The 288,358-nt window shown below is 40.8% G+C and overlaps 2 protein-coding genes and 1 long non-coding RNA gene across 11 annotated transcripts; all 3 read right to left on the reverse strand.

The window, feature by feature from the left end:
* Positions 1-22,899: 22,899 nt before the first annotated feature.
* On the reverse strand, positions 22,900-29,414 carry LOC123333575. 2 transcript variants are annotated; one of them, XR_006550952.1, is made up of 3 exons: positions 29,101-29,414; positions 27,293-27,492; positions 22,900-23,406 (listed from the first exon to the last, which is right to left on the reverse strand). It is a non-coding gene; the product is annotated as an uncharacterized LOC123333575 (long non-coding RNA). The 2 variants fall into 2 exon arrangements; XR_006550951.2 differs by lacking the exon at positions 22,900-23,406 and adding an exon at positions 24,174-24,514.
* An 8,233-nt stretch (positions 29,415-37,647) lies between these two features.
* On the reverse strand, positions 37,648-50,288 carry C5H1orf115 (chromosome 5 C1orf115 homolog). 2 transcript variants are annotated; one of them, XM_006080634.4, is made up of 2 exons: positions 49,861-50,277; positions 37,648-40,104 (listed from the first exon to the last, which is right to left on the reverse strand). In XM_006080634.4, exons 1-2 carry the CDS (start codon positions 50,155-50,157, stop codon positions 39,985-39,987), a joined length of 417 nt encoding a protein of 138 aa, XP_006080696.1. In that variant the 5' UTR covers positions 50,158-50,277; the 3' UTR covers positions 37,648-39,984. The 2 variants fall into 2 exon arrangements, with proteins under 2 accessions (XP_006080696.1, XP_044799106.1); XM_044943171.1 differs by lacking the exon at positions 37,648-40,104 and adding an exon at positions 49,231-49,374 and having other exon boundaries at positions 49,861-50,288.
* Positions 50,289-70,308: 20,020 nt separating this feature from the next.
* Positions 70,309-211,253, reverse strand: MARK1 (microtubule affinity regulating kinase 1). 7 transcript variants are annotated; one of them, XM_025286081.3, is made up of 18 exons: positions 211,057-211,242; positions 129,676-129,879; positions 128,368-128,421; positions 116,594-116,642; positions 115,427-115,492; positions 111,359-111,429; positions 106,765-106,821; positions 100,655-100,891; positions 100,448-100,567; positions 95,125-95,224; positions 93,975-94,087; positions 90,820-90,973; positions 90,318-90,511; positions 86,729-86,829; positions 85,121-85,285; positions 82,527-82,778; positions 76,314-76,358; positions 70,309-72,434 (listed from the first exon to the last, which is right to left on the reverse strand). In XM_025286081.3, exons 1-18 carry the CDS (start codon positions 211,105-211,107, stop codon positions 72,080-72,082), a joined length of 2,388 nt encoding a protein of 795 aa, XP_025141866.2. In that variant the 5' UTR covers positions 211,108-211,242; the 3' UTR covers positions 70,309-72,079. The 7 variants fall into 7 exon arrangements, 5 of the variants coding, with proteins under 5 accessions (XP_025141866.2, XP_025141865.2, XP_025141867.2 ...); XM_025286080.3 differs by having other exon boundaries at positions 82,527-82,781; XM_025286082.3 differs by lacking the exon at positions 76,314-76,358 and having other exon boundaries at positions 82,527-82,781; positions 211,057-211,244.
* Positions 211,254-288,358: the final 77,105 nt, after the last annotated feature.

Raw genomic sequence — 288,358 nt, forward strand, 5'->3', positions numbered from 1 at the left:
GATCGGGAAACCGAAGCCGTAGGCCTGGCTGCCCACTCTCTCTCTGAACGGTCACTTTCGCTTTATTGCTCTCTTCCTGGTGGCCTGAGACGCAACCCCTCACCCGCCCACACTCCACCCGCTCTCCACTGCCTCTTGGCTTCCTGCACGGCCCACTTAACTGCGTGTTTGGAGCCCAGCGAAAGGGCTCGAACAGAGAAAGCCGACGTCGAAGGGACCATTTTAAGCGTTTAGCAGCTCCTACTGGCTAATGGCTCTGATAACTGCAGAACTTTGGGCCCATAACCCGCTCCGTGGAAACGTCTATGCTGTGGATAAACTCCACCATGGCTTCTTGCTGCATAAGGCTAAGCCCCGAGGATGACCCCAGCCTCTCATTCAAATGCCTACCTGAGAAAACTCACTGTTGCCAGGAGGTTTCAGTGTTTTGTTCCTGCCAACATCCGAGGACTGGCCCCTCGATCCTCACCTCCCTTCCTTGTTACAGACCTTTGCTCTTGGCCTCCTTAATCAATAGAAACCAGTAAGAAGCAGAGGGAAGGCAAGAAATTCAGGCAGGCTATGTTGAAACTTGAGCTCCAGCACCAGGAAGCAAAAACAAGTAACAGATTCCCTTGCTTGCTCCCTGAGAGGGTGAGGGTGCGGGGTAGGGGGTTGCTGATTCCTTATGTGGGGTGAGGGCAGGGGTGGATCTAGGGGTAGGGCTGGAGGGGTAGCTTAAGTGGGTTGCCCACCCCCTTGGTGGTCCTAGGTACAGGGTGCATGAGCAGTGCAAAAGCGGGGTGCAAAAGCAGACCCCTTCTTTTGCTGGGTTTGGGATCTTTTTGTATCTTCTTGTTCATAATTTTCCCCCACTGCACATGCACACAGCTATTTTTAGTCCCTTGTAGTTTCTTTGTATTTTGTTACTGCAGGAGACCTTTGTCCAGGTGCAAGCATTGCAGCAAAAGGTCCCAGGTGCCAACCTGTCTCACTTTTAGAGCCCTTACTCAAAAGGCTTCACCATTGCGAATCCTCCTTCTGTCCCTTCCAGATGTGTATGAACCTCCTACAACTCAGAAGTGTCTTTCGCAAGGGCCTGAGAACCATTCCTTTGAACTGTAATCAGTACTGCTGGCCCAACTCCACCTCATTGCCCCCATCCTTGTCAGTTTCACCTGAGGACCCCCCCCCTTCCTCTCATTCACCCTTTAAAACCCAGTCAACTCTGCATTCATGGGGATGGAGTTCAGTTCTTTCCCCTCAGTTCACTTCAGTTCAGTCGCTCAGTTGTGTCTGACTCTTTGCAACCCCATGGACTGCAGCACCCCAGGCCTTCACTGTTTCCATTGTTTCCCCATCTATTTGCCATGAAGTGATGGGACCAGATGCCATGATCTTAGTTTTCTGAATGTTGAGTTTTAAGCCAACTTTTTCACTCTCCTCTTTCACTTTCATCAAGAGGCTCTAGTTCAAAGAGCTTTCTGCCATAAGGGTGGTGTCATCTGCATATCAGGTTCTTCATTCCAGCTTGTGCTTCATCCAGCCCAGTGTTTCTCATGATGTATTCTGCATATAATTTAAATAAGCAGGGTAACACTATACAGCCTTGACATACTCCTTTCCCGATTTGGAACCAGTCTGTTGTTCCATGTCCAGTTCTAACTGTTGCTTCCTGACCTGCATACAGATTTCTCAAGAGGCAGGTCAGGTGGTCTGATATTCCCATCTCTTGAAGAATTTTCCACAAGTTTGTTGTGATCCACACAGTCAAAGGCTTTGGCATAGTCAGTAAAGCAGAAGTAGATGTTTCCCTACTGGTCCCATAAAATTCCTTTTTACTGCTTTAACTGAAGTCCAGGTCTTGTTACTCCTTACCAGCTCTATTCACAAAAGCTCATGGGTAAACGGTGGATTTTCTTAGAGAAGTTAAGGTTTGAGGTCATTTGTTTATTTTTCAAAGATTGTCCTTTAACCTGCTGCCAGGTTCTGAAGAGTTACCAACAAGCCACCTCCCACCATCAGGATTGGTCATTCACAGGAGAAGAGGGCTGCCCTCCAGGCTGGGAGGAGAGCAGAAGAGGGCAGGGTGCAGAGGAGCCAAGCTCCCTTCCAGGCTTCCTCCTGCAAAGTGAAAGCCAAAATCTCCCTGTAAACAGACCCTGTTGGCAACTCCAGGCCAGTGCACTCTCTCTCTTCAAAGAGCACATATTCTCATCATGCTCAGAGATCAAGACTTGGATTTCTTTGTCTAATGTGGTGTTGTGAATGAGGTGTGTGTTTAAACTTGCACCTGGTCCCCTTCACTTCTCCAGATACCAGACCCCACGAGTCTACCATCAACACGAGGTCCTTATGAACCCATCCCCCACACTGTCCTTGAGCTCCCGGACATGAGAAACTGTCTTGTTGATTAAGCATCTGTTCCTTTCCACACACAGTTATTGCTCATTCCCCCTAGATTGGCCCTGGGGATTTAATATTTAGAAGAAGCTGCCCCCAGTCTGGGAGCTTACAGAGCCCCAGGAAGACAGACTGGGAGGATATTGTCAGAGGGCAGGCAAGGTCAGGGTGCAATGCAAGTGAGCAGAAGAAGCAAGGAAATCTCAGGGCAAGTCGTGTCTTCAGAGGAAGGCGCTTTTCAGCTGAGACTTGAACAAAAAGTTCAAGCTTTTGTTCAAGCTTTGGAGAGTGACCCGAGAGGGGAGTCTGGGCCAAAGGAGCAGCCCCTGCAACGTGGAGACACTGAAGAAACAAGAGCATATGGCATGTTTGAACAGCCACTAGAAATCCTACCTGTGTCTGCAGCCAGGGAGTTTAGATAGGACAGGTGGGCGGGGCCACACCACAACACACCAGTCTCATCTTAACGTGGAGACGCCTCAGGATTCAGAACAGCAGTGAGGCTCGATCAGGCTCCGGTGTTTGAAGGTCACTCTGGCTTCTCTGGGAAGGAAAAGTGCCGAAGGTGGTTAAATGAGAGGCGCCCTAGTTCAGGCTGAAATAATCCCAAATCAGGGAAAAACAATAATGGAAATGGAGATGGGGGGTGGGGGACTCCTTGGCGGTCCTGTGGCTTAGGGTTCTGTGCTTCTACTGACGGGAGCCTGGATTCCACCCCCTCGTCAGGGAACTAAGATCCCACAAGCCTCGCTGTGTGGCAAAAACAAAAAAAGTTGGCAACGGGGCTGTGGATAGGAGAGATAGACAGGCGGCAATTAGCAAGAGGTGGAGACAGATGGATCACTGAGATTGAGGGAGAGGGGTCCATGGTGACTCCCAGCTCTCTGGCGTAGCTGTCTAGGTGTGGGTGGGAGGTGACATTCTTCAAGATAAAGAATTCCAGAAAAGCTCGTATGGGGAGAAAGATGATGAGCTCTGTTGGGATTAGTGAGTGTGAGTAGTATGTGGAACATCAAAGGAGAAATAGTTACCTGAACAGGTAACTTGACCTTTCTGTGCTTCCATCTCCTCATGTGTAAAATGATGGCTCGAGATCTGAGATATCAGCTCGAAATTCTGTATTTTCTAGATCCATACTGGCTGGCATCAGTTCCAAGAGCCAAATAAGTGAGGAACTTTGCCATGATGAGCACCAAGTCTCTGCTACCCTCACCCACCATCACCTGGCACCTAGGCTACCCCAACTACCATTTCACCAGAGCTCAGGGTTGGGGTGATTTCAGGGACCAAGGATATTCCTTAGTAGTAATGTGTACACTACCAGCCCTAGTATCTTCATTGCTATAATTTACGAGAAGCAATGGAAGGTTGAGGATCTATTCATCTTATTGCTTATTTGCTTTTCTTTTCCCTTTTGATTTGGAAGATTGCCTTGTCTATCTTTTTATTGTTGATTTATAAGAGACTTTTGTAAGTTTAGAAAAATACCCTTTTATCATATGTGACTCAGTTGTTGACTTTTCCCCTAATTTGTCAGTTTGGGGGCAACTTCTGCTTACTGAGACATCACTGTCTGCCTTGAGGCGTTGATACATTTAAATAAAACTTAGTTGATTAGAGTACCAAGCCAGGAAACAGAGAAAAAGTCTAAAAGACAAATATTGCTCTTGCTTCAGTTCAGTTCAGTTCAGTCGCTCAGTCGTGTCCGACTCTTTGCGACCCCATGAATCGCAGCACGCCAGGCCTCCCTGTCTATCACCAACTCCCGGAGTTCGCCCAAACTCATGTGCATCGAGTCGGTGATGCCATCCAGCCATCTCATCCTCTGTTGTCCCCTTCTCCTCCTGCCCCCAATCCCTCCCAGCAGCAGGGTCTTTTCCAATGAGTCAGCTCTTCCTATGAGATGGCCAAAGTATTGGAGTTTCAGCCTCAGCATCAGTCCTTCCAATGAACACCCAGGACTGGTCTCCTTTAGGATGGACTGGTTGGATCTCCTTGCAGTCTAAGGGACTCGCAAGAATCTTCTCCAACACCACAGTTCAAAACCATCAATTCTTTAGCACTCAGCTTTCTTCACAGTCCAACTCTCACATCCATACATGACCGCGGGAAAAACCATAGCCTTGACTAGATGGACCTTTGTTGGCAAAGTAATGTCTCTGCTTTTTTAATGTGCTATCTAGGTCGGTCATAACTTTCCTTCCAAGGAGTAAGCGTCTTTTAATTTCATGGCTGCAGTCACCATCTGCAGTGATTTTGGAGCCCAGAAAAATAAAGTCTGACACTGTTTCCCCATCTGTTTCCCATGAAGTGATGGAACCGGATGCCATGATCTTAGTTTTCTGAATGTTGAGCTTTAAGCCAACTTTTTCACTTTCCACTTTCACTTTCATCAAGAGGCTTTTTAGTTCCTCTTCACTTTCTGCCATAAGGGTGGTGTCATCTGCATATATGAGGTTATTGATATTTCTCCCAGCAATCTTGATTCCAGCTTGTGTTTCTTCCAGCCCAGCATTTCTCATGATGTACTCTGCATAGAAGTTAAATAAGCAGGTGACAATATACAGCCTTGACGTACTCCTTTTCCTATTTGGAAACAGTCTGTTGTTTCATGTCCAGTTCTAACTGTTGCTTCCTGACCTGCATACAGGTTTCTCAAGAGGCAGATCAGGTGGTCTGGTATTCCCATCTCTTTCAGAATTTTCCATAGTTTATTGTGATCCACACAGTCAAAGGCTTTGGCATAGTCAATAAAGCAGAAATAGATGTTTTTCTGGAACTCTCTTGCTTTTTCCGTGATCCAGCAGATGTTGGCAATTTGATTTCTGGTTCCTCTGCCTTTTCTAAAACCAGCTGGAACATCAGGAATTTCACAGTTCACATATTGCTGAAGCCTGGCTTGGGGAATTTTGAGCATTACTTTACTAGCATGTGAGATGAGTACAATTGTGCAGTAGTTTGAGTATTCTTTGGCATTGCCTTTCTTTGGGATTGGAATGAAAACTGACCTTTTCCAGTCCTGTGGCCACTGCTGTGTTTTCCAAATTTGCTGGCATATTGAGTGCAGCACTTTCACAGCATCATCTTTCAGGATTTGAAATAGCTCAACTGGAATTCCATCACCTCCACTAGTTTTGTTTTTTAGCGCTCAGCTTTCTTCACAGTCCAACTCTCACATCCATACATGACCACTGGAAAAACCATAGCCTTGACTAGATGGACCTTTGTTGTTTGGCCAGTTATGTTGTTTCTTTTTTCACACCTGACTGGTCCTAGGACCCTTCCCAATATGCGTGGGCAACTTTTTTTTTTACTAAGATGAATTCCACTTCAGAGGTCTGTGGATACATGTCCAAACTTATTATGGGATGGCATCCCTTCTTTTTTGACTCCCCAAGGAGCCTTCCTGTGCAAGGGCAAAAAGGAAAGTTTTCCTTGACCTCAGGAGTAGTCATCTTACTTCATTTTACTCTTTACTTCAGCAGAGCTCAGCTTCTGCCACTAGCTTTGACCTTGGGGTGTCTGGGTGAGAACAAAGCTTCAGTTTTACTCCACTTGACAAATACCAGCTGTCCAACCCAGAGGCCCATCTATACCTCACTTCTACTCACATGCAGAAGCCAGAACCCAGTCCCACAGCCACATGGGCAGAGAGGTAGAGAGACTAGAGAGTGTGTAGGCTGTTGGAGACAGGAGGAAATGTAATCTTTCTGTTCCCAACAAACAGAGGGACTTTGGAATTGAAGGTGGTATGAGCTCTACCACTGCTGAAGCCGCCTCCACAGTCCCTTTCTGAGAAAAGCCCCCTTGGGGTTATTTCCATACAAATGTGTCCTGTGGGTTGAAGGAGTCACCTTTACCACCCTAATCACGAAACCAGAAGTAACAATAAGGGAATCAACCATCTATGACGTGACTTGACCCAAAACCTTATTTAATAAGAAAAATCCATATTGTATAGCAACAAAGCGACCCAACCAGATCTTCTGAGAAGTTGGAATTGGGAGACGCACACAGGAAAGGAGGCTCACCGAACGGTTACCAGCGATGCCGTGTTTTCCCCTGGTGATTTCTCTGGCTCATGACTTTGCTTACATCCTCCTCCCTCAGCCTCCCTGTCTCACTCTGAGTAGATGGCCTGGCCTCTGAATTCACAGCAGTGGAAGGCATCAGACACGGCTCCCTCAGTCCAGCCCCTAAGGGTACGAACTCTCACGCCACCCACTTGTCCACCTTCTCCTTCCCCTCCTGTTCGGTGGGTTGCAGGTCTCCCCTGCTACCAGTGGGCTTCCCTTATGGCTCAGCTGGTAAAGAATCTTCCTGCACTGCAGGAGACCTGGGTTTGACCTCTGGGTTGGGAAGATTCCCCAGAGAAAGGAAAGGCATTCTGGCCTGGAGAATTCCATGGACTAAACAGTCGGACACAACTGAGCGACTTTCGCTTTCTTCCTTCCCGCTGCCAAAGGCACATTCAGCCTCTGTGCATGGGATCCTGCTTCTACCCTGGGATCTACAGACTCTCCAACCAGCACATTATCATCTTTCTCTATGGAACTTTCAGCCTCTTCTCACTGACTTAGTTCCTTCCATTATTTAAACACACTAAGAATACTGAAGTATTTTTCATCTTTTAAAGACCTTTCCTGATATACCTTCTCTCCTTGTCTTTACAATCACACCTTTAAATGAGCTCTTTAGTCACCATCTATAAACACTTTCTCATCCCTCACTTATTACCACCCTTCCCCACCCCAGCACAAAGTTTCCATCCTCATGTCCTGGATTGCTGCTCACCAAGAACTTGTGCACCCCAAGAACATTCCTGTCTTTTCCCTTAGTTGAACTTAACCCTGGTGACCACTTGCCCTTTTTTATTTCAATTAATGTGCATGCATGCTAAGTAATTCAGTCGTGTCCAACTCTTTGTGATCCCATGGACTAGCCCACCAGGCTCCTCTGTCCATGGGAGTCTCCAGGCAAGAATACTGGAATGGGTTGCCATGCCCTCCTCCAGAGGATCTTTCTGACCCAGGGATCAAACCCACATCTCTTATGTCTCCTGCATCGGCAGGCAGCTTCCTTACCACTGAGTCACCAGGGAAGCCATCTGATAATGTACAAATATTTCAAACCTGTATTGGGACTTCCCTGGTGATCCAGTGGCTAACTCCAAGCTCCCATGGCAGGGGCCTCAGGTTCAGTCCCTGGTCAGGAAACTAGATTCTACATGCTACAACCAAATAAATAAAATAAATGAATAGATATTTTAAATTATTTAGTGAAATAACAGGGAGATTTAGAATTAACTACAGAGATAATATAGAAGTAAACATTCATTACATTCATTACTATATTAATGTTAAATATAGGCATGAGTTTGTATATTTGATATCATAAGAATTTGTAGCACTTAAGAGAGATTACTATATTAGAGAATAGTTGGGAATTTTGAAGAGTCCAATTTAAATTAAATTATGTAATTGGTTCAGATTTTTTAATGATAAATGTCATAACTAAAAAAATTCTAGGCTTGTAAACAGTGTTGGGAAATTTAAGGGAACCTAAGAATTTTCTTATTTATAAGAAATATAATTTCTGAATTTATTACATTACAAGAGCTCTTGAAATGCATTGGAATGCCTGTTAGTCAAACAGTGAAGTACTTAAACAGAAAAACAGTAAGTTAAAGAATGCAATTCAAAAGTCTGTAAGGCCAAACATTAATCAAAGATCTCCTTAAAAAAGTGATTGTAACAAAAAAGAAAGAAAGAAGCAGCAGCAGCTATGTAAAGTGAGCTTAAAACTATAAGGAGATTTTATTTTGAAAATTGATTAAATAAAATCCTAATTAAATACATAAGATAGCCTCTTTAGGGCCTCTGGTTCCTTGTACAAAATATATATATGTATGGTAGGTGTTTGTGACACTCCAGAGTCACTATCTTATATGTAAATTTTGGTGTCATTAAGAATCTGAGTTAAAATATCCATAGTAGTAATGGTAACAATCACCTTGCATTTTACAGTACTTTACAATTTATGGAGTAAGTTGGCATTCAGTGAGGTGGGGGCTGAAGTTTGAGAGAAGGCAGTTAAGTTGCCCTGGGGAGGCAGGAGGAAGGGGTGGATGATCGGGAGACAGCTGAGTGTCCATCTATAAAGTCCCCACAGAGAGGAGGGAGCAAGGATCACCATGGCCCAGAATCTTCCTTTCAGCCCTTTAAAGCAGAAACTCTGGTTTTTCAGTGTCCAAGGGCTGACTGGACTCAGGGAAGAGGCTGATGATGAAAGCACTCCGCTATTTTATCTACTCCCGAAAAGAACTAGCTCTGCAGGCCCACAAGTTTGTGCCTCTGCGTGACTAACTCTCTTCGTCCTCCCAATGGGGACTGAACTGGGAGAACAGCCCTCACAGGTTTACTCGTGTGTCAGTCCGGCGCCTCCTTCAGGCTGCGCGGAGGAAACACATCCAGATTGCGTTCCAGTTGGGGGCAAGGTAGCGGGGGGCGTTGTGGTAGAGACAGCCTTGGAAGTTATGCCTCCGTTGGCAAACGTGTATCCCAGAACTTCCAGAGGCTGAGAGCTCAGAAATCCCCGAGAATGAGTCCAGTGAGAGGCGAGCAGCTTTCATTCCTGCCCTGAGGTGGGCTAGACGCTGGTCGCTAGTCTTTAGTAATGAGTCGAGTCTCAGATCTCAAGGGGTCCAGAGCCTTCCAAGGATAAACATCGGTAAACAGGGAATTAGGTTCAAGGGGAGAATTAAATGAGGAGAGGAGAGTCTTGGAACCCACTGGACACCAGCACAGACCTGCTGAAGCCAGCCTGATCAGAAACATTTTGCTAAACGAAGACAGGGTGAAGGAAGAAGGTGACAGAGAGCAGGGCATTTTGAGGAGCTAAATTCATCATAGCCTGGAAAGTAGAAGGCCAAGGCTGGAGGTAGAGAGAGGACTGGGAAGACAGACCAGCCCAAGTAGAAAACAATTTACACTGTGTGTAAGGGAATGTGGACTTTATCCAGAAGATATAAACAATGAGTAATATCATTTACTCAAAGAGACACTGGGTGGCTGGATACATGGGAGAGAGGAAAAGTTTTCAGCTTGTACACACATTTATACCCTTTGCATTTTGAACAATGAAAATGATGACTTACTCAAAAAATTTAAAAATAAAACCATTTTTAAATGTATTTTAAATTATCCTACTTACAACAAATCTAGCTTTGTCCAGGCCTTGGGTGAGCAAAACCTAACCCTATCAGCTTCTAATCTATGAGGTGTTTTCAACATTTTACATTCCGTCAGAGACACAGCCCACCTGTGGGTAGATTCCAATGCCCAAGATGCATAGATAAATAATTATAATATAAGCAAAATGATTGTTATCTTAGAGATATGGGCTTAGAACTTTGAAAGCAGAGATTGGGGGTGGGCTTTTACTATGCCTGTAGGCTTCAGGACGTATCCTGTAAATGGGGTTTTGGTAGCAGGTAGCATGGAAACCGGAGGGTTTTTTTTTTTTTTTTAAGGATTATTATTATTACTTATTTGGCTGTGTCAGGTCTTTGTTGCAGTATTGGAGATCTTTAGTTGCGGAATGTGAGAACTAGTTCCCTGACCAGGGATTGAACCTATGTCTCTGCATTTGGCAAGTGCTGATTCCTATCCACTGTACCACCAGAGAAGTAAGAAATATGCTTTTCTGAAAAGGCCCGAAATGCTCTTGGAGGAAGAGGGTTTGGTATGATGATCAGGACACTGTGGGAAATAGTAGGAAGTCAGGCCAGTAGGCTGGATGAGGCTAAATTGTGCAGGCTTCGTATGTTGTACTGGGGAGTATGGATTTCTTTCCTAAAATATTCAAATACACCCTCATGGACATTGGTAGTCCGGAAGCTGGTGACTAGGTACCTTTAAGATAATTTTTTTTTTTTTCCAAATAACAGAAAAAAGATGAAAATAATTTTTTCTACTTTGTGTTTTCCTCTCAGATTTTTTAATGAATCTCCTAGTTTCCCCTGGTTAATATAAGAAATTTAAAAAAATCAGTGTAAAAAATAAATATAATGGGAAACCTCGGAAGCAAGTGAATAAACTTGTTCTTTTTCTTCCTTGTCAAATATTTTCATAGTTGTGATTTTTAGATTTTATATAAGATTTTCTGTTACCAAGACTGTTCCTTGTTTATATGTCAGGATTAACTAATATCAGTGCTTTTCATCTTTTCCACGGAAATCAAAGCTTCCTGACGGTTTGCAGGCCCAAACTCTTGCCCACCGCTTGATTTCTTTGGCTTCTACAATTGGTTTTGGTTTTGGCTTTTTCAATGAGAAGTTTCTGGCTTGTCTTGGAAATCCAAAATAACTGGTAATGTGTGGTCTATATTCTGCATGACAATAATCAGTAGGACCTGACTGGAGCCTGTTCTTTGTAGGCATCGCCCCGCCTCCCACCATGTAGCACCCCAGTTCCAGCCTGCCCTGAGTTCCACTCTACTCTGAGCCTTTGGGCTTGCCCTGGGCCTATGGTATTCTTGCCTGGAGAATCCCATGGACGGAGGAGCCTGGTGGGCTACAGTCCACGGGGTCGCAAAGAGTCGGACGCGACTGAGCGACTTCACTTCACTTCACTTTGGGTCTATAGGGCAATTGCTCTAAATTTCCACCAGAGGGCGCTGTGATCAGCGTTTGGGCGAGGAGGGCGGGGAGGAAGTGCTGGGAGCTGGTTCCACAGGCGGGAAAGGAAGTCCTCCTTTCCTTCCTGGAGAGAAGTCCTAAGGCACAACTTCCCTTGACCCAGCTCAGTGAAAAGTCAGGACCAAGAGCTACTTGCAAACCACGTGTTTTGAAATAAAAGGTGGAGAAACAAAGCACACTTTCTATTACTCCTGACACTTGAATACTACTTTGCAATCAATACAACTCTGTTAAGGACACCTTGTTACTCCGTCCTCTGAGCGGTCCTCTGACAGAAACAGGGTACGTTGCCCACTCCTGTACCAGTGACACAGGGTCCCGTGTCTCGCCTAAGAGCACCTAGCCAGCAAGAAAGAGGCAGGTGCCCCACCACAGCTGCTTCCTCACACTTTCCCTTTGATGGAGAGACAAAGACCCCGGAAGAAGCCAGGACACCAAGAATATGTAGCTGAAGGAAGGAAACAAGGACTGGGCAGACCTGAGAAAGAAGCTGAGATGTGTCTGTCATGGCCGACTTCCTCACTGTGAGATTGGCCTTCCATCGCTGGGCTTGGGTGCCTACCTGTGTATCTTGGGCACAGTAGAATCTCAGTTTATATTTGGTGAATAAATAGATGATCAAAGGAACTCACTGGGTCTCTTCCTATACCTGAAGGGCACTGATATCCCTTTGATGTCGAAGGCAAAGCTGGAGGGGGTTGGGCCAATGACCCTGAGGGCCAGGGACCATCTCTCCATCTCTCCTCTGGACAACCTGGTCCTGGGTGTCCCCTAGGCTCCTGTAATGGCCATGACCATGCATCTTGGAGGGTTTGATTCTAAGGATGTTATCAGCTAGGTTGCAGAATCCTGCTTCCTCTCTCAGTTTTCAATTGCTTTTTTTGTGTTTGCTTTCTTTGGCTGCTGCAGGGAGATTTGCTTTTCATCTGAGCACCATGTGCTCTGCTTGGAGTGAAGGATGAAGCTATAGCAGTTCGGTTGTCTGGGAAGGGAAGAGAATCTCCTTGCTTGGGGTTGTCCTTGCCCAAACACAGCTGCTCTGCTCTACAGTAAGTGCTTGTCGCCCTGTCTCTCCAAAGTTCCTTTCTCCCATTAATCCCCCAAGAAAATAAATATGCAAGATGTCTCCTCACTCACAACTGGTCACACAATAACCTATTTGCCAGGCTCCCTTTCACTCTACTTTTTTTTTAAATTTAACCTGCCAAAGTCTTGAACACTTTAGTGTGAGTCATATGCTCAGTCATGTCCGACTCTTTGCAACCCCATGGACTCCCTGCAACCTCGCCAGGCTTCTTTGTCCATGGGATCCTCCAGGCAAGAATACTGGAGTGGGGTTGCCATTTCCTCTTCCAGAAGATCTTTCTGACCCAGAGATTGAACCCAAGTCTTCTGTGTCTCCTGCATTGCAGGCAGATTCTTTACCGCTGAGCCACAGGAGGAGCCCAAACACCTTTAGTGAGTATGAAAATACCAGAAAATAATGACATAGGTATGATCTACTATACAACACTTGAGCTGCAAGTATTGTCAGTTTCTCTTTCGAAACTAAGGTGCAACTCACATACCATGAAGTTCAGTAGGCTTTAGTAATGCAATCATCACCTCTAACTCACTCCAGAACATTTCCATCACCACAGCAAGAAACCCCATACCTGTCAGGAGTCAGTCCCAACTTCCTCCCCCACTCCCTCTCCCTTGACAACCACTAATCTGCTGTCTACATGGATTTGCTTGTTCTGCATATTTCATGTAAATGAAATCATATAGCATGTGACTTTTTGTGTTTGCTGTCTTTCACTTAGTGTAATGTTCTCACGGTTCATCCACACTGCAGCCTGTGTCAGCCCTTCATTCCTTTTTTTCTTTTTTTTAAAATAATTTTATTTATTTCTTTTTGGCTGTGCCAGGTCTTCACTGATGCTCAGTCTCTTCTCTAGTTATGGTGAGCAGGGCTTGCTCACAAGTTGCAGCGTGCTGACTTCCCACTACGGTGGCTTCTCTCGTTGTGGAGCACAGGCGCGAGGGCATGTGGACTTCCGTAGCTGCGGTTCCTGGGCTCTAGAGCACAGGCTCAACAGTCGTGGCACATTGACTCAGTTGCTCCACGGCATATGGCATATGGGATCTTCCCAGATCAGGGATTGAACTCCTGTCTCCTGCATTGGAAGGGAGATTTTTTTTGCCACTGAGTCACCAGGGAAGCCCTCTTTTTTCTTTTTTTTGGCCATGACACTCAACAAGTGGGATCTTAGTTCCTTGACCTGGAATCAAACCCATGCCCCCTGGATTGGAAGTGAGGAATCTTAACCACTGGATCACCAGGAATTCTCCATTCCTTCTTGTATAAATGTATGTACTACATTTTGTTTATCTATGTGTAACTTTTTACTTTGGGCTGTTATTAATAATGCTTCTTTGAATATTCCTGCACAAATTTTGTGAGACAGTTTTCAATTCACTTGTGTATATATTGAGATGGAATTGGGAGAGTCATATGGTAATTATAGTTTGACTTTTTGAAGGACTACTAGACCATTTTCCACAGTGGCTGTATCATTTTACATTTCCCACCAATGATATATAAATTTCCCTTCCACTTTTCCCCAGTTTTCTTGAGATATAACTGACTGTAACATTTTATTAAAGTGTACAACATAATGATTTGATGTGTGTATACTGTTAAATACATTTAGTTACCATCCATCACCTCACATAGTTACATTTTTTTTTTCTTTCTTGTGGTGAGAACTTTTAAGATCTACTTTCTTAGCAACTTCCAAAATACAATACAGTATTGGTTTTTTAACCTTTTTTTAATTGGAGGATAATTGCTTTACAGTGTTGTGGTGGTCTCTGCCATACCTCAGCTCAAATAGTCATAATTATATATATATCTCCCTTCCCTCTGGAGCCTCCCTCTCCCTACTATTTCACCCCTCCGGATCATCGCAGAACGCCAGGCTGGGCTCCCTGTACCATACAGTAGCTTCCTGCCAGCTAGCTGTTTTACACATGGTAGCATATGCATGTCAAAGCTACTTTCTCAGTTTGTCCTACCTTCTCCCTCCCCTGCTGTGTCTACCAGACCATCCTCTACTTCTGCATCTCCATTTCTTCTTTGTTATGCGGTTCATCAGTATTATTTTTCTAGATTCCATATATATGCATTAATATACAATATTTTTCTTTTTTTGACATACAGTATTGTTAACTATAGCTACCATCCAGTACATTATATCCCCAGACTTATTTATCTTATGACTGGAAGTCTGTATTTTTTTAACATTTATTTTCATTTATTTATTTGGTTGTGCTGAGCCTTAGTTGCAGCTCATAGGATCCAGTTCTCTGTTCAGGGATTGAACCTGGGCCCCTTGCACTGGGAACTCAGAGTCTTATCCATTGGACCACCAGGGAAGTCCCAGAAGTTTGTACTTTTTAACCATTTTCATTCTTACCTCTTATTGTCCAATACCCCTTTCATTCTTAAACAAAACCATTAAGGGACTGTCTAGACAATCTTAGGTAAACTTTTGTTGTCAAAGAGATTAAACAAAGCCAGACACCAGTTAAAATGGTAAGGACAGATTTTAATCCATAATAGATGTTGCAATAAGGCAGAGTCCAACCTGAACTGAATCCAGCTTTGATCTGTACAGAGGTGACTGGGAATTGTAAGAGGAGACTGAGAAAGGAGGGAAGAGAGTGAGCTTGGTCTTGGAAGAGTCATAGAAGTGAAAAACTGCAAAAAGTGAGCCTAGTCTGTGTGACAGTCATTTGGGTTGCCCACTGTCTCCCTCTCACAGGGACTGGGACACAGAGGTTGTATCTTTAGATGTTGGCTGGAACAAACAGTGAATTCTTTCTTTCAGTAGCCTTGAGTTTCTCAGGCAGGCTGGTGAATGGGGAGATAGGTTCACGCTTGCTATTTAGCCTTGAGCTGTTAGAAACTATGTTTTAGTTTTTGCTTCAGTCTTTACAGGCCAAGGTTAAGGTCTCATCAAGTTAGAGGAGCCTGGCTAGAGTGTGATCAAAAAGAGAATGAAGAAATGAGAGAGGATCTTTCTCTATTCATGTTCCCCTTAAAATGTGCAATGAAACTTAACGCTGATATCATCACTGAAAGTGAAGTCACTCAGTCGTGCCCGACTCTTTGTAACCCCATGGACCATAGCCTAACCAGGCTCCTCCGTCCATGGGATTTTCCAGGCAAGAGTACTGAAGTAGGTTGCCATTTCCTTCTCCAGGGGATCATCCCCACCCAGGGACCGAACCCAGGTCTTCAGCATTGCAGGCAGATGCTTTACCATCTGAGCCACAAGGGAAGCCGATGTCATTGCTAACTTTTGTTAAAATGGGCTCAATGCATCCTGCTATAGAAATTCCATCAACTTAATAGACAGCTCATATACAGCACAGCTCATCCATTGAGAAGTAGCCAGAGTTGTGTGTTTTCATGGATGTAGAATGAGAGGACAGAACTGAAATATTAACACCGTGGGTAAGGTGTCCATCGGAGATCATCCTGGATGTGTGAAACACAACAGGAAGTACATCTGCCTGAATGGTGTGCCAAAACATTGACAGGAGGAGTCCTTGCTGATTTTAGGTTGAAACTTCTGACAAAGGAGCTTTGAAGAATGACTGTTCTTGGGCAGAGAATGCTACTTTAAAACTAACTCCACAATTGCTACCTTTGAAAGAATCTTTCATGAGGAGCAGAAAGACAAATAAACTCTCACTTTGGACAGCAGCCTCTGACAGCTTGAAACTGTGTATCTCACTCTCTCTCTCAGAATGAGAGTAGAGAACCAGTAGGTTTAGTAAAGTGCCCCCTCCACCCCAACCCATCCCTGCGTGAATCTCTTTCAGTCTTGCCTGTGCATCACAATCTTTAATATTGATATGCATGAATTATGATTGAACATTTATTATATTGGACTTCCCAGGTGGCTCCGTGGGTAAAGAATCTGCCTGCAGTGCAGGAGATGAAGGAGACACCGGTTTGATTCCCAGGTTGGGAAGATCCCCTGGTGGAGGGCATGGAAACCCACTCTAGTATTCTTGCCTGGAGAATCCCATGGCCAGAGGAGCCTGGTGGGCTACAGTCCATAGGGTTGCAAAGATTCAGACACGACTGAAGCTACTGAGCATGCACGCATGCGTTTATTATATGCAAGATTCAGTAGGGTTACAAAATTAATTTAGAGGTATTCTTCTCCCTAGAAACTTAGAATCAAGTGTGTAAAATAAATGCATAAATAAAGTAATAAATAAATAAAAATACAAGGTGAAAATCAGTAAAGTTATGTGGGAGTTTGGAATCTAGTGATTCAACTGTTAGTTGCTAAGACATGTCCAAATCTTTGCAAACCCGTGGACTGTAGCCCACGGGGCTCCTCTGTTCATGGAATTCTCCAGGCAAGAATACTGGAGCAGGTAGCCATTCCTTTCTCCAGGGGATCTTCCCAACCCAGGGATCAAACCCAGGTCTCTTGCATTGCAGGCAGATTCTTTATCATCTGGGCTACCAGAGAAGCCCCTAGTAATTCAAAGGGAGGAGAAATAACTTCTGGCTAGAGTTGAAAGAGAGTCCTTCCTTGTTGAAAAAGGCAAAAAAGTACCTGTGTGTGTGTGTGTGTGTGTGTGTGTGTGTGTGTGGCTGCGCCACATAACTTACAGGATCTTAGTTTCCCAACCAGGGATTGAACCTTGGCCATTAGCAGTGAAAGCAGAGTCCTCGCCACTGGGCCACCAGAGAGTTCCCCTCTAAAGCATCCTTTTGAATGGAGGACTCACCATAATACTAGCTATTTAGAGAAGTTTAAAAAGGAAATGCAAAATCCCATAATCAAATTTGAGGTGACTGCTGCTAGAGGAAGAGAGGATTTGTACACATGTCACACCTAGGAGTATTTCCTCTCTTTTGTGGCTTGAATAATTCTTTTTTAAGGCCTAAGGCCTACCTTTTGTCCAGTTGTTCCCCTAGTTAAAAGTTTCATAATGACAAATGCTTGCTCTCATATCCTACATTTTTCCTAACCTATTTACACTGCTTCTGATAATTTCTTTCAGTTCAAAGTATTTACGACTTGTTTTTTCTTTTTTTTTAATTTTTAATTGGAGGATAATAGCTTTACAATTTTACGTTGGTTTCTGCCATACAACAGTGTGAATCAGCCGTAAGTATTCATACGGCTTGTGAACCTCCTTTGTGAACCTCCCTTGTGAACCTCCTTCCCACCTTACAGCTTGTTTTAATATTGAAGAACAATGAAGAAAGGACCAGCTTTCCCCAATTATATGTATAGGAATGTGTATGCTTTTGGATATTTATATTCTGTGGGGAAGGTCTTGTGGATTTCAAGTGTTATAGAGGGAACTCACAAAGCTAGAGACTAGAACTTTTCTAGCTAGTTATTAGGATACTATTTTTAAAGATTTCAGGACTCCAAGGACTCAAAATATAAGCATCAAAATCTCCCCACACTGGCTGTTTTTGTCAAGACTGATTGAACGGTTTGTGGGGTCATGCCACAGAGTGGGTTAATTAGCAGAAGATACTCCCAAATCACTGCAGATGGTGACTGCAGCCATAAAATTAAAAGATGCTTACTCCTTAGAAGAAAAGTTATGACCAACCTAGATAGCATATTGAAAAGCAGAGACATTACTTTGCCAACAAAGGTCCATCTAGGCAGTCTATGGTTTTTCCAGTGGTCATGTATGGATGTGAGAGTTGGACTGTGAAGAAAGCTGAGCACTGAAGAATTGATGCTTTTGAACTGTGGTGTTGGAGAAGACTCTTGAGAGTCCCTTGGACTGCAAGGAGATCCAACCAGTCCATTCTGAAGGAGATCAGCCCTGGGATTTCTTTGGAAGGACTGATGCTAAAACTGAAACTCCAGTACTTTGGCCACCTCATGCGAAGAGTTGACTCATTGGAAAAGACCCTGATGCTGGGAGGGATTGAGGGCAGGAGGAGAAGGGGACGACAGAGGATGAGATGGCTGGATGGCATCACTGACTCGATGGACGTGAGTCTGAGTGAACTCTGGGAGTTGGTGATAGACAGGGAGGCCTGGCGTGCTTCGATTCATGGGGTCACAAAGAGTCGAATACAACTGAGCGACTGAACTGAACTGAATTGAATTACAATAAGGAAACATAAGCTTCATCTTTAAAACCTTCAGGAAATGTTCATTACTTTTTCTTGACTTGACATGGTATGGAACCCAGTTCCATACCAATTATATCTGGTAGATGCTAAGCATCTAATGATAAACAGAAACAATCCTGCCTTCACTGTGACCATGATGAGATCAATAACATTTCTCAGGTTCCTGTAGACCAAACTGATCACTCCCTTTTTTCGCAGTATCTTGAATATCTGAGAAAGCAATGACTCACAGTAGAGTCTCTGACAGTCGTAACATCAGTCATTACAAAAACAGCAGTTTCGTTTACTAGTAGTCTACTATAGTACTAGTGGACTAGAAAACTCAGACGTGTACAAGCATATTTTTGCAAACATTATTGGTAATAGCTTAAAACAACCCACCAAATGTCCATCAGTGGTGAAACAGATACGTAAATCGTGTGAATGTGTGTCAGTATCCAGAGCTGCTACAATTTTTTTTCATTTTAATTCATTTTAGTGTTTATACCATAGTCACATGTGAATTCACAGAACTGTTCCACGACAGACAAGACAGAGGCCTGTTAAACAAGGAAAAGTAAGTGAAGGTTTTCATGAAGCTTGAGGAGAGAAGTCCCACAGTAACGAACACAAGAGTGGCTGTAGCAATCTCAGGCAGTGGTGCCAAAGTGTGCGAGTAGGTAGGAACAAAGAGCCCTCCAGCAATCGCTGGCCTGTGTGTGTTGGCCTGAGACCACTGCTGTCTCCTAAGGGGAATTTCTTAATATGTTTGGTAAGCAAATCAGTTTTAACAGATTGGGAAGTGAAGTAGGGTGGCACTTCTGCAGAATAAATTCTACAAGTTTCTGGGCAAGTTCTACAAATCTCACTGGTGATAAATGGTTGTTGAATTATGATCCTGCAAAGGTAGTTCCATAAAAGGACATCCAGGGAAATTGTAAAGCCTTAGGCCAAAAAATCGGAGAAGGCAATGGCGCCCCACTCCAGTACTCTTGCCTGGAAAATCCCATGGACAGAGGAGCCTGGAAGGCTGCAGTCCATGCGGTCGCTGAGGGTCGGACACGACTGAGCGACTTCACTTTCATTTTTCACTTTCATGCATTAGAGAAGGAAATGGCAACCCACTCCAGTGTTCTTGCCTGGAGAATCCCAAGGACAGGGGAAGCCTGGTGGGCTGCCGTCTATGGGGTCGCACAGAGTCGGACACGACTGAAGCGACTTAGCAGCAGCAGCGGCAGCAGGCCAAAAATAAGTAGCCATACACACCTAACCTACACACTATGATTAAGATGGTGTCATGTTCAGTTCAGTTTAGTTCAGTCGCTTAGTCATGTCTGACCTTTTGCTACCCCGTGAATTGCAGCACGCCAGGCCTCCCTGTCCATCACCAACTCCCGGAGTTCACTCAAACTCATGTCCATCGAGCCAGTGATGCCATCCAGCCATCTCATCCTCTGTCGTCCCCTTCTCCTCCTGCCCCCAATCCCTCCCAGCATCAGAGTCTTTTCCAATGAGTCAACTCTTCACATGAGGTGGCCAAAGTATTGGAGTTTCAGCTTCAGCATCAGTCCTTCCAAAGAAATCCCAGGGCTGATCTCCTTCAGAATGGACTGGTTGGATCTCCAAGGGACTCTCAAGAGCCTTCTCCAACATCACACTTCAAAAGCATCAATTCTTCGGCGTTCAGCTTTCTTCACAGTCCAACTCTCATATCCATACATGACCCCGAAAAACCATAGCCTTGACTAGATGGACCTTTGTTGGCAAAGTAATGCCTCTGCTTTTGAATATGTTATCTAGGTTGGTCATAACTTTCCTTCCAAGGAGTAAGCGTCTTTTAATTTCATGGCTGCAATCACCATCTGCAGTGATTTGGAGCCCCAAAAAATAAAATCTGACACTGTTTCCACTGTTTGCCCATCTATTTCCCATGAAGTGATGGGCAGATTCCATGATCTTCGTTTTCTGAATGTTGAGCTTTAGGCCAACTTTTCACTCTCCTCTTTCACTTTCATCAAGAGGCTTTTTAGTTCCTCTTCACTTTCTGCGATAAGGGTGGTGTCATCTGCATATCTGAGGTTATTGATATTTCTCCCGGCAATCTTGATTCCAGCTTGTGCTTCTTCCAGCCCAGTGTTTCTCATGATGTACTCTGCATATAAGTTAAATAAGTAGGGTGACAATATATAGCCTTGAGGTACTCCTTTTCCTATTTGGAACCAGTCTATTGTTCCATGTCCAGTTCTAACTGTTGCTTCCTGACCTGTATACAGGTTTCTCAAGAGTCAGGTCAGGTGGTCTGGTATTCCCCTCTCTTGAAGAATTTTCCACAGTTGATTGTGATCCACACAGTCAAAGGCTTTGGCATAGTCAATAAAGCAGAAATAGATGTTTTTCTGGAACTCTCTTGCTTTTTCGATGATCCAGTGGATGTTGGCAATTTGATCTCTGGTTACTCTGCCTTTTCTAAAACCAGCTTGAACATCTGGAAGTTCACGTATTGCTGAAACCTGGCTTGGAGAATTTTGAGCAAGACTTTACTAGCGTGTGAGATGAGTGCAATTGTGCGGTAGTTTGAGCATTCTTTGGCATTGCCTTTCTGAAAGAGTCAGAGCAGGAAAGCTTATTCAAACAGAAGGTCCTTATCTTTTTCTTTCAGCCAAGAGATTAGCTGCAGCCATGAAATTAAAAGATGCTTACTCCTTGGAAGGAAAGTTATGACCAACGTAGATAGCATATTCAAAAGCAGAGACATTACTTTGCCAACAAAGGTTCGTTTAGTCAAGGCTATGGTTTTTCCTGTGGTCATGTATGGATGTGAAAATTGCACTGTGAAGAAGGCTGAGTGCCGAAGAATTGATGCTTTTGAACTGTGGTGTTGGAGAAGACTCTTGAGAGTCCCTTGGACTGCAAGGAGATCCAACCAGTCCATTCTGAAGGAGATCAGCCCTGGGATTCCTTTGGAAGGACTGATGCTGAAGCTGAAACTCCAGTACTTTGGCCACCTCATGCGAAGAGTTGACTCATTGGAAAAGACTCTGATGCTGGGAGGGATTGGGGGCAGGAGGAGAAGGGGACGACAGAGGATGAGATGGCTGGATGGCATCACTGACTCGATGGACATGAGTCTGAGTGAACTCAGGTGATGGACAGGGAGGCCTGGCGTGCTGCGATTCATGGAGTCACAAAGAGTTGGACACGACTGAGTGACTGATCTCTCTCTCTCTCTCTCTCACCTCTCAGCTGCACTTCAATGCTCCAAGTCCTTCTCAGATTTTTCCCTAGGAATATTTTTCTTCTGTATTTTTGCACTAGTGGTAAATAACCCACCTGCCAATGCAGGAGACGTGAGAGACAGTGGTTCAATCCCTGGGTCAGGAAGATCCCCTGGAGGAGGGCATGGCAACCCACTCCAGTATTCTTGCCTGGAGAATCCTCATGGACAAAGGAGCCTGGCAGGCTATAGTCCATAGTGTTGCACAGAGTTGGACACAACTGAAGCGACTTACCACGTGTGTGCATTTTCTTTAATCTGCAGAACTCTTCTGTCTCTCTCTCATCCAGTTCTCTGATGATATAAGCAATGGTATATTCAATCTGGGGGATGATGACATGTTCAATGGCATTTACACACCTATTGATTATCTTAATAGCCTCATCCAAAGGAACAAAGGAAGTCTGCAATGAAGCCAGTTCCAGCAGTAGTTCTTTGGCATGATTCCTCTTCAGTTTAGCCAACTGTTCCCCACCTCTGGCTAAACCAGTCAGTTTATAACTGTCAGTTCTTTCAGGGTGAAAGAACTGTATTCTTTCAAATACTGGCAAAAGAACACCCTGCTACATTATCTTTCTTTGCTTTAATCTTCACTTGGGTTTTATTTACATTTTGGATAACTGTGAGGCTGAAGTCTACATGTTTTGTGTGGACATATGTTTTCACTTTTTTTAGGGTATATACTTGTGAGTGAAATTGCTGGGTCATGTGGCAACTCCACGTATAACATTCCAAGGAGTCACCAAACTGTTTTGTATAGTGTCTGTACCATTTTGCCTTCCCACCAAAAATGTATGAGGGTTTCTATTTCTCCACGTTTTCAACAATATTTGTTATTATCTACCTTTTTGGTTATAGCCACTGGTGGATCTGGCATGATATCTCATTGTGGGGACTCTATTCAATGTTTTGTAATGACTCTTGCCTAGAAAATCCCATGGACGGAGGAGCCTGGTAGGCTGCAGTCCATGGGGTCGCGAAGAGTCGGACACGACTAAGCGACTTCACTTTCACTTTTTGCTTTCATACATTGGAGAAGGAAATGGCAACCCACTCCAGTGTTCTTGCCTGGAGAATCCCAGGGACAGGGAAGCCTGGTGGGCTGCTGTCTGTGGGGTCGCACAGAGTCGGACACGACTGAAGCGACTTAGCAGTAGCAGCAGCACATTGGAAAAGAATCTAAAAGTGGAGTGGCTCAGGTGGTAAAGAATCTCCCTATAATGCAGGAGACCCAGCTTCAATCCCTGGGTCAGGAAGATCCCCTGGAGAAGGAAATGGCAACCCACTCCAATATTCCTGCCTGGAGAATTCCATGGACAAAGCCTAGTGAGCTACAGTCTAAGGGGTCACAAAGAGTAGGACACGACTGAGCACACATGTATATAAATAGCAAATTGCCCCAGCATCATTTATCAAGCAATGTATCCTTTTTACAGGGGTTGAAAAATGCCTCCATCATCACATAAACAGTAGCTCCAAGGAAATGTGTCCCTTTGCTGCTGCTGCTAAGTCGCTTCAGTCATGACCGACTCTGTGCGACCCCATAGACGGCAGCCCGCCAGGCTCCTCTGTCCCTGGGATTCTCCAGGCGAGAACACTGGAGTGGGTTATGTGTCCCCTTAGTCTTCGGTTTTTCATGCTGGGTGGCACACCACAGTGTCACACCATTTGGAAAACACCTTGCAAAGATTTTTCTTAAAGAGATAGTTGGAAACCTCCTAAATAAGTGATAATAATAGATTATGGTGCAGGCCACACAATCAACTTCGCACAGTGCTGCTGAAGACTTGACCTAGAGTGATCGGGCAAAAGCCCACTCTAGTTTCTTTGGCTCATGCAATTACCAGTGTTTTTCATTTTCCTCTTTTCTTCCATTCAAATCTTCAGTGGCTAAAATATTCAGAAGACAAACAATAAATGTTAATAAAACAAAAGCCCTTTCAAGAATTTAAATCCTAGACGGTTTAAAAGAACTCATGCACAGTACGTCTGGGTCCAGCACACAGAGTTATGCTGGGTTCGGCAGCTGCTGGAGTTGTTGGTGCCAAAGTCCACATGGCAGGGTCCCCAAGGGACATCCTTTCTTAGACCCCTGAGGCCCTCCCATCCTGACCCATCAAACCCTACTTCCCACAGCTGGCTCTCCCCTCCCTCCTCCTCTTGAGACAACACCAGGGGAAGCATCCCTTAATTGCATAACACAGGCAATGGGGTGGGAAGAAAGCAGGACACACCTTTCTCCAGGGAACAGGGAGTCCACACACTCTCCTCTCGGTGAAAGCCAATTGTTTTGGAAGCCACACAAAGGAGCTTCTACCTGAGCTTGGGGAGAACCAACATGGCGACCCAGATATGAGAAGGTGCTGGTGGGGTGGGGGCTGTAGACTGTAAAGACCACTTGGATATCCAGCATAAGCTATGTGGGAGGGTGGGGAAGAAAGGGTACAGGGCAGCAAGTGTGGTTCAGTCTCCACCTGAAAGGAAAACATGACCAAGAAGGTGGGGTTTGGATTTATGGGAATTAAGCAGTCTCGTGTAGGACTTTGCACACTCATGAGGCCTCTCCGCCTCCATTTCCTTTTTGAAATGATGGAGACAGTAATATCTATATCATTAGCACAAGTTCATGTCCCTGACATACAGTGAGGTCAAACACACCAAAACGTCCAAGTTTGGAGCAGCGAAAGGTTTATTGTGGGGCCATGCAAGGAGAAGGGTAGCTCATGCTCTAAAAAGCCCCAAGCTTCTCACAGTGTTTCTGCAAAGCATTTTTTTAAAAACTCAAGTGAGGGCAGGGGTCACAGGGTATGTGATCAGATCCTGCGCAATTGGCTGGTGATGAGGGAACAGGGTGGAGTCACAGGAGTTAACGTTATCAGTCCTGGGGCTGTGTACTCATGGTCATCATGTAGTTAGCATCTTCCATTTGGTGGGGGTTTTCACATCTGAGAAACAACTCGGGAAATGTGCATCAAATACAGTTCTCTTCAGAGAGGAGCTAAAGCAGAGGATAAGGGGGAAGACGTGTCCTGGGGAAGCCCCATAAGGTTGTGCTTGGTTATAAGATCATTAAGTAACACAATGATGTTAAGCACCCAGCAGGGCCTGGACTTTACTGAGTCGCATGTGTTCCTTCCCTCCACATGGCCCTCCTCACGTGCACGCACACAAACAACCCTCCCAGCCCTCCCTCCCACCCCCAGGCCTGGAATGTGCCTTTAAGCAAACCCGGTGCCAGCAGAGACCAGCAGGAAGAGTGTACACTGAGTCCCTGTCTCCCTTTGGGAGGCCAAGGGCAGGGACTGGGCCAGTCATGTGACTGCCCAGGCTCCAAGGTAAAAAAAGACCACAGCAGTGCAGGAAATACTGTGGCTGCAGCAGAAAAACCTAGGGCTGGTTTGTGTATATTGTATTTCTGGCCCAGCACATAGGCATTGTACAAATTAAACAAACAAATGGCCCTTTCGGCCTTGAGCTCAAAAGACTTTTGCCATTCTTCTGTTTCTTTCCCCCCACATGGTACTTCCCCTGTTGTTGGAGCCAGAAGCCAGAGAATTTTTCAATTCCTCTCCTCTCCATCCACCCTGCCAAGTCCTGCCACTTCTGTTTTCTAAAAATGCACTTATCAAATCTAGAAAAAGGGTACTGATGAACCTATTTGCAGGGCAGGAATAAAAACAAAGACGTAAAGAATGGACATGTTACACAGAGCCGGAAGGGGAGTGTGGGATGAATTGGGAGAGTGGCATTGACCTAAAGACACTGCCTTGCACAGCAATATGGATACAATGGGGAAAGGAGAGGGAGGGACAAATGACTTGAAAGAGCAACATTGAAACATACATTACCATATGTAAAGTAGATAGCCAGTGGGAATTTGCATTGTGAGGAAGGGAGCTCAAACCTGGTGCTCTGGGACGACCTAGAGGGGTGGGATGGGGTGGGAGGTGGGAGGGAGGTTCAAGAGGGAGAGGACAGAGGTCCACCGATGGCTGACTCAGGCTGAGGTGTGGTAGAAACTAACACAATATTGTAGAGCAATTATCCTCCAATTACAAATAAAATAAATAAAAGAATAAGAAACAATTCATTTTAAAAAATAATAGACGGCTAGTGGGAAGCTGCTGCACAGCACAGGGAGCTTAGCTCGGTGCTCTGTGAGGACCTGGGGGGAGGGGGACAGGGGAAGACCGAGAGAGAGGATACATGGACACATACAGCTGATTCACTTTGCTGTGCAGCAGAAAGTAACACAACATTGTAAAGCAATTAAACACATACACACAAAAGAAAAAAATTAAAAAAAAAATGGGACTCCGGTGAGCACTGTCCTTCCGGGACCCTGATCACAGGCTCTGTCTGCAGAACAACCCAGAAGCCCCCTCAGGGCAGGGTCCACCCAGGCCCAGTCAGTCCCCATGGTAGCTAAGTGGGGGCATGAGGGGGGGTGTCTTTCCAAACCATGGATCCCACCACCGCCCCCCACCCCCTCTGAGGACCAGCCCCTCCACTCACCCTCTCTGCTGAGGCCCAGGGGGCCCTTGGATGCCTGCCTGTCACCTCTCCCCGGAATTCCCCTCCCACCCTCTCCCTTTCTGGGTGCTCCAGCCACACTGGCTTCCCTTTCTCCGAGTCCCCTACCTCCTGCAGGCTGCCCTGCTTCTGACAGCTTTGCAAAGCTTTCTCCCTGGCGGGGACCCCTGCCCCAAGGCTGCCCTGCCCTCCTACAGGCCTGGCTGCCCACCCTCTCAAGGTCCCTCACTTCCTTCTCTCGTAGCAGTTGTACACTCATTTGTTTTTCCCTTTGGTCTGTCCCCCCAAGGATCCAAGGGACAGACACTCGAACTTGGTTACTTGCAGGCTCTCCTACTCAGTGTCCGGCCCAGAGTAGGTGTGAAGGTAATGCTTAGTGGACAGCTGAGTGACTGAATACGTGAAAGACGGAAGAAACTGATCAATGAATGACAGCAGACAGCCAAGCGCCCTTCTCTGACTCTTTAAGGGGCAATGCCTTGGCGGCGTGGGGAGAAGTCCCAGGCAGATGCCCACACACCTGACCTCAGGCTGACTTAGAGCCCCAGGAATTCCCATGGGAACCTTGACTACTGAGCCTTGGCGAGAACTCAGGATCAGATGCTCCAGCACCCCCTCTCCAGGCTGTCTGCACTCTCTCTCTTCTTGTCCCCTCATCAGCAAAGCCTCATTGAACTCCTCCTGTGCACCAGGCATCTTCAAGGCACTGAGGATGCAGCCGGGAAGCAAACAGCCCCAGTTCTCATGGAGCTTGACTCAAGTGCGGGAAGGGAGACCCCCTAAAGAGGGAGCAGCTGAGAGTGAAGCAAATGCCTTTTGGGATGGCCCGGAGTAGGGCTCTGGGATGGAGGTGACACCCTCTGATGGCGGTGGGGGAGGGAGAGAGGTCAGGCAAGTCTCTCACCATCTCTGCTTTGGTTTTTTCATCCATGAAATGGGCTGATGACAGTCTCTCCTCATAGGGACTTTATTACAGAAGTCAGGTCCCCCCTCACCTGTTCAAAGCCAGCAGCCGTGCCTTCTGTCACTAAGAACCCTGCAGGATGTCTCCATCGCCAGCTCCATGGCCCCCAGCCCTCACCTCCCTGAACTCATCCGCTCCTACCGCACCCCCAGCTCCCTCTGGGCATCCTGCTGCTCGTGAGTCAGGCCGGGCAGCGCATGGAGCAAACTCCACTCCCTTCCAGGTCATAGCTAGGGCAGGGCCATGACCAGAGCCCTGAACTGAAACTCAGGGTCTCACCTTCCCCGCCACTCATGCACACAGTCCACATGCTCAGGGTGACGGGAAGCTGAGGGCAGCAGCAGGTTTGTTTCGATGATTCTTCTAGAGCTATGAGGAGTTACAGAAGGAGAACTTCATGGTTGCCTACCACCTTGTTCCTGAGCAGGGCTATCCCACGGAGGTGTCTGGAGACCGTGCACTCAGCACAGATTCTTGCTCTGTATTGGCCAGAAAACAGTAAAGAGGGACCAGTTTTGTCCCAGATGCACTACCAGGCTTCCTACAGAGCTCTGTGCTGTTTCTGTCCCTGCCTTTCCCACCAGTAACATTCATCCAGCACGTTTGTATGTGTGTACTAAGTCACTTCAGCCATGTCCAACTCTGTGCTACTCCATGGACTGTAGCCCACCAAGCTCCTCTGTCCATGGGATTCTCCAGGCAAGAATACTGGAGTGGGTTGCCATTCCCTTCTCTAGGGGATCTTCCCGACCCAGGGATCGAACCTGCATCTTTTATGTCTCCTGCGTTAGCAGGCTCCACTTAGGAGCCCCTCTCTCTCTCTCTTAAGTGGCTAAGTCGTGTCCGACTCTTGCAACCCCATGGATTGTAGCCCGCCAGGCTCCTCTGTCCATGGGATTCTCCAGGCAAGAATGCTGGAGCGGGTTGCCATTTGTATGCAAGCATAAGGCTGTGGGATCAACTGTGTTAACAGCTAACTCAAACAGAGAGCAGAAAAAAACAGGGTGAAGATTTGCTGCTGTGTTCAGAAGAACCAATTCATTCAGCAGAGCTCAGGAAAGGCTGCATGGAGGAGGAGGCCTTGAGCTGAGCCTTGGGAAAGATAAGATAACTCCCAGTGCAGGGCTGGGAGGTGGCTGATGGAAAGGGGCGAAGGCCAGAAGGTGGCCTCTCTTGGCCAATCCTCACCAATCCTGGCAGTCCTGGCCATAGTGAACCTCAGCCTAGAGGGAGAGGGGGCAGAGGGTGTGGTGGGGTTGGGGAGAACAGCCTAGTTCCAGATAAACAATTTTGACATCTCTCATTAGCAGGGGACCTGGGCTGCTGGAGAAGCAATTCCCATTGTTTCTGTTTCCTCCGTGGGGGGCTGTTTGAAAGCAGGCGGCAGGCCTCTGATTGTCAGTGGCCTTGAGAGCTTCTTAAGAGCTCAAGAGGAAGGCAGAATAGGAAACGACCCCCTTGAAGAAGTAAAAGCTAAACAAGGATCAAACGACAGTGCCCGTGGTTTTGTAAGAAGTAGGCTCTGAGAAAATTCCTCTGACTCAGATACCAGTGCAAAGAGGGACCATCCATTTCAAACTTATAATTGTACAGAAAAGGATGCCCAGTTTCCAGAAAGTGATGTGACTGGTTCAAGGCCACGCAGGCGATTGCTTTCCTGACTCCCTGTGCCATGCTCAGATTGCTTCCTGAGGTTGAGAGCAGGTGAAAGGGAAAAGCCAGGTCCCTTCTCCTTCCCTCCTGTGTTAGCAGAGGATGGGCAATTGCCAGCCAAGCAGGACAACCCCTTCCAGGTGCCCATGAAGACTCAGGTCACAGGAAGAGACTCAGAGCAGCTCTCAGGTGGGGGCGGCTCCCTCACCCCCTTCCTGCCCACTGGCCTCCCCGGCTCTAAGGCCTAGGGTGTCTGTGAGACCAGGTTCCAGCCCCGCCAATCAGGAGAGTGAAGGGCAATGGTTACACTCATAGCAGAAGGCACATCCTTGGCAAAGGCCTTCAATTGCCAGAGTCAGTGACTCAGATGGGGGCCTTTACCCATTCCCCGTGCCCTGCCAGTGGCCCCTCTCCAGCCACCCTGGGGTACTCACCTCTGGGCCTTTGCACGGGGCCTCCCATCATCTGAAGCCCCTCCTTCCTCCTCTGCCTGGGCAGCTCTGCTTAACCTGCAGGCCCCAGCTCTCTCACCCCTGCCTTTTGGAAAGCCTTCTCAAGATGGGTGGAGGGGCCCTCCTTTTGAGTCCCTGGGTCCCCACATGCACACGCTTATCACATGGGATTTTCTGAAACCCTTTGATTGACTGCAAGTTCCCTCAGGGCCAAACTTTCCTTTGTTTATTCTAGAAATAGGAACACCACAATGACATAATATTGAGCGCTTTCTATGCGTTTCACTGTGGTGAGAATTAACTCACTCTCTCCTCCTGATGGCCTTCTCTGGTGGCTCAGTGGTAAAGAATCTGCCTGCCAAGGCGAGGGTGGGATGATTTCAGAGAACAGCACTGAAACAGGTATATTGCCATATGTAAAATAGATGACCAATGTGAGTTTGATGTGTGAAACAGGGAACCCAAAGCCGCTGCTCTGGGACAACCCAGAGGGATAGGGTGGGGTGGGAGGTGGAAGGGAGGTAGGGGGTAGGGGTTGAGGATGGGGAGGACACATGTGTAACCATGGCTGATTCATGTCGATGTATGGCAAAAATCATCACACTATTGTAAAGTAATTATCCTCCAATTAAAATTAATTATTAAAAAAAAAAAAAGAATCTGCCTGCCAAGCAGGAGACGCACATTCGGTCCCTGGGTTGGGAAGATCCCCTGGAGAAGGAAATGGCAACCCACTCCAGGATTCTCCCCTGGAGAATCCCATGGACAGAGGAGCCTGGTAGGCTACAAAGAGTGCCTGAACAACAGCAAGGACAACTCCTTCAAATAACTCTACAAAGTGGTTAGTGGGGCGAGGTCAGAGGGTGTAGACACAGCAATGTACCACCCACATGTGTCTGCTGGGAGCGCTGTGTGCAGACAGCGTTTCAGTGAAGAGCCCTTTCAGGATTGCCTCAGCCCCTGAGAGCAGCTTCGACTAAAGGTGCATGCCCCCTTCTCCTTGGGGATTGATCCCAAGGCGGCCCCAATAACCACCCTGCCCATGAATCTGCAACGGCCCGTCTGCCACTGGGGTACAGAGCAGAACCTCTCGTCCCGATGCCTCCAGTGGAGCAGTCCCACCACCTAGCATGGTGCCAGCTGCTGACTAGAAACTGGCACTCGCCATCTGCTTCTGCAAGGATGAAGTCACCAGCCCCTGTAGTCTCTGACCTTTAACACTCCCCCTGAAAGGAGTTCAGGGCGGAGATCAGGAATAAAGCATGCTGTGCTCTTGGGAAAATGGGCAGAACAGACTCTCAGATAATTAGAAATACTCAGGAGAAGATTTTATGAACCCAAATTCTTGCATCTTGTCCCATCTAGAAAAGCACAAAAGACATCTGCTCCAGGTGACTAGCAGCAACCTGCCAAAACGTGAGCTTGCCTGCATCTTCCTTCCTCAAAATCACATATACTCTGACCTCCCCCATCTCTTTGGAGCAGTTCCCGGAGCTATCTGAGAGGCCATCTCCTGGGTTAGAGTCCTCATTCTGCCCCAAATAAAACTTAACTCACAGGTCTCATGTATTTTCTTTTTTCAGTCAACACAGAACACAGTAAGCACTCGAAATGTATTGTAGTAAAGAAGACGTGATATCCACATACAATGGACTATTCATTCAGCCATGAGAAAGAAGGAAATCCTGCTATTTGTGACAACACGATGGACCTTGAGAATATCATGCTGAGTGAACTAAGTCAGACAGAGAAAAACAGATACTGTGTGATCTCACTTATATGTGGAATCTAAAAAAAAAAGCTAACCTTGTAAAAACAGAAAACAAAATGGTGATTTCCAGGGCCTGGGAGCAAAAGAATGGGAGCGATGTTGTTTAAGGGCATATGTGCTTAATGGCACAGTCATGTCCAACTCTTTGTGACCACATGGACTGTAGCCCTGTGGGAGAGAAAGAAAAAAAATCAATGAGATTTTTCCAGGTAAGAATGTGAGTGTGTATTTGCCTCCCTGGTCCTCACAGTTTATAATACCTAGCCAGTAGTTCCCCTGCAGCTATATGGAGGGAGGAAAGAGTCTCCAACCGTCCGCACCCTCCTGAGCTTTCCCACTGACATTCAGGCTGCCTGTTTGTCTTTTGAACAGTCTGTGCCCCGGAGGATTGTCAGGACTTCTGGATCCCCATGTTACAGATGAGGCCAGTCTGGGTGTTTGGAAACAAGGCCACTGGCAAACCAAACTGAAAAAAAAAAAAAAAAAAACCATTCAGGGTGAAAGTTCAGAGTCCTTCCTCGTGGCTGGAAGAGACTAGAAGCTGTAAACAGCCCCTTTCCTGTCCTTGTCCATCCTCTGCAGCCGGTGATCTTGTTCCTCCTACCGCTCTTGCACTCACACCCCCAGCACAGCCCAGCTCTCCTGCAGCCTGGGTTGTTTTCCAGCAAAGGGACAGGTGGGGCTCTTATGTGATCTGGAGGACCCTGGAAGCCACTCAAAGCAGATAAAGGATATGTTTCGGGGCAATAGAGAAAAACACTAAGGACGAATGTGGCGGCAGGCTGTCTCCGCTTCTCCACCCCTCCACACTGCCGGGTTTCCTCCGTTGTAGTCTCCACCCCATACCTCCTCCATCTCTCAGGCCTTCTTTTCCTTCCCTCCCACAGGTCAGGACACAGGGAGAGCTGAGCTGAGGAGCTTGCCCAGGGCCACAGGGCTGGAGGATGCCAGCGCTGTTCCTGTTCTACAGGGTGGCTTCCTGCTACCCTTGGGGCTCTGGCACGTGGCCCAGGGACCCAGGGACAAACAAGGGAGGACTGGCTCCATGGACGCACAGTTACCAGTCAATGAGAACAGTAGCTGTGGCTGCAGAAATCATGCCAAGCGAGTATGGCAAAATAAATTCAACCGCACTGACTTGGGGTCACAGATCCTTTCTGCTGTCCAGGCCCTTGTCCCCACTCTCTGCCTTGGCCATGGCAAAGTGGCAACTCAGCAAGCACAGCATCTCAAGAATCCAGAGTATGATGGGAGGGTAAGCACCCTGAGGTGTTTTTTTAATATATTTTTAATTTTAATAATTTAAATTTTAATAAAATTAAATTTTATTATTAAATTTAATAATAAAATTTAGTTAAATTAAATTAATTTTAAATTTAAAATATTAAAATATTTTAATGTTTAAAATTTTTAATTAAAAATTTAATATAATTTTTAAATATATTTGTTTATTAATTTGGCTGTGCTGGGTCTTAGTCATGGCATGCAGGATCTTTAGCTGCAGCATGGGAACTCTTTCATTACACCATGTGGGATCTAGTTCCCTGACCAGGAATCGAACCTGGGCCTCCTGCATTGGAACCTCAGAGTCTTAGCCACTGGACCACCAGGGAAAGTCTCCCTCATGTTTTGTTTGGAGGGTTTTTTAACTACCTGGATTCATAATGTCAGAACCAGGAATGCACATTGGATGTAATTCCATTTAAAGCATCGCTCTTCCTCATGGTTGCTGGTGGTAACAGGAGCCTGAGAGGAAAGGAAACAAGAGGCTGCTGAAACTGGCCAAAAAGGGAAGCTGTGGGTCCTGGTTTCAGGCTTCCTGGCCACAGCATTAGAGCAGAATCCCCTACCTTCTCTGAGCTTCAGTTTCATTATCCATAAAACTCAGATAATAATAACAGCTATCATGTTGATTTTGTTAGTGAGAAGGAGATGAAATGGAGAATTAAACAGATGTCATGAAACCATGGGCTTCCTGGGTGGCTCAGTGGTAAAGAATCCACCTGCCAATGCAGGAGGCGCACTTTCAATCCCGGGGTTGGGAAGATCCCCTTGAGGAGGAAATGGCAACCCACTCCAGTATTCTTGCCTGGAGAATCCCCATGGACAGAGGAGCCTGGCAGGCTACAGTCCTTGGAGTCACAGAGTTGGACATGACTTGGTGGCTAAACAACAATAACATGAAGCCACCCAGCACAATGCCTTATCGACTGAAAGAAAAATGCAAAAAGCAGAAGTTGTGAGTTAAGTTTCATTCATGGATCTTACTGAGGACTATAGCCCAGGAGACAGCTTCTCAGCTAGCTCTGAGGAATTGCTCTGAAAAGGTGTATGGTCAGGCCACTCAAGAGGGCTGTTCTTATGCTCTCTGTACATCCCCCCCTCCCCACCTTCTGCTGGACCAGTGCCTGCTTCACCTATACCCTACTCATATGACTGAGCTTCCTACATACTTGTCTCAGGCCCCAGCTAATGATTGTTCCCAACAGCTTATGAAAGGGGCAGTGAAGGGCATAACCCCTTGCAGATTTCCCTGGTAACCATTGTGCCAACCTGACCTAACACCCCCTGTAACTGCTAACCTCCTTCTGCCCATGGGAGCAAAGCGTGTCACCGCAGGACCCTGCTTCAGACATTCCCCCAGTCTTCAAACCACTGATGTCTCTGTCACTGACTCCAGGCTCAGTCTTTGATCTCAGGGCAGCCCACCAAGAGGTAAGGGAGGAGGCAGGAGAATTATACTGGGTCTCTTTGCTATCTGGAGTGATCCCATACCATAAGTGAGCTAACCACCTGGAGATAAAGTATAAACCTTAGAACTCCTCATTCTCCTGTTGCTATTTATGTACATAATTGAAATTCCAAGTTAAAAGATGAAAATGTATGCTCTTTTCTTTTTGCTGGGGAAAACATGCAATCAGGCATAAAAATATGATTGATAATCACAAAGATCAGACGTTTCAAGTTAATGGTTTTAGTGCTTTTCTATGCATGAGAAGGTCTGTCTAGTCAAGGCTATGGTTTTTTCCAGTGGTCATGTATGGATATGAGAGTTGGACTGTGAAGAAAGCTGAGCACCGAAGAATTGATGCTTTTGAACTGTGGTGTTGGAGAAGACTCTTGAGAGTCCCTTGGACTGCAAGGAGATCCAACCAGTCCATTCTGTAGGAGATCAGCCCTGGGATTTCTTTGGAAGGACTGATGCTGAAGCTGAAACTCCAGTACTTTGGCCACCTCATGCAAAGAGTTGACTCATTGGAAAAGACCCTGATGCTGGGAGGGATTGAGGGCAGGAGGAGAAGGGGACGACAGAGGATGAGATGGCTGAATGGCATCACTGACTCGATGGACATGAGTCTGAGTGAACTCCGGGAGTTGGTGATGGACAGGGAGGCCTGGCGTGCTGCGATTCATGGGGTCACAAAGAGTCAGACACGACTGAGCGACTGAACTGAACTGATGCATGAGAAGATGGGAGAATCTTAGGTCATTGAAATTTTTTCCTTAGATATGCATGCTAACTTTTGAGCCAGTATATCCAAAGCACAGGTTGCTTCCTGCTTTTCCCCATCCTGAACTCCCCTTGAGGGCAGTGCCCTATAGTTGGGCATCTGCAGTGGTCAACGGCTTGATCCTTGCAGAACTGGAATGACAGGTGACATTTTTTTCTTTACAGCCTAGTATCTAGTAGGTGTTTGATGCATCTTGGTTCCCCTCTCTGATCCTACTGACAACAAAGCCACGACCGGGGGAGCAGGTAGCACGGAGTCCAGCCACAGGAGCAGCTCACTGATTTACTGAAATGAAATGAAGAAAGACAAATTCAAGTCTGATTTTGTTTGGAAAAATAATAGTGATGACAAAAAGTGCATAAATCATCTATGCCCTTTTCAACTCCAAAGACCTCAAAATACACAAACCATTGCCCACAATATAAAATGTCTCTGCTTCCTAGCTCCTTTCCTGTGGGCGTGATAATCCCTAACTTGTGCATGCTTGCTCAGTCGCTAGGTCATGTCTGACTCTTTTGTGACTCCATGGACTGAAGCCCGCCTGGTTCCTCTGTTCATGGAATTTTTGAGGCAAGAATACTGCAGCAGGTTGCCATTTCCTACTCCAGGGGATCTTCTCAACTCGGAATCAAACCCACATCTCCTGTGTCTCCTGCATTGACAGGCAAATTCTTTACCACTGAGCCACCTGGGAAGCCAAATACCTAACTCAAGACTCTTTAAAAAATGGTTAACGAAGTTGAACAAGTAAAGGGTTTTTCTGATGGATAGGTCTCCCTGGGGAAAGGCGGGAAGGAAAAGAAAGATTATATCACCACATTCTACTTCTGCAGCAATTCTAAACATCTTCTATAGGAACCCAAACAAAACAATACAAGTCATCTCCCTTCACTTTCAATGAGGAAAGCTAGTCTGCATGGAAGTGGTTCACTCTGGAATTACAGGGCAAGCAAGGGAAGAAAGCATGCCCTCTCAGCTCTGTGTCTGTCAGCGCATTTGCCGGGATTCTTCTGTCTGCTTTGAACCAGATACATTTATTTAGAGCCTTGTCAACAGATGCTGCAAGAGGAATCACCTGAGAAACACTTTTAAAAAAAGCAGAGCCAGTGCTCGAAGGTGGTGGGTCCTGGTCCTAAAGTGTCTCTAGATGGAACTGCAGGGTGCAGGGCACCAGGCAGCCCTGGGGCGTTGGGCAGGCAACCCTCTGCCTTTGCCTCCATTCCTCTTCCCTCTCCCTCTGCTCCTGTGTGGCTTGTGCACCCACTGGGTTCCAGCACTGCACATTCTAGAAAATCTGAAGAGACTTTCTTTCTCTTTGGCTATGATGGAGTGGCTTGGCTCGAAACAACTTTGTCTCTTAAAAACAATATCCCATGTATTATTTTTTTGTAGTTTGTTTTTATTTTTAAATTTATTTTTAATTGGAGGATAATTGATTTACAACATTGTCTTGCTTACCACAGTGTGAATCAGCCATAATATACACACGTCCCTTACCTCTTGAACCTCCCCCCCGCCACCTCCCACCCCATCCCACCCCTCTAGGTTGTCACAGAGCACTGGACTGAGCTCCCTATGTTATACAGCGACTTCCCATTAGCTATCTATTTTATATGTGATAATGTATATGTTTCAATGCTACACTCTCAATTCAAACCACCCTCTCCTTCCTCTGCTATGTCCAAAGTCCGTTCTCTATGTTTAAGTCTCTATTCCTGCCCGGTAAATAGGTTCATCGACACCATTTTTCCAGATTCCATATATAAGCGTTAATATACAAAATGTGTTTTTTCTCTTTCTGACTTACTTTACTCTGTATAACAGTCTCTAGGTTCATCCACCTCATTAGAACTAACTCAAACATGTTCCTTTTTATGTCCGAATAATATTCCATTGTATATATGTACCACAACTTTATCTGTTCATCTGTTGATGGACATCTAGGTTGCTTTCATGTTCTAGATATTGTAAATAGCACTGCTAAAAACATTGGGCTACATGTGTCTTTTCCAATTATGATTTTCTCAGGCTATATGCCCAGTAGTGGGATTGTTGGGCCACGCATTATTAATTTTTCCCCATTTCCACCATGAGTGGTCAGGGAGTTTGAGCTTCTCTTATTCAGGAACCATCTAGGCTTTTGGCAAAATCATGGAGCCTCTCAGATGCAGCCTATACAAGGATGCTGAGGGCATTTGTTTTAATTCTGTGTATAATTTGTATTGGGCTTTCCCGGTGTCTCAGCAATAAAGAATCCACCTGCAATGTGGGAGCTGCAGGAGACACTGGTTTGAATCCCTGGGTCGGGAAGATCCCCTGGAGGAGGGCATGGCATGATGAAATAAACTTACAGGAACATCTATAACCGTTTCACAACATTTTGGGGGATGATGGCATCACAAAGTTAAATTCAGTTCATCTCTGCTCTTGTAGAAGGATGGGGGAGGCATGATAGGTGCAAAACCTGTCACAGCAGCTGCCTGAATCTAAAATTGCACTGAGGGCTTCCCAGCCCCACAACCACTTTCTGCTGAGGGCACTGCATGACCAGGAATATTGGTGAATGCACAGGGAGGTGTGAGTTCAAATCCTGCTTCCGGGCGCTTCTTGGTCAGACACCAGTTGGAGCTTCTCCGACAAAACACAAGTGGTGGGCAAGGGGCCAGTGTGGGTGATTCCAAGGCAACAGAGGACCTCAGGGATCTGGCTTCTGCTTTGTCCTAAGCCTCAGGGTGGGTTGACATGCGTGGCCCCTACCCTGTCTGGATGGGTAATGACAGCTTGTTCGGATGCTCCGGTAGGGCTGAATGAGTATGCATGCTTCATGGGCTCATCAAGCACTGACACCTGGCTGACCCCAGGTTCCATTTTGGAGCCCACTGGCCCATGCAACCTGCAGCTGTCCCTGGCACCAGCATCTCCCAGTTCAGGCAGGTCAGTGACTACTTCAGAATCTTCTAGACTGTGGTAGAAAATGCAGATTCCTGGCCCCACTCTAGACTCTCTAAATCCAAATCGGAGGTTCTGGAAATCATTTTTAACCAACACATGAGCTGAGGCTCCTACATAGACACCTCTTCTACTGAGCTTCTGGAGAACTCACTCCCCCCGACCTTGTGTCCAGGGAGTCAGGGTCCCTATCCCTTCCCTTGGTCTTGGGGAGAAGCCTTGGGCTCCTGCTGGGGGCCCCAGGGAGGTATCCCTCACTCTCTGGGGTGGAGGAGAAAAATTTCACACATAGAAACATTAGACAAATCAGGTCTTTTATTTACAGACTATGATGAAGAAAACATACAAAAGAAGCCTCTTGGTCAATCATGTAAAGGGAAAGCTCTAAAATTCAATTTTTAGTAGAGTGTGGATGCTGATATTAAAAAAAAAAAAAACTGAAGAGAAAGAAAAGGCAGAAAGGTAAACTGCAGCATGGGTACCCTGTCTTGGAGGAAATGACAACTCAGCTGAGTGTTTAGAACGGTTCATTTTCTGTGCACAGACCTTCACAGGGATGGTCCTGGGAAGTTTCGACTTTTGTAATTTCTGGGTTAATTCTTAACCAGAATTCCAAAACGTAGGGGCCAAATGTGTTTGGCCTTACAGTGTCTCTGTCTTGGGGCTGGGGTGGGAAGCTCGCCCTTGGATGGGCCTTGGCCGCTCTTGTCCCTCCCAGGTCACACTCGAGGTCCCCCGAGAAACTCAACAGGGTTCTCTGGGTCAAGTCTGCAGTGCTGGGCCACCAGGAAGGCGTGCTCCCAACCCACGCAGGCTCCTTCCCCCCTCTGCCTTTCCTATGATCAGCAGTCCTGACTCTCTTTCCCACTAAACGAAGCTCTGCTTTTCTTTCCACTGATGTCTCCTTTTCCCTGACCCCCAGTGTGGCCGGGCATGCTATAATTATCTTACATGTGTGAAAATGTGCTGTTGGTGCTAACACAGGGCCATTTCTATTCTCTTTTCCTCACAAATATGAATGATGCAGGAATTAGGTCCCAGCTCACCTTCAATGATGAGCCTCCAGGACGTGAAGCAGAATCTAGCTTCATAGCTACAACACTCTCCCCTCCACTCATTCCTCTTTCTGTCCATCTGTCTGTCTTCCAACCTTCTCCACTTCCTGGCTAGGTTTGACGGGTGAAGCGTGAGCAACTGAGCCTTCATTCCCCAGGAAAACTTCACAGGGCAACAAGTAGGTGTCATCACCGAACCTGCAGTCTGGTTCATAATACCTATTTCGAACTGGAAATTATTATTCTGGAAACCAGGTCAGAACAGGGGCGTGTTGTGGGGGTTGGCAGTGGGCACCTCCCTATCCAATGACTCAGTGGCAGTCCACAGATCATCCTCCAGGCCGAGGACTCTCACCTACCCCAACTTTTTGAATCCAGCTGAGATGATGTCAAATTGGGCAGCACAGGAGAGGAAAGTCTACTCCAAGGGCAGCCAGTGTGAGCTCACGGGCCTCAGAGGGTCTGGAAGCATCAGCGTGGCACTGGCTGACCACCTAGCCTCCCCTCGCCCACATCCAGAGCCTAAGACTTTTCAACACTGATAACCCAGAGCTGGTCCCCGTGCTTCCACTTCTCTCATCCAGCATCCTCCTGCTTCCTTCATACCTTCTCCTACTTTCTGGTTCCTTTTCTAAATCATACACTTCCTTTCTAGGTGTTTTTCTCTCAAGACAGAGCACCCGCTGTCGGTTTGATGCCAAGGATGATGGGGCTGATGGTACCTGGCAGCTGGGTCAGGAAGCCCATGACCTCAGCTGGCTATCTGCCTGCAGGTGGCTCTGGCCAGCCCCACATGCGGCCAGGCTGGAATGGGCTGGACTGGGCCTGGCCGCCGTTAGGAGCCCTCCCTCCCTCAAACCACCCACACTTGAACTTGCTGATCCTCCTTCCCCCATCACCACACTCATGTCAGAGAAGGCGGAAGTGACAAGCTTTCATCTACTTGAAACAGTCATGACACAGTGTCAACATGGTTTTCAAAGCATTGGTGCCTTCAAAGAGATTTTTCTTTCCTCCTTCTTCTCAAGCCTGTAATTAAACTTCTGGTGGCAAAGGAGTGCAGAAAGGAGATGGGGGGATGACTTTAGGAACAAACAGTTCCTTGGGTACCCTCAGAACCGAGGCAGGCACAGGCTGGGAGCTCTGTCAGCCTGAGAACTTTCCAGAATCGAGCAAATTGGCTCACTCCAAATCAAAATCCCCCACCTCCCACCTCATCCCTATTCACCACTCTGCTGCCCACCCAGAGCACTGGCTCCGGTCAAGTGTTTGCCTCTCAGCCACCCCCTGCCATCTTTCATGGGAGCTCCGGTTTTAGCAAACTCTTGCTAATCCCAAACCTGACCTCAGCCTAATTCTCTGCAGGATTGTCCACTAGAGCCACCTGTGTCCGAGAGATATGGACGCTCAGCAGATGGATGGGGATGACTCATCCATGACATTCATCCAATTCAACCAAGACAGTTTTTTTCTCTTCCGAGTATTCTGTGGGTTCAAGTCTGAAATGCTCCTGGGTTCGGACTGTTCCCAGAACAGAGGCTTCCGATTATTTTTGCAGGGTCCACCCAGGCAGCTCCCACTAGCGGACGAACGACACCACGCTGGTGGCCACGCCGAATGGGGCAGAGTAGGCGGCGGCGAATCCCTGCAGGCCGAGCACGATGTAGCGGCATCCTTTGGTGATAACCTTCCCAACGTTCTATTTTTTAGGAACAGAGGAGAAAAGCAAAGGGTTAGATGAGGCAACTTTGTGATCTTTCATGCATAATGGTGCCATACATACAGAATCATCTCGCCTCACTTTCCCAGGGCAAACGAGCAAGTCAGCAATTTCCCACCTCTCTGGCACCCCACATGGAACCCCATCGGAAGAACATGCGGGGGATCAGAACAGACCTCAGCACCTTGACAAGGGCTTTCCAGCCCCACAAGTTTCCAGGTAATTCAAAGATCTTCTTGGAGACAACCGTGAAGCTGCTAGTTCTAAAACCAAACGAGGGGACTTCCCTAGTGGTCCAGTGGCAGGACTCCATGCTCCCAGTGCTGGAGGCCTGGGTTTAATCCCTGGTCAGGGAACTAGATCTCACATGTCACGACTAAGACCTGGCACAACCAAATAAATATTTGTAAAATTTTAAACCAAACCAATAGTGTTGTATTATTTGAAACAAAGCCTACTCTCCTCTGTTACTGGATCGGAGGAGGGCTGGGTCAAGTCTTCCTTCATTCACCTGAGCTGAAAGCCCACCCAGTCCTCCGTCTCAGCCCAGGACACGCCCCGTCTGATCCACATTTTGTGTCTCTAAAGTCTCCTGCAGCTCTGTCATTGTTGTGCCCATGGTTTGGGGTTCCTGATACAATTCTACACTCCTTAATGGTAAGGGCTGGGCCTTACTTTCTTGGTATCCATTCTTCCTCTTCCTTGTCTTGAAGGCTTGGTGCCGGTCAGAGGGTACCAAGGGATTCAAATGCAGTCGCAACAAAGGAATGAAGACCACCACCACCAGCTAATACTGACAGTGCTGCTGCCCCCCCTTTCTCTCCCCACCCCCAACTTCTGTCTCCATGACGACGGCATTTGTGGAGGTGACCTGGATGCCATCATACATCTCGTCTGTCCGTCCTCAATGCTTCCAGCTCCAATGAGCACTTAAAATCCCTGATCACAATTGCAAGCCTCACTCTGACACCAACACTGCCTGACCAGCCTGGTCCGTTGGTCCAGTAGGCTGACTGTCCCTCTCTCCCAGATAGGATTTCTTACGTCTTCCTTTCTCCACAAGCCCCCAGCACACACGAACACACACTGTGTCCATACCCTCATTAGATGATCCCACTTTATCTCTCACTGAAAGTCTCAGAAGTCATTGGGGAACCCAGTCATGCTCTACCACTGTCTACACCTGCCCTGACTTCTCCTCCCACCTAGCCATGTCCCAGGGGGAAAAGTACCCCTACGGCCATTCCCTTGCCACTTGCTTTTGGTACCCTCTTCCCCTTCCCCCCAGCTTTCTCCTCTCCAACATCATCACCCTCTTCCTCCCCATTGGATCACCCCCCCCCCCTTAGCTCACACATATGCTTAGCTGTCCCCTTAACTCCACGGCCTTCTCTAGGTCCTGCCCACGTCACGCCAAACCAATGGAAAGAGTCATCTGCACACACTGCCTCTACATCCCCACTCCTTATTCTTTCGTCCTCTACTCTGACCCATCCAGGACGGATTGGCCATGGCCATCTGACACCACCACGTTGTCTGAGCCAATGAGCACCTTTCTGTCTTCCTCCTGACTCTTGGCCGCTTTGGATACTTCATGAAACAGTCATTTAGATTTTTCCCTTACCTCACACGAAGCCCTTCTTTAGCTTTCTTTTCTATTTTTTAACATTTTTTAAATTGAAGTATAGTTGATTTACAGTGTTTCAGATATACAGCTGCTGCTGCTGCTAAGTCACTTCAGTCATGTCTGACTCTGTGCGACCCCATAGACAGCAGCCCACCAGGCTTCCCCGTCCCTGGGATTCTCCAGGCAAAAACACTGGAGTGGGTTGCCATTTCCTTCTCCAATGCATGAAAGTGAAAAGTGAAAGTGAAGTCGCTCAGTCGTGTCTGACTCTTCATGACCCCATGGACTGCAGTCCACCAGGCTCCTCCACCCATGGGATTTTCCAGGCAAGAGTACTGGAGTAGGGTAAATATATCTGTATATGTGTGTGCTGTGCTTAGTCACTCAGTTGTGTCCAATTCTTTGCGACCCCATGGACTGTAGTCTGCCAGGCTCTTCTGTCCATGGGGATTCTCCAGGTAATATATATATACACACATATATGTATATGTATATATATATATGACAGGATCATTTGCTGTATGTCTGAAACATTGTAAAAAGGATATATTATATATCCATCTATATAGATAGATAGAGACTTTTTCAGATTTTTTCCATTATAGGTCATTATAAGATACTGAATATGGTTCCCTGTGTTATAGGGTAGGTTCTTGTTATTTATCTGTTTTATGTACAGTAGTGTATAGGCTAATTCAAAATTTCTAACTTATCCCTCCTCCCCCTCTGGTAACCATAAGCTTGTTTTCTATGTCTGTGAGTTTATTTCTGTTTTGTAAGTAAGTTCATTTGTTATCTCTCTTTTTTTTTTTGGTTTCCACATATGAAAGTGAAAGTTGCTCAGTCGTGTCTGACTCTTTGCAACCCCATGGATTACACAGTCCATGGAATTCTCCAGACCAGAATACTGGAGTGGGTAGCCTTTCCCTTCTACAGGGGATGTTCCCAACCCAGGGATTGAACCCAGGTCTCCTGAATTGCAGGCGGATTCTTTACCAGCTGAGCCACAAGGGAAGGCCCACATATAAGTGGCATCATATGATGTTTGACTCTGACTTATTTCTCTTAGTATGATGATCTCTACGTCCACACATGTTGCTGCAAATGGCATTATTTTGTTCTATTTTTAATGGCCCTCCTCAGGTTTCTTCACTGGATTATTCCTTCAATCAAACTTTAAAATGTTATTCTTCAGTACTGTTCCTTATTTTTTATTTTAAAACATGTTTTGGCCTAGAATTTCTCCACAGGTGATGTCATCCATTTCCAATGACTTTGAGTATTTCCTGTATGCTGATAAATTCCAAATTTATATCTTTGGCTCCTACTCAGATATTTACCTCTCTATTTGAGGTCTCTGCTTTTTGAGGACTCATGATTCCTCTGGCAAACACTCTTCCTTGCTGCAACAAATAGACAAATCTAACTTCGACTGGCTACTCGTGTGTTCCTAGAGGCCTTTGGTTATTAGGCTTCAACAAGAAGGGAGCACCAAGGAGTTAAGTTTATTTGTGATTATACAGCTGGTAAGAGGCAGAGCTGAACTTCAGTCCCAAAGAAATCTCATCTCAGGGTCTGTGTCCTTCACTCCCACATACACTTCCCTTCTTTCATGAAGGCAGATGTAACCTTGCAGTTGCTTGTAGCCTGGGCATAAAGTCCACCCCCGTCACTTACTTAACTTTCCTTGGCCTCACTGTCTTCACCTATATAATATTTGGTAACCACCTCACTGGGTAAAGAGGATTAAATGGGTTTATGCAAGGAAAGTACTTAGAACAGTTTTTTCAGTTGCTAAGTTGTGTCTGACTCTTTTGAGACCCCCATGGACTACAGCCCACCAAGCTTCTCTGTTCATGTGATTTCCCAGACAAGAATACTGGAGTGGGTAGCCATTTCCTTCTTCAGGAGATTTTTCCTACCCAGAGATTGAACCCTTATCTCTTGCATTGGCAGGCGGGTTCTTTACGAGCAAAGCCCACTAGAACAGTGCCTGGCACCAAATCCGGCAGTACTGGAAAATAACCTCTGCTTCTTTTTACTTTATAGTAGTTTAGGTTTGTGGTAGTAATTTTAAAATCTAAGATATTTTGTTGTCTGTTGAGGGAAGTTTCTTAAGACTGTACTTTCTTATGATTTCTGGCTTATTTCGGCTTTCATCGACCTTGGGATAACAGAATGAGGTCCTGCTCAATACTGTATGCCCCACATCCAGAAAGGGCCTGAGTGTTTCCTTTGGTTGATCTCAGGCCAAAGGAGGAGTTCTGGGAGATGAAGGTAATTTTGATGGCATTTTTAGACACTGATTCCTGGGACACTGTGTCATTAACTTCTCAATGGGACATTAGGGTGTGTGTCCGGGGTAGAGAGGTGATGCTACTAAAAGATACATCTCTATAAATGTGTGATAAGATTCAGTGGGAGAATTTTACTTACCTGTTTGAAATAACCACAAAAATTGTCCTCTAACAGTCCAGAGCACCCTTTATAAGCAAAGCACCTAGAATCATGGACCGCCTTCATTAAACTTGACATTATGGTATTTGTACATCCACTTCCTTCTGCCTGCTATTTTAAAAAAACTGCTTGTCACTTCATCTTTGCAGTGAGAAAAAGATGTTACTAAAATAGCTCATTTAGCTAGAACATAGTCAAAACACAGAACTTGAGAAATGTGATGCAAAGAAATGCAAAATGTTACCATCGACCAATTCAGTGTCACTGGAGGGAGCAGATTTTGCAATCTTTGATCTGAATAGAGCTTTTTCAAACCAAATGATCTCTCAGACGGGCAGAGGGGCCTGGGGGATCACAGGACAGTGTGGAGGGTTGGATAATGCCTTCTTCCGAGAGTCCGAATCCCCAGAATCTGTGTATAGGCCACCTCATTTGGCAAAAGGGACTTTGCAGACGTCAGTTAATGAAGGATCTTGAATTGGAGGGACTACCATGGATTGTGGATTATCTAGGGGAGCCCAATCATTATAAGGATTCTTATATCTTTACTAATGTAAGGATCCAAATAAGAACAGCCAGTCTTATAAAAGTGATTCTGGAGTACTCAGAGAGAAGGCAATGCAGTGACAGAAGCAAAGGGACAGAGAGAAAGAGATCTGCAGATGCTATGCCAGTGGCCTTGGACGTGGAGCAGGGTGGCGGGGAGGGAGGCACCTCTAGAACCTGAAAAGAACAAAGAAACGGTTTTCCCCTGGAGCATCCTGAAGGAATCAGCTTGCCGACTGAAGCTCAGAAAGGCCGATTTTGGACTTCTGGTCTCCAGAACTGTAGGAAAGCAAGTTTGTATCGTCTTAAATCACTGTATTTGTGGTAATCTGTTACAGGGAATCTAATACAGGGAATGTGGCTTTTCTAGGGGTTCCCGGGAATTCAACTAATCCCCAAGGATGTCGGGGTCCAGTTTCCAAAAGGAAACCAGTTCTCAACAAAGGTCCTTTTCCCCTGAATATAAAATCCAGTCTTCACACCCCAGGCACAAAGCTGAGGTGGCTGGTCAGCTAAGTGTTAGTCGCTCAGTCATATCCAACTCTTTGTGATCCCATGGACTGACTGTATGTAGCCTGTCAGGCTCCACCATCCATGGGATTCTCCAGGCAAGAATACTGGAGTGGGATGCCATTTCCTTCTCCAGGGAGCTGATTTTTTTCCCCCTGAGATACAGCTCATTAAACAAAATCAGAAAAGAACCAGTCCTATGAGGCCTCTCCTCCATCTCTTAGAAAACAGTCAACAGCAGTCATAGAACCGTCATCACATTCCAGGTGCATTCTAAGACCTCTGCGTGGATGAACTCATTCACTCCTTACCACAGCCCATGTGACAGAGAAACCAAGGCAGAAAGGAGAGCAGAGCCCAAAGTCACACAACCAGCAGGAGGTTGAGCACAGCTTGTACCTGGCAGTCTGGCTCCAGGCCCATGTCCTAACCCCACATAGACGTGGGGCCAATACCTTCTTGAACTCAAGGTCATTCCACACCCTCTGTTTCCCCTCTCCTAACTCCCTTCAAGCAGCCTGATTAGCAAAATTTAGTAACTTTTTTAACCTACACCTCTTCCTGTGGCTCCCAGAGGTGCCTGGGAAAGATGACCTCCTATTTGAAGCTATGTTTGGGGTTTGGCGCCCTTAACCTGCTCCTGCCTCCATCCTAACTGCTTCCGCATAGGCAGAGGCCAGGAGAGGGTCCTGATGCCCAGCTCGGCTTCTCTCAAGCTGTGCAGCCTTGAACAAACAGCTTAACTTCCTGAAACTCCAGTTTCCTTCACTGCATAATGGGAGTCTGTGGGCTTTCCAAGGTCGTTAAGAGGAGTCAGAGCTATGGCACATTGTGTGTGCAATGGAGCACCCAGCAGACTGTAAGAGCAAAGAAGTACTTCCACCTCCTTCACTCAAAAAACGGGCACTTTCCCAGCAACCCAGGCTCCATCTGAATATTCTATTACTTCAAAATCAACTGGGGCCCCTGACCACCAAGAGTCTTGGGCACCCAGCCTTCAGAGCCCAGAGCTTCCTGCCAGACACTGGACCCAGAACAGCCCTGGGGTGACCTTACTCAGGACCATGGGTTAGCAGAGGGTAGGGGGCCTATCCTAGGACAGTTCACAAAAGCCAAACACCTTTCTGTACATAGAAGCAGGAGGGCTTCCTTGGTGGTCCAGTGCTTAAGAATCCACCTTGCAATGCAAGGGAAACCGGTTCGATCCCTGGTCTAGGAAGATAACACATGCTGCAGAGTAAATAAACCAGTACACCACAACTCCTGAAGCCCAACTGCCTTAGAGCCCATGCTCTGCAACAAGAGAAGTCACTGCAGTGAGAAGGCTTCAGATCATGACTAGAGAGCAGCTCCTTCTGGCCAAATCTAGAGAGAAGCCCAAGCATAGCAACAAAGACCCAACACAGCCAAAAATAAATTTTTTTTTTCCCAAAAAAGAGAAGCAGGAAAGCACCTGCATGAAGGATTTGAGTGGCTAAAAGATAGAAAGGAACTTTCTTCGCCCTTCCATGGAGCTATCTGTAGATCTCTTCTTACTCCCCTGACCCACATGAGATAAAATTTTGCCTGGTGACAAAAGCTGGCAAAATGTCACCTCCCAACATTTCTAGCTGAGCCTTGGCTAACGTCATGGATTTTCAACAAAGAGGGGTGGCTCATTTGCACCCTGGGAACTGAAGGGCAGAAAGGGCACATCCACCTCTAACGTGACAGCGTCCTCACCTGGCTTCCTGGTCTACTGAACCAGCGTGTGACCCTGCAAAGCTGTCACTGCCTCGATTCTGCTAGCGCTCTGCCCTGTACCCCAACCTTTTTCTATCTGGTGGAATTCTTTCTTGTTTGTTTGTTTTAGGTGAGGTGAAATTCACATAATGTAAAAATTAACCATTGTCAAGTGAACAACTCAGTGGCATTGAGCCCATTCACAACAGTATGCAACCACCACTTCTATCTACTTCTAAATATTTTCATCAACCCCAAAGGCAAAGCCATACACATTAAGCAAGCAGTTGCTCTGCATTTCTCCTTCCCTCCAGTCCCTGGCAAGCAACCATCTGCCTTCTGTCTCTCTTGATTTACCCATTCTGGATATTTTATATAAATGGAATCATACGCATGATACGTGACCCTGTATGTCTGGCTGCTTTCAACTAGCACCGTGTTTTATCCATGTTGTAGCATGTACTTGATTCCTTTTCATGGCTGAATAATATTCCACCATATGTGTGTACTACATGTTGTTTACCCACTTATCAATTGATGGACATTTGAGTTGTTGCCACTCTGGCTATTGCGATGCTGCTCTGAACACATATACATATATACCTGTTTTGAGTACCTATTTTCAGTTCTTTTTTGGGTATACAGCTAGGAGTGGAATTACTGGAACTACCATTACATATGGTGCATGCGTGCTGAGTTGTGTTCAACTCTTTGTAACTCCACGGACTTGTAGCCTGCCAGCCTCCTCTGTCCATAGAATTTTCCAGGCAAGAATACTGGAGCAGGTTGCCATTTCCTCCTCCAGGGGAACTTCCCAACCCAGGGATCGAACCCAAGTCTCCTTCATCTCTCGCATTGGCAGGCAGATTCTTTAGCACTGTGCCACCAATATATATATTCCTTTTCGGATTGTTTTTCATTAAAGGTCATTATAAGATATTGACTCTAGTTCCCTGTGCTTTATACAGTAGGTCCTTGTTGTGTATTTATACACTAGCCATATGTTAGTTCTGTGTTTAATTTTTTGAGGAAATGCTAAATTGTTTTCCACAGCAGCTGCCCCATTTTACATTTCTACCAGCAACACACAAGAATTCTAATTTTCCACCTCCTTGCCAACACTTGCTATTTTCTCTTTGTTTTTCTAATAATCACGCTAGTGAATGTGAACTAGTACCTCATCATTAACCTGTGAAGCCCTGACTCATCCTTCTGTGCCCAGTTTCCATGTCACCATTGATCTGAAAAACTTGACTTTACAACCTTGTTCCTGAAGATAAAATGCCCAGGCTCTTTCCATGTAGCTCCAGGGCAGTGACCCATATGCCAGCGTCTCCCCAGGATGACTCCGCTAGGGCACGACTACATCATACCCATTTTAGATCTCTAGTGCTCAGCACAACGTCTGGCACATTGTTAGAACTCCCAAAGCATCTTCAGCTCAGCCAGCCTCTGAGCTGGGATTCACACATTTATCAGTTCACCAACTGAGGCAAACAATGATTTTTTTGGTGCTCAACTGGGAAAAAAGGAAAAAGAATGATTCATCCTTGCATGACTCTAAGCCTGAAAGTCCCAATTTTATACTTTTTACTAATATAGATTTATTAATATACTTTACCACTGCCTACTTGTTTACTGGTCCCAGAGCTGCTGACGCACCTTTAAAGAAGATGACAAAGCTCAGTTGCTAGGTGTGGAGACGAGTCAGTTTCAGGTATGATAAGAGATTGCTGGAGGACACAGATAACTGGAGGGACAAAAATGAGGTGGAGCCCCTGCCCTTTGGCCAAGACAGAGTGAGCTCCTGTTGCCTTGTCCGGCTCCAGGGGCCTGAGGCAGCAGGAGCTTTAAGGGTTTACAGGCAGAAGAACTTGGGAACTGCTTTGGGGCTTTGATCTCTGAGAAAGAAACTGCCATTGTATCCCATATTCATATTCTCTCTCTGTCTCTCCCCCTCCCCATCCCCACCCCCAGGCAAGTAACAGTATGTTTGCAGAGAAACACTCTGGAAGAAAAGTAGATTCAACGAGTGAATACTTAGGGACTGTTGCGCTCCCAGGCCCTGGAAATCACCTTGAGAATATTTAGGGGGAATGCTGCTGCTAAGTCGCTTCAGTCGTGTTAGACTCCGTGTGACCCCATAGACGGCAGCCCACCAGGCTCCCCCGTCCCTGGGATTCCCCAGGCAAGAACACTGGAGTGGGTTGCCATTTCCTTCTCCAATGCATGAAAGTGAAAAGTGAAAGTGAAGCCGCTCAGTTGTGTCCAACTTCTAGCGACCCCATGGACTGCAGCCTACCAGGCTCCTCCGTCCATGGGATTTTCCAGGCAAGAGTACTACGCCAACAATTCTCAGCTAGTGGGATGTCCTTGAGAGGATGTTGCTGGAAAACAGATAAACTGGGTTGTAACTCCTTGCTTTCCAACTGGGCTGTCTTCTACAAGTCACCAAAACACGCTAATTCCTCAGTGTTCCCATCTGTAAAATAGGGGCACTGATTCCTGTCCTCCCGACTACACAGGGGAGTGAGAAGACACCCCTAGGACAAGAACCACCTGGTAATCGACCCTTGGGAATGTTATTCACCCGCCAGCATGGGGGAAGCCGGGGAACTGTGCGCAGGGAAACCTCTCGTTTAATTCGATCCCTCTCCGCAGTCACTTTCGCCCCACTGCCCAGTTCACGGAGCCGTTTCGGGGCTCCAGGAAAGAATGGCGGGGGGCGGGAGGGCGGTGGCGGGCGCGGGAGCAGAAGGGGCGCAGGGCAGGGCAGAGAGGCTGAGAGTGTCAGGCTGTAGGGATCGGACTCCAGCTCTCTGGCAGACGTCTGGATGCCCGACCCAGGGCACTGGGGGCGGTGGAATGCCTACCTTGCCATACTTCTTCAGCTTCTTCCGGTACCTCTTCTTGGGCTTCTCGCTTGGCACCTGCTCCTCCAGCGGCTCGTAGCGCTCTGGGAGGACGGCGAGGTGCACCCTCCGTGCGCCCCGGGACTCCGGGCGCCTGGCGCTCGCCTCGCTCTCCGCCGCCTCCGCCCCGTTCTCTAGATGCTCCAGGATAGCGGCTGCCTCCTCGTCCCCCTCCGTCCGCCCTCGCCCCCGGGCCAGGGGCCCACAGCGCGGGAGGCTGCTCGCCGCCTTGCTTCGGAGCCTGGCTCCCACCGTCATGATGCCGCGGGCCCTCCGGCTGAGGTCGGGGACACCAACCTTTACTCCCAGCCCGCACCTCCAGGCGCGCCGCCCACCCCTGCCCAGCGCGACCGGGCCCAGCCCAGCCGGGCCAACCGGACGGGGCGGGAGGACTTGGCATCGCAGCGCCCCCTGGCCGTGGGGCCTGGGATGGCGGTGGCTCCACCGGGCCTGGCCTTCGGCTGGTCGGCCCCAATGGCCAGGATCCCAGCCACTGGGTGAGGGATATCTCGAAAGGTCAATGGACAATTAATATGCAAAGCACGTTCAACCGCACTTACAACGAAAGAAGTGAACCCCAACTAGTGAGACTTCCTTTTCCCACGTGCAGACTAGCAGAGATGATGATGACGGTGATGATGATGGAAAAGATGATAGTAATAAAGATCATGCGTGGGCTTCCCTGGTGGCTCAGACGGTAGAGTCTGCCTGCAATGCAGGAGACCTGGGTTCGATCCCTGGGTCGGGAAGATCCCCTGGAGAAGGAAATGGAAACCCACTCCAGTATTCCTGCCTGGGAAATCCCATGGACAGAGGAGCCTGGCGAGCTACAGTCCATGGGGTCGCAAAGACTCCAACACGACTGAGTGATATTCAGTGGTGGTGAGGATATGGTGAAAATGATGGTTATAGTACAGTATTCAATGGAATGCAAACTAGAGATAGGCTGTTGGAAAGGCAATCAGAAAATATTTATTGAGTTCTGAAAAACAGTTGTAACTTTCCAGGTGCCTATGCTAAGGAAACATTCAGAAACATACAGCAGTGCGTGGATGATGTTCATCACAGTCTGACTCCAGTGAAAAAGGGAGGCAAACCAACAGGGCTGGAAAAGTTAATTCTGGCACAACAAGCATATGACATCATATGAAGTAATCTTTAAAATCACAGTTTTCAAGAATATCACTCTGGTAGACATGCATTCTCAGATTACTGTGCATCTCAATCTGTTTGGGATATCTTACTTTCTTATGTAGGTGAATACCTGTTAATTCTTGGAAATTTAGCATTAAGTATAAAAACAATGTATTATTATTTCATTAATATTTTAATACTATCAAAATGTGTGATATGTTTAAGAACTGGATATACTGCTGTAAGTATATAAAATAGTCATAATTTAACATAGTAGAATATAAAAAATTAGTTTTGTGATTTCAACTTAAATTGTAAAATCAAATAATTTATTTAGACTGATAAGTTTAACTTGAAAGGAATATAAAAATAAGTTAATTTACTATATTTATGAGTTACATAGTCCTGTACAAAGTTGAAGGACTTGAAAAGAAAATCACGTATATTAAGTTTATAAAAGTCACTTAAAATGTTTAAGATAATTAAATGAAGTGAATGATAAAAACCCATTACAGTGACTGTTAAATTTTACTAGGTTTGTAAATGAAATAAAACAGTACTGAAGGTTAAAAGATTATGGGAAGCTTGATCTATGAATTTGTAACTTTACTAAGATAACTATCAATTTATAAACAAAAACAGACTCTAATCGTCCCTTTTCTATGTGAAAAATGGGCTTCAGAGACCCTCCGACTCCCAACTACATAACAAATGGAGACATAGGAGAAATGTCCGTGGAATGTGTTTTGTTTGTTTCCTGTGTTTTTTCTTTTTTTGCTGTTCTGGGTCTCTGCTGCAGTACAGGAGCTTCTCTTGTTGCCTCACAGCATGTGGGATCTTCGTTCCCAGGCCAGGGATCAAACCCACAACCCCTGCATTGGAAAGTGGATTCTTAGCCACTGGACCACCAGGGAAGTCCCCATACGGTGTGTTTTTGTCCAAACAAAATAATTTTCAAATATCACAACAACATTAACTTGCCTGTTAAAAGTAAAACACTAGAGCAATTGAAAATTGATCCCCAGATGAAGTCTCTATAATCAATGAGCAAACAGGACTCAAGGAGATGTAATCAGAACCCATGTTATGTTGCTCACTATCATCTCTTTAGAAGTTATTCATAGTGGGGTGTGGCTCCCTTGTTTCTACATGACAGTCTTACATATGTATACATATTTTTTTTCTAATCTCATAATCAAAACCCAAAGTTGCAAATATGTTCTCAATTTATATAATTTTAAATCTTACAATATCCAATTCCATGTAATACCCAGAGACTTGAACTTTATTTAAAATTAATCCTCTCTTCTCCCCTCAGAGAAATTCAACACCTGCAGGGCTGTGCTTACTAGCAGAAGCAGCAAAAACAGCAGAAACAGGGCTTTCACCCTAATCTGCCTTTCAAAACTCTCAGGAGTGCCCCTGATTATAAGTTAACTTGTTAAATTCCCTCCAGTACTCAAAGGACTCTGGAGGATGCCCATCTCCTAGTCTCTGCTCCCAGGAAAGTGAGTGGAAAGGGCTGAGAGCCCACCCTTAGGAATCTTTCCTTCCTGGTAATAATTCAGAACCTGCTAATAATTAGCCCAAGGGATAGCATGTTCCTAGGCAAGAATACTGGAGTGGGTAGCCATTCCCTTCTCCAGGGGACCTTCCTGACCCAGGGATTGAACCTGGGTCTCTTGAGTTGCAGGCAGATTCGTGAAAATGTATCATCGGTTATTGAGTTAAAATAAAAAATGCTTAAGCTGTCTCAGAGTCTTAAAAACAATTGTTTATTTGAATTAACTTGCCTAAGATAGTTACAGATATTTAATTGAAAATAAAGTTTCCATATGTAGACCTATAAAGGTTTTATATCTTTTGTTTTGCAATAAATATATGAATTTGGAAAGAAAGAGGGGCTTCCCTGGTGGCTCAGATAGTAAAGAATCTACCTGCAACAAGGGAGACCTGGGTTTGATCCCTGGGTGGGGAAGATCCCCTGGAGGAGGAAATGGCTACCCACTCCAGTATTCTTACCTGGGAAATCCCACAGACAGAGGAGCCTGGTGGGCTACAGTTCATGGGGTCGCAAAGAGTCAGACATGACTGAGCGACTGAACAGCAACAATAACACTTCTGATTAGCCCAAACCTCAAACTTCTGGGTCACCAGCGTCAAGAGGCCAAGGTGTTTGATCTTATAGGCACTGGGACTGGAAGGGAACTGGCGCACAGCGTCAGCATTTGTTCACCCCTGGCTTCAACTCCAGCAAGGCTCTGGCATCCACCACGGTTGGAAAGTTCGAGAAAGTCCACGTGCTTCCCAGTGCAGCCCCTTTGCTGCTTTCTCAGCACAATTCTGGGGATAAGGGAACCATCGCAGGGCCAAGTGACTTGTTTATTTTCTAATTGGGGCATTTCCCAATTCCAGGCTAGCTTGCCAGCCCCAGGTAACTAAAAGCTTGGCTCTTTCCTCCTCACCCGCAGGCATCACCTCTCAGTGCCAAGCAGGCCCCCCTCTCTGGTCCCCCACACAGCTCAGCGACTTGCCCAGAAAATGCAGGCTGCACGCCTGCCTGCCCATCCATGAGAGCTTGTCACTCTCTGGAGTTCCATTCACCAAGATTCCCCTATATCCACCACCAGTGCATCATTCTACATCAGAATTCACCTGTGGACAAAGCCTTAAAGTAGAACATGTAATAGTCAAAATCATCCTTCAACACTATAATAAAATTGTATCTTATTTGGTTGGATTTATTCAAAAGCCACTGATGACTTGCAAAACTCCCAAGCTATTTGCACTGAATATTGATAATAGAAAAATGTATGTGTAGAGAAAAAAGTCAAAATTATGACCTTATGACTTAAAAGAATATTTCTGACCAAACCTGAAAAACCTGCACTGATATGCATTCTCCTTTGCCAACAGTGCATCATTCAAATATTTATATATATAAATATAATATGCATAATAATATATGTATATACATTCTAATATAATAAATAACACCATTTTTCCTGGATGTGTATTAAAATATCTTAATAACTGGTACTGTATTTAGAAAACAGCAACACAGAAAACCATTTTGGCTTGTATATAGTAAAACCAAATAATTATTTAGTTTGATATAATAATAGTTAGCATGAATGATGCATTGATTAGAAAGGAAGAAGAGGGAAGAAACACGAATATGGTAGGGGTAGGGAGCAGAGAAGATTATTAAAAAACTCTCTTAGGATAGAATTTAGTGCAATGAAAATTTAATTAGAGACATGAAACTGTAGATTCTAAACATATTAAGAGAAATTGAATAGGATGAATTTGTCATCATGGGCTTGTCTGGGTTTGTCCAGAATGTACATATATAAATCTTACACCTATAGCTATGCCTAGAGTCATTGTAGGTGAGCCATAAAACGCCTAATGAAATTCTTGGTCAATACTCAGAAGACTGAAATATTATGATTATTTCTATTTGTTTTAATGATATGAAGTTTTAAAACTGACTTATTCTTTGCCAGTGGCTGAATATAGCCCAAAGTAAAAAGCAGGAACTAAAATATTAAAAACTCAGAAATGTCAAATGTTGACCCTTTCAAACCAAAAATGAATGGAAACATTTGGACAGAACTTTGCTAAACCCCAGAATGAGGAATTATTTCAGAGTTCTCTAAACCAAAGTAATTTTACTCTATAACCTCTGGTGTACTCTAAGTACAAAAGCAAGTACAAATACAAATTTTACTTTCATTTAGCAGTCTAATAATTACTATTCATACTGTATCACTATTTTGGATCTTTTTCCTTTTATTGGCAAGTAAAATAAATTAGTAATTCTGTTAGCTTTGTTATAAATCAAGAGCTTCACAGTGACAATTATATGTGTCATTTATGATAAAAGAAAAGAAGGCATAATTATAGTTTAAATATAGAATTAAGAATTTAAATACTATGGTTGTAAAGTAATATAAGGACTAAACTAAAAATGCCTATGAATGTATTACACACGTATGTGTCTGGAGAGATAGATTGGGAGGTGGACATTTTTTTCCATCTCTGTCTACTGAAATGGCCTATAGGTCATATCATCCTAGTAGCATAAAATCAGATAAGCACCTCTCATGCCAATAGTTTGGTCTCATATCAATTTCCATGGAAAGGTAATAGGGTTTAGGAAAAACTGGCTGATTGCATGCCTGGGATGAGGAAGGTGTAAGATGGCCTTGGGATATCTGCTAACTAGAAAGCAAAGACACATTTAAAAATTGTGCATTTTGGCTGGTGGCTCTGTGGATAAGAATCTGCCTGCCCGCTAGTGCAGGAGACACGGGTTCATTCCCTGATCCAGGAAGACCCCATATGCCACAGGCCTGTGCTCCACAATAAGAGAAGCCACAGCAATGAGAGGCCCGCACAGTACAACTAGAGTAGGCCCCACTTGCTGCAAGTAAAGACCGTGAAACAACAAAGACCCAGTACAGCCAATATTAAATAAATATTATTTTAAAAATTGTGCATTTTAGGTTACATGGGCTAGTAGGCTACAAAGCCAGACTGCTTTTTAATCTCAACATGCACACACACACAAAACTAAAGACCACAAATAAATGAAACCAATTGAGTCAATGAAAAACCATTGGCTCATCACAGTAGTCTGAGGAAAAATATGTGCAGTATAAAAAAATGTAGTTATAAAAGATATGGGGAGGGAGGTGGGAAGGGGATTCAGGATGGGGAACACGTGTACACCCGTGGCGGATTCATGTTGATGTATGGTATAACCAATACAATATTGTAAAGTAATTAGCCTCCAATTAAAATAAATAAATTTAAAAAAGATATGGGTTTTAAAAAGATGGTATTTTAATATTCCTAGGGGTTTGACCCTGTTAGACTCACAAAATGTGAAAAGAATGCAGAATTCTACAAGTTCCAGAAAATTTATGAAAGCATTACCTTTTGATATGAGAGATCCAATGGAATGCAACTGAGGTGTCTTTGCAGCCAGATTTAACAACCTGAGTGAATCAAAGGGCAAAATTCAACTGAAGCAGCAAAGGACTTTAGCCTCAAATCCATGAGAAGGCAGAAGAAATAAATATGCTCTTCGTTAAATCTAGAGAATGTGGGCCATGAGAACAAGCACTTTTCAGGGGCAATGGGATATCTGTTGTGCAGACAGGTCCCTAGGATTCCAACCATTGTGGGTTGTAGGGCACAAGCACTGCATCCCAGACAGGGGGTTTCTCTGCCCTCTAGTGGTTCTCTCTAGTAATAACTGGAAAGTGAAAGTGAAAGTCGTGTCCGACTCTTTGCGACCCCATGGAGTGTATGCTGCTGCTAAGTCGCTCCAGTCGTGTCCGACTCTGTGCGATCCCACAGACGGCAGCCCACCAGGCTCCCCCGTCCCTGGGATTCTCCAGGCAAGAACACTGGAGTGGGTAACTTAGCCCTTCTCCAGTGGATCTTCCCAACCCAGGAATCGAACCGGGGTCTCCTGCACTGCAGGCAGATTCTTCACCAGCTGACCTGTGAGAGAAGCCCAAATAACTGGAGCTAACAACAATTTCCAGAGAAGGCAATGGCACCCCACTGCAGTACTTTTGCCTGGAAAATCCCATGGACGGAGGAGCCTGGTGGGCTACAGTCCATGGGTTCGCGAAGAGTCAGGCAGGACTGAGCAACTTCACTTTCAACTTTTCACTTTCATGCATTGGAGAAGGAAATGGCAACCCACTCCAGTGTTCTTGCCTGGAGAATCCCAGGGACAGCGGAACCTGGTGGGCTGCCGTCTATGGGGTCACACAGAGTAGGACACGACTGACGTGACTTAGCAACAACAATTTCAATATGTCAACATTTTTAAAGAAATGGTCTGGCATTTCTGTGCTTTGGTCTGGGAATATCCATTCAATATGGGGGCAGGGGTTATAACACCCTGACCTGAATCTTTGACAGACAAATGCATTATTACTCCAATGCAGCTCAATAGAACAAACTTCTAAAGTTGGTTCCACAAAGAGGAATATAAAGAGGGACTACAGTCCGTGGGGTCACAAAGAATTGGACACAACGGAGTGACTAACTTTATTTGGGTTTCCTTGCTGGCTCAGATGGTAAAGAATTGGTCTGCAATGCAGGAGACCTGGGTTTGATCCCTGGGTGGGGAATATCACCTGAAGAAGAGAATGGCTACCCACTGCAGTATTTTTGCCTGGAGAATTCCATGGACAGGGGAGCTTGGTGGGCTACAGTCCAAAAGAGTAGGACACAACTGAAGCGACTAACACTTTCACTTTTTCAACTTTGTTGGTGAAGAATTTAGAAAGCACTGGCAAAACAGCAAGCTGGGATTCCAGAGCCCAGAGTGCTAAACCTTCCTGACCAGATTGGATGAAACCACTTACAACAACATCTTTGATCTCTGTTTCCTCATCAGAGAAACGAGGGTGTGAATGAAATGATTTCTCAGGCCACATCTGTCCGTGATATTCTGGGAATACAATGTTTCAGTTCAGTTCAGTCCAGTCGCTCAGTCGTGTCCGACTCTTTGTGACCCCATGAATCGCAGCACACAAGGCCTCCCTGTCCATCACCAACTCCCGGAGTTCACTCAAACTCACGTCCATCGAGTCGGTGATGCCATCCAGTCATCTCATCCTCTGTTGTCCCCTTCTCCTCTTGCCCCCAATCCTTCCCAGCATCAGAGACTTTTCCAATGAGTCAACTCTTCGCATGAGGTGGCCAAAGTACTGGAGTTTCAGCTTTAGCATCAGTCCTTCCAATGAACACCCAGGACTGGTCTCCTTTAGAATGGACTGGTTGGATCTCCTTGCAGTCCAAGGGACTCTCAAGAATCTTCTCCAACACCACATTTCAAAGCACCAGTTCTTCAGCGCTCAGCTTTCTTCACAGTCCAACTCTCACATCCATACATGACCACTGGAAAAACCATAGCCTTGACTAGATGGACCTTTGTTGGCAATGTAATGTCTCTGCTTTTGAATATGCTATCTAGGTTGGTCATAACTTTTCTTCCAAGGAGTAAGTGTCTCTTAATTTCATGGCTGCAGTCACCATCTGCAGTGATTGTGCTGCTGCTAAGTCACTTCAGTTGTGTCAGCCCAAAAAAATAAAGTCTGACACTGTTTCCACTGTTTCCCCATCTATTTCCCATGAAGTGATGGGACCAGATGCCATGATCTTCGTTTTCTGAATGTTGAGCTTTAAGCCAACATTTTCACTCTCCTCTTTCACTTTCATCAAGAGGCTTTTGAGTTCCTCTTCACTTTCTGCCATAAGGGTGGTGTCATCTGCATATCTGAGGTTATTGATATTTCTCCCGGCAATCTTGATACCAACTTGAGCTTCTTCCAGCCCAGCGTTTCTCATGATGTACTCTGCATAGAAGTTAAATAAGCAGGGTGACAATATACAGCCTTGATGAACTCCTTTTCCTATTTGGACCCAGTCTGTTGTTCCATGTCCAGTTCTGACTGTTGCTTCCTGACCTGCATATAGGTTTCTCAAGAGGCAGGTCAGGTGGTCTGGTATTCCCATCTCTTGAAGAATTTTCCACAGTTTATTGTGATCCACACAGTCAAAGGCCTTGGCATAGTCAATAAAGCAGAAATGGCACCCCACTCCAGTACTCTTGCCTGGAAAATCCCATGGACAGAGGAGCCTGGTAGGTTGTAGTCCATGGGGTCGCTGAGGGTCAGACACGACTGAGCGACTTCACTTTCACTTTTCACTTTCATGCATTGGAGAAGGAAATGGCAACCCACTCCAGTGTTTTTGCCTGGAGAATCCCAGGGACGGGGGAGCCTGGTGGACTTCCGACTATGGGGTCGCACAGAGTCAGACATGACTGAAGCGACTTAGCAGCAGCAGCAGCAGCAGCAGTTTTTCTGGAACTCTCTTGCTTTTTTGATGATCCAGCAGATGTTGGCCATTTGATCTCTGGTTCCTCTGCCTTTTCCAAAACCAGCTTGAACATCAGGAAGTTCATGGTTCACATATTGCTGAAGCCAAGCTTGGAGAATTTTGAGCATTACTTTACTAGCGTGTGAGATGAGTGCAATTGTGTGGTAGTTTGAGCATTCTTTGGCATTGCCTTTCTTTAGGATTGGAATGAAAATGGACCTTTTCCAGTCCTGTGGCCACTGCTGAGTTTTCCAAATTTGCTGGCATATTGAGTGCAGCACTTTTACAGCATCATCTTTCAGGATTTGAAATAGCTCAACTGGAACTCCATCACCTCCACTAGCTTTGTTCGTAGTGATGCTTTCTAAGGCCCACTTGACTTCACATTCTAGGATGTCTGGCTCTAGGTGAGTGATCACACCATTGTGATTATCTTGGTCGTGAAGATCTCTTTTGTACAGTTCTTCTGTGTATTCTTGCCACCTCTTCTTAATATCTTCTGCTTCTGTTAGGTCCATACCATTTCTGTCCTTTATTGAGCCCATCTTTGCATTAAATGTTCCCTTGGTATCTCTAATTTTCTTGAAGAGATCTCTAGTCTTTCCCATTCTGTTGTTTTCCTCTATTTCTTTGCATTGATCGCTGAGGAAAATGGCTGTCTGAGGAGGCCTTACAAATACAATGTTTACAAGAGTTTAAAAATCTGAACCAATTTCTCAGTCTGGATTTTTTAATAATTGAAAGAAAATAAACATTTATTAAATCTCTGGATTGGAGATTTTTTTATGGTTGAATGATGAAAGCAATTGTAAAGGATAGGTAGTAATTCAGAAGATAGCAGAAGGAAAGTAAAAGGCAAACAGCAAGCTGAGAAATACTGGCAACAAATTAGAAAAATAATGACAGCAAACTTTCATTGTGTCTAACATTTATTAGCGTCTTACAAAGAGCCAGGCATATTCTAAGAGCTCTATTTGGAAGGTGAATTTTCAATCACTGGATCACCAGGGAAGTACTGGGGGAATGCCTTTTTAAAAAAATTTTTTTAATTGAAAGATAATTGCTTTACAGAACTTTGTGGTTTTCTGTCATACATCAACAAGAATTGGTGCTATCTTTTTAAAGAGAGAACAGAAACCATTTAGATGCTAGTAAATTTGAAATGCCATTAGGCAAGAATCTCCAGCATCATGTTTTCTAGTACTTTCCAGGTATTCTTGCCACAAATCAGTACACTTAAAGAGGCAAAAGGTGATTTTAAGATGCAAAGTTACCTGAAAGTATACAATATGGAATTACCTGTCTTGGAAGGGAAACACTGGAAGAGGCCTGCTAAATGAAGCCAATGGCATTAAATTATATATGCTGACTTTAGAAAACAATAGTAATTAAGAACATGTAAGCCTACATGTTTTCTAAGGCAAACCATTCAATATCACAGTAATCCAAGTCTATGCCCCAACCAGTAATGCTGAAGAAGCTGAAGTTGAACGGTTCTATGAAGACCTACAAGACTTTTAGAACTAACACCCAAAAAAGATGTCCTTTTCATTATAAGGGACTGGAATGCAAAAGTAGGAAGTCAAGAAACACCTGGAGTAACAGACAAATTTGGCCTTGGAATACAGAATGAAGCAGGCCAAAGGCTAACAGAGCTTTGCTAAGAGAACGCACTGGTCATAGCAAACACCCTCTTCCAACAACACAAGAGAAGACTCTACACATGGACATCACCAGATGGTCAACACCAAAATCAGATTGATTATATTCTTTGCAGCCAAAGATGGAGAAGCTCTATACAGTCAGCAAAAACAAGACCGGGAGCTGACTGTGGCTCAGATCATGAACTCCTTATTGCCAAATTCAGACTTAAATTGAAGAAAGTAGGGAAAACCACTAGACCATTCAGGTATGACCTAAATCAAATCCCTATGATTGTACAGTGGAAGTGAGAAATAGATTTAAGGGCCTAGATCTGATAGATAGAGTGCCTGATGAACTATGGACGGAGGTTCGTGACATTGTACAGGAGACAGGGATCAAGACCATCCTCATGGAAAAGAAATGCAAAAAAGCAAAATGGCTGTCTGGAGAGGCCTTATAAATAGCTGTGAAAAGAAGAGAAGAGAAAAGCAAAGGAGAAAAAGAAAGATATAAGCATCTGAATGCAGAGTTCCAAAGAATAGCAAGAAGAGAGAAGAAAGCCATCCTCAGTGATCAATGCAAAGAAATAGAGGAAAACAACAGAATGGGAAAGACTAGAGATCTCTTCAAGAAAATCAGAGATACCAAAGGAACATTTCATGCAAAGATGGGCTTGATAAAGGACAGAAATGGTATGGAACTAACAGAAGCAGAAGATATTAAGAAGAGGTGGCAGGAATACACAGAAGAACTGTACAAAAAAGATCTTTACAACCAAGATAATCACAATGGTGTGATCACTCACCTAGAGCCAGACATCCTAGAATGTGAAGTCAAGTGGGCCTTAGAAAGCATCACTACGAACAAAGCTAGTGGAGGTGATGGAGTTCCAGTTGAGCTATTTCAAATCCTGAAAGATGATGCTGTGAAAGTGCTGCACTCAATGTGCCAGCAAATTTGGAAAACTCAGCAGTGGCCACAGGACTGGAAAAGGTCCATTTTCATTCCAATCCTAAAGAAAGGCAATGCCAAAGAATGCTCAAACTACCACACAATTGCACTCATCTCACACGCTAGTAAAGTAATGCTCAAAATTCTCCAAGCTTGGCTTCAGCAATATGTGAACCTTGAACTTCCTGATGTTCAAGCTGGTTTTGGAAAAGGCAGAGGAACCAGAGATCAAATGGCCAACATCCGCTGGATCATGGAAAAAGCAAGAGAGTTCCAGAAAAACATCTATTTCTGCTTTATTGACTATGCCAAAGCCTTTGTATGGATCACAATAAACTGTGGAAAATTCTTCAAGAAATGGGAATACCAGACCACCTGACCTGCCTCTTGAGAAACCTATATGCAGGTCAGGAAGCAACAGTTAGAACTGGACATGGAACAACAGACCGGGTCCAAATAGGAAAAGGAGTACGTCAAGGCTGTATATTGTCACCCTGCTTATTTAACTTCTATGCAGAGCACATCATGAGAAACACTGGGCTGGAAGAAGCACAAGCTGGAATCAAGATTGCCAGGAGAAATATCAATAACCTCAGATATGCAGATGACACCACCCTTATGGCAGAAAGTGAAGAGGAACTAAAAAGCCTCTTGATGCAAGTGAAAGAGGAGAGTGAAAAAGTTGGCTTAAAGCTCAACATTCAGAAAATGAAGATCATGGCATCTGGTCCCATCACTTCATGGGAAATAGATGGGGGAAACAGTGGAAACAATGTCAGACTTTATTTTTTGGGGCTCCAAAATCACTGCAGATGGTGACTGCAGCCATGAAATTAAAAGACACTTACTCCTTGCAAGGAAAGTTATGACCGACCTAGATAGCATATTCAAAAGCAGAGACATTACTTTGCCAACAAAGGTCCATCTAGTCAAGGCTATGGTTTTTCCAGTGGTCATGTATGGATGTGAGAGTTGGACTGTGAAGAAAGCTGAGTGCCGAAGAACTGATGTTTTTGAAGTGTGGTGTTGCAGAAGACTCTTGAGAGTCCCTTGGACTGCAAGGAGATCCAACCAGTCCATTCTAAAGGAGATCAACCCTGGGTGTTCACTGGAAGGACTGATGCTGAAGCTGAAACTCCAGTACTTTGGCCACCTCATGCGAAGAGTTGACTCATTGGAAAAGACTCTGATGCTGGGAGGGATTGGGGGCAAGAGGAGAAGGGGGACAACAGAGGATGAGATGGCTGGATGGCATCACCGACTTGATGCACATGAGCTTGAGTGAACTCCCAGAGTTGGTGATGGACAGGGAGGCTTGGCGTGCTGCAATTCATGGGGTTGCAAAGAGTCGGACATGACTGAGTGACTGAACTGAACTGAAGCCTACAGTGAAGACATGACTCCTATGAGCTAGGTTTATTTCTGCCCTTTTTGTTGTTGCTGCTCTTCTTTTTGCTTAATTGTTGTAAGATATGCATAAACACGGAGAAAGTAATGGCAGTCCACTCCAATACTCTTGCCTGGGAAATCCCATGGATAGAGGAAGCCTGGTAGGCTACAGTCAATGGGGTCATGAAGAGTGGGACACAACACGACTGAGCGACTTCACGTTCACTTTTCACTTTCAAGCACTGGAGGAGGAAATGGCAACCCACTCCAGTGTTCTTGCCTGGAGAATCCCAGGGATGGGAGCCTGGTGGGCTGCCATCTATGGGGTCGCAGAGTTGGACACGACTGACGTGATTTAGCAGCAGCAGCAGCATGCATATACAACTGACCCTCTCAATCATTTATAAGTCTAGAGTTCAATGTTGTTGAGTATATTCACGTTGTTGTGCAACCCAATCTCCAGAATTACTTTCATCTTACAGAAGTGAAACTTTATACCCATTAAGCAAGTCTCCACTTCCCCTTCCCCCAGCCCCAGGCAATCACAGTTTCCTTTTCTGTCCCTATGAAGTTGACAGTGAACTACACCACTAAGTGGAATCAAGCAGCATTTGTCTTTTTGTGACTGGCTTATTTCACTTTAGAGCATACTGCCTGTGTTTTCTTCTGGGAGTTTTATGGTTTCAGGTCTTAACATTTAAATCTTTAATCAATTTTGAATTTATTTTTGTATATAGTATTAAGAATAGTAGTCCAGTTTGATTCTTTTGCACATAGCTGTACAATTTTCCCAAAACCATTAATGGAAGAGGCTGTTTTTTACCCATTGGTATGCCTCCTTAGTCATAAATTGACCACAAATATGTGACTTTATTTCTGGGCTTTCTATTCTGTTCCATTGAGCTGAGTGCTTGTTCTTTTGGCAATACCATACTGTTTTGATTACTGTAGATCTATAATATAGTTTGAAATCAGGGCACTTGATGCATCTAGCTTTGTTCTTCTTTCTCAAGATCGTTTTGGCTATTTGGGGTCTTTTGTGTCCCCATACAGATTTTGGAATTATTTGTTCTAGTTATGTGAAAAATGCCATTGGTATTTTGATAGGGACTGTGCTGAATCTGTAGATTGCCTTGGATAGTATGGTCATTTTAGCAACATTAATTCTGCCAATTCATGAGCACAGAACATCTTTCCATTTGTTTGAGTCATCTTCTGTTTCTTTCTGCAAGGTCTTAAAGGTCTTTACCTTCTTGCTTAATTTATTCCTATTTTCTTCTTTCTGATGTAATTGTGAATGGGATAGTTTTCCTAATTTCTCTGATAGTTTGCTGTTAGTGTATAGGAATGCAAAAAATTTATGTATGTTAATTTTGTACCCTGCAACTTTACTGAATTCATTTATTAGTTAAAATCATTTTTGGTGGCATTTTAAGGATTTTCTACGTATAGTATAATGCCATTTGCAAACAGTGCAAGGGGGCTTCCTTTCTCGTTTCTTAGAGAAAAAAAGTCAGGTTTTCACTGTAAAGTATGGTGTTAACTGTGGGCTTGTCATATATCACCTTTATTGTGTTGAGATATGTTTCCCTCTGTGCACTTTCAAGAGAATTTTTACCATAAATGGATGTTGAATTTTGTCAAAAGCATTTTTTTCATATATTGAGCACATGAGTTTTGTTCTTCAGTTTGTTAATATGGTATATCACATTGATTGATTTGTGGCTATCAAACCATTCTTGCATCCTTGGGACAAAACTCACTTCATCATGGTGTATGAGCCCTTAATGTATGGTTGAACTCACTTTGCTAATATTTTATTGAGGATTTTTCCATCTATGTTAATCATTGATTCATGCCTGTACTTTTCATTTTCTGTGGTGTTTTGTCTGGGTTTGGTATCAGGGTGATGCTGGGTTTATAGAATGAGTTCTGAAAATGTTCCTTCCTGTTTGGTACATTGGAATGGTTTGAGAAGGCTAGGTGTTTACTAGTCTTGAAATGTTTGCTAGAATTCACCCGTGAAGCCCTCGTGTCCTGGACCTTCGTTTATTGGGAGGTTATTTTTTTAAATTATTGATTCAGTTTCAACACTGGTAATTGATCTGTTCATATTTCTATTTCTTCCTGATTCAGTCTTGGGAGATGGTGTTTCTAAAAATTCATCCTTTTTTATTCTAGGTTGTACATTTTTATTGGCATATATTTGTAGTAATTTTAGGATATTTTGTGTTTCTGTAGTGTTGGTTATAACTTCTTTCTCATTTCTGATTTTATTCAGGCCTTAATTTTTCTTGATGAGTCTGGTGAAAGGCTTATCAATTTTGTCTTTTCAAAGAACCAGCTCTTAGTTTCATTCTTTCCTTTTTTTTTTTTTTTTTTTTAGCCTCTGTTTTATTTCTTGTTCTTGTGTTTTTTCCCTTTTACTGTCTTTGGGGTTGTTGTTCAATGTTTTCTAGTTCTTTTAGGTGTAAGGTTCAGTTCAGTCACTCACTCAGTCGTGTCCGACTCTTTGCGACCCTACGGACTGCAGCACGCCAGGCCTCCCTGTCCATCACCAACTCCCCGAGTTTACTTAAACTCCTGTCCATTGAGTCTGTGATGCCATCCAACCATCTCATCATCTGTCGTCCCCTTCTCCTCCTGCCTTCAATCTTTCCCAGCATCAGGGTCTTTTCCAATGAGTCAACTCTTTGCATCAGGTGGCCAAAGTATTGGAGTTTCAGCTTCACCATCAGTCCTTCCAATGATTGGTTGAAATTTTTCTTATTCCCTGAGGTAGGCCATTAACCTCCCTCTTAGAACTGTTTTTGCTGTGCTCCATAGATTTTGGATTGTTACATTTCCATTTTTGTCTCCAGTTATTTTTAAATTCCCATTTTCATTTCTTCAGTGACCCATTGATTGCTTAGTAGCATTTTTTTAGCCTCCACACATTTGTGTCTTTTGCAGTTTTTTTCTTGTAGTTGATTTCCAGTTTGACAGTGCTGTGGTTCAAAAAGACCACCTATATTTTCTTCTAGAAGTTTTATCATTTCAGGCCTGAGGTTCAATCTCTTTGCTCCTCAGGAGTAGCTAGGAGTTCAATAATGCTTGATTGTGATTCACAGAGCCATGGAGTGGGACTTATTGGGGGTTGGTTACATATTTAGTTGTAGATTCAGTGTATCCATGCTAGTAGCCAAGTTCAAGTTCCTCCCAGATCACCATCTTGAACAAGAACCAGCTTATCTATACTTTCTAAAATTTTGAACACATGCTGCTTTTATAAGAATAAAAGGCTTTACTAACAGTATAGTGTATATGACTATTTTTATTGCTATTAAAAATTATTTTATAACTCCCAGATGGGGAAGTAACATTCAAGGGGACAGAAACAGTTCAACAGGTGAGATTTCCAAATTGCTATAAATGTCCTTTGCAAAACTGAGCCAAGAAATAACTGAGGCACCAAGACACTACCAAAACAGGCAAATGTTGGTCTCTAGAAAAATTTTTTGAGTAATGTAGGAAGTAATTACATTAAGAAGGAAAATGAAAGATAATTATTAGCAATTAGCATGGGTTCACTAAGGAAACCTTGTACCAGATAACCTTTCCCTTCTTCCTTTTGTGCTTTTGTTATTATTATTAATGCATGTCATGGGAAGTATGTCTAAATTTAAGCTAAACATTTTGGAAAATCAAAACATGAGTAAGCTGAATAATAGATTACTCATAATTGGTTAAATGAAATACATGCATATTCATTTCTCCATGTGCTTGTGCTTCAAGCCCTTCCCAGCGAAGGATGTAGCTGGGAGAGATGAGGATGGGAAAGAAGGGTGTGCTTAGGGACATGATCTTTTTTGTGCTTTGCATCTGGCCCTGCAAATATTTGGAGTCGGGGAGCCTCGTGGGCTGCTGTCTATGGGGCTGCACAGAGTCAGACACGACTGAAGCAACTTAGCAGCAGCAGGAGCCTTGTCTTTGCAGCAGCAGTAGTAGCATGACCAGTTTTGGGGGACAGCTTAGTGCAGATTCAGCACTGTAAGAGTCTTTCAATCCATGGTATTTTGATCCTTTGACCAAGTTTATTATTAGTTAATCTAGACATGGTAATAATTTCCTATACAAATTTCCATTAGAGTAGAAAATTTTGTATCAAGTGTGTATGGTGATATCAAATTTTAAAATATCTCACACAGAATAAATTAGCTACTGATGGCATAAAGAGAAAACAATAAACCCAATATAACTCAGGTTCCACCTTAATAAAATCAACATTTTGAGAATCCATAGTTAATTTTAGTTGGTTTTGTTTATATGTAAGTAGACATGGGCTGGACAGTCTATATTTTAATTTTTTTGATTTCTCACAATAAACAGGTGTTAATTGATGGTTTTCTATTGTTTTACTTGCTTTACTATTTCTGTGACATCATCTATGTTAAAACATGACTTACCTAGAGATGATCTGAGATTAGTCTTCCTCAGCTTTTTTCAGTTTCATATTTTGAAGTGAATATCACTAAAATTTGACATTTTTTTTCCTTAGAAAATTAAGATCAAGATTGAAATGTCATTTCCATACATTTGGTCTATATTATCAAATGTAGTACCATCAAACCACTAAGGGTAAGCTAAGCAAGCAGCAATTATTTAGGAAATTTTACAGAACATGTCTATTTGCAATGATAATACAGTACAGCAGCAGTTATCTAAGTTTCTTTTTCTTAATGATGATGTCACTTACATATGATATTCCATATCTACAAATAGTTTTGGGGGATTTATTTCCAAAACATATAGTATGTGCCAAGAGCATTGAAAAAACTGAAATATGCACTGGCTGTACTATAATTTTTTCAGATAATTCCTCATCATATACCGTTTCACACATCTCTTGCATTATACTCATGAACATGTACTGTTCTGTTGCATATACAGAAAATACAATGTTACAGACCAATGAGATGAATGAAAAAAATTTAATTTTTAACCATGCTGGCTTTAAAAAAATTAAAATGCGATGTAGACAAGTTTCTACCTAAATGTGTGATCTAATTTTTTTAAATAGTTCAGTTAGAACATTAATATTTGCATGCAGGAAAACTTGTGAATAGAGGATAGATATTATGACTATTACCATGTCAGGTGATTCTTGAGCTCTGTTCTGGAACATAGTTACTTAGAAATGGTTCTTCTGGACATTGCTTGCTAAACTTTGTTAAGCAGGAACAACACAGTATTTAATCTGGGGTGAACTGGTTTCCATCGCTGAGGCAAAGCTTCTGAGTATTCTCCCCATGACCCCTGAATTACGAGGTTTTTCACTACGGCTGGTTGGAGCAGGCACTACTTCTGTGTGAGGTCTGAGGATTGTTCCAGTATTTCAGGTGGTCCTTTCATTGGTTTCGTGTAGTTTTCTTTCTCCACGTGTGTGCTGATCTCTGCTTACCTCTGGAGTTTTGGTATAGCGGTCTCCCTCCAGACTTTAGCTGCCTCAGTCTCCCCGGTCTCCCAGCTTGGACTCCTTAATGACGGTGTACACCAGGTTCCACATGGGCTTCCCCTCCATGTATCACAGCCTGGAAACTCTCTCCAGGCAGACAGCTGGGTGAGTCACAAGGTTCATTTCACTTGTTTCCTCTTAGGGATCACTGTCCTTCATTGGCTGAAAACATGTCTTGAAAACACTCCATCAAAATGAAAACGCCATCCGAATCTGTTGTTTCATGTTTTGTCTTTGTTTTCTTGCTTTAGGTGGAAGGATATAACTCTAGTACTTATCCATGTTGGATGAATCATGTGCAAGCTGACAACTTGAATCATTATGCCAGGAAGCTCTCCCTGCACTCCACTCAGTAGAATATGGGCCACATTCTACTCATGCTATCCTGTTGATACAGCTTTAGAAATGTCTCTCAAATATACCCTCCTTTCAATGCTATGTTAACCATCTCTATCTAGACTATTTCATCCACGCTTTACAGCTAATAGCCTCTGAAAAGATCTTCCTGGCTTTATCTAGCTTTCAATCATCCCACAGATTTCTATTAGATACAGATTTTTTTTTTAACTGCTGTTTCCCCAGAACCTAGAATCTGATGTATATTGGTACTTGAAAAAATTGCCAAATTAATGAATTGCTCATTTACAATCAATTTATTAGGTATTTCCTGGGCTTCAAAAGCCCAAATTGCTTCCCTCTAATCATAGGTTCAAGCTGAGGCTGCCAATCAATGCTTTACATAATCTTCTATCCATCAACCTAGGTAAACCCTGTCACACCATAAAATAAGTGGTTCATTTCTAAAATGTGTCTTACAGTCTTACTAACTTCCAGCCCTTTCTCACATGTTCCCTCCGTTCTTCTTGAATTTTATCCATCCTGAAATCCCTCAAATGCCCTTCTTTTCTCATGCTGATACAGAACCCCCCTTCTCTGAATTCTTACAGCCATCTATTCTTTGTGCTTATTTGAGCACTTTCACTGTTTTCTATTTGGGTGTGTATTTTTGGTTTGGGTGTGTTTATATTTTGTCTTCCCAAACGGACCAAAATCTTGCAGAAGTAGGAAACCCCCTTTTACAACTCCTTTATACATTTTAAAGGAGTTAAATATCTATTGATCAACAGATATTTTTAAAGTGAAAGCAGAGATCCTGATGGACAGACACATACATTAAGTCACTTATTTACAGTAAACTGGTATCTCACTCCATCACATGTCCTTTTTGTTACCCACATTGTGAAACAGTCCTGTTGGTGAAAATCACTTCACAATAAAGTATTTTGGATTTTAAATCAAATCCCTTCTTAGATTATATTATCAAGTCAGGATTCTGGAGCATATTTCATCTTACTATTTATCAAATTAATACTGTCTCTACAAAATAATTTAATATTAGCGATGTTATATCAAATAATATTTAAACAGAAATGAAGGAAATCCTGATATCACATAGCCAGTGAACATAATCTGGTATTTATTTATGCAAACATACTATAAAACTCCTCTAAATCTTCAAAAAAAAGTTATGTTGCCATATAAAATGGAAAAACCTAAAGTGAATATTAAGATTTCATTTTTAGCTCATTAAAAAGTACTGAAGTAAAATTCCTTGCTACAAACACAGAAGAGAGAACCAGAGTGAGAAAATGTTAAAAAAAAAAAAAAATCAGTCAGTTTCTACTTTGGAAAAAGCATGTCTATTTTTCAAAAAATGTTTTAATTGATAGGAATTCCAATAAAAAGATTAAATTTTTTCTTGTCATAATGACATCTCAAAAACCTACATAGATTTTACCCTGTTAATTAAAATTTAGCACACACAAAAGAAACTCCCCATACAGAAGACTTTTGCACTAGAAAACAGGTAATTCACATTCTGATAAAGAGCAAAAGACAAGTGCTTTATTATGAGAACTGTTCAAGTAAAATTTCAGTGTGCACCAGTGAAAGTGAATAAAGATTTGCATCATTTTTTTTTTGAATGAACATTAGGTTAAAAGGGGGCTACACAGTTGTTTTTTGTTTTTTTTGTTTCCAAACACCATCCTCTGCTAAGGCAAAAATACACTTCATTTTAGAACACAGCTGTTACAGAAGAAAGCTACATCACAGTACAGTACAGGTCACCCTAGTCTGGAAGCCATCGTGGAATGGCACATCACCTACGCTTAGAGCTTTCTAATGCAGGCTAGAAGGACAGTATTTTGTCACAGCTTTATTTCTCTTTAAACTGATGAAATTGGAATACACTTTCTATTTCTCAGGAGTGTGCAGATGGGGCCCATATGCTGATATTACAGTAATTACAACATTAAATAACATTGCACAGTCAACCTCCAAGGCTAATTCAGTAGAAAATAACAAGTATTAAAATGTACCTTTACTAGTGGTTTTACATCGCATATATCACTAATTATGAAAGAAAAGTAGGCAAATGCCCAATTACAAAGTTGCACATTATAGGCATAATGATGTGGAATAAATACAAGAAATCTGGCAAAATACTAAAACAGGTCACATGGGAACCAACTGAACAACCACATAAGCGTAAATCAATAATATACTATTATAAATAGCATGTTTTGCTCCAAAGTCTCTTATGTAATGACAGATAGTACTATGTCAGGGGTGGATGGAGAGGCTTGAAGGGAGCATGAGGCAAACATTCCCAATGCCCATTAATTCCTGAGGTGGCATTATTTCTTAACTGATGCATTGTTCAACACTGTAAAGATGAGTTTGTGCTATGAAACGGTCGCAATATTATTATATTATACTTTCACAATTAATGTCATGGGATTTGGAAGGCAGCAAACCTAAGTGACACTTTACATGATAATAGCCAGGTAAAATATTGACTCTCTTTAATTTTGCCGCTCCAATTAGTAGTGGGCCAGGAAACACTTTCAAATTCAAAAGAAATTTTATGTAGATTTAACTCCTTCCCCAGGACTTCTTAGTTAGCTCAAGCAAAGCTATTATTATTTTCATGTACTTTATATTTTAAAACCTCTAAGTGCCAACACTGTAAACATTTTGTATCTTCTCAACTAAACCTTGTCTGATAACAAGGATAAGAGCAAAGATAAGCAGAAGTAATTCTGTGTATAACAAAGCTGATCTATTTATCAGCTTCTGGTTCAAATTTAAATATGGTTTAAAAATAACTTTTAAAAGTCCATGCTACAATTGTAAAGACTAGTTTTCTGTGCACTTTTTAAACTCTGGACACAATTTTCAAAATTGCATGATGGAGATAAGAATTTTAAAAACCCACCAGAATGTAAATAACAGAAAGAACATTTTCAACTCAAAGCATCAAACGTACATTTACGTGCAGAAATCTAGACAACTATACAAGTTTTTAAGCAATCATCTGTTTTATTATACAACTCTATAAACAGAAGATGAACAGAAATACACAATATACTTACCTGTACATGTGAACCTACTTTTTTAGCTACAGATATTTATTATAGTTCATACTGACTTTAATTTTATAGTTCATAACTATGTATAACCTTATTGCAATAAGGGCAAATTCTACATGGGGAGATTCACAGGCCAATCACATTAGGCATCACCAGTACATTCAAAAACTGTACCTCATATACGGGTGTATCTTCCCTGATCCTGTAAATTCGAGTGTCTTTACAGCTTAAGCTCATTTGCTATTTTAGATGCAATGTTTTTAAAGGCAATAGACGTCCCGGATATTCGCTTGAAGCGGACCCCGTTGAGGGACAGTCGTGGCAACTTGCAGACTTCCATCTCCCACTGCACGAGGCTATCCTGCCTGGCATCACCATGGACGCAGAAAAGCAAAAACCTCTCTTTCTGTTCATAATCACAGTTATTTGCATCTAACACTTTGCGGATTTCTCTCATCATGTCATTGGGGTCCATTGAACTAGTGGTCTTCATGCTCCACGTGAACCGCAGAGAACGTGGCTTGGAATCTTTACCCTCCTCCTTTTCTCTTTCTTTTGGTTCCCCTGTTGTACTTCTGGAATAAGAGGACAGAGCGAGGAGGGGGAAAAATGAAGACAAAAATTCTTGTCAGCAAAGACATCAAAACACACACAAAATATAAGCAGTCACAACCCAGTGACTAATAAAATGACCCAGTTTGTAGACTACCTTCAAGTAGATACAAAGATCTGTATCATCTTGCTATTACAAAAATCAGATTCCAGGATGCCATCTGTTTTGACTCGTATTAATATCTTCCATTTAAAACAGCTTATTTTCTTAAATATATTTGTTTGTGGGAAATGTTTGCATCCGAAAGCAAACAACTTGATATTTTTCCTCCATATTTGTTTGAAAATGCAGATTCTCCATTTTCTATACATTTATACAAAATGGAGACCACAAGCAAGTTGTTTATAAACACACATTTTTGAAATATTAAGAAAAATTTTCCTTTTTTTCTATTTTTTTTTTTTTTGCATAGGAGGTCTGGGGACCAGAAGAGTAGTCATGGCTACTGTGGGATTATTTGTACCTGATGATGAGGAGAAAGAATGTGGTGTGTGGGGTAACATGCAGGAGTGCAGACATCAGATTTCAATGTTCTGCTAAACATATCCTTAAAATAGTCTACGGGGCTCCTAGTGGCCTATTACACTCCAACTCCCACCCCTAACCCTTCATCTATTATTTTCCTCCTTACTGGCTTCCATACTGTTCTCTGAACATACGGGGTATGTTTTTGCCTTAAGGCTTTTACACAGGCTGTTCTCTCTGCCATAAATGCTTTTCCCTCAGACGGCTGCTCACTTTCTCCATGTGGTCTATAATAACTATGCCTACTCTGGGGCAGCCAATTCCTTACCTTGCTCTATTCTTCCTCTTAGTACTTATCACATTCTTATATACTATTTAGTTCATTTATTGTATGTATCGTCTGTCTTCATCACTAGACTGTAAATTCCAATAGGGCAAGTTTTGTTGGTTTTGTTCACTGATGTATCTCATACATCTAGAACTGTGCTAAGCAAATAGCAAGAGACTGACTTAAATGAGTCAACCTTACTGGATTTTCCTTATCAGAGGTCTCCCCCCATAAATAATATAGTATCAGAAAATCTACTTCAAATAATCAAAGAAAAGTAAAATTAATAATTATTTATGATTCAGAAGATGCTGTAATTAAATTTGTTGAGCAGTTTTGTTACAATTTTAAATTGCTAATCTAACTTGTGTGTGATTTAAAGAAAAAAAAGGATACAATTTTAAAGGAATTTATATTCTACTATATAAATATTTTGTCTGTATATAATTTTACATCAATATTATCATATAATATTCATGTATACATTTATATTTACACATTTTTATGTATTCGTTTACATATCTGTTTTCCTCCTCATTCTTAGATATTTCAACAGACAAACCTCTGCCAACTATGCCAACTTGAGAAAACTGGGAAAAGATTAAGTGTAGAAAATAAATTTCCAAAGACTATCAAGCAACTATGGAGAGCATATCTCAGTGTCTTCTCTATTAATCTCTTTTATTTGTTCACTAAATCTAAGCTATGACATCACAGGTCTCTGGGTGTGTGTGCAGATCCAACCAGAGTCATTCACCAGGACCATATGCACAACATGGGCCATGGGATCAGGGTGCCAGGGCGGGGACGCACCCAGGAGGTCATGTGATTGAACACTCATTTTAAAAACAGAACTGACAACTGGGAAACTTAAATCACTTCTCCTGGTGTAAAGCAAAGACCAGAAATCAGATGTTTTACTCCAAGTCTAGTTTTCTTTCCATTCCATCAAGGAAACCTGGTGACCTTAAGACAATAGGCACATACAAGGTATTTTTCTACCTTTATCTCAAATGCATCACCACCGTTGTAACATTAACTGTACAAAGTGCCTGGACATACTGACATCAACAGTAATAGCTAACACTGACTTAGGAGGAGTACTTACTGTGAAGTGAAGTGAAAGTTGCTCAGTCATGTCCGACTCTTTGCGACCCCATGGACTATACAGTCCGTGGAATTCTCCAGGCCAGAGTGGGTAGCCCCACTGGAGTGGGTAGCTACTGGAGTGGGTAGCCTTTCCCTTCTCCAGGGGATCTTCCCAACCCACGGACTGAACCAAAGTCTTCTGGATTGCAAGTGGATTCTTTACCAGCTAAGCCACAAGGGAAGCCTAGGTACCAGGAATTGTTCTAGGTGCCTAACGTGTGTTAATTACTCATTTACCCCTTACAACAACCCTAGGAGGCAGTCAGAGTGAGGAAGCATGGGCGCCAAGAGTTAAAGTAACTTTCTTAAAGGTATACAGCGAGGTAAGTGGCACAGCATAGCTCACACCCATGAGGTCTGGCTCGAAGCCAGCGCTATTCACCACCATGAATAGGACAGAACCTCACTGTAACAGGTTGGGTCCCACCAGTGCTCCTTACTGCTTCTTCATCTGTAAAATGTCCACCTTTCACTGGGTTGTCATGGGGATTAAATGACCAGCTGGTACCTTACAGATAGTAGGTATCTGATAAGTTTGTTCGACAGCAAAAAAAAAAAAAAAAAAAAGAGAGAGATAGAGAGAGATAGACATGTAGCTACATTAAAAAGATAAATGCATGCAGATTTAAATGCAGCATCAGCAGCCACTTGTGACCTTACATGCTATTAAATGTTTCAAGAGGAAAATTGAGTAGAAAGACAGGATGAGTTGGAAGAAGGGGGCTCAAGACTAAGTGACTCAGCGAGGGAGGGGCTAACCACAAGAGTCTGTATTTATTTAATAGGCAAAAGGAGGCTGAAAATTGTTCTGCCTCCCTCTGGCTCCCTACCTAATCCCAAAAAAGAAACATTTCAACTATTATGACTAAACACATACACAGCACAGTTTGTAAAAAAGACTACATAGGGATGCTCAATAAAGCTTTTCCAAAGCTGACGGTGGTTTTTGATTTTGGCTGCATGGCACGTGGGATCTTAGTTCCCCAACCAGGGACTGAACCTGCGACATGTGCACTGGAAGTGCAGTCTTTACTGAACCATCAGGGTTTCCAAAGCTCATGGTGCCTTGTTTTTCAAGTAATTTTAAAAGAAGAAATTAAACTGAGACTTGTAGCTGGTCAAATATAATCCCTGAATGAAGCCAGGCCTCTGTCCTACTGAGGAACTGCTTGTCAAGGTTCTAAGCTTTATGCGTTACCCCTTCACGCTGGTGTACATTCAAAATAATCAAACGTCTTCGTTTCTTAAACTTCCCATTTATAAATACAACACAAGCACTAACATGTCACTACCGTGGTCCACACCAGTGGCGCCAATGCCCCTCCCTGCCAATCACAAACCCTGGGGGTGGGGCCCAGCCACCCGTTTCATCCAGCCCTCCACCCTATTCTGACTGTGCGCAAGTTTGCGATCCATCACCAAAATGAATACACAAGCAGTATCAAGTGTCAAAAAAGCCATAAAATATGGCAGGGTGAGAGTTTTGAAATGTGGTCCACCAATGAATAGTCCCCTAAAATATATTTCTAACATCACAGCTTCCTATGTATTTGGTTACCTCAATGTTCTGGGTTATTTGATTAATTTTATTTACATCATTTTTGTGAGAAAAGGATCAGTACATTTTAATCTATTAATTCTTCTGCATGTTTAAGACATGTTTTTTAATAGGACAGAAAGGCTATAAGGCATACAGTTCAAAATAATGTTTAGGAAACACAAACAAAGTTAATAATAAATACTAGGCAACATTAGGAGAACCCATACCAATATAAAAACTATAAATGCACATTCTATCTAGTTATTAGTTCTCTCCATGTTCATTCAGTGCTGTAAGTACTTCAAAAGAGCGTCTGCGCACAGGGACCTAGCAGCCAAGGAGTGATAGTGGCTCCTCACCTTGAGGTGTCGGCTCTGCCACTGGCTTCGCCTTCACTTGGATCCCTCAAAACAAAGTGAAGGTTGAGATTTAATGATAAAAGTGAAAAAAATGACCAAGAAAACCTGTATCTAAAATGATTTTAAAATTAACTTGTTGAGCAAATTTCCAGCATGAAAAATCTCTATTACTAGTCAGTCTAATATCATTTATGTTTTTCATCATAACCACACTTGACTATCATTTATTGAGCGTCTACTGGGTATTGTCAGAGAGGACATGCTAAGTGATGGTTTAGGATTTTTACGTAATCTTCCAATTTCCAGCCATGACTTTAAAGTCATAATTTATCTTTTCACTTTTAGTTCAATCTAAGGTTAAAACTATTTAATAATTATCAGCAGCAAGATTTAACTTCATAATGGTTATTAACCATAACTGGAGTAGTCGCTCAATTCAGAAAAATATAAATTAACCTTGCAGTGAGAAATAAAGCTCAGCATATAAGTATTTCTGAAAATAAATACTAGTTTTTAAATATGCAAGTAACTTACTTCAGAAGTTATGCAAATGATTCATGCATATGATAAAATATTACAGCACACCAAACAGCCTATCCAAGCAGATGTGTCTAAAAACATGAATTCAATCTTAAAAGAAACACTGATCTTACCTGGATATCCACCTGTGAAATAAAACCAGAAAAACTCCACTAACTGTTCTTTAGTTGAATGTAATTTGTCATATTCAAAGGTAATTATCTACATAGGAATATCAAGTTATAAACCAGCTGAAATATACTGAGATGACTTGTGATAGCAAAACAGTAAATAGCTGGGAAAAATCAACAACTTGAACCCTTAAGTTAACATTTTCTTAATGTTTTAACCATTCCAGAAACATTATTTATGTAAAATGAATGCAACAGGAATAAAATCAGTACCACTTTCCTCATCCCTCAAATTAATAACAATGTTGTATATCAGCACAACAAGCTCTAAAACTTCAACTGGTTAAAATATGAATGCCTTATATACTTCTCAGGCTCTTTAACTATAGGAATTTCGTGACAAGTGTATTAGGTAAAAACCATTTTTCTATCTGAATTAAAAAGGATAATAAGATGTACTCTCACATTCAAATAGGTTTTCTTAAATTTCTAATAACTGGCAACTTCCTTGGGAAGTATAACAAAAGTTCAAAGCCATTTACACAAACCTATTTTTACTACAGCACACTGAAATCCAACACATTTTTGAGGAGGCTCAAATGAAGTGTGCAGTTTGAGTTACATGTAGATATACTGATAGATACTGAGGGGCAGTCTTTCGACTGGGCAAGAAAGATAATAATGCTGCTGATTCCTACTGCTAAGATAAAATTCCTTTAACAGGAAGGGATCTCTTTTGCACTGGACTTTTCTATGGCTGGCAGACTGCTGCCCAACTGTAAGCATTAGGAATGAAACACACCTTAGGCCCTCCCTACTTCCCTTGCAGCTAACTATTTGCAACTGACTCGTCACATCATTTCCCATATCCTGTTCGTGCCTGCCTGGATGCCACAAGGACACTGACTGGAAGAACTTCTGCTATTTGGCAATGGTTTCAAATAGTGCGTAAGTCGGCTCCAAGCAGCCACGGAAGGAGGCACCTGGGGATAGAGAAGCGCAGCTGGCTGTAACAGCACATGCGGAGCATGCGGCACGGTTCTCCAACATTTACAAGTTTAAAAAAGCCACATACCTTATATATAATCAGCTGAACTAATCAGGGTATTCCCTATGTAAGAACTATGAGGTTTGATATAATCTCCAGTCTACACAACAGGTATACAGAACTCGTCCAAAACAAATCATTCTAAATACTTGGAAATAGAACGTCTATGTCCTCCCCTGATGGATTATTCTAGTGTAAATCACTTTACTTAGAAAGTTCTTTCTTAAGCCCAGAAAACAACTGTTTCATGTGGTCATTCTGGCGTCCAGCTTCTTACTGGCCAAGGAGAACTACTAGCTGGCTTCTTTGTGATAATGGTTTTCAAATACATGAATGATTAACTCTGAACTATTCTGTATCCTTTTTTGCTTAAAGCTTAATAATCCAAATTCCTTTACTTTTTCCCTATAACATCCTATTTTTATCCCCCATCTTTTAAAGGCTTCAGTAGCACATCGACTGAGTTGGTTCCTGAACCTGTGAGGTGTCTTGGCTTGTGAGTTGGGCATGAGCCAGCCCTGCCCCCAGCACATGGGGTGTGGTGTGGATCCCACGGAGGTGTCAGTGTGTCGCTCCATTTCTTCCAGCTTTAGGTAGAGTGAGGTGAGGAAGCCAAAGGGAACACAGAGAAAGGCCGGGCTTGAGCCCAGGACAAGCTTAAGAAGACAAGTGGGAAGGATGATAACTTGACAGTTGAGTTGAGAATATTAAATAAGCCACTGAAAAAGTTATCTAGTTTATTGCCAAGCCTCTAACACCCAAAGCTCAACAGGCTGCAAATGCATAAAGATCAGCTGCATGTCCAGTCTGTCTGTTGCTAAACAGCTCAGTGGGTTCATCCCTGGGATGGAAATTCATTCTTGCCTGTCTTCCTGCATTAAGTCATCTGAAGCAGAATGAGATGGCCCCACCTCGAGCCACAAAATGCTACCCTTATGGCACTGTTGTGAACACAAATATATTTGTAAAGCCAAAGCTGTTCATAGAGTGACAAGTGACCTCGGAGCAGAACTGAGCATTTTTTCTCTTCTCTAACCAAATCCAGAATTAATTAAAATATGTTAAAAGTCAAGACATTAAAAAACCCTATTGGACTTCCCTGGTGGTAAGTGGATAAGAATTCACTTGCCAATGCAAGGGACATGGGCTCAGTCCCCGGCCTGGGAAAATTTCACATGCCTTGGAGCAACTAAGCTGTTGCACCACAACTAACAAGCCCCAACTCTACAGCCCACGAGCTACAGCTATTGAGCCTACTCGCTGCAACTACTAAAGCCCAGGTGCCCTAGAGCCTGTGCTCTGCAAGAGAAGCCACTGCAGGGAGAAGCCCGCACACCGCAAAGAAGAGTCGTCCCCACTAGCCCCAACTAGAGAAAGCCTGCACAAAGGACCCATCATAGCAAAAAAAAAACACAACACCCTCTAATTTCTGACAAACAACAGCAAACAACCTCCTCCCTCGCTTCTTTCTCTCTGCCCCCTCAAACCCTCCACTAAATGACAATGTTCAAAGGGGAATAAGGGCATGGTGGAACCTGAGAAACTTTCACACTAGCACCCCCCACAGGCTGGCTCTGAGCACTCTTATTCTCTCAACCTTGTCCTCTCTTTCAGGACCTGTTTCCTTCAGAGCACTTATCAGAATGTTTAATAACTTTCTTTACTTTTTAAACTGTCTTCCACATTATTCATCTACTCATGGGATAAACAGCCACTGAATGCTACACCACACGTCAGAGAAGCATTCACTCTTCGGCAGGAGATTCAGCATAGAACAGAGCAAGGCCCTCACAGAGAGTGTCTTCTCCTTAGGAGAGACACATGACGAACAATTAAGTCAAGGAAATCCACTATTTCACGTAGTATCAAGTGCTGTGGAGAAAAATAAAGCAGGAAGAGGGAGTGTTGGGAGGAAGAGGTGGTGATGTTCAACAGTGGGTGGAGGAAGACCTCCCTGAGGAAGTGACAGCCCAGTAAAGACCTGAATGAGGTGTAGAAGCCAGCCACACAGGTGTCAGGGGAGTACGAAATCCTGAACGGGTATGCCTGGTGCGCTCAAGGACAGTCGGGGGCCCTGAAAGGCTGGCGGGGAAAGGAGAGGAGTGGAGAAGATGGAGTCAGAGCAGGAAAGGGTGGCCAGACTACAGAGGCCACTGGGAGGGCTCTGAATTGTATTCTGAGACAAAAAGCAAGCTGAGGATTTTACATCAAGGACTTATATTGCTGAGGACAGAACAGGACAAGGGCAGAAGCTAGGGTACCTGTGAGGAGGTGGAAGACATACAGTGACTGAGACCGTGGAGGCAGTGCTGGGAGGGCTGGACGCCGCTAAATCCTGGAAATGCTGTGAAGGCAGCACCAAAACAACTGCTCACGGAATGACATGTGGGATGAAGAGAGGAGGAGGAGGCAAGGATAATCCAGGCCCAGGGTCCGCAGCAACCGGAAGGACGGTGTCGCCATGACCTAAAACGGCACAGGCTGAGGGAGGCACAGGTTTGGGGAATAGAAGCAAGGGCTGAATCCTGGACAGGTTCTGTTGGTGTCTATTTCACAACCAGGTGGAGAGGCCGAGTAGACAATTGGATACAAGATTGTCCTTCAGAAGAGCGGTCTGGCTTAAAAATATAAACTGAGACTGTTAACATATGATGGAATTTAATGGCATGGGCCTGAATGAGATCACCAAGAGTAAGGAAAACCAGATAAGACAATGAGTCCAAAAATCACGCCCTGAGGCAGGCAGGTCAGGGAAGGGCAGGGGGACCTAAAAGAACCAGCAAAGGAGCCTCAGAAGGGACAGGGGGCCCAAGAAGGCAGAAGGCCAAGGGAGGAAAAGGTTTCAGCAGTAAGGGGGGGAGGGTCACAAGACATTCAGGAACTGGCAGGAAAGGAGGGGCTGTAGCAACAGCACCTGGATGAGAGCCTGGCCCACGGGAGGCGTCCACCTTTGCTGAACGCCTACGTGACAATCTTCCATCCTAACCTCCCAATGATGATCTCTAAGGCATGTTCCGGCTCTGACAGCTGGTCCTGACTTCTTGTCCAGTGTTCCTTAGTATGTTTCTCTCTCTGATCTAAATTTTATTGCAAATAGAAATATTTTGCATGATACTTCATGTATAATTAGTAATCAGGCATTAAACTCAAAATCTATTTTCCTTCACCTTAAAATCAATTCTGGCTTAACCATAAGAAAGTACTGTTTTTAAAAATGGATTTAAATTGCCAGTCAAATGCCAACTACTGATAATCTAACTGGTGCCCCACAGAGGGTCACCCAGCACTTTCCACGGTCGTGGTGACTGCTGGGGAGCTTTCAGGTCTTTATCACTGTGGTGTCGTAACCGCCCAAATGGTACAAAATCACTGTCTGATATGGTTAGAAACTGACTTTGCATGAGGGTATTTAAAGTTACAAATGCAGCTGCGTGATCTTGGCAAACCAATCCATGAATAGAGTCTATATACAGTTCCACAAAAAGGGAAGAGACCATAGACACTGCTTCTCTTTTCTACACCCACTCTCTGAAACCCTAGGAACACTAAAAACATTGAAAATTAAGTATTTAAGTAATATTTTTTATAGTAAGTATAATACTTTCTTACCCATAACTTCTTATTTGCTCAAATAACTACCGAGTGCAGAGATTTAACTTCTTCCCTAGTGGGAGCCCTCAGGGCCTCGCCCACACGTCTCTTTCCATTCAGGGCTCATTCTGTACTGTGGCCCGTGGCAGACAGTCTGCTCCTTTTGGGGCGGAATCTTGAGGGCACAGATGCTGTCTCTTCATTTTTGAAACCTGCTCAGCACTGAGCACAAAGCTTTGTACATACAGGACTTTCATGGGCCTTTAGCAGGACCTGATAGTGGACTAAACTTACAATAACCTGCACCACGTCTGGCACTCGTAGAATCAACGGGTATTATATACTTATGTTACTTTTTAGAAAGGAGTAAAATTTCACAGTATTACTGAATTAGATTACTACACTTGTATTCCTTTTGTGTTTACTGTGTTCTGATGTTAAGATTTTATGATGTTAAATTACGTAAGGAATATCTGTGACTCCAGCACATAATAGGTTTTCTATAAGACAGAATAAAAGGGGGACTTACATGTGTATGTGTGTCATTAGTGAGCGATTTAAAAGTATTCTTAAGTACCATCTGAAGGACAAATGTAGTCACATTTAATTCCTTTTTCTAAACAGAGGCTTTTAAGTAGGGAACATTTTTTGTTAGAACACACATTTTTTTATGTCAAGTTATGTTCCTCCCGCTGTATTTTACAGAATTTTAAATTTCTCATTTTGTTCTTTTTTTTTTCTTAAGGAAGAAGACTATGTCCTCCATGATCTTTTTCTTCAAGTTTCTGTAAAAAGAGCATGTCTTAATGAAATGTCATAAACCCATTTTGGAAAAAAATCACTGTAGAGGTGAAAGGAAAAAAAAAAAAAAAAGCAAACATCCGTTACTCCCTAAAGGAAACAAAACAGTGCGTTGGTACTGACCTGCGGACGAATTTGGACGTTATTTTGCTTATTATACCAGTGGACGTGCCCCTCCTGGCGTGCGCGAAGGCCCCCGGCTCGTGGGACGGGGAGGCGGGCGGCCCGTTGTAGGCGGCGCTGCGGCGCTCGCGCAGCTGCTCCCCGTGGAAGGTGCTGCGGCTGGAGCTGCCGCGGGGGAAGCGGGTGCGGTCGGGCGTCGAGGCGCTAATACTGTGAGCAGATGGCGACGCAGCAGGCACGCGCTGGGTTGTGCTGCTGAGACACAGGAAGATGCGTTACACAGGGTAACCACGGAGAACAGTTTTGCTCATGCTAAAAACTGTTAGAAAGTTGCCATGGCTACTTTTAATCGGCCCTGTTCTATTCGTTCTGGTGACAGATGTGATGCCTGTGTTCACTGTAATTACTGAGACACTATCATTTCGGACTAAATGCCTTTTATAAAAATTTCGTTACTGAAGATTAAGAAAGGACTGAAACAATTTCTCCATCTCTCTCTTTTTTTTTTTTTTGATATTCTTTCTCAAGCCTTCATCAAGCATAGTAGAAAAGCTTTTGCGTACCTATATAAAAATAATATGTATGATACATATATTTTTAAAAACCTATTGAATTTTTGCCTAACTAAAAAATTTATATTTTGATTCAATTTCTTTGACTTAGTATGAATAGAATGCTAGATTTCTAATTTAAAAAATAGATAACACAACAAGCAACAAACATTTATTGAATAGCAGAAGAAACTATAGCCAGTATCTTGTAATAACCTATAATGGAAAATAATTTCAAAATTAATATGTGTAAATGGATCACACTAAACTGTGGAAAATTCTGAAAGAGATGGGAATACCAGACCACCTCACCTGCCTCTTGAGAAACCTATATGCAGGTAAGGAAGCCACAGTTAGAACTGGACATGGAACAACAGACTGGTTCCAAATAGGAAAAGGAGTACCTCAAGGCTGTATATTGTCACCCTGCTTATTTAACTTATATGCAGAGTACATCATGAGAAACGCTGGGCTGGAAGAAGCACAAGCTGGAATCAAGATTGCCGGGAGAAATATCAATAACCTCAGATATGCAGATGGCACCACCCTTATGGCAGAAAGTGAAGAGGAACTCAAAAGCCTCTTGATGAAAGTGAAAAAGGAGAGTGAAAAAGTTGGCTTAAAGCTCAACATTCAGAAAATGAAGATCATGGCATCCGGTCCCATCACTTCATGGGAAATAGATGGGGAAACAGTGGAAACAGTGTCAGACTTTATTTTTCTGGGCTCCAAAATCCCTGCAGATGGTGACTGCAGCCATGAAATTAAAAGACACTTACTCCTTGGAAGGAAAGTTATGACCAACCTAGATAGCATGTTCAAAAGCAGAGACATTACTTTGCCAACAAAGGTTCATCTAGTCAAGGCTATGGTTTTTCCTGTGGTCATGTATGGATGTGAGAGTTGGACTGTGAAGAAAGCTGAGCGCCGAAGAATTGATGCTTTTGAACTGTGGTGTTGGAGAAGACTCTTGAGAGTCCCTTGGACCGCAAGGAGATCCAACCAGTCCATTCTGAAGGAGATCAGCCCTGGGATTTCTTTGGAAGGAATGATGCTAAAGCTGAAACTCCAGTACTTTGGCCACCTCATGTGAAGAGTTGACTCACCGGAAAAAGACTGATGCTGGGAGGGATTTGGGGCAGGAGGAGAAGGGGATGACAGAGGATGAGATGGCTGAATGGCATCACTGACTCGATGGACGTGAGTCTGAGTGAACTCCGGGAGTTGGTGATGGACAGGGAGGCCTGGCGTGCTGCGATTCATGGGGTTGCAAAGAGTCGGACACGACTGAGCGACTGATCTGATCATATATATATTCCTGATACTGCAATTCAGTATCAGGAATACCAAACAAGGGGCATTGCATGCAATTTTTTGTCCCTCCACTGTTCTCTTAAACCAGTCAGCAATGTGGAACACAAATTTTATTGTTTATCAAAAGGCTTTGAATTGAAGGCTTATTTCCTATTTATAATTCACTCCTTTGTGATAGTAAATGCTACCAGATACCAACAATATGATTAACAATGCTATCAAACATGTTTTTGAATTTGAGAATTCTTAACATTCAGAAATACCAGAAAATAATTTAGCTTTATAACTGAAAGGGATCTTCGAGATTATTTGTTTCACTGATAGGAAAATTAAAAGTTCTTCTTAAGTACCAGTGACTGGCCGGAGCCAAGAAGATTAATCAGGTCTCAACCCCTAGTCTTGTGGGTTGGAATGTTTCTGTTTGTTTTTAAACCATAAAAATTCAATTTATTTAAATGATAAATTAGTAACAACCCTTTATTTCATGGATGGGTCTAAAACAAAATCCTTGAAGAAAATTCCTCTAGAAAATGACTTAAATTATAAGCAACATTTCTGATAACAGCTGGAGGATGTAGCAAGTTTATGTTACAATTAACTTTACCTCTGCCCTATACACTGAGTCTTTTCAAAAAAGCTCTTAAAATGTGATGGCTATCAGGTATTTTTATATGGTGCTAAATTTTTTTAAAACTCTTAATGACAAACGAAATGCAACCAGGATGTTACCCAGGCCTGTAAGCTTCAGAGCTGTCTTTAATGGTTGGCAGTGTGACTTTAATAGGATGGCCGGAAGCAGACATGGACTTCTGGTGGCGGGGTCGTGCTGAGGGCACAGCGGAGGCCACAGTGGAGCCTGCAGAGGACATGCTGCTCGCGGACATCTCAGTAAGGCTTTCAACGTAAGCCGGTTGAGAAGATATAAAAAGAAGAGATATAAAAAGAAGAAAAGCTGTAGTTTACTAAAATTTAAGAATTAGATTTTTAAAAGTCTAATATCTTTCATGACAAACACTTAAATCAACAACAATGGTATTATTACTAACAACAATATTTTTAAAAGTGCACAGAGTGAATTTATCACCACCTTCCATGGAAAAGATTTCACACACTCTTGTTCTCTATATGTGAATCTGATATCTGTAACATTATTTTTATTGGTAAAATAATTATGACCAGAGACACCTCACACTTTCAAAAAAAAAAAAAGCACAGTTGGGAGCGATGTGTTGACGTGGCTCACTGCCCACCATTCAATAAGAATTCATAACTGCAGCAAAAATCCCCTCTCTTGAAACATCATCAAAGTGCTTTTAGCTCAGTTTTAGGTTAAACTGCTACAGATTAAAGGAGCTGCAGATTAAGATTTAGTAAAGGGAAAAGAGTAAAATAGAAATCAATTCCTGACAACCTCTCTAGCCTAAAGGCTCTTATGTCCAAGGAAGATTCATTTACCTTTGTATGCCTCATAGTAACATTTACTTTAAGTGCCTATTAACTGAGAGGAAACAAGTGTAAGAATGGTCTGTCAAGTCTACTAAAATGACTAGGGATGGAACCAAACAATTTATTACAATAAACTCCATCATTTTGTGATCTACTGATGAGCAGTCCTTACAACTCACGATGAAAAGAAGTCAAATTTTTTAAATAATAAAACACGATTTATCATTATTTGAAATAAAACACTCTGAGAACAGTGGGGTCTCAATGATCAGTTGAGATGCCCACATTTCTTTAGAGGAAGGGAAACACAGTCTTCTGTATTCGTATGTAATGATTCATATATAATTCGTATATAATTCCTGTATTTGTACAGGGTGGGTGGGAAGGGAGAACGTAAGAAGGAAGCAGCAGAGGTATAATAGAGTAAGAGTCAGGACTTCCCTGGTGATCCAGTGGCTAAAATTCCAAGCTCCCAATGCTGGGATCTCAGGTTCGATCCTTGGTCAGGGAACTAAGATCCCACATGCCACAACTAGGACCCGGTATAGTCAAATAAGTAAATAAAAATAAATACTTTTTATAAAAGAACAAGATTCAAGTAATGAAGATAAGATTAGGACACTGATAGGTTTTGCTATAGGGAACTATTTACTATCGGATTTTATTTAGAAAATCGTAGATTAAGCGAGTTACCTCCTATTTTCCCTAAATATTCTTCCATTGCTCCATTCTGCTAAACATGAGGAGGTGCCTTAGGAAGCATGGCTGGTTGCCATCTAACTAGCGATTGTTTCCTTTCCTTTTCACGTGTTCAGCTACAGGAGTTGTACCAAGAGCACTACTAACGCACAGCGATGACAGCGGCAGTCCTACCTGCATGGTGACAGTTACCTGCTGTCTTTTCCGTTTTGCAACGCTGTGTATCGATCTGTGGTTCTTTCACAGACATACGTATTCCTTCTTGCCATGCTACCTCCAGGATACACGTTGTTCTTTAAGGAGGGGAAAAAAAATGACACACATTAAAAAATTCTAGCTGCAGTTGTGGAAAGTCAAAGAAATGAATTCAAACGGCAAGTAACTCCAGAAAAATCCATGGTGGAATTTTAACTTATCAGAATCTTATATTAATAAGCTCTATCTCCCACCTCTCTCTTGAAGGAGTAAAAGTCAGAGCACAGCAAGTGCTTCACCGTTTTTTAGCTAACTGTCCTGCAGAAGCAGTTGTTTGGAAGTAACAAAAGAGCTGGGCTTTATTCATGCCTCTGTATACTGGTGATGGGGGCGGTGCACAGGTAGCTTGAGGGGACCATGCACCAGCGACAGCCCCACACTAAGTGTCACTTAGCTCCACACTAAGTTATCATCACAAACAGGAACCCTGGGGCCCTGACAGTGGAAGGCCACTCGGAAGCCTGTGGGTGTCCATTCTGCACCTGCTTGGGAAACCCTCATAGCCACTGGCCATGTGAAGAGACCAAAATGTGTGCTGTGCCACCGAGGGGAATATTTCCTCTTTCCAACTAAATAGATATACAGAGTTTTCTTTTAACTAATAAATCCCTAATTTTTGAACATGTAATTATTCCTTACTTTGCTTTTAGAGACTACTGAGGAGGTTTAACTGAAGATTAAAATTTAAGAGGAAATTAACTGGAAGTTAAAAATTTAGAGGAAAAATCCTGGAAATAAATAATAGAAAGGAGGAAAAAAATCCTGGAAAACTATAAAACTACAAAGAGATTACTAGAGGTCTGTAAAATTATCCCATGGGAACCAAATGTAGCAACTTAAGAATCCATCTTTGATCATTTCACTGTCTTGGCTGAATTGTCACACGAGTAACCTAATTTTAAACAAAAATCTAATGTTGAATAAACTCATTGTTGGATATGCTACCATACCTCCCCTTTAGAGACCTCTTAAACGTTTCTGGCTGTCTTCAGTTAACACCGCTTTCCTTCTCCAAGTGTGACGGGTGAAGCGCTTCTTCAAAACTCAGCCTTCTGAGTCTGTGCTGCCACAGGCTGCTTCCCTGGGCTTGTCCCTTTCATGCCATTGATGCTAATACTAAGTGGCCACGAGAAAAATTTCTCAACCAGAATCTTTTGGCTTATGTTAAAAAAAAATAAGTGTGGCACAGTAAATCTGAATTTAAGCCAATGCCTTCTTTAAATGAAAAAGATTGTGCTTTGGACACCCACTATGCACGTGCCCACTAGAGGAAGCAAGTGTGCTGGTATATAACAGGAGGATATAAATGTGGGGAAGCAACAGTGAACAATGCAAGGCAGCATTTAACTAATAATGTGGTCCAGTGATCAGAAAGGCTGATAAGGTAATTTTAGAGTATTCAGTTACAGGAGGCTCCAGGCGGAAGGCAGGACTCGAAATGATCTACAGAAACGTGATTTTCATAATGTGAGGGGGAACTTTAAGCAAGAGCACCAGATAGAGACGGGTGGAAACTGCTGAGTATATTTATGGAAAATAAGACCAAGCTGAGTTGAAATGACAGGTACATAGCAGAACGGCATGCAATAAAAGGTGAAATTATTTCTTCCTGTTATATGAGGTGATGACACTCTGGCAACCGTCTTCTAGTTGATATGTAAGTAAGAGGAAGTGATTTGTCTAAAAAACTGCTTATAAAAATATATTAAACCCTATTGTAGTTACATCATTTCCAAACAGATCAGCTGGAATGTAAGTGGCTATATCCATTAATTCTTAAAGTGGTTATATATAGCTATTTCATAGACCAAAGGTAATGATCACACCACATGTTTTTAAAACATATGGTTTCCATTACATGTATAAAACAATAGGTACTGGGGAGTTTAACCCATTTACAATTACGATTATGTTAGGCTTTCTGGTACCTTATTTCATGTTTCTATTTAAACTGCTTTTTTCTTTTTTCTCTCCTTCCCTACTTTCCATAAGCTAAATCACTTTTTTTTTTCTTCTATTGGCTTAAAACTTATACATTTTTTGTTCTTATATTTTTTGTCCTTAAGTTTCTGAACTCATTTTTGCTTACTGCTACAGGTGTCCCTTGTTATTCAATGGGGATTAGCTCCAGGACTCTTGCAGATTCCATGATCTGTGGAAGCTCGAGTCTTTCATATAAAATGACTGAGTATAGTCAGCCCTCCATGTATCCACAGGTCCCCTGTCCACAGATTCAACCAGTCACAGATGGAAATCAAGGGCTGACTGTACTGATTTCCTAAACCTCCCTCCCATCTTCCCTTTTAAGGCATATGCTTTTTCCTTTAATTTCTATCCCTATCTTCACTTCCTGGATATTGTCCAAAATTTTGGTTCTGAATTTTCATTATTGTTTTTTTCTTTTTTGTGTATGTTATCCCCATACATACTGTAATAAATTAGCTGATTGCTTTCAACTTCCATATATTTTACAGAGTATTGTAGATACCTTTCTCTTCCTATAAGAATACTTCCTCAGACAGCAATGTTTTCAAGTGGGTCATTGTATCACAAGAGTTGAAATACTTTAGTCATAAGAATATTCTTCTTTACATATGGGGTTGCAAAGAGTCAGACATGACTGAGCAACTGAACTGAAATGACTGACATTTATATGACAGTTTGTTTGGGTATAAAATTCTGGGTTCAATGTGCTTTTGATACTTTAGAAAAAAAAATATTTTTTATCCATTTATCTTCTGCATCCATGTTGAGAAATCCGATGTCAGTGTGCATCTTGTTCCTTTTTAGGTCACCTCCTGTCTCATTCTGAAACCTTTAAAGTTTTTCCTCTTTGTTTTTGGTATCCATATATCCCACTTTAATAAGCCCAGGAATAAGTTTTCCTTCTGTCTTCTGTATGCCTTTTGAGTCATTTTAATATGAAGTTTTCCATCACTTTTTTTGGTTATTATTTCTTCAAATAGTTCTTCCCCTTCATTTTGCCCCTTTTCCTTTCTAAACTCACACTTCCTAAATGATACTAATTCTAGTTCTATCCTTTGTACATCTTGGCTTTCCTTTGTATTTTCTCTTCATTCTTTGCTGTTATCTTAAGGTAGATGTCTCAATCTATCTTCCAGCTCTCATTATCTAATTTCTATAGTTTTCTGTTTTAAGTAGATAATGTGAATTAACTCTGTAAATTAATTATTGCTGTAGTCTGCCTTCACTGAACAGCTTATTTGTAAACATAAAATTAAATGCACCAATGAAATATACCATCAAGTAAATATTACAAACGTGAAAACTGAGGCAGGAAAGTTTAATGTACTTTCCTTGTGATAAGGTAAATGTTATTTAAAGAATTCATATTTTTTCGTTCTTAAACTACATTTATTAGAAGGTTGGCCCCCTTTGCATGTTCTTTAAATGTATGATTCACTTTAAATTTTGAAACTTGAAAAAAAATTTTTAACCTTTAAATAAAAAAATTTCAACAATAAATAACTACAGCATATTGCAATATGCCAGAATAATTACTCACACTTGGAATAGTTGAAGACTTTTTTCTTTCTGGCCCTACAAGAGGGCTTGCAGTCATTTCACTTTTTGATCCAACTGTTGTGCTGCCAAGTTTACGAGCCACATCTTTGTCCCAATCCTCTTTCTGTTCACTTTCCACGCTGTTAGCCTGAGGCCTTTTGGTATATGATACAGCAGGAGGAATGGATGGACCAGCTGTAATTTTTAAAAAAGCATAATTAACTGAAAAACAACTGACATATTTTCTTCTCACAAACAGAAACTTTTGTATTAAAAATAATCTTTGTTTGCATACTTTACACTTTGAGCTAAGATTAAACTGTTTGATTACAAAAATTAGGTCAGCCCCTGAAAACAGGATTATATTAATCATTCAGTAATATAAATCTGTGATAACTGGGGATGAAACAAGGACATAAACAAGTGAACTGTATAATGCTTAACAAAAAATGCAAGTTTGGGCAGACTTGGTTTGTCTTTGCACTTATTTGACTCTCCCCCACCATGATCACTAAAGCGTCGTTGCTTCTGGTTTGCCGAGATGCTCCGCTGGACCTTCAGGTGAGCAGGGGACTGCAGGGTGCTGTTGTTTAAGTCACTGCTGGGCCGGGACCTCTGACACAAGTTTCCACTGGATAACGATTCACCCCCTTCAAACTATATGAAGAAGAAAGACGGCCAGCATTTTAAAACAAAACAAGTTCATAGAAACAAAATACACTCTTGATTTTCCAATTTATTCCAAGTCATACAAGGAGCAATCAGAAATAAGAAAATAAAGTTTGGATACAGAACTGAAACTTGGCAAACAGGAAGGGAGAGGACCAGCTAGAACATCCTTCCACAAGAACATGTCATCTTCTGTTATCTTGATCAAATGGCTTTGGGTCCTTCTGGGTCCAAATAACAGCTACCAATTCTTGAATGGTTATTATATACTAGCTGCCATGCTGGAGGACTTCCCTGCTGGACTTCCCTGTAGGCTGTAGGGTCTGCCTACAATACGGGAGACTGGGCTCGATCCCTGGGTTGGGAAGATCCCATGGAGAAGGAAATGGCAACCCACTCCAGTACTCTTGCCTGGAGGAGCCTGGTAAGCTACAGTCCATGCGGTCGCAAAGAGTCGGACACGACTGAGTGACTTCACTCAGCTGCCATGCTAAAGTTTCTGTATATGTTACTTTCTTTAATCATTACAGCAAGCCTATGATCTATTAACCTGCACTTTTTAGATGTAAAAATTGAGGTTAAGAGATTCAAGAGACATTTTTGGGATTCAAACTCAGGTATAGTTGGGATTCAAACTTAGGGTGAAACCTAAAATTTTTACTTCATACACACACATATTTTTTGTTTTGTTTGGCTTTCTCCACCACATTCACAGAACAAAAAATGTGGTTTATTGGCTGTGACTCAGAAATTTCTTAGAACTAAGCATGGTAAACTGGGGATTGATACACTATCCTTCTCTCTATAACACCAAAGTATTTTGTTGTCAGTAACTTCTGACTGAATCACTGGCTTTCCAATGGGAAATCTAATATGCAAAGCTGCTAATGATAAAGAGCAGAGTAATACTGATAATGAAAATTTTAAAAGACAACAGCTAACACAAAGGACATAGTAATGTGCCAGAAAGTGTTCTGAGGACTTGAGAAGTATTAATTCATTTAAACTCTTTCAGTGATGCTAAGACGTAGGTACCATTCAGTTCAGTCGCTCAGTCGTGTCTGACTCTTTGTGACCCCATGAACTGCAGCACACCAGGCCTCCCTGTCCATCACCAACTCCCAGAGTCCACCCAAACCCATGTCCTTTGAAACGGTGATGCCATCCAACCATCTCATCCTCTGTTGTCCCTTTCTCCTCGTGCCTTCAATCTTTCCCAGCATCAGGGTCTTTTCAAATGAGTCAGCTCTTCGCATTAGGTGGCCAAAGTACTGGAGTTTCAACTTCAGCATCAGTCTTACCAATGAACACCCAGGACTGATCTCCTTTAGGATGCCATTACATCCTCATTTTATAGACCAGGAAACTGAAGCACAGAGAAATTAAGTAAATTGCCTAAGTCACACAGCTTGATAGTGGCTGTGCTAGGGTAGAGGATGGGTAGGAGTTCAAACCCAATGACCCTGGCTGCAAAGCTAAGGCTCTTGCTACTTACAGTAGGTTTACTAATTTATATCAATGCAATTCAAACTTCATTTTAATTCATGCATGGGCTAGGTTGTATGCTTATAAAACTTATATTAACAGGAAAATTAAAGATCTCAGGAGTAAAATCTAAAATCCAAGTAAAAACAGGTTGAAGTATTTAGAAATAATTATTTATAATACTTCCCACTTCTTAAAATTCTCTTGGCTTGGCTTCTCTGACACCACTGCCCCAGCTCTTAGCATTTCTACTGAAGAGCCCTTTCCTCTGCTACAACAGTACCTACCTGAGAGGATTAGATGAATTTAAAAAGTAAAGTCCTTCAAACAGTTCCTGGCACATTACTAAGTGGTCCTCTGATGACAACTCACAAATCTATTAATGCTATTCAACTCATTCCCTTCAGATCCAGATCTTTATATCCAAATGACTACTGAACAGCTCCAACCAACAGGAAGTTCAAATTCAACCACCCCGAACTGAACAAGCCTCCCATCTTCCCCCTGAGATTCACTCTTTTCCTATCTTGACAAATACGTCTTACAAAACCAGTCACCTACACTACAAGTCTGAGGGTCCCTTCTCTCTCATTTCCAACAGGTTATCAAACACTGTTAATTCTACCTCTTACATGCCTTGGCTTGCTGTGGGTGTCTGTCCTCTTACACCCTCTTCTCAGAGCATATCCCACACCGTACCACACTACGGACTGATTCCCTCCCCTCCACACTGAGAGCAACCTGAGAGCACAGACCTTCTAATCTTTCTATTCCAGTATGTGGCATGATTTCTGGAACGGAGCAGATACAATAAATATCAGCTGAATGTACTGATTCACTAATAGTTACTATCTACTTATAAATAATTTAATCCTATTCTACAAAATGCCTCCCACCAACTGTCAAAGCTCTGGGTTATTCTTGACTCTCAATTTATACCTTTATATTTGCTGGCCCAAAGGATCATTTGCTTTTATGGTTCAATAACCACTGGCATAGTGACTTCTTTACTCTCTCTCTCCCTAAGATAGATCTCGACTGGTCCTGAGACTTCCCAATTGATGTATAAAAACACTTGACCCACACAAGGCAAAACATATCACAAGATGACCTTTTCCTGGGTTCCCACCTATATTTTGTTTTAAATGCTGTATGTCCCTTTGTTTCAGTTACTGTGTATTCTGTGCACCTGGAATAACCATGTTGCCTTTGGAAGGGCTCTTGCATTTGGGGGATGCTGTTCTCAAGGACCTGACTGAATGAGGCCTCTCAGAGCTAAGCAAGATACTATGCCTACTCTTTCGAAACAATCTCTTCGTGTTTAGAAATAAGACTAGTTCATAACTTAGCACTGTGAATTTTGAATTCTAATAAATAAGATTGTTAGTGTTTTTATATTTTTTTCATACCACCTAGAATATATTTGCTAATATTATATCTATACTTAAGCTGTAACTTAGCTTAAAAAATAATTCACATTAATGTGAAAAGGTGAAAAACTTACTTCAGGTGGTTTTCTACCTAGAAGAATATAAGTAGCCATGACGTCATCATATTTCTGATTTATTAAGGCATCATTTATCTCATCTCGTACAAAACCCATGGTGATCATGATATCTAGAAATAAAAAACAAAATGCAAAATTTCGAAAAACAAGTTTTAGTAAACAAACCAACAAAAATGGTCAAGTTTGTCCACATTAGATATGAAAACTAAGTTCTAACATTTTGAAGTGTAACTATAATATAAAAACTTCTGGACTACTAATATACAGACTCTGTGTAGTGAGATACTTCACATCCCCAATTCTTCAGGCAGAAACACTCTCATGAGTCAATATACTCCCAAGCCTACTCCATTTCTCTCTGCCTAGCACATTATTGAGCTGAGTTCCTTTGTCCAGATAGACATACTATCTGTCTGTGACATACACAGAGTATCCTCTCTCTCTTGCAACACATACTCAGCCACTCATGGAGCAGTTTCTCTCATCACTTGACAAATTTGTTTTCTGAACTGTAGGCAGGTTGATTCTTTGGAAGGCTTGAATTCCACAGTTCTGATCAGATTTCTAACTCCCTCAAATGCTCCTCCTTTGCCATTTTTCCCTCAAGCAAGACAGGAACATGGCTGAGGTGACTCGGTTATGAGTTTCTGATGGCTTTGAGAAGGAAGAGGGAGGAGGTTTGAAGCGGACACTGACTGGGTGTGGAGGATGGACCCTGCTAAGTTAGTGGGAAACCAAGAGGGGACCAAAGTGCTCCTCCTGCTAACTCAGTGCCTCTGTATTTTTGGTTAAAATACGTGCTATATTTTGCTGACATTTATCAGTCTGAACAGTGCTGATTCTTAAATCAGTCATTCCTCTTGTTGGGAACTGTTGAAAGAAAAGAATGAGGCTTATTTACATTGTTTCCATTTTTATATCACTGTTGCCAACAAATGTTTTAGATTATAATGTATGAGAACAAACTAAGGAACTTGAATTTTTCAATGTTTAGCGTATTATCTGCAGAAAGAAAAGATGACAATGTAAGCATTTTTCAAATAAAAACTCCTTCCCATTTACATTTGAAACACAATTTTGGTAGACTAAAGGACTCTGACTTTTAGCCTAGGGAGGACAGCACCTCTCACAATACTTAAATGCTTACCTATTCTTTTTGTGTCATTGAAATCTGGTTCAGGCTCAGCATATGGCTTTAGTTCTTCTTCTTCATGACCAACATTCATCCACCGATCTTTCATTATTTGCTAGGAAATAAACTCTACATTATATTTGGCCAATCAGGACATTCAACCACTTATATTAGCTCATATTTTAGTAAATGTGAAATTTGCTAGTTTAATCAACAAGAATCATGTGACATTTTCAAACTAAAGTTACTGTTTCTAGTTTAATTAGCAGGCCAACAGAAGGTATAGGCCTGAGACATACTTGTATTAATGTATCTTATGACAACTATACCCATCATCCTGCACACTCACCAAATGAACTGACTCAAAATACACTGCCTGCTGCCTATGTTCCTCTAAAAGGAGTATTTTCACATTTGAAAATTTTAACATAAAAACCTACGGATTTTAACTTCTGCTTCGTATTTTTATAGTTAAGAATAATGAAGAGATTTTTCTCCTGGTCTTCTACCAAATATCTACCATGCTGATTTTAAAATCATCTGCTATATTTTAAAATCCTCACTAAAACATTAGGAAAGAAGAGATCATAGGAGATGGAAATCAGGGTTAGTCAATGATGATAGCTTAGAGAATATGGGAAGAGAGGACAGTTAAGATTTAAGCCTAGAACTATGAATTATTAAGAATCAGTGTGAAAACAGGCACTGGTGTGCATTACCAGAGTCAAATTTAAGCCAACACTCAAACAACAGTCAACCCTGGGCTGTTAAAAAGCAACCTGGGAGAGGCAGTCTATGGAATGAGGAAACTATTGGCAAACCATATATCACATAAGGGGTTAATACTCAGAATATATAAACAACTTCTACAACTCAATAACAACAAAAAATTGCACAAAATAAAAAATGGGCAAAGGACCTGTATAGGTATATCTCCAAAGAATATATACAAATAGCCAATAAGTGTATGATAAGAGGCTCAACATTACTGATTATCAGGGGAATCAAAATCACAGTGAGATATCACCTCATATCTGTTAGGATGGCAAATGTCAAAAAAAAAAAAAAAAAGAAAATAACAAGTGTTGGTGAGAATATGAAGAAACTGAAACTGTTGTGCACTGTTGGTGTGACTGTAAAATGGTATTGTTACTATGGTAAACAGTATGGAGGCTCCTTAATATACTAAAAATGGAACAACTATCTGATCCAGCAATCCCACTTCTAGGTATATATCCAAAGTAACTGAAAACAGGATCTTGAAGAGCTATTTCATACCCATGTTCACTGCAACATTATTCACAATAGCCAAGATGTAGAAAGAGTCTAAATGTCTGACGGATGGATAAAGAAAATGAGATATGCACATACAGTGAAGTGTTAGCCTTAGAAAAGAAGGGAATTCTGACATATGCTATAATGTGGATGACCTCTGAGGACACTGTTAAGAAAAATTAGCCAATCACAGGAAAACAAACACTGCACGATTCTACTTATATAAAGGATCTACTTATAAGATCCTTTAAATAAAAGATCTACTTATATAAAGGATGGTTTTAAATAAAACTCATAGAAACAGGAAGTAGAATGCTGTTTGCCTGCATTAGGAGGAAGGAGCAATAGGGAGCTATTGTTCAATGGCCAATACACTGCACTAGACCAGGTGAACAAACTAATCCATTTCAGATTTCATTTGAGATACCTCAACACAAGAAACAAGAGGACAAACCAGACTCCAAAACTGAAGAAAGTTTACTTTAGCCATCACTGCCAGTAAATGGAGATGACTACTTGCAAAATAATGGACACAGAATTATGAAGAATTAGACAAATTAACAATAGGAAAAAAAAAACCCTACACATAGGTCCACACATTAAAAGACTATGGACTTTAGATTGGCCAGATGAAAATAATTTTTCTTAAATCGTTTTAGCCTTTGTAAAGTATACCCCATATGCATCCAAATTTGTACTCAGAAATTTTCATTTCAAAAATGGTTATTATTGTTTTTGCTTTACTACCACTTGTACTAGGCAGACACAAGCAAGATTTTTAAAATTATCTTAGCTGAAAAAAATGTTAAAAGTAGAAAAATACTTCTTGAGGACTAAAAATTACACAGAAAAAGCAGTAAGGAAGCGCTTTGCTTTAGGCTCAAACTGTTATTATTTTAAACATTTTGGTTAAGGGCTGGAAAAATTAAAGAAAATATACAAAGATGAGACAGCAGAAGAGTTTTTCAGCTTCTTTCTAAAAAAAAAAATTCAGACATACCAATATTCTAATAAATAGGGGGAAAAAAAGTGCACAGCATGAAACACAAATCCTTTTAAAATCATGTGTGATCCTGTCTCTCCCATTATGATCCCAATTAGGAAGAGCTGAAAGCATTCATATACACAGCCTAAGAAAGCTATATAACTATTTAGATCTAGAAACAATCAAAGGTCAAGCAAGGATAATATGAAATCATTTTCATTAATCTTGTTCTCATGGAGGATTAAGGCACGTAACTTATAAGGCCCTAAGAAATACATAGTCATATCTAAGAAGCAACAAGAAGGTGTGTAAGTTAAATAAGAAGTTTAATAAGACAATAAGCAGATTATTTGAATCACGATTCTTTAAATCAAATTTTAATATTAGCAAATTATATAGTCAGGAAAGACTAGAGTTTACTCAGTAATTCACGATACTCAAATAACACTGAAAAATAATACATCAAGTTCCATTTAAAAAAAAATGGGAATTGGGAAATATTTCATATCAAAATGTACAAAGTTGATATAAGTCTATAAAGCTGATTAACCAGACTCCTTCCATCAAGCAGTTAAAGGGATACAGAGAGCTTAGACATGAAGAAGCACCCTTAACCTATTCATTAAAAACACTGAGCATCATCTCCAATGAAAGAAACACAAATTAAGGTGATTATGACTGTATTACTACCATAAAGACACCAATTACTAGAAATTATTCTATCCAATACAGAAACAAGCTGTGAACAGATACCCTCAAGTGCTTTGGGTCACATACAATCTTTTGGCAATGCTACACAGGACCTAGCAAACTGCTTATTACCTTCTGACTCAGAAACTATGGGCATGGAGTATTTATCTAAGTATATATCCCGAAGGAAAAAAGTTTATCACATTAATTTTAGCAAAAACAATGAAAACAGTTCAAATACACAACAAACAAGAAAACAGTTAAACTTTGATACATAAAGGGAAGGAAATCATTCTCATGATAAAGCAAAGAGTACAAACTATAAACGTTTAAGTTAAAAAAAAAAAAAGAAAGCAATATGAAGGCATATTACTGTATAAAAATTTGTTTACATACTGCAGATTGGTGTTTTGAAAATGGCTGTTTTTAAAAGTTCATAGATTTATTTTAATTGCAAAGTTGACAATAAAGTTCATATGAAGATAAAAGTGAAGACTAATACAATTTTTAATATCATTGTTATTTCTAAGGGAGTTTCTTAAGATTTGGGAAAAGAAATCTTTTATTTAAATTGGTATCAGGTTTCTCTGGAAAGTCAGTTCTGGGAATTGTGAAGCAGAACAGCCTTTGTATAGTGATATCTGCAATATTATGGTAGCATTTCCAATGTAGACTCATGGTTCCATAGCTGGAAAACGCAGTTTTGATAAGCTGAAACAGGAGGTTTCAGACTATACTCAAATACATCAAGTTGAACTTCTGATGAGCAAATGTTTTCATAATAATAATTTGGATTTTTAATTCTACTCAGAGAATTCTAATACTGTAATCCTTCACATTTTAATGTTAAGGATAAAAGAGTTAAATATTTGGCCATTATTGTAAATGAATCATCGTTAAGACATCAAGTACATCTTATCAACTGTACACAGAGATTTTAACATCTATTCCCCTTAAATAATTTTTGTTGGTCTTTTTGCTCTGCTGATTAGCTGAGCTGATGCCTCAACTCTGGAGATTTTTTTATTAAGTGACATGCATATAAATTTGACTCCAGTGATAAAAATGGGTCACAAAGCAGGATTAAGAGAAGTTTTTTGTCCCTATAAAATTTTAGAACTGATAAGTGTCCACAATTCTAACTATTGCACTTAATTTTCTATTATAATGGTTGAAAGTAAGTTTAGAAGAGCAGTAATATGAAAGTGGGCTTTTTTACTGCATAGATTTATCTATTAAAACATTATTAACATGTCGCTTGACCCCCAAAGGAAAAAAAAAACAAAACAGAAAAAAATTATAGGAAGGAACTAATCACATTTAAACAAATAATTCAGTAAGAAACATCTGATGACTGATTCACTGATATAAAGCATTTAACTTCCCAGTGGAAGTCACCATCCCTAAACTTCCATCCAAACACACTGTATCTTTCAGTGAAAAGTACTGTGGTAATAAAGTTACAAAGCCCAAACTAACCTGAGAGCTCTGTACACAGGGATGGCTCACTATAAGGCTGTCTCCTAACCAGCATGGAGTCCGTGTCAGAAAGCCCCATTGCTACACTAAAAAAGTACAGTTTAAGTGAGGTTAATTCTCTGAATTTTCTACCCTATCTATTAAGGCAAATAAATGAAAACAAAAAAGTACTAGAGAACAATACATGCTGAATCTCTGAAATTACTTTAGTACAGGTGAAAATATTCTTGAAAACACACGGGGCAAAATACTTAATAAGTTGTTCGGATTACAGCACCAGAAGGAAAAAATGTTAGATCTTTTTGGTTACATGAGCCTCTAACATCAGTGGGTGCAACATACTTAATACTTTTATAATAGCACCTACTATTATAAATATCTCACATATATGGAATGTATTAGGCAGCAAAACAGTGTGGTAAGAAATGAAATACCTGTTTCCAACATGCTCTAGTTATTAAATATATCAAATTTTTTGTACTAATGTTGAGAGGGTTCTACTGAATATTTTACTATCAGATACAGTCATGGAGTATTCACTGGATTCAAATTTCACTATCTTCTTTCATCCTTGAAATATTTGTACTTCCTATATACAAGGTTAGGTTTTCCTTCTTCTCCAACTAAGTCAGTCTTATCCCTATTTTGATGTTGTTCGAATACTTCATTGCAGGATGAAGAAGAAATGAGAATCTCTAGAGAAACCCACTGCACAACTTTTGAGTAGTGAAAACATCATGTGACTTTCTCTAGCTTGAACAAAAGACAAATGAGATGATCCGGCAATTTTACTAAAAACACACGGGTCAGTTCCTCGAATATTTTAATTGTCAAACTTCAACACACGGGTCAGTTCCTCGAATATTTTAATTGTCAAACTTCAAATATAGGGTAGAAAAAATTACTTACTTCTAAGCTGCCTCTCTTAATTGGATTCAGCACTAATAATTTCTTCAAAAGGTTTTCACAGTCTGTGGACATATAGAAGGGAATACGGTACTTCCCTCGTAAGACCCGCTCCCGCAGTTCCTTAGAAAGCAAAAGAAAGCATTTACTGCTGGCTGATGAAATCAAGGTGATTGGGGATAGAACATTAATATCGAATTTAGCCAATACCTTTAAATTCTGGCCATCAAAAGGCAAGGAGCCACTGACTAACGTGTAGAGAATGACGCCGAGGCTCCACACATCCACTTCAGGCCCGTCGTACTTCTTCCCTTGGAAAAGCTCAGGAGCGGCATAAGGTGGGCTTCCACAAAATGTGTCCAACTTGTTCCCGACTGTAAATTCATTACTAAAACCAAAGTCAGCAATTTTAATATTCATATCAGCATCAAGGAGAAGGTTTTCAGCCTAAGAAGAAAATAATAAAAAGGACAATGTAAAGAGCCTACATAAAATAAAATGTTCATTATAACTGTTCAGATCTTAAACATGTATTCTTGTCTCTCTTTTTAAGATTATGTGAATTTTTTATTATTTAAAAACTTTTTCCAAGCTTCACTGAGGTATGATTGACAAATAAAAATTGAATATATCTAGGCTTTACAGCATTACTTTTTAAAAGGGTATACAAAGCAATAATTTAATAAACCTATACATTGTGAAATGATTACCATAATCTAGTTAATTAACACATCTATTACCTCACAGTTACTTTTTAAAAATTTGTTACTAATTCTTATTGGAGTTGCTTTACAGTTCTGTGTTAGCTTCTGCTGTACAGCAAAGTGACTCATTTATACGCATACATACATCTGCTCTTTTCTGGATTTCTGTCCCATTTAGGTCAGCACAGCACACTGAGTAGGGTTCTCTGTGCTATATAGTATGTTCTCTTTAGTTATCTATTTTACACATAATAGTGTATATATGTCGGTCTCAATCGCCTAATTTCTTGTCTTTCATTTTTAATATAACATCAAACTGAGAAGCCCAGTAAAGTACTTCAATATCTAATTGTTCAGAATTACATCTATATAGGACTGAATTTTAACACTATCACTTCATGGCAATTAGATGGTATATAAAAATGGAACAATGACAGACTTTATTTTCTTGGACTGCAAACACTGCAGACAGTGACTGCAGCCATGAAAGTAAAAGATGCCTGGGAGAAAAGCTATGACAAATCTAGAGAGCGTATTAAAAAGCAGAGACGTCACTTTGCCAACAAAGGTCCATATAACCAAAGCTATGGTTTTTCCAGTCATCATGGATGTGAGATTTGGACCACAGAGAAGGCTGAGTACTGAAGAACTGATGCTTTCAAACTGTGGTGCTGGAGAAGACTCTTGAGAGTCCCTTGGACTGTAAGGAGATCCAACCAGTCAATCCTAAAGGAAATCAACCCTGAATATTCACTGGAAGGACTGATGCTAAAGCTGAAATTCCAATACTTTGGCCACCTGACCCAAAGAACTGACTCACTGGAAACAAGACCCTGATGCTTGAAAGACTGAAGACAGGAGGAGAAGGGGACAACAGAGGATGAGATGGTTGAATAGCACCGCTGACTCTGATGGTCATGAGTTTGAGTAAGCTCCAGGAGTTGGTGATGGACAAGAAGCCTGGCATGCTGCAGTCCATGGGGTCACAAAGAGTCAGACACGACTGAACGACTGAACAACAACGACAAAGACTGAATTTTAACACTATATACGAAGGTTTCATTTGTATGCATATATGTAACTGTTTGGGCTTCCCAGGTGTTGCTAGTTGTAAAGAACCCACTTGCCAATGCAGGAGATGTAAGAGACGCAGGTTCAATCCCTGGGTTGGGAAGATCCCCTGGAGGAGGGCATCTGGTCCCATCACTTCATGGCAAATACATGGGAAAACAGTGGCTGACTGTATTTTTCTGGGCTCCAAAATCAGTGCAGATGGTGACTGCAGCCATGAAATTAAAAGACGCTTACTCCTTGGAAGGAAAGTTATGACCAACCTAGACAGCATATTAAAAAGCAGAGACATTACTTTGCCAACAAAGGTGCATCTAGTCAAGGCTATGGTTTTTCCAGTGGTCATGTATGGATGTGAGAGTTGAACTATAAAGAAAGTGGAGCACTGAAGAATTGATGCTTTTGAAGTGTGGTGTTGGAGAAGACTCTTGAGAGTCCCTTGGACTGCAAGGAGATCCAACCAGTCCATCCTAAAGGAGATCAGTCCTGGGTGTTCATTGGTAAGACTGATGCTGAAGCTGAAACTCCAATACTTGGCCACCTGATGCGAAGAGCTGACTCACTGGAAAAGACCCTGATGCTGGGAAAGATTGAGGGCAGGAGGAGAAGGGGATGACAGAGGATGAGATGGTTGGATGGCATCACCGATTCAAAGGACATGGATTTGGGTGAACTCTGGGAGTTGGTGATGGACAGGGAGGCCTGGCGTGCTGCAATTCATGGGGTCGCAAAGAGTCGGACATGACTGAGCGACTGAACTGAACTGAACATGATAATTTGATATACATTCACATAGTGAAATGATTACTAAAGTTAATTAACATTTTCTCACAGTTACCTTTTTTTGGGTATTAATGATGGGAACACCTGAAATCTACTCTCTAAGCAAACTTCCACTACTTAATACAGTATTACTAACTTTTGGGGGTGGGGCCATACCGCACGGCATGTGAGATCTTAGTTCCCTGACTAGGCATCCAACCTGTGCCCCTCGCATTGGAACCTTGGAGTTTTAAACACTGGACCACCAAGGAAGTTACCAATTATTAACTTTTTGGATTATATATCAAAAGCTCAGGCCACCAAAGCAAACATAAACAAGTGAGACTATATCAAACTAAAAAGCTTCTGCACAGCAAAGGAAACCATCAACAAAATGAAAAGAAAACATACAGAATGGGAGAAAATATTTGCAAACCACATATCTGAAAGGGGTTAATATTTAAAATATGTAAGAAACTCATGTGACTCAATAACCAAAAAACCAAACCACCAGATTAAAAAATTGGCAAAACATCTACATAGACATTTTACCAAACAAGGCATACAAACAATCAACAGGTATATGAACAGTTGCTCAACGTCACTAATCATCAGAGAAATGCAGATCAAAATGCAAATCAAAACAATGAGGTATTATCTCACAACTTGATAGCCATATGAAAAAATAAAAGATAAGTGTCATCAATAATGTGAGGAACTAGAACACTGTGTTCTGTTGGGAGGGCTGTAAATCGGTAAAGCCATTCTACAAAACAGTACAGAGGTTCTGCAAAAGCTGAAACTAGAACTACCCCATGATCCAGCCATCTGCCTTCTCAGTCTACCTAAAGAAAATGAAATCAGTTCCTCCAAGAGGTATCTGCCCTCCCATGTTCATTGCCACCATCATTTCTTGACTATCACACATAACTTAGTCTAAAGTACGCTGCTGCTGCTGCTGCTAAGTTGCTTCAGTCGTGTCCGACTCTGTGCGACCCCACAGACGGCCTCCTACCAGGCTCCTCTGTCTCTGGGATTCTCCAGGCAAGAACACTGGAGTGGGTTGCCATTTCCTTCTCCAATGCGTGAAAGTGAAGTCGCTCAGTCGTGTCCGACTCTTAGCGACCTCATGGACTGCAGCCTACCAGTCTCCTCTGTCCATGGGATTTTCCAGGCAAGAGTACTGGAGTGGGGTGCCATTCACATGCATTTGATATTCATAGTAGTAATAGTGTTAGTCGCTTAGTTGTGTCCGACTCTTTTGAGACTGCATGCACTGTAGTCTGCCAAGGTCCTCTGTCCATGGGATTCTGGACAAGAATACTGGAGCATGCAGTCACTGCCTTCTCCAGGGGATCTTCCCAAATCAGGGATCAAACCCAGGTCCTCCTGCATTGCGGGTGTATTCTTTACCAACTGAGCCACCAGGGATTCATAAAAACATTAAAATTTTCCTAATATTCTCTGAATTTCAACGTAAGGATGAGCACTGGCTCTAACATCAGACAAACCTGGATATGTACCCTGACCTTGCTTCTAATGGAATGGGGCCTCTGGCATTTTTAATTAGGGACAAAGTTACACATTTATGTATTCAGAGAAGCTAATTAACAGAATCAAATCCTCTTAACCTTTAATGCTAGATAAGCTCTCATCCACATTTTCTTCATTTGCTCAGTGAAAATACTTTAAGAAAATATTCCTATGATTTATGTCAGAGTGTTTTGCCTTGGTTCTCTTCTAGGAGTTTTATGGTGTCATGCCTTGTATTTAGATCTTTAAACCATTTGGAGTTTGTTTTTGTATATGGTGTGAGACAGTGGTCTAATTTCACTGACTTAAATGTAGCTGTCAAGCTTTCCCAACACCACTTGATGAAGAGACTGCCTTTTATCCACTGTATGCTCTTGCCTCCTTTGTCTTTGCCATAGATTAATTGATTGTAGGTGTGTGGGTTTGTTTCTGGGCTCTTGATTCTGTTCCACTGATCTATGTGTCTGCTTTTATGCCAATACTAAGCTGTTTTGATTACAGTAACTTTGTGGTATCATCTGAAGTCTGGGAGGGCTGTGCCTCCAGCTTTGTTCTTTATTCTCAAGATTGCTTTGGCAATTCTAGGTCTTCTGTGGTCCCATATAAATTTGAGGATTATTTGTTCTAGTTCTGTGAAAACTGTAATGGAAGTTTTCATAGGAATTATGTTACATTTGTAGATTGCTTTGGGGAGTGTGGCATTTTACCAATATTAATTCTTCCAATCCAAGAGTATGTGGTATCTTTCCATTTCTTTGGATCATCTTCAATTTTCTTTATCAATATTTTATAGTTTGCAGTGTTATAGGTGCATATAGGTCTTTTACCTCCTTAGTTAAGTTTATTCCCCCAGGCAAAAGATATAAAAGCAAAAATAAATAAAATAAACAGGACCTAATCAAACTTCAAAGCTTTTGCACAGCAAAGGAAACCATGAACAAAACGAAAAGAGAATCAAGGAATGGGATAAACTATTTGCAATTTTTTAAACTTTTTATTAACAAGGGGTTACTATTCAAAATATATCAACAGCTCATACAACTCAATAATACAAAAAACCAACAGGCCCATCAAAAACTGGGCAGAGAGCCTAAATAGTCACTTCTCCAAAGAAGACATACACAATGGCCAACAGGCACATGAAAAGATGCTCAACACTGCTAATTATTAGAAAAATGCATACAAATGTGTATCAAAAGCACAATGAGGTTATCACTTCACCATGGGCAGAATGGCTATCATCAGAACGAGTACAATTAATAAATGCTTTAAAGGGTGTGAAGAAAAGAGAACCCTCCTACACTGTTGGTGGGAATGTAAATTGGTGCATCGGCTGTGGAGAAGAGTAAGGAGGTTCCTTAAAATACTAATAAATAGAGCTACCACATTACCCAGCAATCCCACTCTTGGGCATATATCCAGAAAACACAAAAACTCAATTTGAAAAGATACACGCAAACCAATGTTCATAACAGCACTATTTACAACAGCCAAGATACAGAAACAACCCATGTGTCCATCAACAGATAACTGGGTTAAGAAGATGCGTGTGCGTGTGTGTGTGTGTGTACTTGCACAATGGAATATTACTTCACCGTGTGTGTGTGTGTGTGTGTGTGTGTGTGTACTTGCACAATGGAATATTACTTCACCATAAAAAGGATTGAAATAATGCCATAGGCAGCAATATGGATGGAGTAGAGAATATCATACTAAGTGAAGTAAGTCAGACAAAGAAACACAAATATTATATAATATCATTTACATGTAGAATCTAAAAATAATACAAATGAATCTATATACAAAATAGAAACAGACTCATAGATACAGAAAACAAACTTATGGTTACCAAAGGGAAAAGGAAGAGGGGAGGGATAAATTAGGTGTATGGGATTACCAGATACAAAATACCATACATAAAACAGATAAGCAAAAAGGATTTACTGTATAGCACAGGGAACTACATTCAATACCTTGTAATAACCTATAATGGAAAAGAACCTGAAAAAAATATATGTATAATATATAACTGAATCACTGTACACTTGAAACTAACATAATACTGTAAGCCAACTATATTTCAATTTAAAAAAAAGAAAGAAAATATACTGCCTTTTATAAAAAGCTGCTGTAAAAATTAAATAAAAACCAAATTTCTTCTATAATGTTTGGTACAATCATGCAATCAAAAAAATAGCTCTATCAAATATCTGTTAATAATAAATTTTTGTTATTAAACCGGTTGCTTACCTTAAGATCACGATGAACAATACACTTTTGATGACAATACTGTACAGCAGATACAATCTGAAATAAATATTTGGATAAAAGATTCAAAATTATAGTAAAAGCATCCATTTTTCCCAATTATTATTCCAATTAGAAAGTTAATAGCTTGGATTTCAAAGTTACATTTAGTAATTTCACTGTTCCTTTAGTTCAGAAAACCATATGTACTAAAGTGATGAAATTTTCACTTTTAAATTCAGACAATGTGGAAAAGTAGTGTTCTTTTGCTAAAATATACTAAATATCAGAGTGCATGAAGATTTTTCCTATAGGTTGTCATATTTCTCTGTTTACACAATCAAATGTATACTTCATAGATTTGGGTCAAATGGTTTACTCCACTGTTAGAATAAGAATTTTGGCACACATGAATCAGCATTTCAAGATAGTTGGCTCAAGTTCAAAATGCAAAACTCTATTTTAGGAATTCCATTAAATGTACTCAAGGCATGTTTCTCAGGGAGGTCAACTGACTTCAGAATTTATCAACAGGGCATTTAGCAATACTGTATTTTTGTCTGTTCATATATTACAAAGCAAAGGGAAAATTTTTGAGCCTTAAAAGGAAACCTAATTTTCAAAAGAAAAGGGATAAAAATGAAATATAATTTTAAACCTGTCACTAATTCAGCTGGGCAAAGTATTCTACCTTGTAACTAGATTCTGTATGCAGTCTTAATTTCTATTACCTAGGGCTCTTTGGGGATAAGTGCTAAACAGGAAAGAACCCAATGGCTTAAGGGCCAAAGATACAAGTGAGAAATAGGTTATAAGCAAATCTATGATAGTTATATACTTTTATTACATAAAATACAGAAATGGAAACTATCTGATAGCAATCAGGTAAGAGCTACTTTGTACATATATGTATGGCCATTTTAGCACAGCAGAACATTCAGGTCTGTGGAGTCAGTTAAATGTAAACACAGTCTGAATGTTGAGTATTGGTTAGGCATTTACAAATGGGGACAGAAATGAGATTTTTAAAAGTCTAAAGGTGATGTGAAGTATGACCACGCTAATAGGATACTGGTTAGGGAAAAAAAACAGAACTTCGAAGTAGTACAAGTGAAGCTGATATTTCAGTATTATAAAATTATTCTAATGTATATTAAAATGGTTCAAAGACAGAGAAGACATGAATTCAAAACAAAATCAACATACAATGAGTAAGATGTAATTCTATTTAAGTCAGTTTGATCCAACAGTTTATTGAGTACCTGCTATGTGCAAGAAAATGTGCTAGTTGCAAGGGGAACACAAAAATGAACAATACATGGGCACCCTGTCCTTAAGGAGTTTACAGTCTGATTAGGAGGAAAAAATATGTATATGAGTAACTATATATATAACAAGGCAGAATCATAGAAGCAGATGTACAAAGAAGAGAAGGAAGCATAAAAATAAAGAATAATTTCCAGTTGGTAGGTGATACTAACATTTGACCTAAGCCAACATGAAGGACAGAAATATTTTAAAATGTGGAGGCTTGGGGATGGGGATGTAGAGGGTAGGGGGTGAAATGCCTACTGTGGAGGCAACACAATGTATCTGGAAAGTAGGTTGGAAAATGGTAATACTGGGAGTTAAACCTGGATAGACAAGTTGGTAAAAGTCTCTGAATTTCAAACTAAGCAGGTGCTACAGAACCATGATATGTTTTTGAGCAGAACAACTGTGAATGATTATAATCAATTTGAAGTGTGAGTCCCCCAAAAACAGCAGAACCCTACAAGTAATATGTAGGGTTCATTTTCTTAAGCAATATGCTTCAAATTGTAATATCTAATTTTCACCAAAATATGTTCATTAGTTAAGAGATATACATTTACATGTAAATATTAATTCAACTTACTGAATACATTATATAGGCCATAGGACATTCATACTATAAGGCTATTTTTGTATCATAGATGACAGAACTTTGCTGATAACATTATGTTTTTCAAGTCACCTTCTCTTGATACAGTAAAGAAGGCATGCTACAGATAATGATTTGGTTACCAAACATGAACTTCACCTTAAACAGGATAGTTTGTATGAAAGCAGTTCTATAGGCACTTCTGGAATAAAAATCTCCTGCATCTTAAAGACTTAAGAAGGGAAAGATCTAGTAGATCCACCACACTGATCTAGTAGGATACAATTTCTACAATGAAAGAAGCTCTGGCTTCTGACTCACTCACTGTGTTTTACTGCATTAATCTATGGCCAGGCCCTCCCATCTCAAACCTTCTGTACCTCCACAAATGCAATGTATGAACTTCTTTATGATCCTTTAGTTACGGATCTCAAAAACATGATTGACAATCAGTCCCACACTGACCCTAAGACATGTCAATGTTATGCCATGAGGTGCAATTGTGGGGTTTGCTTTGCAATTATTTATAAGTGGGTCAGGAATTCCCAAGCTTCAAGTCATAGCCTTGATATTGAGAGGGCTGAATCAACATTATGGTTTTCTTGCAGGCCTTCAAATCTTAAGGGAATGCAGAGGTACTGTAGGAGCAATAGCTGCTAAATTGGTCCTAAATTGTTGTAGTGTCTTTGCTATACTTCATGGTAGAGTCAAGGACATACATGTATAGGTGTGTATATACACTTAATAATATAGTATATTCCCCTTCACTGTTAAACTCTTAAAAGTAATTGCATGACATACAGACCAAATAAAAATAAAATAAATATACATTAACTAGAGTTTTAATTAAACCTATAAAGAAAAATAAACTTAGCAAAAATAAATACAAAAACAAAAACAACTTTTTGACAAATAACTACAAAATTGTGTATGTGTTTTCATTGTTTTTAAAAATGTGAGTTGGTTATCTATTTAATTTGGGGGAACACACATAGATGGTAAAATACATTTAATATTTATAATAGAGAATTATTTTTTAAACTTCCATTGTTTTACATTTTAAATAGAATTCATTTCATATTCAACCTCTGATCTCATTTTAAAGTAATCCAGATTTCACTTAAAAAAAAAGACCCACTTAATAATTACTTGGATCTTTATGAAAATATCTATGTCCCAGCCTCCTATCCTGCTCACACCTGTCAGTAAAGATGAGTAAGCTCTTTAAAACAGCAGGCATTTTCACCTTCTCTAATTCCATATAGTACCCAGCACAATTTTCAATCACAGTATGTTTTTAATAGTAAATAAATAAAACCAACCAACTAAAAAGAGTGAGCAGTGACAGTCCTTCAAATACCGATTTAGATTTCAATGGAAATATCTAATGTCAATTGGAATTTTCTTCTTAGTTGGCTACTAAAGCTAGAGTGACTGAGATGGAGAGAACGACGACATTTGAAGTGATGATTGTAGTCCTTTACATAAGTAAACCTGGACTTGCAACCCATCGTAGAAAAGAATTTAATAGTATGTGGCTGATCGCTGTCCAGCTTCTCAAGGTTGCTTCCTCATTACCAGTTGTCTTTAGATTCAGCTATTTTAAGTCAAATGCTTATAAGATTCATTTCAAATATAATGAATGGCTGTGTATATCTTTGGTCTAAAGCATTTTATATATTGTGTTCCAAAAAATAATGATTCTGTGAGATATTAATAATAGATGTTTCCCAAAATAAGCCTACTCCATGATTAATTCGGAGAGTGCTATGTCAATAAAATAGTCCAAAAGGTATTTTCCTCCCATCTTCTTCAGGACTGCTATACTTGTTTATATGTTAACATATATGTACAAATCTCACAGTGGAACATTTCATATTAGTATGACCCAATCTTACTGATTATAGGATCACTTTAATTGCAGAATCATGCTTACAGAAGACATATTGAACTATTTTTATTGAGTATTTTAAATTCACTAAGGCAAAGTTTGGATATAATAAGTTATCTGTTGACACCTCAGTAAATTTTATGAACAATTTACAATTTATTAATCTGGCATTGCTACAGTGATTTTTAAAGTATGCTAATTTTAATTACTTCATTCCTAAAAATTAGACACAAAAGCTTAGATGAACTTAAATTGCTTTTTCTTATTTTATCATTTATGTAACAAATCATAATCAAGTCGACCTGGAAATACCAATATCTTACCATATTCTTCACACTGGCAAGGTTCCTTCCCTACTCGACTAAATAAAATTGATCATAGTCTTTAAACCTACAAAAATAGGAGTTCCAAAAGCAAGATATCTTTAATTACTTAAAAAAATACAAAAACCTTTTTAAATAGTACACAGTTATGTTGTACACATAAAGGTAATAATACTTAATAATAATTACTGGATAAATGTTTAAGTATTTATTTTCTATCTCACTCTAGGTCTCTACTTCCAAGACTATCAAAGAGTTATTAATAAAAGTCTCAACTATAAACATTTTACTATTTATATGATCTAAAAATAACCAAATATAACTATTTTACAAATTTCTTTTTCAGTTTTCCATCTTAAAAAAGAAAGTATGAATTTTTCTTTTTAAAGTACCATGTACTATGAATTCTGGTTTGTGATACTGTCCATTGTACATCACTAAAAATATCAGCAAAACAAAGTTGAAAACTACTTTCCATACCTGCCTAAATTTTGCACGGGCCTCTTTTTCTTTCATTCTTCCATGGGCAACTAAGTAATCAAATACTTCACCTGAATCAGAAAGGTAAAGCAGGCAGTAAAATATACATAGATTTTCAGTTAACAATATATGCAATGTCAAGTTTTTGCCTTGTTTTTAAAGAAGTTTTTGGCCCACACTTTTCTGATAGTTCTACATAAATTATAACTATTACATGATAGAAAAAAAGGGGAAAAGACATATAAAACCGAATATTGGTAGCAGCTTATGAATCAGCAAAACTTCTTTAATTAAAAAATCATAAAAACATTAAGAAAACTTTCTTTCTTCTTTCCAGTACTATGTGAAAATACAGTCAACTCTTTATTATCCATTCAAATAAAGGGAAGCCACAGCACGGGCAACCAAAAATTACATTTGGCTCTGTATTTGGGGCTTACATTTCAAATAAAATACCAGAAGTCATATTATGTTGGCTCACTCTCTTAAAGTCTACTGATCATTTAATCTTGGTCAAATTCCACCTCTATCTCCATCCACAGTGATTTCATTCTTATCCTTCATATTTTGACCATGTTCATCCTCACGATACTCATTTCACCTGCACTGGTACTGAACTCCTTGCTATCCAGAATGAAACCATCCTTGTCTGCATCTCCTATTACCCTAGCGGAGCTGCAACCTTCTTGAATGCTGTCATCACACCCATACTTTACCTGCATGCCCGTCCCCGTGACAGGACACAAAGTGGACACACATTACAAATTTGTTGAAAGAATTTAAAGATACTAGAAACTGTAAAAATTTTCTAATAGATTCTTTACACGTAAGCTTTTTTTCATTTTTCTCTAATTAATAATAATAAACCTAATGTTCAGTTACATTATGAAAGATAAAATACCTCAGTGTAAGGATAAAAATTTTATATCCTTATAATTTGCACCATATAGACATACATGTATATTAAAAACTCACCAAGTGGCTTAAAGAGTTCTTATAAAGTACAGCAAAGTGGTTAAAAACTCAGGTTTTAGAATCAGACTAATTTTGGTATGAATCCTGATTTAGCCCTAAGTTGCTATGGGGAGATATTAGGAAGATTTCTTAACTATGTTAAGACCCCGTTTCTCCCTATTGCCTGTCTCACATGGCTGTTGTGAGGATTAATGAAATAATGCACGTGCTTAGCACAGTGACTGGCATATAGTAAGCACTCAATAAATTATATATTTGTATCTAGGTATACAGATATATTACATATACATATATGCAATATCAATCCTAGGACATAAGTAAAATGTTAAAAATCAAAATGCAATGATGTATGTATGTCAGATGAAACTAATACGTCTACAATGTTAGCAGATTATATAAAGCATACTTAAATGATTAAATGGGATGATAAAAACAGAGAAATGAATAGATGCTTTAGTTGACCCATCATAGCAGTTAACTCTAGATATGTGAATTTAGGCTGGGAAAGATATTATACATACAGCAGGGGTTCAAAAATCTGGACTGCCCTCAAGTTCTGCCTGGAATGTCCATACCCTAGATGTTTACATGACCCAGTCTTTTACTGATTATATATTACGTGTTTATGATACGCTTCCCCAACTAGAATGTCATCTTTTTGATGACAATGACGTTGTATCTGTTTATCCACGTGTTGTTCTCACCTTGAATATCACCTAGTACATAGTAAACATTTAATAAATAATGTTTGCATGAACAACAGGAGAAATACACACACCATTGTGGATTAGCCCTGATGCCTACTTTTAATAGGTTCCTTTGAACAAAACATGGTTCATTCTAATCACTGAAGATCTTTTGCCCCATGAATGAATCAGAGTCAAGAGATGTACTCCTCAAAGAGGCCGTTTTTCATGCTAAGTTTCTAGTGTGCATGTCAGATTCAATCCTAAAATATCTATAAATTTTAGAGGAAACATATTGTTTTATTTTCCAGAGTCATCTTGTCATTTATAGGTTTAAAAGACAAGAGGTCGATTCTAGATTTACTGCTACAGAACTGAGATGGTTTTGTTACAGTACCACTGACTGGCAAGACTCATAGGAAACCTATCACCAGGAATAAGAATTAAGTAAGAGACCACCTGGTTTGGGATGAGCTACAGTACATACCCCTCTATCCTACACTATACCCCACTGCCCCCCAGTGCTACTGAAGGAGAGCAGTGAGGACCCCAGGTGCTGCCTATTACTCCAGCCATTGCTCCCCTTCATTAGCACCAATAGAGAGTTGACTGTACTTACCATTAATTGTTAGAGCAGTACGCATATTAGTATTAACCCAGCCTTGTGGTGGACCTTCATAAAAATTGAACAACGCCCATCTATCTTTAGCTGTCTGTAAGTTCTCGTATCAAAGCCATGTCTAGCCCTTCTCTTGAGACTAGATCACTAAAAAAAGTTTAACTGAACTATAAACACACAGGGTTCCCATACTGATGAACTGTTAATTTACATCTAACTAAAGAAGAGTTTAGTGAAGAAAGAATTCATTATGTGGTATTTGAAGGTTCATTAATTTTATTATAGACTAACATTTTATGCAAGTTTGCATGACAATTAATATTTTTAAAAATCCTATGATAATAAAAAACATTAATGATTTAGGTTTTTGGTTTATGTAAAAAACTTACATGAAGTATTAGGGTTTTAAAAAAGTGATGCAAAAACCCGAATCTATTAAAAAACTAAAAAAGTAATTAAAATATTTAGTATTTGTAGTAAATTTTTTAAAAATCTAAGAGACACTATAAAAATACATAGTCTAAATGTTGTAGATTAAAATAAATCATCTTTATTCAAGTTACAGAAAATCAGAACATCATAAAAATCTACATCCTTTTTTAGCTAAAAGGACTCAAAACTAGACTCAACACTGTTTTCCTACTAATTAGCAAAAAAAGGTTAATTAGACAAGTTGGTTTAAATAATTTCCAATGCCCTCCTTTAATTGTTTAAATTCTATGATTCCTTAAAACCTTCAAGATCCTCTTTTTACTTATTAAAGTATTTAACTCCATAAATTTTAAACCTATTTCTGAGAAAGTTAAGGCTTATGCCTAAAAGAACAGTGATTCTACGGCAATGTATCTCTCATTTGAGGAAAGTGCAGGAAATGAAAATGATTTTCTAATAATCAGGGTTTATTTTGATGCTAGAGAGTCAAAATAAACATTGTATTCTACTAGAAGTATATCTTACCATTCCCCTGTCAACTCAGTATTCTAATTTATAAAATATACAGATCAATACTTGTTTAAATTGAAACATTTTATAGATTATCTTGAAGATGTATGTATATTGAGAATCTGTGATATGTGACGGAGAAGGCAATGGCACCCCACTCCAGTACTCTTGCCTGGAAAATCCTATGGACGGAGGAGCCTGGTAGGCTGCAGTCCATGGGGTCGCTAAGAGTCGGACACGACTGAGCGACTTCACTTTGACTTTTCACTTTCATGCATTGAAGAAGGAAATGGCAACCCACTCCAGTGTTCTTGCCTGGAGAATCCTAAGGGACGGGGGAGCCTGATGGGCTGCCGTCTATGGGGTCGCACAGAGTCGGACACGACTGAAGTGACTTAGCAGCAGCAGTGATATGTGATCAATTAAACAAAAATGTGACCTAGAACAGGCTTTTACTATAAACATTACTAAAAACATTCTGGGTTTGAGATTTCCTATTTATAGACAAGAGAAAATAGTATTAGAAAATAATAATAATAATACAATATTAAGATGAATGTTTCATAGATGACATTCATAGATAACATTCATAGATAACAATGCAAATTTAATTTTGAAAAATGTCTCTAAGTAATTTTTAAATAAGCCAAAGTCCAATTTTTAAATGTAGGATCAATAGGTCTTGAAATCAAACAATGAATTTTCCTAAAGACACCAATGAAAGGCATTTTAATAAAACTACAGATTCATTAACAAAATAAAGACATAGATATTATAATGAGCTTTCAGGTATTAATAATTCAACATGTCTCATCAAAGGTAACTTTTCAATCCCCTCATCCTTACCCCCACTCGCGTATTCCATGACTAAATAGAGAGTCTTCTCTGTTTCAATAACTTCAAACAATTTTACTGAAAAAAGAAATTAGAGATATAACTCTGTAATTGTGAGCATACTAGATATGCTTTAAGAAAATTTAAAGTAACACTAAACCAAAGGAAAAGTTGAGCATTTACTAAAAATTACTACTTACAATTTAAAGTTTAAAAGTTTTCCCAAGGATTATTACTACCATGGTAGATAACTATCACAAAATGATTTGGAACCAACTGCTGGGTCAAAAGAGAGTTAAGTTTCTAGGATTAAAAACCTTATCCCCTTTCAAATTAGAATAAAATAATAAAAAGGAAAATCTTAAAATCAGAATAATAAAATATTGTGAATGCTTAAAAAGATACTATTATCATAACGATTCAATCAAAAATGTTAAATAATCTTTGGTACAGAAATAAAATATTTTATAATTATGTGATATTTTAAGTTTCTGATTAAAATCTACTAAATTATCAGACTTATGTAGTTGAAATTATATACCACAGGGAATTGCATTTGTATCTCTAATTAAACATAAGATTTTTTTAGTGAGCAAGAAACACACTTCAAGAATAAACAGATTAAAAGAATAATTGCTTTTTACTTCTTATAATCCAATGACTTTGAGTAATATGGTGTAAATTAATTTACAAATAAATTTGTCTGTAAATATGAGGGGAAAATAGAACTTACGGAAATAAGTTCACTAAAATTGAAATAAAATCTTTATTTTCTTTAAAATTCAAACTAGTTATTTTGTCTATAGACTATGAACAAACCCAAGTCCAAACTGCCAAAATATCTGGAATTATTTCTTATCCATATCTAAATGGCATGCAATCTTTAGAGAGATTTTTAGTAAGGAGATATAAGAAACACCTGTATACAGCAACTCCAAGTCATATGTATTATTTTAGTGAAGAGTAGAAGATAGCAAGGTAGTAGAAAAATACAATTTGTAGCCTTCAGTTAACTTCTTTATAATATTTTTCCAAAGTAACACTTTCTGAGATTATCACTTAGGTTATCACTTTTCTTCTTTTTATACAGAACATCCTTAAAACTGTATCATTTTAAATAGCCTCAATAGTATTTAAGGAAAATATTTTATCATTAATTGTGAAATATAAATTTCATACCTATGTTAGGGTGATTCAATATCTTCATTATTCGTACTTCTCGAAACAACTGTGAAAGGAAACAGGAAACATTTCTGCTAAAAAAGAATACTCAACAGAGAACCAATCAAAACATCTATTTGAAGAAATTTATCTTCTTGTAAGACACTATAGGATTCTGGTCAAATAAGAGATTTATTTCACAATTCCAACTCTACTAAGACTTGGCTTCCAGGACAATGTTAACTAATTGAACTCAAATGGTTCTGTGTGTGTGTGTGTATACCATATACAATAAAAAAACATTCAAATACTCATTAGTAGGTATAAAAGAAAAATACTATGGAAATGAAACTAAATGTACATTCTTATGACTTTTATTCAAAAACAACGTTCTTAGGAGGTGGGGGGCCTGACTCTTTAGTTATCTCTACTGGTTGATCACACTATAAGCAATTATGAATAAAGGTATATAAACCATTAAGCTTTTGTGTGGACACAAATTTTCAATTCACTTGGGTAAATATCAAAGAGGATGATTGCTGAGTGGTATAGTGGAGTAGCTTTAGTTTTATAAGAATCCAGCAAACTACCCTCCAAAGTGGCTGCACCATTTTGCATTCCCATCAGCAGCTGAGAGTTCCTGTTGTTTCACATCCTTGCCACCATTCAGTGTTGTTACTGTTCTGGATTTTCACCATTTTATAGGTGTGCAGGAAGCCCCAATGGCTCAAGAGGTAAATAATCCACCTGCAATGCAGGAGATGCAGGAGACTTCGGTTTGACCTCTGAGTCAGGAAGATCCCCTGGAGAAGGAAACGGCAACTCACTCCAGTATTCTTGTCTGGGAAATCCCATGGACAGAGGAGCCTGGCAGGTTATAGCTCATAGGGTGGCAGAGTTGGACATGCCTGAGCACACACATGCAATGCAATGGGTGTGAAGTGGTATCTGTTGTTTTAATTTATTCTAGTTAAAGCAATAATATACAGCCATCGGGTTCCTACATCTCAAAGACGTCTAGAATATATTGTTCTATGGATAGCTTCCTCTTCTTCAGGTGGATTTTTTTTTAAATTTATTGAAATATGGTTAATTTAAAAAGTCGTATTAGTTTCAGGTGTTCAGCAAAGTGATTCATATATGAACATATCCATATATGTTCATTTTTAGACTCTTTCCCATTATAGGTTATTACAAGATATTGAGTACAGTCCCTGTGCTATACAGTCGGTCCTCGCTGGTTACCTATTTTATCCTTTAATGGATTTTGACAAGGAGTGAGGGAAAAAAACAAAAACAAGCAACAGCATAAATGTGTGTATAAGCTGGGTATGTGCTGGCTTAAAGTGACAGGCAGCTATGGACAGAAGAAGAGCAGCTGCTGCTGGAAGAAGTGATGATGGGGGTTTTAAGTGGTTAATTGACTTGGAACAATGAAGTGCCAGAATCATGCCCTGCCAATCACCCTTATTCCTAAAGAAACACTTAAATTGTCAGCTAGATTTGTCATTAACCTTCCAAACCTAGAGAATTTGGGTCAATTTAACAGGAGTAGCACATGGATTCAGTAAAGGTTTATGATGCTCTTCTTCATGATTCCCCATAATCCCTTCTTAAACTCTAATATTCCAGTTGGCTGCACAGAAGAGAGACTGGACAATGTAGAAGTCTTCTGCACCAGTCACTTGAGTCAAAGGGAGCAGAAGAGGGAGAGACAGTGAGTTCCTTACACATATGTGATTTTTTCATTCAGAACACACCCTTATTAGCAAAGACGCCAATCTTATCCATGCTTGCTCTTCCTTAGTAAAGGGGGAGAGAGAGAGGTGAGGGAGAAAGGAGAGCTGAACATTTAGACCAAGTTAAGAAGGTTACTCTGAGATGGAGAAATGTTGTAAAAATCACTGCACGCCTGTGTACTACAAGAGACACAGGAGATGTGGGTTCAATCCCTGGGTTAGGAAGAACCCCTGGAAAAGGAAATGGGAACCCACTAGTCAAAAATATGGTTTTTCCAATAGTCATGTACAGATGTGAGAGTTGGACCATAAAGAAGGCTGAGCACTGAAAAATTGATGCTTTTGAATGGTGGTGCTGGAGAAGACTCTTGAGAGTCCCTTGGACTGCGAGGAGATCCAACCAGTCCATTCTAAAGGAAATCAGTCCTGGGTGTTCATTGAAAGGACTGACGCTGAAGCAGAAGCACCAATACTTTGGCCACCTGATGTGAAGAACTGACTCATTGGAAGAGACCCTGATGCTGGGCAAGATTGAAGGTGGGAGGAGAAGGAAGCGACAGAGGATGAGATGGTTGGATGGCATCGCCGACTCAATGGACATGAGTTTGAACAAACTCCAGGAGACAGTGAAGGACGGGAAGGCCTAGCATGCTGCGGTACACAGGGTCTCAAAGAGTCAGACATGACAGAGTGACTGAACCACAACAACCAGTATTCTTGCCTGCAAAACGCCACGGACAGAGGAGTCTGGTGGGCTATACAGTCCATGAAGTTGCCAAGAGTCAGATATGACTGAGCGAACTAAGCATCATATATCCAGGCCAAGTAAGGACAACAAAAGTCTGCCATTGTTTTAGACCAGCATTTATACGAGCTTTCCCACCTTTAAAAATTTCAGTGTGATTAAAACGCACGTGAGAATTAACTAGGAAAAAAACAGAAGTTCGTGAACATATTAAATAGTCCCACATTACTATTTGAGTTTCTGATTCTAATTTCTAGTCCTATTTTTCCTCTTGAAACTGTGACATGATGATGTTCCTAACATATACAAATTTAGCAGGAGAGCTCTGGATTCACTAATACCTTTCAAACTATTGGTTCAACTTTTCTGTCGGCTGAGAATTAAGGCCAGGGTTTTAAGACTGTGTTGAATTAGAGAAGTAAGTGCTGAGCGAAGGCTTGAGATGGATGGGTCTTCCATGACTGAAGGGCAGGGACTTCACTGTCTGGACTTTGTGACAGTTGTTCTAGTTGTTCAGAGGCTTTTGTGGTTTCCTCCTTGATTCTTGACTGTTTTAGATAACTGAAGTTAGTGAACAAGCCTCAGTTCTGTGGAGAGGTATTCACTTTTCAGTTCAGTCCTTCCTGGTTAGAGTTAAGGATCAGGATTAGGCAAACTCCATTAGTGTTAATCAATACATATTTGTCTTATTTATTTCTTCTCTCAACTACTCTGTTCCTTCCAACCTCTTCCATTCCTTCTGCTTATTATTACTTTTTTGATGGTGGAAAAGTCTATTCTGTTTATTAGTAGTCAAGTGGACATGGCTAAGACAATGCTCATCCTATTTATTCTCAAAGCATCATAGTCAGGGACCAGTCAAACTGCCATCATCATCTCTACCAGACCTGCTCACTGTGCTGTCCTGGGACCTGTCAATGTTAAAGGACTTCTTCATCATCTCCGTGTTCTTGGGCAGATAGAGAAGAACTCTGGCCAAAGGCAGTGGTCAACCTTGTCCCCCCAAGGAGAGCTCTTCCAGGCTGTCATCAGAGTCACAGTATGCTGGGCTCATAAGAGGAGGCTGACATTCATCTCTTCTTGGCCTTTTAACACAGCTTTCTTGGCCTTTCAGGTATTTTGCTCTGATTTGGGTTTGAGGAGGGGCAGAAGCCCTTCTTTGCCTTCACCTCAAACCTTGTAAAAATTCAACTGTATCTTTCACAGCAGTTTACTGGCCTATTAACGTGAAGTGTGGGTGCTGCTGTACCCTGTAGGTGATGTTCAGATCTAAGAGAAAGGGCTTTGTATACACCTTCTCAGAGACACCAGTCATTGAGGGATTTTATATACAATTTGACTACATTAACAGAACCCTACAGATTAAACTCTCAGCTTTTTAATTTCTAGCATTACCATTTCATTCCTCTTTTACTTCAGACATTATTATTAGGACATCAAATATTTTATGAAGTTATTGGTAGTACCAGTATTAAAACATAGGCTAACTTAAGCTCTCCCCATGAAATAGTTCAGAAAAAGAAATCTCAATATACTTAAATTAGTATATATTAGATGATTTCTAACTAAAAAACACAAAATGCTTAGTATTACTTCTAAACTTGACAACTTGTCATCAATTATTAAATGCAAAATAATAGGCTCTGCCACTTTGCCTAAATTTTACCTTCATATATGAATGATAACTTTTTTTTTTTATGAACTGGTACTAATTTTATAGTGCTATAGTCTTTCTCAACGGCTTGTATGGATACAACTGTGGGCTCAAGTTGCCATTAAGTAAATACAATTATTTGAGATATCAAATCAAATAATTTCAGAGAGAAGATACTAAACATTAAATAGATTAAATTTGAAAAAATGTCCAATCTCACTAGGCAGAAATCATGAAAATCAAAACAAGATACCTTCTACGAGATTGGCAAAAATTAAGAAATCTGATAATATAAAGTGCTGACAACAATGTGGAGCAAAAGTAAATCTCATACAAAGTTAGCAGAAGTAGATGTTGGTGTAGCCACTTAAGAGCAATTTGACATTATTTAATAAATTTGAGGATATGCATGCCCTTCAACCTTGCAATTCTACTTGGAGAGATATATATCCTTCTATACTTCTTTAGAAAAATAAGTACACGACAATAAACACTGCTGCATTGTCTGTAACAGCAAAAACAAAAAGCTAAATAGGGAAAAAAAAAGGAAACACTAAAACAACAGGAACAATCTAAATATAAACAGAAAGATGGACTAACTAGTAGATATCTACTAAGAGAATGGGTAAACTGGCTTATTTGTACAATGGCAAATAATAATAGTGAAAATAAATGAACTAGACTATACACACTAACATGAATAAAACTGTAAGACAATGCTAAATGGAAAAAAGTAAGTTGCAGAAGAATAAAAAGCTTAAAATAAATAATATATAGTATTTTATGTAAAGATACACATGTGAAAATTTTTTAAACAAATGAATGGGAATAAGAAAGACCAAATTCAGAATAGAAGTTATTTCTAGGTAGAAAGACAGGAATAGAGCCAAGAAATGACACACAGGGCTTCAACTGTATCTCTAGTTTTATCTTATAAAAAAAGATCAGAAAAAAAAATTTTAAAAAAAAAAGAAAAAAGATCAGAAATGAAACATTTCAGCCCAATAAATAAATATCATGAGAAAGCAACTTTTTTTTAAATGGGAAAGATGTTTTGAAGTCTCCATCCAAAAATTAAAAATAGACTAGTGTACTATATCAACAAACTTCCCAACTTAGAAAAGCCAGGAGTATGACTCTTAAAATAACTGTTAAAATATTACATAGTTCTTGAGAATACAGAAATAGATGTACATTTTTCAGCCAAAAAAGACTGAGAAATTAGAACAGAGGTCTTCAGAATCAGAGGCAGAAATACAAGCATCAAAAGCAAAATCCAAATAGTACTATTCAAGCAAAACTAAAGCGATGTTTTATGAATAACTCTTGGTTGTGGGTGCTTAATTTTAAGAAGGGCAGGAGGATTTAACACCTGTTGTGGAGATAGGAAAGGTTTCCCTGAAGAAATTACTCTTAAGGCTGAAATGTGAGAAGTGAGCAAGAATTAAGTGAAGTGAAGTGAAAATTGCTCCATTGTATCTGACTCTTTGCAATCCCATGGACTGTAGTCCATGGAATTCTCCAGAACAGAATACTGGAGTGGGTAGCCTTTCCCTTCTCCAGGGGATCTTCCCAACCCAGGGATGAAACCCAGGTCTCCAACATCGCAGGCAGATTCTTTACCAACTGAGCTATCAGGGAAGCCCAGAGGGAGTGGTAAAAGCTTAAGAACAGGGTGGGGTGAAAAGCTGCAAAGGCCTGATGCCTGAAACAGTATGAATAGGACCAGATGAAAGAAAGGCAGCGGAATCAGAGAAGGAGGGGATGAGAAGAGTGGGGAGAAGCTAGGGAAAGCTGGGGGACCATGAGATGAAAAAAGAAGGTAGGATCTGAACACCATGTTAATGAACTTGATTTCCAAACTACAAAAAATGGAATGCCATCTAAAAGTTTAAATAGAAAGACAATATAATCAGACAGGTTTTGCATTCTTGATGACTTTTTAAAGGGTATATATATGTGTGAGTGAGTGTGTGTGTGCGTGGTGGGGGGTGTTGGGGGGGATGCAAAGTGCAGAAAACCTAGGTGGAAAGCTACTGGGGTAGTCCAAGGAAGAGAGAACAGCAGCGGTGTCGAGAGGATCGGGATGAGAAAGACATTTAAGAAATAAAATCAGAACAATTCAAGGACTGAGATGGTAAGGAGGAGGGAGAGGGAGGGGCCAAGGATAGTTCTGAGGCTTCTGGCCTGCACAATTTGGGGACAGTGTCACTCACTGAGACAGGACACTGGAAGAGCAACAGGCGGGCAACATACTGATCAGGCGGGGGGAGGTCATGAGTTCAGCTTTGGATATAAGTTTGGGTTATCTTTGAGGGATTACAAGCAAATGTAGGAGGGGTTCTGAGTTGAAGAAATAAATCTGTGTTTGCTTATAGGTGACCATTTAAACCAGAGTCACCCTTGAGACAGCCTTGGAAGAGAACACTGAGAGTCCTAGGACCATGCCTTGTGAAACTCCAACACTGAGCGGCAAACAAAAAGGAATATGACTCCATTTAAAGGAAACAGAAAAGAGGGAGCCAAAAACACAGAGGAAACATAAGGGGAAATATAATCTTCATTCAATACATATTTGCTATATTAAGAATTAATTAATTAACATATGTATTGGACTCAATGACATGCAGCTTTAATCCTAAGGCAGTTTCCATTTCTAGCTTTACTTTTTTTTCCCCCTTATTTCTATTAAGTTTAAAAAATCCTAAATTATAATCACAGATTGACCAGTGAAAGGAACGAAGGAAATACTGGGAGGTATGTCAGAGACATTCAGATTAATTAGAGCACCCAGCCTTACAAAAGCAGTTCTTTAAGAAGCTTATGCACAGCTCTCAGACAGAGTCTAGGCTATTGATCTAATCACACTAAAAAGTCAGAAGACTAGAAATTTCAGTCTGAAGGATAATAGCAAATGGTTCTTAATATACTCTTTGGATATGCTTACTCTGGAAAGTAGTCTTCATATTTGGATGTAACATTTGTTATGTTAAACCTGCCTATAATATGTTATTGAACTCTTTGTCCAATAACTGAAGGCTAAAACAGGGTTTAGAAAACTCAGAGTTTTGGTCAGTGAACTGCCTGAAATACAGTTTGGTCTTTCCAAAAAGGAGCTGCCCCAGTGGTTCAGCAGTTAAGAATCTGCCTGCAAGGCAGGAGATGTGGGAGACGCGGGTCTGATCCCTGGATCAGGAAGATCCCCGGATCAGGAAGATCCCCTGGAGAAGGAAATGGCAACCCACTCCAGTATTCTTGCCTAGGAAATTCCAGGGACAGAGAAGCCATCCAGGGGGTCACAAAAGAGTTAGATACAACCTAGCGATTAAACAAGAGCAACTCTCCAAAAAATCTGGTTATCTTTAACATTTAAACTGTTGATATTTTAGTTAGACATTAACATTATTAGTATCACTTTTTAAAAGAAACTTGTTCAGAAACTAACACAATATTGTAGAGTAATTATACTTCAATTAAAAATAAATTTAAAAAGAAACTTGTTTGAACACCTGCTCCCTCAAATTCATCATATTTCAGTGTGAAAGATACACTTTCCAATTCTCCACACTGTGTGCTACACAGACATCTCCCAATAGCCAAGATTTTATGATAGTCCCTGTTTCCAGCATTCCTTTAAAATCAAATCAAGGTCAGAGATATGTTACCAACCAAAAATTTCATGAAGAATGAAGCAGTGAGTGACTCGGCATTAGGTATGATCCTATGTATTCACACAGCAGTATCACTCCTTGTAGGTGTTTGAACTTATATATATAAATTCAGTAATGATTCAAAGACAACTTTTGCAGTCTACAACCAGCTTACTAAACGCTAATTCTTCTCTTATGACTTAGGTTTTCATTTATCCATGAAAGAACTGGTCAAGACTTTTCCTTCAAATCATCTACACACATGGAAAGAACTGTACACAAGAAGTACTCAGCATGTAAGTGGTTTTTGCAGCTACGAAGTGACATATGTGAGAGAGCAAGCATATGTGAGAGTAATTGGTTTTCAGCCTATGTTCAACAGGGAGATTTGTTAAGGAGTATTGCCAAGGAGCTTCTGCTTTCTTCTTGATCCAAAATATTTGTCAATAATTATAGGACTGCCTTTAAAAGTTCGGTTTTTTGATTTGTTAAAAGAAATGTAATTCTGAATTGCTTCCATGATTCTGTCTTCCTCTCTACTTTTACTGACCAAATTCATCAACATGATACAGATTATTTTGAAGATATTCTGGAAAACTTAACTACCTTACCAGAGAGGTCTCTGGGCTTCATCTGAAAACTCACTGAAGTATAAATGGCTTAGGTTACCATTAGACAACATTTTTACACAACAGATAACACACTAGCAGTAAATGAATTATTCATTCAGTAAGTTTGACTCCTAGATGTTAATTCGAAACTTTTTATACTTGCCCTGCTTGTGATCACTGTCATAAGGATTCCTATTCTATGTAACTGGGATGCAGCACTTCTCATTATTAATGAGTTTTAGTAGTCTTGTTTCTGTTTTCATTGCAGGTTTTACTACTCAGCAGATGACTTCTGAACCACTGTGCTATTTTTGTGATTTTGAAATATAATACAACACAGTAAAACAATAAAATATGCAAATTAATAAGTAATATACAGAAGATAAACTGCACCCTGATGATTGTGAGCTGAGACAAACTAACAAAAACTTTGTCAATCTGTTATAAATTAATATGTCCAAGTTTCAAAACTTGGTGGAATTTCAGAGAAAACAACAACTAATCTTGCATTTCAAGTAAGTGAACTATGAATAAAACTGCTTCATCATTCTGCTTTTTCTCCATCAGTAATAGGCTGCTTAAAAGATCCCCAGAGAATCACTAGTATAGTTCATAGACCCTACTCTAAAAAACCACTAATATGTGAGGCGGGAGTCATGCTTCAAAGAGGAACAAGTAAATATAACATCTATGCTAAACAGTCTTAACCTATGAAAACGTATTAAACTGGATTCCATTAATTTAAAATATGTAATACAAATAATACAAGATATTACGTGAGCAATGTTGAAACTAAAGATGCTAACAATTCCAAAGACCAAACTGTTTTTAAGAACTCTATATTTCAGAAGTTTGGAATAGGTTGGGTATCAAATTTAGTTTACTTTCATCTATCACCAATGTTGGCAAAGGAAAGTAATATTCCCTATTAATATGCTATACAAAAAAGAATAAACAAGAAGGACCAGCTTAAATTCAGATCAAGTTCAGAACAAGACTTAACCAAATACTTTTGGGTTGAGATAAGATTAAAATGAATCCTTACTGCAAATATGTGCTATCATAATCTGCCTTTTAGGAAGCACACCTAAGGCACGGAAAGCCATTTTGCTATTTTTTTACTATTACTTGACTGTCAGTGCTAAGGGGGAAAAAAATGATTACTTTTAATTCCGTGTTTTATATTTTTATTTCTTAGATATGACTGACTGGCATATGAGGTGCTCCTAGCATTCACTGAGTAAGGCCAAACATTGAATATTCTACAATGCATGAAAATGAAGCAAGCCTTGATCTGTTCTTTTTTAAATCTTTTAACAAAAAGCAAAGCTATGAACATAAATAAAAATTATTCTGAAAACAACAAAATACACATGGTGTACTGGCTACATTTAGTAAATTTCAGTCTTTGCTTTTATTTTCACAGATTTAAGAAAACAAAATTGCCATCATTTTTTATATGCCCGTTTGGAAAAGCAACCCTTTATCAGCAAGATTAGCAGAATTTAGCAGAATCTATAACAGAAATTACATCACCAAGTATATTTTTAATCTGAATAACAGTTCAGCTTCACATCTGCATGTCTGCTGCATGTTTCAACAAGCGTGACTTTGGTTCCACAACTTTCCCTGGGCCCCTCTGGGAAAGACAGAGTGGGGGTCACACTGCCCTGCATCCAACAAGCACAACAGGCCTGAACTAGTTCTACATGTCACTCAAAATCACATAATTTACCAGAGTATCACACAGATTAACCTCGGAAAAGAGAAAAGGCTAGCTGGGCCATGAACAGGGCCTCTGGGCTGTTATGCAGTCTTCGTGTTTTAAAGGGATTCCCAGGAGAGGGGTGGGCAAAAATTTGTCCCACTGTGGCTCTAACACAGGAAGAAACAGCATCTTTGGATAATTTGTCTGCCCAAGGAAGATGCCTTTTTATAACTCATACCACTAAGTCATGATTAGCTAAGAGACAGGTACTGGAAGTTTCTCCCAAAAAACATCCAACAAGGTATATATCATCTCACACAGAAATAAAAAAAAATCCAGCAAACCTTTCATGTTCATACAGATGAGAAATACCAATACTATGAAAAGCTATACTGGTTGGCAAATTTAAAAGGAATCTCAGTAAGTAAAAAGACAGATCCAAATCTCTTAAGTAGAAATATATAAAATAAACTGAGTTATCTGGTACTGAGACAAGTGGAAAGTCTTGATTATCACTGACCCAAAATTTTCATTTAATATTAGAATCACAACAAGTATAGTTATACACACCACACTAAAACTTTCTTATAGAATTCTGTTTTAGAAATCCAGTTATTTACACCACACTTACATATGTGACCATGATCCCATTATATTCTCATAAAAATAATAATGTACTTTATACATAATCACACATATATATCTTATATACTACACAGTGAGCTATATATAAACAACATATATGGCACAAATGCTAAAATATTTGCTTCATTTTCAAAGTACTAAAATGTGTATCTGAGAAAGTTTTCGCAAATAATTAATGAAGCAACATGAACCAGCTTTACTAAATTTACCAGGTCAATTCCCATCCTACTTGCTTTTTTTGGTCCCTATGCTGTTTTATGGAGAAGGAGATGGCACCCCACTCCAGTACTCTTGCCTGGAGAATCCCATGGATGGAGGAGCCTGGTAGGCTGTAGTCCATGGGGTTGCTAAGACTCGGACACGACTGAGTGACTTCATTTTCACTTTTCACTTTCTTGCATTGGAGAAGGAAATGGCAACCCACTCCAGTGTTCTTGCCTGGAGAATCCCAGGGACAGGGGAGCCTGGTGGGCTGCCGTCTATGGGGTCGCACAGAGTCAGACACAACTGAAGCGACTTAGCAGCAGCAGCAGCAGCATGCTGTTTTGTATGTTCACCCTTTGAAGAAATGTTCGTATCTTCTACTGTAAGTTAGCTTATAGTAACTTCTACTCTAAGTTAGCTTACAGTAACTTCTACAGTAGTCTTCTACTGTAGTTTTTGTGGAGGAAGGAAGAGAAGCAACTGAAGCAATAGGAAACCCACCTATTGACAACAGTATCTCATAAGTTGATTAGAATGAAGCAAAATCCTAAGTACTTCGAAATATCTGATACAAAAAGTTTTATCCTACTGTATTAAAAGACATAAGTTGCTTTGACACGGTAAATGCATTTGAGGAGTAGATATTTTTCAAACATTTGATAAATACTTAAATATTAACAAATGTATATATTATGTTGATATCAAGTCTTTTCTTCATATACTGATGAAATGTAGAATTGTACCTAATGGGAAATTTAGAATAACTGATTCCACAAGTATCATATATTGATTATAAACTCATATTATAATTACTTACTATTAAAATAATTAAATACCTTTTGTAGACTGGTAGGATTTAGCTGAGTTTTGTCTATTATTTTCACAGCAACCTGAAAAAGAGAATTATTAAATTTTAATTTGAGAATACATATCTTAAAGAATAAAATTTATAAAGAAAACATCTTTTGTTTCATCCTAATTAGATATAGCTATACTGGGGATTAACATAATTGGATGGTAAAGTTTTGATAACTAGACAGCCTTAGAATATATTTTATTGACCCAAGTCTGTAACCTATTTGATTCTAAGTCAGTGAAATTACACCTTTGTTAAGTTCTTCCAAGGTTCCCCTTTTAAAGTAAAAATCATTTGTACTTTAATATTTGACTCATTATCTTGATAAGTCATAATTATCAGAAGAGAGAGGCTTATAAACTTTTAGTAAGTTAAGTAGTATGTGGGGAGAGAGACTGGACACCCAAACTTACAGCAAACTAACGAAACACGTTTAAACATCCTCTAAATCTTTGTCTAATATAACCTGTGTCCTAATAGCTCCTGGGGTCAAAATACAGAAGACTAAATTTAACCATAAGTAACAATAATAATATGTATAAAACAAAACGGAAACTTAGCAAGAATGTTTTATGACACATTTTTCATAATGTCCTAATTGGATCCGATCATGTAATGTAGAGTGTTAGATGTTTAACTATTTTGAGTCTTTAATATATAAATTATTAAATATATTATTATTATTATTAAACATATATTTTACTATGTAAATATACCTACTTTGAAACACACAGGATTTTAGAAACCTGATTCTCTTATTATCTGAGAAAAACATCTATAACACTTGCTCAATATAATCTCTAAATAGATTAAAAATTAGTAGCTAATTTCCTATACATTTATACCTAATTTACTTCAAGTAGTAGTATTTAGAATTTATTTTTTATTCAGGTAACAATGGCTTTTAACACTATGTAAGTTTCATGTGTACAACCTCAGATTTCTATTCCTATATACAGTACAGCTTAAGTAGTAATTAATAAGAAGTTATCCTAGCCCTGTTCCTGGGGTTGGGTAGCAAGGGTAATCTGAAATGTTTGTGGAAACCATATAATGAAAAGACAGAAGGCTAAGAAAACCTCATGTGCAGCACATCTGCTTTATAAGAGATGCTAATACGTAAGGACAATTTTTCTGTGCTAGGCATAACTCTACCTACGTACAGTCCATTCACACATACCCCAATGTTTAACTGTTAATTTATTTCCAGAATCAGCTATAGGAAAGCTTTTTTAATAAGACTCTGGAGAGGTCCAAGTAAGTATTAAAAGGCATCGTGAAAACTTACCTCTCTACCGGTTAGAACATGCCTTGCCAACTTTACTTTGGCAAAATTTCCCTTCCCTATTGTCTTTTGTAAACGGTAATTTCCAATGTGAGGCTGTTCGTCTGTTGCTGACGTAATGGAGTTTCTACACCGAGGGATGTTCTGTCTGCTACTTGATTTGGTTGGCTGGATATGGGGTTCGGTATATCCATCCACAGATGTATGCTAAAAAAAAGGTTAGAAGATTTCATCATTAATTAAACTATATAATTAAAGGACAGTTCAAATAACACTACAAACAATTTTCATTAATAATTCATAACCTAGAGGGGTAGGATGGGGTAGGAGGTGGGAGGCAGGCTCCAAACAGAGGGGACATATATAAACCTATGGCTGATACATGTTGATGTATGGCAGAAACCAGCACAGTATTGTAATTATTCTTCAATTAAAAATAAAGAGAAAAAAAATAATTCATCTCTAATGAAAACAAATTGCACTACACCATTTCTGGGCATTCTGTTTGCAATTTCTACTTGACTTTAGTTCCCTTTGCCAGGGGGAATATAAACATTTAAAATGAAATATTCTGCATAGCTTTAGACATATGCTTTTGCTTTTAAAAAGATATAAATGGTTAGATAGCCAGAAGCCCCACAGATCATTACTCTCCTAAGGGTGTTACCCGTGTAGGCTGAGATGTCTATCCAGATCCAGATTGCTTCCTTACAATGGCAGAATGTCTTCAGTGCCAAGACAACTTCACGAGTACAGCTCTGTTTCTCTAAACCAGTCCAACTACTTGTCCTGGTCACTCCTTGATTTGCTGGGCACATAACTTTGGCCAACTAACCAAGCCCTTTCCCACGACAGGCATACCTTTAATCAACTCCTTCTCAGCCCCTCACCCAGCTTCTCATGCCCAAGGAGAAGCCATCGACAGCCCTGCTGGATCCATGCCCTTACATCCACTGCCTTCTTCCTCCTTGCCGTTCTCAAGGCAGAGATGTCACTTTGTCTCAGCGTCTCACGCTGGCTCACAATCACAGTAATTGACCGTGTTACCCTGGGGCTCAGCACCTCAAGTCCCAGGTAAGGCTGCCTAAGGAACCCTGTTTCCCCAGCTCTGAGTATCCCTGCTCTTGGCTAGTTTTGTCTGCTTTCCGAAGTAAATAAAATTTGTAGCATTTTCTGTAAAAATGTAGAATTATGCATGACAATCAAAACATCATTATCTGACATCTTAAAAACAGCTGAAGATGAGTACAACAAATAAACAAAAGAGGTGGGCAGCTTTTATTTGCAAAGGAATTCAGACATATGTTGTCCAAACTATACCACCAAAAACATGTCTAAAAAATTTTGATTAGAAATTTCTTAAAGACAACTCTGAAGAGGACTCCATTTACTAATTTCATGCAAAGCAGGACTCAAGATCATTTTTCTATTTGTTTTTACCTTTGATATTTTTTAAAAACTTGGCTCAGGAGTAAAGGATTTTCTGTGTCTCACACACACTTGCAGCCATTTTGAGTTAAGAGTCACACTGGGGTATCTTCACAGCAAACTGTACTTCCATGTGATTCGATCCACCGCACTGTCATACACTCACTTCTTTGTGTCTGCCACCTCACCATGAGCAACTTGAGGACAGACATGTTTTCTTTCCACTTTTACACACTTACCACACCGTAGAGTGCCAGATATATAGGAAAAGTTCAATAAACCAATACTTCTCAAAGTGCTGTCCTTGGACCAGCAATATCAGCATCATCTGGGAACATGCTAGAAACGCAAATTCTCTGACCCTGTTCCAGACCTACTGAACAGAAAACTCTGGGGGTGGAACCCAGTAAGGAGTATTTTAGCCAGTCCTGATTCTGATGCAGGCAAATTTGAAAACTACTGCAATAAATAATATAAGTAGGCAGTAATCACAAAGTTACTCACTGGTTCTTAGTGACTTTTCTATTATCTGAGCATAAATAAGAGATTTTAATTATAATCATTTTCTCAGACTCAATAGATCACTATAATAATTCCTACAAACAGTACTTCTCTACCTGAAATTTGTCCAGCAGGAACTATGGACTTCTCTATCATTCAAAATTGAGTTTTATCTCCTCCTCAACAAAGTACTCTATGTCTTTCACAAAGCAGAACTGATTACCCCTCTTTTTTGTTGCTATCTTTATATCCAGGAAAAATTTCTACTATTGGACCATCACACCATCTTCTTAAGTATTGGTCTATGGTCAATTTTCATTGTTAGATCTAAATCTCCCTAAACTCCAGAAATTAATACGAATTGTTAGTTAGTGTGTGCTCAGTCGTATCCGACTCTTTGCGACCCCATGGACTGCACCACGCCAGGCTTCTCTGTCCATCACCAACGCCTGGAGCTTACTCAAACTCATGTCCATCGACTCAGTGATGCCACCCAACCATCTCATCCTCTGTTATCCCCTCCTCCTACCGCCTTCAATCTTTTCCAGCATCAGGGTCTTTTCAAATCAAATCAGTTCTTCGCATCAGGTGGCCAAAGGATTAGAGTTTCAGCTTTAGCATCAGCCCTTCCAATTCAGGACTGATTTGTTTAGGATGGACTGGTTGGATCTCCTTGCAGTCCAAGGGACTCTGAAGAGTCTTCTCCAAAACCACAGATCAAAAGCATCAATTCTTCGGCACTCAGCTTTCTTTATAGTCCAACTCTCATATCCATACATGACTACTGGAAAAACCAAAGCTTTGACTAAATGACCCTTTGTTGGCAAAGTAATGTCTCTGCTTTTTAATATGCTGTCTAGGTTGGTCAAAACTTTTCTTCCCAGGACCAAGCGTCTTTGAATTTCATGGCTGCAATCACCATCTGCAGTGATTTTGGAGCCCCAAAACATAAAGTCTCTCACTGTTTCCATTGCTTCCCCATCTATTTGCCATGAAGTGATGGAACCAGATACCATGATCTTAGTTTTCTGAATGCTGAGTTTTAAGCCAGTTTTTTCACTCTCCTCTTTCAATTTCATCAAGAGGCTCTTTAGTTCTTCACTTTCTGCCATAAGTGTGGTGTCATCTGCCTATATGATTTATTGATATTTCTCCTGGCAATCTTGATTCCAGCTTATGCTTCTTCCAGCCCAGCGTTTCTCATGATGTACTCTGCATAGAAGTTAAATAAGCAGGGTGACAATATACAGCCTTGACGTACTCCTTTTCTTATTTGGAACCAGTCTGCTGTTCCATGTCCAGTTCTAACTGCTGCTTCTTGACCTGCATACAGATTTCTCATCAGGCAGGTCAGGTGGTCTGGTATGCCCATCTCTTTCAGAATTCTCCAGTTTGTTGTGATCCACGCAGTCAAAGGCTTTGGCATAGTCAATAAAGTAGAAATAGATGGTTTTCTGGAACTCTCTTGCTTTTTTGATGATCCAGCAGATGTTGGCAATTTGATCTCTGGTTCCTCTGCTTTTTCTAAAACCAGCTTAAACATCTGGAGGTTGGCGGTTCACATACTATTGAAGCCTGGCTTGGAGAATTTTGGGCATTACTTTGCTGGCATGTGAGATGAGTGCAATTGTGCGGCAGTTTGAGCATTCTTTGGCACTGCCTTTCTTTGAGAATGGAATAAAAACTGATTATTTTCCAGTCTTGTGGCACTGCTGAGTTTTCCAAATTTGCTGACATATTGAGTGCAGTACTTTCACAGCATCATCTTTGAGGATTTGAAACAGCTCAACTGGAATTCTATCACCTCCAGTGGCTTTGTTTGTAGTGATGCTTCCTAAGGCCCACTTGACTTCACATTCCAGGATGTCTGGCTTCTACGTGAGTGATCATATCATCCTGATTATCTGGGTCATGAAGATCTTTTGTGTATAGTTCTTCTGTGTATTCTTGTCACCTCTTCTTAGTATCTTCTGCTTCTGTTAGGTCCATCCCATTTCTGTCCTTTATTGAGCCCATCTTTGCATGAAATATTCCCTTAGTATCTCTCATTTTCTTGAAGAGATCTCCAGTCTTTCCCATTCTGTTGTTTTCCTCTATTTCTTTGCATTGATCGCTGAGGAAGGCTTTCTTATCTCTCCTTGCTATTCTTTGGAACTCGGCATTCAAATGGGTAAATCCTTTCTTTTCTCCTTTGCCTTTTGCTTCTCTTCTATTCACAGCTAATTTGTAAGGCTTCCTCAGACAACCATTTTGTCTTTTTGCTTTTCTTTTTCTTGGGGATGGTCTTGATCACTGCCTCATGTACAATGTCACGAACCTCTGTCCATAATTCTTCAGGCAGTCTATCAGATCTAATCCCTTGAATCTATTTGGCACTTCCATTGTATAATCATAAGGGGTTAGATTTAGGTCATACTTGAATGGTCTAGTGGTTTTCTCTACTTTCTTTAAGTTTGAATTTGGCAATGCACTCTAAAAAATGACAGATCTCTGTTCATTTCCAAGGCAAACCATTCAATATCCAGTATCCAAGTCTATGCCCCAACCTGTAATGCTAAAGAAGTTGAAGTTGAACAGTTCTATGAAGACCTATAAGATCTTCTAGAACTAACATCCAAAAAAATATCCTTTTCATTACAGGGGACTGGAATGCAAAAGTAAGAAGTCAAGAAACACCTGGAGTAACAAGCAAATTTGGCCTTGGAGTACAGAATGAAGCAGGCCAAAGGCTAATATAGTTTTGCCAAGAGAACACGCTGGTCACAGCAAACACCCTCTTCCAACAACACAAGAGAAGACTCTACACATGGACATCACCAGATGGTCAATACTGAATATGGTGTTAGGCACAAAAAAAGACAATACAAATACAAATCAGCCAAGTAAAGAAACTTATGGTCCCTATGCTCCTGACACCTATACTTGGGATGACTTACGAGGAATGATGTCTTGCTGTGCAGATCTCTTAAAAGCAGAATGAGTTAAGATATTTGAGTTATATCTCAATGCTGGTTGCAAAGCATATTTTGACTATAAACCAAACTGACAGACTGAATTATTAGCTTCAAATTTTCACATCCTTTGCCATGTAACTTTCCAATGTTCTCCTACTGAGGGCAGAATATAGTTTTACACTCTTTGGGCATCCAGTCATATGATTTGCTTTGGCCAAGAGAATGAGTTCAAAATGGTGGTATAAGCCAGTCCCATACTAGTCATCAAGACGCCCTGCTGTGTTTCAACTTACTCTCTCACATTTCTGCCATCCCCCTGAGAAGGGCGTGTCTAGGTTGATACCAGAAGGACTATAAGAAACACACTGAGCAGAGCCACTCCCAGCTGAGGTCAGATTAACTCAGCTGATCCCCAGATAACCCCGTGACTCATAAGAAACAACATATGCTTGTGAGTTTGAACCACTGGGTGTTGGGATGACTTGTTACAGAGCAATACAATAGCTGATACATAAGAGCTATCACTACTTTCTAATTAAGAGGTCATAAAGGAAAAATGAATAATTAGGAGATTCTTATCAGACTTGTTCAACTTTTAGCTAAGCTACAAACAACAAAAGAGAGGGCAGTATAATCAGTTCCCTAAGGAGAAACTCTTGATCAGGTAACCTATCAATATTTAGGGGCACCATTCTTGACTGTTCTGTATATCCTCAACAAGTATGGTGAGACACAGAGGTCAGCAAAGTTTTCTATAAAAAGCTAGACAATAAATATTTCAGGTTTTGCAGACTCCACTGTCCCTGTTGGGTATTCATTTTTAAAGAAAATTTCTTAGCTCAGGGCCATATAAATACATACCCAAAGGCTGCATTTGGCCTATAGGATGCAGTTGGCCAACCACTACTGTAAAACGTCATGGTTTGAAAAGCAGGACTAAATTGCTTCTGGCCAATGCTACCAACAGAGAAGGAGATTCTAAGAAAATATAGGTATGGCAGTGTCTGTACTTAGGAGAGGAGGGGAGAGAGGGCTCTTACAAAAATACTATTCTTTCTTATCCCACTCCTAGAATTGGAAAAGGTAATATATTCTCCAAAATCCTTTTTAAAAATGAGATCTCCTAACTTTCAACATTAAGCATGACCCTTTTTAGGAGCCATCCAACTTTCTCAGAATGCATTTAGAGGAGTCTTAAATTAGAAATTATAATGGAATATAAAGCACATTTTTTATATTATGATTCTAATTATAAAACACCGACCTAAACAAATATTCCTCCCCTCAAACCCCCATTTTTCCTTAGGAGTGCCATAGCACCACTCAGCAGCAGAATCTTTCCTTAAAGGAACTTTCTGAAGAGTAATTTGAGATAACTGATCTCACTCCATGCTGATCAATATATTAACTCTCAAACAGGAAGCCTAAAAAAAATGTTTATCCAGCATGGGCTGAAGTCATGCTGTGCTGTGTGTGCTTAGTCACTCAGTTGTGTCCAACTCTGATCCCATGGACTGTAGCCTGCCAGGATCCTCTGTCCACTGGGATTCTTCAGGCAAGAATACTGGAGTGGGCTGCCATGCCCTCGTCGGGCTGAAGTCATAGTTAAGTTTAATTAAGAACTATCTCAACTGTACAAGACATTATGCAAGCTCAATAATATAATGGCTATAAATACTAGTCCCTCATCTTTAGCTGAAAATACAAATTCAGATTTTATTTTCTTTCTTCAAGTTGTCCACTCAATCCAGTAGACACTGAATTCCTTCATTCTTCTGCAGCAGTGGCAACATGAACCTAAATCTGGGCTTGAGATGTACTGTATTCAAAGTAATTACAGGTAGTGATTTCATTAGCTCTTCAAGAAACTAATCCCATGGATTATCAGACTTAGAATTCCTGAATAATAATAGAATTTTCCCTGCTTTCAATACCAACTGAAATGAAATTTTTCTACTCACTAGCTATGCATCCTTGGGCAAGTTGTTTAATCTTTATGTGCATGTTTCCTCCTCTATTAAAGGAACTAATAATAAAGCCTGCTGCTGCTAAGTCACTTCAGTCATGTCTGACTCTGTGCGATCCCAGAGACGGCAGCCCACCAGGCTTCCCTGTCCCTGGGATTCTCCAGGCAAGAACACTGGAGTGGGTTGCCATTTCCTTCTCCAATGCATGAAAGTGAAAAGTGAAAGTGAAGTCGCTCATGTCGTGTCTGACTCCCAGTGACCCCATGGACTGCAACCTACCAGGCTCCTCCGTCCATGGGATTTTTCTACCTCATAGCTATTCTGAGCATTACATAAAATAATTTCTGTAAAGGTGCTCAGAATAGCACATAGTAAGAACCACACAAGTGCTTGTTTATTCAGTTCAATTCAGTCATTCAGTCATGTCCAACTCTTTGCGACCCCATGAACCGCAGCACAACAGGCCTCCCTGTCCATCACCAACTCCTGGAGTCCACCCAAACCCATGTCCATCGAGTCAATGATGCCATCCAACCATCTCATCCTCTGTCGTCCCCTTCTCCTCCTGCCCTCAATCTTTCCCAGCATCAGGGTCCTTTCCATGTGAAGAGTCAGCTCTTCACATCAGATGGCCAAAGTATTGAAGTTTCAGCTTCAACATCAGTCCTTCCAATGAACACCCAGGACTGATCTCCTTTAGGATGGACTGGTTGGATCTCCTTGCAGTCCAAGGGACTCTCAAGAGTCTTCTCCAACACCACAGTTCAGAAGCATCAATTCTTCAGTGCTCAGCTTTCTTTATAGTCCAACTCTCACATCCATACATGACTACTGGAAAAACCATAGCCTTGACTAGATGGACCTTTGTTGGCAAAATAATGTCTCTGCTTTTTAATATGCTGTCTAGGTTGGTCATAACCAAAGAAACAAAAAAACCCCATCTCCTAGGCCAGAAAACCAATCCCAAATTTCTGCCATTTCCCTGAGTGTTTGTTGCCTGCAATGACTTCTGGTTGCAGGCAGTCAGGTTGCCTGTAACCTGACCATGTAGAAACTGTACTAGTTTCGGTACAGTCAGGTTTCTTGTCTCTAAGCAACAGAAACCAACTTAGGCTAAGTTAAAAAAAAAAAAAGGAATTTTTCTTAAGTCTATTGGTAGCCTGAAAAAAAATTCTGAAGGATAAAACTTGTGTTCGAGTGGAAGAAAACAAGACTATGCAAATAGCCAAAATAAAATAACTATACTTGGTAATATGGGGTAAAAAGGAAATAAAATGAGGAGATGTGACAAGAGTGTCTAGGGAGGGAGTTGGGGTGAATGCTGCTAATGGACTAGATGTAATAAATGATGTTTGAGCTGGACCCAACAGATGGCAATGAGCTAGAGAAACAGGAGAAGAGTATTTCAGGCAGTGAAATGAATAAACAGAAAAACCCCAAGGTGAGAGCACACTTTGTAAAGTCAAAGAAGAAAGGTACCTAAGAAAATGGTATATTAAATGGAGGATCTTTTTCAAAGGCCTACATGTTGAACATTCAGTTGTCCAACTGAATACTACTAGAATTCAAACTGTTAAAGTTACAGATATAGAGCCCCTGCACACTGAATCATACAGAGTCAGATTTAGAGGGCAAAAGATGGTGTAGCTTGGCTAACCTATTGGGTAATGAATGAATACATGAATACATGAATGAATCGAATCACAAATACATGATAAAGAAAGAATATTCCTGAGAAGTTATATATCATATATTAGACCTGAAGCTGGGGATGTCACAACTCACTTCCCAGGACTCTAGAACATGCCACTTTGCACACCATAACTACTCTTTAGTCAGTTGATATTAGCAGCAATACAGGCCACAACAATTTAGAAACAATAACCAAATTTTTATTTCTCAAAGTCATTTTTAAAAAAAAGTAGGGAAGTTATGGTTCTAATAATGGATAAATAGTTGTATCTGACTAATCTACCAGTAAATAAGAATACAATCTCCAGACAAAATATTAAAAACAATTGTTTGGTGGCCCTGAAGAGCTACAGAAAGAAGCCAAAAACTGGAAGGAGACTGATCTTTATAAAAAGGGAACCACATAGGGTGAAATTTTTAGTTTCCACCTGGGGGCAAACTCTGATCCACCAAGTTCCCAGTGACTGAAATTCAAGCAGAGCAACAGTCTTACTGGCTTAAGGAGTCAGAGGATGGAGCTGATGGCTAAAAAAAAGAATTGATTTAAGAGTGAAAAAGGAAACTCTGATGAAAATAAAGCTACGGAGAATAAAACTCTGAAGTCCTCACACAAACTACAGGTCCCTTGCTGAGCCCTAAACCAAATGTGAGCAAGAGAAACTCCAAAAAACATGTCAGAAGGAGACAGATAGAAGGTCAGGGAAACTATAGATTTGCCTATTGAGCACTACTGGAAAGGCTGAATTTGAAGACTGAGTTAAGCCAAATTAACTTCCTGTCAAATCAACACTTTTCAGAGGAAGATAAATAAATCCAGAGACTCTGTTTAGTACTATCAACAATATCCTATATACAATCAAAATTTACTAAGTACATGATGGAACAGAAAAATGAGTCTATCAAGAGAAACAGCAGTCAACAGAAATAGACACCAAGATGTTCTAGAAGTTGGACTCAACAGGCAAGAACTTTAAAGCAGTTATGATACCTGTTTCTAAAAGTAAAGGATAATATGATTAGAAGAAACAAACATGGGAAATATCAGAAGAGAAATGGAAACTATAGTTAAAAAGAAGTAAATGGAAATTCTAGAACTGAATTGTATAATACTTTTTAAAAACTCAATTCACTGGGCAGGTGTATAGCAGACTGCAAAAGAGAAAGGGTCAACAAACTTGAAGACAGATGAATAAAAATTAGCCAATCTGAAGAACTAGGGAGATTAAACAAAAATGCAGAGAGCCCCATGATCTGTGGGTCAATAACACACACTAACACATGTGTAAATGGGGTACTAGAGAAGGAATAAGAAGGAAAGAAGGGAGAAAAAATTACTAGATGCAATAATGGCCATATAATTCCCCCAAACTATGAATGCCAAGCCAGATAAGTTTGAAGAAAAACAAAAGGAGGTACATCACGAAGTCTAACTACTAAAAAATTATGTATAGATGGGTGAAGTGGGGTGGGGAACCTTAAGAGGAGTTAGGGGAAAACAACACAATACATACAAAGGAGTGTCAATGCAAATGGTAGCTCACTTCTTGGAGAAGGCAATGGCACCCCACTCCAGTACTCTTGCCTGGAACATCCCATGGACAGAGGAGCCTGCTGGGCTGCAGTCCATGGGGTTGCTAAGAGTTGGACACGACTGAGCGACTTCATTTTCACTTTTCACCTTCATGCATTGGAGAAGGAAATGGCAACCCACTTCAATGTTCTTGCCTGGAGAATTCCAGAGATGGGGGAGCCTGGTGGGCTGCCCTCTATGGGGTCGCACAGAGTCAGACACGACTGAAGCAACTTAGCAGCAGCAGCTCACTTCTTATCAGAAACAATGGCCGTCAGGTGGCAATGAAAGATTTTTGATGTACTGCAGAAAAAAATAAATGCAACCCAAAATCCTTTACCCAATGAAAATATTCTTTTAAAAAAGACAATTATTGTAAATCAATAATACCTGAATAAAAATTGTAATAAAAAATGAAGACAAAATAAAGATATTTTTAGATGAATGAGAACTGAAAGAATTTGCTGCCAGAAGACATATGCTATATGAAATGCTAAGGATAATTTTTCCAGCTAAAAGAAAGTGAACATAGATAGTAATCTAAACTTACAGAAAGGAAAAAAGAGCTCTTGAAATGATAAATATGTGAGAAATATAAATAATATTTATTTTTTCATCTTTCTTTAAAAGAAATATGACTATATAAAGCAAAAAAGGTAACACCATATTGTGGAGTTTATAAGAAGTAATGTATGTGAAAAAAAAAAGCACAAAGATCAGGGAAATTAAAAGATTCTTTTAAGAGTCTTAATTTTATCTGAACTGTTGCAATATCACCCTATGTAGACTGCAGTAATATATGGGTGCATTCTGTAATCTCTAGAACAACCAATGGGGAGAAAAGACACTGAAAAAGATACAGAAGCATAGGTAAGTCAACAGAGGAATTAGAATGAAATACTAGGGCTTCCCTGGTGGCTCAGTGGTAAAGAATCCACCTGCCAATACACAAGACAGAGGTTCGATCCCTGGTCCAGAAAGATCCCACATGCCACAAAGCCCATGCATCACAACTACTGAGCCTGTGCTCCAGAGTCAGGGAACCACAACCACAGAAGCCCACGAGCTCCAGAGCCTGTGCTTGGCAACAAGAGCAGCCACTGCAACGAGAAGCCCACACACTGCAAGGAAGAGGAGTCCCTACTCAGCACAACTAGAGAAAAGCCTGCTCAGCAATAAAATAAATAAACAAAATTATTTTTTAAATGAAATACTAAAACTTAACTGATTGATTCAAAAGCAGAGAAGAACAAAAGAAGAGAGGAACACCACCAAAGACAACAACAAAATGAAACTAAAAGAAAAACAAAAGAAAAAAATTAAAGACTTACCAAACATTAATAATTATATTTAACATAAACAAGAATTTCAATTCAAAGACAGGATTAAATGAGCTTTTAAATTAAAAGATGCACTTTAATTATGAATATACAGATAGGTTGAAACTAAAATTATGAGAAAAGAAATACTAATGCAAACAGTAATAAGCAAAAGAGAGCTAAAGAAGCTATAATAATGTCAGACAAAGTAAGACTTCAAAACAAGCAGTACTAACAAAATAAAGACACACAGTTGATAATGATAAAAGGATCAACTCTAAGGAAGACATAACTATCCTAAATATGTATGTGCCTAATAACTGAGTTTCAGTGAACAGAAACTAATAGCAAAGGGCAAAAATACACAAATCCACAACTATGACTGGAGATTTTAACAACACTCTCTCAATAAAGAACTTCACTCAAAACCCAGTATGAGTAAGGAAGATTTGAACACACTATTAATTTGAGGTAGATTACAGATTTCTTAAAGCACATGAGTCACAGTCTCCAAGGCAAGAACCCTACTCCAGATTTTTTAAGCTTTAAGTATCGAATTACCTTCCTGGAAAACTGCATATAGACATTAACAACTGTGGCTTGTCAAAGAACGACTTAAAGAACAGCTACATGTCGTACAAAAGCATGACTGAAAATACCATTAATAATGACGATGCCTATTTCACAAGGATCAGGCAATAAATGAGTTTAACTGTCAGAAAAATTCTCTCAAATGGTACGCTTCCTTTATTGTATGATCATATAATGATGCCTCCCTCCTTCCACAATTTTAGTGTTTCAAGATGAAATTTCTTTTTAAATAGCACAATGGTGAGTTGCTTCAGTGAAAGCAGTAGTTTTAAGTGTCAAAAAACTTACACATCAGAAAAAGAATACTTACTAAAAACGGAAGGCTGTGTATTCTCTTCCTATAGCACGTGAGAGACATACCTCAGAGACACTATGGGTTCGGTTCCAGCCAAGTACAATAAAGCAATGAAGCAAGCCAGCATCCTCCAAACTCAATATTTTTGCTGATGAAGGGTTTGAAAGAGCTCAAGAATTAATAAAATGTGAAAGAGACAGGACGTAAGCAAATGCTACTGGAAAAATGATGCCATTGGTCTTGCTTGATTCAAGAGTTGCCACAAACCTTCTATGTGTTAAAAAACACATTATCTGTGAAGCAAAATAAAGCAAAGTACAATGAGAGAGATACGCCTGTACATTCTTCTAGACAACAATTACTTTACGATACAATTGCCTTTTCTTTGGAAACTATCTCCTTTTAAACTGTGATCTTCAAAGTCACCAAGCACGGTTTCTTTTACATTTCTTTATCATTCAAATAATGGGTGTTGCATGCATAGACCCACTAAACATGTTACAGTTTAAATATCTCACCTAAAATATAAATTTAAAAACTCAACTTTATCTTATAAAGATGTACATCTCTTTTATACATCGCATTATTGCAATCAGATGACAACAGATCTGACAAGACAGTCATGTATCAATTTTTAGAAAGATAAACCACAAAAATGAAGTCCAACAAAGATGACAAAATAGTTATTAAAACAAATTATCACCAAAACTTTCCAGTAGCTACCAAGCTATGCACTGCATGAACCTAGGGGGTAAAAGCTGCACAGCGTAGTGATCCTGCCTGTCTGTAACAAGTAACTGTATAATTTTACAAACTTTCTTACTGTAAGAGATCTCTGATCTTTCTTTAGGAACCAGAAGTTGGTTTGACTTTTAAATACCTCACATGTATGATGCTAATGAAGAAAGGCGGCCAATACAGTTTACAGGCACACCTTGTTTCACTGTGCTCTGCTTTACTGTGCTTCATGGATACTGTGCTTTTTTAAAAAAATTGAAGCTTTGTGGTAACTTTGCATTGAGTAAGTCTACTGACATCATTTTTTTCCTCAAAGTATTTGCTCACAGTGTGTGTCTGTGTCACACTTTGGTAATTCTAGCAATATGTCAAACTTCATCATTATTATTATATTGACTGTACTGATCTGTGACAGTGATCTTTGATGTTATTACCACAAGAAAATTACGAACTCGCTGAAAGCTCAGATGAGGGTTAGTATATCTTAGTAATGAAATATTTTTTAAATAAGGTATGCACAATTTTTAAAGACATAATGCCATTGCACACTTAAAAGACTACAGTATAGTATAAACATAACTTTATATGCACTGGGAAACCAAAATAGTCATGTGCTTCCTTAACTGCAGTGGCCTGGAACCAAACCCTCAATATCTCTGAGGTCTGCCTATACTATATAGAGGTCCAAGAACCCTAAAGAAAATCTTCACCACTATTCAACAACATACTAAAGACCTATCATTACAGTCATTTAGGTATATGACCTAAAAAGGCAAACTTAATTCTATGTAAGAAAAACATTACAACTTACCACTTCAATTTGAAAAACAGAGTAGCTCTGAGTGATAATCCATAAAAACACAAACAAGACAAGATCTCGTGAAAAACTCAGCATTAGAGTAGTGCTAGATAGACCAGTAATGCTTTTGAAGAAGAAAAACAAAGCGGAAAGATTTACTTGTATCATTTTTCCACTGTTGACCTGAATATAAACCTAGAAAATGCAAGTAAATAATAAAATATCTTCGGGAAGTACTACTTGAGTTCAAAAAAGTTACAAGACAGAAAGCATCCTTAACAATCAATTAGATTCTGATTCATTTGGTGAACTCTGAACTCATCCTTTCATATTCAGCTTATGCATTTCCTCCCAGGAAAAGCCATACACCATATCAGAACTTCTATTCCAAACCCCTCTACTTAGCTGAGTTCTGTGCCCATTTTTGGTCTTTCTACAGTTATTTCTAGCAATGCATTGCCCTAAATTTTAAAGTCAATTTTCACTAAAGTGATACATGATGCTTCACCAGTAGCTCAGCTGGTAAAGAATCCAACTGCCAATGCAGGAGATGTAAGAGATATGGGTTCAATATATGGGTCGGGAAGATTCCCCTGGAGAAGGAAATGGCAACCTGGCCCAGTATTCCTGCCTAGAAAATTTCACAGACAGAGAAGCCTGGAGGGCTACAGTCCATGAGTTGCAGAGTCGGGCGCAAGTGAGCATGTAAGCAAAATGATACATGCATGTGGTCAAAAATGTCAACTAACTCTAACAGGCTATGAACAAAAAATATCAGTCCCCTGTATCACCCTTTAAGATGTCAAGCCTGCTCCCCAGAACCTTCTCTTTTTGCTTTTTCTTCTAAAATTGGCTAAATGTTTCTAAACAAAATGCTTTCATTGCTAATTCAAAAGTTCATCATTAGAAACCAAGTAGTATACTATGATGTTTCTACCAAACTTTCTGTCAGCTTCATTGTGGAATAAGTAACACACAATGAAATTCACCAAATTTAAGCATATGACTTGTGACAAACATGTAAAGTCATGAAACACAGTAACAAATACGTAAAACATCTCATCAAAATAAAAACATCCCTGTGCCCCTTTGCCGTCAACGCCCTCCTCTCACTGATCTGCTTTCTAATACTATACTCTTAACGTTTCTAGAATGCTAGACAAATAGATGATCTCATACAGAGGTTTTTGTTTGTTTGTTTTACTTTTTAAAAATTTATGGGTAAAAGTCAAGGTGCAGTGAGCTGGCAGAAGGTGGAAAGTGAGGAATGGAGGCTGCTAGGACAGTTAATGACGCTGATAAGTCTGTCTGTGAATCAGAGGCAGGAGGATGACAAATGGAAAAGGAAAAAAGGTGTGGAAATAAAGGACATTATTGTTCATTTGCTTGTTCTACGATGGAGGAGACTTGAGCATGTTTAAATCCCAAAGGAAGGATCCAGTGGAGAGGGAGGCACTGATAAGACAAGAGACGGAAAAGATAAGGAAAGTTCCTGGGGCGGTGGACAGTGAGAAGATTCAGGGCACAGATGGAGAGATTGCCCTTATGCAGGAAGAAAGACATCACTTCTCCTGTAAAAAGTAGAAAGGAAGAGAAGTTATATCTAGATGTAGAAAGGTGCACACATTTGATGGTAGGAAGCTGAGGGAGTTCAAATCTGATTGCGCTTCCTTTCTCTGGGTGATTGGAGGTAAGGTCACCTTCTAAGAGTGAAGAGAGGTTTGCAGAGAGTAAAAAAAGATTGGAAATACTCCGTTTAGAAAAACGAAAAATGAGTTAACCAAAGCAACCTGGTAGGGCTGCTGAGCAATACTGACAGACTCCTTGATATCGATGACCATGAATGTATTATGGCTCTAATCTGTCCAGTTTTGTCATTTTTTTTTTTCCCAGCAATACTCAACCGCCCACAGACAGATTACTGAGGAAGCAGATAAATGAGTTAACTCTGGCCTGGAGATTGTCAAACAAGTACCACCAAAGAGAAAGAGGCAAGACAAGTTAGGTTACTGCAAGTTACTGAGATGATGGGCCAAAAATCTAAGCTGGATAAAGAAGAAACAGAAGACAAAAACAAACAAACACTGTTGGATAGGGAGTAGTAGCCAATATAGCAGAGGGCCCAATGAGATCAGAGAATAAATGCACCAAGACTAGCTGAGAAAACCATTAGATGGCCAAGCACTTGTAGTCAGAAACCCAGGTGATTAGACTGGTGATAACTGAAAGGACCGGAGAAGAAAATGGCAACCCACTCCAGTGTTCTTGCCTGGAGAATCCCAGGGACAAGGGAGCCTGGTGGGCTGCCATCTATGGGGTCACACAGAGTCGGACACAACTGAAGCGACGCAGCAGCAGCAGCAGCAGCAGCAGCAGCAACTGGAAGGACAGTAACCAGATGCCTTAAGTATAGAATGCCTTGTAAAAGAAGGCATCACCAAGAAGTATTTTGCATATTTTTCATTCTTTTTTTAACATGTGCCTATTCCATTTTTTAAAATGTTTTAGAGAACTGCATTAAACATAACAGCTTCATTATTAGAAATTATTTTTAATTACCTATAATCACTACTGGTTACATTATTCATGACAGGAAGTTTCTTGTAGTTTCTTACATCCTACAATTCCCTTTCTTTGGTTCACTTTTTCTAGTTGAATTTTTATTTCTATTTGAGTTTTTTTTCAGATAGGTTTGTAGGTGATACACTTTCTAAACTATTATGGCTAATTTTCTTTGATTTCTATAAATCATAACTCACTTGGATACAGAATAAGATACAAAGAAACATTTTCCCACTTATTTCTGGGTAATAATTATAAACTATTTCTGGGTAGTAATCATGACTTACTAACAACCAGAAAATTATTACAATTAAATGGTGACCCATGAATGACAAAATAAAAGTGACAAAATGTTTACAGAATTTTATCTAAGGAACACATTAAAATCCAAAGAAGTTGTGAGATGCCAACATCAGTGTTCAGTTCAGTTCAGTCACTCAATCGTGTCCAACTCTTTGCGACCCCATGAACTACAGCATACCAGGCTTCCCTGTCCGTCACCAACTCCTGGAGCTTACTCAAACTCATGTCCATTGAGTCAGTGATGCTATTCAACCATTTCATCCTCTGACGTTCCTTTCTCTTCCTGTCTTCAATCTTTCCCAGCATCAGGGTCTTTTCAAATGAGTCAAGTTCTTTGCATCAGGTGGACAAAGTATTGGAGCTTCAGCTTCAGCATCAGTCCTTTCAATGAATATTCAGAACTGATTTCCTTTAGGATGGACTGGTTGGATCTCCTTGCAGTCCAAGGGATTCTCAAGAGTCTTCAACACCACAGTTCAAAAGCATCAATTCTTTGGTGCTCAGCTTTCTTTATGATCCAGCTCTCATATCCATACATGACTACTGGAAAAACCATAGTTTTGATAAGACAGACCTTTGTCAGCAAAGTGATGCCTCTGCTTTTGAATATGCTATCTAGTTTTGTCACAGCTTTTCTTCCAAGGAGCAAGCAATTTTTCATTTTATGGCTGCAGTCACCATCTGCAGTCATTTTGGAGCCCAAGAAAATAAAGTCTGTCACTGTTTCCACTGTTTCCCAATCTATTTGCCATGAAGTGATGGGACCAGATGCCATGATCTTTGTTTTCTGAATGTTGAGTTTTAAGCCAACTTTTTCACTCTCCTCTTTCACTTTCATCAAGAGGCTCTATAGTTCCTCTTTGTTTTCTGCCATATGGGTGGTATCATCTGCATGTCTGAGGTTTGATATTTCTCCTGGCAATCTTGATTCCAGCTTGTAATTCATCCAGTCCAGCATTTCACATAACATATTTTGCATAGAAGTTAAATAAGCAAGGTGACAATGTACAACCTTGACCTACACCTTACCCAATTTGGAACCAGTGTGTTGTTCCATGTCTGGTTCTAACTGTTGCTTCTTGACCTACATGCAGATTTCTCAGGAGGGAGATAGGATGTTCTGGTATTCCCAGCTCTTTAAGAGTCCTCAACAGCTTGTTGTGATCCACACAGTGAAAGGCTTTAGCACAGTCGATGAAACAGATGTTTTACTGGAATTCCCTTGCTTTTTTTCCCCCCCTATCTCTGGTTCCTCTGCCTTTTCTAAATTCAGCTTGTACATCTGGAAGTTCTTACTTCATGTACTGTTGAAGCTAGCATGTGAAATGACTGCAATTGTGTGGTAGTTTGAATATTCTTTGGCATTGCCCTTCTTCAGGATTGGAATGAAAGCTGAACTTTTCCAGTCCTGTGGCCACTGCTGAGTTTTCCAAATTTGCTGGTATACTAGATTTGAAATAGATCAACTGGAATTCCATCATCTCTACTAGCTTTGTTTGTAATGATACTTCCTAAAGCCCATTTTACTTCATTCTCCAGGATGTCTGGCTCTAGAGGAGTGATCACACTATCGTGGTAACCTGGGTCATTAAGATTTTTTTTCTATGGTTCTTCTGTGTTTTCTTGTCACCTCTTCTTAATATCTTCTGCTTCTCTTAGGTCCATAAGGTTTCTGTCCTTTATTGTACCCATCTTTGCATGAAATGTTCCTTCGTATCTCTCATTTTCTTGAAGAGGTCTCTGGTCTTTCCCATTCTATTGTTTTCCTTTATTTCTTTGCACTGTTCTCTAAGGAAGGCTTGCTTATCGCTCCTTGCTAATCTTGGAATTCTGCATTTCATATCAGATCAGATCAGTCGCTCAGTCATGTCCGACTCTTTGCGACCCCATGAATCGCAGCACGCCAGGCCTCCCTGCTGCTGAGTCACTTCAGTCGTGTCCGACTCTGTGTGACCCCATAGACGGCAGCCCACAAGGCTCCCTCGTCCCTGGGATTCTCCAGGCAAGAACACTGGAGTGGGTTACCATTTCCTTCTCCAATGCATGAAAGTGAAAAGTGAAAGTGAAGTCGCTCAGTCGTGTCCGACCCTCAGCAACCCCATGGACTGCAGCCTACAAGGCTCCTCCGTCCATGGGATTTTCCAGGCAAGAGTACTGCAGTGGGGTGTCATTGCCTTCTCCGCAGGCCTCCCTGTCTATCACCAACTCCTGGAGTTCACTGAGAATCACATCCATTGAGTCAGTGATGCCATCCAGCCATCTCATCCTCTGTCGTCCCCTTCTCCTCTTGCCCCAATCCCTCCCAGCATCAGAGTCTTTTCCAATGAGTCAACTCTTCGCATGAGGTGGCCAAAGTACTGGAGTTTCAGCTTTAGCATCAGTCCTTCCAAAGAAATCCCAGGGCTGATCTCCTTCAGAATGGACTGGTTGGATCTCCTTGCAGTCTAAGGGACTTTCAAGAGTCTTCTCCAACACCATAGTTCAAAGGTATCAATTCTTCGGCGCTCAGCCTTCTTCACAGTCCAACTCTCACATCCATACGTGACCACAGGAAAAACCATAGCCTTGACTAGACGAACCTTTGTTGGCAAAGTAATGTCTCTGCTTTTGAATATGCTATCTAGGTTGGTCATAACTTTCCTTCCAAGGAGTAAGTGTCTTTTAATTTCATGGCTGCAGTCACCATCTGCAGTGATTTTGGAGCCCAGAAAAATAAAGTCTGACATTGTTTCCACTGTTTCCCCATCTACTTCCCATGAAGTGATGGGACCGGATGCCATGATCTTCGTTTTTCTGAATGTTGAGCTTTAAGCCAACTTTTTCACTCTCCTCTTTCACTTTCACCAAGAGGCTTTTTAGTTCCTCTTCACTTTCTGCCATAAGGGTGGTGTCACGTGCATATCTGAGGTTATTGATATTTCTCCCGGCAATCTTGATTCCAGCTTGTGTTTCTTCCAGTCCAGCGTTTCTCATGATGTACCCTGCATATAAGTTAAATAAACAGGGTGACAATATACAGCCTTGACGAACTCCTTTTCCTATCTGGAACCAGTCTGTTGTTCCATGTCCAGCTCTAACTGTTGCTTCCTGACCTGCATACAAATTTCTCAAGAGGCAGATCAGATGGTCTGGTATTCCCATCTCTTTCAGAATTTTCCAGTTTATTGTGATCCACACAAAGGCTTTGGCATAGTCAATAAAGCAGAAATAGATGTTTTTCTGAAACTCTCTTGCTTTTTCCATGATCCAGCGGATGTTGGCAATTTGATCTCTGGTTCCTCTGCCTTTTTCTAAAACCAGCTTGAACATCTGGAAGTTCACAGTTCACATATTTCTGAAGCCAAGCTTGGAGAATTTTGAGCATGACTTTACTAGCGTGTGAGATGAGTGCAATTGTGCAGTAGTTTGAGCGTTCTTTGGCATTGACTTTCTTTGGGATTGGAATGAAAACTGACCTTTTCCAGTCCTGTGGCCACTGCTGAGTTTTCCAAATTTGCTGGCATATTGACTGCAGCACTTTCACAGCATCATCTTTCAGGATTTGAAATAGCTCAACTGGAATTCCATCACCTCCACTAGCTTTGTTCGTAGTGATGCTTTCTAAGGTCCACTTGACTTCACATTCCAGGATGTCTGGCTCTAGGTCAGTGATCACACCATTGTGATTATCTGGGTCGTGAAGATCTTTTTTGTACAGTTCTTTTGTGTATTCCTGCCATCTCTTCTTAAGATCTTCTGCTTCTGTTAGGTGCATACCATTCTGTCCTTTATCGAGCCCATCTTTGCATGAAATGTTCCTTTGGTATCTCTGATTTTCTTGAAGAGATCTCTAGTCTTTCCCATTCTGTTGTTTTCCTCTATTTCTTTGCATTGATCACTGAAGGTTTTCTTATCTCTTCTTGCTATTCTTTGGAACTCTGCATTCAGATGTTTATATCTTTCCTTTTCTCCTTTGCTTTTCGCTTCTCTTCTTTTCACAGCTATTTGTATCTGACAGAATGTGGTCCAGTGGAGAAGGGAACGGCAAACCACTTCAGTATTCTTGCTTTGAGAACCCCATGAACAGTATGAAAAGGCAAAATGATAGGATACTGAAAGAGAAACTCCCCAGGTCAGCAGATGCCCAATATGCTACTGGAGATCAGTGGAGAAATAACTCCAGAAAGAATGAAGGGATGGAGCCAAAGCAAAAAGAATACCCAGCTGTGGATGTGACTGGTGACAGAAGCAAGGTCCCACGCTGTAAAGAGCAATACTGCATAGGAACCTGGAATGTCAGGTCCATGAATCAAACAAATTGGAAGTGGTCAAACAAGAGATGGCAAGAGTGAATGTTGACATTCTAGGAATCAGCGAACTGAAGTGGACTGGAATGGGTGAATTTAATGCAGATGACCATTATATCTACTACTGCGGACAGGAATCCCTCAGAAGAAATGGAGTGGCCATCATGGTCAACAAAAGAGTCCGAAATGCAGTACTTGGATGCAATCTCAAAAACGACAGAATGATCTCTGTTCGTTTCCAAGGCAAACCATTCAATATCACAGTAATCCAAGTCTATGCCCCAACCAGTAATGCTGAAGAAGCTGAAGTTGAACGGTTCTATGAAGACCTACAAGACCTTTTAGAACTAACACCCCAAAAAGATGTCCTTTTCATTATAGGGGACTGGAATGCAAAAGTAGGAAGTCAAGAAACATCTGGAGTTACAGGCAAATTTGGCCTTGGAATAAGGAATGAAGCAGGGCAGAGACTAATAGTTTTGCCAAGAAAATGCGCTGGTCTTAACAAACACCCTCTTCCAACAACACAAGAGAAGACTCTATACGTGGACATCACCAGATGGTCAACATCGAAATCAGATTGATTATATTCTTTGCAGCCAAAGATGGAAAAGCTCTATACAGTCAGCAAAAACAAGACCAGGAGCTGACTGTGGCTCAGACCATGAACTCCTTATTGCCAAATTCAGACTGAAATCGAAGAAAGTGGAGAAAACCACTAGACCATTCAGGTATGACCTAAATCAAATCCCTTATGATTATACAGTGAAGTGAGAAATAGATTTAAGGGCCTAGATCTGATAGGTAGAGTGCCTGATGAACTATGGAATGAGGTTCGTGACATTGTACAGGAGACAGGGATCAAGACCATCCCCGTGGAAAAGAAATTCTGCATTTAGATGGGTATATCTTTCCTTTTCTCCATTGCCTTCTGCTTCTCTTCTTTTCTCAGCTATTTGTAAGGCCTCCTCAGATAACCATTTTGCCTTTTTGTATTTCTTTTTTCTTAGGGATGGTTTTGATTACCACCTCCTATACAATGTTATGAACCTCTGTCCCTAGTCCTTCAGGGACTCTATCAGATCTGATCCCTTGAATCTATTTGTGTAATCAATCGTAAAGGATTTGATTTAGGTTATACCAGAATGGGCCAGTGGTTTTCCCTACTTTCTTCAATTTAATTCTGAATTTTGCAATAAAGAGTTCATGATCTGAGCCACAGTGAGCTCCTGGTCTTGTTTTTGCTACTCTATAGAGCATCTCCACCTTCAGCTGCAAATATAATCAATCTGATTTCGGTACTGACCATCTGGTGATGTTCACGTGTACAGCTGTTTCTTGTGTTGTTGGAAGAGGGTGTTTGCTATGACCAGCGTATTCTCTTGGAAAAACTCTGGTTTTTTGTGTGTGTTTATTGCTCAGTCGTGTCCAACTCTTTGTGACCCCATGGACTATGTAGCCTGTCAGGCTTCTCTGTCCATGGAATTCTCCAGGCAAGAATACTGGAGTAGGTAGCCATTTCTTTTTCCAGGGGATCTTCCTGATCCAGGGATTGAACCTGGGTCTCCTGCATTATAGGCAGATTCTTTACTGTCTGAGCCACCAGGGAAGCCAAGTGGTCTTGGAGGGCACAAACAAAATCTTGCACTCACCAAGACGCAGAGGATAGAAGCAGTGACCCCACAGAGATTGAATTAAAAGTACCTGCTAGTGCTAGAGAGCGTACTGCGGAGGCATGGGTCGGCAGGGTCTCACCAAGAGACTGGGACACTGGCAGCAGCAGGTGGGGAAGGTCCCCCCTGGCTCTTGGAGCTCACCATTAATCCTGCCATAGAGCCTGTAGAGTCCAGGGCTGGGTCACCTCAGGCCAAACAACTCCCAGGGAGGGAGTACAGCCTCACCCATCAGCAGATAATTGGATTAAAGCTTCACCAAGCAAGGCCCTGCTCACCAGAGCAAGACCCAGTTTTCCCACCACCAGTCCCTTCCATAAGTAAGCTTACACAAGCCTCTTAGCCTCATCTATCAGGGGACAAACAGAAGAAGGAAAAAGAAGCACATTCTCATAGGTTAAAAAAAAAATCGCATTATAGAAAGTTAATCAGGATGAAAAAGCAGAAAGTTATGTCCCAGATGAAGGGACAAGATAAAACCACAGGAAAACAACAAAATGAAGTGGAGATAGGCCACCTTCCAGAAAAAGAATTCACAATAATGATCGTGAAGATGATCCAGGATCTCAGGAAAAACATGGAAAAGATGCAACAAATGTTTACCAATGACCTACAAGAACTAAAGCACAAACAAACAGATATGAATAATACACTAGAAGGAATCAACAGCAGAATAACTGAGGCAGAAGAACAGATAAATGACCTGGAGGACAGAATAGTAGAAATCACTGCCACAGAACAGAATATAAAAAACGAATGAAAAGAAATGAAGACAGTCTAAGAGACCTCTGGGACAACATTAAACACACCAACATTCTCATTATAAGGATCCCAGAAGGAGAAGAGAGAGAGAAAGGGCTGGAAAAAAATGTTTGAAGAGGTAATAGCTGGAAATTTCCTGAACATGGGAAAGGAAATAGTCAACCAAGTCCAGGAAGTACAGAGTTCCAAGTAGGATAAACCCAAGGAGGAACACACCAAGACACAGTGATCAAACTGACCAAAATTAATGACAAAGATAAAATACTGAAAGCAACAAGGGAAAAATGACAAATAACATACAAGGGAACTCCCATCAGGCTATTGGCTGATTTCTCAACAGAAACTCTACAAGCCAGAAGGGAACGGCATGATACATTTTAAGTGATGAAAGGAAAGAACCTTCAACCAAGAATACTCTATCCAGCAATAATAGTCTCATTCAGATGGAGAAATCAAAAGCTTTCCAGACAAGTGAAAGTTAAGAAAATTCAGCACCATCCAACCAGCTTTATGACAGATACTAAAGGAACTTCTCTAGGCAGGAAACACATGAAAAGGAGAAGACCTACAGAAAATAAACCCCAAAAAAGTAAGAAAGTGGTAATAGGATCATACATATCAATAATTACCTTAAATATAAACAGATTATCACCAACCAAAAGACACAGACTGGCTGGGCAAATGAAAACACGTGCATGCATGCACTTCCACTTACCACATCACTCTGCTTGACCACTCCACCAAATTGTATATAATTATTTTATATTGTTAGGTTAATCATGTTCACATTATGGCTTGCAATTATAATTATCTTTTATTTTTTGTCTGGTTATTGATTGTGAAAACAGATAAACATCTATTACTATCGTGATTATGCAAGTATTACTCACTTAATACCACTGTATCATGACTGGTCAGCAGAAAAATAATAGAACTCTGTATCACCAAAGCTACAATTTAATATAAAAACTTGTAATCACTTTTTAAAATCCAGATGCCTAACAGAATTACCTTGAAATTTTTTGAAAAATACAAATGCTTAGGTATTGCTTTTCTCGTCTGGAGCTTCAAATATGTTTCTAATGAGCATTCATGTTTAAAAACTGGACTATATGATGATCTTTTACTTCTATCTAGTTTGTTTCACTTTTTCCATTTCATATTCAGTGCTCCCATTTCATTTAGTTTATGTTTTCCAATTTCTCCATATTTTTTTTTTATGTTTTCTCAAGCTCTTATCAAATGTAGTTGAAATGCTTTTTTTTTTTTGTATACATATACATAGTGAATTTGCTGAGTCGTGTCTGACTCTGTGATCCCATGGACTGTAGCCTACCAGGCTCCTCTGTCCATGGAATTTTCCAGGCAAGAGTACTGGAGAGGGTTGCCATTTCCTTCTCCAGAGGATCTTCCTGACCCAGGGATCAAACCCAGGTCTCCTACATTGCAGGCAGACACTTTACCATCTGAGCCACCAGGGAATTTCCCATATATAAATAAATGATATGTATAATGTATATATTTTAGAAAACATGAATTTTTACCTAACTAAAAAATTTATGACATTTTGATTCCACTTGTTAGACTTAGTATGAATAGAATGCTACATTCCTAATTACAGTAAGCAAAGGTTTACTGTCTAGCACAGGGAACTACAGTCAGTATCTTGTGATAATCTATGATGGAAAATCGTTTCAAAAATAATATACGTGTATGTGTATAACTGACTTACCATGCTGTGCACCTGAGACACTGTAAGTCAACTATACTTCAATAAAATGTGTATATTAAGAAAAATAAATAAAGCTACCACTAAGAAAAAAAGATATTCTGCATTTGCAGATTGGACAAATTAACATTGTTAAAATGCCTATGTTACTGAAAGCAATCTACAGATTCAATGAAATTCCTATCAAAATTCCAAGGACATTTTTCACATAACTAGTATAAAATGTTCTAAAATCTATATGGAATCTCAAAAGACCCCAAAGAGCCAAAGCAAACCTAAGAAAAAGAACAGAGTTGGAGGTATTGCACTGCCTGATCTCACTACATTACAAAGTCATAGTAATCAAAACAGCTTGGTGTTGGCAGAGAAGGAAATACAGAGATCAAAATAACAGAAGAAAAACCAGAAATAAACCCACACATATATGAACAATTAATTTATGACAAAGAAGCATAGAACATAGAGAAAGGACAGTCTCTGCAATAAGTGGTGCTGGGAAAATTGGGAGAGCCACATGCAAAGAAAATGAAACTAGCCCATTAGTGTACACCATACACACAAAGCAACTCAAAATGGATTAAAGACTTGAATTTAAGACCTAAAACCATAATACTCCTAGAAGAAAATATAGGCAGTATGTTCCTTGACACTGGTCTTAGCAATATGTTTCTAGATATACCTCCTCAGGCAAGGAAAACAAAAGCAAAAATAAACAAATGAGGATTACATCAAACTAAAAGCTTCTGAACAGTAAAGGAAACCACCCACAAAACAAAAGACAACCTAATGAATGGGAGAAAATATCTGCAAACAATATATTCAATAATGGGTTATATCCAAAATATACAAAGAAATCATACACAAAAACAACCCCATTAAGAAATGGGCAGAGGAGTTGAACAGTTTTCCAAAGAAGACATATAGATTGTCAACAGGCACTTGGAAAGATGGTCAAAATCACTAATTATTAGGAAAATGCAAAACAATACAATGAACTATCACCTCATGTCTGTCAGGATGGCTATTACCAAAAAGGCAAGAAATAGCAAGCATTGATAGGGATGTGGAGAAAAGGGAACCTTTGAACCCTATTGGTGGGGATATAGAAACTGGTGCAGCTGTTGTGGAAAACATGGAGATACCTTTCAAAAATTAAAAACAGTACTACAGGATCCAGCAACCCCACTCCTGGGAATATATCCAAAGAAACAAAAACACTAACTCACAAAGATATGTGCACTCCCATGTTTGTAACAGGATTATTTACAAGAGCCAAGGCATGGAAACGCCCTAAGAGTCCATCAGCAGATGAATGGATAAAGAAACTGCACTTTCTATATGCAGTGGGATAAGTGTTCAGTCATAGAAAAGAATGAAATCTTGCCATTTGTGGCAACATGGATGGATCTTGAGAGTGCAACATGGATGGATCTTGAGAGTATCGTGAAATTGAAAGATAAATACAGTATGATTTTCACTTAAATGTGAAATATAAAAAATAAAATGAACAAACAGAACCAAACAAAAACAAATACATAGACACAGAGAACAGAGTAGCTGTTACCAGAGGGGAAGGATGGGAAGGAGGGGGGAAAGTGGGTAAAGGGGATCAAGTGTATGGTGTCAGATAGAAACTAAACTTTTAGTGGTGAGCACATGTATGCTATACAGAAGCAGATGTATAACACTGTACACATGAAACTTACATGTTATAAACCAAAATTACCTCAATAAAAAATTAATCTAAAATTAAAAAACAAAAAACCCTCTCCTCAAACCCAAGTAAAAAGAGAAATAATAAAACAAGAAGAAGATACTTGTAACATGTGGCAGGCAAATGGTTCATTTTTTAAATACTAAAACCTCTGGCAAATCATTAAAAAAAAAATTCAAAGAGAAAATGAAAATAAACAAAGGACAGGTACAAACAGTTCATGGAAAGGACAAATACATCATTTTTGAATGTGTTAATATTTTTCATATAAAATTCATAACAAGTCAAATACAAATCTGTTAAGCTACAATGAAACACTATTCCTCATTTCTCAGATTAGAATTTGACAGCATTAGCTGCTAAAGCTATAGTAGAAATAGGCACACTCATATAGCACAGATGAATGAAAATTAATACAGTCTCTATATAAAGGAACTTGGTCATACCTATCAAAGAAATTCCTACAATTAGACTAGAAATCTTACTTCTAGTAATTTATTCCATACACATGATCACTAATGAGTCAGAAAGACGAGAGCATACAAAGTAATGTATTGCAGCACTTTCTGTAACAGCAAAAACTAAAACAAGCATCAGTGTTCATCAGTAGGGAACTGGTTATGTATGTACGTATGGTAGGTCTGTTTTTGTATGTGTGTGTACCCATGTACAACCATCCCCAAGCTTTGATAAGAAAAGAAGATCTCCAGGAGGTTATACACGTGACCTAAATGTAAGTAGTTCTTACTTCAGGTAGGAACTAGGGTATCAGGAAAAAGAAATAGAGGGACCACTTTCTTTTTCTAATGTATCTTTTAAAATACTTGAAAAGTTATTTTATAATATTATGTAAATACATTAACTCTTCAATATAATGAAACAAGTTATTTTTTTTAATTTATCTAAGAGAATGGGCCAGGGATGGGGGAACCAGCATTTACTGAATGTCCACTAGGTACCATACATTCAGTTCAGCTCAGTTCAGTCACTCAGTTGTGTCCGACTCTTTGCGACCCCATGAACTGCAGCATGCCAGGCCTCCCTGTCCATCACCAACTCCCAGAGTTCGCTCAAACTCACGTCCATCAAGTCGGTGATGCCATCCAGTTAACTGGTTGAATAACTTATCTAAATTCAATCCAATAACAAATTTCATTATTGGGATTCAAAACTCAGGTGCAATAAACTATAAATGTAGTTAGAGACATTTTTTAAAATTATAATTTGAAGTAAAGCTTTTGGGGGCAAATGGTAAGTAACAGTACTTTGTATAACTTCTTCAGTATAACCCTTTGGTAGAAAATACGAAAGAACCAAGTTAGAGTATAATAATGTAACCACAACCCCATTCCTCAAACTTTAGATTAAAAACCGGTAAGTGATTAGTTTCAGAAGGGCTTATTAATAATCTCTAACTAGGAGGGCTGATGATCAAATGCATAGGCAGACCACAGAAGAAATGGCAGGTGTAGTTAATATTGAAAAGAACCATGTGGTAAGATCATTTTAACTTTCTCCAACTCAGCTTCCTCACTAGCAAAAAGGGTTTTAAATCTGCTCATTCAGGACAGAATGACCAAAATCAAAGGAGTATTCCTTACGGGTTACATATGACTCTAAAACCCCTAAAATTCAGTAAAACTGTCCTAAAAAAATACAGCTTAACTGGGCAATAGCACCCCACTCCAGTACTCTTGCCTGGGAAATCCCATGGACGGAGGAGCCTGGTAGGCTGCAGTCCATGGGGTTGCTAAGAGTCGGACATGACTGAGCGACTTCATTTTGACTTTTCACTTTCATGCATTGGAGAAGGAAATGGCAACCCACTCCAGTGCTCTTGCCTAGAGAATCCCAGGGATGGGGAAGCCTGGTGGGCTGCCGTCTATGGGGTCGCACAGTCGGACACGACTGAAGTGACTTAGTAGTAGCAGAGGTTACCTGACCCCACTTGCCCCAACCTCCACCACAATCTTAATCCCCTTCCCACTCATCACTTCTCTCAAGCTACTAAGAACTAAAAAGAGAATATGAACGCATGTATACTTAAACCTAGCTGTCAGATCAAGTGCTACTTCCACTAAAGGGGAAATAAGGAGAATCCACATACATCATTCTTGGGCAAATAGCAAGCCTAGATAAAATTCCCTATTTGGAGGATGAACTATTAAGTAAAAGATTCCTGCACTGTCCCTATGCTTAGACACTGGAGGAAGGCGGGGGTGGGGGAACTATGAAGAAATCATGAAGAATTACTCTAGGACACAGGAAAGGAGATAAAAAAACACCAAACACTTTAATTAAACCTTCTCTACAACATATATACACATTTGCTTATATTTGCAAAAGAACACTAAGATAAACTGAAAATTAAGGAAAATGGTTACCTATAGGAGAGGGAGGGAACAAGAACGAGAGGAAGTAAGACGGTGCTGAATATACCTTGTTGCTGCTGCTGCTGCTAAGTCACTTCAGTCTGACTCTGTGCGACCCCATAGACGGCAGCCCACCAGGCTCCTCTGTCCCTGGAATTCTCCAGGCAAGAACACTGGAGTGGGTTGCCATTTCCTTCTCCAATGCATGAAAGTGAAAAGTGAAAGTAAAGTCACTGAGTCATACCCGACTCTTAGAGACCCCATGGACTGCAGCCCACCAGGCTCCTCCGTCCATGGGATTCTCTAGACAAGAGTACACAGCTTCAATTTAGAAACCACGTGAATATTTTAAACACTGGACAAACAAAATCAACACTAAAAGTAAAAAGTAATCTTGAAATATTTAAAACAAAACAAATGAACTTAACAATATGTCAAATTGGTAAAACAAAATGAAAAACATTATTTTAAGGACTTTAGAACTCTGTTTTGACTATGTTCTTAGTGGAATAACATTTTTAGGCAAAGAACAGTTAAATACCATTTAGTAGTCTGATGAATAGTGATATTTTTTGAAGACTATATTTTATATATGAACATATGCATATATAAAGCAAGTAAGTAATTATGTATTCATGTTATTTAAAAATGTCATCATAAAATCAATGTAAAATCATGTAATATTAAATCTGAAGTGCTAATATCAGTATGAACTCATGCTTTTTTACTTTAGCAAAATGCCTACTTCCTGATAACACAGATAACTGAATTACAATGGCACTCTCATTTAAAAAAATTGGCTGATTCCAGGTCTGGGTGGGGCGGGCAGGAGATTTACAAGATAAACCTCGGACATCTTGTGCCAGAAGCAAAAAAGCTAGCAATTATTAAAATGAAGTTGTATCAAAAGGACACAGGAGCCAGTCTGATCAGGCTCCCAGTGTCCCTCAGCGGTCTATTACAAAGCAGAGCTGAGAGTGAAACCCAGGGAGTATACCTCCAGGAGTCACATTCTTAACCACTATTCTACACCACCTCTCACACAAGAAAAATCCAATGAAGAGGGGAGGGGGAATGAGATGAAAAGCAGAGACCAGAACAGAGAGAAAATATCTTGCCTCACATACCTCTTGAAAGAGTTGATCCCTCCTTCCTTCCCCCTTAAGTTCCTTCTTTACTTGTCTTTCACGTATTCCTCCCGCCTGACTGCACCTTTTCAGAATTTGCTGTTTGCTTCTCTTCTCCTCCACTTCCTAATACTGAAAGCTCCAGGAATTCAGATCTTAGTATTCCTGTCTTCTCTGTCCACACTATACTAACTCCCTTGGTGATCCTATTCAGCCTCATAGCTTGAAATAACTTGTATATACAGACAGCTCCTAAATTTCTATCTCCATTTATCTCTCCCAACTCTAGACTGCCACTTCGACATGTCCATATAGATGTTTATTGGTATCCCAGCCTCAGCTTGTACCAAATTGATCTCCATCCCCCATACAAAACCTGCCCCAACACAGCCTTCTTCATCCCAGTGAAGACAAATCCACCCTTTCTGGCGCTCAGACCCAAACTCTAGGGTCATCTTAGCTTGGACCTTTCCAACCCTCCCCGACTCTCTCATCCTACATTCACTGTCAGGAAATCCTATTGGTTCTACCTTAAAATATATCCAGAATCCAGCCACGCCCACCATCCCTACTGCAACCACTCAAGTCTGAAGCTACCTAGATTGCTGCATTAGCTTCCTAACAGGTCACTGTTTCTAAATTTACCCCATTCTACTCAGAGTAAAACTCCAAGTCCTTATAACAGCCCCACAAATTCTGGCCCCTTATTACCTCTCTGAATTCACTTGCTACCACCCCTCCTTTTCCACTCCCCTTGCTCAGCCAGTGTGGGCTCACAGCTGCTCCTCAAACATGGGGGCACACCTGTATAGGATGACCTTTGGTCTAGCTATTCCCTTTGCCCAGAACATTCTTCTCTCAGACACCTGTCCGGTCAACTTCCTTAGCAATCTTTCCCCAAATCTCACCCTCTCAGGGAGGCTCATTCAGATCTATCTGACACCACATTGCCCCTGCTGTACTTACTTATTAATGTATTAGCTTTCCCTCCACCCCCCTCCACCCACTGGAAGAAGAGAGGTATTTGTCTAGCTTGTTCACTATTGTATCTAAAGTGCCTGACAATGTACAACATCAAGCAGCACTAAAAAGGTTCAAATAAAATAATTTAACAAAGCTAAATCTATCATCATCAGAGCATAAGTGGGTTATTTAAAATTATTCAAAAGAAAGACTTTTACACTGGGGGAGCGTTAGTCACTCAGTCGTGTCCAACTCTGTGACTCCATGGACTGTAGCCTACCAGACTCCTTTGTCCATGGGATTCTCCAAAGGTACGCCTAAATTCACCTCTATGCTGCCTGTAAGAGACACTTTTAACACAAATGGAGTAAAAAAAGTTAAAAGTAACAGAATGTACCAAAACACCAGGTAAATACAAATTGAAAGAAAGTAGGAGTCATGTGGGCATTAAGAAAATAAGCTTCAAAACTAGACAGACCTAGGATCTAAGTGTCGTTACAACACTCAACAGCTCTGTGACCTTTGGGAAGTTACTTCCCTAAGCCTCAGCTGAGTCATCTATAAAATGGCAGTATTACCTATACCTCAAAGGGTTTTTAATGAGAATTAACATGAAACAAAGCATTTAACATGTTGTCTGGCATATAATCAACACTGGAACATGCTGTAATGACCTTGTCATATACTAAAATGGAACAAATATCTTTCAGTGTTTCTATAAAAAAATACAGTCTCTGTAAGAGTTGTTTTAAAATAGGAGGAAACACCAGAGCTACAATTCTAGCTTTTAGGCAGCTATTCAGGTTTCTGAAGAGGCCTAAAGAAGCATTCAATACTAAAAGGCTTACTTTACAAGAGCCTACCCAACTATCCTTCCTTCCCTCTCAGGTAAAGCACAAATATTTATTATGCGCTGTTAGAGGCTTCTTACAAACTTTATGAGGTAGCAACCCTCCACTACTCAAAAAAACTTAGCATACAAATAAACTCCCAAATGTGAGAAACGCAAGGTGACATTTATAAGACAGACTTACTCACTGCAACAAAACATTTATAATAACAAAAGGCCAGAAACAACTTAAATAGCCATCAGTAGGAAACATGGTTAAACATATCCATATAGTAGAGTACTAAGCAATTTTTTAAAGCAGACCTTTATGTAGTGATATGGGATAACCTCCAGGATATAGTCTTAAAACAAATCAAGGGCTGCCCCGTGTGTAAAGTCTGGTGGGAGGACATGTATATTTGCTCATATTAATAAAATATCTCTAGAAAAAACTTATGAGGACAAGGGACTAGACAAGCAAAAGGCATATATTTTTGAACTTTTAAAAATTTTCACCCATTTGAATGCATCACCTGTCATAAAAAAATATTTAAGTAAAAAGACTATTGAATAAGTTAGTTTCTATCAGTGACAAGCAAGGTAAATTCTGCCTGAATATTCACCAAACATTAACTGAATACCTCCTACATGTTGATGTTTTTACCTTCAATTTTAGGATCTGATATCAAAAGCAAAGGCAACAAAGCAAAAACAAACAAACTGGACTACATCAAACTAAAAACCATATTAACTGAGCATGGCAAGCACAGTGTATTTATCAATATAACACTTGTATCACTTCCTCTTTCAAAATGAAATAAAATAAATCCCTAGCAATGGTTCGCAAGGAGTAACATGCTTGATCAGTAACAGTTTTAAGCACAACTAGTTTGGTGTACAGATGAAGATCCAGACTAGAAAGTGCTAGTGGTTAGAGCTATCGTGAAATGGTGTGCTCAAGATTATCCATTAAGAGACCAGTGAAGAATAAACAGCTTATATTTATGTTTTCAATGGTGGTTCTCTCCTCTGGCTGCTCCTCGCTCTTTTTGTCCTAACTCTACTATGACCAGAATACATTGGCATCTACTCATAATCCCTGAAAACAGGAATAACATTACTACCAGTTCAAGAATAGAAACAGTAGCCATCATTTATTCAATATTGACCATGTCCTCTGTGATGAGTGCTTAATTAGACATGATTTTATTTAGTCCTTAGGGTAAACTTGAGAAGTGGATTACATTACCCACTTTATAGATAAGAAACTAGAAACTTAGCAAGCAGAACAAACCACCAGTGGGCCACACACCTAGCAAATGGCAGCTGCAGGATTCAAGGCCAGGTCCAGCTCACACTAAAGCCTATGCTCTCCACTAGAAGGCTAAGTTACCTCCCTAAATGTTCCTCCTATCCCAACATTAACTGTATCTGAAAATAGCAAAAGCAGTCCTTCTGAACCCTTTCAGAGGTGAGCACTTAGAGAGAACACACATCCTTAGCAGCTCTCATTCATCTGCAGGGCAGGCTCTGCCAGAGGCCTATGATTGTCCAGTCTTGCCAATAGTTAAAAACAAGACAGAGAGAGGAAGAGAGCAAAGAATGAGAATTCTTAAGGGTGTGGACAACGAGAAATCTCATTTGTACCGCTCACTGGCCACAAGACCTGGGCAATTTCCTTGACCGGAGCTTCTGGGCTGGGGAGGCCTTCCCTCCACCCACTCCCAGTACAATCTGTTGCTCCAAATGCCCATCTTTGCAGCAGACACAAGACCAAGGTCTCCCCATGTACCCAGCCCTCACAGAATAATGCAAGTAAAAGCATACTTTCATCTTTCAGCATTTCCTTCTATACCTACGAAACCCTGAGGAAAGAGTCAACAAACTGAGATCATGGACCAGTTTACCAAAGAGGGTATCAAAGTAGCACTCTCAACTTCATCATCAGAATTTTGGTGGCTCCCAGAATAACTTCTCTATTGTGGCACCACCAGAAATCAGTCATTAGGTAACCAAAGATATTCACAGGCTCCAAGTGATGGTCACAGCTAAGAAAACTGATCATCTATTTTACAGTTTAAGGGCTCAGTTAGAGAGGAATGGGAAAATATCTGACAGATGTGATTAAAATGTAGTAATTTAATTTCCCCCTTAAATTCCAGTCATTTTTCACATCTACTATTCTATTCAAGAACTGCTTTAAACAATGTCTTACTGAGATAAAAAAGTAGAATGGTACACACTTGGAATTTTATATCCTTTTACATAAAATAGGTTATCTTTGTACCGGCCTAAATTATAATAAGGCATGTTCCTCCCTCAAAAAATACAGAAAGAGAAAGAGAGGTAATCTTGTAAAGAAGAGAATGAGAATAAAGAAAATAAAGAAAAAATTATTTTGGAGGATTCCCCCTTTAAAATTTGAATAAACTCTCTTAAAAATGAAAAAAATAGTATGACTTCAAGATGGAAAAAAACAGTATGACAGGATGAAATCTGTAAACCACAACATTACATTGTTGAGTTTAACGAACATTAATCGAGAACCTACAACTGCTGAAGGAACATGGCTATAAGTGAACTGAAGTCAAAGTCGCTCAGTCGTATCCAACTCTTTGCGACCCATACAGTCCATGGAATCCTTCAGGCTAGAATACGGGAGTGGGTTGCCAGTCCCTTCTCCAGGGGATCTTTCCAGCCCAGGGATGGAACCCAGGTCTCCTGCTTGGCAGGCAGATTCTTTACCACTGAGCCACCTGGGAAGCCCCCATGATTATAAGAAATGACTCTAAATATAAGAAGTTAGTGGGAAAAATACAAACAGTTTTGATATGAGACAGCAATTGATTAGTAACAGGTATACACAGGGTACCATTTTTCTACCCACTAGAGCTGTTTCCCAGCATCAGACAGTTATTCTCAGTAAATCTTTCATCCCTCTTGTACCATATGAGACCTATTCAGAAAGTATACATAGGAAATAATTTGCATATACATCTGGTCTTTCACCTTTCTAGCAATTATCACTATAATTAAATAATTAATTGTACATCTCCAAGGAGATGCTGATAGGCTTCTCTCTGATCCAGCAAAATATCTTGTACAAGATATCTGGCCTACTTTCATGTGTAAAATGAACAAGCAAACATCCAAAAATATAAGACCTGAGACGGGGCTTCCTGCATGCAGTCTCTGATCCTCGTTAGATTACACACAGCCTTCAGTTAAACAGAGTTTCAAACTCTACGCCACAAAAAGAAGTTACAGGCCAAAGAATCATAAACCAAAAGATGCTAAAGCACTTGTATTAAATTAAAATTACAGAGAACAGAGAGAAATTAAATCCACAGGCTACTTAAAAGCCATTTAATGCAATAGTTTCTACTCTGTCCCTCAGCAAACTAATGTTTTTAATGAATAAGCATGTAATCCATTTTCATTTGGCAGCCCTTCTCTTTTCTACTGCTGTCCTCAAACAGAAGTGCTGATTTACAAGGAAATGGCCCAAAGGAAGACAGTGCGTAAAGGAGGAGAGCAGTAAGTCTGGAGAAAGAGGGTTATCAGTTTTTAAAGCAAAAAAATGGCTGAGTTCAAAGAAAATATTTCCACGGAAAACATGAATGATAATTCAGGTCCACAAACTCTAGCACAGTGATTAAGGGAAATGGGTCTGGAGTGGGGCTGCCTGGCTTGAATCCTGGCCCTGGGACTTACCAGCTGTGCCACCTTGGGCAAGTACTTGCCTTGGGAAACACGGTGATAACAGGACCTGTTTCAAAGCGCCATGTTCAATCATCTCGCACCAGCACTGAGGGCCTTCTCCAACCACCAGGTCTGAGATTCTCCCACCAGTTTCTCCCCATTCTTTAACTCTCCATTATTACCTTCATATCACTTACTACTATCTAAAATCATTTTAAAAGTTACTTGTTTTCAATATGACCTCCCCATTAAAAGTATAAAAAAAAATCTTGTCTGTCTTACTTCCACAGCCCTGGTGCCTAGAAGCGGTGCACAATACCCACAAGTAGAAACCTGATAAATATCTGCTGAGTCAATGGACGAATAACACACAACATAGGAGACGTATGTTGTAAGCATTCAATAAATGGCATCCAACATTATCTAGGTAATGAATTCAGGTAAATAAGTCAGGCTTCAGTGTTATATCTTGAAATAATTATCCTCGTAGTCTTTGCAGATCTTATTTACTATTCACCAAAACCAAGAATTATACTAATTTACAGCTTGAAAGGATTTTTCCCTTCCACTATTAGGTGCTGCCCTTGGAGTAGATTACTTCATGAAATTCATCTCAGACATTTATTGAGCAATAGGCTATGACCTGCATTCCATAGATACAGCAATGAAAGACAGTCCTACCCAGTCAAAAAGTTTATATCTTAGTTTTGTGCCTATCTCTGGCCTGCTTAAATGCAGTATGAGGAGGAGACGAGGATTTGTGCAGAAAGTAATTGGATTGGGCTAAGTGGGAGTCTGTAAAGGTCCCAACCGTTTAATGGAAATCATCAGATGATTCTAATGTGGAACTTCAAATTCCTTAATTCATTATGCTAAAATTCTCCCTTAGCTACCGTTTTTGTTGATAACAGTATCACCAAGAGACAAACTAGGTTACTGCCGAGGTCCTCAAATGAGCAAGGCAGGTGTTTCTGAAATCCTCCCCAACAGATGGAAGTTTACACAGGTCCTCAGCAAACTAAGGACTGCATATTTGTGTATGTATGTGAATGAATATACATTGTCAGTGCAAGACTGCCAAACGCTCTCTCTTAAAAGGACTATTCTCTATTTTGAGGCTCTGCCCTTCTACTCATTTATAGTTAGCTGTCCTTTCTTTTAAGTAATTATGTTGGTAACTCATGGTGAGATTTTTTCCCATTTACTTAACAAATAAAAAAGTTCTTATTTTTGCTTATTAAAAAAAATTATCAGTGAAATTCTGAAATCTAGAACATTTAGAAGTAAACAGAACCCAATTAACAGCTGCCTGGCCAAACTCCAAATGCAGAATACTGGATCTTTTATTTAACACTGTCTCTTCACTCACCCAAGCCCAATTTTCTTTAACCAATTGTCTATAACCATTGCCTATAGTTTGCCTAAGGACTTGCCAAGTGACACTAATGGTAAAGAACCAACCCATTGCCAATGCAAGAGACGTAAGAGACACAGGTTCCATCCCTGGGTCAGGATGATCCCATGGAAAAGGGAATGGCAACCCACTATAGTATTCTTGCCTGGGGAATCCCATGGATAGAGGAGCCTGGTGGGCTACAGTCCATAGGGTCACCAAGAGTCGGACACGAATGAAGCAACTTGGCACACAAAGCACATACCTTCTATATTTTCAGGGTAAATAGAGGGTGGAAAAAATGGAAAATCACTGCAGATGGTCACTGCAGCCATGAAATTGAAAGACGCTTGCTACTTGAAAGGAAAGCTATGATAAACCTAGACAGCGGATTAAAAAGCAAAGACATCACTCTGCAGACAAAGGTCTGTACAATCAAAGCTATGGTTTTTCCAGTAGTCATGTATGAATGTGAGAGTTGAACCAAAAAGAACGTTGAGTGCCAAAGAATTGATGCTTTCGAACTGTGGTGCTGGAGAAGACTCTTTTGAGAGTTCCTTGGACTGCAAGGAGATCAAACCAGTTAATCCTAAAGGAAATCAAACCTCACTATTCATTGGAAGGACTGATGCTAAAGTTGAAGCTCCAATACTTTGGCCACTTGATATGAAGCACAGACTCACTGGAAAAGACCCTGATGCTGGGAAAGATTGAAGCCAAAAAGAAAAGAGGGCGGTAGAGGATGAGATGGTTAGAAAACATCACCAACTCAATGGACATGAGTTTCAGTAGACTCCAGGAGATAGTGAAGGACAAGGAGACCTGGCATACTGCAATTCATTGGGTCGCAAAACGTGGACACAATTTAGCAAATGAGCAACAACATTGTCTATGCTATTTGAGCAGATCTAAATTATAACTCAATTTATAAACAACTTATTTTATAAACAATTTATAGACAATATAAACACAATTTTCCTCATCATTTACGTGTCCAAGAGTAGAATGGCACAGACCTTCCCAGAAAATTCTTAAATCTTATGATGCACTGATATAAACACTATAATCAAACTATATTCTTGACTTTGTGACTTTTTAATTTTTCATGTATCCTAAGTCTTGTAATAGATGTGTTGAGAGCATTTACAGCATTGATTTGAAATAATTAGCTCTTGTCCCCAGAATATTCAAATAGTCTTGCGCTGGAATAGTCAGTTTTCTTCAACCTCAAAACCTCTAGTCCACTGACCCTTCCTCATTCACCACCATACATCCCGGTCATGTCTTCATGTATCTCCTCACTCAGGCAATATGCTATGATTCTCTACTGTAGCTGCTCCTTTACAAAATTCCTTGACTCCTCTGCTTTTCAGTACCTCTTTCACATTTGCATGGCAAACCCTCATTGCTGTGAAACTCAATCATGCTCCAACTCAATACCCGCTCAACGTTGTTCAACATCGTTAAGAGACACATTTACAAGTGGTATACCCAATTCACTTACATTTTTGGCCACAAATCCCAAATGAGGACTCAATATCATCTGACAATCCTTTAGACTTTGAGAACACTAATTTTACCCTTTAAAACCCTCATTTCACACTTTCTCCTCCCTCCTCTTATATCCCCACTCACCAAAGGATGTTTTGTTTTATAGTTCATTAATAATACAGAGACAATTCGAGAGCTACTCAGTGTTTTATCCACATCAAAACTACGACCTATCCACAACTTTTGTGAAATGTCCTTCCTGTTGCCAGAAAACCAACTCACCTTCCATACTGCTGCTGCTGCTAAGTTGCTTCAGTCGTGTCCGACTCTGTGCGACCCCACAGATGGCAGCCCACCAGGCTCCCCCGTCCCTGGGATTCTCCAGGCAAGAACACTGGAGTGGGTTGCTATTTCCTTCTCCAATGCATGAAAGTGAAAAGTGAGAGTGAAGTCGCTCAGTTGTGTCTGACTCCCAGCGACTCCATGGACTGCAGCCCACGAGGCCCCTCCATCCATGGGATTTTCCAGGCAAGAGTACTGGAGTGGGGTACCATTGTCTTCTCCGACCTTCCATACTATGGATCCCATTTAACATTACCTTTTCAGAGGTTTTGTTCCTAAAGTTACTCTTGTTCACCTGAGTCATCAGTTTTCAAACAGACTGTCCAATATCACATAAACATATTCCTGCATCTGATTTTAAAAGAGGAAATTGTCCTGTAACTATATGCCCCTTCTAACTCTACTTCCTATACATAAAAATGTTAAGTCATTCAGTTGTGTCTGACTCTTTGCAATCCCATGGACTGTAGCCATCAGGCTCCTCTGTCCATGGAATTCTCCATCAAGAATACTAGAGCAGGTAGTCATTCCCTTCTCCCGGGGATCTTTGTGACCCAGGGATCAAACCCAGATCTCCTGCATTACAGGGAGGCTCTTCACTATCTGAGCCACCAGAGAAGCCCTCTCTACACATAAAAATAGTTATCAAAAGAAGCTTTTGTGACTGCTGGTAAATTATTGTTGTCACTTCCCAATCTTTGCTTCAACCCACTCCAAGCAGAATTGTCTCCACCATTTCACTGGGACTAGTTTTGTCAAGGGTACTAGTCACTTCTATGTCAAAAAACCCAACAGGTGCATTTGACACAGCTGCCTGCTCTTTCTTTATTCTCTTGGCTTCTGCAACACAACTCCAGATTTTCTGCCTAGCCTACTAACAGTTACTTCAGTGCCCTTTGTTCCTCTTCTCATGTACCACGGCCCCGTCCTAAACATATTCTATTCATCTTTTCAAAGAACCAGCTTTTGGTGTCACTGATGTTTCCTGTTTTTGTTTTTCCATTTCCTTACATGCTGTGATTCATGGGGTTGCAAAGAGTCGGACACGACTGAGCGACTGATCTGATCTGATCTGATCACCTGCTCTAATTTTCATTATTTTCTTCCTTCTACGTTCCTTATGTTTACCTGTTAAATTTAAGTTGTAAAATTCAACTTACATCGGGTTTTTTTTCCTAATTAATTCTTAGTCCCTTGTTTTCTATTATGTGTATTCAGAGCAGCAAATTTACATCTTAACTGTACTTTAGCTGAACTACTCTCAGTTCAGTTCAGTCGCTCAGTCGTGTCTGACTCTGCGACCCCGTGAATCGCAGCACGCCAGGCCTCCCTGTCCATCACCAACTCCCGGAGTTCACTCAGACTCACGTCCATCGAGTCAGTGATGCCATCCAGCAATCTCATCCTCTGTCATCCCCTTCTCCTCCTGCCCCCAATCCCTCCCAGCATCAGAGTCTTTTCCAATGAGTCAGCTCTTCGCATGAGATGGCCAAAGTACTGGAGTTTCAGCTTTAGCATCATTCCTTCCAAAGAAATCCCAGGGCTGATCTCTTTCAGAATAGACTGGTTGGATCTCCTTGCAGTCCAAGGGACTCTCAAGAGTCTTCTCCAACACCACACTTCAAAAGCATCAATTCTTTGGTGCTCAGCCTTCTTCACAGTCCAACTCTCACATCCATACCTGACCACAGGAAAAACCATAGCCTTGACTAGACGGACCTTTGTTGGCAAAGTAATGTCTCTGCTTTTTAATATGCTATCTAGGTTGGTCATAACTTTCCTTGCAAGGAGTAAGCGTCTTTTAATTTCATGGCTGCAGTCACCATCTGCAGTGATTTTGGAGCCCAAAAAAATAAAGTCTGACATTGTTTCCACTGTTTCCCCATCTATTTCCCATGAAGTGATGGGACCGGATGCCATGATCTTCGTTTTCTGAATGTTGAGCTTTAAGCCAACTTTTTCACTCTCCACTTTCACTTTCACCAAGAGGCTTTTTAGTTCCTCTTCACTTTCTGTCATAAGGGTGGTATCATCTGCATATCTGAGGTTATTGATATTTCTCCCGGCAATCTTGATTCCACAGCTTGTGTTTCTTCCAGTCCAGCGATACGTTCAAGAACAGGATATTCTGTTTTGAGTATACATTCTGTACATGTCCACTGAATAAAACTTATTTTACTTGTTCCAATATTCCTTATCTTTATTTTTTAATTTTACTTATTTTATTATTTACTTATTATTCTTAACAGAGAAGCCAACACCGCTTCCAGTTGACAGCAGCCTATGCTCATGCAGGCATGCTCAGTCACTGTCATGTTGGACTCTTGAGACCCCATGAGCTGTATACTGTCAGGCTTCTCTGTCCATGGAATTCTCCAGGCAAGAATACTGGAGTGGGTAGCCATTCCCTTCTCCAGGGGAATCTTCCTGACCCAGGGATCAAATCTGTGTCTCCTGCATTGTAGGTGGATTATTTACCATTTGAGCCATGAGGTTCATCTTTAATTTGCCAGTTTAATTACCTTTTTCAACATTTTATTCACATTAAACTTTAAAATTTTTCACTTTTTAATTGCTGGAGTTAGATTTTTATTATTTTTTATATAAGAAGAGAAAAAATATATATATATTTTAAATGGGGAGCTTAATCCCCTTATATCTATCCTATGATCATTCTATCAATTTTTTTCTTTTTCTTTCTTCTACTGGATTTAATTTTCCTTCCCACTAAAGCTAGTATACATTCCATTTCTTTTATTTAAAATTTAAAATGCACAATATGCCTTAAATTTTTAAATAATCCATTTTACATCCTCCTCCCCAGTAAACCAAGGTCTCAGAAGTTTTCACTCCAATGATTCCCCTGTTATTCTTATCTAGCATTTTTGTTCATTTTTTCCCAGCATCCTAAAATAAACAATTACCATTTGTTTGTGTTATAGTCCATATTTATATTGATCAACCTGAAATTGTTTGCTTATTGTAATTTCTTACATTTGCTGAGAAAGACAACATACTTCTCTTAAATCTGTTGAGATATGCTTTGTGGACTAGTGTGTGATCTAACCTAGAGAACTCATCCATGTGCACTTGAAAAGAATCTGTATTCTGCTGATCTGGGATGTTATATCCTGTAGATATCTATCAAGTCCAACTGGTCCACTGTGTCATTTAAGATCACTGTTTTCCTACCAGGTTTCTGCCTGGATGATCTCTCCCCCTTGATGTATGTGTGATGTTAAAGTCTCACTATTATTGTATTATTGTTAGTTTTCCCCTTTATGTCTGTTAGTACTTGCTTTATATATTTAGGTGCTTGTGTACTGGGTGCATATATGTTAGTAAGTGTAACATCCTCTTCTTGTATTGAGTGCTGTGCTGTGCCTATGTTCTTTTCTAGGAGTTTTATAATTTCAGGCCATACAATTAGGTCTTTACCCCATTTTTAGTTTATTTTTATATAGAGTAGGAGGTGATGTTCTTTCTCATGTAGCTGTCCAGTATTCCCAGCACCACTTATTGAAGAGATTCCATTTTCGCCATTGTATATTCTTGTCTCCTTTGTCACAGATTAACTGTCATAGATTAACATACAAGCATGGGTTTATTTCTGGGGGCTCTAGTCTGTTCCATTTATCTCTACGTCGGGTTTTGTGCCAGTCAAAATACATGGGTAGAAAAATCTGTCTTTATTTGTCTGAAAATACCTTTATTTTGTCCTTGCTCTTAAAGGACTGTCTAAGAAGATAATTTGTGGTTTATGATTATTCTGTCATATTAAAGAGATTATATCAATTTTATATATTTCCCAGGTGGCTCAGAGGTTAAAGCATCTGCCCCCAATGCGGGAGACCCGGTTCGATCCCTGGGTCGGGAAGATCCCCTGGAGAAGGAGATGGTAACCCACTCCAGTATTCTTGCCTGGAGAATCCCACGGACAGAGAAGCCTGGTAGGCTACAGTCCATGGGGTAGCAAAGAGTCGGATACGACTGAGCGACTTCACTTCACTGCTGATGAAAAACTTACTGTTCATCTAAGTAACAACTTCAGAAATCATGTTTCCTCTTGACTGCTATTCAGATTCTCTATTTTGAGTTAGCAATTTCACTGGGTATGGATTTCTCTATTCTGCTAGGTATTCAGTGTGTACCAATCTAAAGACACATTATGTCCTCAACTGTGGATCACTCTCATCCATCATCTTTTCAAAAACAGCTTCTCAAGGATTTCCTTATCTCCTTCTCAAGTGTCTATTAAAGGTACAGTGTACTTTTTCATTCTACGCTCCATATTTGTTAATCACTCTTCAGTACTCTCAATGTCCATTTCTTCATGTTTCACTCTAAATCATCTCCTCAGATGTATATATGAGTCTTCAAGGCTATTTTCAATTAGGTATATTTTGCTGCCTTTTTAAACTGAAGTTTAGCTGATTTACAATATTATATAGTTTCAGGTGTACAGCAAAGTGATTCAGTATTTTTACACATTACACTCCATTAAAAGTTATTATAACATAATAGCTATAAATCCCTACACTATACAATATATCCTTGTTGCTTATCTATTTTATATGTAGTAGCTTGTACCTTATAACCCCCTACTCCTAATTTGCCCCTCCCCCTTCCCTCTCCCCTCCAGTAACCACTAGTTCGTTTTCTGAGAGTCTATTTCTGTTTTCCTAAATATATGTGTTTGTATCATATTTTAGATTTCATATATAAGTGACATCACATACTACTTGTCTTTGTCTGTTTGACTTATTTCACTAACTGTAATAGTCTCAAGGTCTAAACATGCTGTTGCAAACAGAATTTCCTTCTTTTTTAAGGCTGAGTAACACTGACTACATATATGCTACATTTTCTTTATTCAGTCATCTCTTGATGGACACTAACTAAGGTTACTTCTATATCTTGGCTACTGTAAATATTGCTGCTATGAACACTGGTGTATGTCTCTTTTTGAATTAGTGTTTTCTTTTTTTCTGGATATACATACAGGAATGGAATTACTGGGTCATACTGTAGCTCTATTTTTAGTTTTTTTGACTAATCTCCATACTGTTCCAAAGTGGCTACATCAATTTACATTCCCACCATTAAGTGTACAAAGGTTTTCTTTTCTCTACATCCTCTCCAACATTTATTATTTGTTGGCTTTTTGATGAAAATCACTCTGACAGGTGTGAGATGAGGTGATAATTCATTGTTTTGATTTGCATTACTCTAACAATTAGCAATGTTAAACATCTTTTCATGTGCCTGTTAGCCATGTGTATTCTTCTTTGGAAAAATGTCTATTCAGGTCTTTTGCCCATTTTATAATTGGTTTGCTTTTGAGATATTGAGTTGTATGAGCTATTTATATATTTTGACCTATCAGCCATATCAAGAGCAAATATTTTTTCCCATCCAACAGATTGTCCTTTTTATTGGTGGTTTCCTTTGTTATGCAAAACTCTTAAGTTTAATTAGGCCTCATTTGCTTACTTTTGGTTTTCTTTTCCTTTGGGAGCCAAATCCAAATAAAATGGCTATAATTTATGTCACAGAGTGCTGTTACTATGTTTTCTTCTAGGAGCTTTACAGTTTCAGGTTGCACAGTTAGGTCTTTAATCCATTTTGAGTTTACTTTTATATAGAGTGGGAGGTGATGTTCTGATCTTTCACATGTAGCTGTCCTGTATTCCCAGCACCACTTACTGAAGAGATTCCATTTTTGGCATTGTATATTCTTGTCTCCTTTGTCATAGATTAACTGTCATAGATTAACATATGTGTATGGGTTTAGTTCCATTGATCTCTAAGTCTGGTTTTGTGCCAGTACCAAGCTGTTTTGATTACTGTAGCTTTATAGTATAGTTTGAAATCTGAAAGGGCGGTACCTCCAACTTTGCTCTTTCTTCTCAAGACTGCTTTAGCAATTCATGTTCTTTGTGGTTCCATATGAATTCTAGGATTATCTGTTTAATTCTGTGAAAAATGTCATGGGTACTTTTACAGAGACTGCATTAAATCTGAAAATTGCTTTGAGTAGTGTGGTCATTTTAACAATATTAATTCTTATAATTCAAAAGCATGGGGTATCTTTCCACTTCTTTGTATCATCTTCAATTACCTTTATGAATGTTTCATACTTCCCAGAAGATAGGTCTTTCATCTCCTTGGTTAAGCTTATTATCTCCTAGGTATTTTATTCTTTTTGATGTGATTTTTAAGCAGGATTGCTCTCTACTTTCTCTCTTTGATAGCTTGCTATTAATGTATAGAAAAGCGGCATATCTCTGTATATCAATATTGCATCCTTCAACTTTGCTGAATTCACTTATTAGTTCTAATAGTTTTGGGGTAGATACTTTAGAGTTTCCTATATATAGTTATCATATCATTGAAATAGTGAATTTTACTTCTTCCCTACCATTTTTTTTTCCTCGTGTGACTGCTGTAGCAAGTTTTACCATTTAAATAGAACTGGCAAGACTGAGCATCCCCATTTTGTTCCTGAATTTAGAGGAAAGGCTTTCAGCTTTCCACTGTTGAGTATGACATTGGCTATGGCCTTTATTACGTTGAGATATGTTCCCTCTATACCCACTTTGATGCGAGTTTTTTTTTTTTTTTTTTTTTTTTATCATAAATGGATGTTGAATTTTGTCAAATGGTTTTTCTGCATCTATTGAGAGGATCATGTGGCTTTTTACCATTCCTTTTGTTAATGGTGTATTACACTTATGACTTGCAAATATTGAACTATCCTTGCATCTCTGGAGTAAAGCCACCTAGATCATGGCATATGATACTTTTTTTGTACATTGGTGAACTAATATTATATATTTTTATATCAATGGCCTATAATTTTCTTTTTTTGTAGTGTTTTTATCTGGTTTTGGTATCAGGTAATGGTGGTCTCATAAAATCAATTTGGGAGTATTTCCTCCTCTGCAGTGATTTTGGAATATTTTGAGGATTGGTATTAACTCTTCTTTATACATTTGGGAGAATTTTCCAGTGAAGCCATCCAGTCATGGACCTTAGTTAGCTGGCAGTTTTTTTTTGTTTTTTTGTTTTTTTAATTACAAATTCTATTTTACTAGTAGTGATCATTCTCTTCAAATTGTGTGTTTCTTCTTGATTCAGTCTTGGCAAGCTGTATGTTTCTAGAAACGTGTACATTTCTTCTAGGTTGTCCAACTTATTGGCATATAACTGTTCATAGTATTCTCTTACAATATTTTGTATCTCTGTGGTATCAGTTGTTAGCTTTCCTCTCTTATTTCTTATTATGTTTACTTGGGTCCCCTATCTTTCATTCTTGATTAGCCTGGCTAAAGGTTTATCAATTTTGTTTATCTTTTCAAAAAATCCAACTCTTGCTTTCACTGATGTTTCCTATTTTTTTTTTTTAATCTCTACCTAACTTTTTTTCCTCTTTGATTTATTATTGCCTCCTTTCTGCTGACTTTGGGTTTTGTTTAATTCTTCTTTTTCTAATTCTTTTAGGTAGTAGTTTAGGTCATTTGGGATTTTTTTCTTGTTTCTTTAGGAAGACCTATATCACTATAAATTTCCCTCTTAGAACTGCTTTTGCTGTATCCCACAGATTTGGAGTGCTGTGTCTTCAAGTCAAGTCATTTATCTTGAGATATTTCTGACTTCCTTCTTGATTTCTTTTTTACTTTTTTAGTAACATGCTGTTCAGTCTCCATGTGTTTGTGCTTCTCTAATTTTCCTTTAACTGCAATTGATTTGTGGTTTCATCCTGCTGTGGCTGGAAAAAATGCTTCATCTAATTTCTATCCTCTTAAATTTGTTGAGATTTGCTTTGTGGCCTAGCATGTGATCTACCCTAGAGAACTCATCCATGTGCACTTGAAAAGAACTTATATTCTGCTGATTTGGGATGTTATATCCTACAGATATCTATCAAGTCCAACTGGTCCACTGTATCATTTAAGATCACCGTTTCCTACCAGTTTTCTGCCTGGATGATCTCTCCCTTGGTGTAAGTGGGATGTTGAAGTCTCACTATTATTGTATTATTTTCAGCTTTTCCTTTTCTGTCTGTTAGTATTTGCTTTATATATTTAGGTGCTTATGTACTGGGTGCATATATGTTAGTAAGTGTAATATCCTCTTCTTGTATTGACTCCTTTATCATTATATAAAGGCCTTCTTTGTCTTTTGTTACAGCCTTTTTTTTAAAGTCTATTTTGTCTGATATGAGCATTGCTATCCCTGCTTTCTTGTCAATTCTGTTTGCATGAAGTAACATTTTCCATCCCATCACTTTCAGCCTGTATATGTATTTGGCCTAAAGTAGATCACTTTAGGAAGCATAATGAAGTTTATTGTTTTTTCATCCCATCAGTCACCCTATGCCTTTTGTTCGGAGCATTTAATCCAGTAACATTTAAAGTAATTAGTAACAAATATGTGCCATCTTTTAACTTGTTTTCCAATTGTTTGTGTAGATTTTATCTGTTCGTTTACTATTCAAAAACGAACAGCAGTTCGTTTATATATTAGTTCATTTACTAAACAAAAACTATTTTGTTTCTTCCCTTGTGATTTAGTGACTTTCTTTGTTTGTGTTCTATCTCCTATCCATATAAAGGTGCTGGAATCACATTTCACAATGTGTACACATGAAGGGCTGTCATGCTGTCAATTTGTGCTTTCCTTTTGGCTTTTATTTTCATTCCTTCCTCCTTTAAAGCTCAGTAGTAAATACACTTAAAAAGCTATATTTAAGCCAATTCATGTTTTTGTAGCAAGAAGGAAGGAGCCATGTCAATTCCTTCTACCCGAGTATTGGTACTCCCTGTATTCACGTTTATGGGCTTCCTTGGTAGCTCAGATGGTAAAGAATCTGCTTGCAATGAAGGAGACGTGGCTTCAGAAAATCCCCTGGAAGAAGAAATGGCAACCTACCCCAGTATACTTGCCTGGAGAATTCCATGGACAGAGCAGCCTGGTGGGCTACAGTCCATGGGGTCACAAAGAGTCAGACACAACTGAGAGACTAACACTTTCTTTCTTCACTTTCTACACATTTTCCCTAGGCGAATTTACTGTCCTGTGACTTTCAATATTAGCTATACCACATGACTCCCAAACTTTTATCTCCAACAGTTTCCCTTTGAATTTTAGACATATTTTCTGACAAAGAACTTCTACAGAATACATTATTTTTTAAAAACTCCTATAAATCAAAACAAAAACAAATGATCCAATTTTTTAAATAATCAAAAGATTTGTACATATACATCATAAAAAAATATATACAAATGGACAATAAGAACACTAAAAAAGTATACATCATCGTTAGTAATGAAATGTAAATTGAAAATCATAAGGAGATTCTACTAAACATCCACCAGAATGCCTAAAATAAAAACGAATGACAACATCAAATGTTGGTGAAAAATCATCAGAACTCACACATTGCTGGTAAGAGTGTAAAATGGTACAATCACTTTGGAAAATATCTTGTCAATTTCTTAAAAAGTTAAAAATATACCTTTGCTACAATTCAACAATTCCAATCCTATGTTTTCCCCCAGAAGAAATAAAAATATAAGTTAAAAAAAGATGTGTACAAGAATGTTCATAACAGCTTTGTTTTTAATAACCCCATGTGGAAACAATCCAAATGCTTGTCAGTAGTGGAATGGATGAACACATAGTGGTAGTTTCATACCAAAGAACACTATTTTGCAATGAAAAGGAATTACTGGCTGATATACACACAACATGGATAAATCTCACAGACAAACGAATGAAATAAGGAAACCTGGGAAACAAAAAAAGAATCACTGTTTGATTCACTTATGTTCTGGAACAGGCAAACCAAATCTATAGTCATAAAGAGGAGAGTGTGCTGATTAGAAAAAAGCTGAAGTGAAATTTCTGGAATAATGGAAATGTTCTTTATCTTGATTGAGCTGGTTTATACTTTTATCAAAATTCACTAAACTCTACCCCCAAAAATCTGTGTATTTGTGTTTGTAAATATTAAACAACTACCCATCATCCTTTTACTTAACTATAACTTAAATGCCTGGTTTTCATTTGATCATTAGATGCTTATTCACTAATGAAAGCTAAAACACACCACAAAGTTGAATATTGAATATACATACCAAATTGTTCTAAGTAAACATATACTAAAATATTTAGATTTTCAGCCATGTTTTAGAAGGGGGGAAACTTTTTCAGAAGCATCTCACTTGCCAAAGCTACCATTCTGAATACTGTCCAAAATTTATAGAGTAAAACGTCTCTTATGGGTTTTCTAAATAAACTGTATACTCTCACTTCCTTGCAAGTATAGTCATCAAAACCACAATCTATCAAAAGCTATCACCAATTAACATTCTGATCAAAAAAAGCTCAAACCATCAGAAGCTTTGTCGATCACACACAAGGCCACATACTAACCCTGGCCAGGGTGCTGAGCTGCACAAAGTCAGGGCACAACTTTCATATTCCAGTCCATGTCAATGGTACCTCTGGACTTGTACACAGCCACCCTCAATAGCCCTGATGTCAGCTATTCCAAATAGGTAAATAAACTGAGGCAGCAATAGATATCACTATATGCAAGCAACATACATCAGCCCAAGGTCAATATCAGTAATAACTTTTTTGTACTCAACTTGTGGTGGTTTTGTACCATCATTTTAACTAAGCTGTGATGTCTCCCACAAATTCCCTTCCCTCTATGTTTCTGAGTTATTATTGGCCATGAGAAACTTGTACAAGATTTGTAAAGCCAAAGTGTTACATTCTGGTTCTAAGTCAGGTGCTTTTGTAGCTCACATTGTGACTTGAATTAAAATATAGTTACAGCTTTCAAACAATTCCCAGACTTGAGTACTTTCAAGACCTAAAGCCCCTCGAATGAAGGGAAAGATAGGTCTACAAGAAAGACAATATTACTTATCCCCAAATGCATACTGTAAATCCTCCTCCTAGCTCTCCCCCAAATGGAGCTGTGTCCGTATGACACAGTTAGTTTACTAGTATGACTATGAACTGGTGATGTGGAGTTAAAAAAAAAAAAATACAAACTGTCTCCAAATTAACAATAACTCCTCCAAACCTAAAACTCCACCGTGTTCTACCAGTCAGAGCTGGGGCTTAAGGAAATCAGATGATCGATGACCTTTAGAACTGGGCTCACTTCACAGAAGAACCGGGTCCCCAGATGGGTCCTGTGGTTATTTCCCCAGTTCTGGGATACACAGTTGGAATACACAAACTCAGCACCTGCCAGAACCTAAACCTGGCTCCCCGGCCTGTGAGGGCCATTAGTCTGAGGAAGGGCAAGTGGAAATTATTAGAATTATGCAGTCTTACCAAAACAGTAAACCAAAGCAATCCTGGCTCCTTGAGGGACTGCAGAGATTAGTGACAGCACAGAGATGCAGGGATAGTAATCCCCCAATACATCCATTCCCACCCCATCTTCATTCAACTCAGTTATTTGGTCTCAGCAAAACACAGATACATTCTGAAAAATGACTAAGTTATCAAAACTTAATTGGTTGGTAATTCCAATTCCAATCACTATTCTAGAAGTGATTTCCCCGCTGAATCGAATCAACATACCCTCTGGTACTGAGTGTGCAGCTACTGAGCTGATGAATGCTTTTTTTCTCTATACATCTTAGAATATTTGAAGCAGCTTGTTGCTCCATTCACTATGCTACTTTGGAGATATTTCAAACCTCCAGCCTTATCTTGTAATCTAGTCCACACTTTCTCAATCTTGGCACTACAGACATTTGGGGCCAGATCATTCTTTGCTGTAGGGGACTGTCCTGTGCATCACAGGACGCTTAACAGCATCCCTGGGTCTCTACTCACTAGATGACTAGCAGCTTCCCCCGCCACACACACACACACACACACACACACACACACACGACAACCAAAAATGTCTGCAGGCATGGCTGAATGTCCTCTGCCAACTGTCCACAATTGAGAACCACTGATCTAGTCCATAGGGACCTTATCTTTCTTTCCAAAGGATATCTCACTGGTCTGTTACATGGATGACGTCATGCTGACTGGATCTGGTAAGCAGGAATTAACTACTCTGATACTTTGATTAAGGTATGTGTAAGCCAGAGAAAATAAATTCCACAAAAATCCAAGGGCCTGTCTCCTCAGTGAAACTTCGAACAGTTTAATCATCTGGGATGTGTCGAGATATCTTCTTCAGAGTAAAGAACAAATTGCTGCACCTGGCCTCCCCAATTTTTAAGAAAGGGAAGCCATGGACATGGAATGAAGGCAACACATATACTTCATTTTCATTACAGGCAATCCAAAAGCTTGCCAGTTGTGTACTGGGGCCAGAAAAGCAGGACTTTGTAGGAGATATAAGGCTGTTGTCAACCTGCCCTGCCACTGGAGCTCAGAAGACTCACCAGTACAAGAAGCATCTGTGACCAAGAGAGGTCAAGTACTGAGCGTTTGGCAGGCCCCTACATGTGAATCACGGTGCAGACTTTCAAGACTTTGAAGCAAAACTATGCCACCCTTGGCAAATAACTATTCTCTTTAGGGGAAACTGCTTCTGACTTGATACTGGGCCCCAGGAGAGACTGAATAGTTGATCATTCAACATGAGCTTCCCATTATGACTTGGGTATTGTCCAACTCATCAAGCCGAAAATTTGGGCATGTACAGCAACATTCCACTATTAGATGGAAGTGGTGTATATTAAATAAGGCTTGAGCGGATACTGAATACACAAGCTGCATCCACATAGCTGAAGTGTCCCTGGCCCATACTCCGGATTCCCTGCTTATTCTCTATATTTATTCTAAACCCACACCTATGGCCTCATGGGACACTTTCTATGGCCACTTGATAGAGGAAGAAAAATAAATCCACATCCAGTTCACACTCGTTTCTGCACAATATTCTGGTACCACCCAAAAGTGGACAGCTGTAGCACTACAGCCCCACTTTGTGATGGCACTAAAGGAGAGTAGCAAAAAGAAAATTCCCCATGGGTGGAACTTTAAGCAGGGAGCCTGGATGCTTCCTCTGCCTAGAAAGAGAGTGTGTAGATTCTACAGAGATTCGCACATTGGTGCTCGTTGTTTGGCTGAATAATCAAGGACCTGGAAGGAACATGATTTGAAAATTAATGACAAGGAAGAAGTATGCTAATAGATACCCCTAAATGAGCACAGCATATGGAGAGCTGCACCATGTGAAAGCTCACCAGGGATGACTCATGTGATTGGTATCAGTCAGCCTCTTTCTCTAGTCACCCATCTTCCAGGCAACACAGACTAACATTCACCAAGGCCAATCTGCCAAGTGCAAAGAACAACACTGAGGTCCTCAAATGACACCACAATTCCCAGAAGGAGCAAGTACAGGTAGCCTGGTAGCAGGTTGACTATATGGCTGATTATCATATACTATACGATTATACTTTCATCATAGAAGGGGGCAGTGCTTTGCTCTCACTAGAATAAATATTTGTTGTAGATACAAATTTGCCTTCCTTGTCCATAATGCTTATGCTAAAACCTCCATGAGGAGGTTTACAGAATCTATTTTTTGCCGTCATGGTATATTCCACACAGCACTGCTTCTAAGCAAAGAACTTGTTTTATAGCAAATGAAGCAAGACAATGGGCTCAAGTTTGAAGAATTCACTGGTCTTATTATGTTCCCAATATCCTGAAGCAGCTGGCTTGATAAACCAGTGGAATGGCCTTTTTTAAAGATTCTGTTATGATGCCAGATGGGTGACACTTTGCAGAGCTAGGGTAACATCTTCCAGGATGCAATATGTACTCTGAATCAGTGACTATTATATGGTGCTATTTACTCCATAGTCAGAATTCACAGGTCCAGGAATCAAGAGACAGAAATGAGAGGAGCTCTTCTTTCGATTACCCTTAGTGATCCACCTGTGAATTTTTTCTTTCTTGTCTCTACAACTTTGGGTTCTGCTACCAGAGAAGTCTTAGCACCTAAGGGAGGAATGCTTCCACCAGATGTCGTAGTAATGATCCATTAAACTGCAAGTTGAGACTGCTTCATGGCAGTGAATCAGTAGGCAAAGAAGGTTATTATACTAGCTAGGGCAACTGATCCTGACTACCAAGGGGAAACTGGGTTGCTATTATGCAAAGGCTTGAAGAGGAGTATATCCAAATGCAGACGCTCCTCTGGGGCACCTCTTATTACTCTCATGTCCTGAGATTAAGTCAATGGAAAATTACAATAACCCAATACAAGTAAGGCTTCTGATGGCCCAGACTCTTCAGAAATGAAGTCCTGGGTTACCTCACCAGGCAAGAAATTGTAATCAACTGAAGTGTTTACTGAGGGCAAAGGGAATATGGAATTAGTAGTAGAAGAAAGTAATTATAAACACCACCTATCTCCACGTGACTAGCTATAAACCAAGGATTGTAATACTTATGAATATTTCTTCCTTATTTTACTATAAATATATCTGCCTATATATCAACCAATTATTTCTTCCTTTTTATTCCCCTTCCCCATTCCCCTAGCTTTTTATATGAATATTGAAGTTACAAGGTATAAAAGGAGAATGTGACTCAGAAGTGAACACTACCCAAAGAGGGATAAAGGTACTTCATGTCTATCTTCTTTTAAAGAGAGGGTTAACATGTTTTTGGTCTACCTATGAGAGCTGTGTCATATTAGGCAAAAGCATAATTTGCTACTATCTTGGCTTCCCTGGTGGCTCAGAGGTTAAAGCGTCTGCCTGGAATGTGGGAGACTGGGATTCAATCCCTGGGTCGGGAAGATCCCCTGGAAAAGGAAATGGCAATCCACTCCAATACTCTTGCCTGGAGAATCCCATGGAGGGAGGAGCCTGGTAGGCTATAGTCCATGGGGTCGCAAAGAGTCGGACACAACTGAGCAACTTCACTTTCACTTTATTTGGAAGTTAAGTATGGCTAAGATTGGTGTGGCCACATCCCATACTTAAAAGGGATGTCCAAGGTGACATGGGACAGGCTGTGGTGGCTTCTGGTATGTGAACTTAGCTAGGTTAGAGTTGTATTTCCCAGAATTCCCTTCCCTCTATGGTCCTGGGTTAGTGTTCCTAGTGTTTAGTTGTTAAGTCATGTCTGACTCTTTATAACCGTTTGCACTGTAGCCCACCTGGCTCCTCTGTCCATGGGATTTCCCAGGCAAGAATACTGGAGTGGGTTGCCATTTCCTTCTCCAAGGGATCTTCCCAACCTAGGGATCAAACTCACATCTCCTGTATGTCCTGCATTGCAGGCGGATTCTTTACGCACTGAGCCATGATCTGGGTTAGTACTGGCACATTTATTTGCTCTGAAGGTCCCTGCAGGGCCAGACACAGCTGTGAGAGAATCTGCTGGCCTGCCTGTGGGCATGGAACAGCAGCCAGGCTTTCGCAGCTCCTTCAGCCCCAGGACCACGTGCTTCAGCTGCTCTGAGTACTGAGCCAGGTGGCTGTGCAGCTCTACATGAAGGGTGTCAGCTCCCTGCAGGCCACCCTCCTTAGAGGCTGGAAGGCAGTGAGAGACACACAAGCTCCAGTCTGTCCTCAGAGACGCCAACATGTCTTGTTCTCCCCTACTTTCACATTCGTCTTTCCTTCCTGACTGGAAAGCCTTGTAATTTCAGCCTCTTAATACCAGACTCCAAAGCAGCAACCATATATAAAACACTTAGCCAGTTCTCACAACTCTGTAATTTTAATGCCATAGCAAAAGCCTTGGAGAAGACAATGGCAACCCATTCCAGTACTCTTGCCTGGAAAATCCCATGGACGGAGGAGCCTGGTGGGCTGCAGTCCATGGGGTCGCTAAGAGTTGGACACGACTGAGCGACTTCACTCTCACTTTTCACTTTCCTGCATTGGAGAAGGAAATGGCAACCCACTCCAGTGTTCTTGCCTGGAGAATCCCAGGGACGGGGGAGCCTGGTGGGCTGCAGTCCATGGGGTCACACAGAGTCGGACATGACTAAAGTGACTTAGCACCAGCAGTAGCAGCAAAAGCCTTAATCTGTATCATTCATAGGATCCTGCTTCCCAGATTGAATTCAGATGTAATAACATAAGTAAGATTGGCATAGTCTTACTTGTGAAAGGCAGTCAAACATGGAAATATATTCCTTAATTTAAGTCACTATTATGTAAACTTCACAAAGATGAAATTAATACCTCTGAAGAGAAAATAGCTATCAAGCATTACTTTTAGAAAGATAAATGTTATTTCCTTAAAAGAGAAGGAAGGCAATACAGAATGAGAAGAAGAACTCAGAACTTCACCAAAATCTTGCTCATCAAGCCATTACCCATCATTTCTAAGGGGCAAAATATAAGTATCACAATTCAAAAAAGACAATGGAAGAACATTATATTCCAGCATACATGATGTCACCATCAAAATTATCTTCAACTTGTAAATGCCTGACTTAAAACCTGCCTTTAAATTTGGGTTCAGTAAAATCAATGCAGTCTCAAGAGAGAGATTCCATTAGCATGTTTAAAGCAGTAATCAATGTGAGGATATTTGCACTCAGTCTGCAGAATGAGTGGATTGACATGAAGAAAATGGTAAGCATGGGAAAAAGGGAAGCCCAAACACCAGTAAGTTTAATTATGTATCTTCAACACATCCTGATGAGCAACTGTGACTCTTCTTGTCACCTTGGTTTTGTTTCTTTGGTACCATTACTGAAGACCTAACTATTGCCAAGTATGTAATGTGTATCTAATAACTTAAACCTGACAATCTAATCAACAGATAAGCATTTTATTCATTTTACAGATAAGGAAATATGCCTAATATTATACACCTTTGTTGTTGTTCAGTCGCTAAGTCATGTCCGACTCTGCAACTCCATGGACTGCAGCATGCCAGGCTTCCCTGTCCTTCACTATCTCCCAGATTTTGCTCAAACTCAAGTCCACCGAGTTGGTGATGCCATGCAACACCTTATAAATGACTAAGCTGGGGATAAGCCACCCCAAGGATGTCTTGTCTACAGAATGTATGCTCTTAAGCATTACACGTATCACAGGTGTGTCCACTGCCACTGAGAACACTGATGTCAGCACACGCCTATCCTTCTCTGTGCCCTGCTCCAATTCCTTGTTTACCAGCCACCTGCCATAATTCAGACTTCCATCTGGCTTTCTTATACTTAATAGAAGCATTTCAATGAGCCAGAACGTTATCCTTCACACTGTAAATTTAATGTATTAAAATTTACCACAATTAATACTTTTTTGGTATAAAAAGGAATAAATCAATGACCTAAAATACAGAAATTCTAGTTGAAATCATGTATTATCCAGTAGTTAAGGTAAGCACTGAAAACTTTGGCACACTCACTTCCTTTACCTAAATGTAATGGTAGTAGTGATGGTGGTAGTAGCAGCAGCTACATTACACAGCTTCTACTAAATGTTTGGCACTGTTCTAAGGGCATGATATACATCCAATCATTTAAACCTCACAACAACCCTAGAAGATGGTCACTATTGTTATTCTATTTTACAGATAAAGAACCTGAAACATAAAGAAATGAAGTGTCTTCCCAAGGTCACAGAGCTAGTAAATGGCAAAGCTTGGATTTGAATATGCCCTAAATTCTGGAGTGACACGGCTTTTGTATCTGAGCTGGGGTATACAGAGGGTGATTCCCCCTCTTCAGAAGGTGGACGGGGGGTGGTTGGCCTGTGTCTTATTTCCAGAGACACTCCTCCCTGAGACACTCCCCTAAACCCCAGGACACTCCCCTGGGAGGGTTTTCACTATAACTTGCCAGAAGACCTTACAAGCTGACACAACTGAGTCACCAGGGGATACAAGAAAACATGGGCCTAAATTATATCTAAAAATACAGTATACTGTTTTAGAAACTTCCTAGTTCTTTCAAGTCCCCCAAGTACAAAAATCATACAGCAAACTCATGTCAGAAATGACAATGGATGTTTGTTCTTTAAAACATTAAAATACTCCAGTAGTCAATGCTTTAGTCTAAGACTTTCAGTTTAGATATATTTACTAAGCTAACAAAATTCCATAATTTTCCTGAATATAATAAGCTATAATCATATCAACTTAAATGTCAATACACTTTCTGAATAAACCTTTTAAATTATAGAAAAATTTTAACTGATGACTTATGAACATGAACATGAAGGGTAGGGAGAAATAATCTTCAAAACACCTCAGAAATTCATTTTTAAAATGACCATAATTTAAAAGGCAAATACCTTATCTACAGAGCACCGCCTCAGATTCTTAAAGTACTTCATCATTTTCCAGAGTGCCATCAAGTAGCTACTAGGTGTACAGGACTGTGTGCCAAAGGACTTCTGGACAGGGTGTATTTTGCTGACATATTCTTGCTATTTAATATGACACAGCAACAATTCTGAAAGGTTCTGAAAGCAAACTATACCAGCACCACTGCCTGACTGATACGGCAATCGGGAGCAGGGATCTCAGTCTCTAGGAGTTTGTAGCACTGCATACAGAACTGACTTAAGGACATCTCAGTACAGTGTGAGAGGGCTGTCCTTTAAGGGCACACAAGGGAGAATCCTCGGCGTGATACTCAACTCCACCAGAAGAGAGGGCACAGTCTCCTGCCTGACACACTTTTCCCTCCTTGGTTCTACCCCTCCTGGAAAGGAAGGGAAGGTAGAAGAAAAAGGTGGAAGTACTCAACCAAGGTGGCAGCAACCTTTTCAAGGCTTTCCTCCTTAGCATGTTTTTTGGCCACTGGTCTTTAAGAACTTACTGAAGAATCAATCATCATGTTTAAATACGTGGCCACTGTCACAGAACTTATTTCCCTCTAGCTTTGGTATTTAAGCAGCAAACAGAAAGAATCTAGAGTGGCCAGAAGGACCAATGGCATGACTTAGTAGTGCTATTCAGTCAACAAATAATTCTGTAGTGAAAAAGGAAATACCAAAATTCACGTGTGTGCTCAATCACTAAGTCATGTCTAGCTCTTGGAAACCCCAGCAGGCCACCTCTATCCATGGGATTCCCCAGGCAAGAATACTGGAATGGGTTGCCATGCCCTCCTCCAGGGGATCTTCCTGGTATACCAATGAGTGCCAGCAGAAAGGGTAAATGACTTACCCAAGATAACTTAGCTAGTGACTCATTAGAAGCTAAACAATGTTCCTCTTTAGGTCAACTCTATTCACTACTAATAAAAATCACAAAGACAGGGTGCCATGAACAGATAATGAGTTACCTACCTCAAGCATTTGCTAAATCCTTGTCCTAAGCCCCTTACATCACCCTATTCTTCTGCCCTAAGTCCAGAGAGGCTCTACTTTCTGACCTACTCATTTTTTTAAGGCGACTCTGGGCTTCTTTAACCTTATTCTCAATACCTACTACCATAGTGAAATGTGTATGGGATTTCACTATAAAATGTGAGTCTTTTCTTAACTAGTGTCAAAGAAATAACTATCTGGATACTTGTTATAACAGCAGGAAGAGTTCATTGAAGATTACTGTATAGGGATATTACAACAAGGGAGGGAGATCACCACTGAATGCAGCAAAGACATCTGGAGATTTACAGCCAAGGGGCACAGGGAGGGTGCCAGTGGCAAAAAAATTACTACAAGGAAACATCAAGGGTAGGGGGATTCTTGCTAAACTACCCTAACAGGATTCTTACAGGTCAAGAACTTGGACATCAAACATAGGGGATGAAAAACTTGATTAGATATCCAGGGTGGTCACATAGCAAGACTTGGGGATTCTCACTTAACTGACGTCACCGAACTCTGCTGAGACTGGGCTGTGCAGGCTCTGCAAGGATAGGACAGACAGGGAGGCTGAGTTGAAAAGAAGGTTCAAAGGAGCCTAACCGAAGTTTGATCAAGGACCAAGATGGACTGGCATTTCTCCTTTACCAAACCCTTCTCCCAGTAGGCCAAATTAAGTCTCCTATTATAAATTTTTATAAGTCCCCTATTAAAAGCTCTTTCAAGAGCCATGAGAAAGCAGGGCATGCAATTTAAAAACTGGAACGTTTCTAAAACACACCAGCATACCCAGAATACAAATCTAATCATGCTGACCCTTTACTTGCATCACCCAAGGGCCACCAGTGTCCCCAGGACCACTTCCTGCTAACGCAGGCTGCAGGGCCCTCACTAAATGTGGCCATTTCCGGGCTACTGTTTGCCTCCTCTGACTCCACGTGCATAATGCTCCTTCAGCCCAATATTCTCTTCCTCCCATCAACCCAATCTTCCACAGAGCTGGCTGTTAGCAAAGGATGACTTACCTTCGAGCCTTTGTTCAAAGGCTATTAACTTTTCTTAAGTACTGCCTCCTGCTTTCCCCCACCCTCTTTCAGTCTGTGTTCTGACCACTCAGACGACAAGGAGCTGTAACTTCCTACTGCACTTGTTTGTCTCTATGACTCTCTCTCTCCAGGCTCTGAGTCCCTCCAGAGCAGGGAACAGGTTTCATTTGCCTTTGTATCTCGATTATCTACAGCTGAGCTGAAATAAACAGTAAAGGAAATAAAGAAAACCTTCTTCTGAAACTGTGAAAGCAGCACCGTTGGTCCCCAAAGGAAAGGTACTTGATACCGCGTGCTCATTCACTCAGTCACGTCCAACTCTTTTCCACCCCATGGACTGTAGCCCACCAGGCTCATCTGTCCATGGAATTTCCAGGCAAGAATACTGGAGTGGGTTGCCATTTCCTACTCTGGGTGATTATCCCGACCCAGGGATCAAAGCTGTGTCTCTTGCATCTCCTGCACTGGCAAGGCAGATTCTTTACCATCACGCTACCTGGGAAGCCCAAAGGAAAGGTAGTCATGCTTTAAAGTTTCAAAATAAACCTGACACTATATACCTTACAGGTAGTTCATTAAGATTTTGGTCCGTTTCTCAGCTTCTAACTTGTTTACAGCCTGAACTAAACTCATAGAAGCCAAAACAATATTAACTAGTACTTCCTCAGAAGAAAGAGGCAACCTACAATCAAAGGCACTGTACAGGTAACTCCTTGATGTTGGCACCTTCCCTCTCAAATAGTTAACCACATAAAGCTATGAGATAGGAAGAAAACAAAATTCCTCATTATCCCCTCCTTCCACCTTCCACCTACAAACACCACACTTGTACCTTATTATTTTCAAGCAAGACGATTCCAGTATTTTCTACTGCTGTCATCACCTACCAAAAGGACTGATTCATCATGTCTCTTATCCCACTTGCTTTAGTAACCAAAGATAATTTTCTTTCCACTTTAGTCAAAAGATGGGACTTATTACACAGTAACCATCATCATCCTCATCATCGTAACTCAGTGTTTTACAAAGTCTAGGTGGTAGATATCAGTATCAGAATTACCTGGGCTCTACCCTAAAGAAACTGAGTAAGAATATGGACTGGGAGAGAGCAGGGGTTAGGGCATGAGAATTTGAAATGGTAGCCCCAGCTGTTCTGTGAACTCACTATATTTGAGAAAAAATAACCCTGATTTATCAAAATGCTGAGGGCCAAAAAATGTGCCAAATACTATGGGAGGTAACATACAACATACACAAGTAATTTGGAAGTAATCACTAACCTCAGAAAACTTTCAGTTGAGTTAGGAAGATAAAGTTTATACACAGAGGAACTGTAGAACAGTCTTAACCTTTATGATATAGAATGGCCTTCAAAATTTAGATCAAGTGCCCAATCTTTAAAATCTTCAGGCACAGACCACTTTAAGAATATCGACACAAATTATATATGTATTACTTTACTAACAGAGCTTGTACATAAAAAACATAATATAAAACAGGTGAAAGGTTCTTGGAAATACACTAAAACTTTAGTGTAGAGCAAACTTTATAGTAATTAATAAACTATTACTAATATTATACAATATAAACGTGTTTCCTGATTTTTAAAATTTTGGTTTAACAATTGGTGATACAGACATTGAAGGACTGATTGTAAGTTAAGCTTATGTCAATATTTAATTTCAATGACTATCATGGACTTTAAAAAAAGTACCCCATACAAATAAAAGCAGCTCATTTCTGGTTACATTTATTTATTTATAAAGTCCACATTTCAATCCATCCACCAATTATGTGAAAAATTTTTATAAAAGTAATTTAGGAGACACCTACCTGATGACAATCAGCTGTTCTTGAAAAGTAACTATTTTAATAATTGTAACAAATGGCTTCCACAGTTTACTAAGATTTTTTTTGTTTTATCTACAAGACTTATAAACAGCTTGGAATCTACATTTTAAAGTATACAGATATGAGTACTTCAGATACACACAGTTTAGGGTAATAAATTATAGGAATATAAACATTTCTGAACTCCCATTTTCAAAAAACTTATTCCAGCCTTTCTGCAGTATAACAGGCAAGATACTGTAGTGGGTCCTCCAAGATAAAGCACACTTTTTAAAACGCATTGTTGAGCTTGAACGGAGTAAGAGAAACATCTAAGAAAAAAACCAAACAAACAAATACATAAAAAGCAAATTCCAGCTAAAAGCTACTACAAAAGCCAGCATTGCTCTAGGGTCAAATACTAAGCCTTGGACCCACTACAAGGAGGGAGAGTTGCAACCTAAAACACCCTCATTGAGCCAGGACCCCTGTTAGGAGACTGAAGTGTAACCAGGTCAGTAGGGGCTCCCATTAGGGGCAATCACAAACACAAACCCCCTGCAGAGGAAACCATCCTCAATTTAGTCTCCCAACTTTCACACAGACAAAAATCAGGCAAATATGAGTTCATCAGCAGAGATCAGTAAATACAGAAGAAAAAAGTCACAGTGAGTAAGTAGACACAAACAAGAGCACTAAATCCCCAGGGACTTGAGACAATGGAATATCCAGATACAGAATGTAAGTAACTATGTATTAGATGTTTAAGAAAATGTAGATTAAATCACAAAAGTAAGCAAAGATGAAAAGAATATTTAAAAAGCTAGACTGACCTAAGAGAAAACCTCAGAGATGAAAAGCTGAATTAACAAAACTAAAAATTCAACAGATGGGGAAAGAGAAGAGTGGAGCATGCATCCAACACTCTGGCTTTTCAGAGGATCGCCCAAGGGACTGGTTTCCATCCAGCTCCACTCAGGTGTTGATGGGAATTGGCATATGCTAGATGCCGAGTGGCCGCTGAGAAGAAAAAGACTTGTTCAGTGTGTTGTGCTGCTTCAGAGAAACCATGGTACAGCAGACAGACACCAGAGGGAGCAAAAGATTGCAAGCTGCCACCCTAAAAAAAATCCTAACATTTTCCTCATCAGGAGTCTACCCAGACAAGTGAAAAAGACAACTACAGAAAAGATTTGAGAGCTCTGAGAATCTCCAGCTGAGGTGAACGGTGAAACTCCTTCCTTGTATCAAGGCAGTACAGAAAGATTAGAAGAGGTAGCCATTTTTAAATTGTGTGAGTAACAACACAAAACTACAAGGAACATGAAAAGAAAATTAAGAAAACAAACAAAAAACACCATAATCCAAGCAAGGAAAGAAAGAAAGTCTCTAGAAATCAAGCCTAAAGAAACAGCTACATGTACTACCTGACAAAGGGCTCAAAATAACGGTGTAAAGATGCTCAATGAGCTTATGAAAATGATGCATGAAGAAAATAAGAATTCCAACGAAGATCCAGAATCAGACAGAAGTTCTGCAGCTGAAGAATGCAATAACCAAACTGAAAACCTCATTAAAGAGGTTCACCAATCTTTGATCAAGCAGAATAAAGAATAAGCAAACTTGAAGACAGGTTGCTTGCAATTAACTAGTCAAAACAAATTTCCTGGTAGCTCAGTAGGAAAGAATCCACCTGCAATGCAGAAGACATGGGTTTGATCCCTGGGTCAGGAAGACTCCCTGGAGAAGGAAATGGCAGCCTACTCCACCACTCTCGCCTGGGAAATCGCATGGACAGAGGAGCCTGGAGGGCTGCAGCCCACAGACTCGAAAAAGAGTTGGACGTGACTTAGTGACTAAACAACAAAACAAAATAACAACAACAACAAATAAAACAGGGTGAAGAAAGTCTAAAGTAAAAATAGGATGCCTATGGTATTTATAAGGACCAATATCTAGATTATGTGGCTCAGTGGTAAAAATTCCACCCAGCAATGCAGGAGATGCAGGACACACAGGTTTGACCCCTGAGTTGGGAAGATCCACCAGAGGAGGAAATGGCAACCCACTCCAGTATTCTTGCCTGAAAAATCCCATGGACAGAGGAGCCTGGTGGGCTCCATGGGTCAGAAAGAGTCAGACACAACTGAGGAACTGAGCATATACACACATCTACACTATGGGAGTCCCAGAAGATAAGAAAGAACGAAGTGTAATGTAAAGGAGGAAAAATCCCCAAATGTGGAGAAGGAAACAGATACGCAGATTCAAGAAACCTGAGAGAACTGAAAGAGCATGGACAAACCCAAAGATGTCCACACCAAGACACATTACAATCCAATTCTCAAAAGTCACAGACAGAAGTTTTAAAGCAGCACGAAAAAAGGGACTTGCCACACACAAATGAACCCCCAAAAACCTAGCAGTAGATTTCCCAGTAGAAAATTGACAGACTGGGGGTGGGGGGCAATAATACATTCAAACAGGTGAAAGGGGAAAAAGAAAAACCACCAGCCAACTAAGAATGCTGTATCTAAAACTGTCCTTCAAAATGAAGGAAAGACAAATTTTCAAAGATAAAAGCTAAGGGAGTTTATCACCACTAGACCTCTCTTACAATAAATGTTAAGGTAAATCATTCAAATTAAAACAAAAAGACACTAAATAGGAACAGGAAAAGTATCATACATAAATGTACATACATGGAATCTATAACAATGGTACTGATGAACCCAGTAGAGAATGGACTTTTGGAAAGGGGACACGGGGAAAGGAGAGGGTGGGATGAACTGAGAAAGTATCACTGACAAATATACAATACCATGTGTAAAACAGATAGATAGTGGAAAGTTAACTAAATAACACAGGGAGTCCAGCCTGGTGTTTTGTGATGACCTAGAGGAGTGGGACAAGGGGCAGGGAGGCAGGCTCAAGAAGGAGGGGATATGTATATATAATAAGACAGATTCATGTTACTGTATAGCAGAAACCAACACTGCTGCTGCTAAGTCACTTCAGTCGTGTCCAACTCTGTATGACCCCACAGACAGCAGCCCACCAGGCTCTCCCGTCCCTGGGATTCTCCAGGCAAGAACACTGGAGTGGGTTGCCATTTCCTTCTCCAACGCATGAAAGTGAAAAGTCAAAGTGAAGTCGCTCAGGCGTGTCCAACCCTCAGCGACCCCATGGACTGCAGCCCACCAGGCTCCTCCGTCCATGGGATTCTCCAGGGAAGAGTACTGGAGTGATGCCATTGCCTTCTCCAGAAACCAACACACTGTACTGCTATTTTCCACCAATTGAAATAAATAGTAACAAGGAAGCATATAAACATAGTCTGTCAGTAAAGGGAAATACATAGATAAATACAAAATTCTGTAACACTGTAATGATGGTGCATAACGCACTGTCTGATACATTAAAAAAGAAGTATGTTAAAAACTAACTATAAACGTATGTTACTGGACACACAACATAAAAAGACAAATCTGCACAATCAATAGTATAAAGTATTGAGGTGGGAGCAATAAAAGTACAGAATTTTTGTATGAAATTGAAGTTATCAATTTAAAACAGACTGCTACAACTATGAAGTATTTTAGGGAAGTCCCATGGTAACCACAAAGAAAATACAAAAGATAAACACACACAGAAAAATAGAAAGGAATAAAGCATGTCACTACAAAAAAATAAACCAAAATATATATAAAGACAGCAAGAGATGTTGAGACCAAAAAAAGAAAAATAAGGCAAAACACAACAAAATAGCAACAGCAAAGTCTTCCCTATCAATAACTACTTTAGATATAAATAAATTAAACTCCCTGATCAAGTCAGAGTGGCTAAAAAAAAAAAAATTCCAACTAGATGCTGTCTAAACGAGCCTCAACTGAGATTTAAGGACACATATATGCTTAAACTAAAATCATGACAGAAGATATCCATGCAAATGGTAACCAGCAGATAAAATAACTTTAAATCAAAAACTGTTGCAAAAGACACAGAAGGACATCATATAATGATAAAAAGGTCAATTCACCAGGAAGACGTAACAATTATTTATAGATTCAACTTCAGAGCACTTAAATACAAAGCAAACACTGGCAGAAACGAAGGGAGAAATACACAGCAACACAATAACAACAGATTTTACCACCTCACTTTCAGTAATGGATACAACCCCAACAGAAGATCAAGAAAGAAACAAAAGACTTAAACAACACCATACACTAGATGAAGAGAACTGAAATAGAACATTTTACTCAACAGCAGAATACACATTCTTCTCAAAAGCACACATATGTCTCCAGGTGACAAAATGAGTCTTAACAAATAGAAGAATATTAAAATCATACCAAATATCTTATCCAAATTGATGGTATAAAATTATAAATTAATAAGAGGAAGAAAAAAATGGAACACTCACATGTATGTGGAAATTAACACAGTCTTGAACAACCAATAGATCAAGAAGGAAATCGAAGAGGAAATTAGAAATATATCTTGAGACAAATTAAAACATATAAAAATGTATGGGACACAGAAATAACAGTACTAAGAGGGGCGTTTATAGCAATAAATGCCTGGATTTAAATATGTATGTATATAATAATCTAACTATATTTCAAGGAACCAAGAGAAAGAAACCTAAGCCCAAAGCTAGCAGAAAGAAATTAAAACTAAAAGAATAGTGGAAATAAATGAAATAGAGAATTAAAAAAAATAGAGAAAGTCAACAAACGACTTTTTTTTTTTTAACCTTGGCTAACTAAAAAAGAGAGAAGACACAAATAAAAGTAGAAATGAAAAAGGAGACCATTCAACTGATACCACAGAAATATAAAGGAACATAAAAGACTGTTATGAACAATTACACACCAATAATAACCTAGAGGAAATGAAGAAATCCCTACAAACACAATCTACCAAGACTGAATCATAATGAAACAAAATCTAGGGATATAGGTAACTAGAAAGGAGATTGAATCAGTAACCAAAAACCTGCCAACAAAGAAAAGCCTGGTACCAGATGGCTTTTCTGGTGAATTCCATAAAACATATAAACAACTTATACCCATCCTTCTCAAACTCATCCAAAAACTGAAGAGAGGGAAATGCCTCCTAACTCGTTGTATGAGACCAGCACTACACTAACACCAAAGCCAGAAAAAGACACTACAATAAAGGGAAATTAAAGGCCAAGAACCCTGCTGAATAAAAATGCAAAAATCCTAAGCAACATATTAGCAAATCAAATTTAAAAGCCTATTAAAAGATCATACACTATGACTAAGTTGGATTTATCCCCAAGATACAAAGATGAGTCAACATATGATAATCAGTGTAATACACCACACAGGACAAAGGATAAAAACACATGATCATCTCTACTGATGCAGAAAAGGCACTTGACAAAATTCAAACTCCTTTCATGATAAAAACTCTCAACTCTCTAGGAACAGGAAAATTACCTCAACATTACCTGGTGGCTAAGGGGTAAAGAATGCACTTGCGAAGCAGGAGACGTGGGGTCAGTCCCTGGGTTGGGAAGATTCCATGGAGGAGGAAATGGCAACCCATCCCAGTAATCTTGCCCAGAAAATCCCATAGACAAAGGAGCCTGGAGGGCTAGCGTTCACAGGGTTGCAAGAGTCAGACATGACTGAGTGACTGAAGAATAACAACAAATAATAGCCACATATGAAAAGTCCACAGTTAACATCATACTCAGTGAAAAGTCCTCTAAATTTAGGAATAAGGCAAGGATACCCACTCTTGCCTCTTATATTCAACACCATACACTTGTCTCTCAGTATGCTTAGGAAATAACCTTCCAGGACCCCTCCCTCAACAGCTACCAAAGTCCAGATGCTCAAGTCCCTTATATAAAAGGCAGAGTATTTGTATATGACCTACACACATTCTTCCATATACTTTTATCATCTCTAGATGATTATTAAGTACTGTAATAGCACAATGTATATAAAAACTACATAAATAGCTCAATGCACAGCAAATTCAACTTTTGCTTTATGAAAATCTGTAATTTTATTTTTAAAATATTCTTAATCTACAACTGATTAAACCCATAGGTGCAGAACCTGCAGATATAGAAGGCTGCTGTACTGAAAGTCCTAGCCAAGGCAATTAGGCAAGAAAAGTAAATACAGATAAGTAAGTGGGACTACTAAATACAAAAATAAGTAAATGGGACTACATCAAATTAAGAAGCTTTTGTACAGCAAAGGAAACAATCAACTGAGTGAAAAGGCAGCCTATGGAATGAAAGGAAAGATCTGCAAACCATATATGTGAAAAAGGGTTAACAGCCAAAATATTTCAGAAACTGTTATCACAGCAAAAAAAAAAAGTGATTTTTTTTTTTTAATTTGAGTAGATATTTCTCCAAAGATATATAAATAGCCAACGGGTATATGAAAAGATGCTTGACATCACTAATCATTAGCATTAGGAAAATGCCATCAGGAAAATTCGTGTCAAAACCACAATGAGGAATCACTTCATGTGTTATAATGTGTTTATCAAAAACCAATACCAGGACTTCCCTGGTGGTCCAATGGGAATGCCACTGTCTGCCAATGCAGGGAACACAAGTTCTATCCCTGGTTTGGGAAGATTCCACATGCCACGGGTCAGGGAAGCCCATGTGCCATAACTGCTGAAGCTCCCATGCTCTAGAGCTCACATTCCACAGCAAGAGAAGCCGCCACAATGAGAAGCCTGTGCACCGCACTAGTGAGAAGCCCCCGCTCACCACAGCTGCAGACAGTGGCACAGCAACAAAGGCTCAGAGCAGCACAATAATAAATAAGAAATAAATGTTTTAAAATTTATTCTTAAAAAAAAGAAAATAACAAGTAATGACAAGGATGTGAAGAAACTGGAACCCTTGTGCACTGTTAGAGGGACTGTAAAATGGTGCAGAGAACAGTGTAGACATGCCTCAAAAAGTTAAAAATAGAACCACCACATGACCCAGCAATCTCACATTTAGGTATTTATTCAAAAGAACTGGAATCAGTATCTCAAAGAGATATTTGCAGCATTACTCACAATCAGATCAGATCAGTCGCCCAGTAGTGTCCGACTCTTTGCGACCCCATGAATCGCAGCACGCCAGGCCTCCCTGTCCATCACCAACTCCCGGAGTTCACCCAGACTCATGTCCATCGAGTCAGTGATGCCATCTAGCCATCTCATCCTCTGTCGTCCCCTTCTCCTCTTGCCCCCAATCCCTCCCAGCATCAGAGTCTTTTCCAATGAGTCAACTCTTCGCATGTGGTGGCCAAAGTACTGGAGTTTCAGCTTTAGCATCATTCCTTCCAAAGAAATCCCAGGGCTGATCTCCTTCAGAATGGACTGGTTGGATCTCCTTGCAGTCCAAGGGACTCTCAAGAGTCTTCTCCAATACCACACTTCAAAAGCATCAATTCTTCGGCGCTCAGCCTTCTTCACAGTCCAACTCTCACATCCATACATGACCACAGGAAAAACTGTAGCCTTGACTAGACGAACCTTTGTTGGCAAAGTAATGTCTCTGCTTTTGAATATGCTATCTAGGTTGGTCATAACTTTCCTTCCAAGGAGTAAGCGTCTTTTAATTTCATGGCTGCAGTCACCATCTGCAGTGATTTTGGAGCCCAGAAAAATAAAGTCTGACACCGTTTCCACTGTTTCCCCTCTATTTCCCATGAAGTGATGGGACCAGATGCCATGATCTTCGTTTTCTGAATGTTGAGCTTTAAGCCAACTTTTTCACTCTCCTCTTTCACTTTCATCAAGAGGCTTTTGAGTTCCTCTTCACTTTCTGCCATAAGGGTGGTGTCAACTGCTTATCTGAGGTTATTAATATGTCTCCCAGCAATCTTGATTCCAGCTTGTGCTTCTTCCAGTCCAGCGTTTCTCATGATGTACTCTGCATATAAGTTAAATAAACAGGGTGACAATATACAGCCTTGACGTACTCCTTTTCCTATTTGGAACCAGTCTGTTGTTCCATGTCCAGTTCTAACTGTTGCTTCCTGACCTGCATACAGTTTCTCAAGAGGCAGATCAGGTGGTCTGGTATTCCCATCTCTTTCAGAATTTTCCAGTTTATTGTGATGCACACAGTCAAAGGCTTTGGCATAGTCAATAAAGCAGAAATAGATGTTTTTCTGGAATTCTCTTGCTTTTTCCATGATCCAGCAGATGTTGGCAATTTGATCTCTGGTTCCTCTGCCTTTTCTAAAACCAGCTTGAACATCAGGAAGTTCAAGGTTCACATATTGCTGAAGCCTGGCTTGGAGAATTTTGAGCATTACTTTACTAGCATGTGAGATGAGTGCAATTGTGAGGTAGTTTGAGCATTCTTTGGCACTGCCTTCCTTTGGGATTGGAATGAAAACTGAGCTGACTGTGGCTCAGACCATGAACTCCTTATTGCCAAATTCAGACTTAAATTGAAGAAAGTAGGGAAAGCCACTAGACCATTCAGGTATGACCTAAATCAAATCCCTTATGATTATACAGTGGAAGTGAGAAATAGATTTAAGGGCCTAGATCTGATAGATAGAGTGCCTGATGAATTATGGATGGAGGTTCGTGACATTGTACAGGAGACAGGGATCAAGACCATCCCCTTGGAAAAGAAATGCAAAGAAGCAAAATGGCTGTCTGGGGAGGCCTTACAAATAGCTGTGAAAAGAGGAGAAGTGAAAAGCAAAGGAGAAAAGGAAAGATATAAACATCTGAATGCAGAGTTCCAAAGAATAGCAAGAAGAGATAAGAAAGCCTTCTTCAGCGATCAATGCAAAGAAATAGAGGAAAACAACAGAATGGGAAAGACTAGAGATCTCTTCAAGAAAATCAGAGATACCAAAGGAACATTTCATGCAAAGATGGGCTCGATAAAGGACAGAAATGGTATGGAACTAACAGAAGCAGAAGATATTAAGAAGAGATGGCAAGAATACACAGAACTATACAAAAAAGATCTTCACGATCCAGATAATCACGATGGTGTGATCACTGACCTAGAGCCAGACATCCTGGAATGTGAAGTCAAGTGGGCCTTAGAAAGCATCACTATGAACAAAGCTAGTGGAGGTGATGGAATTCCAGTTGAGCTATTTCAAATCCTGAAAGATGATGCTGTGAAAGTGCTGCACTCAATATGCCAGCAAATTTGGAAAATTACTCACAATAGCCAAGATATGAAAACAACCCAAATGTCCATCATTATCTAAGTGTATAAAGAAAATGTGCAATACACATTCAATGGAGTATTTTCAACCATAAAAAGGAAGGGAATTCTGTTATATGCTACAACACGGATGCACTTAGAGGACACTGTTCTAAATTAGTCACAGAATGAATAATACTGCATGAGTTCAGCTGGGCCAAGATGGCTGAGTAGAAAGACCCTAAGCTCTACACGTCTTAAGAACACACCAAGATTACAATGATCTGCACGACAACCATCGGTGAAAAAGATCAGAAACCCACCAGAAAATCTACAACTAAAGGCATAAAAAAGGAAATGCAACAAGACAGGTATGGTCTGTGGACTCGAAACCTAGTTAAGTCCCATACTCCCAGATGGGTGACCCACAAATGAGAATCATTGCCAAAGTTCTCCCACAGGAGTTAGAGGTCTGTGTCACATATCATGCTTCCCAGCCCCAGGTCTCATACCAAGAAGACAAGCCCCCAGAGAATTTGGCTTTGAAGGCCAGCAGGGCATAATTTCGGGAGCCCCACAGGACTGGGGGAAGTAGAGAATTCACCATTAAAGGGCTCAGATAAAATTTCACACACTTCAGGACCCAGGACAAAAGCAGTTATTTGATAGAAGCCTGGACTAGACTTACTTGCTGACCTTGGAGAGTCTCCCAGAGAGGCAGGGCGTGGCTGCAGCTCACACGAGGGATGGCTTTTACCTCATGAATGCTTGTGTTGGCAGGTGCCATTATAAGATCCTCCCTCTAACTCATTAGTACCAAGGCTTGCCCCCACTCCCAACAGCCTGTAGGCACCAGTGCTGGAAGGCCTCTAAGTAACTAACTGGCAAGGAACACAGCCCCACCCAACAGCAGACAGACTGCTAAAAAGACCTCCTGAGCCCACAACAGCTATAAGCACACCTCAAGACATGGCCCTGTCCACCAGAGGACCCAGGACCCAGATCCACCCACCAGCTCCAAAATCTCATATCCTAACTCCCCTGACTTCCAGGAAGCCTGCTTTAGCCTCTGGAGCAGCCTCACCAACCAGGGGACAGACACTAGATGTAAGAAAACCATAATCCAATAGCCTATAGGTCCAGCCTGCCCACAGCAATCCAGACCCTGACCGGAGACCAGTTGGACCACCACCCTGCCCCTAGCAGGCCAAGTTCAGGACAGCCCGACCTCATATCCAACTCAATCAGCAACCAGACCCTCAACGGGTGACCTGACACCACCTCTGGGATCCCTAGGCCCTGCAACCAGACTCCAGGGTCCAATGCTGTCTGCCAGCAGTCCAGCATCAACCCCAGGACCTGGCTTCACCCACCAGTGGGCAAGCAACAGCCCCACAATCTTCTGGATTATGACTGTGTCCAGCAATGAGCCAGTATAAGCTCTGGGGAACCTAGGGACTCCACAAACAGCCACTTCACGCCAGTGCCACTAACCTGCAGCCAGCAGCCTTTCCACGAGGCAGGGTCTAGCAAACTACTGGACTGGGAGCCAACCAACACTATGAGACTGCCCATACAGGCCACAACAACAGAAGGATCCATGCAGCCCTCACAGGAGGAACTCCTAGAGCACACAGCTTCGGAGATGAGGACTTCATTCCCTGGATGCACAGCAAGTCTTCAACAAAAGGCCACTTCTCCAAGACTGAAAAATGTAGCCAACCTACCAGATACAAAAAATAAATACATAAAACATAACTTAGGCAAAATGTGGTGACAGAGGAACGAGATAAAACTCTTGACAAAGGAAAAAGATAAAACCAGAAGAACTACTACCTGAATTAGAGGTAAGTAATCTACCCAAGAAGGTGTTCAGAATAGTGATCATAAAAATGATCAGAGAAATCAGAAAAGAATGGATGCACAGAGAGAAGCTAGAAGTTTTTAACAAAGAGTTATAAAACATAAAGAACAACCAAACAGCAATGAAAAACATGATAACAGAAATTAAAAATATAGTAAAGAGAATCAACAGTAAACTAAACGATAAGAGGAGCAGATTAGCGAGCTATAAGACAGAGTAGGGGAAATCACTGATGCTGAAGAGAAAAAGAGTAAAAAGGATGAAAAGAAATGAGGATAGTTCAAGGGACTTCTGGGACAACATCAAGCACACTAATACTCACATTATAGGGGTCCCAGAAGAGAAAAGGGGCAGAGAACTTATCTGAAAACAGCATAGCTGAAAACTTTGCTAGCCTTGGAAAAGAAACATATATCCAAGTCCACAAGGCACAGAGTTTCATAGGGGATTAACCCAAAGAGGAACACACAAAGACACATAGTAGTTAAAATGACAAAAATTAAAGAAAAAGAGTACTAAAAGCAACGAGGGGAAAGCAACAAACAACGTAAGAGGGAACTCCCATAAAGCTATCAGCTGACTTCTCAGCAGAAACCCTGCAGCCAGGACGGAGTGACAAAGTATATTGAAGGTAATGAAAAGGAAAAGCCCACAACCAAAAATACTCTACCCAACAAGGCTCTTGTTCAGATGTGATGGAGAGATTAAAAGCTTTACAGATGAGCAAAAGCTAAGAGTTTAGCACGTCCAAACCACTTTTACAACAAATGTTAAAGGAATTTCTCCAGGCAAGAAAAGGCCACAACTAGAAACATGAAGATCACGAAACGAAAATGCTCATCAGTAGAGGCAAATATAAAGGTTGGAAATCATCCACACACAAAGCCAGCAGGAGGTTTAAACATGAAAGCAGTAAAGCCATCTATATTCACAATAAGGAGTTAATCTAGAAAATAACTAGATATATATACATACACATTATGATATCAAAAAAAGTAACTTTGAGAGAAGGAGTACAAAGGCAGAGTTTTAAAACTGCATTTACAATTAAGAGACCAGCAAATTATAACAATCATGGGGGGGTGTGTGTGTGTGTGTATAGCTAGATGAAAACCTCATGATAACCACAAACCAAAAAATGTTAATAGATATACACAAAATGTGTATATCTATTTTGTGTCATCAAATCACACACACACAAAAAAGAAAGTGGGGGAAAGAGCTATAAAAACAACCCAAAACAAGTGACAAAATGGCAGTAAGAACATACATATCAATAACTGTCTTAAATTTAAATGGACTAAATGTTCCAATCAAAAGAAATAGAATAGCTAAATGGAAACAAAAACAAGAACTGTTTACATGCTGTCTACAAGAGACTCACTTCAAATATAAAGACACTCACAGAACGAAAATGAAAGAATGAAAAAAGGCATTCCATGCAAATGGAAATTTAAAGAAAGCTAGGATAGCAATGCTTACACCAGACTGACTTTAAAATAGAGATTATTATAAGAGACAAAGAAGGGCACTACCTAATGATCAAGGGGTCTATCCAACATGAAGATGTAATCATTGTAAATATATAAGCACTCAACGTAGGAGAACCTAAATACTTTGAGCAAATATTAAATGACAGAAAGGGAAATCAACTGTAACACAGTAATAGTAGGGGATTTTAAAACCCCACTGACATTAATGGATAGATCATCTAGATAGAAAATCAATAAGGAAACATTGGCCTTAAATGACACAACAGACCAAAAGCAGGTCACATGTTAGGCTACAAAACAAGCCTCGGTAAATTTAAGAAAACTGAAATTCCAAGCATCTCTTTCGACCACATTATGAGACTGGAAATCAACTATGAGGGAAAAAAACTGCAACACAAACGTCCGGAGGCCAACAATATGCTACTAAACAATCAACAGGTCACTGAAGAAATCAAAAGGAAATAAAGCATCTCAGAAAACAATAAAAATCTCAAATAACAAACCTAACCTTACACCCAAAGCAACTAGAGAAAGAACAAAGCCCAGAGTTAGTAGAAAGAAAGAAGTCATAAAGAAAAGAGTAGGAAAAATGAGACACAAAGAAAATAACAGAAAAGATCCATGAAACTAAAATCTGGTTCTTTGAGAAGATAAAGCTGATAAACTTTTAGCTAGACTCATCGAGGAAAAAAAGGGAGAGAACACGAATCCATCAAATTATAAATGAAAAAGGAGACACCACATCGGCCACCACAGAAATACAAAGGAGCGTGAGAGACTACTAAAGGCAACTGCGTGCCAACAAAATGGAGGGCCTGGAAGAAACGAGCGAGTGTTTAGGAAGGTACAGCTTTCCAAGATGCAACCAGGAAGATATGGAAATACGAACAAATCAGTCACAAGTAATGCAACTGAAACTGTGATTTAAAAGAAATATAAATCGGTACAACCAGTATGGAGAACAGTATGAAGATTCTTAAAAAAAACTAAAAAGAATATCATATGCTCCCAATCACTGCAGATGGTGACTGCAGCCATGAAATTAAAAGATGCTTACTCCTTGGATTATGACCAACCTAGAGAGCATATTAAAAAGCAGAGACATCACTTTGTCAACAAAGGTCCATCTAGTCAAGGCTATGGTTTTTCCAGTAGTCATGTATGCATGTGAGAGTGGGACTATAAAGAAAGCTGAGCGCCGAAGAATTGATGCTTTTGAACTGTGGTGTTGGAGAAGACTCTTGAGAGTCCCTTGGACTGCAAGGAGATCCAACCAGTCCATTCAGAGGGAAATCAGTCCTGAGTGTTCATTGGAAGGACTGATATTGAAGCTGAAACTCCAATACTTTGGTCACCTGATGTGAAGGGCTCACTCACTTGAAAAGACCCAGATGCTGGGAAAGAATGAGGGTGGGAGGAGAAGGGGATGACGAAGGATGAGATGGTTGGATGGCATCACCAACTCAATTTTCATGAGTTTGGGTGGACTCCAGGAGTTGGTAATGGACAGGGAGGCTTGGCGTGCTGTGGTCCATGGGGTCGCAAAGAGTTGGACATGACTGAGTGACTAAACTGACTGACTGATGATCCAGTAATCCCACTCCTGGGCATATATCCACAGAAAACCATAATTTGAAAAGATACATGCACCTCACTTTTCACTGCAGCACTATTCACAATAGCTAGGATATGGAAGTGCATATATATATACACTATGTATAAAACTGATAACTAATGAGAATCTACTATATAGCTCAGGGAACTCTACTTAGTGCTCTGTGGTGACCTAAATGGGAAGGAAATCCGAAAAAGAGGGGATATATATGTATAGCTGATTTACCTTGCTGTATAGCAGAAACTATTAATAACACAACATTGTAAAGTAACTATACTTCAGTAAAGATTAATTACAGGAAAAAAACTAAAAATAGAGTTACCACATGATCCAGCAATCCCACTCTTGGGTATATAATCCAAAGAAGATGCAAACTTTAATTCGAAAAGATACATGTAGCCCAATTTTCACAGGAGCCAAGACATGGAAGAAAACCTAAACAGCAATCAACAAATGAATGGCTAGAGACGATGGAGTATATATGCACAGTGGAATATTACTCAGGCATAAAAGAAGAATAAAATAATGCCATTTGCAGCAGCAACATGGATGAACCTAGAGATTATCACACCAAGTGAAGAAGTCAGACAGAGAAAGACAAGTATCATATGGTATCATTAATATGTGGAACCTAAAAAAATGATATAAACAAACTTATTACAAAACAGAAACAGATTCACAGACACAGAAAACAAACTTACAGTTACCAAAGGAGAAAGCGGGAAGGGAGAGATAAATTAGGAGTCTGGGACTAACAGATACATACTACTATATACAAAACAGCTAAACAAGGACTTACTGTATAGCACAAGTAACAATAACCTATCATGTACAAGAATCTGGAAAATATATATGTGTATGTGTCATATATGTACATACATATATAACTGAATCACTTTGGTATACGCCTGAAGCTAACACAATATTATAAATCAACTGTATTTCAATTAAAAAAATAAAAAGTAGTTAAGATATGGGAGAGTTAAGGTCCAACATAATCTAATCAGAGTACCAAAATAAAATTCTAAAGAGACCAGAAGCAAGGCCGTGTTTAAAAAAAAAAATAGTTGATAAGTATTCTAGTTTTTAATAAAAAAAAATAGGAATTCAAAGACAGGAGATGCAAACAGGAAGAAAAGAAATCTATACTTAAATACACTGTAGTGAAAGCATAACACTTGAGAAAAAGAGAGAATCTTAAAAAAAGAGGGAGAGAAAAGACACCAACATACCGGCAGATGACTTCTGAACAGAAGCAATGGTGATAAGTAGACAATGGAAAAGCAACTCAGAATTGGAGACTGAGCAAGACTATCTTTCAAGAAACGGGCAAAATATATTTTTACATTAAAAAAAAAGTTTATGACAATTATCACCAAAAGATATCTATAAACAAAAGGGAAAATGACCTCCAAAGGAAAACCTGAGATGGAAAAGAAATGGCAAAGGAACAGTCATTTTAAAATACGTGGCTGATTCTAAACAACCTAAGATTTAGAGGAGGAGGGGAGGGAGAGGAGGAGGAGAGTTAATAATAGCATTGAGGTCAGAAGGAAGATGATAGAAGGCAAAGATTTTTTTTCTCACAATGGATGGTCCTGCATACCCACTCTGGAAACCAATGGTATGGCTATACATACACAGATGTTCAGTTACAGCAGACAGCAATGTTGGCTACAATCATTTCAAAAGTCTTCTTAAAGAAAGTTTGGGACAACAAAGGTTTCTTTGAGCAAAGGTTCAGGAATCAGATGAGCATGGCATACCCTGTTCTTCCTCTAATTATTTCATATCATCATGAATGTCCTTTTAAAATCTCTGAGACAGAAACAAAACAAAAACCTGAAGAAGCAATAGCATGAGCACAGCAACAGTAGAAGACATCAGAGATTGGTTATGACCTTGGGCAGGTCACTTCACTCTCTGAGGGCTTTGTAGTATGGTCCCTTCCCAGTGTTACTAATATATTCTGATGACAAAGGAAAAAATTCAAACGGGGAATATTATAGGACTGCTCTTCTATATATTACTGCCAGTCATTGTGCTGGCACTGGAGATACACAACTAAGGAGACAAAGTAAATTAGCAATTAGAAGGCAATGTGATAGGTCCCGTGACATGTGATGTACGCACATGGTACTGATAAAACCCAACAATAGTGGCAAAAGCATGCTTCTCTCCTGCCTTTTCACATAATTAACAGTTATTCCCATTAGGCAAACTACTGACATCCACCTTAGTAGTACCATTATGGTCACCATAGTGAATTTCAGATTTTTGAAAAGAATCATCATCAAGAGTTTCGTTATTAAAAGTTTCAAGATAAATTTATCCAAAGTCCATTTTACAAGATCCCAAGAAGGAATCAAGTTAATTTCCTTCGTACTGATCAAAATTTCACAACAGAAAGCTAGCTGGGACACTTTGGATCCATAGCAATCAGCAAAATTAGTTTTCCTAAAACGAAAAAAAAATTGTTTCCTAAAACATATTTCAGGAAAATTGTTTAGAAAATTTGTGTAGAAAAATTGTTTCTTAAAACATGAAAAAAAAATTGTTTCATTTAAAAGCACAAAAGAGTAATGGCAATAAATTCTCTATATCCATGCTGCAATTATCCAAGTATAATCTAATAGAGGTAAAATAAGGAAATATCCATTCAAATATCCATTCTCTTTCTGGATTTATTTACAACCTAAAATCAAACACAGTTTGCATAAATTAATTCTACGATACTCAACATATGTTTTCTACTTCACTAGGAAGTATTCATTGCCTTTAAAGTTAATCATCAGTTGTTCTATTGTATTTAGCCATTTGAGGCCTATTAACAATGCACATACAAACCTTTCATCTAAGAAAATACTTCTGAAAAAACACACAGAATGTTCTCAAAGAAAAGCAATTCTTTCTCATTCTACTATACATGAGTAGTAAAGAGGAGAATATTTACTACTAATGTTAACAGTGCTGTAACATCAGTCTTCTGAATTGTTTTATATATAATATTGTTTACTTATATACCCTCAATATATATTAGTGAAGGGTAGATACTACATATTCCCAAAGATACCAAATCCATTCATGTATAATTAAAATGTTTATAACAAGTGCAAATGATAATAAAATTCAAAGGTTAATTATTTTGTTTAAATTATTTTTAGCAATCATAAAAGGTGTTTAGTTATGTCCTTAATATTCCAAAAGGCTTACCAGCATTTGATAGTCACACGAATGTAAATTTTTCACAATCTTTTTTTTTTTTAATGTCAATTTCACCGAAAACAGCTACAAACAAATGTTCATTTTGATTACCATACTGGTATTTGTATATTAGCTAACAAGTAGATTTGTTGCTTTATCTCACTGATGAGAAGCAAGCAAGAATGAGTAATGACATTTACTACCAACCAGAGAATAGACAGAGCCCCGAATGGTGATTCAATAGCCATCACTGGTGATCCTGCTGATTAAAAACCTACAGCACCTATAAAACAATTCAGCCATATTTACACACAGCTTTCTACTGTACATTATTTCTTTGGGACTCTATTTACCTTCCTTCTTAAGTTCCTTGAGGGGAGAGGCCTTGTCTTAAATGTTAATACTACCTCCGCATCCCTTGTAGCTCAAAAACAAAACTGAGTGCATACTTGCTGATAAATTAACAGCTATAGTACAACAGATACTTTCCATGGCAATCAGGAGAAAGTCAGGATGTGGGTAAAGACAGCCTAAGAGTTATGCACAACGGAACCAACAACAAGGGACAAGATCATAAAAGCAACTTAGAAAAACCATGTCCAGAAACAGAGCAGATGAGTTTACATAGCATATTCATTTTCAGAAGCAAAATGTAGTACACTGCTATTGTTTAACTGAACTCCCCCCTTTTTCCGGCTTACCTGTGATGCTGCATTTTGTACTATTCCCTGATAGATATTTGTATAATGCTATCTCATGTCTGTATAAAGCAGACATCAGACTCTGGAAGAAGCTGTACTAGTCACAGTCCAAAAGAAAATAAGAACAATGTATTTTTCCACCTATCTTAGGTTAAAAACACAGTGTTTTGCTCATAAAAGCAAAGGTCATCATTTGCCTACTTTTCATTCATACTGAATGACACTGTTTTTTGAAGATTTTCTATTAGAAAAATCCTGTACCACCTTGGCTTTAAAACCAGCTTTAACCCAATTTTGGGTTTTTTCCTGTCCTCTTCTTCAATCTCCCAACCAAAATTATGTATCAATTATATTTTTAAAAACAGGCTTTTAAAAAACAGTTATGTTGTAAACTAAGTTATAATTTACGGTGTCAGCAGCCTTGCACTGTATCTTTACCATTTGAAATGCAGGACACTAAACAGCACATAAGCATACTCTGAAATTTCCTGGATCTTCGACAGTCTCTTACCAGAATTTCGTCTCCCTTCTATCAAGTTTCTGCGTTCCTCTACACTCCAAGATTAAATAAACTGTTTATATACCTCCCTCCAACACTCTGGCGGTGAGTTTGTATGTTTTCTCTCTTGCATCTTTTGTCTAAGAATGCCAAAGCCCTTCATTATTTTATTTTACCAACCCTATGAAGCCTCTCCAACCAAGAGCTGGAGAGTCATGGAGTTGACTTGACAGAGATTGGACAGCAGGTCAAAACTCAGTACCCCTCTAAGGGGTACTCAAAACCGGTCAGAAACATCAGCCAAGGCCCTCTTTACAGGTCATGAGGGCTTTAAACAAAACAAAACAAAAATTTATTTTTTTTAAACCCTTTGCCACAAAGGAACTCATGCATTCACACACAATTGTACTTTTCAGAACATGGAAATACAACTGATTTGGTTCTTTCGGTTTTCAGAAGTTTAAACACCGGGGACAACGGCAGCGAGATGAAAACTCCCGAGGGTAATTTGATCAAAGGCACAGAAAATCCTTCCTTCAAAGAAATGCACCTTGTGACACTCCGAGGAGGAGGAGAGGTATTTAAAGTAAAACCTGCCCTGAATTATTACCACTGACTTGAGGAAGAGAAGTAAAAAGCCATTGGCTTCACTGGGCTTTTATACATTTTGCCGTCACCCTGGGACCACAGAAGCGGGTGGTGAAATTCTTCCACTCATTTCTATGGAAGAGTATCATACAGCAGTATAAACTCACATCCCAACACACACACACACACACACACACACACACACACACACACACACACACACACACACACACACACACACACACACACACACACACCACACACACACACACACACACACACACACACACACACACACACACACACACACACACACACACACACACACACACACACACACACACACACACACACACACACACACACACACACACACACACACACACACACACACACACATCCGTCTCTACTCCCCTTCTCGTCCCTTCCATTCCCGACCGTTCCCCTTTGGTGCCCAAGACCCAACAGTGGACCTAATGTGATAAAAAGCAAAGTCATGGGCAATGCAGGGGGGTGGGGTGCAAAGGACCGAAAGAGCCAGAAAAGCAAGGGGAGAAGAGGCAGTCGGCCGGCTCGTCTGTGATCATAAAGCAAACATTCGGGTGGGGAATACGGAATGCCGAGTGGAAATAAAGCCCGCCGAGATGCCCACTCTGCCATCTCCCTGTGCCTCTCTGCCCTCCATCACCCCCATCCTTCTCCCGGAGGATCACCTCCGCGGGGAGGGCGCCACCGACGGCGCCCCCCAACCCTCACCCTTCAGAGGAAAGCAGCGAAATGGGGCTGGAAAGGAGGACAGGGGCTGAGCCGGGGGGCGAGGGTCACGCCGGGCTCCGGGTGGAGACCCTGCGGCGGGTGGCCGCCCTGAGGACCCCGGGCGGCCCACGCGGAAGGTGAAGCGGCGGTCGGGGGGCAGCGCCCGGCCCCACCGCTGCCGGGAAGGCTCCGGCTACTCACGTTCTCCGTGTCCCGCTCGTTCACCGTCGGCAATGGCGTCCGGGCCGACATTTTGTGCGGGCGGCGGGGTCGGGCCGGGGTCTCGCGGGCCGGGCCGGGCCCGGGCTTGCTGTGGGCCCCGGGGGCGAGAGGCAGGGGTTGCGGCCGCTACGCGCGAAGCCGGGGCCGGGCCGGGGAGAGCGGCTCCCGCAGGCCGCGGGCGGTGCAACAAGCGGCCGCGGCGGGGGAACGGGGGGCACAGAGGACGCGGAGGAAGAGGAGGGGGAGCCGCTTCCCGCGGCGGCGCCGCCGGGGGGACGCGGGCCGGGGCGAGGGAGGGCTCCGGGCGAGGGCGGTTGCCCGGCGCGGGCCGGGCGGCGAGGCCGGCGGGACGCGACGCCGAGGCTGGGAGGCGGGGCGGGAGCCGGAGAGGGGCGGTGAGGGGGGGGCGGGGTCCGGGCCCCGCTAGGCTCTCCGGACCATGGCCGAAGGCGAAGCGGCGCCGCAAATCACTGCCTGGCTCGTCCCGCCGAGCGCGGCCGGGAGCCGGGAGCCGCGGCCCTGACAGCACCGCCCGCGCCGCGCCCCCACGCCCCGCCTCAGGTGAGCGGCGCCGCCCGGCCGAGCCGCAGCCACGCGCCCGGGGCCCAGCGCGGCGGCGCCCCCGCGCCCCCGGCGCGCCAGCCCAGACTCAGAGTCCCGCGCGGTCTCCGCCGCCGCCGCCGCCGCCGCGCCTGAACCGGGAGGTGCGGCCCGAGCCGGCTGCGCGAGGAGCGGCGGGCGCGGCACGCTGCGCCCAGAGGCACTTGGCGGCCGCCGCCGGGTGGGCGGGCGCCAGCCGAGGGGGGCCTCTCCATTCATTCCCTCATTAGGGATGCGGGGCCGCCTCCTCCTCCTCCTTCCGCGCTCCATCGCCCGTCTGTCCCCGTGTTTATTTTTGTTTCTCGCCCCCACCCGCGGAGTACGGTAGTCTTTCAGAGCTTCTGGTGGATTTAATTTTTGATTAGTGTTTGGGTTTTGCCGGGGCGGAGGGGGTGGGGAGGTGAGAGGGCGCTGATGCAATTGAGTGGTCCTTTTTTGTCCGTTTCATTGCGGGGGGGAGGGGGGGGGAGAATGGGCATGATCCTACGCTGGATCCTATCTGCTATCTCGGGACTTCTCCTATTCTTAAATTCATCGCCTCCTTCGCCGTTCCCCAGCTTTCTCGGTTTCTGTCCTCCCCCGAGCCCTCTCGGTCCCCCTCCCCCGGGAGCCGTTGGGTTCAGGGTCACCCTAATAGTTGGGAAAGAGAGCATAAAAGCCCCCCTAAAAGCGCCAGCAGCCTCGGAGGCGGTGCTGCGGACTCTGTGCGATGGGCTCCGGCCAGACGGCTCGCCGATGTGCCGGGACAGGATGGCCTCCTAGGGAACTCGGCCGGCGGAAGAGGTCGCCAGGCGCCCACCGCGGCACCCCCGGAGTGGCTGAGACCCGGGAGTCAGGACGTCTACTCTGGCTGATCGTCACTTCCTGGGACGCAAGGAAGTGTCACTTAGGCGAGCTTGTTTAGGGAGGGCGGAGAGCTGGCTCTGATTTGTCCTGTCCCACCTCCTCCAGGTGGTTTTATCACCCTGCCACCCACCTGCCACGTCTTACATCCTGCAGACCCACCTCTGTAACGCGTTACCCAGGGCCCATTAGCCCCTAAAAAGCAATGCTGCTTCTATCTAATTTGAAAGCTTACATTTTGCACACTCAGCCTCTAGGACAAAAACCGTACCATTTCCCTATTCCTCGTCTTTCCAGTATGTCTTTTTCACATTCTTTCATGACTGGAAGATAAAAGGAGCAGGAGATAGAAGGGGATAAATCCAGTTTTTTGAGCTACTTTCTCAAACCCAATGGGAATCTTAAGATGATGGGAAATCCCTCCTTTCTCCTGAAGTTCATCCATTTGCACCAGATGGTTTTTACCCTGACTCATTAAAGGTTGTTTCTGAAAACTTAACGCTTCACCCTTAAAACATGGTACAAAAGACTTAAAAATACCAGGCACGGAGGTCCTCTGAGGAAAAAAATCTCACCCAGCATATAAATTTGCTTCTAGACCATCATCTATGTATTTATTTCTTTAACATTTTATTTGTAGACACATCTCAATTTCACAAAGCCAGTAAAAAAGTCACAAGATCCCTTAGGTGTTCATCACCATTCCTCAAACAGAATTCAGGCTTCAGAACTACAAGGCTGCGTACTAAAAAACGGTGTGCAATTGGGAATGCCAAGCTTTCTCAGTCCTTCTGCAGAGGTCCTGAATCATCAAGATGTACTGAAGTTGCCAAAATAGAAGCTTGTACTTTTCTGATCAACTACAGCCACTGCTACAAATCCACGGTGCAGCCACTCAAGAGTACCTTATGTGGCAATAGTACCCTGTTACTGCTACTGCTAAGTCACTTCAGTCGTGGCCGACTCGGTGCGACCCCATAGACCTGTTAACATGAGAGGAAACAAGCATCTGTGAAAGTGTGTTCAACCCCATTGGACTATGAATCAGTCCTTGAACTGGTAGCTTGGATGTTGTTTTTTCAGTGTCCACTCACATGTTATCTATCCATGTGGTGACCCAGACAGGCATATTTCTTCCCATTTTACAAAATTCCACTCAACTGGCTTATTCAAAATCATGGATGCACGAGGTTAATGGTGTACAGAAAAAAAGATAACTGAAATATATGGTACAGTTCAATCTTGCAGTGGTCAAAAGATCAACAGCCCTCCCCTGACCCTATAAGGTCATTATACGTCTGAGATATGATACGTCTGGCCTAATAGCTTCTAAAATTTTGACGTACACATTCAAAGTCTTGGGTAATATTCCATTGTATGTATATGCTACATCTTCCTTCCAATGGACTATTACTCAGCCATAAAAAGGAATGAGATTGAGCCATTCATAGAGACATGGATGAACCTGGAGTCTGTCATACAGAGTGAAGTAAGTCAGAAAGAGAAAAACAAATATCGTGTATTAATGCATGCATGTGGAATCTGGGAAAATGGTGCAGATGAACCTAGGCGCAGGAATGGAGATGCAGATATGGAGAACGGACGTGTGAACAAGGGTGGGGGGATGAATTGGGAGACTGGGATGGACATACGTGCATTTCTGTGTGTGCTGCTTAGTGGGAACATGCTGTATGGTGCAGGGAACTCAGCTTGGTGCTGGGTAATGACCTAGGGGGGTGGGATGGAGAGAGGGAGGTTCAAGAGGAAAGGGATATATGTATATATGTGGCTGATTCACTTCGTTGTACAGCAGAAATTAACACAACAGTGTAAACAACTATACTTCTATAAAAATTTTTTACATTAAAAAACTTTTAAAAGTCTTCAGTAAATCCCTTAGCTATATTTGCTACACTGTGCTCACATGTTGAAACTTACTGAATATTACATACTATAATGAGGGATACTTATTTTTTTTAATCAACCCATAAAGGTGGATGTATAGCAATGGAGCTATATTCAAAGACAGTTGTTACTAGATGGATAAATCAAATCTGTAATTATGGTTAACAAAATAGACTAGAAACAACTCTATCCAAAAATGGCATTCAAACAATCCTATTCATACCCACAATTTTAGGCTTGGTACATAAATTTCACTTTACTTGGGTTAGAAAAAAGTCATTGTGTCTTTTAAAAGACATCACTTTCCTGACAAAAGTCTGTATAGTCAAAGCTATGGTTTTTCCAATAGTCATGTACAGATGTGAGAGTTGGACCATAAAGAAAGCTGAGCACCATAGAACTGATGTTTTTGAACTGTGGTGTTGGAGAAGACTCTTGAGAGTCCCTTGGACTGCAAGGAGATCAAACCAGTCAATCCTAAAGGAAATCAGTCCTGAATATTCATTGAAAGAAGTGATGCTGAAGCTGAAGCTCCAATACTTTGGCCACCTGATGCAAAGAACCGACTCATTGGAAAAGACCCTGATGCCGGGAAAGATTGAAGGCAGGAGGAGAGGGGATGACAGAGGTTGGATGACATCACTAACTCAATGGACATGAGTTTGAGGAAACTCCCAGTGATAGTGTTGGACAGAGAAGCCTGGTGTGCTGCAGTCCATGGGGTCACAAAGAGTTGGTCATGACTTAGTGACTGAAAAACAACTACAAAATTGAGTGTGTACTACAATGTGAGCTCACCCCTCTTTAGAATGGCATGAGGCAGTACTGTGATTGAATGAAAACTGTTTAGCCATAGTCCTTAATAGTGAGACTGCTCATAAGCAAACTTTTGTGTGTCACATGTATAGCTTCTTGTGCTAGTGACTATGAAGAAATAACCAAAGGAATATCTTAAGGCTTTTAGTAATTTTCCTTAGGATTATTAACTAAATGGAGCATGTTTAATGTAGAGATTTCTAACCTCTAAGGTGTTAGGATAATACAGGTTTCAGAAAAAAATCGAAACAATGCAAAGACAGAAGAAAAATTTAAAATATATATGAGGTGCTAAACCCATACTGAAATGTGCTGAATGAGCACTGTCTTCCAGCAGCTCTATGGAGCAGAATTCTCTAGAACTACACTGTTGTATACAGCAGGTACTAACTACAGGCAGCTACTGAGCTCTTGACTGGTTGCCCCTGTGACTGAGGAACTAACTTTTTCATTTGATATCACTTCAAATCATTTGAAAACTGATATTTGAATCAGTTATTGGAAAATTTTAAATTATGTTGGGTAAAACTTGGGTAAATGAATCTATCTTTGCAACTATAGATATTCTTAAATCTAAATACAGATTTAGATAAATTTAGAAAATTTATCATCTGGATTGAGATGTGCTCTGAATATAAAATGCACGCTGATTTTTAAATACTTAGGGGAAAAAGTGTAAGGTATCACTTTAATAGATTTTATATTGCTTATATATCAAAATCATAATATATTGACATGGGTTAAATAAAATACATTATTAAAATTAATTTCAGCTGTTTCTTTTTACTTTTTCAAATGTGGATACTGAAAAACATAAAATTATGTATGTGACTTAAATCATATTGGTCAGCATTTCTCCATAAAGTAAAAAATGAGAATAAAGAGATTTAATTGCTGAAGAATCAAAGGCCTTGATTAGAAGTTGTTAATAATTTGTTCTTTGACTCAACAAACACTTATTAAGTGCTGCTCTACCACATGCCAAGCACTGAACTGCTCAAAGGATGTATTCTTCAACTAATAGTTACTGGCAGTTAGCATTATAATATTCTTTTTACAGAGCTAAATAAAAAACATGGTGAATTCATACAAATGTTCACAGATAATAGTCATTTATGACCAATTTATCAAATGTGACAGATTCAGCAGAACTTATAACAAATTCAGAAAACTGTACATTTTTTATCATGTGCTTTAAATGTATCCAGTGTCTGATAGACTTGACCAGTCAATCAATAACTGTTTGTTGAGGGCATACTTTGTTTCAATAGGCTACAAAGCTGTCTCCAATCTCTCATTTAACCCACAACAAGGAAACTACAAGATGGGAGGTTTTGTAAAGCACCCAAGAGTTATCCCAGCTAAAGAGAAACATAGTTAGTTCCTTTCATAAAATAAACTGGATCCTGATTGCTCTCCTATGGTTAACAAGGTAAGTTTTTATTGCATGTCAACAATCACGACTCAAAATGGTGAATCACTGAAATGGAAAAGGGTCTCAAAAGATATATTTTATCTTATAAACTGTCTTTGTTATTTAGGTTGGGCCACTCTGCACATTGCAAACACAATTACTGTCAAGGTGACATTTACTCTCCTTCCGCTCCCCCCAAGGACTCTAGGCTCAGCAATATTTCACTGTTTGGAATTCCCCACATGTGGCATATTGCTTTATTCCTCTGCACCTTTGTCATCTGTTCTCGCTTTTTGGAATATTCTCCCCTCTTTTCTGCCTGATGGAATTCAAGTTGAATTTTAAAAACCATCTTTTGGAAGGCTTCCCTGACATACTAACTCCTCCCCATACCACAGAGTTAATTAATCTCCCCCAGGCCCACTATCTCCGGGCTTCCCTGGTGGCTCAGATGGTAAAGAATCTGCCTGCAATGCAGGAGACTTGGGCTTGATTCCTGGGTCAGGAAGATCCCCTGGAGAAGGGAATGGCAACCCACTCCAGTATTCTTGCCTGGAGAATCCCATGGACAGAGGAGCCTGGCAGCCTACAGTCCATGGGTCGCAAAGAGTCGGACATGACCGAGTGTCACCCACTGTCTATACCTTGCCCAGTCTTCTACTGTTGGTCCGTTTGAGCTGTGTGTACCTGACTGGTCCCCCAACCAACTGTGAGCTGAGTCAAGGAGGGGAAAATGTCCTATTTAACTTTTCACCCAACGCCTAGCAGCAGTACCTAGAAATTAGCAGATACTCAATTTCCTAAATGACTTTTCCTGAGTTGTCTCCTGTTGTAAATTTTCCAGAACTTCCACATTCTTCTGAGTTTCTTTTTTTTTTTTAATTTTATTTTTAAACTTTACAATATTGTATTGGTTTTGCCAAACATCGAAATGAATCCACCACAGGTATACATGCATTACATGGAAATGAAAAGATGTTACAGCAGAATGGTTCATGTTTACAACCAGGGACTTCAGGGATACCCAAGAGTTCACACAGTATACAAAATATCTTCCTAAATAAATGTTACTGATTGCATAGCAAAGAGACTGTTCTATCTCCTGTAGAGCAGTTGCTTAATGCAGTGCTGCTCATTTTACTATTTTGTGATTTTACTGTAATCATTCATTTTTATCCATACAGAAGAGTTACTGCTCACTGATATTTCAATAAAACAGTCTTTTAAATGAGTATCTTCATAAACCAAGGTGTACTAACAGTAAGTCTTAGGAGGAAGTACTTACAGGTAGGCTGAAAAATTAAAAGTGGAATCACACAATGACGGAGTGCTGAAAGCAATAAAGCTGGCAAATCAACTCCAGGGAGGAGGCATCAGCGATCAGGTGGCTCTTTCTAAGCAAAAACAGCAGACTGAGCACCGCAGCATCACTTGGCAGTGCAAATTGGAAGAGCAAAATGACTACTGGAGATGAGTGATGCATGCGTCTTTAGCAACATCAAAAAAAAAAACAACAAAAAAACCACAGATGAAAATCGGCCTTAATAGCATCATCTTCAAGTACACGGACATTGGTTATGTATAGACTCATACAAGTGTGGATACACCCTCACTATTGTACTTCTCAAACTGTAGTTTTGTAATGTCACATAGGAAGCTAAACAATCTTTCAAAGTCTTATGGTAGCCACCCAAAAACAAGAGTTTGGTCATCTTTCACTTGGCCTTTACAACTACAAACTGACACATAATGTAATTCAACATCCATTTAAGCAACCTGTAATTTGATTAGCTGACTTCATGGATAGTACACTGGATGAATGGTTCCTTTAAATTCTTATACTTATTTTCTGAGTATAAAAATATCAGTTTTGTAGCTTCTTTCCATAAACTCTACTTAATGTACTCAATCCCTTCAAACTGTTTTTGCCATATTAAATGTTACGTTACTTACACTTTGATGATTTTCTTTCCTTCCTACTTAAATATGGACACCACTTGTTACTTCGCTTTTCTTTCATTCATTCATTCATTCGTTAAAAATATTGAGCCCTGCTAATGCCAGGCACTATATTAACCTCTTCAGAAAGAGCAGTAGATAAAATAGACAAAAGACCCCATCCACAGGAAGTTAACATTTGGCTAGGCACTTTCAGTGTCTAGACAGTTCAAAAGCAGAGGCTTCCATAAACAAATACCATTTTCTGAAACTATGCATTGGTTATTTTGCGCTTTTAACAAACATAAGCTCCCAGGTCTAATTTATTTTTTTAAGTAATGAATTTCAGTAGTTAGATCTTTTCTTCAATCCAAAGGTAATTGCTTTCTCTCTTAATACTTTGGCCTTTCTCCAGTAAGCATTTGTATAAACGGCTTCAACTGGTTCCACGAGTAGCGTGGGTACTTTAAAATCATAATAAAGATGCCTTCATGACCAGGTGGCTTGTATTTGATCCACATTTTGTAATGCTATCCTTTATTATCTTGACACCAGCATATTTACCACATTTCATCATTAGGGACTGCTTTATCTTCAATCACTGGTAGTTTTTTTTTTTTTTTCCTTTTTCTATTAGCCCCAGATAAACTGTCAGTATTTTAGTTCAGCAAGAATCATATAATAGACAGGAATCTGCATTTATAACCATTTTAGCAACATTTTTTTCAGATAAAGAAATGGTTTTGGAAATTTCCTGTCAGTCCTAAGAAAAAAAGCCCCACTACTCATTTTAATGGAACATTCTATTTTCCTATGCAGCTCTTACAGTAATGATGATAAGGAGGCTCTGTGGGTGTTTTTTTCCAGTGCCTAGAATATGGGGATAACTCAACAGTGATTGGAGAAATGAATCATCAGTTTTATAACTTCTCTGAATTTAAACATATGTTTCCAGATCCTAGATTTCTTTCAGACAACCTTGGTATATTGCCACTCATACATGAAAGAACCAATTTAGGTTTCCCTCAATTTTTTCAAACTATCTCTTCACAGTCACCCCTTAGGCCCTTCCACTGCTTAATAGGTCAGTTGCCAAGGATCCAGATGAAATTTTCCCACTCTTTGCCAGTCTCTTTCTTTTCTAGTCCTAAAACAAGTATCCGAATTCCTAAAGTTAGAAATGCCTCTTTTTAAAGGCATCACAGCCATGAAATATGCATCTTAGAAGACTACCATGGCTAGAATCCAAGTTTACTTTTATGTGAAAAAAATGTATTTCCTTTGTAATATTTTCAGTTGTTCTTGCTGCCTCCTTATCTCATATTAAATCTTAATTCCACCTTAACACCATGCTACAAATCCATTGCACATTACCGAGTGTTTAATGTCTACTATGTGCTCTGTGCTATACATGCTAAGAGGAGATATACCAAAGTCTGACACTGACATGTTAAAAATAATTTTTACATGAATATAGCAAGGCTTACGTAGCATCATAAGTTGAGTTGAGCATTCCAGGTTGTCACTCTGAAGAAGTCTATAGTGCTGTGATGTCACACATTAGGAACCCCTCTTTTGTAATTGCCTCTGGAGCCTGTGACACAAGCTATTGTGTATTCTCAGTGGTGGTAAGTCGTCGTCTTTCAAGGGTTTATTTTAATGAAGAGTCATTCAGAACAAACTCCATGGCATAGTATGGGTGATTCAATTGGATAATCTCACATTTGATCAAATATTAGAAATGTAATATTTGCAAAATATTTCTTGTAGTCTTCAAGCTGGATCATGTTTCAAAGAAGTGTTTAAAGAGTTGAAAGATAACAGCCTCTTTGGAATAAGTATAGAACCTTTAAAAGTGACTATTTTAAGACATGTTCTCATTGTTTTATCATTGTTTTCAGAATCACTTCTGCTTGTGGTTATGTGGCTCATAAAGTTAAGGAACATGAACACCTGATAGAATGATGTGAGAAGTTGAATAACAAATACTGTGTTAATTGCTAAGTGCCCAATGGGTATGAGAGGCAGTGTTTACAGATGGCCAAGAAACATATGAAAAGGTACTCAGCACCACTAACTATCAGGGAAATGCACATCAAAATCACAAGATATCACCTCACACCTGTTAGGATGATCGTTATCAAAAGACAAGAAATCACAAGTGCTGGTGAGGATATGGAGAAGAGGGAACCCTGTGCACTGTTGGTGGGAAAGTAAATTTGGCGACTATTATGGAAAACAGTATGAAGATACCCCATAAAATCAAAAACAGAACTACCGCATGATCCAGCAATTTCACTTCTATATATATATCAGGAGAAAGTGAAAACACTAATTGACATATATATATGTGTGTGTGTGTGTGTGTGTATATAATACACTGAAATGAAGTGAAGTGGATTTGCTCAGTCGTGTCCAACTCTGCGACCCTGTGGACTGTAGCCTACCAGGCTCCTCAGTCCATGGAATTTTCCAGGCAAGAGTATTGGAGTGGGTTGCCATTTCCTTCTCCAGGAGATCTTCCCGACCCAGGGATGGAACCCAGGTCTCCCGCATTGCGGGCATATGCTTTACCATCTGAGCCACCAGGGAAGCCAATATAATATGCTGCTGCTGCTGCTGCTCCTCCTGCTCCTCCTCCTCCTCCTCCTCCTCCTCCTCCTCCTCCTGCTCCTGCTGCTAAGTCGCTTCAGTCGTGTCCGACTCTGCGCGACCCCCCGTCTCTGGGATTTTCCAGGCAAGAACACTGGAGTGGGTTGCCATTTCCTTCTCCAATGCATAAAAGTGAGAAGTGAAAGTGAAGTTGCTCAGTCGTGTCCTACTCTTAGCGACCCCATGGACTGCAGCCCACCAGGCTCCTCTGTCCATGGGATTTTCCAGGCAAGAGTACTGGAGTGGGGTGCCATTGCCTTCTAGGAATGTAATACACTACCATGTGTAAAATAGATAGATTGTGGAAGCTGCTATAAAGCACAGGAAGCTCAACTTAGTGCTCTGTGATGACCTAGAAGGGTGGGGTGGGTTGGGAGGGAGGTCCAAAAGAGAAGGGATATATGTATACATATAGCTGATTTACTTAATTGTATAGCAGAAACTAATACAACATTGTAAAGCAGTTATATTTGAATAAAAAATATATGTACCCCCATATTTATTGCAGCAGTATTTACAATAGCCAAAACATGAAAACAATCTAAGTGTCCACCTATGGATGAATGGATAAAGAAACTGTGGGAATATATATATATATATAATGCAATATTATCCAGCCATTAAAAAGAATGGAAACTTGCCATTTGCAATAACATGAACGGACCTTGAGGGCATTATGTTACGTGAAAAAAGTCAGACAGAGAAAGACAAATATCATATGATCTCACTTACATGTGAAATCTTAAAAAAGAAAAAACTTCACATACACAGAGAACAGATTGATTGTTGCCAGAGGCGAGGGGTGACAGAGGGCAAAGTAGATAAAAGTGGTCAAAAGTTACAAACTCCCAGCTCCCAGCTAAAACTAAATAAGTCATGGGAAAGTAAGTATAGCATGGTGACTGTAGTCAATAATACTACATTAATAATATGATAATCACATATATCCTAGTCACTAAAAGAGTAGATCTTAAAAATTTTTTGTAACTCTGTAAAGTGATAGATGTTAATGAGATTTATTGTGGTTATCATTTCTCAATGTATACAAATATCATATTATTATGGTATATACCTGAAACTAATATTATATGTCAACTATATCTCAATAAAAATAGAATAAGCCAATGTTTTTGTGTATTTTCTAAACTTGTTTCTTTGCATTATCTCATGTAATCCACACTGAAAGTCTGATAAGCAGACAAAAATTCTTAGTTTATTCCCCAAAGGAGAAACCAAGTCTCCAAAGGTGAAATGACTGCCTGGTAGCACACATTTCACAACAAACATCTGAAAACCTGGATCCTCCAGCCCCAAATCAAGGCCTCTTTTCATTCATTTCTGAGTCTCTTGCTTGTACACCCAGGCATCTACCTGAGGATTGCTGACTCCCACACCCATCTCCCTCATTTCCCTTCCGTTATACTCACCCTAAAAACCACTGTTAGCCTCCTGAAAATGAGAACATCAGTGCAGCTGAGACATGGAGGTGAGTGTTAGGGACAGGAATATATGTGAATAGCTGAGTTTACCTTCTTACACATAAAGTAAAAGCAAGTCTGGCCCTACAGGCAGGATCCAGGCCAAAACTGTATTATGTAGCTTCTTTGATGTTCTTATATGGATATCAGATTAGAATGAAAACCAAGAGCAAACAAGAATCAGGAAAGAAATAATGAAAAGATGTAACTTACAGCCTGGAGAGTATGTGTTTGTGTATGAGGGGGTGTGATTATGGAAAGGACAGTTCAGTTCGATTCAGTCTCTCAATCATGTCCAGCTCTTTGCGACCCCATGGACTGCAGCACAACAGGCTTCACTGTCCATCACCAACTCCCGGAACCTTCTCAAACTCATCTCCATCGAGCTGGCGATGCCATCCAATCATCTCATCTTCTGTTGTCCCCTTCTCCTCCTCCCTTCAATCTTTTTCAGCATCAGGGTCTTTTCTAATGAGTCCGCTCTTCACATCAGATGGCCAAAGTATTGGAGTTTTAGCTTCAGCATCAGTCCTTCCAATGAATATTCAGGAGTAATTTCCATTGGTCTTCCCTTGTGGCTCAGTTGGTAAAGAATCCACCTGCAACTCAGGATACCTGGGTTTGATCCCTGGGTTGGGAAGATCCCTTGGAGAAGGGAAAGGCTACCCAATTCAGTATTCTGGCCCGGAGAATTCCATGGACTGTATAGGCCGAGGGATCACAAACAATCAAACACAACTGAGTGACTTTCACTCACTCCTTCAGGATTGGCTATTTTTATCTCCTTGCAGTCCAAGGGACTCTCAAGAGTCTTCTCCAACACCACAGTTCAAAAGCATCAATTCTTCATCACTCAGCTTTCTTGATAGTCCAACTCTCACATCCATACATGACCACTGGAAAAACCATAGCCTTGACTAGATGGACTTTCGTCAGCAAAGTAATATCTCTGCTTTGTAATATGCTGTCTAGGTTGGTCATAGCTTTTCTTCCAAGGAGCATACATCTTTTAATTTCATGGCTGCAGTCACCATCTGCAGTGATTTTGGAGTCCAAGAAAATAAAGTCTGTCATTCTTTCCCCATCTATTTGCCATGAAGTGATGGGATGGGAGGCCATGATCTTAGTTTTTTAATGTTGAATTTTAAGCCTATGTGTAGAGATGGAGACAGAGGAGTTGCCTGGGCGAGGGTTGTGAGAGAGCTTGTGGACTAATTATATAGTTAAAGGCATTAGATTTTTTTTAAATTTTATTTTATCTCAGAGTATACTTGATTTACAATATTGTGTTAGTTTCAGGTGTACAGTAAAGTGATTCAGTTATACGAACCCAAGTGTTCTGCATTGCAGGCAGATTCTTCACTGTCTGAACCACCAGGGAAGCTGTATACATATACATATAACCATTATTTTTCAGATTCTTTTCCCATATAGGTTATTACAGAATATCAAGTAGAGTTCCCCGTGCTATACAGTAGGTCTTTGTTGATTATATTGTTGATTTATCTATTTTATACATAGTAGTCTATATATAGTAGTATGTGCTGTGCTGTGCTTAGTCACTCAGTTGTGTCTAACTCTGCAACCTCATGGGTTGTAGCCTGCCAGGCTCCTCTGTCCATGGGGATTCTCCAGGAAAGAATACTGGAGTGTGTTGCCGTGTCCTCCTCCAGGGGATTTTCCCAACCTAGGAATCAAACCAGGTCTCCTGCATTGCAGGCGGATTCTTTACCAGCTGAGCTACCAGGGAAACCCAGCGGTGTGTATATGTTAATCCAAAACTCCTAATTTATCCTCCCCCACCATCTTTCTGCTTTGGTAACTGTAAGTTTATTTTCAAAGCCTGTGAGATCTTTACTGTCAGTGGGAGTAGGCAACTATCAAGCGTAAATAACTCCAAATGTATTCAATTGGTACACACTTATGAATAGACAGGCTCCCACAGGGCAAAGGTTGTGGATATGAACTCCTGTCTAGCAGTTACAGTAGGTGGATGTTTGAGAAAATGTCTGGAACTGGTACAATGAAGAAATGTCAGACTCCACCCTGCCTGTCCACTCTCAGAAGACTGAGGAAACTTTCAGTCCTCTTTGTCAATTGAACTAAAAGATATAAATTGCCAGAAGTACGAATAACAATAACTTTCATGTAGGCTGGGCTGGCTTTGCGGGCACACAATCCATGCAGTCACACAGGGCCCTACTCATGAGGACCTGGGCTTGAACCTGAGCTTAAGTTAATCCATTGCTCCCACCACCTTGAAATTCTGAATAATTTTTAAATGAGGGACTTGCCCTGAGCCCACAATTCATGCAGCCAGTCCTTCTTGCCAAATTATTTTGAGGATTAAGCAAATTAATACACGTAAGATACATTAAATAGTTCTAAACACCATAACTGCCTCTCAGTAATGTTATTTATTGTTTCTTCTTCCTCTTCTTTTAATTGAATGAAAGACTCTTTAAATTCTATAGTGCTTTACATTATTATCATTATTATTATTATTAATTACTATTATTAGCTATGCTCCTGGAATACGGGGAAACCAGGCAATGACCTCAGTCCAGCAAGTGTCACTAAATTCATAACCACCTGCCTCAAAGGATAAGCCATAAATGGAAATCTGGGTGTGTCCTAATGCCAGTGTCAGACTAAATGACCATCTATCCAGCCCAGGAGAGTAAATGTGGGCCATTTCTAGTAAGCAAACCACAACAGCAACATAACAACCAGCCATCAGGAAGTGAGAGCTCCCATCGTGTGCCTTCTATACTAGAATCTGCAGAAATAGAAGGCTCCTATTATTTAACAATCTACTGAACACCCGGCAGTTTCCATTTATTGTTTTGTTTAATCTCCACAGGAGCCCTATGGGACTTGTCCAGAGTCATGCACGCCGTTATAGAATATGTCAGACTCCACTGTGCCCAGATGCCAGCAGAAGGAATTGTCCCTACTCTCAAGGAGCTCATGCTCGAGTCAGTTAGACCAAGACCCCTGCTCTCATCTCCACTCACCCTGATCTACCACCAGGATCTGAACACATACACACACCACAAAATCAAAAGCAACTATAAAGGAAAATAACTGCATAGGAAGATAGTACGCAAGGCACGTGTTAGGGCCATGAGGAAACAGCTAAGTGGGTCAGAGTTACATGGGGCTCATTAAAAATGTCTTTCTGGGGAGCAGAGCTTTAAGCTGCATTTTAAAAGACAAAAAGACCAATATACGAGAAGAGGTGTGAATCAGGCATTCTGTGAAGAGCAAGTGATGGGCAACAGCACGGAGACAAGAATGAGCATGCTGGGGACAGGAGATGACAAGCAGATTTGTTGGATAGCCACAGAGTTTTCAGCAGTCAGGAAAAATCATTCATGTGCAAAAATATTTAAGGACTCAACTCTGTGTGCTTATACGTGAAAGTCAGTCTTTCCCTGAATAGAACCATGAGCTTCTACTGAGCCAGCTTTAAAATAATGCTGGGAACCATCGCTTGCTCTTTTTAATTCCTTAACAGTTTTGTCCCGGGGGGACCGTTCAATCCTCCTTGTCTTTGGGCTGCTCTGAATTCTAACAGAACTCACTCCCTTGGGTCTATTAGACCCAAAAATAGAAATATCACAAAACTCTCTCTTTCCCTGAGTAAATACAATTTCAATTTAAAATTGAAATGTATTATTGTGTGTTTTCTGACATTCTTTCCCCAAATAAGACCACAACTATTTGGACTGCAAGACTATTTTGCAGTTCGACATGTGGAAACTCATTTCACTAAGATAGCTTCATGCATTACTGAAGAAATGTTTGCTTTGCTCTGCTGCCTGTTATTTTTATAGACCATTTCTTCGTGATAGCAAGAACGTTAAATGATAAACAATGCATGAACACTGTCCTGACTCCCCAGAATCTCCTCTGGGGAAAAAGCAGGGTCTAGATGTTAAGCCAGACCAGATGGATGGAATGGTCGGAACTCTCGGTCTGACTTCTGGTTTCAGGTGCCACACTGAATGTATGATCCTGTTCAGTCACACAGATAATGTAACTGTGTAGTGCTTGTTCCCTGGGTCTCAGTTTTGCTACCTATTAAATGGAGAGAGCCATTTTCACTTCATAATAAATGCTTCTAAAATATCTTCAAAGCCCTAGTGAGGTACAATAGAAAAATCACACACACACACCCAAACATGCACACATAGGCTTTAAAGTACTCACTCCCTTCTATTTATGGTAAAAATTCAAAATCTCCATGACGTCATGTTCCCAGAATAGAGCACTCCTCATCCACCTCAGCCCTCTCAGATGACGACCAAAGTGCCACTGGAAATCATATTCACGGAGACAAGGCCCGGTTCTGAGGGAGGTGTTCACTGCTCTGGTCTTTGCATCATTCTTCTAGGCTTCTGAACTCGTGTCTTATTGCTCTAGAGCAGTGCTTTTCAAAAGAATTACACTCAAGGGCCAGGTTTCCCTCTCCCCCTGTTGTAGCCACTCATTCTGGAAAACAAACTCACTCAGAAGGACGATGCAGACAGTGGGGTGCAGTTTATTACACCGGCGGACCCGAGGCAGAGTCTCCTCTTAGCCAAGGACCCCAAACAGTTTTTGTGAAAACCTTATATACCCTAAGTGTAAGTGCCCAAACCCACCTCCCCCAATTCCCTGAAACTAGTCTGAACAAAGGAAAAAGAAAGATACAATCAAAGTTAACCCGTGATTCATAGGCCTTAAGCCTAGGAAGTTAACAGTGGACAATTATCAATAGGCCTGTGGTCACACCCCAATAAGCTTAATAGAATGTATGATTCTATTCGGTTACACAGATAACTAGGGTATTTTTTTGGCAACGGAGAGCCCTAGGGTTCTTCCTTCCAGGGGCCTGGTTTTCCAGTTGGTATGTCATTTCCATAGATACTGGGCATACAGCTCAAAGTCCACAGTCCGGCCCAAGATGGAGTCCTGCTTTCAAGATAGGACCTATTCTGTTTCCTCCTTCACCCCAATTTCAAATCTGTCCCAGCTGGCACTTTTGTAAAAATACATGTTATTCATAGAAATACTAATATTTTAAAATTAGACACACACAATAAAAGGTTAAATATTATTAGACCCCACAGACATAAAATCACTGTAAAATTCTAGATGTTTCTAAGCATTCTCAACATGTACTTAGTGTGTTGCTGAGAGACGATGAACACTTCTGGATGTGGCACTGGTGAAGGGAACGACTGTGTTTTGAGGAGCACTGCTCTAAAGCACCCTCCTGAGAACTCAAATATTGCCTGCCATATCAGTAAATAAAGACTGTTGTGGCCATCAAGCCATCACATTGCAGCTGGCCCTCTGCCCTGAGGGAACTCAGGATGGAAGCAGGATTTGCCCCCCACCTGGCAGTCAGCCATGGCAGCCACCTCCCAACAGTGTACCCAGAGGAGCCTCAGGATGAGAAAACACAGGATCCCGGCTGCTCCATAGCTGAGCATAGCTCATAGCTCATAGCATAGCTCATAGCATAGCTCATATGCTCCATAGCATATCAAACGAATGATTTCAGTGAGTCCAGACTTTGTATCTTCCAGTATGTAGAAAAGTGCTAAATTCTTTTAACTTGAATTATCAGGTTTTATTAACAGTAATCCTTTGCTGCACTGACTACCTGGTCTTTCACTGCAGAAACTTCTATATATCCTAACATCCCTCCTTGCCTCTTTAGAATAGCTTTCTCAGCATTATCTGAGATGCTGTGTCCTGGGCTTGAAGTCCTCAGAAAGTGCACCATATAGAACATAACTCTCAACTTTTAGGTTGTGCCTTTTTTTTTTTTTTCAGTTGGCACGCCCCAAACTCTCTTTCCTCTACTCTCTCCTGTGCCCTCCCAGAAACTCTTCTTAAAACTGAAGCATGACTATGCACAGAGGAGTTTTCAGTGCTGGGAGGCAGAGCATCTTCTCAGCTTTTGTCTCCATTTCAAGTGCAGAGATACATCTGAGTCATTCCTTAATTAAACAGCTATTACCGAGTCCAAGCTCACTCTGCTTGCTGCACAAGAGGCCAATAAATCCGAGGGACAAGGTGTTGAGGCAAGGAATATGACATTATTCATAAAGCCAGCTGACTGAGACTAATGTCTCAAATTAACTCTCTTCCCAGGATCTGGATGCCAGGTTCTTTTATGGATCAGAGATTGGGGAGGTGAGGAAACAAAGTAAAAACTCATTTAATCTTGCAAGTATCTCCTAGAATGGCAAGCATCATATAAGGAATGTGTTCATTTCTTCCTTCTTGCCATCTACAGCAGAACAGTGTTCTGAACAAAAGCACTTTAGCTTAACAGTCAGGCAGAGGGGCTGGATTCTCTGAGGCAGGCCTTTATGTGTGATTATAATAACAAAAGTGGACAAAGAAAAAGATCAAGCATGGAAGAGTAAAAATTGACTCTTCTTTATTACATAGCCTTCTTGGAAAGAAAGCTAAATATTCTAGGCTTGCCCAAACAACTCCAAAGTCACATACCATTTCTGGGCTACCTTGGGGATTCCTGAGACATGCCATGAAGGTGCTTAGTCACAGTCTAAAGCTAGATCTTTCACGTCCTAATTCCTGACCCAGAGCCAGAGCAGCCCAAGAGAGTCAGGCTCTGAAGAAGTCCTCCTCCTTCCTACGCTTTGTATTAATGACCTCTGCCACCTTTGGTGGGCTTCCCTAGTGGCTCAGATGGTACAGTGTCTGCCTACAGTGTGGGAGACCTGGGTTCGATCCCTGAGTCAGGAAGATCCTCTGGAGAAGGAAATGGCAACCCACTCCAGTACTCTTGCCTGGAATATCCCATGGATGGAGGAGCGTAATAGGCTACAGTCCATGGGGTCGCAAAGAGTCGGACACGACTGAGTGACTTCACTTTACTTTCGCTTTCCTCATAGCTCAGTTGTTACAAAATCCACCTGCAATGCAGCAGACCCTGGTTCGATTCCTGGGTTGGGAAGATCCACTGGAGAAGGGATAGACTACCCACTTCAGTATTCTTGGGCTTCCCTTGTGGCTCAGCTGGAAAAGAATGTGCCTGCAATGCGGGAGACCTGGGTTTGATCCCTGGGTTGGGAAGACCACCTGGAGAAGGGAACAGCTACCCACTCCAGTATTCTGGCCTTTGGTAATGACCTCTTCTCCAAAAAAAAAAAAAAAAAAAAAAAAAAATTAGATTTTTTTCCCATCAGCCATTCTTATCCTCTGGCAGCATTTTTCTCTAATGACCACATTCCTGTGATATCAGATAATCATAAAAAAAAAAGAACTGCCAATGGGTATCAGTCTTTATGACTGTAAGATGAAAAGACCAAGCCCTCCCCACCATGACATCATGACAGGAGGTTGCCCACTCTTTACTCTTGCTTCTGATAGAGTTGCAATTAAATGAACGGTTGTTTATCTAGAGTTCTGAGACAGAGGAAGATCCAAAAACTCCCTGAAAAGATATGAGAAAGTATGTGTGCTTGTGACTTTTTCTATAAGGTGAAGCCTTCGTGTTGATCAGATTACAAGAGTTGCATTTAAAAAAGTTAAAACCTCTAACTTAAGCAATCATAAATGATTTTCTACAGTATTAACCTCAAGCCTTATATAATATTTCCTCTCCATCTAGACACGGTATTTTCCAAAGTACAAGTTGTGATCTGTACTATGAATCACTATGGACATTAAAAAATGAATTAAAATGAATGAAATAATCACCAGTCATAATCATCACCAGCCTCACATGTATTCAGGGTCTGTACTATTTCATGACACTTTTATCATGTATGTGTATGAGATCTTGTAAAATATATTTCTTACACAGTAGGGCCAAAATGGGTTGAAAGTTGCAGATGTAGAGATTTAGTCCTCAGACTTGCATATATATAAGAATCACCTGGGCAGTGACTTAAAATGCATATTCCCAGACCCTTTCCACACAAGACCTGCTTACTAGAAATCTGCTGGTGACCTTAATAGAGGTAGGTTATGAGCTTACAGTAACTATTACAATGCTGATATGAGTTGATTGGAAATTCCTTAGGGTGATTTGTTCTATAGTTAGGTGGTTTGAAAGAAGAACCATAGTGTATATGCTGCTGCTGCTGCTGCTAAATCGCTTCAGTCGTGTCCGACTCTGTGCGACCCCATAGACGGCAGCCCACCAGGCTACCCTGTCCCTGGGATTCTCCAGGCAAGAACACTGGAGTGGGTTGCCATTTCCTTCTCCAATGCATGAAAGTGAAAAGTGAAAGTGAAGCCGCTCAGTTGTGTCCAACTCCTAGCGACCCCATGGACTGCAGCCTACCAGGCTCCTCCGTCCATGGGATTTTCCAGGCAAGAGTACTGGAGTGGGGTGCCATTGTATTGGGTTGCAAAAAGTTCGTTTGAGTTCTTCCATAAGATAGTATGGAAAACCTGAACGAACTTTTTGGTCAGCCCAACAGAACCACAGGCTCATTTCAGGCGTGTCTTAGACGTGGGGGAGGAGGGATCACAGATGATCCTTTCAGCTGCAGCACCTGGGAGTGTGAGGGGACAGCAACCTCTTGCCCCTTTGTCTCCAGGAACTTCGCAGCAGCAAGATGAAAGCCCACCCCCTTGATCTGTCAGTACCTAAGTTCAGTAAAGCACTTGCAAGATCTAATTCTCAGAACTTCATGTGAAGTAGAAATCAAGTATGGTTAACATAGGTTTAGAGATGAAGAAATAACATGTAGAAAAACTAACTTGTAACCTCTGGGCGACTTGTCTACATGCTTCCGTCATTATCTCTCTGCTCCTGACTCCCCAAATGACACTCCCACCAAGGTCATTCATTTCTGACCTAGCTCCAAGGAAATTTAAGCATATTTCTACTTAAAAGCCTTAATCTCAAACGGGCTTGAAACCAAAGTTTGCGTCTTTGTTCCTCAGCATGGCTCTCTTTCAGACTTTGCAGTTTGTTTCAGTACCCCACCCCAAGACCTCGGGTTTCTCTCCAGCTTATTCCTACATACACCTTTCACACATAATACACATTGTTTGTATTATAATTATGCATATGCTCCTCTATTGACCCTACTGAATTCAAGTTTCTAGAGGGCAGGAACTGTGATTTATTCTTTTATAAATGCCCTATCAGCATAAGTCCATCCTCCATTTCCATAGAGATAGAGGGTGGAGGGCACACACAGTAAGCCCTGCCTTGAGCATTTCCACCTTCTCTTCCTTGCTGCTTGTTCAGGTTGCCAAGTAAGGCTCTGGTTACCCCACTGACTGCAACAACTAAATGCTGCTTAATTCTTGAGACTTAATCCAAATGTCACCATTTGCAATTCTTGTATTTCCATTAAGAAATATTTGCCTGGAGGGAAGATAAACTAGGAATTTGGGGTTACTATATACATACACTACTATAGAAATTAGATAAACAATAAGGATCTACTATACAGCACCGGGAACTATATTCAATATCTTGTCCTAACTTATAATGGAAAAGAACCCCAAAAAAGAATAGATATATATAGATAACTGAATCACTTTGCTGTACACTTGAAGCTAACACAGCATCATAAATTAACTATTCATCAATCTTTTTTTAAAAAGAATAGGCTGAATGACAGAGGAAAAAAGAAATATTTTCCTGGGATGGAGTTGAGATGTGTAGGACTTCTACTTACGTCATTGGATAACAAAGTAACACAATTTGAAAGTACTTAAAATTTAAGCAGGGCTTCCCTAATAGCTCAGTTGGTAAAGAATCTGCCTGCAATGCAGGAGACCCCAGTTTGATTCCTGTGTTGGGAAGATCCACTGTAGAAGGAATAGGCTACCCACTCCAGTATTCTGGCCTGGAGAATTTCTTGCATGACTTTGCAGGATGTCTTGATATCTAGCAACTGCTCTGATATATCAATCCGTCCACAGACTGAAGAATAGTATGTCAATCAATCACATGTTAGGTCAGGCTCTGGCACACTATTTCAAGGCATAATTTTTCAAGCATCTTAAAATCAAGTTGAGAGAATTGTCTATGAAATTAGAAACATATTGGAGGATCCTGACATTGTATAACTGGCTATAAATTTCAGAGATAGTTACACAGTTATAAGATTAATATGTGCACGAATGACTGAAGGAAGGCTGCTTATAGGTGGGCCTGGGATTGAACTCTGAAGGATGAAAAGAGTTTACAAAGATAGAAGGGAGACAAGAAAAGACAATTGGGGGAAATCACAAAGTAGAGGGCTTCCCAGGTGGCTCAGAAGAATCTGCCTGCCAATGCAGGAGACATAAGTTCAATCTCTGTGTTGGGAAGATCTCCTGGAGGAAGAGACTCCTAGACTTACCTGGTGGCTCAGACAGTAAAGCGTCTGTCTACAATGCGGGAGACCCGGGTTCGATCCCTGGGTTGGGAAGATCCCTTGGAGAAGGAAATGGCAATCCACTCCAGTACTATTGCCTGGAAAATCCCATGGACAGAGGAGCCTGGTAGGCTACAGTCCATGGGGTCCCAAAGAGTCGGACACGACTGAGTGACTTCACGTTCCTGGAGGAAGAAATGGCAACCCACTCCAGAATTCTTGCCTGGAAAATCCCATGGACAGAGGAACCTGGTGGACTACAGTCCATGGGGTCATAAGAGTCGGACACGACTGAGGGACAGAGAAAGCACACACAAGGCATAAACAAGGTAAGCTTGAGTCCAGCACGTATGGAAGTTCAGTTCAGTTCAGTTGCTCAGTTGTGTCTCTTTGCGACCCCATGGACTGCACCATGCCAGGCTTCCCTGTCCATCACCAATTCCTGGAGTTTACTCAAACTCATGTCATTGAGTGCCATCCAATCATATCATCCTCTGTTGTCCCCTTCTCCTCCCATCTTCAATCTTTCCCAGCATCAGGGGCTTTTCCAATGAGTCAGCTCTTTGCATCAGGTGTCCAAAGTACTGGAGTTTCAGCATCAGCACCAATCCTTCCAATAAATATTCAGGAATGATTTCCTTTAGGATGGGCTGGTTGGATCTCCTTGCAGTCCAACGAACTCTCAAGAGTCTTCTCCAACACCACAGTTCAAAAGCATAAATTCTTCGGTCCTCAGCTTTCTTTATAGTCCAACTCTCACATCCATACACGACTACTGGAAAAACCATAGCTTTGACTAGACAGACATTTGTTGGCAAAGTAATGTCTCTGCTTTTGAATATGCTGTCTGGGTTGGTCATAACTTTTCTTCCAAGGAACAAGCGTCTTTTAATTTCATGGCTGCAGTCACCATCTGCAGTGATTTTGGAGCCCCCCCAAAATAAAGTCTGTCATTGTTTCCATTGTTTCCCCATCTATTTGCCATGAGGTGATGGGACCAGATGCCATGATCTTCATTTTCTGAATGTTGAGTTTTAAAGGAGCTTTTTCACCCTCCTCTTTCACTTTCATCAAGAAGCTCTTTAGTTTTTCTTCACTTTCTGCCATAAGGGTGGTGTCATCTGCATATCTGAGGTTATTGATATTTCTCCCGGCAATCTTGATTCCAGCTTGTGCTTCATCCAGTCCAGTGTTTCTCATGATGTACTCTGCATATAAGTTAAATAAGCAGGGTGACAATATACAGCCTTGACATACTACTTTCCCGATTTGGAACCAGTGCATTGTTCCATGTTCAGTACTAACTGTTGCTTCTTGACCTGCATACACATTTTCGGTGGTCTGGTATTCCCATCTCTTTCAGAATTTTCCACAGTTTTTTGCGATCCACACAGTCAAAAGCTTTGGTGTAGTCAATAAAGCAGAAGTAGATGTTTTTCTGGAACTCTCTTGCTTTTTCAATGATCTAAGGGATGTTGGCAATTTGATTGGATGTGTGGAAGATGACGGGAGAAGGCAATGGCATCCCACTCCAGTACTCTTGCCTGGAAAATCCCATGGATGGAGGAGCCTGGTAGGCTGTAGTCCATGGGGTCGCTAGGAGTCAGACACGATTGAGCAACTTCACTTTCACTTTTCACTTTCAGGCATTGGAGAAGGAAATGGCAACCCACTCCAGTATTCTTGCCTGGAGAATCCCAGGGACTGGGGAGCCTGGTGGGCTGCCGTCGATGGGGTCGCACAGAGTCGGACACGACTGAAGCGATTTAGCAGCAGCAGCAGCAGCAGCATGGAAAATGAGTAAGAAAATCAGCTTGTCTGAAGATAGGAGTTTATATTTGGGAATAAAAGGCACCTTAGTTTGTATGTTTATGTCAGCCTGGAACATCGAAGTCTTGAAATGATGAATGGACTTTGAATTTAATCGAATAGTCAACAAAGAGCCAACTCCTTTCAAGGAAGCAATCACAAGAGCATAGGCGTAAGTATCTGTCATTGGTGCATATGATGATGCGGAAGATGAGAATAATGGGGTGTTGAGGGGATGAAAGCTTTGCCATAATCTATATGGGAGACAGTGAGAGGCTAGGCAGCAGTAGAGGCAGAGGCATGAAGGGAAAAAAAAGAGGAAGGAATCTGAGTTGCTGAAAAGACTTAATTCAATCCCCAAGTATTCACTGAATGCCTACTGAGTGCAAGAGCTTCTGCTATGCTCTAAGATATTAATGGCAAACAAAGTACACATGGCCCTGCTCGCCCAGAGTTTGCCTCCTAGTGAGGGAGGCGGACAATTCGAGAAGCAGACGATCACGGTACAGCATTACAAGATTCTGGTGGGAAGAGCAGAGGAATCACGTCCATGAGCACGTACAGAATGACTCCCAACCCTAAGGGGCAAAAAGTCAGGGAAGACATCTAAATAAAATAACACTTGATTTAGGAAAGTGCGAAGGTAATGGCAACCCACTCCAGTATTCTTGCCTGGAGAACCCCATGGACAGAGGAGCCTGGTGGGCTACAGTCCATGGATCACAAAGAGTCAGACACGACTGAGGCAACTGAGCACATGTGAAAGTGAAAGTGAAGTTGCTCAGTCCTGTCTGACCTCTTTGCAACCCCGTGGACTGTAGCTTGCCAGGTTCCTCCATCCATGGAATTCTCCAGGCAAGAATACTGGACTGGGTTGCCGTTTTCTTCTCCAGGGGATCTTCCCAACCCAGTGATCAAACTCAGGTCTCCTACATTGCAGGCAGATTCTTTACCCTCTGAGCCATCAGGGAATCCCTTTCCTTTAATATTGACTGGTTGGATCTCCTTGCAGCCCAAGGAACTCTCAAGAGTCTTCTCTAACTAAGAACTCAGGGGCCACTAGAATTGATGATGGCCTCATTCTTTAATAAAGGGAATATACAGGAAGGGAGGGCTTCCCAGGTGCTGCTAGTGGTAAAGAACCCACCTGCCAATACTGGAGACTGTCACAGGATTTATTACAGTGTCTTGTAACTATGGATTTTCTGTTAGTCTCACCTACTGAACTGCATGCGTCTTAGGGGTTGTGATCGTGTCATTTTGGTATAGTGGTTTCTAGTCTAGTACATGGCACAAAAAAGATAGTACATGTAAACGATAAATTATTAAATATGCCACAACAAGATAGAGCCTTTAAGTCTGAAAAAAGGACCCTGATCTTGCTGTTAAAGAGCTACTGGCAGAAGCAATGTCACATGTGTCCAAAGTGTGAACAGCAATAGCCTGTACAAGAGCCCAGTGCAATCAGAGAAACCCTCACTTGCAAACCTTTATGGCTTTCTGGGTAGAAGACCTCAGAGAGCAATTGTTTCCACTTGTCACTTCAAACACACACACACAGACACAAAATGTCACCAGATTCCCAGGGCCCAGTGCTGTTGACAAGCCCCATAATGAAGACTTCCTCTCCGAGTCTTCTCACCTACCTACGAGGTCCAAAGACAGAACAGTTAAGAAAGGAACATGGCCTTGCTTTTCTCTATGCTCTTACATAAGGTTTTCTGGCCACATGCATTTCCTATCACGAGATTTTAGTCCAAGGTCACAGGAGGGAGATTGCTGGATGCAGAATTCAGGTTTTCTACCCCCAGAGCAGCTGATTCTAACATTCTTCAAAATGAGCTCCAGGCTTACCTCCTGCAAGAAGCATTTGAAGGCCTGCTGTACAATCACATTAAAATGCCCTCCACTTTGTTCTCTGCAAAGTGCAGGCTTCTATAATAGCATTTATTACCGTGGTCAGAAGAGGGACTGACTGACTGGTCTGTTTTCCTCTCCCAAGCTAGGAGCAGTGGAAAGCCAGAACACTGTCTCATATCCAATGCCCAGTGCTGGGCTGCACAGACTTTACATCACTTCTCTCCCTGTTCTTTCCTGGGGGGCAGGGGGTGGGGTGTAAATATCCTAGGAGGTCCCTCCTCCTTCTACTGGTCTACACTTTTGGTGAAATCCGTGATTGGATATCCCACTGCTGCCGGTAGCAGAAACATTTTCATGTCATATTTCCATGTTAAGATAAAGACAAATAAGGAAGATGGGCTTCCCAGGTGGTACAATAGTAAAGAATCTGCCTGCCAACAGAGGAAGCCAATAATTGGTTTCCTTTAATCATCGGGCAGCTTCCTGGATGGCTCAGACAGTAAAGAATCTGCCTGCAATGCGGGAGACCTGGGTTTGACCCCTGGGCTGGGAAGATGCCCTGGAGGAGGAAATGGCAACCCACTCCAATATTCTTGGCTGAAGAATTCCAGAGACAGAGGAGTCTGGTGGGCTACAGTCCGTGGGGTTGCAAAAGAGCTGGACGTGACTTAGCGACTAAACAACAACAAATGAGGAAGATCGCCTAAATAAACTCCAAGAGCCCCTCCAGCTCCAAAAATCTAAAATGTCATTTGATGCCACCTTCCTTTCTCTCTCCTGCGCCAAGCCCTGCTTCTACACAAGAGAAGCCACAGGAGAGAACACAGAGCTGCCCTCAGCTCCACAGACATCTGAAGGCTGATGTTATAAATGCTCCCTGGGACCTCCTAACAGCTGGGAGGGCTGAATTGCTGTCAATTCAGAGACAGGCCAGCTGCTATCCTGGGATGAAGGATCATGGGCAGAAGATGCTCAAACAACTGTTATAGATTTTACCGACAGTGGCTTAGGAGAGACTAGAATCGAAATGATAATTGGTGAAGACGTCTTAGAGGTCACTAGTGAATAGGAGAAAGCTCTCTGACTTTCTATAATAGCAGTCTCTGCCTGAGTGGGATAATAACCTTGAGGAGGGTGGCTTGAAAGATGAATTCATATGGGGAGAACGTCTAGGAACGCCTCTAAATAGCAGCTTCTAGCTTTTTAGAAACAGTGCTGTAATGAGAGTGAATGTTTCTCTTCAAAAGGCTCTTTGCTACCCCATTAAGGTAGCCAAATAGCTGCACCCCCGTTTCATCAAGAAATAAACCTCCTAAATTAACAAATAAGCCCAAGTCATTAGCGGGTATTTTCAATAATGAACGTATGTTTCTTAGCAGAGTAGAGAGGTTGTAGAAGGTAGTTTCTCCTTCCTGATTGCAAGTGACCTTAAAGGCACTCTTAAATAATAAATGTCCATTAAATAGTCTTGAAATAATTGCATTTAAACCAATATTATGATCCTATATAACCACATGTGACATCATAACGGAGCAAGAAGAAAGTGCTCTGTATTGCAGATATTAGCCAATAACAGAGGCGGTTTTGTGAGAAGGATTAACTTTCAGAGCATCAAAAGACCCCAAGTGTTCCCAAAATATGGCATCCCTATCCTGTGGCATCAATCTCTTCTTCTCCCATCAAAAGAACTAGAAACCAGATCATACCTGTGAGAAAGCTGTTCAAAATGTCACTCTTAAATGGCAGGTATGTGACTCAGCAGAGACTTTATCTAGCCTCCACCACAAATGTAAGTTTTTCCAATTACCTTGGAAGATAGAGAAAATCTGCTAATATTTATCAACACCCTAGTGAATCAAGGAAGTGAGCTGTAGAAATACAGGATATCGTTTTATATTGATACGTCTGTTAGTAGATTTTCTTTGCACATTACTTATGTTTATCATCAATATGACCTGAGTTTTTATGTACACATCTGAGCGTTCCAATGCAGTGATAAAAAACTAGACAGAGAAGCAGCCCACTTTTTCAGGTCTAGATTCCAAATCAAGACAGAGAGAGAGAGAAACTTTCTTCTCAAAATTAAAAATTCTAATAAACATCCTTGGTATTCAGTAGGAGCATTCTTATGCTTCTCTGGAAAAACAAGAAAATAAAATCTTTAGGGAGAAACCATGTATGCCGTGACACTATAGAAAGTCCTGCAAAGGATTCAAAGTGAAGAACCTGTGGCAAGTATAACCAAAAAAGAACACTATTGTAAATACACCAGTGGCCTTGGTGATGGGCTAGGTGGGCACAAACTACGTGATGCTAGATGAAGCTCCACCTTAAAGGATTAGGGCTAGGGCATACGTGCCCGTGAGCTCCTGCTATGCATTCTGAGATAAAGATGCACTATATGCAAAGAGTACATGTCCTTTGAAAGAAAGTCTGTCCCTTGCTTTCATAAGGATGGTCTTCCCACCTTGGTCAGTAATTCTGAAACTTCTGATACAGTTAGAGAAGGGGGGATGATCAGGCAGGGGTCAAGTCAAGAAAAGATGTCAGTAGCTTTTCCTTTCATATTTTCAAGTTATCTCCACCTCAGCCCTACACACTTACAGGAGTCTGGAACACTTTGTGGACTTGGACTTATTAATATTGACTCTAATTTCAAGGCAGGGGCTCCCCGAAATGGCAGTGAAACATCGATACCCAATAATATGTCCAACATTACTTGAAAGACAGGAGGAATGAGTGGAATTTAGACTGTGTCAGAGCCCGTGTTGATGGAAGAAAAGAACGGGAAAGTCCCCATCCTCCAATCCCCAGGGGTGTTCCTCCATCATTCCCCACAAAGGGAAGGGAGGGAGCAGGCAGCACCTCCCAGAAGCACAGCACCTCCCAAATGGGTGGAAGTCCCCATGGAGGCGTTAGTCTATGTTGGAAGTAGCTAAAATGATGTGACCACTCAACAGAATAGCAGGCTCTTTTTATACATTGGTACAATTTGACAAGTCTGAGAGGTAACTTTTCTACATTTTTTAAATTGACTTTTTTAAAAATAATATTTTTTGGAGTATAGTTGCTTTACAATGTTGTGTTAGGCTTCTGCTGTACAGCAAAGTGAATCAGCTGTGTGAATATATATATATATATATGTGTGTGTGTGTGTGTTTGTATTCCTTCTTTTTTAGATTTCCTTCCCATTTAGGTCACCACAGAGCACTGAGAAGGTTCCCTGAGCTATCCAGTAGGTTCTCATTAGTTATCCATTTTATACATGTTAATGTATATATATCAATCCCAATCTTCTAATTCATCTCACCTTTGCTTTCTTTCTACAAACTATGGCTGATGGTTTGGTTGAAATCCATGTGGTCGTGGTCACCAGGCATGGAGATAGCCTCGGACTTCTGACTTCTAGTCCCACATCTATGGGACAAGAAGCTCTGAGGGTGATTATTCAGTTTAACTAGGGAGAATTTTCAAAATACCCCTTTCACTGCATAGTCTCTGATTCAGTGTACTTTGAAAACCCAGGAGACTGTGATATTCACCCCAGGTTAGTTATCATTCATCACCAGGAAGACTTTCTCAGTTTCGAGTAAAAAGTGACCCAGGACAGAGCCAACCAGACAGGAATGAGGACTAGCAGTCATTTAATTTCATGTATCTCAGTCTTCACATCTGTAAAATGGAGATGGATGTGATATTTGTTTCATGGGATAGCTATGAGCATGAAATGAATAAATCATGGTAGTGCATATAATACGGTGCCTGGCTCCTGGTATATTCCTGATAAATACTAGTTGTTGTTGCCTTTGTCTAGCTCTGAAGCTGCCTAAGTAGAAACTGGAGATTGCAGCAAGGCTGTTTGAACGGGACTTGCCTGGAAAAGGGCCAGATGAGACAGGAGGAAAAAAAAACATACAGTGCTTTTAAAAGTCCAGAGAAGAGCTGGTCATTCTCCTGTGGTCAATCTTTGAGGATTAGTATTTTATTAATCCACTTAGGGTACATCATGCGAAATGCCAAGCTGGATGAAGCGCAAGCTGGAATCAAGATTGCCGGGAGAAATATCAATAACCTCAGATACGCAGACAACACCACCCTTATAGCAGAAAGTGAGAAACTAAAGAGCCTCTTGATGAAAGTGAAAGAGGAGAGTGAAAAAGTTGGCTTAAAACTCAACATTCAGAAAACTAAGATCATGGCATCCAGTCCCATCACTTCATGGCAAATAGATGGGGAAACAGGGGAAACAGTGTCAGACTTTATTTTCTTGGGCTCCAAAATCACTGCAGATGGTGACCGTAGCCATGAAATTAAAAGATGCTTGCTTCTTGGAAGAAAAGTTATGACCAACCTAGACAGCATATTAAAAAGCAGAGACATTACTTTGCCAACAAAGGTCCGTCTAGTCAAAGCTATGGTTTTTCCAGTAGTCATGTATGGATATGAGTGTTGGACTATAAAGACAGATGAGCACCAAACAATTGATGGTTTTGAACTGTGGTGTTGGAGAAGACTCTTGAGAGTCCCTTGGACTGCAAGGAGATCCAACCAGTCCATCCTAAAGGAAATCATTCCTGAATATTCATTGGAAGGATTGATGCTGAAGTTGAAACTCCAATACTTTGGCCACCTGATGTGAAGAACCAACTCATTTGAAAAGACCCTGATGCTGGGAAAGATTGAAGGCAGAAGGAGAAGGGTAGACAGAGGATGAGATGGTTGGATGGCATCATTGACACGATGGACATGAATTTGAGTAGGCTCCGGGAGTTGGTGATGAACAGGGAAGCCTGGCTTGCTGCAGTCCATGGGGTCACAAAGAGTCAGACACAACTGAGCGACTGAACTGAACTGAACTAAAAGCAAGATCATTATACATCCATAATTTATCAGTTTATGTCATCCAAAAAAATCAGTATTTACTCAAAAAGAAAAAAGAAAAATAACTTACCTATAATTCAGATTTTGCTTGGAAACTCCTGGCATACATTCCTAATAAAAAGTGAAACATTCTCAGCATTAGTATTTAAATTCGAACTCAGATCTCCTGTCAGGGCAGTGTATTTGTTATGTATAACTGCGTAACAAATAACCACAACCTTAGTAGCTTAAGACAACACACATCTATTATCTCAGGGTTGAATTCTCAAGGGCTGACAATTCAGGCACAGCTTTCCTGGGTCCTCTGATTCTGAATCCCTTACTCTGAGATTGATTGAGATGCCTACTAGAGCTGAAGTTTATATGAAGGCTCTACTGGGGAAGGATGTGCTTCTAAGCCCACGTGGTTGTTGGTAGAATTTAGTTCCTTATTAGCTCAGGCCAAGGCCACTGTCCTCATCCCTTGTCATTTGGGTTTCTTTAATATGTCAGCTTTCTTCATTAAAGCCAGCAAGAGAGAGATTCTGCTAGAAAGACAGAAGTCATGGTCATATGTAACCTAATCATAGAAATAGCATCCCATCACCTTTGTTATTCTCTGCTGGTTAGAAGTAAGCCACAAGACTTCCCTGGTGGCCCAACGGTTAAGAATTCACCTTGCAGTGCCGGGAGCATGGGACTGATTCTTGGATGGGCAACTAAGATCCGACATGCCGCTAGGTAAATAAGCCTGCGAGCCACGACTAGAGAAGCCCATACACCGCACCAAGGACTCAACACAGCCAAAATTAAAAAAAAAAAAAAAAGTGAGTCACAAGTCCCACCACACTTAAGGGGAGGGGATTACACAAGAGTATGAATCCCAGGAAGCAGGGGTCATTGGCGTCCCTCTTAGAGTTGACCTGCCATAGACACATTCCCCAAACTAAGTTCCCTGAAACACTATTATGTCTCAAGACATTAACTATACTCTGGAAAACAAAATAAACTGAACCAATGCTAATGATTATTTTTCATCTAGATGTTCTTAGGGAAATGCAAAATATACTTTTATATAATGACACCACGTATTATCTGCCATACACAAGAAAATTTTCCTTGAAAGGTTGATACTTGATACAAGAATGTAAAATGTACACCCTCTATGTTGATGCAAAGCTGAAGCTCCATTGATTCCAGGTTGATCCATGCTGTTTATTCAATGATGATGTATGCTATGTATCTTGTTTTACACTTTCAACATTAATTAATATTTAATGTTTCTGATATATTAAATATTTATATTACACAAACTCATTCTCCACAGATCCATGCTGAAGGGAAGGATGTTTTCAAACAAAAAGGAGAATCTTGAGCTTCTCAGACTGTGCCACATTCAAATAATCAAAAATAAGAGCACATCAAAATGAAGGCTACACCTTTTCTTTCTAAAAATACCTAGAGCCAAGCTGTCTGAAATAAAACAATGAATTTTTCTGGAATAATCTGAGTCAAGAATACCAAGATTTTGCATAACGTGTGATTCCTTTCTCTGTAACACATGTGCACAACGTGGAAATTTTGCAGTAAAAAGAAAATATAGATTTAATGCTGCACTTCACATTTGGATTTAAGTCAACAATATTCTTACAATTAAGGCAACCTATGAAAAAACAACAATAAAAACAAAACACTATTTTCATTGAAAAGTGTGTAGTTTTAATGTCACATTTTATATTGACATGTAAAATACGTTCTTAAATGTTTCCATTGTTCATTGTCTAATACATTGTTCTTAATGTATTCCATTTAAAAAAATTTTTGTGACAATTTTATGTAAGTAACAAAATATGTAATCTGACATACTCTTTCCCTTGTCAAACCTTCTGAAGAAAATCGTACGCTTAATGTTTAGTTCCTTGTACCTTTGTTGTATTGATGGGCTAAAAAGGTGGTAGAAACCATGAGAAGGTCAGTGTATTCCTAGAAAAAGATCATACAAAAAAAGAATGACACAGAAATTTAGAGACAGAGAGAGGTCATCAGAACTTTTAAAGGCAGAGAAGAGAGCTAGAGGCAGCATTCGTAAATAGTGGTTTTTGTATTGAGAAAGATGGACAAAAACGTTCTAGTTTTTCTCTTTGCTTTGCGGTATAATCCTCTCTTTTGCTATCCCCTCAAGGTAACCTTCAACAGTAATCATGATTAGTCTTTAAGACTTTTGAAGCCAGGTTTATGAATATGTTCCTTTTAGCTGTGTCACTGTGCTGGGGTGGCCTTCCAGTGGGCACACAGAAAGCGGCCTGTCTTCACAGCATCCTCTGTGTTTGTCCTGTGCCATTATGGACAGCACTCCCAATTGCCACAGTTGGAAACCCACTCAACAGAGCATGAATGTGCAAGGTTGACTTTACTGAAGATTTCACGGTGGAGACCAAGGAGATGTTTCCTTCGCATCATGGATAACTTTATTATGAGATGTCCCCTGGGGCAGCTCTCCCCAGGACTGTCTTCTTGTCTCTGTTTCTCCATCTGCTTTTTCCTCCTTCCTCCGCTGGTATACCCCTCTAGCTCTTCCAGACCTGCCTACCAGTACCCTACATGGCAAACAAAACACCCTCCTTAGAAATCCATGTAGGACTATGCAGAAATGTTTTTCGTTGTCATGTAAAGTTAAAATAAACACAGATCCTGTTTTACTCATTTATTATAGCAATTGTTCTATCAGTCATTATGATATGAATATAAACCCCATTACAAGTCTGCATTACATCTCTTGACCTATCAATACATTCGAATTTGAAAGGGCTTTTGCTGTCTCAGTGGTCTGGGAAAATTTACAGTATGATGTCCAGTGGGAAGTGGCATCCTGAAATCCAGGTTAGACAGGAGGGTCTGGGCAAAACCTGGGTAAAGTTGTTTGCTCAGAAGGATAATTCACTTGGAGAGGGAGTGGCTTAAGTTCATTCATTCACTAAGCATTAGTTGTACACTTATCCTGAGTCAGACATGGAGCTGGGGCTATGAAAAGAACCAAGGTGGATGTGGTCGAGAAGTCTATAGTCTAGTGACAGAGATGAGTAATTAAACAAACGACTTGAATATAATGTGGTAGGTGACAGGGGAAGTACAGCGTGAAATAGACCAGCTGTCGACACCCCCTGACCATTTATCCACAACAAATAGAAAAGAGGTGGGGAGGGGAGTAGGAGGGGCTGTTGAGCAGAGGTAACAGCAAGTACCGAGGTGAGCAAGCAAAGGAAGCTTGCGCAGCTTGAAGTGTGTAAGGAAAAGGGCTCATTTTGACTCTGACGTGGGCTCTGAGTGGGGCAGGCTAGGTAGAGTCCAAAAGATGCTGGAGAGCTTAACAAAAATACATGTATTATCTTTCTTTTTTTTTTACTTTGGGATATGAATTTTTTTTTACCTTTCAAATTTTATTTTTGCTCATGGAATGAATTGAAATCTAGTGTGTAATTTCAGATCAGACACAATGACGACTGTACTATTTTTGTTTTAAGAAGTATGAATATATTATGTTAGAAATTAACAATTAACCAATCAGTGAAATTGACCTATGTATAAGAAAATGTATCCAATAGCTAATACTTCGGTGACGGCAATGGCAACCCACTCCAGTACTCTTGCCTGGAAAATCCCACAGACAGAGGAGCCTGGTAGGCTGCTGTCTATGGGGTCGCATAGAGTCGGACACGACTGAGCGACTCACTTTTCACTTTTCATGCATTGGAGAAGGAAATGGCAACCCACTCCAGTGTTCTTGCCTGGAGAATCCCAGGGACGGGGGAGTCTGATGGGCTGCCGTCTATGGGGTCGCACAGAGTCGGATACGACTGAAGCGCCTTAGCACCAGCAGCAGCAGCAGCTAATACTTTAATTTGTACCCATTTTATAGCAATATTTACTTCCAAAGACTTCTAAATTTGTTCCTGCCTTTTAGATAATTATTTCTCATCTCTGAATGCCCTCCTGTAAATTCTGGAAACTGAAGTATACATTTGTAGATAAGACATTAACTTGCGTTTACTAACTGTAGCTTTTGAGTTGTTGGGTTTTTTTTTTCTCTCTCTTGGTGGTTTGCTACTTGAACTATTCTCTACAGCCTTTATATTCACGGGATTCTTTCATATGGTAATTACAAGATTGACAGCTATTAAGTATGATGGTAAGTGAAAATAATATACTTTGATGGGGTGTTCAAAAAGCAGAGTGCTGTGTTTACATCCACCTTTCCTTCTACGGTTTGACCAGTATTATCAAAATACGTGCATTTTCTTGATACAAAAGAAATTAATTTCATGTTAAGAATTTTTTCTGAGAATATCTTGAGCAACCTTCAAAATAGTAGCAAAAAGGCTGGTATATTACAAATTGATTTTGAAATTCTTTTCCTTAAACTGAATATGATGCTCTTTGGAGGTGAAAACAATTAAACACAGGACCAGCTGGATAACCAGGAATAGCTGCATCTTGGGGTTACATTAGAAAATATCTCTCCAGAGTGCCCACCGTTCAGGAAACGTGCAAAAAACAGTGCTGAAGATTCCTGTGATAAAAAGAGATGTAAAGGGCATTGTTAGAACCTAGACATGAGGCATGGAATTAAATGTGAGTGGCTGGGTAAGCCTCACTGGGGAGGTGATGTTTCACATCAGGGAAGATGGTTTCTCTCTGCCCTTTCTCCCTTTCCCCTATTGCCTGATTATTGCTATTCACCCAGGATTTCTGGGACCATGTGCTCAATTACCACACCACTGTAGTAATTAGGTAAAAAGACTCTGAAATAAAAGCATTCTGGATATGCGTTTGGAGTTCAAAGAAGAGGAACTTGTTCTTTTTCATTTGGTTTTTAAATTTTTATTTTATTGAAATTTAGTTGATTTACAACTTTGTGTTAGTTTTAGATGTACAGCAAAGTGATTTAGTTATATATATACATGTATACACATATTCTTTTAAATATTCTTTTCCGTTATAGCTTATTACAGAATATTGAATATAGTTCCCTGTGCTATGTAGTAGGACCTTGTTATTTATCCATTCTATATACAATAGTTTGTATCTGCTAATCTGCTAAGTTCAAACTTCCAATCCATCCCTCCCGCCCTTTGTCAACCACAAGCCTGTCCTCCATGTCTGTGAGTCTGTTTCTCTTTTGTAGATAAATTCATTTGTGTCAGATTTTAGATTCCCCTTATAAGTGATATCATATGGTATTTGTCTTTCTCATTCTGACTTACTTCACTTAGTATGATAACATCTGGGCCCATCCATGTTGCTAACAAATGGCATTATTTCATTCTTTTTTATGGTCGAGTAATATTCCATTGTATATATGTACCACATCTTCTTTATCCATTTGTCTGTCGATGGACAATTCCATGTCTTCCCTATTGTGAAGACTGCTGCTCGAAACAGAGGTGTGCATGTATCTTTTTGAATTATAGCCTTGAAGGAGCTTTTTCTTGCTCACAGTCACTTTCTCTGTCTCAAGCACCTTTCCATTGCCATGTCTTCCCCCGACTTATTGACTTCTTTGTCCGTGGAGATCTCCCCTGACCAACAGGCAATGAGATGGTAACCTAGATGGTTTCTAAATACTCAGGCATTCCCCGCCCCAGTGCAGGAATTAATGTCCAGATGAGACAGAGATCAGCTAACCAGGAAAGACCCTCAGAAAGACAGGGAAGGAGCTTCCCTGGTGGTCCAGTGGCTAAGATTCTGCACTCTCAGTGCAGGAGCCTGGGTTCGATTTCTAGTCAGAGAACTAGATCCCAGATGCTGCAACTAAGAGTTTGCATGCTGCAATTAAAGATCCTGCATGCAGCAACTAAGATCTGTTGCAACCAAATAAATGAATTAAAACAAAACAAAACAAAAAAAGAAAGACAGGGAGGCAGAGACAAAAAGATACAAGTTTAACTGACAAGGACAGGGACACCCACACGACTGTATGAGGGGAAATGTACTGTCTTGGATGGCATTTGTCCTAAACAACTTGACAAATTTTTTAAAACTTGATATCTAAATGGAGAATGGCAATAAATATTTGAGGTAGAGAAGTTGAATCAAACGATGCTTTTTTTCTTCTCATGCATCTTATAGTCACTCTGAGAACAGACAACCCTTTGACTGTTAAATAGGAAAATTTGGATATTCTAGGTAGGCTTAATTATCTGCAGTAGTTATCTTTTTCATTCATTTGTTCATTTATGCAACAAAAATATATAGAACACCTCCTATATCTCATACACTGTGAAACCAAAATATAAATAAAATCAGGTGAGCCTAATGAGGGAATCAGCAAGTACAGTATAATGATTTAAGTACAATATAAGTTTCAGGAAGGATGGGGACCATATTTGTATTCAAAATTCCATCCTTAATGCAACACGTGACATATAAGAGGTATGTGTCTAATGTACATGCATACCTTGGAAGCAGGACATATAATCAGATAGGGTGGGGGAATGAGGAATGTCCATCTGAGCTTGGAGACCATGTCTAGAGTGGCACCATTCTGCTTGATGGTGTGAATTTATGCAGCAGGATTCAACTGCTTGATTTTGAATGAGATCATTGGATAATTTGGATCATAATAAGTTCCAGAAGGCAAAATATACAGGAGCAGAAAGGCCAAGGGCCCTCCTGGAAGTAGTAGAAGCAACGAAGCATAAAGTCTAGAATGAAGAGAGAAGGAATGAAGCTCAAAGAAAATGAAAAAGTGGTCAGTGAACGAGAAACTTCATGAGATTTCAAGATTGGAGAATGGGGCTTAAAACGAAGAAACAGGACAAAGAGGGGAATGTGTATGTATAGAAATGGGAAATGGAGCCATGGAGGATTATGTCAGTTTCCAGTGGGTATGCAGAAGTAGTTGTAGTTCAGTTGCTCAGTCGTGTCTGACTCTGCGACCCCATGGACCGCAGTACACTAGGCTTCCCTGTCCTTCACTATCTCCTGAAGTTCACTCAAATTCATGTCCATAGAATCAGTGATGCTATCCAGCCATCTCATCCTCTGTCATTCCCTTCTCCTCCTGCTTTACAATCTTTCCCAGCATCAGGTGGCCAAAGTATTGGAGCTTCAGCTTCTGCATCACTCCTTCCAATGAATATTCAGGATTGATTTCCATTTAAGAAAAGAAGGTCAACGCAATATGTAACACTTGGGCGGTGGTTGGGTCACCTTTGTTGTGTTGCACAACGGCAATAGTGACATTGGAGGGGAAGAGCCCCAGGCCAAAGACATCATGGGAGCACTGACAGCAAAGTCAGTAAGTGAGCCTCAGAGAGGGAGAGCCCAGGTGGAATGAGCCTCAGAGTGAGTCTCAGCCAGGGTTTCCCCAGAAAGTGGAGCCTGAGTTAGTTGAGCTTGCCTGTAGTTGATTGATTTTAGAAGCAATCCTAAGAAATAGGATGGGAGATTGGGGAGGGCAAGCAATGAGCACCACTGTGAGTAAGGGGGGCTCAGTCCTGCCCTCAAAATCTTCTGAGAAGCCGTATGGAATAAACCTTAGAATTTATTCACTGGTGTCTTCTCCCCTTCATCAAGTGTTATGCTGGGCGGCTGAAACTTCCCATCAGTCAGGCGGTACAAGTGTGAGTGCCAAGCAAGTTTGTGCAGGTGTCCCGTACTAAAGCTTCTAAGATGCCCCAGGTAGGAGTCAAAAGATAACAAAGTGCAGCTGAGGCAATACGCCATCAGCTTTCCAGCTGCCTGAAGCTGATCGGCAGAGCAGTAGTGAGCAGAGAGAATGTGAGGTGGGACGCAAGAGGTGCCTGTGACAATGGGTTAGAGTCATTGTCTATGAGCAGTAGGTGGGAGCAAGTAGAAAGCCTAGGCACTGAGGGTGCCACAGACAGATGGTTTGGGCGGCCAGAGTTTGATCGTTTTGGCCCAGGATGCCAAGGGAAAGTGAATGAAAAGTCATTTTTGCCTGAGCAAGACTCAACCCTGAGGAGGAGACTGAGATGGGAAGCTCTAGGCTCATCTGGACTTTCAGATGTTTCCTAGAACTAAGCAGGTTTAACCAGATCTAGAAATCTAATCAAGGCATGGCTGATTGTGAAAGCAAGCTGTGACCTAATCAATAGTATCACGATTGATATCAGAAGTGTGGTCTGAAAGTAGAAATGTATAAGATTATCCATCTGTATCTATCATCTATTTATAACTGTATTTACCTATCATCTATACCCATATCTATCATTCTATCATCTATCTATACATTTATATGCATATATGTGTGCATGTGCAGTTTTTCTGGTAAAAGATGAATGGAAAAGAAGAAGGCATTAAGTTCAGTTTAGTTGATCAGTCGTGTCCAACTCTTTGCGATCCCATGAACTGCTTTCCTGTCCATCATCAACTCCTGGAGATTGCTCAGCCTCATGTCGATCAAGTCGGTGATGCCACCCAATCATCTCATCTTCTGTCACCTTCTTCTCCTCTTGCTTTCAATATTTCCCAGCATCAGGGTCTTTTCTAATGGGTTGGCTCTTTGCAATAAAGTATTGGAGCTTCAGCTTCAGCAGCAGTCCTTGCAATGAATATTCAGGACCAATTTGCTTTAGGAATCACTGGTTTGATCTCCTTGCTGTCCAAAGGACTCTCAAGAGTCTTCTCCAACACCACAGTTCAAAAGCATCAGTTCTTCAGTGCTCAGCCTTCTTTATGGTCCAACTCTCACATCCATACATGACTACTGGAAAATCCAGTAGCTTTGACTATACGGATCTTGCGGCAAAGTAATGTCTGCTTTTTCATATGCTGTCTAGGTTGGTCATAGCTTTTCTTCTTAGGAGCAAGCCTCTTTTAATTTCATGACTGCAGCCACTATCTGCAGTTATTTTGGAGCCCAAGAAAATGAAATGTTTCACTGTTTCCATTGTTTCCCCAATTTTTGCCCTGAAGTGATGGGACCAGATGCCATGATCTTAGTTTTTTGAATGTTGAATTTTAAGCCAACTTTTTCACTCTCCTCTTTCACTTTCAAGAGGCTCTTTAGTTCTTCGCTTTCTGTCATAAGGGTGGTGTCATCTGCATATCAGAGGTTACTGATATTTCTCCCGGCAATCTTGATTCCAGTGTGTGCTTCTTCCAGCCCAGTGTTTCTCATGATGTACTCTGCATATAAGTTAAATAAGCAGGGTGACAATATACAGCCTTGAAGTACTCCTTTCCTGATTTAGAATCAGTCTGTTGTTCTATGTCCAGTTATGTTTCTTCTTGACCTTAATCCATCTCTTGAAGAATTTTCCACAGTTTGTTGTGATCAACAGTCGAAGTGTTTAGCATAGTCAATGAAGCAGAAGTAGATGTTTTTCTGGAACTCTCTTGCGTTTTCTGTGATCCAGCAGATGTTGGCAATATGATCTCTGGTTTCTCTGCCTCTTCTAAATCCAGCTTGAACATCCGGAAGTTCATGATTCACCTACTGTTGAAGCCTAGCCTGGAGAATTTTGAGCATTACTTTACTAGCGTGTAACATGAGTGCAATTGTGCAGTAGTTTGAACATTCTTTGGCATTGCCTTTCTTAGGGATTGGCATGAAAACTGACATATTCCAGTCCCATGGCCACTGCTAGGTTTTCCAAATTTGTTGGCATATTGAATGCAGCACTTAAACAGTATCATCTTTGAGGATTTGAAATAGCTGAACTGGAATTCCATCATCTCCACTAGCTTTGTTCAAGTGATGCTTCCTAAGGCCCACTTGACTTCCAGGATTCCACGCATTCCAGGATATCTGGCTCTAGATGAGTGATCACACCATCGTGGTTATCTGGGTCATGAAAGATCTTTTTTGTATAGTTCTTCTGTATATTCTTGCCACCTCTTCTTAATATCTTCTGCTTCTATTAGGTCCATACCATTTATGTCCTTAATTGAGCCCCTTTTCGCATGAGATGTTCCCTCGGTATCTCTAATTTTCTTGAAGAGATATCCAGCCTTTCCCATTCTATTGTTTTCCTCTATTTCTTTGCATTGATCTCTGAGGAAGGCTTTCTTATCTCTTCTTGCTATTCTTTGGAACTCTACATTCAAATGGGTATATCTTTCTTTTTCTCCTTTGCCTTTAGCTTCTCTTCTTTTCTCAGCTATTTGTAAGGCCTCCCAGACAACCATTTTGCCTTTTTGCATTTTTTTTTTCTTGTGGATGGTCTTGATCACTGCCTCCTGTACAATGTTACGAACCTCTGTCCATAGTTCTTCTTCAGGCACTCTATCTATCAGATCTAATCCCTTGAATCTATTTGTCACTTCCACTGTATAATCATAAGGGATTTTATTTAGGTCATACCTGAATGGTCTAGCGGTTTTCCCTACTTTTTTCAATGTAACTGAGCCTCAAAAAGCTCCAATTTATAAAGATATAATTTATCTGATCCACTTGAAAGTTTTCTTCCTCGAGGTAAATTAACAAATTAGCATTCTGATTTAGACAGAAGTCTTTGGAGAGTTTGTTTAGCCAGGTAAGCTCCCCTGAGCCTGAACGACTCTGGGCTTATGAATAAATCAAGTCTGTGGACCCCAAAGTGGAAGGTCACACCTGAGAACTCAGAGACTGCACCCTTTGCCCTATGAGTGTTTAGCTAACTTCCTCTGATATTTTAGAATTAATATTCTGATGTCAATACACGATGTCTGTGATGTATCATTGTGTGGAAGTAAAATTATGTCTGTGTGGCATAGTTTACTATTACTGCATAACAAATTAACACAGAGCTTGAAACAATACACACTTATTGTCTCAGAGTCCCTGTGGATCAGAAATCTGAACATGGCTTACCTAGTTCTAATACTACAGACCCTTTCACAGACAACAATCAAGGTGTCAACTGGGAGTAGCTGTCTTAGGGTCTTAAGAATTTATTTCTTAATAAATTGTTGTTGGCTGGAGAAGGCAATGACACACCCACTCTTGCCTGGAAAATTCCATGGATGGAGGAGCCTGTTAGGCTGCAATCCATGGGGTCGCTAAGAGTTGGACATGACTAAGCGACTTCACTTTCACTTTTCACTTTCATGCATTGGAGAAGGAAATGGCAACCCACTCCAGTATTCTTGCCTGGAGAATCCCAGGGATGGGAGATCCTGGAGGGCTGCCATCTATGTGGTCACACAGAGTTGGACACAACTGAAGCAACTTAGCACCAGCAACAGCAGCAGGGTTGTTGGCAGAATTGAGGCTACTGTGAGCTGTTGGACCTAAGTTCTCAGTTTCTGGCTGGCTCTTTCTTCAGTTCCATGCCCCATGGGCCTCTTCAACCTGGCAGCTTGCATCATCAAAACCAGCAAAAATCTGTTAGAGAAGTAATTATCTTTTGAAACATAATCATGGACATCCATCATATTTGTCAGATGCTATTGGCTAGAAGAGAGTCCATGTTCAACAGACGGGGTTTGCACAAAAGTGTACAGAGATCATTGGCAACGAGCTTAGCACATACTTAGCAAGCCGTGTATCATTCTAAAGGGGTGTGTAGGTCAATTAGGGTACAAGCTAGGCTGCTACAACAAAGAAGTGCATATACAGTCTTAAAGGCTAGAAACTGAGTGCTCTCTTGCTCTCTCTCTCTCATTATAGACCAGATGTCCGCAGTCAGTCCAAGGTTGAGAAGTGGCTGTGCCTCTCCAAGGACCAAGGACCCAGGCTTCTTTTCTCCTGTTGCTCAATCTTCCTGCAAGATGCTGTTCTAGTCTGATGGTCACAACTGGTTCATACTTCATCCTCAATCTAATTCCTGGGAATGAAAAAGAGTAGATAAGGATGGAATCAAATTTATCTTAAGGATGTGATACATCAGAGGAGTTGCATTGGTCCCTCCTACTCACATCTCATGGGTGGGAACTGGGGCCCATGGCCATAGCTATGAGGAGGCCGAGAAATGTAGTTTTCTGTTGGTCAGCCATGTGCCTGTCAGAACGTGAGAGGAAGTTTCCTATTAAATAAAGAGAAGAGAATGGACACTGGAGAGGAATAAGTGGTCTCCACCAAAGTGCCCAAGAATGACAGGAGGGTTGAACCTTTACCTTGTTACTTTCAGGTCACACAGCAGATGTTTATTCCTCTCAACCCTGACATTCTCTTTGGAGCTCTGATGGTTACCTAGAAAATTCTGTATGTGGGCTGGCATGGCTGCCAATCCTAGTTGAGCAATTTCAAGCTTCACTAAAATACTAATTCCAGCCCAAATGAGGGTTAGATCAAATGTGGTGTTTTCCCAAAGTAGAAAGAAAAATTAGGTGCTTTACAGATGACCTCAATGCTGTATGGCTGTATTTTGTTATATCCTAAATGATATCCTAAATGATAAAATCCAAGCATATAACATATTAAAATTACTGGGTAATTGCTAATAAAGAGAAGGATTCTTTACTTTTTATACATTTGATCATCATAGTCCTTTAAATCAAGAGGGCTCCTAGTACATTTCATTTATTGTAAAAGGTTATAATGTATTTAAAAAGAAAAACTCTATTCCCCTATTGACATAAAACAAGTTGGTGCCTGATAAGTTCTATTAGAAAGACAAGCACTGATTAGGTTTTGATTGCCATGTTGTCTGCGTCATTTCCAGACACTGACAGTGGATGATTTCCAGCTGACATGATGAGACCCAGAACAATGCCTAGTGTTTCTGAATTTTAATTAATTTAAAAACTTTCCTTTATTGCATTATTTGATAATGCCAACTCCGTGGACAGAGGAGCCTGGGGGGCTACAGTCCATGGGGTTGCAAAGAGTCAGACATGACTGAGCAGCTAATACTTTCATGTTCATGGCTAATGAGGGGCTTCCCAAGTGGTGCTAATAGTAAAGAAACTGCCTGCCAATGCAGGAGACATAAGAGATGCAGGTTTGATCCCTGGAGGAAGGCATGGCAACTCACTTCAGTATTCTTGCCTGGAGAATCCCAAGGACAGAGGAGCCTGGTGGGTTACAGTCCATAGTGTCGCATAGAGTCAGACACAAGTGAAGCCACTTAGCACACACACATGGCTAATGAATTCTCATTGATTTATCCATCTTGAAAACTGTTAGGAGAACCACTAACCAGTGTCCAGAGAGGCAGATAGGGTCCACTAGAAAGTTAGGAGAAGTCCCCGAGCTGCATTTTTGAAACCTATCAAGTTTTTTCTTCAAATAATTACCTTAGTCTGATGGCATTTTGCCAGAAGTATTAAGAAATTCAGATGCATCTCTTGTCTTTCACTCAGTTATTGACAGTTTACAGCTATGTTTCAGATTTTTTAAAGCAGAATACAGTTAGAATAGTACATTTGGTTTACTTTTCTGCCTTCTAGTGAAGGAGTCCCAGTGTGGATTCCAAGGAACTGTTTGTGGAGTTTCTTGACACTCTTGAAATTATATGTAAAATTTGTGTTCATGTGCAAAGACTCTTTGACATCAAAGACTAAGAGAGTCTTTGACACTAAAAAGGTTAAGAGCAATTATTTCAGTGGCTGGATAACACAGTAATGAAATAAGACTGAAAAAATAATAGAAATAACAACCATCACTTATTGAACAATTCCTACCTGTCAGGTATTATGTTGAACTCTTTATATAAAATATATCATTTCATCCTCACAGCAATCCTATAAAGGATGCTGTAATACCCCCATTTAACAGAAAGAGAGAGAAAGTCTGGCATGTTTTGGGAGCATCAACCAAATAAGGAGTTGGACTACACAGTGGGAAGGGAGAGGAGTAAGATTATAAAGCTGTGAAGTTAGTAGAAAAGAGAAGCTCACGTAGCTTGACTGTCACTCGGCTAATACATGAGAGAAGCCCGATTTGAACTCAAGGTGATCTCACTCCAAAGCCTGTGCCTCCAATTTCCATGTCTGAACCTCCTGTTGTGTAAACAGGAGTGGGTAGAACCTGCTTTATGCTGATGTACAATAATCTACACCCAGAGAACAGTTCAAAGACGGGGCAAAGGTTTGGGTTTATTGTTTAGTTTTAAAATTGGGGGTTATTTGTCATTTGTTTATCCATCCATTCATTCATCTGTGTCTCAAATATTTATTGAGCACCTCATGGGCACTAATCATGTTGCCAAATGCTAGGACCTCAAGATCGAAAGTCATGTCCCTCTTCCCAAGGGAGCTTACAAATCAATGGAGACATGGATTTGCTAACCCTCCATGACAGAAGAATGTGAAGGAACTAAAATGAATTTATGAACAAACTACAATAAGAACATAGGAGAAGAGATACTTAAATCTCCCTAGAGGGGCCAGAGATCCTTTAAAAGGTGAGAAACCCTAGAAATAAGAATTGTAAAGAGAGTCGCTTTTAGGAAGATAAGCTGAGCAACGTGCAGATGAGAGAGAAGGAGGGGAAAAAGAATATACAATGTATTTGTGGAGTTTCGCATGGTTTGACGTTACAAAAGCATGAAGGGTGAAGAGGAGGCAGAGGTAGGTTGAGGCACAGTTACAAGACTGACAATCAGGCCTGGCTGTGTAGACCCTGGGATGGCAGGCTCCATCGAGGATGAAGTGTTGCTGGCATCGTGTGAGCAACAGAGAGACAGGGTTCTATCTTTGCTTTAGAAGGTTCACTCTGACAGCCCCAGGGAGGAAGGGCGGAGGAGGACTGAGACCAAAGCCTGCATAGCTTCTAGGAGACTACGGAGCCACACAGGTAACCAGACGACATCATCCTGGACTAGAACAGAGGCAGCAGAATGGATTCAAGAGACAATTGGCGTGTAGATTCGGTAGGCCTTGGTGGTTGATGGATTACAGAGGGCGAGGGAGAGGCCAAAGGCTAACATCACTCCCAAGGGTGTGACTTGAACAACTGGCAGATGATGGTGCTGACAATCACAGGCTGGGAACACAGCAAGAGAAAGGGAATAGGTAAGAGTTCACACTGGGACTTGTTGAGTTAGAGGGACCTGTGAGACATCCCAGGGGAGACATCCCAAAGGCAATTCCTTCCTGTGGCACAGAAGGCCTGTGGCTTCCCATGTGGCACTAGTGGTAAAGAATCTGCCTACAATATAGGAGACACAGGTTTGATCTCTGAGTTGGGAAGATCCCTGGAGCAGAAAATGGCAACCTGCTCCAGTATTCTTGCCTAGGAAATCCTATGGACAGAGGAGTCTGGTGGGCTATAATAGTCCATGGGTCTCAAAAGAGTCAGATATGCCTGAGCACACGGTTGTTTACAGAAGGTGTGAACCTCAAGGCTGCTCAGTAGTCTGCAGTGGACTTGGAGAAAGGGCGTCCCCTGCATTCTGTGTGCTTCTTTGCCAATGAGGCCACCAAGGCTGCTTTTGGTCTGAGTCTCAGGCTGTCCTGAGAATTAGCTCCTTTAAGATCTGATTACATCTAACCCTTTTTATTCACAGTGCCTCCAAACCACTCTGTAGAACCCAGGAGAACCTCATCTCTTTCCCTCTAGTTGACACGTGTAATCCCTTCCCTCTTCCTTTATCCAGAACGCTGGGATCCCTATGCATATGGGCAAGAAAAAACACGCATCTTTATCAGTTTTTTTGTTTGTTTCTAAAATATTTTATTTGTTTATTTATTTGACAGGGCTTAATTATGGCATGTGGGACCTAGTTCCCTGACCAGGGATCAAACCCAGGTCCCCTGCATTGGGACCTCGGAGTCTTAGCCACTGGACCACCCTGGAAGTCCCTTATATCAGGTTTAAGGTGAGGAGATTACCACAACCCCAGTCTCCATTCATGGGCTCTTTTCCCTGCTACCCATATGTGTGAATAAAGTCTAGAGTGAGAGTGAAAATGTTGATAATGATTAGCTCTATGTGGTGGGATGACGGATAGTTTTTACACTTTTTGTGCTCAGTTGCTTCAGTTGTGTCCAACTCTTTGTGACCTATGGACTGCAGCCTGCCAGGCTCCTCTGTCCATGGGATGCTCCAGGCACGAATACTGGAGTGGGTATCTTTTTACTCACCTTGATTTGAAAAGTTTGCTATTGATGTCAAAATAAAACTTTTAAGAGCTGCAGACTTTGTAATCTTCCATTCCTTCATTTCTACTGCCCGTGCCTGAGGCTGCTCTGTGATCAGGCACGGAGCCTGCACCTGGATGCCACCCATGGATCTTGCCCGTCCCAGTTTTCATCTCCGCTCAGCCTCTGCCCTGCGATCAGCTGGAAATCACACGGCCAGTGAAAGACAGAACCCATGTAAAAGAGAACTGATTGCTGTGAGCATTAACCGAATTGTAGGGCATGTGACAAGGGAACTGTAGCAGGCTGTAATCAGAGGAGAGAGAGAGCTCTAGTTCTCATCGCTGTGACATCACCGCTCATTGAATGGAAACCATGGCAATGAGTTAACAAAATGAAATAGTAGTCTACTGAATGCTGCAATGAAGAGGAAGGTGGAACAATGGAAAGGTAGCTGGAAGGAACACGTCAGCCAGGACAAGTGTGAAACCCTGGATCCCGGTGTAATTTAAACTGGGCCGTGGGGGGGGGGGGGGGGTGACTTAGGATACAGCGGTGCCACTGCCCAGGGCATTACTCACCTGGTACCTGTCAGGTGACACCCTGGCCTCAATAGGAATATTGCCTGACACCATAGAAATGCTAGAAATGCTGTCCTCTGATTCAGTACTCATCCTTGGGGAGGTTAAAAATTAACCGGGGCCTTTACACAGCCCCCACGCACACCTTCGGACTTCAGAAATGTCTCCTCACTGAGGCCTCTTTGGCCTGCTGGCACCACACCCTTTGTGTAATTCTTTTTTATTGTTTCACAGCCAACAGCAACACTCCTTCTGAATGGTGATTGCATCTACTGGAAAGGCCTCCTAGGGGGCCCGGGGCTGGCTTCAGCCCAGTGTCACAGGGCCCTGGAGGGTTGTGACGGCCCTCGGAAGTGAGCAGCTCTTTAGTGACCTGACTTCTGGAATTTACCTGGACTGTCTCCAGCTTCCCAGACTCTCTCTGAAGGGAGTTTGCTTCCTCGGGGCTATTATTTAACATTTTTACTGAAGTAGAGTTGATTTACAGTGTTGTGCTAATGTCTGCAAAGTGACTCATTTATACATATATATACATTCCTTATCACATTCTTCTCCATTACACTTTATCACAAGATATTGAATATAGTTACCTGTGCTACACAGTAGGACCTTGTCAGTTATCCATTCTGTATATACTAATTTGCGACTGCTAATCTCAAACTCCCAGTCCTTCCCTCCTCCACCTGCTCCCCCTACCCTTTGGCAACCGCAAGTCTGTTCTCCTGAGTCTGTTTCGTAGCTGAGTTCGTTTGTGTCCTGTTTTAGAGTCCACATGTAAGTGATATCCTATGGTATTTGTCTTTCTCTTTCTGACTGACTTTGCTTAGCATGAGAATTTCTAGGCCCATCCATGTCACTGCATTATTTCCTTCTTATCATGGCTGAGTAGTATTCCCGAGGCCCATTTTTACCTCTGGGAGAGTGCCAGGATTGGGTGAGTACAGGGAAAGTCTCTCCAGTTCTTCAAATACTCCAGCCATGAATTAGCTCAGGCCTAAAATGCCGTAGTTAGAGTCCTTCTCGTCCTTTGATCATCGTTAAAACTCAAATCACTCTACAAATAGAGGTCAGATGGGTGCGTGGAGACAATAATACTCTCTGTGTCTTAATCCAGGCCCTGTAGGTTCTGCCTCTTACATGAAGTTCTCCAGATTTCTCCACCATTTCTCAATTTCTACAAGGTCTATCTTTGTGCACAAAGCACCCTAGCTCCTCCTGATACACATTTGGGGTTGTTTTCTAGTTCAGTGATTCTCAAGGCAGGGCAGGTTTGCCCTCCAGGGGACATTTGGCAATGTGGGGAGACACTTTTAACTGTTATAACCTGGGAGGGTGGTACTGTCGTCCTGTGAGTAGATTATGTGAGTGATACCGCGAAACTTCCTGCAAGACCCAGGATGGCCCCTACAGCAAAGAGTTACCCAGCCCAGCATGTCAACAGTGCCAAGGTCCAGAGACCCTGCTTCTGTCAATGGATGACATATTAAGTCTTATCAGTTATCTACATCGTAGTGTGAGTGACTTTAAGAGACCCTCCATGAGAGCAGCGTGAATGGGCTGAAGCTGAATAATCCGGGTACCAGTCGTGGTGGAGGGTGGTGAGGGTGGATGGAGAGACTTCAAACGTGAAAGAGGAAATTGAAAGAGAAATTAGAATTTTCAGAGGAAATATCACTTTCCTTGGGGCAGTCACTAAAAAATTTGTTAATTTGGTTTTTTTCTTCTAGTGCTGTTTGTTAATCAGAGTGTACATCAAAATCCTCGGGGAGTTTTTTCAAAATAAAAATGCTTGAGTCCCATCTTTGAATCTTGTTTAGAGTTGGGTCTGGACATATGTTTTTTATTTCATTTTATTTTGGCTGTGTGGCTTGTGGAATCTTAGTTCCCCGACCAGGCATTGAGCCCAGGCCCTCGGTAGTGAGAGCACAGAGTCCTAACCGCTGGACAGAAAGGGAATTCCCGGGATATTTGTTTTTAGAAGACTCCTCAGGATGTGCACCTTTGCTTTCAAACCAGTGTGCTAAAGAACATTAGCCAGCATGACCACTGTTCTAGACTTTCTTCCTTGTTTAAAAAAAAATTTTGTTGACATGTAATTGATTTACAGTGCTGTGTCAATTTCAACTGTACAGCAAAGTGATTCTGTTTTATATACATATATATATATATACATATACCCACTCTTTTTTTAAAGATTCTTTTCCCATATAGACCGTTAGAGAATCTTGAGTTCCCTGTGCTATACAGTAGGTTCTTATTAGTTATCCATTTTATATGCAGTAGTGTGTGTATATGTCAGTCCACTCTCCCTATTCACTCTCCCCTCTTCTCTGTTCCAACCTTTCTTTCCCAATCACAGAGTTTCCACTTTGAAAGAACTAACTAAAGAAGAATTTGAGAATTTTTAAATTTATTGCCTCCCATCAACACTGAGGGCTTCCCCGGTGGCTTGGTAAAGAACCTTCCTGCCAATGATGCAGGAGACGCGGGTTTGATCCCTGGGTTGGGAGGACCCACCAGAGAAGGAAATGACAACCCACCCCAGTAATCTTGCCTGGGAAATTCCATGGACAGGAGAGTCTGATGGGCTATATAGTTCATGGGGTTGCAAAAGAGTCAGACATGACTTAAAGACTAAGCAACAACACTGGAATTACATCTTTCTTTTTTAAAATTGAGGTATAATTGACATAAAATTGCTTTCGTTTCTGGTGTACAACATAATGACTTGATAGTTGTATACATTGTGAAATGATCACAATAAGTCTAGTTATTATCTGTCACCATACATAGTTACAAAAAAACTTTCTTCTTGTGATGAGGACTTTTAATATTGACTCTCTTAGCAAGTTTCAAATATGTAATACAGTATTATTAACTATTGTCACCATGCTGTGCATTACCTCCCTGGGATTTGTTTACTTTGTCAATGGAAGCCTGTAACTTTAATCCCCCTTCACTCATCTCACCCATCCCCAAAGCCCCTCCCCTCTGGCAACCACCAGTCTGTTCTCTGTATCTATGAATTTGGTTTTTGTTTGTTTTGTTTTTTAGACTCCAAATGACCTAATGATTCCTAATGTATTTTAATGTACTATTAGAGAAATGTAAAAGGCTAACTTATAAAGTAAGGTTGTTATAAAATAACAAAAGCTGACCGGAATGTGTCATTTGTAAAATACCAGTTTTCATTTATGCATAATAAACATATGGCTAAAAAGAATACTGAGGGCACACTCTAAATTTTTAAGTTGTGTGTATAATTTTCAAAATTGAATTAATAAAATCACAAAGTGAAAGTGAACGTCGCTCAGTTGTGTCCGACTCTTTGAGACTCCATGGACTATAGAGCCCATGGAATTCTCCAGGCCAGAATACTGGAGTAGGTGGCCTTTCCCTTCTGCAGGGGATTTTCCCAACCCAGGGATCGAACCCAGGTCTCCCGCATCGCAGGCAGATTCTTTACCAGCTGAACCACCAGGAAAACCCAGGACCATCTCATCTCCACTGTTTCTATTATCAGGCCCTAAACCAGAGGTGGTATTACTGTCTGCATCCTGAAGATTGGAGATGCATGAGAGGAAAAGCGGCTGCATTGAGCTCTTTATAGATTTTTCATTATGCAAGGCATCTGAATTTCAAAACAAATCACTTGTCTTTTTCTTTATTTTTGGCTGTGCTGGGTCTTCTTTGCTGTGCAGGCTTTTCTCTAGTTGTGGCGAGCGGGGGCTACTCTCTAGTTGAGGTGTGTGTGGGTTTCTCATTGAGGTGGCTTCTCTTGTTGCAAAGCGTGGGCTCTAGCGATGCCACAACTGCTTCACTAATAGTTGTGGCCCACTGGCTTGGCTGCTCTACAGTATGCAGGATCTTCCTGGATCAGGGATCGAGCGTGTGTCCCCTGCATTGGCAGACAGATTCTTTACCACTGACCCACCAGGGAAGCCCCCTCACTTGTTTCTTTAAAAATGTATTTTTTTTTTGCAAAATTTACTACTCATTCTATCAGTCAACAGCTGTATTTGAAACTGCTTGCCCATCATTTTTTATACCATGTGTACTTGAGACAATGATGTTATAAAAAATATCTTCCTTGGGGAGATTACAATCTCTTACGGGCACAGACCAAAGCACAAACCATGTAAATATGAAAACCAAACAGAGTGAAAGAGAAAATACTCTGGACTCTGTCTACCAAGTCATTAATTTCCTTTTGGTCCCAATTTCCTTGTCTGTTTTAAATAGCCTTCAGAACCCCTACCAGCCTTCCAGTTCTCTGAATCTGTCCTGCTGTGGGTAATCTGAGTGCTTGGGTCCTCAGTGACAGAGCCGTAGTCACAGAAGGATGTCACATTGTTGATCAGTTGCTCGGTCGTGTCCAACTCTTTGCAACCCCATGGACTATAGCACACCAGGCTTCCCTGTCCTTCACCATCTTCTGGAGCCTGCTCAAACTCATGTTTATTGAGCCAGTGATACCATCCAACCATCTCATCTTCTGTTGCCCCTTCTCCTCCTGTCTTCAATCGTTCCAGGCATCAGGGTCTTTTCCAAAGAGCTGGTTCTTTGCATCAGGTGGCCAAAGTATTAGGACTTCAGCTTTAGCATCTGTCCTTCCAATAAATATTCAGGGTTGATTTCTTTTGGGATTGACTGCTTTGATCTCCTTGCAATCCAAGGGACTCTCAAGAGTTTTCTCCAGCACCACAATTCAAAAGCATCAGTTCTTTGGCTCTCAGTCTTCTTTATGGTGCAACTTTCACGTCCATACACGACTACTGGAAAAATCATAGCTTTGACTAGATGGACCTTTGTTGGCAAAGTAATGTCTCTGCTTTTTAATATGCTGTCTAGGTTGATCATAGCTTTTCTCCCAAGGAGCAAGCATCTTTTTATTTCATGGCTGTAGTCATCATTTGTAGTGATTTTGGAGCCCAAGAAAATAGTCTGTCACTGTTTCCATTGTTTTCCCACCTATTTACCATGGAGAGATGGGACCAGATGCCATGATCTTCATTTTTTTTTAATCTTGAGTTTTAAGCCAGCTTTTTCACTCTCCTTTTTACTTTCATCAAGAGGCTCTTTAGTTTCTCTTTGCTTTCTGCCATTATTGTGGTGTCACTGGCATATCTGAGATTACTGATATTTCTCCCAGAAATCTTGATTCCAGCTTGTGCTTTATCCAGCCCGGCATTTCACATGATGTACTCTGCATATAAGTTAAATAAGCAGGGTGACAATATACAGCCTTGACGTACTCCTTTCCCAGTTTGGAACCAGTCTGTTGTTCCATGTCCGGCTCTAACTGTTGCTTCTTGACCTGCATGAAGTGAAGTGAAGTCGGTCAGTCGTGCCCGACTCTTTGAGACCCCACGGACAGTGGCCTGCACCAAGCTCCTCCGTCTATGGGATTTTCTAGGCAAGAGTACTGGAATGGGTTGCGTTTCCTTCTCCAGGGAATCTTCCCGACCCAGGGATCGAACCCAGGTCTCCCGCATTGTAGACAGACGCTTTACCGTCTGAGCCACCAGGGAAGTCCCTTGACCTGCATACAGGATGTCATACAAGGGAAGGATGTCATATGAGGGAAAGATGTCATATAAGGGAATAAAACCTGCTTCAGGGAGATCACCTGCAAGGCTCACCTGTAGATATCAACCTCTGTCAGCCCTCTAACCAAATGCCTTGACCCTGGTGGTTCCTGAGTCAGTCTGTCATCGACAAGGCATAGTCCTTCAACCTTAGTCCACCCACAGGTGGCGTTCCTACAGCCGCTTTGAACAGACCTATGATCTTTGTTTATCGTAAGCATCTGCACTTCTAAACAATTCCGGCCTGCCTGCCCAGCCCAGTATTAACTCAATCTGAATGTCTCGGCTTGCCTTTTGCTTTGTTTTCTTTCGTTTGTTCACTCAACAAATATTTATTAGGTACTTGTTCATATCAGGCAGTGTCCTTCCTTCTGGATGCAGATGTAAAGAAAAGAAGGTCCTGCCTCCCAGAGCCCACAGTCCAGCTCTACCTGGCTGTAGGCTTTGAGCCCAGCCCGAGGCATCCTGGGGTCCTGATACCATCTCAGTCTCTGTCACTCCCTGTCTCTCAGACCCCTGCTTTGGGCTGGGATCTTGCAGTGAAGGAAGTAAAAGTCTAGAACCTGATGTTCTGAGCTCTGGTTGCCTCTCCTCACCTGTGAACTGGCCCTCTGCTGATATGAATACTTGTCCACATCTTGTACTTGCCTGCTCTTCTCTTTTCTTCTGGATCTTTTGCACAGATCTCTCCATCTCTGTGTGGTGAGTTGACCCCACCCCTCTCTAGTCTTGACTTCTTCCATCAGCTCACCATAATGTTCTTTTTTTTTTTTTTTAATTTACTGGGTTGCACCGAGTCTTACTTGTGGCATGTGGAATCTTTAGCTGTGGCAGGGGAACACTTAGTTGCATCAGGTGGGATCTAGTTTCCTGACCAGGGATCAAGCCCAGATCCCCTGCATTGGAGTGCAGTGTCTTGGCCACTGGACCACCAGGGATGTCCCACCATGCTGTTCTTGAGGTGCCAGCTTTGGCCAATTCTCCCTGAATCATGATGGAATGGAAGAATCAAGTCACCCTCACTGTCCTGGTCATAATTGTTGAATATTTTTATTCAATGCGCTCTTGGAGCATCTTGCTTGAGACGTGTCACAATTAAAAACAGGAGCCGCTTAAGCAGATGAGTGTGCAGTTAATACAGTAGTGGAGCCTTAATGGTATTGAAGTGATTAACTAAGAGAGTTTCCCACCAAACACCTGCATCTAGAGCCATTATTTTGTGAAAACTGAGCAATGAAAAGCATTCGGCTAAGACTCAGCAGTTTGCTCCTTCTCTGCAGTCGTGCTGCCAGTGCGAGGATGATGCTAATGACAACCAAGGCCAGCTTGCCTAGGAATCATGACTCCGGACAGTTCTCTGTCTTTCTGCTTCCCCTCCCCCAACCCCATCCCAGGAGGAGTTTACTAGGCAGCACATCCGTGCTTCTCTTTAGCTGGGGCTAGGACTCTACTCTGGAACCTGTAAGATGATCTTGTAAACATATGAGCCAGTCTTCCCTCTCCAGCCTCCTCTGTGCCCCGTGTCCCCTACAGTCAGGAGCAGGAAGACTGGGCAAGCTGGGCCACGAGGGGGATGTGTTTACCTGGAGTCAGCCACCCAGCCATCAAATCTAACCTGCCAAACACACTGTCCGCAAAAGGACGGGCTCAGTTTTCTTTAAGGAGCCTCTGAAGCTGCTGCTTCCAAGCCCGAGGAATTCCAAAGGAAAGTTGCAATGGAAATTGTCCCGATCAATGCAGCGGGCTGTAAATAATGTGCTAAAGGCATCGAGCATTCTGTCACCAGCTCTCCTTCTCGAGTCTTTCAATGCACAATGGCCCTGCCCCCTCCCACATGGGTAGAAGCTCAAGTCATAGGCTGATAAGCCATGTTTCCTTCTTTAACACTGAAAATTACTCCAAAGACACAAGAAATTGTTTAACAGTCTTTACAAAACCACCTCCCTCAACTCCCAAAGTATATTCTAAATTCTGACTCAACCCTGGGCATCCCAGAGAGTAAGGGAAGCAAGATGTAACTGTAACTAAATGGCCATTAGTTAATCATATCTCTTTCTCCCTCATAGACAAAATAAGACAAACTACACCACCCTGCTGCTGCTGCTAAGTCGCTTCCATCGTCTCCGACTCTGTGCAACCCCATAGACAGCAGCCCACCAGGCTCTGCATCCCTGGGATTCTCCAGGCAAGAATACTGGAGTGGGTTGCCATTTCCTTCTCCAATGTATGAAAATGAAAAGTGAAAGTGAAGTCACTCAGTCATGTCCGACTCTTCGAGACCCCAAGGACTGTAGCCTACCAGGCTCCTCTGTCCATGGGATTTTCCAGGCAAGACTACTGGAGTGGGTTGCCATTTCCTTTTCCAACACGAGCCTATTACACATTAATAACTAAGAAGAGCTTTGAGATTGTCGATGGGTGGAAGCTGACCCTTCCTGAGCCCTCCCAGGGGCTGGGGCTTCAGCTGGCACTTGACCCAGGCCAGGTACTTTGCCTGCATGACCCTCTAATCCTCATACCTGCCCTGTGAATTAGGTATCATCCCCAAGTTTCAAATGAGGAAATTGCATTTCAAAGAGCCTAAGAATTTGCTCTGGCTTCTTTAGTTGGTAAACTGAGCTGAAATTCTAACCCAGTGGCTTGTGACTTCAAAGGCTAATAGCTAAAATAGTTTGATTTCCTCTAAAATCTGGGTATGTACATTTGTAGATTCATATAGTCAATGCATTATTCTTGAGCACCTACTATATGCCAGATGTTTGTGATAAACTAATGAACAAATTAAACAAAACTTCTGGGCCTCATAGAGTTTACACTCTAGTGAGTGGGGTACAGAGGGAAGTGGGTACATAATTCTTTTTGCCTGAAATTCCAAAATGGGTATTGCTGGAGAAAACACAAATAGACAATATGAAAACTGCCTCAGGAAGAAGGCAATATTCCTAAATGGAGCTAAATTGATTGCAGTGATCAAAGCCAGGAAATTCTGCTGTGAAGATTAACCGTGTAAGTAATGGATTTCCATTTGTGAAGGCATTTGTTGAAATTCTGGATCAGTCAGCTATGGAATGGTGTGCATACCTTAAATCTTATTAAAAAGATTAGATGTTTGTTGAAGATCTTTTTTTGCAATAACATGCAAAGGTCTACATTTCTATACTCATTTCATAGATAAGGAAACTAACTCTTCAGGGGATGAATTGCTATGAACCACTCAAAGGTAATCCCTGTAAGAATAAGATGCAGTCCTGAGTGGTAAGTAAAACAATGGATTTACCAGCAGAAGTGAGAGAAATGTGGTAAATAGTACAGAACATTAAAAAATATTTATTTATTTATTTTTGGCTGTGCTGGGTCTTCCTTGCTGCACACTGGGCTTTCTCTAGTTCTGGGGAGCAGGGCCTACTCTTTCTGTCGGTGGTTTGGCTCAGGTGCGCACGCTCAGGAGTTGGGGTGCACTGGCTCCGTTGCTCTGGGCATGTGGGATGTGGGATATTCTAGACCATGGAGCAAACCCAAGTCCCCTCTATTGGCAGGTGGATTCTTAACCACTGGACCACCAGGGAAGTCCCTACAGGACATGTTTGTAACCTTCTGTGCTTCAAGCAGTGGGGATCAGTGTCAGAGGTTATCTGTATGAAAATCCTATAAAAGTTAGACCTGTCTTCTGAAAGCTGTGACTTCCCACTAGAAAAGATACTTCTTTTTAAAACTGAATTACAGCTGATTTACAGCATCATATAATTTCAGGTGTATAGCATAGTGATCAATGTTTTTATAGATAACACTCCATTTAGGACACTTCTGATGATAGAAGGATTCCTAGAAGGTCAGCCAGTGTGTCTGTACTGTTCAGCGTAGAAAAGACAGACAACTCAGCACCCAGAATATGAATCTGTATCTACACACATGGGTAAAATGAAGAGCTGACCCATTACCTGGACCACATGGCTTTACTTTACACGCGTACATTAGTTGTTTAGTTGCTGAGTTGTGTCCGACTTTTTTGTGACCCTATGGACTGTAACCCACCAGGCTCCTCTGTCCATGGGATTGCCCCAGCAAAAATACTGAAATGGGTTGCCATTTCCTTCTCCAAAAGTGTTAGGGGGAATATTTTGGTGATAATTTCACTTTGAGATGTTGAGGTGAGTATTTACAAACAAGTGGTACCAAGAGTCATTCAAATCCTGACCCTGCCACTTACTTAATAGCTGTGTGATTTTGGATAAATTACTTAATATCTGTGTCTCAGTTTTCCCATCTGTAAAGTAAAGATAAAATGGTACCTATTTTATAGGGTCTTTTAAGGGCTCACTGAATTTATGTATGAGAAACATTCAGTTGATTCATGTCTGACACTCGAGTCAGTACACACCATCGTGAGAGATGTTATTAGAATTTAGGATGGTGTATCTATATGGACTGATGTAAGAACATTCTGAAACAGTCCATTTACTTTAATAGCACTTGAAATTTCTTTTCTCCAATGATGAACAATTTCCTACCACGTCTGAAAGATCACGACATGGCTGACAAGGCTTCTTGGTCTGTCTCAACAGCAAAATCTGAAGCAAACGACCACACAGTCCAGCAGGTTGCCAAGCACACCATCATCCACTTAAGTGACTGAATATTGCACTTACCTTGGCCAGTTTGACTGTCCTGTCTAGACATAATCTAACAGTGGCTGACATCCTATCATGGTACAGACCCACAAGTGGTGAGGCTTCAAAAGGGGCAAAAGAACTAAATATTAATAAGGGGAACTCAATACCAACATGAAAACAACTGGTAAAAAACCTTTTCTATTAATATGGGGTAAGTTTAATGGGGTAAATGTGGGGGTAAGTTTGATGCCAGAATGTGAGTTCAGTTCAGTTCAGTTCAGTCGCTCAGTCGTGTCTGACTCTTTGCAACCCCATGAATCGCAGCACGCCAGGCCTCCCTGTCCATCACTAACTCCCGGAGCTCACTCAGGCTCACATCCATCAAGTCAGTGATGCCATCCAGCCATCTCATCCTCTGTCGTCCCCTTCTCCTCCTGCCCCCAATCCCTCCCAGCATCAGAGTCTTTTCCAATGAGTCAACTCTTCGCATAAAGTGGCCAGAGTACTGGAGTTTCAGCTTTAGCATCATTCCTTCCAAAGAAATCTCAGGGCTGATCTTCAGAATGTGAGTTAAGAAAGAACATTACGCCAGATCCTAATGATCCAGAGTTTCCATTTGGGAAAAAAACAAAGATACAAAATATTTAATTCCTCAAGGGAGATGATTATCTTTGGCAACCTTCTGAGTGATTTGTCAAAATGCAACACAAACGAAAAGATGAATCCAGTGAGATTCCATGGTTGTTATAAATGGGACAAGTTACAAATTGTGAGTCTGGGTGGTATCTCTTACATGTACTTGGACAAGCCTGTGGGTATCTTCAGGGCAAAGAAGGAAACTGATCACTGTTGTTTCTTACATGTCATAGTCTGTGTTCCAGTGAATGACTTTGATATTCCCCTGTCACAAAGAGAAAAAAAGATCTCTTGAGTACCTTCACCCTGGACATGTAGCTGTTGAACAAAATCTTTACTTGGCTCTGAGAAGTAGCTACTCTTTCCAGTTAGATATCCATGTGAGCAGTTATTTGACAAAGATGCTTCTTGTAGCCTCAAAATAAAATATGTACATTTGGCTGCCCCATGCCTATGCGGGGAAAGGAAAACAAATTTTCCCTCCTCACAGCACCAGTGAAGGAGTCTCTCCAAGAGGTTTTGTTGCTCAGTATTTCATTGGAAGACTGGTGAAGTGGGCTAAAGGTCTGCGAGGAGAATGGAATAGACAATAAGAGGTTATGTACTTTCTATAAAGTACATAAGCGTAAAGTAAAAATTTAATTAACCTTTTAATCTCAGCAGAACAAATATTTTTCTTATGCATCATAATGTTTCAAATTGAAATATTTAGGGGCTTGCATTGTCTGCAAAATCTCCTCAACTAACATCTTCAATTTTCAAAGAGAAAGTCTAGTTTTAAAATGTATATAAAACTTCCTAGATTTCTTTCTCTTCCCTCTCTTTTTTTCTAAAGAAATTTTAACATCTCTTGTGGGCTTTGGACTCATTTAATCAAAGGACACCTGCAGATTTTATTACCTTCCTGATGATACTATTTGACTATTGTTTGTTTTTTTGTTTTTTAATACAAAGAACAGTTTTCATTCCAATCCCAAAGAAAGGCAATGCCAAAGAATGCTCAAACTACCGCACAATTGCACTCATCTCACACGCTAGTAAAGTAATGCTCAAAATTCTCCAAGCCAGGCTTCAGCAATACGTGAACCGTGAACTTTCTGATGTTCAAGCTGGTTTTAGAAAAGGTAGAGGAACCAGAGATCAAATTGCCAATATCCGATGGATCATGGAAAAAGCAAGAGAGTTCCAGAAAAGCACCTATTTCTGCTATATTGAACTATGCCAAAGCCTTTGACTGTGTGGGATGCCAATAAACTGTGGAAAATTCTGAAAGAGATAGGAGTAGCAGACCACCTGATCTGCCTCTTGAGAAACCTATATGCAGGTCAGGAAGCAACAGTTAGAACTGGACATGGAAAAACAGACTGGTTCCAATTAGGAAAAGGAGTTTGTCAAGGCTGTATATTGTCACCCTGTTTATTTAACTTATATGCAGAGTACATCATGAGAAACGCTGGACTGGAAGAAGCACAAGCTGGAATCAAGATTGCTGGGAGAAATATCAATAACCTCAGATATGCAGATGACACTACCCTTATGGCAGAAAGTGAAGAGGAACTAAAAAGCCTCTTGATGAAAGTGAAAGAGGAGAGTGAAAAAGTTGGCTTAAAGCTCAACATTCAGAAAACGAAGATTATGGCATCCGGTCCCATCACTTCGTGGGAAATAGATGGGGAAACAGTGGAAACAGTGGCAGTCTTTATCTTTTTGGGCTCCAAAATCACTGCGGATCGTGACTGCAGCCATGAAATTAAAAGACGCTTACTCCTTGGAAGGAAAGTTATGACCAACCTAGATAGCATATTCAAAAGCAGAGACATTACTTTGCCAACAAAGGTTCGTCTAGTCAAAGCTATGGTTTTTCCTGTGGTCCTGTATGGATGTGAGAGTTGGACTGTGAAGAAGGCTGAGCGCCGAAGAATTGATGCTTTTGAACTGTGGTGTTGGAGAAGACTCTTGAGAGTCCCTTGGACTGCAAGGAAATCCAACCAGTCCATTCTGAAGGAGATCAGCCCTGGGATTTCTCTGGAAGAAGTGATGCTAAAGCTGAATCTCCAGTACTCTGGCCACTTCATGCGAAGAGTTGACTCATTGGAAAAGACTCTGATGCCAGGAGGGATTGGGGGCAGGAGGAGAAGGGGACAACAGAGGATGAGACGGCTGGATGGCATCACTGATTTGATGGACGTGAGTCTGGGTGAACTCCGGGAGTTGGTGATGGACAGGGAGGCCTGGCGTGCTGTGATTCATGGGGTCGCAAAGAGTCGGACACGACTGAGTGACCGATCTGATCTGATCTGATCATGTGGCATGAATGGAGTTTATTGCTACCAGCAATAAATGGGACTGGGAGAAGAAAGGCAGAACTCAGTTCAGTTCAGTTGCTCAGTCGTGCCCTACTCTTTGCGACCCCATGAATCGCAGCACGCCAGGCCTCCCTGTCCATCACCAGCTCCCGGAGTTCACTCAGACTCATGTCCATCGAGTCAGTGATGCCATCCAGCCATCTCATCCTCTGTCGTCCCCTTCTCCTCCTGCCCCCAATCCCTCCCAGCATCAGAGTCTTTTCCAATGAGTCAGCTCTTCACATGAGGTGGCCAAAGTACTGGAGTTTCAGCTTTAGCATCACTTCTTCCAGAGAATTCCCAGGGCTGATCTCCTTCAGAATGGACTGGTTGGATCTCCTTGCAGTCCAAGGGACTCTCAAGAGTCTTCTCCAATACCACATCCAAAAGCATCAATTCTTCGGCGCTCAGCCTTCTTCACAGTCCAACTCTCACATCCATACATGACCACGGGAAAAACGATAGCCTTGACTAGACGAACCTTTGTTGGCAAAGTAATGTCTCTGCTTTTGAATATGCTATCTAGGTTGGTCATAACTTTCCTTCCAAGGAGTAAGCGTCTTTTAATTTCATGGCTGCGGTCACCATCTGCAGTGATTTTGGAGCCCAAAAAGATAAAGTCTGCCACTGTTTCCACTGTTTCCCCATCTATTTCCCATGAAGTGATGGGACTAGATGGCATGATCTTTGTTTTCTGAATGTTGAGCTTTAAGCCAACTTTTTCACTCTCCTCTTTCACTTTTATCAAGAGGCTTTTTAGTTCCTCTTCACTTTCTGCCATAAAGGTGATGTCATCTGCATATCTGAGGTTATTGATATTTCTCCCAGCAATCTTGATTCCAGTTTGTGTTTCTTCCAGTCCAGCGTTTCTCATGATGTACACTGCATAGAAGTTAAATAAGCAGGATGACAATATACAACCTTGACATACTCCTTTTCCTATTTGGAAGCAGTCTGTTTTTCCATGTCCAGTTCTAACTGTTGCTTCCTGACCTGCATACAGACTTCTCAAGAGGCAGGTCAGGTGGTCTGGTATTCCCATCTCTTTCAGAATTTTCCACAGTTTATTGTGATCCACACAGTCAAAGGCTTTGGCATAGTCAATAAAGCAAAAATAGGTGTTTTTCTGGAACTCTCTTGCTTTTTCGATGATCTAGTGGATGTTGGCAATTTGATCTCTGGTTCCCCTGCCTTTTCTAAAACCAGCTTGAACATCAGGAAGTTCACGGTTCCAATTAAGAGAGCAGGAGTATAAAACCAGATCATGGAGGGACTTCCCTGGTGGCCCAGTGGCTAAGACTCCATTCTCCAGTACAGGGGGCCTGGGTTCTATTCCTGGTCAGGGAACTAGATCTCACATGTAGCAATTAAGACCCAAAGCAGCCAAATAAATACAAATTAAAAACAACAGATTGTAGAGCAAAAGGACAGAAAGAGTAGGAGTAAAGGAGATGCAAGTCCCCTGATGGGTGTTAGAGAGCTCCTAACACCAGGCCTGCCTCTGCTCCAAGTCGTCATAGGATGCAGAGTTAGACATATGGATCACACATATTCATGTTCTGTACCACACTTATTCAGATTCAGATTCATGTTCTGAACTGGCATAGACTGACCAAAACTGTCTCAGGAAACATCTGCCTTTCACCAGGACAAGAGTTTAAAATTAAGTCAGTGTTTGGTCAAGAAAGCAGTTAATTTAGTACAAAAATGTCAGACTGGTTGTTTGAAATTCCTAAATCAATCCATTCAAAGTGAAGGAAATGATAGCCTGCATAAACTGTCTAAATAGGTTTTAGGTCCAGTAATCCTGATGAAAGAGCTATGAAATTTATTTGAAAAGCAATAAAGCATACACAAATGTCAGATATTATTACTATGCCATAATTTTCCTGCACTTCCATTATTGATTCATTTATGTTAGTATCACATTTCCAGTTTAGGCAAGAAAGCCTAAACTGCCATATTCTAGAAAATGTACATTTTTGGTATCCACACTACTTTTCTTTAGCATGCAAATAAAAGTGTATCAATTGCCCTTATTGACAGTAGCAGGTTTCTTAGGATCTTTGGTCCGCAAGCAAACTAATTGGCCTTGAATCCATTCAAACAACATTTTAATTATTCACTAGTTCACTAGTTAAGAGCAACTTCAACTTTAAAATGTCAATAAGAGCATGTCCTGAGTTGTTCAATACCCGTATAATAATTTCATACAATATTCATATCAACCTAAATTTTCTCTGATCTCTATAAATCAGTCTAAAATATTTTTATATTCAGAAAAAAACATTAAAATTCTAACAATTGTGAGTAACATCCTTTGCATGTTAAATATGCAAATTTTCTGAGAATCTTGTTTTTTAAATATTTTATTGACAAAGTTTGCTTTCTTAAAAAAAGATTTTTCTTTAGGCCATCTTTAGAATTTGTTACAATATTGCTTCTGCTTTATGGTTTTTTTTGGCCTTGAGGCACATGGGATCTTAAGCTCCTTGACCAGGGATTGAACCCACACCCCATGCATTGAGAGGCAAGGTGTTAACCACTGGACCACCAGGGAAGCTGTTTTTTCATTTAGTCTGAGACTACCTGGTATCAGTTTTTAAGAGTCAGTTGAAAAAAATCAGTAAAAAGTCTGGTTCCTATTGTGCATAGAACTATACCATGGGGAGCATAAAGTGAAAGTCACTCAGCTTTGTCTGACTCTTTGTGACCCCATGGACTGTAGCCTGCCAGGCTCCTCTGTCCGTGGAATTCTCCAGGCAAGAATACTGGAGTGGGTTGCCATTCCCTTTTCCAGGAGATCTTCCAAACCCAGGGATCTAACCTAGGTCTCTCACATTGCAGGCAGATTCTTTACCATCTGAGCCACCAGGGAAGACCTGGTATATATACCAGTATATACACTGGTATAAAGTATTAAGTATACAGACTTGGTAAAACCAATTCATATCCCCATGGAACCCTCTACTGCAACCACGGAATGCAGGTAAACAACTGGAAACAAAACAAACAAAAGACAGAAAGGGCACCAGACCACAATAGAACATGTGTCTGTCCTGGGTTGGGCTTTCCAGATGAGGGTATCTGTAAAAAGTGTTTTGGGGAGTGGAAAAGTAGGGCTGAAGGGAAGTCCTATAGAAGGTAACTTTAGCTCAATATTTTTTTTTTAGTTTACAAAATAATTTGTACAATTTTTTTCCCCCTTACACAGAAGTAACAATGAAACCTAACTGATGAGTACTGAACAGGCGATCTCTTTGAATAGACCAAATAAAATACATGCATACAGAAATGTACAATTTTAGACTTACTTACTCCTTGGAAGACAAGTTATGACCAACCTAGATAGCATATTGAAAAGCAGAGACATTACTTTGCCAACAAAGGTCAACCTAGTCAAGGCTATGGTTTTTCCAGTGGTCATGTATGGATGTGAGAGTTGAACTGTTAAGAAAGCTGAGCGCCAAAGAATTGATGCTTTTGAACTGTGGTGTTGGAGAAGACTCTTGAGAGTCCCTTGGACTACAAGGAGATCCAACCAGTCCATTCTAAAGGAGATCAGCCCTGGGATTTCTTTGGAAGAAGTGATGCTAAAGCTGAAACTCCAGTACTTTGGCCACTTCATGAAAAGAGTTGACTCATTGGAAAAGACTCTGATGCTGGGAGGGAGTGGGGGCAGGAGGAGAAGGGGACGACAGAGGATGAGATGGCTGGATGGCATCACCAACTCGATGGGCATGAGTTTGGGTGAACTCCGGGAGTTGGTGATGGACAAGGAGGCCTGGCGTGCTGCGATTCATGGGGTCGCAAAGAGTTGGACACAACTGAGCAACAGAACTGAACTGAACTGAACTGAACTATTAAGAGAGAGTTTCTACTAATATTCCAAGTGGTCTTATCAAATTCATCTATAATAATATCTGGCCCTGTTGCTTTTGGGAGGGTGTAGCTCTTTGACAATTTTCTCATTTATTCTACAAAAATCTGATTGTTTAGATTTTCTAACTCTTCTGGAATCATTTATGGTTCCAGATTTGCAAAATTTCTAGAAAGTTATTTATTTTTATCTAGGTTTCCAAATCATTTGCATATATCTCAGTCATCTTTAATGGTTCTCTTAATGCTGTTATTTCCCCTTTATCATTTAAAATTTTGTGTATCTGTACTTTCTCTACATGTTTCTTAAAAGTCTCTTGGAATTTTGGTTGTGGGGGGGGAGCGGAATTCATTTTCCAGTGTTGAATGTTATGTGCTAAATTTACTTGTAACATGGAATTCTTAACCAATGACCAAAGACTAAGCCAGGTGTAAATAACAACTTAGTTTCTAATAAAAGTGACATTTAAACTGGGAAAATGGACAATTTGTCAAATTACGTGGAGTGAAATAACTATTGATATATTTATAACGAATCTTCATATCTAAGTACCTCTTACTGGAATAAACTCCAGATAAATTCAGAGTTATTATTAAAATGTATGTCAGAACAAAATATTGTAGAATATTTCTCCAACTTTAGGATAAGGAAATAATTTCCAAAAAAAAAAAAAAAAAGAGAGGCCAGAAAAACCATAAAGGAAAATACTGGTAAATTTGTCCAATTAAAAATTTTAGTACAGCAAAAGACACCATGAGTAAAATCGTTACCTGATAGGGAGAAAACACTGCTACATGTTTAAAGGACTAATAATTAGTATCTAGTGTCTATTGAAAGTGAAAGTGAAAGCACTCAGTGGTGTCCAACTCTGTGACCCTGTGGACTATAGAATTCATATCCATTGTATCCATAATATGAAATACTGGTAGTCATTAGAAGGAGGTAGAAAGAGCTTCATGCAATGATGTATAGAGCTCTACAAGACCTATTGTTAGGTGAAAAAGGAAGTTGAAGAATGGTTTGTCCATGAAATTTTCCAGGCCAGAATACTCGAGTGGGTAGCCTCTCCCTTCTCCAGGGGATCTGTCCAACCCAAGGATCAAACCCAGGTCTCCCACATTGCAGGCAGATTCTTTACCAGGTGAGCCACAAGGGAAGCACAAGAATACTGGAGTGGGTAGCCTATCCCTTCTCCAGTGGATCCTCCTGATCCAGGAATCGAACCAGGGTCTCCTGCATTGCAGGCAGATTCTTTATCAACTGAGCTATCAGGGAAGCTCCTAGTATATATTGAATTCCTACAAATTAATAAGGAAATCTCAAAAAAATCTATTTAAAAGAAGGCAAAAGATATTTTTAAAATTTATAGAAGATAAATGATAAGTAATTAAATGTATTCAAATTTGCTGTCATCTGAAATATACAAATTAAAATAATAGTATACCAATTTTTGCCTATTAGATTGTTAAAAATTAAAATAAATGGAAGTATCAAATATTTAACCAGGAACTAATGCATAATATATATGGGTTAATATATATAATACATATATGGGTAGCTCAGATGGTAAAGAATCTGCCTGCAATGCAGGAAACCTGGGTTCATCCCTGTATTGGGAAGATTCCCTGGAGGAGGACATGGCAACCCACTCAAGTATTCTTGCCTGGAGAATCCCCACGGACAGAGGAGGCAGGCGGGTTACAGTCCATGAGCTCACAAAGAGTCGCACACGACTGAGTGACTAAGCACCCAATGCGTAATATAAAATATGTGGGGGGTGGGGAGTGAATCTGGAAGAACAATTTAAAAAAATGCATATAACCTTTGATTCAGCAATTTTCCCACCCTAAAAATGTACTCAGATATGTTCACAAGATGTTCAATATCAGTTATATAGGGATGTGGTGTTACACTGTGTATTGTATCCATAATATGAAATACTGGTAGTCATTAGAAGGAGGTAGAAAGAGCTTCATGCAGTGACGTATAGAGCTCTATAAGACCTATTGTTAGGTGAAAAAGGAAGTTGAAGAATGGTTTGTCTATATATTATGATCACATGTGTGCAACACAACCAACCAAGATCGAATTTGTGTAGTGTGTAATATATATATGTCTGTGTGCATTTTTTTTAAAAGATGAGAAGGTTGTTCACCAAAACGGTGACATTTTCTCCTCTAGGTAAATGAATCAGATTGGGAAGCACGAAGATATTCACATTTCCATCCCTTTATTTTTTGTATTTTACAATATTTGAATCATTTACAATAAGAATGTATTTACATTTTAGTAGCATCATTTTTTGAAGACAGTAAGTATTAAAAAAAAATAGATGGTATGGGCCTGCCTATTTGTATATCAGGGCATATGTTGGGGGTGGGTATGATGAGGAACAATTACTTGTGACCCATTTTTACTCAATCAGGAGACTCTTCGATAATTCGGTGAAATACTTTGTAGTCCAGAACAGATCCTTCAATAAGAAACAAATGTTTAAATCCTTTCTCTCTTCTCTCTTTCACACACATATACATACAAATCCACATATTAATTTATTCCCTAGGTGTTTGTTGAGTATGGACCTACTTCTAATTCTGTTTTAAGTGTGATGACACTTTCTCATCACCCTGTGCAGGTAAAAATATGCATTTTCTCAAACTTTCTGGGTCACCATGCCAGCTTGTAGGACAGCATCGCTCTGCTGCTGTCATTAAGGAGAGATGCCTTCGGGCAATTTTAGGCAAGCAGTTTTTTTCCCATCCCAAATCTCCCTCAAGTTCCAACTGCTTTAAATGGGGCTGAAAGAAGTAGGGTTAGGGCAAGGGAGAGGTCAGGGGGTATCTATATGATGGTGTGTGTAGTTGTAATATGTGATTTATAATAAATGTATCTGGTCTTTCTCCCAAATTTTGGTACAGAGCACCTAAAACCTTTGGAATAACCTAACTGAAGAGAGTGCAAAGATGTCTTTTATTAAGTTAATGAGACTACTCTGGGACTGTATATAAAGGTGAGAGCTGAATGCCAGCAGAACCAACTACATGATTAAAGGATTGGGACTTTCAGTACCACCCCTTAACCTCCAGAGAGCAAAGAGGGGCTAGAGGGTAAATCCATCGCCAATGGCCAATGATTTAATCAGTTGTGCCTATGTAATGAAGCATCCACAAAACCCCAAGAAGGTCAAGTTTGTGGAGAGCTTCCGGGTTGGTGAACATGAGGAAATTTGAGGACAATGGCAAAGGGAAGGGCATGGAAGCCCCCCGACATTTTCCCTATTCTTATGCATTTCTTCCATCTAGCTGGACTTGAGTGATACCCTTTTATAATCACCTGGTGAATCTAGTAAGTAAAATGTTTCTCTGAGTTCTGCGTCACTGTAGCAAATTAATGGTCCAAGAAGCTGGGGGAGGGTGTGGGGGGGACAGGGGGTGTTCATAGAACTCTGATCTACAGCCTGTGGATCTTGAATAGAGGTGATAGCCTAGACTTACAAGTGGCATCTTAAGTGAGGGTGGGGGACAGTCTTGTAGGACTGAACTCTTAAACTGTGGGGTCTGGGACCTCCCTGGTGGTCCAGCGGTTAAGAATCTCCCTGCCGATGCAGGGGACATGGATTTGATCCCTGGTCTGGGGAGAACCCACATGCCGTGGGGCAAGGAAGCCCGTGTACCACAACTACTGAAGCCCGCGCACCTAGAGCCGGTGCTCTGCTACAAGAGAACCCACCACAGTGAGAAGCCGGTGTAAAAGAGTAGCCACCATTCTCCGCAGCTGGAGAAAGCCTGTGCCCAGCAACAAAGACCCAGCACAGCCCCCCAGAATAAATAAATAAATATTCTGAAAAACCGACAAAAGATGCGGGATCTGACACTATCTCTGATACTGAGTTGAGCTGTAGGACAACCAACTGGTCTCTGAGAATTGATTGGTGGGAACCCTTTCACACTCTGGAATTGGGGTGCCATGTCACAGTAGTACAGCCACGCCACTTTGGCTGCAGAAAAGAACCAGCCAGATATATGTTTATGCATTGCTTTTTTTGTGGAAGGTAGCTAGTGGATTATCACAAGAAGGAAGTGGGACATGGGACAAATCATCCCAAAGTGTCATCCACAGGTGTGTGGCTTAGAGAGCAAAGACCATATAAGCAAAAGGACATACAAACTCGAGAAGCAATGTCCTTGCGTTAGGAAGCCCAGGGTCATCCTTTTACCATGCAACTTTCAGATGACTGCTGCCCCACCCTCAGGGGCTTTGCCCAGCATGAGCTGGGGGCACTGGCCGGGCCCACACTCACGTAAGCACATACTGTGCACTACCTGCCGCTTCGCCCTGCCTGTGCATCTCTACCTTCAACTGCTCAGATGCGGGATCTCAAAACTCTATCCAGTGCACTGGGTTCTCAGTTTTCTGACCCCCAACTTGTCCCTATTATTTATTGATTTTAGAATTTCCTCTCTCTTTTTTGTCCCTCTCTTTTGATAACAGTGCATCTCTTCAGATGACGGCATCATGGGAAACAGTAGGCTTCCAGTCCTTATCACTTGACTCTAGGCTGAAAAGCCATTGAAATCAAGTTAAAACACATCTTTATGATCGTAAATTCATTAATGTCAATAACCAAACTCACTGTTTGCTTGTATTTGTACCTTCAAGAAATTCTTCTCGAAACTTTACCAGCACACGATGTTCTGTTTTGATTGGCTCAATCTGATTTCTTTCAGCTCTGAAACAAATTCTCTGCATTGAGACAGCCTCATTGCCAACTACAGAAAGATCATTTCATTCATAAGTGGGGTGTATTTCTGCACGTGTGCCTTACTTTTGCACAATGGCTATATAATGCTTGAGTTGCAGCGAGGGAAACCATTTTACACTTATTTTCATTCAACTACATCACATGAGAAAAAGAAGATTCTATTAATACTATGTCTTATGCAGAAAGTGAAGAGGAACTAAAAGGCCTCTTGATGAAAGTGAAAGAGCAGACTGAAAAAGTTGACTTAAAGCTCAACATTCAGAAAATGAAGATCATGGCATCTGGTCCCATCACTTCATGGCAAATAGATGGGGAAACAGTGGAAACAGTGTCAGGCTTTATTTTTTGGGGCTCCAAAATCACTGCAGATGGTGACTGCAGCCACAAAATTAAAAGACGCTTACTCCTTGGAAGGAAAGTTATGACCAACCTAGATAGCATATTTGAAAGCAGAGGTATTACTTTGCCAACAAAGGTCCGTCTAGTCAAGGCTATGGTTTTTCCAGTGGTCATGTATGGATGTGAGAGTTGGACTATAAAGAAAGCTGAGCACTGAAGAATTTATGTTTTTGAACTGTGGTGTTGGAGAAGACTCTTGAGAGTCCTCTGGACTACAAGGAGGTCCAACCAGTCCATCCTAAAGGAGATCAGTCCTGGGTGTTCTTTGGAAGGAATGATGCTGAAGCTGAAACTCCAGTACTTTGGCCACCTCATGCAAAGAGTTGACTCACTGGAAAAGACTCTGATGCTGGGAGGGATTGGGGGCAGGAGGAGAAGGGGACGACAGAGGATGAGATGGCTGGATGGCATCACTGACTCGATGGACGTGAGTCTGAGTGAACTCCGGGAGTTGGTGATGGACAGGGAGGCCTGGCGTGCTGCGATTCATGGGGTCGCAAAGAGTCGGATACAACTGAGCGACTGAACTGAACTGAAGGTCAAAATTTCAAGAGAGCCCTTGATCAGAGATGTATTTACAAAATAGCCTGCTTCTGGCACTTTGACTAGAGGCAGAATTTGTTATTGTTGTTTAGTTTCTAAGTTCAGTTCAGTTCAGTCGCTCAATCGTATCCGACTCTTTGCGACCCCATGAATCACAGCACGCCAGGCCTCCCTGTCCATCACCAACTCCTGGAGTTCACTCAGACTCACGTCCATCGAGTCAGTGATGCCATCCAGCCATCTCATCCTCTGTCGTCCCCTTCTCCTCCTGCCCCCAATCCCTCCCAGCATCAGAGTCTTTTCCAATGAGTCAGCTCTTCGCATGAGGTGGCCAAAGTACTGGAGTTTCAGCTTCAGCATCATTCCTTCCAAAGAAATCCCAGGGCTGATCTCCTTCAGATTGGACTGGTTGGATCTCCTTGCAGTCCAAGGGACTCTCAAGAGTCTTCTCCAACACCACAGTTCAAAAGCATCAATTCTCAACCCCATGGACTGTAGCCCATCAGGCTCCTCTGTCCATGGGATTTCCCAGGCAAGAATACCAGAGTGGGTTGCCATTTCCTTCTTTAAGGGGGGATCTTCCTGACCCAGGGATCCAACCTGAATCTCCTACATTGGCAGGTGAGCCATCAGGGAAGCTCATAAATTAACCCATTTCTAGCAAATAAGATGCAATGGCAAAACTGTAACGGGATTAGCAGAAGTATTTCCATTCACTTGATGGAATGTGAATATATGATGATGCATTTGGAAGAGGTTTGGCATTTTTCTGTGGTATTGGATGTGCAAATGCAATAAGCTCCTCTCTAACTCCACCTTGACTTGATTTGTTTTTCCATATTCATGCCCAATAGTCTCAAAGAAGTTATAAAACATCCATGTGAAGTGAACCATATCATAATGGGCCTAAGCAATAGATGTTAAGGTGGGTCTGACCAGGGAAATCTGGATTAGAAAACCTAATACTATAGAGGATAACCCTGAAGTTGAAAAGCTGTAGATGGATCTTTCTATGGACATACAAGTGATGAACATCCAAACATTATATTTTAATTTATTTAAGGGATGCATATTATTGAGTTATTTATATTCTTCAGTTCATAGCACATTATCGTCAGTGATCTCAGCAGAATCTTTCCTCTTTATGTTTTATTTCATTCAGTCGATAAATATTTATGAAGTACATGCTATGTGCCAGGTACTCTTCTAGGCAGTGGTGCTACAATCATGAACAAAACAAAGCAAAACAAAATCTTTGCTCTTGTGGTATTTACTTTCTAGCAGGGTTAGATAGACAATAAATAATAAAATAGTAAATTATACAGTATGACAGAAAGTGGTGCATGGTATGGAAAACTTGATAGAATACTTCCCAAATAAGAAGTAAACAAATGCAAATCCTAAGATCTGAGTGCTGGAGAGGCAGGAAACTTAGCTTCCAATTGCAGCCACAGAATTGGCTACATAAGACAGTGCTTAATTCCTAGGACAGAAGAACATAAAAGAGAAAAAGTGAATACAAAGGTAGAAACTTGGAAAGACATGTTCTGTTTCAGCAATTCTTAGAGTTCCAAAATATTTTAGCAGTACACCTAACCCAACTCCTCAATAATCTTAAAAGGATATTGCTTAATTGCTGTCTAAGTTACTTTCAGATAATCTTAGAAGGGCAATGCTTAATCACTGACTACAGTTACTATCTTTTATATCATAATGCATTTTTTTTTCTGTTCTGAAAACCAGACAACTTTAACCAGATCTTAAGCTTAAATTCCAGACCACCCTGCCAAACATGAAAAAGACCCATTTCAACTATTGCTAAATGCAATGTTGACAGAAATGCAGAATGGTAAGCCTCTACTCCAAAATAAGGAGCCCCCTATGTCTCCAAGCATGCCTGGGAACCAACACTCATTTGAAGGTCCTATCTTATCTGTCTCCCCCACTACCTGTGAACTCCTTGAAAGCAGGAACTGTGTTTTATTTGTTTTGGATGATTTGGAATCTATCTCAGTGCTGGCATATAATGATCAATTTTAAAATATTTAAAGAATGAGTATTAAAGACAGCATATTAAAAAGCAGATACATTACTTTGCCAACAAGGTCCATCTAGTCAAAGCTCTGGTTTTTCCAGTAGTCATGTATGGATGTGAGAGTTGGACCATAAAGAAGGCTGAGTGCTGAAGAATTGATGCTTTTAAACTGTGGTGCTGGAGAAGACTCTTGAGAGTTGGACTTAAGAAGATCAAACCAGTCAATCCTAAAGGAAATCCACCTTGAATATTCATTGAAAGGACTGATGCTGAAGCTGAAGCTCCGATACTTTGGCCACCTGATGTGAAGAGCTGACTCATTAGAAAAGACCCTGATGCTGGGAAAGATTGAAGGCAGGAGGAGAAGGGGACGACAGAGAATGAGATGGTTGGATGGCATCACTGACTCAGTGGGCATGAATTTGAGCAAACTCTGAGAGATGGTGAAGTACAGGGCAGCCTTGCCTGCTGCAGTCCATGGGGTTGCAAAGAGTCAGACATGACTGAACAACAACAAAAAAGAATGAACAAATGAACATTTTATGATGGTGTTGGGCTTGTTTTCATAGTGATATGTTATGTTACTGAAGGGGTTGCTTAAGAGTTGAAATTTCTTATTAAAAATAGATATACACAAATATTTTATATGGCCTGTGCATATCAGATCTTTAAATCTCTGGTTTTTAAAGGTGATTCTTTTCATAGTTTGCTCTTGGAGTCCATGCCTGTCTTGTCTTTCCTGCTCAGCTGTAAACAGGAAAGAGCTTCATCCTCAGTGTCTGACCCTACTGGATTACTGACTCAATCCTGGCTGATGTTGGTGACTCATTTACATCAGTGTGTGTTTGTGTGTTGAGGTGAGATGAAATGGAAGTGAGGTGATGGTGGAAGGGGAAGATGTGAAATTAGTCTGGTGGTATGGGATGTGACTGGAGAAGGCAATGGCACCCCACTCCAGTACTCTTGCCTGGAAAATCCCATGGACGGAGGAGCCTGGTAGGCTGCAGTCCATGGGGTCGCTAAGAGTCAGAGACGACTGAGCAACTTCACTTTCACTTTTCACTTTCATGCATTGGAGAAGGAAATGGCACCCTACTCCAGTGTTCTTGCCTGGAGAATCCCAGGGATGGGGGAGCCTGGTGGGTTGCCGTCTATGGGATCGCACAGTCAGACACGACTCAAGCGACTTAGCAGCAGCAGCAGCATGGGATGTGACTGAGGTGAACTAAGAGCGTCTCTCTGTTCACCAAGATATTGTCTGCTTGGTTCATATAGCTGAATTTCTGGTTAGAGTCTGTAGGAGATGCTATGATATGTCATCCACATCCTCCCTTCAGGACTGCCTTCAACCAAAGGGACCTGCCTCGCCCAAGATTATAACCCTTTGTGGGCTGTCCATACCCAAGGGCTGATCATTGTGGGATCTGGCCCCTTGCCTCATTTGGGACATCTCTGAATGGTCATGAAAGCTTCAGAGTTCGCTGTGGGATTTGGATCAGACCTCTGTTGTCATTTAGTCACTAAATTGTGTCTGACTCTTTGCAACCCCATGGACTGAAGCCTGCCAGGTGCCTCTGTCCAGGCAAGAATACTGGAGTGGGTTACCATTTCCTACTTCAAGGGTCTTCCTGACCCACAGATTGAACCCGTGTTTCTTGCTTGGCAGGCAGCTTCTTTACCACTGAACCACCCGGGAAGCCCTGGATGAGACCTTTATTACAATGGTATTACAATTGTACTTCTCCCTCTGATGAATCCTGCTTCCCTCATTTTCTTACAGGTGTTGTTCCTAAGATATTCCCCCCAAAACTTCCTGCCTACAAATCTCCACCTCCATTTGTTTTCTTGGAAACTTGTCCCATGAAAGAGTACCACTTCGATTCCAGACTCTCCCCCAAGATAAAAGCTTGTTTCAAATTTTGGCCCTCTCGCTGATGATCAGAATTCTTGTGAAGACCTTACCTGTCCCCTCCCACAGATAGTTGGATCCTACTCACCATACCTTTAGCAGATGGACCAATAGACCATTTGAAAAGTGTAAAACCACCACCTGTAAGTTTTTTAAAATGTAGTTTTCCAATAGGTTCTACAATTGAGCCACTTTTAGTAACAAAACTGGTCAATTAAGCACTTTGGATGCTGTGATTTGATCTGCTATGTACTAGTTTTGGGTTTGATTGGCATTCTGGATTAAAACAAAGTACAACTAAATTTATAATTATTTCCCCTTCACGATGACCATATCTACATTCCTTTGTTGAGCTCACAAGGATGGTCTAACATCTAACTTTCTCTACTACATTGCATTGACATGTATTCATATACAGTATAATATTTTTTTAATATTTTCATTATATTTACCTGGCTTCACCAGGCCCTAGCTGTGGCATGTGAGACCTTTGATCTTTGTTGCTACATTCGTGATTTTTTTTTTTTTTTTTTTTTCCTTTTAGTTGCAGCATGTGAGATCTAGTTCCTTCAGCAGGGACCAAGCCTGGGCAGCTTGCATTGGGAGTGTGGAGCCACTGCACCACCAGAGAAATCCCTGCAATATAACATTTTGAGATAACCCAATGTCTCTATCTTCCTTCCCATAGAGTGTTCCCCAAAAAAGATCTAGAAAGTTCTTACTCTGTCATTTAGGATATCAAGTATGTGTTTTGTCATAGATAAATATATAAGAATAAGAGGTCTAAGACATCAGAGTTTTCACATAAACAAATTGTTCTTGGCAAATAAATAAAATGTTAGTTTAAGTCTTTTCACTTAAACCCAATTTTAGGAACTTATGAGACAGGATCGCAAAGACAAATGTATGATAATATTTGTCACCGTATTCCTTTATACTAAATAACATTGAAAAAAACAAATGAAGTCACTTGAAGGAAACTGGTTCTTCAACAGAAGATTGGATAAATAATATTATGATACATCCATAAAAGCAGCCATGAAAAATATGGCATAAAAGTACATTTTATTAATATGAGTAGAAGTTCATATTGTAAAGCTGAAAGAAATTGGGGTTACTGAACAACATTAAAGACAATTCATTTACGTAAAATATCAATATATCTGGCATGGACATATACTGAGATAACTAGAAAGACGGTCACTAACATGCAACAAATTATTTTTTCTTAGTAGTAGATTTAGACTGACTTACACGGACACGACTGAGCGACTTCCCTTTCACTTTTCACTTTCATGCATTGGAGAAGGAAATGGCAACCCACTCCAGTGTTCTTGCCTGGAGAATCCCAGGGGGAGCCTGGTAGGCTGCCGTCTATGGGGTCGCACAGAGTTGGACACAACTGAAGCGACTTAGCAGCAGCAGCAGCACACTTTTCAGAACTGCTTGAATTTTTATGATATATATTCAAGAAGAACAAAATTATCTTACTCTGTGCTTTTCTTCCTAACCATCCTCCCAAATCTTTTTTACATCCTCTCAAAAGAATAGGAAGCAAAATTATGTTCATAGCAGCCAAAGGGTGGAAGCAACCCAACCGTCCTTCAATGAATGAACAGTAAACAAAATGTATATGTATGTATATGTAGTGGAATATTATTAAGCTTTAAAAGAGAAGGAAAGTCTGACACAAGCTACTGTATGTATGAACCTTAAAGATATCATGCTAAGTGAAATAAGCCAGTCACAAAAGAACAATCCTGTTTCATTCAACTTATTTCAAGTACTTAGAGTGGTCAAATTCAGAGAGACAGAAAATAGATCGGTGGTTACCAGGAGCTGGGGTGAGAGAAATAAGAAGGTATTGTTCAATGGGTGCAGAGCTTCAGTTTTGCAAGATGAAACAAGTCCTGGAGATGGATGGTGGTGGCAGCTGAATAACAGTGTGAACGTCCTTAATGCAACTGAACTGTACACGTAAGAATAGTTAGGATGGTAAATTTTATGTTATGTGTATTTTATCACACTTTTTAAACTTAAAGAATGTTAACAACAAAAACGAAGAAGAGGATCTGAGTTTTACCATTTATATGTCTCTGGAGTATCCAAAGACGCTTAGAGCACCATATTTCTGGGAGTGGAGGGGAAAGGATGACCTTTGGTGCCTCATGGAGGGAACATTTTAAAGTATTCTTCTTAGTTACAGTGGAGGCAGGAATAATGACAGGCTTGTGAAGTATATAAGAGGAGAAAAATACCCCTTATAAATCTTGTGATGATCATTCCCCACTTGGAACTACTACAGGATGATGGTCAAATTCAACATATTTACGGCTACTCTAAGACTTTCTTTCTTTCTTTTTTTTTTTTTAAGATTTTCTTGATGTTGGTGATGCCTTTGGAGTTTATGCCCAAGGGACACATCTCACATTTAAGGAGACAGATGGGGTAAAATGGAGCATAAAAAGCACCTTTTGTGGCAAAGGAAGAGAGAGGATCCAAAAACTGGATCTAAATACTAGGAAAATTTACTTTTTGATTTCAAATTCCAGGATCCTGGAATGTGGCAGAATGTGGCAGCCCTGGGGGTGGCAGAAACTAACCATGTCCCTCTAGCAAGGACCTGCACTTGCCCAGCAGAGCCCTGCTCACTGAAACACCAGCTTCTCTGATCCTTGCTTTTGCAAAGAGTCATCCAAATGACCTTCTAGGTATTTATTCCTTCTTCTGCTTTCAAAACAAAAATCTATTTTTTTTTTCTGCCCTCAAGAACAATTCCAACCTGCTCACCTGGAATGAGTCTGGTTTCCCTGACTGGTTGGTGCTTCCTGTTGCCTGGACCAGAGAAGAGAATGACCAGGCAATTTGCCTTCCTTTAGTGCTTTCAGTGTGATAGGCACACCATGCTGGGATATCACAAGTCTTCACAGCAGAGGAGACTGGAATTGTTAATGCGGAGTCTTCAGAAGGCAATTACGTCTGTTTTTATAAGAAAGGAGGTCATTTGGTCAAGGTCAAGTGATATTGAAAGGCAAGAACTTTGAAGTCTAGTATTCAAAAGTGTCTTTTTAAAAAAATAATTCTAGGTAGGAGTGAGAGCAAACGGAACAGGGATTTGGAGCTGGGCCACCCTGGAAAGCCTCTGTGGTAATACCACAGTATTCTGATAATTCAAGCAGATACATGCACCCAGAGTTCATAGGAACACTGCTTACACTAGGGAAGACATGGAAACAACCTACATGTCCACAAACAGGTGAAGAGATAGGAACTTACCTGGCAGTCCAATTGTTAAGACTCTGAACTCCCAGTACAGGGGTCACAAGTTCAACTGGGCTCAAACTCCCAATACAGGGAGCACAAAATGGGGAATTAAGATCCCAAATGCTGCAGAGCAATGCCAAAAACAGGGGGGAAAAGTTAATGGATAAAGAAGAGATGGTGTATATATATACATATATATTGGTTGATACTGGAGTGGGTAACCTTTCCCT

The sequence above is a fragment of the Bubalus bubalis genome, chromosome 5, assembly GCF_019923935.1.
Source record: "Bubalus bubalis isolate 160015118507 breed Murrah chromosome 5, NDDB_SH_1, whole genome shotgun sequence".
Lineage (NCBI taxonomy): Eukaryota > Metazoa > Chordata > Mammalia > Artiodactyla > Bovidae > Bubalus > Bubalus bubalis.

Coding starts and splice junctions, on each gene's coding strand:
- C5H1orf115 (XM_044943171.1), bottom strand. CDS start 50,157: ATGACGGTGGGAGCCAGGCTCCGAAGCAAGGCGGCGAGCAGCCTCCCG. Junction 49,375..49,860: donor AGCTGAAGAAGTATGGCAAG/GTAGGCATTCCA, acceptor TCTGTTTTCCAG/CAACATCCTCTCAAGGACAT.
- MARK1 (XM_025286080.3), bottom strand. CDS start 211,107: ATGTCGGCCCGGACGCCATTGCCGACGGTGAACGAGCGGGACACGGAG. Junction 100,568..100,654: donor TTGATGGCCAGAATTTAAAG/GTATTGGCTAAA, acceptor TTGCTTTCTAAG/GAACTGCGGGAGCGGGTCTT. Junction 90,974..93,974: donor TAGGTAGAAAACCACCTGAA/GTAAGTTTTTCA, acceptor TTCTTCATATAG/TTTGAAGGGGGTGAATCGTT.